Source organism: Scyliorhinus torazame, chromosome 9, assembly GCF_047496885.1.
Source record: "Scyliorhinus torazame isolate Kashiwa2021f chromosome 9, sScyTor2.1, whole genome shotgun sequence".
NCBI lineage: Eukaryota > Metazoa > Chordata > Chondrichthyes > Carcharhiniformes > Scyliorhinidae > Scyliorhinus > Scyliorhinus torazame.
This window is the reverse complement of record NC_092715.1, coordinates 188,055,381-188,299,967: the sequence shown is the minus strand read 5'-3', so window position 1 is coordinate 188,299,967 and position 244,587 is coordinate 188,055,381. Positions and strand designations below refer to the sequence as shown.

Sequence of the window (244,587 nt, the reverse complement as noted above, 5' to 3'; positions counted from 1 at the left end):
GGTTGCCGACCAGCCACCCTCTGGTAGGTGTATGCGGACGTGGTCTCCAGACGCCAGGGCAGGAAGATCAGTCGCCCGAGCGTCATGTGCCACCTTCTGCTGAGCACACTGTTGTTGCATCCTTCGCAATACTGGAGCATGGTCGAGGTCAGGAACATGAATGGCCGGCACAGTGGTCCTGAGGGTGCGACCCATCAACAGCTGGGCTGGCGAGAGGCCCGTGGACAGTGGGGCCGAGCAAGAGGCCAGCAGGGCTAAACAGAAGTCAGATCCAGCATCAGCAGCCTTGCAGAGGAGCCGCTTCACAATGTGGACGCCCTTTTCAGCCTTGCCATTCGACTGAGGATGCAAGGGACTGGACGTCACGTGTGTGAAGTTGTATGAAGTGGCAAAGGAAGACCATTCTTGACTCGCAAAGCAAGGCCCGTTGTCAGACATGACGGTGAAGGAATTCCATGGCGAGCAAAGGTTTCTTTACATGCCCGGATGACAGCTGATGACGTTGTGTCATGCAGGCGTATGACCTCCGGATAACTTGAGAAGTAGTCAATAAGAATAATGTAGTCCCTGCCGAGCGCATGAAAGAGGTCCACGCCCACCTTCGCCCAGGGGGACGTGACCAACTCATGGGGTTGAAGTGTCTCAGGGGGTTGCGCCGGCTGAAACCTCTGGCAGGTGGGGCAGCTGAGCACCATGTTGGCGATGTCGTCGCTGATGCCCGGCCAGTACACAGCCTCTCGGGTCCTCCGCCTGCACTTTTCAACTTCAAGATGGTCTTCATGCAGTTGTTTGAGGACAAGCCGATGCATGCTGTGTGGGATCACGATCCGGTCCAACTTCAAGAGGACACCATCAATGACGGCCAAGTCGTCCCGGACGTTGTAAAATTGTGGGCACTACCCCTTGAGCTACCCTTCCGCCATGTGGCGCATCACACGTTGTAGAAGGGGGTCAGCCGCAGTCTCACGGCGAATGTTGGCCAGACGTGCATCAGTGGCCGTCAGATTGGCCGATGTGAAGGCTACTTGTGCGTCGACCTAACAAATGAACCCTTCTGAGTCGGGCGGTGTGTTGACCGCCCTGGACAGAGCATCAGCGATGATGAGGTCCTTCCCCGGTGTGTAGACAAGTTGGAAGTCGTACCTCCGGAGCTTGAGCAGAATGCGCTGGAGGCGAGGGGTCATGTCGTTGAGGTCCTTCTGAATGATGCCGACTAGGGGGCGATGGTCGGTCTCCACAGTGAACTGCGGAAGACCATATACATAGTCGTGAAACTTGTCGATGCCAGTCAACAGGCCTAGACACTCCTTCTCAATCTGCACATAACGCAGATCTGTGGGGGTCATGGCCCGCGACGCATAGGCACCCGGAGCCCATGATGCGGTGTCGTCCCGTTGCAGGAGTACCGCCCCAATGCCAGACTGGCTGGCGTCAGTTGAGATCTTTGTTTCCCGTGTGGTATCGAAAAATGCCAGTACCGGGGCGGTGGTGAGCTTGACATTGAGCTCCTCCCATTCACTCTGGTGTGCGGGCAGCCACTGGAACTCCGTTGTCTTTTTGACCAGGTGGCGAAGAGCAGTTGTGTGCGAAGCAAGGTTAGGAATGAACTTCCCCAGGAAGTTGACCATCCCGAGAAAGCGCAGCACTGCCTTCTTGTCTGACGGCTGCTGCATGGCTGCGATGGCTGCCACTTTGTCGGCATCCTGCCGCACACCCGACCGGGAGATGTGGTCCCCAAAAAACTTTAGCTCAGTCTGGCCAAAAGAGCATTTGGCTCGGTTAAGGCGCAGGCCCTGATCGCGTATCCGTGCAAAGACATGCTGGAGACGACTGATGTGCTCCTGTGGTGTGGTGGACCAGATGATAACATCGTCTATGTGGACGCGTACCCCTTCGATGCCCTCCATCATCTGTTCCATGATGCTATGGAACACGTCGCAGGCCGAAATGATGCCGAATGGCATCCTATTGTAGCAGTATCTGCCAAATGGAGTGTTGAAAGTGCACAGCTTCCTGCTGGACTGATCCAATTGAATCTGTCAAAAGCCCTTTGAGGCATCAAGCTTGGTGAATATTTTTGCCCGATCCATTTCGCTCGTGATTTCTTCTCGTTTGGGTATGGGGTAGTGTTCCCTCAGATTCAAATCTTTTGGGTCGATACAGATCCGGAGCTCGCCGGAGGGCTTCTTGACGCACACCATGGGGCTGACCCATAGCGTTGGCTCCGTGACCCGGGAAAGCAGGTCCTGCAGCTGCTGCTTGAGGCGGTCCTTGAGTGGTGCTGGGACCCTACGAGGTGTGTGAATGACCGGGGTGGCGTCCGGTTTGAGCCGTATTTTGTACGTGTAGGGCAGTGTGCCCATGCCCTCAAAAACCTCCTGGTTGTGCGCGAGGAGTGAGTGGAGCTGCGCCCTAAAGTCTGCATCCGGTAAATCGGACGTGCCTTCTGGAGACAGAGTGTGTACCCACTGAACGAGGTGGAGGATCTTGCACGCCTGTGCGCCTAACAGAGTCCTTCGAGGATCCTATGATTTCAAATGATAATGTGGCTTTTTGTGAGTTGTGTGTAACTTCGAGCTGGCAGGACCCCGTGGCCAGGATGACGTTTCCATTTTAGTCAACCAGCTGACAGTGGGATGGCAGAATCGGTGGTTTAGCCTTCAGGGTCTGGAAGGCTGCCCATGCGAGGAGATTGACGGAGGCACCAGTGTCCAGGCAAAATGTGATTTGGGATCGGTTGACCGTTAGGGTGGCACACCACTCATCGCACAGATCAATGCTGGGCACTGGCAGCGGCTGGTGGTTCCGACTTGGGGACATCCGGTTCTTGTGGATTACCGCAACGCGGAAGGGCTCCCTGTCTTCGGTATCGCTGGTCTGCATACTATCTGGATATGACTCAGTGTAGGGGGGCTGAATCGCCCGCACGTCCCTGCGAGGCTGGCGGAATTGTTGGGAGTTGGCAGGTTGAGCTGCTCGACAGCAGGCAGCATAGTGGCCCATCCTGCCACAGCGGAGGCATTGCCGCGCGTTGGCCAGACATTGCCGCTTTAAGTGGGCAGAGCCACAGTTGCCACACGTCCTGACATCATGGCGTTCGTTGCGCCACCGCGCATGCGCGGTGTGGTCCTGCGTAGAGCGTGCCTGCGCATCACGTCTCTCTGCGTCAACATCCCCTCTTTTGGCACGTACAAGCGTGGGAGGCCTCGGAAAGCGAGCAAAATGGCCGGCCTCGTCCGGGCCGCGGGCTGGGAGGAACTCGATCGACTGGACCCGCACCGCCTCATAGGACCCGAGCCGTGCCGTGTGCTGTTTTGGCCGCCTGGATTTGGGAGTACCGGCTGGTTGTGTTCTCATGGAGGACGCAGGTCTCGATGGCAGTCGCTAGGGTGAGGCGCTTTATTTTAAGGAGCTGCTGGCGTAGGGTTTCCTAGATGACCCCAAAAACTATCATGGAGTCGGAGGTGGCCTCATAGCCGCAGGACTGCACGAGGATACGGAGGTGTGTCAAGTACGATTGGAAAGGCTCATCTTTACCCTACAGTTGCAGCTGGAATAGGTACCTCTCGAAGCTCTCATTGACTTCCACGCTGAAGTGTTCCTCGAACTTCAGAAGCACCGTCTTATATTTTGTTTTGTCCTCGCCTTCCGCAAATGCCAGGGAGATATAGATGTGGATGGCGTGTTGCTCCACCGTGGAGAGGAGGGCGATCTTCCTGGTGTCCGATGCATTCTCCCTGTCTGTGGCTTCTAGGAAGAGCTGGAAGCTCTGTTTAAACAGCTTCCAGTTTACACCGAGATTACCAGCGATTCGAAGCGGCTGCGGCAGGCTGATGTTTTCCATGGAGCAGGATGGCGGATTTCTGAAAGGGTGCAGGTAGGTCTCACAGTCGCTGGTTAGCGTCCACCCCTGGTATCATGTCGTGTTGGGTGTTCTGATGCACAAATGATCCAACACGGCTGTAGATGGTACAACTCAGTTTTATTGTCTAAACTGTAACAACTAACTACTGGCTTGGATACGAGCTTCACCAGCTAACCTGTGGACCCAGCCCTATCACTATCTTAGTGAGGCACTCAGCACATGGTCTATGTCTGAGTGGTGTGCTGTGAGCTCTGTGCTATCTCCTGGTAGAATGAGCGGGAACTGTGGTGTTCCCTGTTTTATAGTGCGTGTGCTCACACTGGTGATTGGCTGCGATGTTATGTGTGCGCTGGTTGGTCCAACTGTCTGTCCATCAGTGTGTGATAGCACCATGATATGCTGATGTGGATATCATGACATTCTTTGCATGAAATTTTTCAAATTAGGTACAGGTGTTATAATTTGCCAAGTTAATATATAACTAAGATAGTCAAGACCTACACTGCATTATATCTATCACAAAAAAGGAAAAAAAGTTGGTTCATTGACTATTTCATCCAAAGAACGTCATTGTTTGAATGGCAACCCCCTTGAATAAAACTTATCAATATCTTTGTTTATTCTAGAGATTAGTATATATTTTTCGGGAACAATGAGATGCTGACAATGGGAGAGAAAAAACAACTTCAGCGGGGATGCAAAATTGATGTAAACGGAAAGGAAAAAAATCTAGGAAAGGGGAATGGGTGGGAAGAGGGCTTGTAACACGCTACCGATATGGTAACACTTGTTTTGCCATCCCTGTTGAAGTTGAATGTTACCTCCAGTAAGGTCATACATTCAGATAAATTGTAGACTCGCAAGAATACAGCATGAAATCAAGTCCAAATTGGACATTAAAATAAGATTTACAAAATTACAGCATTCACTGTGCAAGCTGAGTCTGTCCACCATTCTTAGGATCATAGAATGATACTGCACAGAAGTTCATTTTAGCCCATCAAGGCTGTCAGCTCTTTTAAAGAGGTATCTAATTAGAATAATTCCCTGAGCCCATATTTATTCAATGTATTTTTGAAATTTGCGATTGAATCTGCTTCCACCAACTTTTCAAGTAAATTCCAGATAGAGACTTGCTCCATTAAAAAAAACTCTCATTTTGTTTTTGCCCAATTCTGAAATCTGTGTCCTCTGGCTGTTGATCCTTCAGTAAATGTAAATTTTTACATTTCTTCTACCAAAACTTTTCATGAATTTGAAACTTAAAAAAAAATCAAATCTGCATTTAACCTTCCCCACTCCTAGATTTCCCCCCATCTTTTCACAGAAGTCAAAATACTGGTATAATTCTAGTAAATTCCTCCTGCATACTCGCCGGCTTTGGCATTCTTCTTTAAAATGTGATGCCCAGAATTGGGCACATCTACATCTGGGGCCGAACCAGGGGTTTATAAAGATTTAGCATAACTGCTTTGTTTTTGTACTCGTATATTTCTATTCATAAAGTTAAGAATCCCAAATGTCTTCACAGCTTGCCTTGACACCTTCAATGATTTGTATGCATACATCACAGGGTCTCTTTGTTCCTGTACCACTTTAAAATTGTACTATTTAGTTCATGTTGTTTCTCCTCATGTTGCCTACAAAGTGAATCATTTCACACTTGTGTTACTCATTTTTCAGGTATCTTCATTTCACCAATGTCCTACAAAAATCTGTTAATTCTATTTACTGCATTTCTGAATTTCGTGCCCCTTGCATACCATGTACATTAAAATCTATAAATCGATATATACCAAATCAATCAAAAAAAGTTGAATTCTTCCGCTCCTCGGAAAAATAACCATTCACCACTTTGCTATACTTTGTCTATTAGCCACCCAGCCACCACCTCTTTAATCCCATGGGCTTTATTCTCTGGGAATGGGTCCATCTCATAAAATGTAATTAACCTAGTTCTGACCACATATAATTTGAGATTATAACCTCTGGTGCACTCTATTTAACTGAAAAACTGTCCAAATATACACACACATACATACAAATATTGTATTCTTAAGTCACCACTTCTCTAAAATATAGAGATCCATCTCATTGCGTCAGTTCATCAGGTTCTTTTAATAGAATATTACTCCTTTGTGTCTCCTCTGCATCCTTTCCAAAGCCTCAATATTTCTCTCCATGGGGGGCCAAAACGACATTATTCCTACTGGGGCCCGACCCAGATCTATTTCAAATGACAAAATATATTGTCTTAATTCTTCGATAAATGCATCCAGAACTGTGTTTGCTCTAGCTAAGTCTTCACAGTGTTGATAATGAATCTTGAAAGATCAATGCACTAGAACTGCCGAGATTTTCTCCACTGGCTTTAGTACGTTTCCCTGAAAGGTATTTGGCTGTTCAGCATTTGTCCATCCCATTTGTAAATGCTGGACTTTTCTAGGTTTAAAATTATTTGCCTGTCACAAGCCCAAACTCCAGCACTAGGCCTGATTGTGTGGTCTATTAATTTTATGTCAAATGTAACTTGGCATCATTTTCAAACTTGGTCATTTTCCAAGACATACATTCCATAACACAAAGCACTACAGTATTTGAGCACTATCCCTTATGTAAATGCAGGGAAAGTAATTTTAAACATCTCTCATGAATGTTATATCTCAAATTCATTTTGCAACATAAGAAAATGATGATAGGATGAGATGAAGCAGAGTGGGAGGAGGCTCCTGGCAAACAAACACACCAGCAGACAGTTGGGCCGAATGGCCTGTTTCAGCTTTGTAACTATCTCAAAGTTGAGATTTTTTTTTACCATAGGCATAGAAACTCTCTAAAGTATATAAATTAAATGACCAGTTTGGGGTGTTAATTTAATTGTAGGACAATTATAATTTAGAGCTGAACCTGGAATACTCAACAAACTTTACTCAGGGGCTACATCATCAGTTTTGTTGCTCATGATGAATCTACTTAATCTTCATCAGTGACAAAACAAAACTTATGATCTGAGAAAGTTCATATAAAATAAATTTGACAAAACAAAGCAAGGTTCTTGATTAAGTCTATTTCTGGTATTCAGCTCACATCACAATTAGATAAAAAAGGCAAATTATCTTTTTGATTTAAAGTGTGAGTGCTCTTTCGGAGGGTCAGTGCAGACTCGATAGGCTGAATAGCCTCCTGCACTGTAGGGATTCCATGGATTCAATGAACAGCAGAACGCTGTTTCAGTCCTACAACACTGCTGTGTAAACAGACTTAAGTTTAAATGACTTAAGATTTTGCAATTGGTTTCTAATGATTTATTGAAGTTTTCAAGACAGTATCTTAAATTATGGTTAGAATTTGTTTTTATACAGGCAAACTGGAAGCCAGTCTTACAATGCTAGTTGAATTTGTTTCAGTTAAATTAACTGCAAAGACAAAATGGCCAATTGATATTGGGTCTAAAGTATAGCAAAATATAAATATGCTTGCTGAACCACCAATACTGTTGAATGGTAGCTGTAGTGTTTGGCAAAAGCTGTCGACGTGAACAATGTAAACAAAGTTGCAATATCTTCACTGGTTTATTGGATCATTTACATCCTTCCTTGTTAAATGTTGAATTCCCTGACCTGGAGTTTTTTAAATCTCTACTGGCTTCAGCTAGAAATATGTATTTAAGCATGCGTATGTTTGTACAAAGTACTATCCCATTATATTTGATAATGTATGAATATTCATACTGAATTAGTAATATTCATATCTAGAGACCTGTGTCAGAACGTCCTCTCAATTAAGCTTCTTCAGTATCACTAATAAGGACATTCTAAAGCAGTTCCATTCGAAGCAATAGAGATACCAATGCTCGATGAACCCGAGTGCAATACAACATAAGAAAAAGGTGCAAATCATTCGACACTCTTCTGCTCAGCCATTCAAGACAATCATGGCTGATCTTCTACCTCAACTTCATTTTTTTGCCCAATCCCCCATATGCCTCAATTTGCTGAGATATCCGTAATCTATCTCAATCAAACGACTGAGTATCCACAAGGGTCTGAGATGGACGGTTCCAAAGATTCATAAACCCACTGGTTGAAGAAACCTTTCCACTTCAGTGCTAAATAGTCGACCCTTTATTCTGAACATGTCCCCAAGTTCTAGATTCCCCAGCCAGGGAAACAAATTCCCAGTCTCTACCCTGTCGAGCCCCTTCAGAATCCTCCATATTTCAATGAAATTACCTCTCATTCTTTTAAACTCTGAGGGTATAGCCCAATTTACTCTACATCACATCATAGGACAATTGTCTTATCCCAAGAACCATAGTGAATCTTGTGTACTGCCTTCAAGACATATCTTTCGTTGGATATTGGAACTAAAGATATGCACAGCATTCCAGGTATGGTCTCACCACAGCTCTGAACATTGTAGCAAGACTTATTTATTCAGGCATTGTTAATTTGCCTTCCTAATTGCTTGCTGCACCTACCTGCTAATTGGATTGGATTTGTTTATTGTCACGTGTACAGAGGTACAGTGAAAAGTATTTTTCTGCGAGCAGCTCAACAGATCATTAAGTACATGAGAAGAAAAGGGAATAAAAGAAAATACATAATAGGGCAACACAACATATACAATGTAACTACATAAGCACTGGCATCGGATGAAGCATACAGGGTGTAGTGTTAATGAGGTCAGTCCATAAGAGGGTCATTTAGGAGTCTGGTGACAGTGGGGAAGAAGCTGCTTTTGAGTCTGTTTGTGCGTGTTTTCAGACTTCTGTATCTCCTGCCCGATGGAAGAAGTTGGAAGAGTGAGTAAGTCGGGTGGGAGAGATCTTTGATTATGCTGCCCACTTTCCCCAGGCAGCGGGAGGTGTAGATGGAATCAACGGATGGGAGGCATTTCGTGTGATGGACTGGGCGGTGTTCACGACTCTCTGAAGTTTCTTGCGGTCCTGGGCCGAGCAGTTGCCATACCAGGCTGTGATGCAGCCCGATAGGATGCTTTGAATTGCGTTTCTCTTATGAGTATGCCCCTCTCTGAACATCAACATCTAATATCATAGAATCCCTAGTGCATAAGGGCGCTCTGAAAGAGCACCCTACCTAGGCCCACTCCCCCACCTTTTTTCCTGTAACCCTATAACCGCACCTAACATTTTTTGGACACTAAAAGGACAAGTTAGAATGGACAATCAATCTAACCTGCACATCTTTGGACTGTGGGAGGAAACCGAAGCACCAAGAGGAAACCCAAGCAGACACTGGGTGAATGTCCAAATTCGACACAAGACATATACCCAAGGTTGGAATTGAACCCAGGTCCCCAGCACTGTGAGGCAGCAGTGCTAAACACTGTGCCACCATGCCGCCCTATTTAAAAATATGTTTTTCTGTTCTTATCTTTCTATCCAACGTGGAGTAACCTGATTCCAGGAAATCATATCATGTCAAGATTGTTACATATAAAAAGTATTCTTTCTTTTCTTTCCCGTCCTTGACTTCACTAACTCTTTAAATAAACTGTGCGTGAAATTGAAGTGAATTAGCATAATACATTATTCCCCCTAGTTTGAAACATGTTTAATATTTTGACACATTCGTACTTCTGTAGAACCTCGAACATCCTGATTTCAGGAATAAAAATGTAATTGCACTGCACAGGTCATTAACATCAGTGCCCCATTATATGACCTCAACTAAATTGGTCTTCACAGAAAAAAATAGTCGAATATAGTATTACACATGTAAGACCAAAATTTGCAACTTTCCATTATTTGGCAAATTCCATTATCTAGACAACAGAAAAGAGTGCAGAATAGAGACTGCAAGAAGAATGTTCCCTCCACAATGAAAGATTTAATGACAGGTGGTGGCCATACCATAGTGTGACAAACATATGAATATGTTACATACAGAAGGAACTGAATGGGACAAGCATGTGGTAACATGCTGGAGAATCCCAGAAACCAGGCAATAATCCTTCCCCAAATGTCTGAAATTAAAAGAGCAATTTAATTCGGGAATTATTCAGTGGCCAATAAAAGGAATAGTTCTGAGAGAATGTTTCCATGTACAGTTTTACATTATAAAATCACAATTCAACTGTTCGAATTTACTGGAAACATCTCAAGTACAGCAGGCAAAATATTCAACACAATCACATTTTTGCAAATCATTTATTCTTAATATTTTATTTATATGTTGTACTTTCTTCTGTGACAGTTCCATCACGAGAATCAAACACTCCAGCATTTCTTTACCTACTATACATCTCATTTGTCAGAGTTTATGGAACAATGTAATCAAAATTGATATCACTTAACGGTAACCCATGAAAATTTATAATTGGCAATCACAGCACCTTCAGAACAAATCTACAGCAGTCACCAACTTTAGCTGGATCTGATACAGAAGAATACTTTCGGATCTGTGAATCAACTCCCAACGATTGAGCCAACTGCAAGGCATTAAGATCATTACTGATAATTGTCCCGAGAGCCACCAAAAGTCTGAAAATAGCTTCATAATCTTGGAGAGCTTCTATGGCTACGCTAATAATGGAAAGACAATTTGCTTTACCTTCAATATCATTTCCTGCATGCAGGTTTACTGCATAGTTTAATATCAAAGTGGACAGTGCTATGTGAACATTCTTGTTGCTAGTTGATCTCATTTCAATTGCTTGGGAAAGTACTGTCTCTCTCAAGGACATCATGAGCTTTGAACCATACGATGGGCTAGAAAAACAGTTGCAGACTGTTCGGAGAACAAGCATTTGATTTGCTGGTTTTCCCTGCAGATTGATTTTGTTTAAGAGGTAGTTGCTGAACTGTGTGCTGTAGTTTTCACTGCAGAAATGTTCATTTACTGCTGGGTGTCTCATAGCTAGACGAAGAATATCCAGCACAGGAAACACAATGTCTAGATTAGAGGGAAAAAAATTAAACAAGTTTATTATTGTATTTTAACATATAGCACTGGCAACTACCCAATAATAAAATATTAAAAGCACCAAGCTAACAGAGAATGTGAACGGTGTAATATTTCATAAAGCTAAAATTTTGAATAGTGATCACAAGACTGTTGGAAGACTTGACTTTTTAAAAAAAAGAGTTATGCTCATCAAAATCACATCAAATATACAGCCTAGCAAGTTACTTTTTTCTGCTGATTCACCCACTCCCATAAAAATACATAAAACGATAAACTCAATTTAATCTTCTCAAAATCTTGCCACAACAAATCACTTTTTAAAATTTCAATAACTAGTCTAGAAATAACAAGTGCTATGTAGTAATTTAGAATTATATTTTTATCAGACATAGATCATAGAATTTAGTGCAGAAGGAGGCCATTCAGCCCATCGAGTCTGCACCGGCCCCTGGAAAGAGCACACTACCCAAGCCCACACCCACACCTCCAACCTATCCCCACAACCCCACCTACCTTTTTCTGGACATTAGGGGCAATTTATCATGGCCAATCCACCTATCCTGCACATCTTTGGATTGTGGGAGGAAACCGGAGCTCCCGGAGGAAACCCACGCAGACACAGGGAGAACGTGCAGACTCCGCACAGACAGTGAGCCAAGCCGGGAATCGAACCTGGGACCTTAGAACCGTGAAGCAACTATGCTAACCGCAGTGCTACCGTGTCGCCCATATAGATAACAGTTTCTCCGATAATGAATAGAATCTCTCCTTGATTTTGTCAATGGGTCAAATTATGCTGGCTATGGCAGCCCAGGTGGCTAGTCATAATCAATGCTAGTGAAGAGAAACCTCCATCCATCCCAAGTTCAAACATGCGGACAGGAAAAGCTTGCCCAGAGCGCTCAAAGTTCTTAAAATTCAGTTTGCCATACAATGTAATCATGATGGCAGGGAAATGGAATTTAGTTCCATGAAATAGGGGGTCTCGCTTGCCAGCTGGAGAGCCGGCAAGAGCCCTGCATCATTTACTTTGGGGAAGACCCACTGCACTTAGTGCCAGTCAGGTACGAAAGTCGCCAGTGATGGGCCTTCCTGGAATCAAAAAACCCGGGGCAGAAATGCTTCCTTTGCACCGCCCCCATCCCATACCCAGAAATGCCCATCAGAGGCCTGATTTTTTTTGTATGGGTGTGGGTGGGTGTGTGTGTTTGGGGGGGGGGGGGGGGGGGGGGGGGGGGAAGAGGAGGAGGAGGTGGAAAGGGAAGATTCTCAGCTGCCACCCACCATAACTCACATAACTGGTTGGCCGTCAAGTGTCAGTCACTTTAAATCTACCTTGATCTAAAAGCAGGCGGGGGAGGAGTCAACTCAGGCCAATTTAAAAGAGCAACTTGTAACTCACACCCAGTGAGTTCTCCCACTGAGCCAGAGAAGACACAGCCAGAGTGAGACAGCAAAGAGTGAGTTAGGGAATTTGGATCTAGGTGTCAATTCGAAGCTGGGTGGGGAGGAGGTGCTTTTTATCCCTGGTAAATGATTGGTAAGTAGTTTTTCTGTTTTCTTTTCATTCATATATTTATTTATTTTTTCTTCGTTTTGGGGGGGGGGGGGGGGGGGGGGGGGGGGGAGAATTGTAGTTGTTGAAGTTAACCGAAGGTTTAAGACATGGCAGGAGATCTCAGACCCGTGTCATGCTCCTCGTTTGCGATGTGGGAGCTCAGGGACACGTCCACTGTCCCTGGCTCCTTCACGTGCAAGAGGGGTGTCCAGTTGCAGCTCCTGTTAGACTGCTTGAAGGCTCTGGAGCTGCGGATGGACTCACTTTGGAGCATCAGCGATGCGGAGGACGTCGTGGATAGCACGTTTAGAGAGTTGGTCACGCCGCAGGTGAGAGGTACTGAGGGAGATAGAAAATGGGTGACCAAAAGACAGAGCACGAGTAGGAAGGCAGTGCAAGTGTCCCCTGCGGTCACCTCCCTGCAAAACAGATACACCGCTTTGGATACTGTTGAGGGAGATGGCTCACCAGGGGAAGGCAGTAGCAGCCAGGTTCATGGCACCATGGCTGGCTCTGCTGCGCAGCTGGGCAGGAAGAAGAATGGCAGGGCTATAGTGATCGGGGACTCAATCGTAAGGGGAATAGCCAGGCAGTTCTGCAGACGCAATCGAGACTCCAGGATGGTATGTTGCCTCCCTGGTGCAAGAGTCAAGGATGTCTCGGAGCGGCTGCAGGACATTCTGGGGAGAGGAGGGGGGGGGGGGTGAACAGCCAGCTGTTGTGGTGCACATAGGCACCAGCGATATAGTAAAAAACGGGACGAGGTCCTACAAGCTGAATTCAGGGAGTTAGGAGTTAATCTAAAAAGTAGGACCTCAAAAAGTAGTAATCTCAGGATTGCTACCAGTGCCACGAGCTAGTCAGAGTAGGATATGTCAGGATAGATAGGATGAATGTATGGTTCGAGAGATGGTGCAAGAGGGAGGGATTCAAATTCCTGGGGCATTGGAACCGGTTCTGGGGGAGGTGGGACCAGTACAAACTGGACGGTCTGCACCTGGGCAGGACTGGAACTGATGTCCTGGAGGAGGGAGGGGGTTTGCGAGAGCTGTTGGGGAGAGTTTAAACTAACGTGGCGGGGGATGGGAACCGATGCAGGAAGTTGGAAGGTAGCAAAACAGGAACAGACACAAAAGGCAGTAAGGGGGAAAGTGTAAGGCAGAGAAGCCATAGTCAAAAATCAAAAAGGCGACAGTACAAGGTACAGTGATTGAGGGGAGCTCAGTGAATAGGACCAGGAATACTAAAAGGAATAAAACGGGAAGTAAAAACATTAATGGTAAGCGACGCGGCAGGTTGTTACTTGAAGATATGGGTTCAACGACAAGGAAAATTAGGAGAAAGGTTAAGAGGACAAATAACTTAGGAGAGGTTACTGATCGAGGTGTTAAGATTCAAAACAGAGGTAAAAAAGCAAACATAAGTGTACTTTACTTGAATGCTCGTAGTATTCGGAATAAGGAAAATGAGTTGATGGCGCAAATCACCGTGAATGACTATGACTTAGTGGCCATTACTGAAACATGGTTAAAGGATGGTCACGACTGGGAGTTAAATATCAGAGGGTATCAAACTATTCGGAAGGACAGTGGATGGTAAGGGAGGTGGTGTAGCTCTGTTATTTAAGGATGACATCCGGGGAATAGTAAGGGATGACATCGGTTCTATGGAGGATAAGGTTGAATCCATTTGGGTGGAAATCAGGAATAGTAAGGCGAAAAAGTCACTGATAGGAGTAGTCTATAGGCCACCAAATATGGTGGGACAGGCAATAAACAAAGAAATAACCGATGCATGTAGAAATGGTACAGCAGTTATCATGTGGGATTTTAATCTACATGTCGATTGGCTTAACCAGGTCAGTCAAGGCAGCCTTGAGGAGGAGTTTATAGAATGTATCCGCGATAGTTTCCTAGAACAGTATGTAATGGAACCTACGAGGGAACAAGCGGTCCTAGATCTGGTCCTGTGTAATGAGACAGGATTGATTCAGGATCTCATAGTTAGGGATCCTCTTGGAAGGAGCGATCACAATATGGTGGTGGTGGAATTTAAAATACAGATGGAGTGTGAGAAGGTAAAATCAAACACTAGTGTTTTGTGCTTAAACAAATACAATGGGATGAGAGAAGAACTAGCTAAGGTAGACTGGGACCAAAGACTTTATGGTGAAACAGTTGAGGAACAGTGGAGAACCTTCCAAGCGATTTTTCACAGTGCTCAGCAAAGGTTTAGACCAACAAAAAGGAAGGACGGTAGAAAGAGGGAAAATCGACTGTGGATATCAAAGGAAATAAGGGAGAGTATCAAATTGAAGGAAAAAGCATACAAAGTAGCAAAGATTAGTGGCAGACTAGAAGGACTGGGAAATCTTTAGGGGGCAACAGAAAGCTAAAGTGGCTAATGTAAATATTGGTCCTTTAGAGGATGAGAAGGGAGATTTAATAATGGGAGATGAGGAAATGGCTGAGGAATAAACACGTTTTTTGGGTCGGTCTTCACAGTGGAAGACACAAATAACATGCCAGTGACTGATGGAAATGAGGCTATGACAGGTGAGGACCTTCAGAGGATTGTTATCACGAAGGAGGTAGTGATGGGCAAGCTAATGGGGCTAAAGGTAGACAAGTCTTCTGGCCCTGATGGAATGCATCCCAGAATGCTAAAAGAGATGGCTAGGGAAATTGCAAATGCACTAGTGATAATTTACCAAAATTCACTAGACTCTGGGGTGGTCCCGGCGGATTGGAAATTAGCAAACGTGACACCACTGTTTAAAAAAGGAGGTAGGCAGAAAGCGGGTAATTGTAGGCCAGTGAGCTCAACTTCGGTAGGAGGGAAGATGCTGGAATCTATCATCAAGGAAGAAATAGCTAGGCATCTGGATGGAAATTGTCCCATTGGGCAGACGCATGGGTTCATAAAGGGCAGGTCGTGCCTAACTAATTTAGTGGAATTATTTGAGGACATTACCAGTGCGGTAGATAATGGGGAGCCAATGGATGTGGTATATCTGGATTTCCAGAAAGCCTTTGACAAGGTGCCACACAAAAGGTTGCTGCATAAGATAAAGATGCATGGCATTAAGGGGAGTAGTAGTAGCATGGATAGAGGATTAGTTAATTAATAGAAAGCAAAGAGTGGGGATTAATGGATATTTCTCTGGTTGGCAATCAGTAGCTAGTGGTGTCCCTCAGGGATCAGTGTTGGGCCCACAATTGACATAGATGATTTGGAGTTGGGGACCAAGGGCAATGTGTCCAAGTTTGCAGACGACACTAAGATGACTGGTAAAGCAAAAAGTGCAGAGGATACTGGAAGTCTGCAGAGGGATTTGGATAGGCTAAGTGAATGGGCTAGGGTCTGACAGATGGAATATAATGTTGACAAATGTGAGGTTATCCTGTACCATTTTGGTAGGAATGACAGCAAAAGGGATTATTATTTAAATGATAAAATATTAAAACATGCTGCTGTGCAGAGAGACCTGGGTGTGCTAGTGCATGAGTCGCAAAAAGTTGGTTTACAGGTGCAACAGGTGATTAAGAAGGCAAATGGAATTTTGTCCTTCATTGCTAGAGGGATGGAATTTAAGACTAGGGAGGTTATGCTGCAATTGTATACAGAGTTAGTGAGGCCACACCTGGAGTATTATGTTCAGTTTTGGTCTCCTTACTTGAGAAAGGACGTACTGGCACTGGAGGGTGTGCAGAGGAGATTCACTAGGTTGATCCCAGAGCTGAAGGGGTTGGATTACGAGGAGAGGTTGAGTAGACTGGGACTGTACTGGTTGGAATTTAGAAGGATGAGGGGGGGGATCTTATAGAAACATATAAAATTATGAAGGGAATAGATAGAATAGATGCGGGCAAGTTGTTTCCACTGGCGGGTGAAAGCAGAACTAGGGGGCATAGCCTCAAAATAAGGGGAAATAGATTTAGGACTGAGTTTAGGAGGAACTTCTTCACCCAAGGGTTGTGAATCTATGGAATTCCTTGCCCAGTGAAGCAGTAGAGGCTCCTTCATTAAATATTTTTAAGATAAGGATAAGATAGTTTTTTGAAGAATAAAGGGATTAAGGATTATGGTGTTCGGGCCGGAAAGTGGAGCCAAGTCCACAAAAGATCAGCCATGATCTCAGTGAATGGTGGAGCAGGCTCGAGGGGCCAGATGGCCTACTCTTGCTCCTAGTTCTTATGTTATTTTCCAAATGCTAGGTTCCCCGATCAGGCACTGAGAATTTGTCAAATGAGGGACATGCCTTTCCCCCTTGACGGGCTTGCTTTTTGGGTTTCCAGGCTGAAGTCACACCCACTGCTGCTTCAATACCAGCAGGGGCTAGATTAGGCCCTCAATTGGGCACCGATTGTCCACTAAGAGTCTCAAATGACACCAAGCAGGAAGGCCATCCACAAACCTTTCTACCCTGGAATTGATACGGGCAGAGGCCAGAAGATGGCAGGGTCCCAGTGTCCCCACCCACCCATGCCTCCAAACCTGGGTATATTACATCAAATGGCAAGGGCAACACTTGACGAACATTGCTCCTTTTACACTGAAAATTTTATGGGCTTACTCAGGTGTACCAAAAGAGGGTTACTCTATCTGGGGCCAAAAACCATTGACCAATAAAACCAAAAATACCAACTACACAGAGGTCACAGAATATTCAACCTGGTTCCTTGTATCGGTCATCAAAGGTGATGTTTTCTAGTATTGAAAGCAATGGGAAGGCAAGCTTGATTCCCACTTTTCCAAACATTTTTTGTCCAGTGCTTTCAACCACAGAACAAACCAACATAATGATCTCTTGTATCTTCTGGAAAATACCAGTTCACTAAGTTCATTAGTGAATACAGACACCATGGAAGAGTTACCCACAGGAAAAAAATTGTCATGATGTAAAAATGGGTTCCATACTAAATCTCATGACAGTACTTAAGCCTCTGCCAAAAATGTTCTCCTCACCCGAAGTGCCAGGATTTAATCCGCGTAGACTGCTTAAAACGGGCAGTGGTTTCTGCTGGAGATAAACGGCAGAATCTTCCGGTCCCACCAATGGCACACACCCGCTGCGGATTTCCCGGCACACACCCACTGTGAATTTCAGTGAAATTCCATTGACAGCGGTGGGCCAGGAGATCCCACTGCCGGCGAATGGCAAGTTGCCTCTCGCTGCCGAGAAACATGCCACAGGGAGGCCAGAGAATCGCATCCACCCTTTTTGTGGTATTATCTTATGCTGCATTTTGTGTGGTGTTAATTGGCTTTGCAGGGTTGTCTATATTTTATGTGCCAATATGTTGGTTGTTGCTAGTTAGGTAATCATTCTGCACAAAGAGGCAAATGTGGGTATTCTTTTGGCTGTTCTAAATATGCTGTACAATTGAGGTGAAGAGGAAAAGTTTGTGCCAGGTCAATGTAATTTCCATTTTAGAAGACCTGTAAATGTGGAAAGAAATATTTTGGGCAAATGGCGATCAAGAAATCCTTTACTCACTAAACACTTGCTTTGCAACATATTTTATTCCTCTTCGCTAATTATCTTACTCTGCCAGTCTTAAAACTCCTCCCTGGTCCCTCCCCCAAGCAACTTTTTACAGGTGAATTCAACAGCAAAGGTGAAAATTATTCATCCACAGCGGCAGAACAAGTGAGTCTGATCCTCTCCTCACCCAGTGAACACAGGCACTTATACAAGCAACTAGGAAAAGAAATCCAAGCTGCTTTCACTGAAATGTCACAGAATACACGAGCTGAGCTATTAGGGCAGCAAAGACTTTGCATTTTTAACAAATTCCACAGAAATTGTTTACCATTATTATCAAGACAAAGTGGAGAAAGGGCAGCACAGTGGCGCAGTGGGTTAACCCTGCAGACTCACGGCGCCAAGGTCCCAGGTTCGATCCCGGCTCTGGGTCACTCCGTGTGGAGTTTGCACATTCTCCCTGTGTTTGCGTGGGTTTTGCCCTCACAACCCAAAGATGTGCAGGCTAGGTGGATTGGCCATGCTAAATTGCCCCTTAATTGGAAAAAATGAATTGAGTACACTAAATTTATTTTAAAAAAAAGACAAAATGGAGACAATTTCCTGCAGCACTGCATTTCAATACCATGTTAAATGCATCTTCAGGAAGAAAACTCTCTCCCCTGCATTCTACCAATTAAATTCTGCATCAGCTGGTTAATACAAACTGACTAGCAAACCTAACAATGCCACCATGCTACTTTAAAGAAAAAATAATTTACTTCTTTCAATCATAGTACATGTGCTACTCTTGGCAGGAAAAATCAAAGTCCTTCATGGTAACATCAACTGGTACACATTTCTGCTGCAATGTACTATTTTAAATCCCAAGAGCAAAATATCCTTGATCATTAAAATCCTTTCTTTTAGTTGTTCAGTCTGAAGATCACCTCGAGTCAATTGTAAAAATTAATAGTCAATTTGTGTCGTCATTTACCCACCTTCAGGCCACTGAGCAGCTTTCCATAAAATTTCTAACTGCTGTGGTGTTGGGGTTTCTGGTGCAGAAGGAGTAGAAACAACAGAAAGAAACTTCTCAAGCACTTGCAGGTCATCTTCAGCTAGTTTCTGTTCAGCAGATGTCCTCTCATTCAGTTCCTTTAGTTTCCCTGTAACACAATTGTTTATTTCATTATGGTCAAATTTTCAAAAATACCTTTAGGAATTTGTCCTATTGCATAGCAATATGAGCATGAGAAACAGAATGAGTAAAAATTAGTGATGAAAATAAAACTTTTAAAAAGGAACCAACAACAGTTGGTTCTTAGAAAGGGCCAATTAATAACTCTTACCTATTATCTGGATTATATTTGCCTGATCAAATGTGACAGGGTCTTTTTTTGGAAAGTAGGGGTTACTGGGTATAGTAACTGCATGTCCATCAGCAGAAACATAGGCATTTCCTCCTGTGAACAATAAGGCACTTTATAATGCAAAAGTAGTTTTCATATTTTAAGAAAATTATTATTTTATTCAATCATGGGATACTATAGAGACATCAAGAGGAGGTGGGGACAATGTCACTTGACTAATAATTCAGATACCCAGGCTAATGCTCCGGGGACACAGATTCAAATCCCAGTTAGTGGAATTTAAAAATTCAATTAATAAATTATTGAAGACAAAGCTAATCTTAGGAATAGTGACCATTAAAACTAGATTAAAAACACAAGAAATAGAACGAGTAGACCACATGGTCCATTGATCCTGCTCTACCATTGAATAGGGCCATGGTTCATCTAGGGCTGCAATTCCATTTTACCTCCCACTCCCCATATCCTTTAATCCCTGAAGAGGCCAAACATGTCTCTATTCCAACCTTAAGCGTATTCAACGTTGGATCATCCACAACCCTCTACGCTAGAGAATTCCAAAGATTCACAGGAGTAAAATAATTGATTGTTGTAAAAGGTCATCTGCTTCACTTAGGCACAGCAGCGAGGGAAATCTACCAACCTTACCTGGTCTGGCCTACATGTGACACCAGAACCACAGCAATGTGGTTGACTCTTAACTACTCTCAGAATTGTTATAGCGCAGAAGGAGATCATTCAGCCCATTGCATCTGCACCGGCTCTCCAAATGAGTAACTCACCTAGTACCACTCCTCACGTTCTCCCCCTAACTCTGAATTTGTTGGAGTCGGCCATTTGGCCCTTCCAGCCTACACCACCTTTCAATAAGATCATGGCTGATCTGATTGCACCCTCCTGCCTACCCGAGAACCTTTCAACCCCTTGTTTCTCAAGAATCTACATAACTCTGTCTTAAAATATTCAAAAGACTCTGCTTCCACTGCCTTTTGAGAAAGAGAGTACCAAAGACGCACTAACCTCTGAGCAAATATATTTCTACTCATAGAATCTACAGTGCAGAAGGGGAGGCCATTTGCCTCTTGTAAACCTTCTCTGAACGCATTTAAATCCTTCCTGAAATAGGGAGACCGATACTGTACACAGTACCCTAGATGTGGTCTCACAAGTATCCTCTACAACTGAAGCATAACCTCCCTATTTTGAATTCAATTCCTCTCGCAATAAACAATACTCTATTAGCTAAGCCTTTCGCGATTCATGCACTAGGACACCCAGATCCCTCTGAATCTCAGAGCTCTGCAATCTCTCACAATTTCAATAATAAACTTTTTATTCTTCCAGCCAAAATGGACAATTTTATATTTACCCACATCATACTCATTTGCCAGATCTTTTCCCATTCACTTAACCTCACTATGTCCCTTTGTAGCCTCATGCCCTCTTCACAATTTCTATCCTACCTATCTTTGTGTCATCAGCAAATTTAGCAACAATACCTTCAGTCTTCTCAAGGGCAATTAGCGATGGTCAACAGATACTGGCCTTTCTATTGACACCACGTCCCACAAAATGATTTAAAAAATAACATTGGTCTTAGAATAACCCATATGCCAGGTAAGTCCAAGCCTTTTGGTTTTTCCAAGTGATCATTAATGATCAGATATTAATAACCTAATTAATTTCCATGGCTAATGCTAACAGATCTTAAGATTTCTAATTTATGGTCTATCCAGCAATGGAAGTCAAGGATAGTCTTTACCAAACTTCCAGCTTTCCAAAATTCAAAGATACATCAAGGTTTAGGGTATAAAAGTGCAATTAGTCAAAGAGTTCAGACGAAAACTGCAATAAAAATTAATCCCTTTCTCTGTAGACTTTGGGATGTACAACTACTCCAAACGCAGCACTATTTCTTGATAAAGGAAGTGAATTCATCCACGATACAGCATTCAGTGAATTGTGGAGAAAATATGGACTTAAAATTGTATAATTTCTCCCGGTGTAATTCTTAAACTCTACCTGTAAAAGGATCACCTCCTGCAGAAGGAGCCAGATTAGATGGTACAGTGCCAGGTACATAGCGACCAGATCCTGCAATAATAATGGACAGAAGGTAATATCAACACCAGAATACATAGTTTGTAGAATCTTAAAAGCACATTACATATTCAGTTGCAATATATCAACAAAGGCACCGCCAATTTTAAAGTTAATTTTTCACATGGAAAAATCTTTCTAACATTTACGGAGGAATATTGTACATTTATATTTCAATAAGCCTCACCAGCAATGCAAGAATTTTCCAAATGTATCCAGTTTTCTGATCTACAGGGGAGACAATGGCACAGTGGTATTGTCAATGGACTAATCCAGAGACCCTGAACAAGATCTAAGGACCCGGGCTCAAATCCCACTCCAGCAGAAATCAACAAAAATCTGGTATTAAAAGTCTAATGATGACCATGACACTGTAGATTGTCATTAAAAAAATCTGGTTCACTTCCTTTAGGGAAGGAAATCTGCTGTCCTTGCCTGGTCTGGCCTACATGGACTCCAGATCCATAGCAATGTGATTGACTCTCAAATGCCATCTAAAATAGAGCGCAGTTAGGGATGGGTAATAAATGCTGGTCCAACCGGACGAACCCATGTCGCATAAAATTATTTTTTTTAAAGATCAGAATTGGTGTACTATGAAATGCAGTTGAGACTGGGTCAGCTCTTGATGGATTCAAATTATTCACTATAATATGGATGTGTGGGGGAGTGCAAAGTCCATAAAATATTGAAGATATTAATAATCTTTATTAGTGTCACAAGTAGGCTTACATTAACACTGCAATGAAGTTACTGTGAAAATCCCCTAGTCACCACACTCTGGCACCTGTTCGGGTACACGGAGGGAGAATTCAGAATGTCCAAATTACCTAATGGGACTTGTGGGAGGAAACCAGGGCACCCAGAGGAAATCCACACAGACACAGGGAGAATGTGCAGACTCCACACAGTGACCCAAGCCTGGAATCGAACCCAGGCTCCTGGCGCTATGAAGCAACAGTGCTAACCACTGTGTTACCATTCTTATAACCAACAGGAAGCCACAGATAGAGAACCACCTCCAGCACAAAGCCATTAATGCTGCTAGCATTAAAAATGACTGGCTCCTTTAGAGCTCAGGGATGGTTTAAAGAAAGATGAATGAGAGTGGGGCGAAGATCATTAAAACTGGAGTTGAACAAGATCCCTTCTTGTATTATCCAAGAAGACAGGAATAGGGGTAGATCATTTGCCACCTAAAACCTATTCCACTATTCACTTAGACCATGAGCTATTTGTACCCCAACTCCATTTTTTGTACATTTCACTACCCACATCAAACAAGTCATCAATCTTCGTCTTGAAAATATCAATTGTTCCAGTCTTTGGTGTTACAAAGGAGTCACTTGTGGAAGTAGTTTATCGGACCCCTAACAGTAACTGCGTTGAAGGCAGAGTATACAGGAAGAAATAATGGGGGCTTGTAAGAAATATACTGCAATAATCATGGGTGACTTTAATCTACATTAGGATTGGATGAATCAGGAATGGCAGAGCTAGCCTTGGAAGATTACTTCATTTAGAGCAGCACTTTCGAGAACCAACCAGAGAGCAGGCTATTCAACAATGAGACAGGATTAACTAATGACCATTTAGTAAAAGAGCCTTTAGCAGTCACCATAACATGATTCATCTTCAAGTAAATAAAGGCAATTACAACGGTACAAAAACAGAGCTGCCTAAAGTAAACTGCGAACATCGGTTAATGGATAGGACAGCAGAGATGTGTTGGCAGGCATTTAAGGAGATATTTCATAATTCTCAGCAAAGATATATTCCAGTGAGAAAGAAGGACTCGATGAGAAGGAATCACCATCCATGGCGAAGGAAGTTAAAGATAGTATTAAACTGAAAAAAAAAAATGTAATTCTGTGAAGTTAGTGGTAAGTCAAACGTTTGGGCATAATTTACAAACCAGCAAAGAATGACTAAAAATAATGTGGGAGAAATTAGAGTATGAGAGAAAGAGAGCTGGAAATATTAATACAGATAGTTTCTAAAAAAGGAAAAGGAAACAAATGTAAGTATTGGTCCTCTAGTGTGTCTGGGGAATGAATAATGGGAAATAAGGAAATGGCAGCAGCGTGAACTGATACCGTGTATCTGTCTTCACTGTAAAAGACATATAACACAAATAATGTCAAAGAAATACTTGTATACAAAGAGGTGATAGAAAGGGTGGAAATCAAATAACTGTAATCACCAGGGAAAGGGTGTTGAGAAACCTATTAGAACTAAAGGACCGGCCGGCCTGCATCCGAGGGTCTTAAAAGAAGTGGCTTTTGAGATTGTAGCTGCAATTTCCCCATATTCCTTAAATTCTGGTAAAGTCCCAGCAGATTTGAAAACAGTAAATGCAACACCTCGGTTCAAGAAAGGATGATCACAAAAATGTACAGTTCAGTTAGCTTAACATCCGTCACAGTAAGAAATGGTAGCATTTTCCCAAAGAAGATTATTGCAAGACACTGAAAACATCTTAATGCAATCAGGTAAAGTCAACATGGTTTGTGAACGGGAAATAGTGTTCAATTTACTTATTAGATTCCTTTAAGTAACAAGCAACATGGATAAAGTGCAACCTGTAGATGTGATGTACTTGGATTTCCAAAATGTATTCAACAAGATGCTACATTAAAAGGTGACTACAAAATATAAGTGCTGGGGGTAACATATTAGCATGGAGGGGTTAGCGAACATGTAACAGATAGTGGAGATAGATAGGTAGTTTTCAGCATTGGCTGTAACTAGCAGAGCGCCATAAGGGTCAGTGCTGGGGCTCAACTGATGAAAGGAACAAGTATATGGTTCCTAAATTTGTTGATGACACAAAGATAGGTAGGAAAATAAACGGTCGAAATAATATTGTAAGTCGACAAAGGGATTTGGATAGGCTAAATGAGCAGGCAAAAATCTAGCTGATGGAGTGTAATGTGGAAAAATTGTCCTCCTTGGCAGGAAGAATAGAAAAGCAGCATATTAGTCAAGTGGACAGACAGGAGGTATAGAGTGATCTGGGTGTCCTGGCCGATGATTCACAAAGTTAGTATTCAGATACAGCAAGTGATTGGAATGTAAATGTAATGTTGCTGTTTATCCCAAGGGGAATGGAATATAAAAATAGGGAAGTTTTGCTACAGCTAGAGTTTTGGTGAGGCACATCTGGAGTAGTGTGTACAGTTTTGGTCTCCTTACTGAAGAAAGTATATAATTGCATTGGAAGCAGTTCAGAGAGGGTACATTAGGCGGATTTCTGGATTGAAAGATTAGTTCTGTATCTATCGGAGTTTAGAAAAATGAAGTTATGTTATTGAAACATACAAGATCCTGTGGGGACTTGACGTGGTGGTTGATGTGAGGATGTTTCCCCTTCTGAGAGTGACTAAAATTGGGGATACAGTTTAAAAATAAGGGGTCTCCTATTTAAGACAGATGAGGAGAACTGTTTTCTTTCAGATGGTGGCTAGTCTGTGGAATTCCATTCATCAGAAAGCAGCGAAGGCAGGGTCATTGAATATCTTTAAGGTCGAGTTAGATGGATTCTTGACTGACAAGAAACGAAGGTTAAAGGGGATAAGACAGGGAAGTAGATTTAAGTCACTCATGATCTTATCAAATGGCCTGCTCCTGATTCATATGTTCCAGATTTTCACAACCCTTTCTGGAAAAATGTAATTCTTATTTCACTCCAAAATTGCCTAGCCGTAATTTTAAAATCATGCCATTTTGTTCTGGATTTGCATACCGAAGAAAAGTATTTCTCAGCATCAGCACTACTGAACTAGAACATAGAACAGAAAACATAGAACAGTTAAGCACAGGCCCTTCAGCCCACGATGTTGTGACGACCATTTATCCTAATCTAAGATCAACCTGACCTACACCCCTTCCATGTGCCTGTCTAAGAGTCGTTTAAATGTCCCGAAATACTCGGACTCCACCACCTCTGCTGGCAGTGCATTCCACGCACCCACTGATCTCTGACATCTCCCCTTTATCTTCCTCCAATCACCTTTAAATTATATCCCCTCGTGACAGCCATTTCATGGAATTTACATAGAATTTACAGTACAGAAGTAGGCCATTCGGCCCATCGAGTCTGCACCGGCTCTCAGAAAGAGCATCCTACCCAAGGTCAACACCTCCACCCTATCCCCATAACCCAGTAACCCCACCCAACACTAAGAGCAATTTTGGACACGAAGGGCAATTTATCATGGCCAATCCACCTAACCTGGCCCTGGGGAAAAGTCTCTGGCTTTCCACTCTATCCATGCCTCTCATCACCTTGTGCCCTCTATCAAGTCACCTCTCTTCCTTCTTCGCTCTAGTGAGAAAAGCCCTAGCTCCCTCAACCTTTCTTCATAAGATATGTCCTCTAGTCAAGGCAGCATCCTTGTAAATCTCCTCTGTACCCTCTCCAAAGCATCCACATCCTTCCTATAATGAGGCGATCAGATCTGGACACAATATTCCAAGTGTGGTCTAACTGGGGTTTTAGAAAGCTGCAGCAAAACCTCGCAGCTCTTGAACTCAATCCCCCGTTAATGAAAGCCAACACACCATACGCCTTCTTAACAACCCTATCAACCTGGGTGGCAACTTTGAGGGACCTATGTACGTGGACCCCAAGATCCCGCTGTTCCTCAACACTTCCAAGAATCCTGCCTTTAACCCTGTATTCAGCATTAAAATTCGACCTTCCAAAATGAATTAGTTCACATTTATCAAGGTTGAACTCCATCTGCCACTCCTCAGCCCAGCTCTGCACCCTGTGAATGTCCTGTTGTAACCTGCAACAACCCTTAACGCCACCTGCAACTCCCCCAACCTTCGTGTCATCGGCAAACTTACTAACCCACCCTTCCACTTCCTCATCCAAGTCATTTATAAAAACCACAAAGAGCAGAGGTCCCATAACTGATCCCTGCGGGACACCACTGGTCACCGACCTCCAGGCGGGATACTTTCCATCCACTCCTACTCACCTTTATACTATCTGACTCTAGCCTCTGAAAACTGGCCTAATCCAATTAACTAATTAACAAGCTCCAGCTGCAGATTCTTTAAACATTTTAAATACTTTGATTAGACAAACCCTCAATCTATAATTAGGAACCAAGTTTGTGCAACCTGTCCTAATTTAACCCTTTAGGTTCTGGCATTCTTCTGTTCATTCTGCAGTACAACCCTTCCAAGTCCTATAGATATATTCTGAAGGTTCAGTGCAGAAAACTGATTGTATGATTTCAGATGGGGTCACTCCAAGGCTTTATTCAACTGAAGAATAATTCCCACACTTTTGTATTCCAGTCTCCGGAGGTAAAAGCCAATATTTGATTTGCCTTCGATTATATTTTGTATAAATCACTTTGCTCCACCACTGATCCTGGGTACCTCGCCATTAGGGAAATATGTTAATACAGTTTTGATCTTTGCGAAAGACAGAAGAGTAGCAAATTAGGTGAAATAAGCCGTTTGTGTCAGGATCGAATAATATGTTTAACAATGGTAATTGTGCATTTAGCAATTATGGCCATATCTGGAGAAAATAATTATAAAATGTTAAAAGTACAGGCACTATACCTGATATGTGTAGCATTCACAAACAGAGTTAAATAAGTTTGATCTAGTGGTCACCACTGAGACATGGGAAGGAATCTTACTGTCTTTTCTCTGGCAAAGCAGTGAACTGAACCTCTGAGTAGCCAGCCTTTCAGTCACTCTTTCCAGGAGCCAACTACCAGGATTGTACTCCAGTTACGGAGAGCATGCAGAAGCATGAACAAAGGATTATATAAAAAGACACCAGCAGAACGGTTTGGTGGGGTTTGCTCAGTTAGAGGCACGAAAGAGGACAATGGATGGGAGATGGGGAAGTGCTGTATCTTGCTTCATGCACATGGCCCTGGAGGTGATGTTGGAAACAGTCAGGGGACAGAGACAGATACTTGTTCCAGATAATAAGTCCTTCCAGTGAGCCAGAGAAGACACAGCCAGAGTGAGACACAACCAAGAGTGAGTTTGGGAATTTGAATCTAGATGGGAATTCGAAGCTGGGCAGGGGGGGGGGGGGGGGGGGGGGGGGGGGGGGGAAGGTCAAGGACATGTCCACTGTCCCTGGCTCCTTCACTTCCAAGAAGTGTGTCCAGTTGCAGCTCCTGTGAGACCGCTTGACGGCTCTGGAGATGCGGATGGACTCACTTTGGAGCATCCGCGATGCTGAGGACGTCATGGATAGCACGTTTAGCAAGTTGGTCACACCGCAGGTGAAAGGTACTGAGGGAGATAGAAAATGGATGACCAAAAGACAGAGCACGAGTAGGGAGGCAGTGCAAGTGTTCCCTGCGGTCATCTCCCTGCAAAACAAATATACCGCCTGGATACTGTTGAGGGAGATCGCTCACCAGGGGAACGCAGCAGCAGCCAGGTTCATGGCACCGTGGCTGGCTCTGTTGCGCAGCTGGGCAGGAAGAAGAATGGCAGGGCTATGGTGATAGGGAATTCAATCGTAAGGGGAATAGACAGGCAGTTCTGCGGGCGCAATCGAGACTCCAGGATGGTATGTTGCCTCCCTGGTGCAAGGGTCAAGGATGTCTCGGAGCGGCTGCAGGACATTCTGGAGGGGGAGGGGGAGGTGGGGTACAGCCAGCTGTCGTGGTGCACATAGGCACCAACGATATAGGTTAAAAAATGGGACAAAGTCCTACAAGCTGAATTCAGGGCGTTAGGAGTTAAACTAAAAAGTAGGACCTCAAAAAGGTAGTAATCTCAGGATTGCTGCCAGTGCCACGGATGTCAGAATAGGATGTCAGGATAGATAGGATGAATGAGTGGCTCGAGAGATGGTGCAAGAGGGAGGGATTCAAATTCATGGGGCATTGGAATGGGTTCTGGGGGAGGTGGGACCAGAACAAACCGGACGGTCTGCACCTGGGCAGGACTGGAACCAATGTCTTGGGGGGGGGGATGTTTGCTACAGCTGTTGGGGAGGGTTTAAACTAATGTGGCAGGGGGATGGGAACCGATGCAGGAAGTTGGAAGGTAGTAAAACTGGGACAGAAACAAAAGGCAGTAAGGGGGAAAGTGTAAGGCAGAGAAGCCATAGTCAAAAATCAAAAAGGGCGACAGTACAAGGCACAGTGACTGAGGAGAGTTCAGTGAATAGGCCCAGTAATACTGAAAGGAATAAAACGTGAAGTAAAAACATTAATGATAAGCGACGCGGCAGGTTGTTACATGAAGTTATGGGTTCAACGACAAAGAAAATTAGGAGAAAGGTTAAGAGGACAAATAACTTAGGAGAGGTTACTGATCGAGGTGTTAAGATTCAAAACAGAGGTAAAAAAGCCAACATAAGTGTACTTTACCTGAACGTAGTATTCGGAATAAGGTAAATGAGTTGATGGCGCAAATCATCGTGAATGACTATGATTTAGTGGCCATTACTGAAACATGGTTAAAGGATGGTCGCGATTGGGAGTTAAATGTCCGAGGGTATCAAACTATTCGGAAGGACAGAGTGGATGGTAAGGGAGGTGGTGTAGCTCTGTTATTTAAGGATGACATCCAGGCAATAGTAAGGGATGACATCGGTGCTATGGAGGATAAGGTTGAATCCATTTGGGTGGAAATGAGGAATAGTAAGGTGAAAATGTCACTGATAGGAGTAGTCTATAGGCCACCAAATATGGTGGGACAGGCAATAAACAAAGAAATAACGGATGCATGTAGAAATGGTACAGCAGTTATCATGGGGGATTTTAATCTACATGTCGATTGGTTTAACCAGGTCGGTCAAGGCAGCCTTGAGGAGTTTATAGAATGTATCCGCGATAGTTTCCTGGAACAGTATGCAATGGAACCTACGAGGGAACAAGCGGTCCTAGATCTGGTCCTGTGTAATGAGACAGGATTGATTCATGATCTCATAGTTAGGGATCCTCTCGGAAGGAGCAATCACAATATGGTGGAATTTAAAATACAGGTGGAGGGGGAGAAGGTAAAATCAAACACTAGTGTTTTGTGCTTAAACAAAGGAGATTACAATGGGATGAGAGAAGAACTAGCTGAGGTAGACGGAGCAAAGACTTGAGCAAAGTTGAGGAACAGTGGAGAACTTTCCAAGCGATTTTTCACAGTGCTCAGCAAAGGTTTATACCAACAAAAAGGAAGGACGGTAGAAAGAGGGAAAATCGACCGTGGATATCTAAGGAAATAAGGGAGAGTATGAAATTGAAGGAAAAAGCATACAAAGTGGCAAAGATTAGTGGGAGACTAGAGGACTGGGAAATCTTTAGGGGGCCACAGAAAGCTATAAAAAAAGCTATAAAGAAGAGAAAGATAGATTATGAGAGTAAACTTGCTCAGAATATAAAAACAGATAGTAAAAGTTTCTACAAATATATAAAACAACAAAGAGTGGCTACGGTAAATATTGGCCCTTTAGAGGAAGAGAATGGAGATTTAATAATGGGAGATGAGGCAATGGCTGAGGAACTGAACAGGTTTTTGGGTCGGTCTTCACAGTGGAAGACACAAATAACATGCCAGTGACTGATGGAAATGAGGCTATGACAGGTGAGGACCTTCAGAGGATTGTTATCACGAAGGAGGTAGTGATGGGAAAGCTAATGGGGCTAAAGGTAGACAAGTCTCCTGGCCCTGATGGAATGCATCTCAGAGTGCTAAAAGAAATTACCAGGGAAATTGCAAATGCACTAGTGATAATTTACCAAAATTCACGAGACTCTGGGGTGGTCCCGGCGGATTGGAAATTAGCAAACGTGACACCACTGTCTAAAAAAAGAAGGTAGGCAGAAAGCGGGTAATTATAGGCCAGTGAGCTTAACTTCGGTAATAGGGAAGATGCTGGAATCTGTTATCAAAAGGAAAAAATAGCAAGGCATCTGGATGGAAATTGTCCCATTGGGCAGATGCAGCATGGGTTCATACAGGGCAGGTCGTGCCTACCTAATTTAGTGTAATTTTTTGAGGACATTACCAGTGCGGTAGATAACGGGAGCCAATGGATGTGGTATATCTGAATTTCCAGAAAGCCTTTGACAAGGTGCCACACAAAAGGTTGCTGCATAAGATAAAGATGCATGGCATTAATTAATAGAAAGCAAAGAGCGGGGATTAATGGGTGTTTCTCTGGTTGGCAATCAGTAGGTAGTGGTGTCCCTCAGGGATCAGAGTTGGGCCCACAACTGTTCACAATTTACATAGATGGTTTGGAGTTGGGGACCAAGGGCAATGTGTCCAAGTTTGCAGACGACACTAAGATGAGTGGTAAAGCAAAAAGTGCAGAGGATACTGTAAGTCTCCAGAGGGATTTGGATAGGCTAAGTGACTGGGCTAGGGTCTGGCAGGTAGAATACAATGTTGACAAATGTGAGGTTATCCTGTACCATTTTGGTAGGAATAACAGCAAAAGGGATTATTATTTAAATGATAAAATATTAAAACATGCTGCTGTGCAGAGAGACCTGGGTGTGCTAGTGCATGAGTCTCAAAAAGTTGGTTTACAGGCGCAACTGGTGATTAAGCAGGCGAATGTAATTTTGTCGTTCATTGCTAGAGGGATGGAGTTTAAGACTAGGGAGGTTATGCTGCAATTGTATAAGGTGTTAGTGAGGCCACACCTGGAGTATTGTGTTTAGTTTTGGTCTCCTTGCTTGAGAAAGGACGTACTGGCACTGGAGTGTGTGCAGAGAAGATTCACTAGGTTGATCCCAGAGCTGAAGGGGTTGGATTACGAGGAGAGGTTGAGTAGACTGGGACTGTACTCGTTGGAATTTAGAAGGATGAGGGGGGGATCTTATAGAAACATATAAAATTATGAAGGGAATAGACAGGATAGATGCGGGCAGGCTGTTTCCACTGGCGGGTGATAGCAGAACTAGGGAGCATAGCCTCAAAATAAGGGGAAGTAGATTTAGGACTGAGTTTAGGAGGAACTTCTTCACCCAAAGGGTTGTGAATCTATGGAATTCCTTGCCCAGTGAAGCAGCAGAGGCTCCTTCATTAAATGTTAAGATAAAGATAGATAGTTTTTTGAAGAATAAAGGGATTACGGGTTATTGTGTTCGGGCCGGAAAGTGGAGTCGAGTCCACAAAAGATCAGCCATGATCTCATTGAATGGCGGAGCAGGCTCAAGGGGCCAGATGGCCTACTCCTGCTCCTAGTTCTTACAATAGCAAGAGAGAGCCAGTTAGATGCACCAAAGAGGCTTGACTGGAGGTTGCAGAGCAGGTGAGCAACAGGCATATGGTGCAGAGGATACCACAGGAATAGAAAAAGATTCAACGATAGCGAGGTCCAGCAAGGGAGTGTCATGTAACTCTCAGCTGGCAGCCATCTCTCTCTCACCTCCTTATTAGTTTGCAGCAGAGATCATCTGAAGCATACGATTTACAGCCACACAAAATAAAGTCTTCCCAGATTCTTTTTTTTAAACTCTCCACATCCACTGATAACAATGCCATTCACCTTCAACATGCTAACCTAGTGCTCTCCATTCCAGAGCAACACCCTCAAAATGCTGTACCTTATCCCGGAGCAACGTCTAGACTTGTTAACATCCTGACTCTGCCTTTTCTCACTGCAGAAGACCATCTACAACTTGCAGGAAAAGCAGGATGGAGTTGGATCCTTGGCCATTCCACATTCATCATGGAGATTTGCGTGCTTTTCTTTTTATTTCATGGGATACAAGTGTCGGGGTAGGGCCATCATTTATTGCTCATCCTTAATTGCACTCAAGGTGGTGGTGCGCCACCTTTATGAAGAGAGTTCTGGATTTTGAACCAGTGACAGTGAAGGAATAATGATACAGTTTCAAGTCAGGATTCTATGTGGCGTGGAGAGGAACCTGCAGATGGTGGTGATCTGATGTTTCCTCATTGTTCTCGGTTGTAGGGGGTGATGGATTTAGATGACAAAGGTATCGATAGCCTGGAAACCAGCAGCGTGACAGCAGTGCAGGCTGTTGCTCATGGAGAAACAGAGGTAACAGAGAGAACCGGTAAAAGCACTATATAGTCACACTGCCATCTAGCATGGAACTATCGCTTATATGGAACCGGGCATCAATGTATTAAATCTGATGGTCTACAAAATGTTTAGTATTGTCACCTTGGTGCAGCATCCAAATCTTTTTCAAGTCCTGCAGGAAGTACGACAAGAGATGAGGGAAGAGTTTTCAGGGAAAGAGTATTACTTTGAGGAAACACTGTCACATGACCCAAGCATACTCTCCAACAGTGCGGTTATACTCAGCTAATGATGGCATCAGGTGAACAGCACTTCACTTCACATATCATCAGTAGCAGGTCCTGGCACAGAAACACCATGGTTAGTCCCCATTGAGGCCCAAGGACACCTCCAGGTATGCCCAAGCTGGAGAGAGATACTGACCCTCAGGAGTCGTACACAAAGGTAAGTACTTGTGGAGCAACAAATTGAAATCTGTGGGCATCTTTCAGAATTTCTAGTTTGTAATCACCCTGGCACCAAAGATAGAAGAGTCCCTCTCTACCACAATTACAGTGATGTCTCAAGCACTTGAGACTGAAGTAGCCACCTTTACTGGGAGTCATACGCAGCAGGCCAAAAAGTGGGTGCAGGTCCACAACAATGTCTTCCATATGATGGCAACAAACTTGAGAAACATTGATTAAAACTGTTGCCTGGATGGCCAAGCACTACATTCAAATGTAGCCAAGTGCTTTCCCTCTCTTGATTAACAGGGAAGTGGAGGTAGGCTGCAAGGGGGAAGAATTAGATAGGGATGATGGCATTGGCTGCTCACCTCTAGGCATCTGCATGTCAGAGGCTGTACCCCTGTCTCCTCTAACAAAGTGACAAACACTGCACCCTATCCCCAAACTGAGATGTGCTTGGACAGGTGCAGGTGGGGAAGCCTTTGGCAGGGTCCTCATTGGCTCCACAACACAAAACATCTGCATCTCACACTGTAGAGAGCAGGCTGCCTCCAGCTCTGCTGCAAACAAAGGGGTAGCACCACGTAGTAGTGAAAACGAGGGCACGGAAACAGTTTTAGGCACAGAAAAAGAATCATTCTTTCAACGTTATGTCACATGGGGAATATTTATTTTAATGAGATAAACGTTTGTCCCCTGTTAAGTACCATGAGGCTGTTTCTGAATCATTCCAGTGACCAGAGGGCAATAAAAGGGGAGTGACATGAGACCTGTCGCCACTTAAAATGGCTAACTCCCGATTAGAATGGCCAAACCCCGATTTAAAATGGCGAACGGAAGAGACTGATGGGAAAATCAGCCAACAGGACTCAAACAGACAGCTGCAGGCAAAACTGTGTATTCGCCTCTGGGGAGGCCAGACAGAACCGATACCTGCAGCCATCAACATGACAACACACCAGCCATCTGCATATTAATCAGCAATCCCCGGGAACAATTGATACAAATTGGACACACAAAGCCAACCCAGACCTTTCGGCGCCAGCAGGAGCTGACACAAAGAGAGGTGGATGACCACCCCTTGATCAAGGAATCGCTCCAGCATTGGAGAATATCGAACCAAGTGATTGGGACCAAGTCCAATCACTTGGAACCAGGTACAGGGTCCGCCCCGAAAGGCGGGAAGCCCCTGGGGACTATAAGAATAGAGTCCAAGGTCAAATCGCTCTCTTCCCCTTCTTCTCCTCTCCGCACCCTTCGAGACCCTTCTGCTGACCCTCTGCAACAGCCACGAGAAACGCAAGTCTTACTCCAACGCTCGCTACGAGATAGGCACTCCTGACTATCGACCTATACCAGCTTTGAATCCCGCAGGCTCAGAACCCATACGAAAGGCCATTCGTTTCCCTGACCTGGTGGGCCATTTCCAAAGTTAAGTATTGGCCTGTTAGTTGTAGGAAGTAGCTTAGAAGTAGAATTAATGTACAAGTATTGATTGCTGTATATAATAAATGTGCGTTGATTTAACTCTTACTAAGCGGTGTGTTGGATTATTGATCATTACTCGGGCTTGAACCACGTGGCGGTATCAGAAAGGTACCTGACGACTCAAGAGCAAAGGTGACAGAACAAGAGCAATTAAACTAAGGCTATAACGAGCAACAGACCATAAGAATTTACCCTGGCCACTTGTTCACATTTCCTTCGGAGGGCATTACGTCCCTTGAAGGCCTCCTGCACCCCCATGGCTGCTTAACTGCTCCTCCTATCAACCTCCTGGATTAAGGTCTCCAACACTGCATCGAAGTACATGGGAGCACTCTTTCTTTCTTTCCCATTTGGGAGGTGCTTCCCATTGCAACTGATTCCTGCAGAGTCAGCAGTAGTTTTTTTTGCAATTAGTGCAGGTCACATTAAGAGTGAGAGGCAGCTAAAATACACGCTGACCATTCATGCTGCTGAACCCCTGTTGAGCATTCAGCCAATAAGCAGCATATGTTGTGCTCAACTGAACAAAATCAAATAAGGACGTAGCACAAGGTTTGCATGCTGCCTGCCTCAAGTGGACTGGGCAAGGGCTGATCATAATTGTGACTCCTGCACTCAAAAAAACAGGAGCAACCCAATTTATTGCTCAAGAGATTATTGTACAAGATTAGAGCTCAGAATGGAGGTAGATTATTAGTGTAGATTGAGGATTTGTTAACGATCAGAAAAGTACAGTGCAACTAGTGAAGTGCTGCAAAGAAATGTCCTTGAGCCTCAGCGATCTACAATCTAGATGATGGGGCCAAGTGTAATTCAAGTTTGCTGATGATTTAAAGCAGTGAGAAAGCTTTGAGACCATGAAAAGGATACGAAAGGATACAAACTGATTAAGTGATTGGGTAAGGTGGCAGATGGAGCATGATGAGCTTGCGAGAAAATATTCAAGTAATGTCACAAAAACCTGCTTTATATTGAAAAACGTTTTTGAATCTAGCATTGAATCCAACACAATTGAGATGGAATCTACTGGTTTGCAAAAACCTACCTGTTTGTAAAACTTATCAAAGGGGATGAGCTCAGGGGAATATGAATGAACCACATCTCCTAACCCATTGGCAGTGTCCAGACACTCATCTAGGTAGACGCAAGCCATTAGGCATAACCACTTGGACAATGGGACCATTGTAACACTGAGGGAGAGATTCCCAGATATGAACAATTAGAATACACTGGCCATGACCATATTTGAATACCTAGGCAGTTGGAAAGGGAAGGTCATGTAATAATCCAATCTCTTGTGTTTGAAACACCCCCTTTCTTTGCAGAACAGGACAAGAAGCAGGAACAGGAGAGACATTGAAGGAACAAGAACCTGAGTGGATTCCTTCCCCTCTTCCCCCTGCCCTCTCTCACATGCAACTTTCAAGTTTTTGAACCGTGTCTACCACAGAGAGGGATTTTTGAAAGAAGTCAACCTAGCACAACAGTTTCCAGCAGAACAGGCAAACAATTTGGCTGCATCTTTAAACTGTTTCAATGCCGGAAACTGGCAAATTCAGTCTGAAGCTTGCAAAGTTACCAAATTCCACAAACTGTAAGTTTAATGAATTCTAACATATTTAATCTATCCTTCACGACGCTGCAACCTACTTGTATGTGTGCAAACGTAGAGTGTATTTGTATGCAAAAGTCACAAGCACATTCTTTCATTTTACTTAGACTGCGTTAATTACAATCACAACTATCCTCCTCCTTTGTGGAGCTCAAGAAAATCTGTTTGAGTATGTCTTTTATGATCACAGCATGTAAACAGTTAACCACTCGGCAAGTATGTAATCTGCAAAAAATCTTTTGCAGTCAAACAATATGGAAAAAGGGGAGCCACTGGACTCCTCAACAGATTGTAACAGTGGGAAGAATGGAAGGCAGAATGAAAAAAAAAAAGACTTTTTTTAAAGAAAAGGTGAGGGACTTGAAAATGCAAATATTAAGAATTTGGCTCTATTTATACTTGAATTAGAGAAAGTTAACGTGCAAGTACAGCAAGCAACTACAGAGGCAAATGATGTGTGAGCATTCATTGTAAGTGGGTTGGCGTACAAGAGCAAGGGTACCTTACTACAATTTTATAGGAATTTGGTGAAACCCCATGTGAGATATTGTTTACAGTTTTGGTCCCTTTATGCTTGGAAGGATATACTTGCCTTCAGAAAGGTGTAACGAAGGCTTACTACATTAATTCTTGGTACGAGAGATTGCTTATATTCTCTATAATTTAGAAGAAAGAGAGGTGATTACATTAAAATGTTTAAATTCTTAAGACTGCTTGACAGGTTAGATGCTGAAAGGTTATTTCTAGCTGAATAATCTAGAACTCAATCAAATTTTCACAGAAAAAGGTCAGTCATTTAGCACTGAGATAAGAAGAAATTTCATCAAAGGTTTGTTAATGTTCGGAATTCTTTGTGGATTCTCAGTTGATGATTATATTCAAGACAGAAATCATTTTTTTTGGGGGGGCACTAAGGGAATCAAGGGAGAAGAGGATAGATCAGGAAAGTAGTTAACTTAGAAACTTAGTCATGATGTTATTGAGGGGCTGCATGACTCACTATTGCTCCTGTTTCTTGCACTTCCCCACAATGAACTCTTGTGGAGCAAGGCAATTCCTTCCAACTCAACCATTAACTCAAGCCGAACTCCTCCTTACAGGTGGAACCAGCGCAGCAACTTTCTCCACTAGTTACAAAATCAAAACCCGCCTTTAGCCAAAAAACAAAGCAACACTTTGCTGAAATAAATACAAAGTTTTGCATGCCCAAGAGCAGCAAGTTCACTCAATTAAATTAAATAAAGCAAAAAAAAACTGGTGCTTTCTGGAGAAGAGCTGTGATACAGCATAATAATGGAAAATTATGTGGGTTATATAACTCAAAATAGACTGCTCTTCAAGGACTATCCTTTCTTATCTGAGCCTATGGTGTGCACGGGGCATTCATTGTAAGTGGGTTGGCGTACAAGAGCATGGGTACGTTACTACAGTTTTATAGGAATTATATGGAGGACGAAATGAAGCAAAAGTCACATTAAAGCTTAAAAAAAAAAAGCACTGATTTTTAGGAATGAGTCATGCCATCTATTATTTAAACAGGTTATAAAAATGTTTGTCAAAACACTTACTTTTTCATAAATTTGCTATTTGATTTAGTTAAAAAAGGTTCTTCCCTAAAGAGAAACATTACCTGTAAATGGATCTACTCCACTCGTGCCCCCAGTGCCTAAGCCAGTCCCTGGTATATAGCGACCTGAACCTGCAAAGTGTTAAGTATATTACAAAAATTGTAAAATTTGACTCATTTGATTTTAAAAGAGAGAACGCTTCCCCCCGTTTTACCCAGCATCTGTGGAGCAGACATTTTCGTTCAAATTTCATTATATAAAAACGACTAGTTTCTCCCCCCCCCTCTCCAGTCATAGAATCTTGGCAGACTCTGTTTTCTTCTGGCTTGGCTACTGGCTCTTATTTCAGATTTCCAACATGCATAGAATTTTGCTTTTGCTGTAGTCGAAATCTGGTCGAACATCCTGTTACCAACAAAATTGAAGAAAATAAAATGCATCTTCACAGAATTATATTATGAGGGTTGTACAAGTACTTTACCCGCTACAAAATAATAAACTGACATGTCCAACATTTAACCTCATCTGTGCTACATGGAGAGACCAGAAGCACTGGGGTTGTTCTTTCTAAAGTGGAGGGAGATTTAATAGATTTCAAAATCATTAAGGGCATTGGATAGTTTCTCCTCAGTTACTCTGTTTACAGTAGAAGTAATAGCGATAACCAGAAAATAAAGATTTAAAGTAACTATCAAAAGAACTAGAGATAATTTTTTTTAATTTTCTTTTTTAATGCAGCAAGTTGTCATAACCGGAATGCACTGCCAGAAAAGATGGTACAAATAGATTAGTGATAACTTACAAAAGGGAATGGAGGATATAAAACAACATTCAAATTAAATTAGACATATAAATGAGAGAAATGGCAGGGACGGGGGGGAAGAGAAGGGATATAGGATTATGGTATATAATTGTGAATAGGTCCATTTGCTCACATGTAGGATAAATAGACTGCTTGGGCTGAATTACCCATTTCTACATTGTAAATTACATACGTTTCAATGTATTATGGCAGCATATATTTGGTTTCAATCAGAAAATAACTTTCAAAATACCATTGTACAAGAATATTAGTTCAACTCTATTACAAACTGGTTCTATAAATAATAACCTTCTTTGTCACAAGTATGAAGTTACTGTGAAAAGCCCCTAGTCATCACATTGCGCCGCTTGTTCGGGTAAGCTGGTACGGGAATTGAACCCGCGCTGCTGGCCTTGTTCTGCATCATAAACTAGCTGTCTAGCCCACTGAGCTAAACCAGCCCTATTACTCACTTTGTAAGCAGCAGAGTAGAATATTTCAGAATATATGATTTCGCTGCATATTAAAAAAGATACATACATTTAAAGTACATTAATCTCACTGACCTGTAAAAGGGTCTGAAACCCCTGTGCCTGTTGATCCAAGTGTATGTCCTTTTGTGTTCTCAATAATAAAATTTGCAACCTGATCTAGAAACATTGGGTTCAGGTCATTCTTTTGTAAGAAATTGTGGGCAACAAGCCATGGATCATCAGTGATATTGTAAGGCAGTTTCATAGAAGGTCCACCCTCATTAATATCAATTGTAAACACATAATCAAACTCCTAAAAATTAGAAAAAGAAAACATTATTTTTGTCGGTTTAAACTTTAGTTAGCATCACACTATCAATACAACTGCACATTCACTGACCATGTGACAGAGTGATAAAGTCAGAACAGACTGGCCAGTTTGGGAGCAAATAAACAAGATGACCAATATGTTACAATAATTCTGTTTAGTAATAATGCTGAGTGGAATTGTAATACAGTTGCAGTCTTCCATCGTGTAACCACTGTGGTGGTCAACTTTGCGTTAAGCCCGGCTTCCATATAGTGTTAACACTGCAGCGAAACTGGAGTGACCTCGCCGGGGGCAAGCATCTGTAAAATTTATGGACACCGGGGGTTGCTTAAATATCGGGGTCCCCATCCCGACCTTCCCAGCAGAGTACAAAGGAATGCAAAGCACTATGTTTGGCACTGGCTGGATTGCAGGATTAAAAGGAAAGATTACATATTTAAACATCAGTCTGCCTTTGGACTCCGCTCCAGATTTTGTCAGGTTTACTCCCTTCGCCTTTAATTCTCCTGATGTTTCCAAAAGACAGTGCATTGGTGGTGGAGTGGACATTAAGGTGGTGCATGGGGTACCAATCAAATGGGCTGCTTTGTCTTGGATGGTGTCAAGCCTCTTGAGCTGCACTTATCCAGCCATATTTTGACATCCTTTACTAAACAAGTGAAACTACACAAATTTTCATTTGTTAAACACTCACAGAAGCGGCACCGTAGCACAGTGATTAGCACTGCTGCCTCTCAGTGCTAGGGTCCGGGTCGATTCCAGACGTGGGTGACTGTGTGGAGTTTCCACATTCTCCCAGTGTCTGTGCGGGTTTCCTCCAGGTGCTCAGGTTTCCTCCCACAATCAAAAGATGTGCAGGCTTGGTGGATTGGCCAAGATCAATGCGCAGGGTTATGTGGATAGGGCAGGTGAAATGGGCCTAGGAAGACTGCTCTTTTGGAGGGTCGGTACAGACTTATAGGCTGAATGGCCTCCTTCTGCACTATAGAAATGTTATGAATTTATTTTATAGCCAATAAACATTATTAGAGAAGATCATTTTTGGATAAATAAAATTAAATTTTAAAAATTGTAATAATGGTCCAATTTTCTATTTTGTGAAAATAAAGGTAAAAATACAGATAGTGGCAGTGAAGATTGCATTTCTTTCTCATTCTGAAACATACTTTGCCTTCATAAAGAACTTTTCCTGAGGTTTTCTGGGTTCCTCCTGACGAACCCACCACATCACCAATCTTTAGCCATCGCCCATCAACACTCCACTGATAAGCGTGAACAGAATCTCCAACTCTGATCAGCCGTGTTTGACCTTCCCTTGTGCCTGAAAAAAAAAAAAATCAGAAAAAAAATAGAAGCTTACAGTTCAAATATCGAACACTGCAACTGAAACTTGGATCCTGTACTTGAATACAACTTTGGGCTTAACATAATAACATTAGACTTATCAGAAAAACACAAAGAAAACTTTTAAACAGTTTTGAGAAAAGTTAGTGTGTTCAATCTTTGGCTTTAAGAATAGGCCAGCCAACCCTATCAGAGAAGAGATTTTACTCCCACACACATCGAATTCCAATAAAGGTTGCTTCTTCAGGGGGCAGCACGGTGGCACAGTGGTTAGCATTGGTGCCTCATGGCACCGAGGTCCCAGGTTCGATCCCGGCTCTGGGTCACTGTTCGTGTGGAGTTTGCACATTTCTCCACGTTTTTGCGTGGGTTTCACTCCCACAACCCAAAGATGTGCAGGGTGGGTGAATTGGCCATGCTAAATTGCTCATTAATTGGAAAAAATGAATTGGATGGTCTAAATTTGTATTAAAAAAAATATTTAAAAAAAAATAACTTCAGGCACAGGTTTGTTGTGGTGGAATTAAATTTGTAGATTTGAATAGATTAAGTTAATCAGTAACACCGACAAAAATATTTAACTTTGGTTTATCAACTGTTGTTTATTTCACTATAAGACAAATAACACATAATAGAAAACTATGTTTAAATAAAAATTCCTTCTGTGACATTTCTGCAGTTTCAATCATGATGAGAAAGCCAAGTAAATGCAATCAAAATCAACAAAATTACTGATGTAAAGACCCTCTAAAGTTTTCATTACAATTTTATGACAACTTATAAACATAATTCAATTATCTGACTCCCACACTATGAAGCCCAGCTTCAGGGAGGTGAGGCTGAGTCTTCAGCGAGCATCAAAGGTATTCTGCTCCTGTAAGAAAACAAATTATACAATAGAACACCTAACAGGCTGACATGAACTCTCCCTAACTCCAGTTTGTGTTTCCCTTGTTTCTTCCCTCCCTCCCCCATCTGTGTATTCCTTGTGGTCTCTCCCTCCACTAATGTTTCTCCTGTCTCTCCAGTTCCTCACTTGCATTGCCCTCCCCTCACCCACCCATTCCATTGGCATTTCTCCCTCTCTCCCGTGCTCATTTCTGTTTATTTTCTCTCTCTCTCACTTCTCAGTTTGTGTCCTTTTTTCTCTCTCTCTCTCACCAAGTTTATGTTTCTCTGTCTCCCTCTCTTCCTCCACCAGTTTATTTCTCTCTCAGGACGACGTGGGAGTTGTTATTTTCATTGACCCAATGCCATCACTGTCACAACAGGCAATGAAGTGGTGCACTCCAGATGGCGGGAAGACCTGCTGGGTTCAGTTTGGATGCAAGCCACGACAATCAGGGTGCGGCACATTTCTGAACCATGAAAATAAGTACCGTTTCTCCCAATGCTTCAACTGCAGTACTCGGGAGATCAGTTATGAAATCTGGTAGGTGATGAGAACGCAATAGAATATGGACTTACAATCTGCCTTCACTATGACTTTAAAAGCTAGGCAGTGTACAGACAGATTGGGTCACAAGAGCAGTAGAAATTGCCTGGGTGAAGATCACAAAAATTCAAAGTACCATTAGTCACTGCTGGAACTGCACCCTCTCCAACAATGATTTGTCACTGGACCCAAATGGGGAAGTAGTGGGAGGGGTTTTGATAAGGCCAAATTAGGAGCACCCGATGCAGGGGGGGAGGGGGCGCACAGACCTTGTGGAAGGAGGGGGGGGGGGGTCAAACTTGGCTCCCCCTTCCAGAAGAAAAATCAGGGCTGCGCGGGAAAAGTTACCTAAGTGGCCATTAATTGGTCACTTCAAAGTCCTACATCAGCCCAAGGGCCAATAAGTTGGCTGATGCCTCCATTACTGCAAGATTATGGCAGGGTGGTAGGCAGATTGCCAGGAATTATGCCCATGGTATTACACCCAATTTCTACCTACAGCCAACCCAATTCCAGTTCTGCCCTGTAATTCTATTTCTATATGCACAAAAAAATCATTTTAACTACACCTTAATTCCAAAGTTGGATTTGTATTTCTTGCTGGAACCAATGTTTCTGTTAATTCCCAATGATATCACAATTTGGACCTAGCTGGCTGGTTAGCTGGACTGATCTCCAGCACAATTTGGGAGTTATGGATCAAAGCATTCCTCCTTGGACCTGATATCATCACATTTCAGGGACATCACATTTCAGGGACATGGAAATATCTTACCGCAAAAATTGGCTCAAAATTCTTAATTGGTTTAGATTGTTGAAAATGCAAACTAAAGAAAATTGACTTTTTCTTTGCCCATTTTTTTTGTTGTTTTTGTTCTTGCCTAAACATCATCGAGAAGGTATTAGTGACCTTTATAGAATTTACAGTGCAGAAGATGGTCATTTGGCCCATCGAGTCTGCACCGACCCTTGGAAAGAGCACCCTACTTAAGCCCATGCCTCCACCCCATCCCCCGTAACCCAGCAACCCCACCCAACCTTTTTGGACACCAAGGGCAATTTATCATGACCAATCCACATCTTTGGACTGTGGGAGGAAACCCACACAGACATGGGGAGAATGTGCAGACTCCGCAAAGACAGTGACCCAAGCCAGGAATCGAACCTGGGACCCTGGAGCCGTGAAGCAACTGTGCTAGCCACTGTGCTACCGTGTAACCCAACCTTCAATTGCTGCAGTCTATTGCTAGGTACAGCAACAGTGATTTATCCTGTAGGCGGTTAGATAAAATGGAATGGCTTCCTGGACCATTTCAGAGGACAGTTAAGAGTCAACCTCATTCCTATGTATCCAAGTCACATTTAACCCAGGTGGGGAAAGGATGGGAGATTTCCTGCTGAGTGCACGATGAAAAGCTTCAACAGTATATCTGTTTTTTCAGCAATACGAAGTTCTATACCATCAAACAACTACAAGATAAAAATGATGCATTTCTCAGACACTAATTGGAAATTTGATATCGAACTGGATATTGATCAAACTCCAGAAAAAGGACAGTGCGAGGAAAACTTTTTACATGCATTTCTAACACCATGCAACTACTTTTAGGGTCAAGTTTTCAAAAATCATATAATGTTTATGTATTTTTAAGACTCAGTTATCTCCAACTGTGTATATGAATGAAGAAAGCAGACTGAATAAATCTTGAGGGATTAATTTGTTAGAGTGAGGATTTTTTATTAAAGGGATAACCTTTATGAAACATCGTTGCTGTTGCAATGCAGGAAATACGACAGCCAATTTGCACACAGAAAACATCAAAGAACAATGTGATAATGACCATATAATCTGATTTTATGATGTTGATTGAGGGAAAAATATTGGCCAGGGTGCTGGGAATAACTTCCCTGCTCTTTTTTGACAAACTGTCATGGACTCTCTTACATCCATCTGAATAGGTAGATAGGGCCTGGGCCTGAATTTGACGTCTTGTCTGAAAGATGCACCTCTGACAATGCAAAACCCCCTCAGTATTGCATTGGAATGTTAGCCTGGATTTTTGTGCACGGGTCCTGGAGTGAGACTTGGACCCAAAACCTTGAGATTCAGAGGCGAACGTGTTCCCAAGTGTCACAGCTGACACATTTACAAAGATATTTACGAGTAAGAAGATACTTGAACAAGTTACAGTTTTTGACTCACTGATGTGCAGTATCTCTAGAATCTTCAGGTGTGATATGGTGGATGCTTTCTCTGAACTGCTTCAAATGCATTTACATCCTTCCTTCAGATATGGCTTCACTCGTGTCCCGTACAACTGAAGCATAACCTCACTACTTTTAAATTTAACTTCCCTCATATAATCATAGAATAACATCCTATTAGCTTTTTTTAAAATTTAGAGTACACAATAATTTTTTTTTCCAAGGGGCAATTTAGCGTGGCCAATCCACCTAGCCTGCACATCTTTGATCCATGGGGATGAGACTCACACATGGGGAGAATGTGCAAACTCCACACGGACAGTGGCTCGGGGCCGGGATCAAACCCGGGTCCTCAGCGTTGTGAGGCAGCAGTACTAACCACTGTGCCACCCCATTAGCTTTCCCAATTACTTGCTGAAACTGCCTTTTGTGATTCATGGCCCCTCTAATTCTCAGAGCTCTGCAATCTCTCACCATTTAGATAATATGCTTAATTTTTATTCTTCCTGTCAAAATGGACAATTTCACATTTGCCCACATTATACCCTATTTTCTAGATTTTTGTCCACTAACCCAACCTATGTTTCAGTTGAAGCCTCCTTATATTATCTTCACAACTTATCTTCCTATCCATTTATGTCATCAGCAAATTTAGCAACCATACCTTCAGTTCCTTCATCCAAGTCATTTATCTAAACGGTAAAAGGTTGAGGCCCCAGCACTGATTCTTGTGGCATACAACTCATTACATCCTGCCAATCAGAAAAACTAATTTATGACTACTCGGTTTCCTGTTAGCTAGTCAATCATTTATCCATGCCAATATGTTATCCACTACACCATAAGCTCCTCCCCACAATAACCTTTCATGTGGCACCATATCAAGTGCCTTCTGGAAATACATGAACAGTGCACCCATCCAATCCCCTTTATCCACAGCACATGTGACGCCTTCAAAGAATTCCAATAAATTGGGTAAACACAATTCCCTTTCACCAAAACCCAGTGCATGCGTGTGCACGTATATGCATCAAAACAGAAAATACTGGAATACGCAAATCAGTCATGGTATATAAAGGATATATTACCATATTGTCAGGTGTATAACCTATCATCAATCAGTATGGGATAAACACTTTCACCTTAAACTATTCCAAATAAAAACAAATTACTTGCATTTGACATAAAACAAAACATAATCTTTGCATTTTGGAAAGAAGAATTTGGGGGTGCTGCTGTACTTATACTTCAGCTCAGTGTAAAACCATTCTTAGTTGTATTAAAGAGGAATTACACCACATACCAGGTTCATCGAGGTGTTCTCTTCCTGGAAGTTCATTAATATTTATATCCCCTAAATCTCCCGTTTTAGGGTCAATAGTTGCACTGGACAATTCATTCTCATAAGTTTGGATCTCTTCTGCAGTGGCCGTCCGCTCTTCAGCCTCTGTGAACACTCTTATTATGCCATCACTGCAACAGAAAAAATGTAAAAGCATAACAAAGCAGCATAAGTAATCTGAAAACAAAACTTGCATTTATACAGTGCCTTAAATGTAGTAAAGTGTCTCAAGATCACTCAAAATAGTGATACAAACAACGATACAAAATTTGACACCAACCTGGAGGTTTTCGGTCACAGAGATAGGCTTTAAAGGAAGGCGTTACCAAAGGACAGAGAACACTAGAGGGATTCAGGGAGGGAATTCCAGAGCTTAATAACACAGCAATGTAATTCAGGAATGTGCAGGAGGCCTCAATTTGAGTAATGTAGATTTGAGGGTTGTAGGGCTGTAAGTAAGGAGGGTCAAAGCCAGAACGGTTTGAACAAAAAGATGAACATTTCAAAAATCTTGAGGGATTAATTTGTTAGAGTAAGGATTGCTGGAGACATTTCTGGACTGGAAGCCAATGTACATCAGCAAAACAGGAGTGATGGGTGAGTGGGATTGAGTGATTCAGGATACAGATTTGAAATAATCTAAATAATAATAATAATAGCTTATGTCACAAGTAGGCTTCAATGAAGTTACTGTGAAAGTAAATTGAGCATAACTGGATGGTGAATAAATTTTCCCAAGTTTTGCAATTACATTTATGAAAGTTAGTGCACACAAATCTAATTGTCTAGTATTAGCTGTTTGCCTGAAATTTCATTTTAAATTGTTATTTTTGTGGTTAGTGAAATATAATTTTTCACAAAGCTCAAATTTTAAAAAAAAAATCAGTTTCGTAAACAAGCTGAGTCGAGTCCAGTTTCTGAAACAGGTGCTTCGATGACAAAGTCGGTCTTAGAAATTGGCCTTCATGCAAACTTTGCACCTAAAGACAGTTCCTTCCAAAACTCTTACAAATAATCAGAAAGCCAGAACCGTGTTCTGAAAATATTTTAAACTACATATTTAATTATTTTATCTATTGCTTTTTAAGTATCTGTAGTCATCAGTACTTTGTTGGGTTTTATTGCTTCTGGAGAATTATCTTGTCAATAAATCTAAGTTCCAGTCTGAATAATGGGGGCTGCCGTACCAGCATTTATTATTACTTTCCAAAAATGACAAGAGGGAGTGGTAGTCATCCGCATGGTTGCTAGTGCATGACATCACAGCAGAAATGTGATTGTGCTCCAATGCATTGCATGCATAAGATTCATATTTGTGGAATTTGGAGATGTGGGCTGCTTATGGGAATGGCCTTTTATTTCCATAAACTGAAGTAGAAATTATAGGAGAAATCCTGACAAGTTACAACAGAACACAGGCAGCATAGAAATGTGAGATGCAAGCAGACCAAAAATGACTAAACATTGGGAGGAAAGAAAATACAGAATGGAATACAAGAGAGTTGGGGAAAAACAGGTGTGCGGGATCAGAAAAAGGTTTTAACTTGCACATTCTTGTTTCAGTCTAATCAATGATCTGGAAATTTTTTTTTGCTACTTTGGACAGCTTTGTTTTATGCAAAGAAATGTATCAGACTATATCATGGGGCTGAGTGGTTTCATGGACAGATTTTAAAATGCACCTGCCTCTGCTATGATTTTTGCAAGCATAAAACCAACACTTAGCAGTCATATTCAAGGAATAAATACAGTATATAACAGTCTATATTGTAGAAGGGTAGGGAAGAAATAAAACGTCTTGTAATTATTGTCCAATTCAGTACAAACACAACTGCAATATAAAAAGGGTTTAAAGAGTTTAGGTTCAAATATCTACATCAGAGGTAAAGTCGCCATAGTCCCAGATGGCCATAGGCTGCTTTCCCCTTTGTGGGGGACAGCTGACTGGTGGTGATTTAACCTGAGGATCACCACACCTCAGGTGAGGGGCAAGGTTGAGAAGGCAGGCCTTCACGAATAACCTCAACCAGTACGGGAATTGAACCCACGCTGCTGACCTTGCTCTGCATCACAAACCAGCTGTCTGGCCAAGTGAGCCAAATTGACCCTCAGTAGAACATTCAACTGGAAAGAATGTTCAATTTAGCTCAGTTAATCTGCAAGCACCTGAATATTCCAATATATTCAACAGGAGATAGAAATCTGACATTGTCAACTCTATTTTTGCTGTCTGAGGCAATTAAGTCTTAAAAGTATTTTTCACAATGGAAACCAACAGCAATAAAGACTGGGGAGAGGGACTAGGGCTAGAGAAAAGCAGCAAGAAAGAAGAGAAGATATATTCTACGCCCTATAGGGCCATTCCATTGAACAGAGCTTTGAAGGACCAAATTTTAAGGTGGTAGCGGGAGCTTTACTGTATCCAACCCTGTGCTGTCCCTGTCCTGGGAGTGTTTGATGGGGACAGAGTAGCGGGTGCTTTACTCTGCATGTAACCCTGTGTTGGTTAACAGTGAGGTTGGGTATTTTGGGTTACAGGAAGATATAGAAGGGATGGTCAAATGGTCAGAAAAGTGGCTGATGGAATTTAACCCTGAAAAGTGAGAGGATTTTGGAAGGAGTAATGTGACATGGAAATATTCAATAAGTGGCACGACACTGGGAAGTTCCAAGGAACAACGGGACCTTGGCGTGTTTGTCCATAGATCTCTGAAGGCAGAAGAGCAGGTTAATAGGGTGGTGAAAAGGGCATACGGGACACTTGCCATTATTAATCGAGGCATAAATTACAAAAGCAGGGAGGTCATGTTGGAGTTGTATCGAACTTTGATGAGGCCACAGCTGGAGTACTATGTGCAATTCTGGTCGCCACATTATAGAAAGGATGTGATTGCACTGGAGGGGGTGTAGAGGCGATTCACCTCTAGAGGATGTTGCCCGGGATTGAAGTTATGAAGAGAGGTTGGATAGGCTTGGGTTGTTTTCGTGGAGCAGAGAAGACTGAGGGGTGACCAGTTCGAGGTGTACAAGATTATGAGGAGCATGGACAGAGGATAGGGAACAGCTGTTCCCCTTAGTTGAAGGGTCAGTTACAAGGGGACGCAAGTTCAAGGTGAGAGGCAGGAGGTGAAATGAAAAAATGAAAATCGCTTGTCACAAGTAGGCTTCAAATGAAGTTACTGTGAAAGGCCCCTAGTCGCCACATTCTGGCGCTTGTTCGGGGAGGCACGTCAGGTGTTTTTCGTGCATTGGTGCAGACTCAATGGGCTGAAGGGCCTCTTCTGTGCTGTAAAATTCTGTGATTCTGTAATGAGATTTTATAGTTGTACAGCAAATTTACCTTGAACCCACAACAACATCGCCATTATCCAGTACACAGCAGGACCAGATAGACTGAGCTGGCAGCCTGATGGTTTGAGTACATTCTCCATCCTTCCAAATTCTTAAGGATCGATCTTCCCCTGCAGTAACAAAATCTGAAAGGAAAAAAAAACAATTTAAAATCACAATTGGAGAAAAGTATACATAAAAAATTAAAATTAAAAGACGTTTTCACTGCCCAATCATCTAAAAGAATCTATTTTAAGCAGAAAATGCTCTACGTCCTAAAATGAAAATGACAGACCAAGATAATACTTACCTTGGGTTTGGTAAATTCCACGTCAGCTAGTCTGCTGTGGAGTTAATTTCCAGTTGCACTAAAATAACAAGGCATTCCAACTTTTCATATTTATTTAACTTTTTGCTTTGTTTCAATAACTTTGCCAGACTGACTACCTTTGTTAAAGAAAAAGAAAATTACTTCCTCAATATTCTTTGACCATTTAAAAATCTCCAAACTAAATTTTACTCGGGAAACAGTAGATGGTCTTGCATTTAGTGTACACAATTACACAATTCCCGTGTCACTTTTGCATCCTTAAATCATAGACAACGTTACTCTGACCTAGGCAAATTTATTCTACCTAATTTGGTTAGGTCCTTCTTTCCCTATGGCACACTCCATAGAGCCATAGAATCTATACAGTGCAGAATGAAGCCATTCAACTCATCATGTCAGCACTGACCATCTAAAAGAGCACCCCATCCAGACCCACTCCCTTGCCCCATCCCCGAAACCTCACCTAACCTGCACATCTTTGGGGCAATTCTAGCATGGCCGATCCACCTAACCTGCGGGAGGAAACTAGAGCACCAGAGGAAACCCACGCAGACATGGGGAGAACGTGCAAATTCCAAACAGATGGTTATCCAAGGCTGGAATTGAACCCGGGTCCTTGGTGCTGTAATGCAGCAGTGCTAACCATTATGCCACCCCACTCAACCCACAAGATTGATTTCTTGTCTTTAATTCTAGTTTTTCAGAGTTAGAGCAGATCATGGACAGATAAGTTAAAATAACTAGGAACACTGGAAAGCAGAAACCTTTTAAATAACAAGTCTTACAATTACAAGTGGGATTCCTTAGGTTCTGGCATAATCCCAGTGAATTGGAAGGTAGTAAATGTGACACTACTGTTAAGAAAGGAGGGAGAAATAAAATAACAGGCTACCTAGCCTGAAAGGAGTTCTCAAGAAAACATTGAAATCCATTATTAAGGGAAATGGCAACAGGCAATGTTCCCTCTAATTTCCCTTTGCAGTTCAGGGCCCATTTATTGCACTGCATAGCGTCTTTACGATTACCATACGGCCACACATCTTGAAAGGATCTCTTCTTGTGAAGACTATTTGCCCCATGTGATAAATTATCTGGTGTCCTTGTGCATGACAGGCAGAAAGGTCAACAAACAGTAATAGCAATTAGGAAGGCAAATGTGGTTTGTTGGCTTTATTGCAAGGGAATTGAGACAAAAATAAAGACGTTTTGCTGCAAAGGTTCACGGCTTTGGAGGGACCACACTTATATAGTACTGTGTACAGTTATGGTCTCCATACCCAAGGAAGAATAAACTTGCCTTAATAGAGGGGGTGCAACAAAGGTTCACTAGATTTATTCCTGGGATAAAAGGGCTTTCTCTGAGAAGAGATGGAGTAGAATGGACCATTATCTTATTAAATAGTGGAGTAGGCTCAGAAGACAATATGGCCTATGCCTGCACCTATTTCTGATGTTCCTATTACGGTCTAACTCTAGAACTGGGCTCCCTTATTGATGCAAAGCAATCTTATAAGCGCTACCTGCTTTAGCAACTTTACTGTCAGAATAATAAAAATAGTCGTATTAGTGTCACAAATAGGCTTGCACGAACACTGCAATGAAGTCAATGTGGGTCATTTTAACTTTTATCATTGGATAAAAGGTGTGTGATGGCACTACTTTTTGAACATCAACAGCACTGCATAGATAGGGAAGATAGTGGTAATTTCAATGGATTAGTAATCCTGAGGCCCAGGCTCAGGGGAAATGGTTTCAAATCAACCACAGAACAATACACCGCCTACATTGCAGGAGGTTGCCATTTGGCTCATCAAGTCTGCACCAACCTTCTGAAAGAGCACCCTATCTAGGCCCACTTCCCGCCCTACCCCATAACTCCATCTAATTTGCACACAAAGGGGCAACGTAACATGGCCAATCCACCTAACCTGCACTTATTTGGACTGTGGGAGGAAACCGGAGCACCCGGAGGAAATCCATGCAGACATGGGGAGAAAGTGCAAACGCCACAGAGTCACCCAAGGCCGGAATTGAATCCGGGTCCTGGAGCTGTGAGGCAACAGTGTTAACCATTGTGCCAGAGTGCCACCATGGCTGGTGGTGGAATTTAAATTCAGTTAATTAAAAATCTGAAATTCAAAAGCTAATCTCAGCAATCATAGATTATCATAGAATTTACAGTGCAGAAGGAGGCCATTCGGCCCATCGAGTCTGCACCGGCTCTTGGAAAGAGCACCCCACCCAAGGTCAACACCGCCACCCCATCCCCATAACCCAGTAACCCCACCCAACACTAAGGGCAACTTGGACACTAAGGGCAATTTATCATGGCCAATCCACCGAACCTGCACATCTTTGGACTGTGAGAGGAAACCGGAGCACCCGGAGGAAACCCACGCACACACGGGGAGGATGTGCAGACTCCGCACAGACAGTGACCCAAGCCGGAATCGAACCTGGGGCCCTGGAGCTGTGAAACAATTGTGCTATCCACAAGGCTACCGTGCTGCCCGTCAGTGACCATCAAACTATCACTGATTGCACTAAAAATCAATCTGGTTCACTAATGTCTTTTAGGGAAGGAAAACTGTTGTCCTGACTCAATCTGGCCTACATGCAAGTCCAGACCCACAGAAACGTGGTTTACTCTTAATTGCACTCTGAAATGGTCTTGTAAACTATTCAGTTCAGCAGCCTTGCCAGTGATGCCTACATCCAATGAAAGAATTAAAAAAATATTCTTGCAGTATATCAAGTTAAGTTTTATGAATAGTATGCCTTTCTTCTTTTTTTAAAAAAAAACATAGGTCATATCACAATACTTCAATCATAACTGGGTATTAGCTTAAAATTGATGAGGTTTAAATTCCTCCTTTTCAGCACCCAAAATATGCAGCATAGGGGCAGCGGCATAGTACTATCTGCTTTGGCCCATTGTCATACTTAGTGGTCAGTGGTCTACAGCCACAGGATATTGACGTACAATTTTGCCATTATAAAATGTTGACATAGGTTTTACAGAATATGAACAGCAAGGTAAAAAGTTTGACACAGGAAGCAAGGTTTATAATCTTCCAGGAAGTGCATGCCGTACACAAGACTTTGCTGCAGATAGATTTAGTAAGAGACAATTCCTGTCAAATTAATTCAGAGATAAGTTACATCTGGAGGTTATATCTGGGGAACATGTATGTCATACACTGAAGTTTATGGTCAATTCTCTTTCACTAAAACAAATGTCCTTTCAAGTTCTTTTCCTTAACTCTCCCACACATTTCCAAGCGAATCCACTCCTAAAAACGGTGTCAACCTGAACCTAAATTCGAGTTCATCTGATGACTGCTCACTCCTCTTAGTATCCACCATCTGCAATATACCTACCCAAAAGGCCACATCTTCAATGTTGCCATTTATATAGAAATTGTCTGGATCAGGAGAATATAGAGATATTGTATCACCAATGTAATAGTCAGCTTCTGGTTTAAAATTGATGTGTGTGTCAAAAATCTGAAGCAGCTAGTACTTTGAATTAAATTACTTCAAGTTAATAGAGCTTGACCATTATGTAGTCAGTGTATGGATATGTATATATTATTTAGTCCTGGATTGTGAGGAGGAGTTTACCCACACAGCCAATATTCAAACAGGCTATTTAATTTAAAATAAACATTCCTGGCTTTATAACATTAGGTTCTACTACCTAAAAGTCTTTGCTTAGATGTTTTCTGTGGTGACATAGGCACTGCTTTATATTTAACATCCAAAAGTAATGTTACTAGCATCATTGACTGGATTCAAGATAGATTCAATACACATGTGAGAAAAACATTGTTTGTCGGAAAGTTGTGTTTGAACTTTTAGGTCCTGAGAATAAACGCACAAGAGCATAAACTCAACGATCAGACTTGGCATTTAACAACTAAAAATGTATGTGAACAGTTGCAGCCTAGCCAGTTAAATTTAAGTGCATCAAATGCACTGTAAATGAGGGCAGCTGTGGAGTTAACTTTTAAAACAAAAACTTACCTTCTCCATTTGGGAAGACTGATAAGCAATAGATATAATTTGTATGTCCATAATAAATGTGCAAACACTGCCCAGAGATTTGCCATCGGCGAATAGTGGCATCGTTACTGCAAGACAGGAACTCTAATTCATTCAAAATGGCCAGTCCTCTAACACAGTCGTTATGACCTAAAAAAGGCCAAAGTTAATATAAAAAACATAACTGAGAAATACTTTCCATCAATTCTCATAGAAAAGTCTTTCTATAAAATATGCTTTCTCCCTCTCCAAACAGGAACTCAAAATCAAAATGAAAAACAAACTATTTCAGAATGTTAATTAAGAGGGGTTTTGCATGTAAGTATGTTATGTTACATAAAATAAACAGTGCAAAAACAAGCAATTCGTCCCAACAAGCCCATGGTGGCACTGATGCTCCACTCAAGACTCCTCCCATCCATCCTCATCCATTTCATTCTTCCTCATAAGCTTATCTAAGTTTTTTCCTTAAATGCATCAATACTATTCAGCATCATTATCCGGGTAAAGAAATTTCCTTGGAATTCACTAAATGTTTTGGTGACTATCTTGAATTAATTGTCTCTAGTTTTACGGTTCTCCACAAATGAAAACCACGTAATTCTGTCTGCTTTATTAGAACTTTTCATAGTTTTAAAGACCTCCATTAGGTTACCCCTCATCGTTCTCTGGGGAAAAAGGTCCAGCCTGCCCTAATAACCAAGTTGTTCTGGTACCATTCCTGTAAATATTCATTTTGCTTTCTCTCCAGTGCCACTAAGTGTGGTCCAACCAATGTTTCATAAACGTTTAGCATAATTTCCTTTTTCTCCACTTTACAATTCTATCCCTCTAAAAATAAACTTATCGTTTTGCTTGCTTTTGATATCAGCTTATTGACTGGTTACAGATAATTAATAAATGTTCTGATCTACGAATACTGTGATGTATAATTAATCAGAGTCTACTTTTGACAGGTTGGATTCATTTTGGATCATCAACTGTACAGTGGACATTTGACTTAGATTTAACACTGAATCTTACACAAGTGGAAATATATTTGTCTGAAAGAAATCCATTGTCACCCAAGACACTGGTTAAAGTAAAGTTGCAAATCTACTTGGGCAGTTTTACAGAAACTATTTTCATGCATACTTAATTTCAACTATGTTGCCTGGCTTCAATTCTAAATCAGGTTAGTTGGGACTGCAGTGCATCACCACCGACATTAATTTAGCAGAATCCCTATGAATTCCTTGTTGTATGGCCCAAACATGCACAGTGCATTTATCCCATGTTCCTCCTTTTTTAAAAGATAAAAGGGTCCAACTCTCAAACACATCAAATTTAGTTAAGATCTTAGAGGTTTTCTTGTCATGATATATTAATACAGGTTGAAAATCCCTTTTCTGAAATGCTTGGAGCAGAGTGTCTCTCGGATTTCAGAATATACTGCGCATGTGCAGCACGTGTTGAGAACTGTGTATGTATGTGTGGTGCAAATTGGGAACTGCGCATCACCCGGGAGCCTTGTGGGATTTCCCACTTAGAACATCATGTCAGCGCTCAAAAATAAGTGCAGATTTTGGAATTTTTCAGTTTTCAGGTAAGGGATGCTCAACCTGTATTTCTAATTAAAAGTGTCATAATTTTTAGTAGAAATATGTTATTTTAAAGATAAGTGGTCTTTTTTATGATTTAAGAATTCAGAGACAATTATTAAAATTCACTGTTTCTAGAACTATGAATTGCATCTGTCCAAAATAAACAGGCATACCTGTAAAGGAACGTTCACATCGGCCGGCTTTCCACATCTTAATTGTTTTGTCAGCCGATCCAGTCAACATGAAACCTTGTTCAGGTAGTATTTTTACTGCCCATACTGCTGCAGTATGACCCTAAAAAGCAAAACACACTTTAAAATAATTCCACATCGAAATAATGCGCTTAACCATTTTTGTTAAAAGGCTAGAAAATAAGATATACCTGTAAAGTCATCAAACATTTTTCATTTAACCAGACTTTAGAGGTTGTATCCCAAGATCCACTAAGTAATGTCCCAAATTTTCCAGCTGACAGACTACAAACTAGAAGAGAAAGAAAATGCATGAAAAACTGTATACTGTGGATCCTAGATTATCTATTAAAAAAAGACGGGAGATAGGTTGGATTTTGGACTTGGTTTTGAATAAACTACAATACAGGTTTTAAATTGATTTTGCACAGGCTCTAGATCCAGTCTAAGTTGTTACCTAAACATTCAGTATTTGGTAGAATTCAATTCCATGCAATTCTAATACTCAGCCACAAGTCAGTCAGACTCGGTTAAGAAAGCAGGAGACATCAAAATCCCGATACTTCTCTTCAAGAAAACAGCATAATTTTAAGAAACGGAATAACCTTCATCTACACAAAGTTGAGAAATTGATTAGATAATCTTAAGAAAACAATCAGGATCTAAAGCTCAGTCAGATGAAGGTTAGAAGAACTTTTGATCACCTACCAAGTGTCAGATTGGCTCAGTAGTTACCACTCCCATCGAAGTCAGAAGATTGTGTATTCAAGTCCTACTCCAGGACTTGAGCACATAACCTAGGTTGGCACTTCAGTGAGGTTGTAAGACAGCACCACAATACATTTTCAGATTCAATGCGACATTGTGTTGCCCAAAAGATCCCACAGCATTCTTTTGATGAAAAGCAAGAAGTTCTCCCAGCATCAGTTAAAATGACAAAAAAATTAGTTAACTGATCATTCACCTTTATTGTTGCTTACGGAATATTGTTGAGAACAAATTAGCTGTCTTCCAAACGTACATACCCAGAGAACAAGTTTCAAAATTAATTACAAAACACTTTGGAATACACTGCAGATGAGAAAGCAAAGTCTCTCTCTCAATTTCCATTGACATTTCTCCACTATGATATATAATCAAAACTCAACAATATTAAGTGTCCAAGACTATCTAAAATTATATCGTTCAAAAAATACACATTCATAAAATTTAAGTGCATTTTGACATTACAAAGTGCAGTACAGATCAGTTTATTTCAATACAGTACACGCCGTGTCTACCATTGTAAATATAACCTGTAATGGCAATGCAAATGAAATTAGTATGATACACAATACAGTAACAAGCCATTGGTCTCATTAAATCTGTGACATAAATACCTTTATTTCCCCAAGCAACTATCCAACTTCCTTTCAAAAACATCCACTAGAAAATTCTGGTTTGACAGGTTTTTGGTAGAAAATCCCATATTCCAATTCCCTCTGTGTAAAGAATTTGTTTTTAAACTCACCCTCTGAAGTCCTTCTTTAAAAAAAGAGCCACTAATTGTGGACATGACCAGAACATGTGGACATGGTTAGCTGGTCCTCCTCTGCTCCTCTCATATTTATCTTCTACCTCTGTGCAGAATCTGCTCATTCTTTCCTGTGTTATATGGGCCCTATGTACTATCTTGAATTGTATTAAGCTCATCCTGGTACATGAAGACATTGTATTGACCCTGTGCATAATTTCACTCCATATTCCCTATTCCAATTCCATATACAACTCTTCCTCTCACTTATTTTATTTCTTTAATCAGTGTTTTCTTTGTTCCCATCAGCCATTTATAAATGTTAGAAATTTTCCCATCTCCCAAATCATTTGGCAAGAGCAATATATCAAGGAGGTTGTTATCTGGTAACCGAGGGAAAGAGGACAACTCCTTTTCTTACCAACTTTTGTAATTGAAGATATTTAAATTTCTCCTTCTTCTGCTTTTTATGTTTTTCCTCAATTCTTCAAAGTTCCCAAATCTACCCTCTAAGAATAAGTCTTACTTGTCTCAATCCCTCTTTCTGCCACTGTTTAAACGTTATATCCAATCTTGTTTTGGTGAATCGGTGGTTTCCATAAATAGAGGCTAGCATCTACTAAATACCTCCGTATTTAAAACGTTATCACAAATTGTAGAGGTAGAAATATTACCTGGACCTCCGAGGCTATTTTTGGAGTATCAGAAGGGAAAAGAGCCGACATGGTGGCCTTTGCCACGTTGATTGGCCAGAGGCCAATAGTATTTTATTATTGATCGATTGTTTGTATGTTGTTATGTATATCCTTTTCTGAAGAAAAATATTTTTTAAATGATCTGAACTGAAAGTGAGATGAAAGTGACTCCCTTGACATGAAGGGGGCACTGTGGCACAGGACCAAGGACCCAGTTTCAATTTCGGCCTTGGGTGACTTGTCTGTTTGGAATTAGCATTTTCTCCGTGTGGGTCTCGTCTGTACTCCGGTTTCCTCCCACAATCCAATGATGTGCAGGTTAGGTAGATTGGCCATTCGAAATTGCCCCTCGAGGGGCTGGTTCAGCACAGTGGGCTAAACAGCTGGCTTGTAATGCAGAACAATGCCAGCAGCGCGGGTTCAATTCCTGTACCAGCCTCCCCAAACAGATGCCGGAATGTGGCGACTAGGGGCTTTTCACAGTAACTTCATTGAAACTTACTTGTGACAATAAGTGATTATTATTATTATTAGCGTCCACAAGTTTAGCTGGGGTTACGGGGATAGGGCAGGGGCATGGGGCTCCAAGGATCGGTGCAGACTCGATGAGCCGAAGGCCTCCTTCTGCACTGCAGAGGTTCTATAATGTGACAAGAGCGTAACATCAAGGAGCCGTAGCAAAATTGAAGTCAATGGGAATTGGGGGAGAACACTCCACTTGTTGGAGTCATTCCTAATAGAAAGATTGTGCTGGTTGGAGGCCAATCATCTCAGATGAAATCTGGCCTCTCATTAACATTTTGCTACCAGTGTAAACAATCCGTTATTATCAACCTCATTACAATTTCTTATAATCTTGTTGACTCTATAAATTACTCCCTTAATTTCCTCAGCTCTAGGGAAAAAATATTCCAAATTTCCAGCATAACTGTCAAACCTCACCCTAATAAAGCCAACCTATCCCAGTAGTTACAATATTGACATTGCCAACAAAAGTGCAAAACTATCAAGGTTTATCCTGTCCACAAAAAGCAGGATAAAATCAATCAAATCAATTACCGTCCCTTCAGTTTACTCTTGATCGTCAGCAAAGTGATGGAAGCTGTCATCAACAATGCTATCAAGAGTTAGCACTGCTGCCTCACGGCACCAAGGGCCCGGGTTCGATCCCAGCCCCGGGTCACTGCCCATGAGTTTGCACATTCTTCCCGTGTCTGCCTGGGTCTCAGCCCACAACCCAAAGATGTGCAGGATATGTGGATTGGCCGTGCTAAAATTGTCTCTTAATTGGAAAAAAATTATAATTGGGTACTCTAAATCTTTTTTTTTTTTTTTTTTTTTTTTTTTTTTAAATGCTTTCAAGCAACTAGGGCAACTTGGCTCCTGGCCTCATTACAGTGCTTGTCGAAACATAGACAAAAGAGGTGAATGACTGCCCTGATAGCAAGGTAGCATTTTACCACATGGTATCGAGGAGCCTCATCAAAACTGAAGTCAATAGAAATCAGGAGGGGAATTCCCCACTGGTTGGAGTCATAACCTAGCACAAAGGTTATGGCTGTTATAGAGGCCAATCATCTAAAATCCAGGATATCACTGCAGGAGTTCCTCAGGCAGTGTCCTCTGCCCAGCTATCTTCAGCTGCTTCATCAATGACCTTCCCTCCATCAAGGTCAAAAATAGGGATGTTCACTGATAATTGCACAATGTTCAGTACCATTCGTGACTCCTCAGATACTCAAGCAGTCCATGACAATAGGCAGCATGACCTGTACAATTTGAGGCTTGGGCTGATAAATGGCAAGTAACATGTGCACCACTCAAGTGCCAGACAATCATCATCTCCAAGAAGAAGGAATCTAACTTCTAACCATCCGCTTGGCATTGAATGGCATTACCATCGCTTGATATCTCACCATCAACATCCTTGAGGAGGTTACCACTGACCAGAAATTTCACTCTACTAGCCACATACTGTGTCTTCAAGGGCAGTTCAGAGGCTGGGAATCTGCAGCAAGTAATTCACCTCCCATCTTCTCACAGCCTGTCCATTATCTACAAGGCACTTGCATGAATGAGGTTGGCTTCAACAACACTCAAGAAGCTCAACACAATCCAGAACAAAACAGCTGACTTGATTGGCATCCTATCCACCCCATTAAACATTCATACCTACTACCACTGTCATAGAGTGCACCATGATACACTGCAGCAACACACCCAAGGATCCTTCTACGGCAACTTCCAAACCCAAGGGCTCTACCACCTCAGACCAGACGCAGGAAACGACACTACCTGCAAGGTCTCCTTCAAGCTACCGACACAGGGTAAAAATCCCTTCACTGTCGCTGGGTAAAAATCCTGGAACTCCCTTCTTAACAGTGTATCCACACACCAGATGGACTGCAGTGACTCAAGAAAGCAGCTCACCCCCAACACTTCCAAGGGAAATTAAAGAGGAGCAATAAATGATGGCCTTGCCTGCAACGCTCATATCCTATGAAATAATTAATTCAATTACTTTTCTATTACTATCACATCCTTCCGATATTGGAGTGTCCCAAACTACACACAATACCCTAAATGTAACTTTACAACTGTCTTGTAAAATTTAACATTGCTTTTGGTTTCCTTGTCTTTGTATATAAAACCAACTTTATTTAAAATTCCTGAAATCTAAATTGTCTACATTTCATCTTCAGTCCGCAGGGAAACTCCACTTAACTTTGCAATTAATTTTATGTGGTTCCATTAAACATAATTTCTTACAAGCTCAAATTTAGTGCAATTGTTAAAATGTTTCCTGTATGGGAGAACTGTTAAAGCAGATTTCATTGAATCTGATCAGCACAATTGATCAGAAACATAAGCAGCAACACCATAGCTTGGAAGCAGTAATAAGTCATGCAAACCAGGAAGGTCTCTGACAACTGGGCAGGGTAAAACCAGCACACTTTACTTCAGTACCCAAGATTAGAACATGGGGATGAAGGCGAGGAACATAAAATAATTTGCTTGAAAGTTGTGTCTCAATGTGGGGCAAAGTTGGGACTTCCGGGTGCGGCGATGACCAGCTGAGTCGCACGTTTCGGCAGCTCCCGGTGAAACGGACTTTTGGGCTCTTGATAGGAGCCCCAACGGCAATTTTGACGGCTAAAAACACTGTGCGGTAAACCAGAAGGGAATCCCCCCTGGATACGGATGAAAAAAGGAGAAAGTGGCCGGATTGCAGTGGATCCTTTAGAACAGCGGCAAGGAAGGCAAGCAAAAACCAAGATGGCGTCGGAAGGTGGCAGTTTAACATGGGGCCCTGAACAAGAGTTCTTGAAATGCTGTGTGGAAGAGCTCAAAAAGGAGATGAAGAAAGAGCTGTTGGCCCCAATACTACAGGCGATCGAAGGGCTAAAGGAGGAACAAAAGACCCAGGAGCGGGAGCTTCGGGTCGTGAAGTCAAAGGCAGCCGAGAATGAGGACGACATACAGGGCCTGGTGGTGAAGACGGAGACGCATGAGGCACATCAGAAACGATGTGTGGAAAGGTTGGAGGCACTGGAGAACAACGCAAGGAGGAACAACCTGAGGATTCTTGGTCTTCCTGAAGGTGCGGAGGGAGCGGACGTCGGGGCATATGTGAGCACGATGCTGCACTCGTTAATGGGAGCGGAGGCCCCGGCGGGTCCGTTGGAGGTGGAGGGAGCATACCGAGTGATGGCACGAGGACAAGAGCAGGAGAAATTCCCAGAGCCATAGTGGTGAGATTCCTCCGTTTTAAGGATAGAGAAATGGTCCTTAGATGGGCAAAGAAAACTCGGAGCAGTAAATGGGAGAACGCGGTGATCCACGTTTATCAAGACTGGAGTGCGGAGGTGGCGAGAAGGAGGGCGAGCTTTAATCGGGCCAAGGCGGTGCTTCATAAAAAGAAGATAAAATTTGGAATGCTGCAACCGGCAAGACTGTGGGTCACATATCGAGGGAGGCACCACTACTTTGAGACAGCGGATAAAGCGTGGACTTTTATTGTGGAAGAAAAACTGGAATGAGCGGGTTATTAAAAAGAACGTTTGAACAAAGTGGTGGGGCGAATGTGGGGGGTGAAGAGGGGGGTTAAAAAGGGGGGAAAGAGGAGTTTTATGTACTAATCCTGCGATGTGGTAACTTTTCTCTCTTCCACAGGTGGTGATGGGAGGAGGAGGGGAGGTGGAGGAGATGGGGCGTTGGCCATTGGGGGCGGGGCCAAGGGAGAAGCGCGGGCTTGGTTCCCGCGCTATGATAATCATGGCGGGAATAGAGAAGCAGGAAGGAGGGGGCGTCGCACGGTGCGAGCCGAGGTCACGGGGGGGAAGCCGAGGTCGGCCAGAGTTTGCTGACTTCTGGGAGCAACATGGGGGGAGTAATTACGCTAGCGGGGGATCTAGCAGGGTGGGTGGGAGGGGGGAATTACTGGGTTGCTGCTGCTGGGGAGAAGGGGGAGCTGGTATGGGAGGGGATGGGCGGGGGGGCACCGCCTGGGGGAGATACAGCTGCGTGGGAACCGGATGAGGAGCTGGAAAAAGGGGATGGCTAAAGGGGATGGCTAATCGACGGGGGGGGGGTAGGAAGCCCCCCAACCCGGCTGATCACGTGGAACGTGAGAGGGCTGAACAGGCCGATAAAGAGGGCACGGGTACTCGCACACCTTAAGAAACTTAAGGCAGATGTGGTTATGTTATAGGAAACGCACCTGAAACTGATCGACCAGGTTAGGCTACGCAAAGGATGGGTGGGGCAGGTGTTCCATTCGGGGCTAGATGCGAAAAACAGGGGGGTGGCTATATTAGTGGGGAAGCGGGTAATGTTCGAGGCAAAGACTATAGTGGCGGATAACGGGGGCAGATACGTGATGGTGAGTGGCAAACTACAGGGGGAGACGGTGGTTTTGGTAAACGTATATGCCCCAAACTGGGATGATGCCAATTTTATGAGGCGGATGCTAGGACGCATTCCGGACCTAGAGATGGGAAAGCTGATAATGGGGGGAGATTTTAATACGGTGTTGGAACCAGGGCTGGATAGGTCGAAGTCCAGGACTGGAAGGAGGCCGGCAGCAGCCAAGGTACTTAAAGATTTTATGGAGCAGATGGGAGGTGTAGACCCGTGGAGATTTAGCAGACCTAGGAGTAAGGAGTTCTCGTTTTTCTCCTATGTCCATAAAGTCTACTCGCGAATAGACTTTTTTGTGCTGGGAAGGGTGTTGATCCCGAAGGTGAGGGGAACGGAGTATACGGCTATAGCCATTTCGGATCACGCTCCAAACTGGGTAGACTTGGAGATAGGGGAGGAAACAGGAGGGTGCCCACCCTGGAGAATGGACATGGGACTAATGGCAGATGAGGGGGTGTGTCTAAGGGTGAGGGGGTGCATTGAAAAGTACTTGGAACTCAATGATAATGGGGAGGTCCAGGTGGGAGTGGTCTGGGAGGCGTTGAAGGCGGTGGTTAGAGGGGAGCTGATATCAATAAGGGCACATAAAGGGAAGCAGGAGAGTAAGGAACGGGAGCGGTTGCTGCAAGAACTTTTGAGGGTGGACAGACAATATGCGGAAGCACCGGAGGAGGGACTGTACAGGGAAAGGCAAAGGCGACATGTAGAATTTGACTTGCTGACTACGGGCACTGCAGAGGCACAATGGAGGAAGGCACAGGGTGTACTGTACGAATATGGGGAGAAGGCGAGCAGGTTGCTGGCACACCAATTGAGGAAAAGGGGAGCAGCGAGGGAAATAGGGGGAGTGAGGGATGAGGAAGGAGAGATGGAGCAGGGAGCGGAGAGAGTGAATGGAGTGTTCAAGACATTTTATAAAAAATTATATGAAGCTCAACCCCCGGATGGGAGGGAGAGAATGATGGGCTTCTTGGATCGGCTAGAATTTCCCAAGGTGGAAGAGCAGGAAAGGGTGGGACTGGGAGCACAGATCGAGGTAGAAGAAGTGGTGAAAGGAATTAGGAGCATGCAGGCGGGAAAGGCCCCGGGACCGGATGGATTCCCAGTCGAATTCTATAGAAAATATGCGGACTTGCTCGCCCCGGTATTGACGAGGACCTTTAATGAGGCAAAGGAAAGGGGACAACTGCCCCCGACTATGTCTGAAGCAACGATATCGCTTCTCTTAAAGAAGGAAAAGGACCCGCTACAATTCGGGTCCTATAGACCTATTTCCCTCCTAAATGTAGATGCCAAGATCCTGGCCAAGGTAATGGCAATGAGAATGGAGGAATGTGTCCCGGGCGTGGTCCACGAGGACCAAACTGGGTTTGTGAAGGGGAGACAGCTAAACACGAATATACGGAGGCTGTTAGGGGTAATGATGATGGCCCCACCAGAGGGGGAAACGGAGATAGTAGTGGCGATGGATGCCGAGAAAGCATTTGATAGAGTGGAGTGGGATTATTTGTGGGAGGTGTTGAGGAGATTTGGTTTTGGAGGGGTATGTTAGATGGGTGCAGCTGTTGTATAGGGCCCCGATGGCGAGCCTGGTCACGAATGGACGGGTGTCTGCATATTTTCGGCTCCATAGAGGGACAAGGCAGGGATGCCCTCTGTCCCCATTATTGTTTGCACTGGCGATTGAGCCCCTGGCGATAGCGTTGAGGGGTTCCAAGAAGTGGAGGGGAGTACTTAGAGGAGGAGAAGAGCACCAGGTATCTTTGTATGCGGACGATTTGCTACTATACGTGGCAGACCCGGCGGAGGGGATGCCAGAAATAATGCGGATACTTGGGGAGTTTGGGGATTTTTCAGGGTATAAATTGAACATGGGGAAAAGTGAGTTGTTTGTGGTGCATCCAGGGGAGCAGAGTAGAGAAATAGAGGACCTACCGTTGAGGAAGGTAACAAGGGACTTTCGTTACCTGGGGATCCAGATAGCCAAGAATTGGGGCACATTGCAGAGGTTAAATTTAACGCGGTTGGTGGAACAAATGGAGGAGGATTTCAAGAGATGGGATATGGTATCCCTGTTACTGGCAGGGAGGGTGCAGGCGGTTAAGATGGTGGTCCTCCCGAGATTCCTCTTTGTGTTTCAGTGCCTCCCGGTGGTGATCACGAAAGCTTTTTTTAAAAGGATTGAAAAGAGCATCATGGGTTTTGTGTGGGCCGGGAAGACCCCGAGAGTGAGGAAGGGATTCTTACAGCGTAGCAGGAATAGGGGGGGGCTGGCACTACCGAGCCTAAGTGAGTACTATTGAGCCGCTAATATTTCAATGGTGAGTAAGTGGATGGGAGAGGAGGAGGGAGCGGTGTGGAAGAGATCAGAGAGGGCATCCTGTAGGGGGACTAGCCTACAGGCTATGGTGACAGCCCCATTACCGTTCTCACCGAGGAACTACACCACAAGCCCGGTGGTGGTGGCTGCACTGAAGATTTGGGGACAGTGGAGACGGCATAGGGGAAAGACTGGAGCCTTGGGGGGGTCCCCGATAAGAAACAACCATAGGTTTGCCCCGGGGGGGAATGGATGGGGGATATGGAATGTGGCAAAGAGCAGGAATAATGCAACTGAAAGATCTGTTTGTGGATGGGAAGTTCGCGAGTCTGGGAGCGCTGACCGAGAAATATGGGTTACCCCAAGGGAATGCATTCAGGTATATGCAACTGAGGGCTTTTGCGAGGCAACAGGTGAGGGAATTCCCGCAGCTCCTGACACAAGAGGTGCAGGACAGAGTGATCTCGAAGACATGGGTGGGGGATGGTAAGGTGTCAGATATATATAGGGAAATGAGGGACGAAGGGGAGACTATGGTAGATGAACTAAAAGGGAAATGGGGAGAAGAGCTGGGGGAGGAGATCGAGGAGGAGCTGTGGGCAGATGCCCTAAGCAGGGTAAACTCGTCGTCCTCGTGTGCCAGGCTAAGCCTGATTCAGTTTAAGGTATTACACAGGGCGCATATGACTGGAGCACGGCTCAGTAAATTTTTTGGGGTGGAGGATAGGTGTGCGAGGTGCTCGAGAAGCCCAGCGAATCATACCCATATGTTTTAGTCATGCCCGGCACTACAGGGGTTTTGGATGGGGGTGACAAAGGTGCTTTCAAAAGTAGTGGGGGTCCGGGTCGAACCAAGCTGGGGGTTGGCTATATTTGGGGTTGCACAAGAGCCGGGAGTGCAGGAGGCAAGAGAGGCCGATGTTTTGGCCTTTGCGTCCCTAGTAGCCCGGCGCAGGATATTGTTAATGTGGAAAGATGCCAAGCCCCCGGGGGTGGAGACCTGGATAAATGACATGGCAGGGTTTATAAAGCTAGAGCGGATTAAGTTCGTTCTAAGGGGGTCGGCTCAAGGGTTCACCAGGCGGTGGCAACCGTTCGTCGAATACCTCGCAGAAAGATAGATGGAATGGAAAAAAGAAGGCAGCAGCAGCAGCCCAGGATCGGGGGCGGGGGCGGGGGCGGGGGGGGGGGGGGGGGGGGGAGGAGGAGGAACCAGAAGGACTCTCAGGGTTGTTAATATATACTGTATAATATGTATAGGTCGTTGCGACAGTTAATTATATATTGGACTGTTAAATTATATTTTTGGAGAGTGTTACTTGTGATAAGGCAGTTGCCAATTAGGGTTAGTTTTCATTTTTGTTATTTATTATTTATTCATTTTTTGTTTATAAAATAGGTCATTGTTATTTGTGTTGTTATAATATTGTGTAAAGGATGCACAATGTACTGTGTTGGTTGACCAAAAATTTTCAATAAAATATTTATTTTTAAAAAAATGTGGGGCAAAAGTAAGATCAGGCTATACAGTGGTAATACCCATAATTGAACTGCCAAAGTTCTTGTAATGAATTACAACTGGGTCAAGGTACTAGAAATGCATCAGGCCCAGGAAAATATAATTAGAACCTTCTGAAATAAAGGGAATGAAACAGATGAAGAAAATCTATATGAATCAGTAATAATCACCATTTCTGGGATTTGTTTTCACTAGTTAAGAACCAACTAATCTCCAGAGCAAGTATATTTTCAATTTGTAGGTTGTAACGTCTCTAGTTTGTGCTGCTGTAGAATTTTATCACAAAGCAATTTGAAAAAACTTCAGACATCATAATCATATTCCATTTATGTACAAACTTTTTTTTATCATTACAGCACCTCTAACTTGTATCATGAAACTATGACAGGTCAATTCCTTTCCTGTAAATATCTAAATTTTCTGCTGTGCGTTTTATAGGGTCATTACAAATTAGCATTAGTCAAATTAGGAAACAGGTAAAATAATGAACTCTCACCTGTATTTTTATGTCCCTTTAGAATGTACAATGGTGCTGGGCTATCCAAAGTGAAAACACAAATGTTATGGTCATTGCCTCCGGTAACAATCAGTCCACGAGGGTATGTGTCATTGGGTGCTATGATGCACACACAAGACACAAAATTTGAATGTCCATTCATACAGTGCCTCTCTGTAAAACCCCTGTTTGGACTGAAATAGAAGCAATCCAGTTAAGTTTTTTCACCAGAATGAGATAATGCCTCAAAACTGTAAAACATTACAAGTAGCATTTCATCAAATAAGGCCTTGTAAACAATGTAAGTTAAGGTATTGTGACCTACAATCTGCTAATCTGGACAACTTTGTTTGAATAAGGAAAACATACACATCAAGAGTCACAATATGATTAATACTGCAAGTAGGAAACAGGAAACCAGATTCCATTGTTTAGAAAACACAATGATTAACTAGGATTACACATAACTTGTAATGTCAGAAATTATTTCAGACACTGAACACCTGACTGATTTTCCCTTCCCTAATCTGAAGGCTATCTGTAGCGCCTCATCTATTACCTAGCTAACATCTAATCTGGAATTTAAAGATCATAAGAAACAGGGGGAATAGGCCATTCGATTTTCTGGTCTGCAAGGTTGCTTTGCTGCTATGACAGATTCGCCAATCATGTATCTGCTTGAAATTTGATGTACTACCTCGTATCCCTCATATTGTCTCCATTATTATGTAATGAGCTTTGACAAAGTGCTGAATTGTGTCCCATTTTTATTTTTTAATTACAATGTGGTTGCAAATTGGCCTCTATCATGCCTTTATTTCGTATTAATCATTAAAGCATTAACTTCAATCCTGTTATTTCTGTTATGGTGGGGATTTATGCATGTTATTTCTATTTTTAAAACAAATTTCATCCAACTTGTTACTTTGCCCAAGCATATCTTCCTAACAGCATTATGGGTGTACCTATACCACATGGACTGTACCATTTCAAAAAGGCAGCTCACCATCACCTGTTCAAGGGCAATTAGGGGATGGGCAATAAAAAAAAGTGCTGGTCCAACCTGTGAGTGAATATTAAAAACGTTCCTCCACTATTTATTTTTAAGTTCTCTGCACACTCATTTATACAACTTCCCCAATTTTCTGCATTCTACAAAATGGTCCTTTAGTTCACCGTAGTCAAAAACAACTGAAGATTGTCATTTTATCTGCTCAAAGTTGTTTTCACAACCTACCTGTCTAGGACAGCATGAGTGAACTAATTATGATATGTTTGAGGTATTTAAGACAATGTGCTCTATTTTGAACTGACTAATGATAGGTGGTGTTCAGGACATTAATAATTAGCACATGTCTAAGTTTGTACAAAGGGGTAATTGTAAACACTTTAGGGAATCCAGGGAAAGTCCATCTAAATGACTGCATCAACAACTTATATTTAGAGTAATGAAACATCCCAAGGCACTTCACATGAGCATTATAAAACAAAACATGATACAGTGGCACATAAAGAGATATTGGGTCAGATAATAAAAAGCTTGGTCAAAGAGATAGGTTTTAGGGAGTGTCTTAAAAGGAGGAAAGCAAAGTAGAGAGGCGATAAAGGCAGGGTATTCCAGAGCTTGGGGCCAAGACAACCTGAAGACACAACCACCAATGTTGAAGAAATTAAAATCAGGGATACTTGGAGGCCAATGATCACTAGTATCTCAAAGAGTTGTGGCACTTGAGAAGATCATATTATAGCACGAGGCGAGGTCACAGAGGGATTGAAAACAAGGATGAGAATGGTAAAATTAAAGCTTTGTTGACCAAGAGTCAATATAGGTCAGCAAGCACTGGGGTTAAAGGGGAATAGGACTTGCTGAGAGTTAAAACACAGGCAATGGAGTTTTGGATGATCTTAAGTTTATGAAGTGGAAATGTGGGAGCTCATCCAGGATGTATTGGAATAGTCGAATCTAAGTTTAACGAAGGCATGAATGAGGTATTCAGCAGTAGTTGAAATTGGGCAATATTACTGAGGGAGAAATAGGTAGTCTAAATGAGTGCATGAATATGGGGTTAAAAGCTCATCTTGGGATGAAATATGACATCAAGATTGCAAAGAGACAAGCTTAATCTCAGACGGTGACAAGAGAGGGATGGAATCGGTAGTTAAGGATCGGAGTCTGAATCAGGGACTGAAAACAGTTGCTTAAGTTTTCCCAATACTTAAAACAAGAGCTGTAAGGTCAGATAAGACAATACAATTTCTCTTCCAATGGTCAATAACAGTTAAAGTGATTCAGTACACACTGTGCTCTAGTATTTTATTTTGGACAAGTACCAAAAATCTAAACCCTTCTCACCAACTCTATGCATTTTGGACTTGTGGAGGCAAGTTTGCTTTAGTACAGGAAAAGACACAGGAAGAGGATGTGCAATAGCAATATGTGTAACAAAACTTTAAAAATCATTTTCCTATAACAATACAACTCTCACCTCCCTCAGCTGTAAAAACAGACTCGGCTTCTCTACAAATCAGATATATGGCAGATATCCGAGATGATGCAAACACTAATTGGAATAAACATTACCCAACATCCTCCACTTCAAATCCTTAATGGACCTAAAAACATTTGAACACAAGGCCAAATGGCATTTACGCATAGCCGATAAGAGAACTTTCTACCTAGATTGGCAAATAACAAGAGGAAAGTAATTTGAATAATTGCAGAACTAGAATGACCACAAAGATCTCTGCACGCTGGGCTGTCACACAAGAGGCCATTTTCAGAGGCATTTGACAGACCGATGAAAGTACAGGCCAGTCAGAAATACATTTGGACAGAGCCATAGTCCGCTAAAATCCCTGCAAAAAAAAAAAAATCTAATGAGTCAACAAGAGATACTGAGGGACCTAATATGCTCCGTTGCACTCTATCTGATATACCAACATAATATATATCCAACACAATCCATTTAACTTGTCTCATGTCAGATTTAAAAAAAAAATTAAATGCTGAAATTGAATAAATACAGTAAATGCTGTTTGGATGAAAATGAATGTCAGTCTGAAAATATAATTTTTTTTCTCTTCCCTATTTTAACATACAAATTAAGATCAAGAGCAGGCCATTTTGCCCCTCAAGCTTGCTCCACTCAATGGTCATGGCTGATCTGATTGGCCTGAACTCCACATTCCACCAACCCTTGATGATTTTCTCGTTAGTCAAGGACCTATCTACCGTAAAAATGTCCAGCCGCTCTCTGCCAAAGAGTTCCAAAAATTCAGTCCTCAGCAAGAAAATTTCTCATCTCCATCTTAAATGGGACACCTCTTATTTCTAAACTGTGTCGCCTAGTTCTACTCTTTCGCACAAGGGCAAACATCCTTTCAGTATCCACCCAGTCAAGTCCCCTCAGGATTTTACATGATACAATGATATCACCTCTCAGTCTTCTAAACTCCCAATGGACACAGATCCAGCCTTCCACACTTAATCCCGTCATCCCAGGAATCAGTCGAGTGAAACTTCTCTGAACTGCATCTAATGCACATATATCCTTTATTAGAACGAGACCCAAACTGTACAGCACTTCAGATGTGGTCTCTCCAAGGCCCTGAACAATGATAGCAAAACACCCCTACTTTTACAGTCAATTCACCTTGCAATAAATATCAACATTCCATTTGCCTTTCTAACCACTTGCTGCGCCTGATACTATTTTTTTTGTGATTCATGTACAGCACTTCATGTTTTTATTTCCTGTGTCCAGGATATGTAGGTAGGATTTAACTGGAGCAATAATGAAAGAAACAAGCCAAATGCAGCACCTTTCTTTGAAAACTCAACAAGGCTGAAGATTTCACAAAATTCACAGGACTACTGTGCATAAATATGCAATGCTGTTAAACAATGCAAGGCTACAAGCAAAGAATTTTGATATTGTATTGCTTAACATCATTGCATATTAAGAACCTACAATTCAATAATCATGTCATTTTTTTAAAGCACCAAACCCGAATTGCACTTGGCAAGGAAAACAAGAGCTATCAATGTGTGCTTATCTTGGGAGCAGTGGATCACAGGAGAGCAATTAGCAACAGGAGCAGTGGATCACAGAAAAGCAACTAGCAACCCCCCCTCCCCAAAAGGTGCTTGATCCAGTTACCACTCAACCAGCATCCAACTTATCACAAATTGGGGATCAAACCAGACTTCTGATTTGTATAGCTTATTCTTGTACCAACAGTATAAATATTCAATTTACCCAAATGAATTGTTGAATATGAGTGAGGATGTTCTGATCTGATTCTGCATGCACTTCCCAAGAACATTTTCTGTTATGTTTTCGCTCAGATCAAAACTGAAACGAAGGCTCCTAAAAGGTAACTGTCAGCTTAATCCTCCAGCCCCAGCAACATTATCCAAAACAAATTACATCAGTTTTCACTTGTATGCTTACAACATCCAACTCTACTTCACCACAACCCCTTTTGACCCTTCAACTTAACCCAACCTTTTGAAACCTTGGGTGTCATATTTGAACCCAAGGTGAGCTACTGACCACATATCCGTGCCATCATTAGGATTGCCTATTTCAACCTCTGGAGAATTGAGACACATAGCTCCTATCTCAGCTCACTGGCTGGTCAAATCCTCATATGTGCTTTTGTTACCTGGTCAAATCCTCATATGTGCTTTTGTTACCTCTGATCTTGACTATCCCAAAGTGGAGATCATTCAAATTGCTGCTGCCCATATGCTAACTAATCAAGTCTCACTCACCCTCACCTCTTGTGCTCACCGACTTCCATTGGCTCCAGGTTCAGCATCTCAATTTCAAAATTCTTGGCTGTAACTAGTCGGCTACCACAGGTATATATGCTTGAGACTCAGCTCTTTACAATTGATGCCAATGAGTTAGAATTTGACATATTTTACTCATAATACAGACAAAGTGGAAAAGATATTGTACATGGATATGGACCAATTAAGTGGGCAGGCCAGAATATCAAATATGGACTATAGTGAAAAGTGTGAAGTGACCCACTTTGGCAGGAAAGATAAGAAAGCAGGTTTTACTTTTTAATGAAAAACTGGGTAATGCTGGTTTTCAGAGGGTCTTGAATGTCCTTGCATTTTAGGTTAAAATGTAGACAAAGCATTCAATCAGGAAAGCAAATGGCACTTTTTATTACAAAGTGATTGGAGTAGAAAAGTAAAGAGGTCTTACTGCAGTTGTATCATGTCTTCGTAAGACCACACCTGTGTAGAGGTTTAGTCTCAATACCCAAGGAAGGATATGCTTTCCTTCAAGGGAGTGCAACAAAGCGATTTCTGGAATGATAATATTGTCCATTGAGGAGACTAAGTCAATATTCCCGAGAGAAGGGAATCACTCACCCCTTGCGCCTGCTCCACCATTCAATAAGAGAATGGCTGATCGGTTTGTAACCTCAGATCCACAGTCCCATCTACCCCTCCCCCACGTTAATCAAGAGTCTGTCTAGCTCTGCCTTAAAAATATTCAGACTCTCCTTCCACCAACCTTTGAGGAAGAGTTCCAGAGACTCATGGCTTTCAAAACAATTCATCTCTGCCTTAAATGAGTGACCCTTTAAAGTGACCCGTAGTTTTGGATTCTCTTAAAAGAGGGAACATCCTCTCCACATCCTCCCCATCAATACCCCTCAGGATCAAAGGTTTTGATCAAGTTGCCTCTTACTCTTCTAAACTCTAATGAACATCTTCAACCTTTCCTCGTGCGACAACCAGCCTATTCCTGGAATTAGTCTAACATTTCATTGAGACATATAAAATTCTTAAATGGCTTCATAGGATAAATGCTGGTTGGCTACTTGCCCTGGCTGAAGAATCGAGAACTCGGTGACAGTTTCAAAAATTGGCCCTGACCATTTAGGACTGAAATGAGGAACAAGGAGAAATTTCTTTAAACGTTGGTGAATCTTTGGAATTTTCTAGCCCAGAGAGCGGTGGGAATTCAGCTGATGTATATATTAAAAACAGAGATCAATATATTTTGGGATTATGAAGAAAATCATGGGATTATATAGTTAGTGCAGGAAAGTGGAGTTGAGATAAATCAATGATGACCTTACTGAATGGTAGGGCAGTTTCAGAAGACCAGATGGCCTACACCTGCCCCCATTTTTTTTATTTTCTTATATTCAAACTGGACTTCAAATCCTCCACAGCCTTGTCCTTAGCTATCTCTGTGACCTCTTCCAGCCCCCGATATTCGGTCTCTCTTTAGAGGCACATCTTAAAACCTATCTCGATGACCAAGCTTCTGCTCATCTGCCCTAACATCGCCTTATGTGGCTTAGTGTCCAATTTTGTTTGAACACCCTCGTGTGCATCAAGGGCCTTGGAACGATTAAAGTGCGATTGAAATTCGGGTTGTTAAATCATAGCGAATAAAGAGAAGGGCTCGAATTTTAAGAGTTTCGTTACTGAAAATCGAAATAAAAGAATCTGCATGCAATGCAGATGATCATCGGAAGTTGCTAATTTCTATAGAAAAGCGTAGAACATAAGTCGAGTGTTTAAAAATGTGTAGCTTCAGAAGTGAGGGTATTAACCAACTCCCCCACCCTTGAAGCTGTCAAGTCATCAGAGGCGCCTCTCCCTCTTCTCTCCGTGGCGGGGCCTACTGCCAAGCTTTATTTATTATTTACCTGTTGGGCACCCACACTCGAGCAGAACGGTCCCTGGACACGGACACGAAGGCTCCCACGGGGAATAAGGTGGTGGCCAGCCCCCTGACGTCCATTTGGTGCCCGGCTAAGGAGCAGCTGAGCCTGAATCCGGATGACGCCATGTCGGCCTGGCCGTCTCTGCCGGTAACATGGCGGCATCCTGGGAGCAGCAAACCCAACACCTTTCCCCTTTCTGTAAATTTATTAAAAAACACGCACCTCCGGTCAAAACTCCCAATGATTGGTACACTTTTAAAATACGCATTTGAAAAATATACGTTAACAATTATCAACGTGCCCCGGACGGGTCAGAGGTGGGTAGCCATGGTAACCGTCATCAAAGGCTGACGATTATAATTGGCCGGGCCGGACAAAGGCGCTCATTTATTTCCGGTTAGAAAAGAAATTAACGTGAGTTTTTTTAAAAATCAGATTAAGGAGAAGTTGATTGTTTTTTAGTGGTGTCGGCGGCTGAAGGGATCGTTTGGATCGACAATAAAGTGACGGGAGTCGCCGGCGGGTTGGGAGGAGGAGGCGAGGAGGGAACCACAACGACATCTAGAGGCTCGGATGACCGAGTTGGAGCCAACGTCCCGGCTCCGGCACTGAGACAGGAGCAAGAGGCAAGGTAGCCTGTCCAGTTCAATGTCTTGTTAACTCGCCCTTCACATCACTCAATGCCTTTTCTTTAGCTGGTGAGATCAGGTGTAATTGCCTGTTCCTGCTAGCCTGGATCTTGGATGTCTCCCTTGTGAACGGCCATGAATTGGATTCAGTTTGAATTGTTTCTTGGAGCAAGCAAGGAGATGGATGAGGGGCTTTGCTTGTTCCCTTCATTCCCTCCACTCTGCGAATTGACTTCTTAACTGGGGGGAGAGAATATATTTATAAAAATGGCGGGGGGGGGGGGGGGGGGAGAGAATATATTTATAAAAATGGGGGGGGGAGAGAATATATTTATAAAAATGGCGGGGGGGGGGAGAATATATTTATAAAAATGGCGGGGGGGGGGAGAATATATTTATAAAAATGCGGGGGGGGGAGAATATATTTATAAAAATGCGGGGGGGGGGAGAATATATTTATAAAAATGGGGGGGAAGAGAATATATTTATAAAAATGCGGGGGGGGGAATATATTTATTAAAATGCAGGGGGGGAGAATATATTTATAAAAATGCAGGGGGGGAGAATATATTTATAAAAATGCGGGGGGGGGGAGAATATATTTATAAAAATGCGGGGGGGGAGAGAATATATTTATAAAAATGCAGGGGGGGAGAATATATTTATAAAAATGCGGGGGGGGAGAGAATATATTTATAAAAATGCAGGGGGGGAGAATATATTTATAAAAATGCAGGGGGGGAGAATATATTTATAAAAATGCGGGGGGGGAGAGAATATATTTATAAAAATGCAGGGGGGGAGAATATATTTATAAAAATGCAGGGGGGGAGAATATATTTATAAAAATGCGGGGGGGAGAATATATTTATAAAAATGCACAAGAGATCCACCATCACTCACCTGCTCCTTCATTATTCCTGCATTGATCAGAGATTATTTTATGATATTCAATTACAATTCAATATTTCCCTTCTGCCCTAAGGCTTGCAAGATTACATTATTGGTGTTAATTTTCATAACCGCTCTCGCAGGGAAGATGTATTTTATTTGCATGTACGTTTTACAAATCTCCCAAGATAACTATGTTCCTGTTTTAATTTTCAATTTTGTTGTTGAGGTGGCAATAAGGTGGTAATAATGTGACCCCCCCCCCCCCCCACCTCCCCCAGACTGTACACTCAGAAGTCCTTTTTTAAATAAAAATGGAAGAGACATGATATCTTTGTGGTGTGTTGAAGTTGTGTTTCATTTTCTTCATGTTTAGACTCTTACCAGACGTGACTCACTCACTCACTAAATCACCAAGGAAACGTGACGCTTCCCCAGAGCGGCATTGAGTGCAACAAGCAGTTTGTGATCACCAAGTCACAACTTTATTTTTACACCGAGACAGTTCATTTGACATTGGGTTTTTTCTTCTCCCCTCCAGACCAGTGAATCTGTAAAATGCCTCAAAAAGTTCTCAAGTGTGTTATTCAACTTGAAATCCACGCGGTAAGATGCATTTTCTCAACTTCTGTACTCTTAATGCAATACTTAATTAAAATATGACAGATGCACCGTAAATATATATTCCAGTGGTGAGCTCTACATTGCATTCGACCTTTAAATATTAACATGCACTGAAACAAGCCCGTATTTATGAACTGCCTGTAATTGTGGACTTGATCTGTCGAAGTGACTTGTGTTGCTAAGGTTCCTGACAACGAAAACAGTGAATACCCGAAAGAAAACGCCCTTTATAAAAAGGGAGGGTGTCTTTTCCTCCGTAATCTTAACTTTCTCTCGACATTGGTGAAACTGCTTTTTTTAATGTTAATGTATGATTTATAATTCTAACTTTCACTTCTGTGTATATTTGCCTTGTACTTCTACTTTACAACAATATTCAAGCCTCACGTTTGCATTTTTCTTGAAGCACCTTATTCCAGAAGTCCTTGAAGTTGAGTACTGTACACAGTGTCTGTGCTGCCAATGATGTAGCACCATACGTGGCAACCCCTTTTATTGCAAGCTTGTGAAATTTGCATCTTTTCATCAAGTTCTTGGAAGATACTACTTTTACAAAAAAGTGGGATGCAATACATATAAAAAATGACCAGCTCCAATGTATTCTAGGATGAGCAAACGTTCGCGGTACACGAAGGTTGATTGTAACAGGCAAAATGCACAGAGGTAGTTCTAGTTCAATATCAACTCAATTTTATTGATTTATAACTTAAACAAAGGTTAAGAGTCCCTCGTTACATGTACACTGTAAACAATACAATAATTCTGAGTCAAACAAGATCCAAATCAAAAGGCAGACTTGTACAATAAAGCTTATATATAGTAATTTTAATACAAATGTAAGTTCTAACTATGACTATATCTAATATTTGTATATCCTTCGTCTTAATTATATCAGTGCAGATGTAGAAAATGCCTTACTTATTGTTCACCTGTATGTCAAGTTTATTGTCACTTCTCCCAATATCATCTTACATAAATTGATTTTATTCCTGTTAATTGTGCACAATTCCTGGTTTCTTTTTTTGTGAAGGAATCATGACCCTTCAATTCCAAGCAGCTGCCTTGTACACATATCCTCTATATATATATATTTATATATATATATTTTAAATCTCTAGAAAGATAGAATTGGCATTCATATTCACCCAACCAAATCGGAGTAGGTTAAATTGGAAAGTAAAAGTAGCACATTTAACCCATCCCATAATCATTCCAGAATAGTGCAGTTAACTTCAACAAAACAACAAGTCAATGATCAATTATTCAAACAGTTTTATCAAACAATTAACACTATCTTATTTACAGCCAATGCTATTTAGCATGATATTTGTACTCTATGGGTAGAGATTTTAATTCTGCCAGAAATATAGAAAGCGACAGCTGTATTTTGAAAAGATGAGGAAACAGCTTTCATGAAGCTGGGCTAATCCAGCATGTTGCTGGTTGAACAGTGAAATCTAAATGTTTCATACTCCAGCAATCCTGAATTGGATTTCATTTGGGCGATTTAACACATGGGCCTCCATTGATTTAAATGTTGTATATTCGTGATATATCAACACTGTGTCCAATTCTGTTCACCGCACTACCAGAAGGACGTGGAGCTTTGGAGAGAGTACAGAGAAGGTTTACCAAGATGTTGCCTGGTATTAGCTATGAGGAGAGATTGAATGAACTGGGATTGTTCTCCCTAGAGAGACGGAGGCTGAGGGGCAATCTGATAGAAGTTTATAAAATGATGAGGGGTAGATCGGGTGAACAGTTGGAGGCTTTTTCCCAGAGCAGAAATGACAATTACAAGAGGGCACAGGTTCAAGGTGAGGGGGGAAAGATTCAGTGGAGACTAGCAGGGGAAGTTTTTTGCACAGAGCATGGTGGTGGCCTGGAATGCACTGCCAAGTGAGGTGGTTGAGGCAGGTACATTAGCGACCTTTAAGACTTATCTGGATAGGCACATGTACAGACGGGGTATAGAAGGATACAGGCGATTAGTCTAGGTAGGATACATGATCGGTGCAAGCTTGGAGGGCTGAAGGGCCTGTTCCTGTGCTGTATTGTTCTTTGATATGATTCTCTTCTGTGGAAACATTTGACAGACCTTTTGCTTTGTCCATAGGATGACACGATTGTGTTTTAATAGGTTGTGGAGGTCAAGGAGATGGCTGTGTAGAGGTTGCTGAAGGGTCTGATTAATTAAATATCCCCTAATATTTTTGAGTTAGTGGTTGATATGTTTAACTGTGCAGCTGCACACACATGGTAATTTAAAGGGGCCGGCTTTTGGTGGCCTATATGGGAACCTTTGGGTTGCCGCAGGTTCTGACTCTATTGCTCAGATCCAAGGATTTTTAATCCTGCTCTGGGTTTTGCACACAATGGGCATTTATTTGCTTTGCAAATTTTATAAAATATAATTGCTTCTTTTTGTAGGTTACCCTTGCCTACATTGCACATTTCATGTAAAAATTGCAGATAGTATTAGTTGGAACTAGAAATATATGTTGCTAATCAGTCTCTCATTGCACTGCTCAGGTGAAATCAAAAATCTGCATCTTTTATTTATCTTGTAATTATCTTCCTGCTTGTTTCCACTCCCATTTCTTTCATTCTGTCTCTCTGTCTTCCATGTTTTCTCCTTTTTCTTAATTTTTTTTTAACCTCGTCTCAATGTATGCCCCTCATGGATATTTTTAATTATTTTCAAGTCTCTCCACAAACATAAATACAAATTTTCATATCTTTTTGCAATCACTGATACTATTTTGCAGTTTCTGTCCTTTTCTGGTTAATGTCATAGAATTTATAGTGCTAAAAGAAGTCATTCAGCCCATTAAGTCTGCATTGGTCCTTGGAAAGAACACCCTACTTAAGCCCACACCTCCACCCAATCCCTGTAACCCAGTAACCCCGCCCAATCTTTTTTGACACTAAGGGCAATTTGGCCAATCCACCAAACCTGCACATCTTTGGACTGTGGGAGAAATCTGGAGCATCCGGAGGAAACCCATGCAGTCACGGGGAGACCATGCAGACTCCGCAAAGACAGTGACCCAAGCCGGGAATTGAACTTGGGACCTTGGAGCTATGAAGGAACAGGGCTAACCACTGTGCTACTGTGCCGCCCGATCATGTTGGAAGTGTCTAACTATCATTCCTTTTGAAATATATATAACATTAAACCTGGCAATATATGTTTTTAAGCCATTTATTTGGCCAATATTGAAATTTATAAATGGTCAAATAATCAGACAGAGCTCAATGATACAAGCTACAGCTTTTGATAGCCTTAACGTCAATTTTCTGGAAATCATTACATCACTTACTTTGGATGTCAACACTGCAGGGATCATTAATGTGCAGCGTTCGATTAGTCTAAGACTGGAGACTGAGCTTGAATCATGACTCGACTTGCTGAGCTTGGGCAATGTGAGGCATAACAGGCATGAGAGAAACTCTTGCTCAAGTAAGGGTTGGTGACGTTTACCATGTTTGTAATGGGACAGATTTAGATCATTAGGCCAAGGGAGAAAGGGCTAATTGTAAAACCACTGGAAGGAGAAAGCGGGAGAGCATAGATCCAACATTGGAGGGTGGAAAATGATTGGGGTCATAAGCGTTCAATTGTGTTTAATTTTCTATTAATGGATATTTGTTCTTCATGTTATGTATTGGCGTGTATTTAGTTGGAAGTGAGCTCAGGAATAGAGTATTAGTAAGTTTGTTCCTGCTGGCCTGACAAAAATACATCTTGCTCTTGCATTGAAACGCCTCCAATTGGATGCTCTGTTAGGGTTGTCAGCGCGGTTGGACACTTTCTGCAAAGTTGATCACGTGACATTTGTTCACAAATAATTAATCACCTGACAGCTGCTCATGTGCCACCTGATTATGTGACCTCTGGTCAAACAGTATGTAATGACCTCCAATTGGCATTATTGGTTGGCCAATTGGAGTATGAGCTCCCTCACTGATAGCTCATTGAGGGGGCCCAATATAAGCACCTGTGTAGGCTTTGTGAGGCAGTCTTGAGTTGACTGGAATGCTAGCAGCACTGTTGGAGCTGCTCTTGTATATAGTTATTGCGAATAAATACTGGAGTAGTGACGGTACCCCTGCTTCCTGTGGATTATTACACAGTACTTGTCCAGAGTTTCAACATGTGAGTTCCCTGTGATTCAATGTCTTAGCTCACATTTTTATGCTAGCAATTGTTTCACAGCAAACTCTAAGAACTGTGAGGTTGCCAGACAGCATGAACGAAAAGCACACTGGTTTGGACCACAAGCTGCACTTTTGTCCTGGTTGTTAGCAACAGTACATAGCTGAGAGTTTTGTCTTCCATTCCAGCTGGAATCTGATGTATATTGTAAATATAATTGCTTTACAATCAACCAAGTTTCTTTTTACTAACTCGATTCTGACTCATTTGTGGCCTACAACACTGGCGAAAAGGGTACAACTGGATTATGGTCAATGCTGCTACACACCGGCTGAACCACTTCCTTTACTCTGCTGGACCAAGGTTGGAAATGTTTTTTCGTTAAGAATATGGCTTTATTTGGAAGATTGGACATGTTCAGCGCAAGATTAGTGGATTGGACACAGTACGCAGAATGCATGCGTTACTTTTTCCGGGTAAATACAATCACAGATGCTGATCAACAGACAGGAATTGCTGACTACCTGTGGAGTTCATGCCTATGGAGTGATAAAGAATCTTACATATCCTGCAGCCCAGGATACTATAATGGTACCCTAGTGGTGCAATACTTCTACCCTAAACTGTCTGAAATAGTGCAGAGATGCTGTTTAATACGGCAGAGAGGACCCCTAGAGTGTCCGTAACCGAGTTTTTGACAAGGCTACTAAAAATAGCAAAATTTTGTGAATACGGAACTTGCCTTTTTGAAATGCTGTTTGGGCTGCAGTGTAGATAACATGGCTCTCAAAGGAAATAGCTAGCCGGATCGTCACTAAACCTTCGGCAGGCCGTTCAAATTTTGCTTTTCAATGAAAGCCCTGAGAGAGGAGTGCAGGAGATCCAGGGGATTTAGGATGCACGCCGTTCCTATCAAGACAGGTGCCAACTAAGAGCTCACTTTCCGCCTGGATTAATCAGAGGAGGAGTGTATGCAGCTGAATTGTGTTATGGCACCCCGAGTGGCCTCCATCAAGATAACTGTGCAGGTTAATGGACATCCATTAGACACCGGAGCTCTGGTTTCCATTGTTGGAAAGCAGACTTACGACAGGATAAAATCGGGTGTGCAGCAGTTGGATCAGCGGGACGCTGAGGCAAGATTAGCGAAGTATACCGGCGACCCGTTAGCCATTGCAGGAACTGCTATGACCCTGGTGGTTTACGGACTATTGTCGGTGCGTCTCCCGTTGATCAGAGTCAATGGACATGACCCCAGGTTGCGAGGTCACGATTGGCTAAAGCACCTACATCTGGACTGGCAGCAGATTTTCAAAATAGGATCCGGGGGCCTGTAGTGAGTACTAGGAAAATACCCTGTGGTTTTCCAACCCAGACGGTGGGAAATAAAAAGGGTCATGGCAAATATCAGGTCGATTCGGTCGCACAACCAAGGTATTGATTCAGAAAGCAAAGTACTGGACACACCCCTGTCAGCATCAACAGAGTCGAGGTGGAGAGGGTTAGCAGTTTCAAATTCTTAGGGGTACACATCTCAAAATCTGTCCTGGTCCACCCACGTCGACGCTACCACCAAGAAAGCACAAGAGCACCTATTCTTCCTTAGGAAACTAAGGAAATTCGGCATGTCCGCTGATACACTATCAATTACGACGAGACGAGTAGAGAGTAATCGAGGCTTTATTACACAGATGTGGAGCATCCCGCAGCTGCTGCTGAAATGGCTGCAGCTCGGAGAGCCCACACATTTATACTCCGCCTACTGGGCAGATCCAGCAGGCAGGGATCTACCCCCGTACCTGTAGTACAGGGGCCTTACCATAATACCCTTGTATGCAGTATATACAATACAACAGTGGTAACTACCACATTCACCCCCTGTTAAAAGAGTCCAGCGGGGGTGGCGGAAAACTATTTACATTCGGGTTGTTTAAAAGTTTAGAAGGCGTTTATAAATGTAGACGATCGGGCGCCTTGATCCGTCATTGCGAGCGCCGCAGTTCTGGTGGTGATTCAGGCGTTGGTTCGATCGTCGGTGACTCTGGGAGCCTGTCGGCCTCCTCTTCATCCCCGGGTGGGACCAAGGAAAGGACGGATCGTCCTGGAGCGGGGGCTGTGGTGGGGTGCACTGGGGGAAGGGAGGGTGGTGCCGGGGCAGAGGGGGGGGGGGTGTAAGGGACTAAGCTGGTGCCAGGTCCCTGAGGGAGACGGTGTCTTGGCGGCCGTCGGGGTACGCCACATAGGTGTACTGCGGGTTCGCGTGTAGTGAACGGATCCTGGAGCTGCCAGCCATGTTGGGAGCGAAACCCTGGAGGTGGAAGGCAAAGAGACATTCATGGGGAGTTTCGTTAGTCGCAGTGCACAGGAATGACTGAATGGAGTGCAGGGCATCGGGGGGACCTCCTGTCAGCGGGAGGCCGGGAGATTTCTGGACCGTAGGGACAGCTGGACGGCCTTCCAGACAGGCCCGTTTCCCCGGGGGTTGTAGCTGGTCGTCCTGCTCGAGGCAAATGCCCCTGTTGAGCAGGTACTGGCGCAGCTCATCGCTCATAAATGAGGATCCCCGGTCGCTATGGACATAGGCGGGGAAACCGAACAGAGCGAAGATGGTGTTGAGGGCTTTGTTGACGGTGGCAGACATCATATCGGGGCATGGGATGGCGAAGGGGAATCTGGAATATTCGTCGACCACATTAAGAAAGTACGTGTTGCGGTTGGTGGAGGGGAGGGGCCCTTTGAAGTCCACGCTGAGGCGTTCAAAGGGACGGGAGGCCTTCACCACCGCATGGTCTGGCCGGTAGAAGTGCGGTTTACACTCCGCGCAGACCTGGCAGTCTCTGGTGATAGCCTTGACTTCCTCGATGGAGTAGGGCAGATTGCGGGTCATTATGAAATGATAAAAGCCGGTGAACCCTGGGTGACAGAGATCGTCGTGCAGGGTCCGGAGTCGGTCCACTTGTGCGCTGGCACCTGTACCTCGGGATAGGGCATCGGGGGGCTCGTTGAGCTTACTGGGGCGATACAAAACCTCATAATTGCAGGTGGAGAGCTCGATCCTCCACCTCAAGATCTTATCATTTTTGATCTTACCCCACTGTGTGTTGTTAAACATGAAGGCAACCGATCGTTGGTCTGTGGGGAGAGTGAATCTCCTGCCGGCCAGGGAATGCCTCCAATGCTGCACAGCTTCAACGGTAGCTTGGGCCTCCTTTTCGATAGAGGTGCTGAATTTCAGAGGCATGGAGGGTGCGGGAAAAGAATGCCACGGGCCTGCCTGCCTGGTTGAGGGTGGCGGCCAGAGCAACATCTGATGCATCGCTCTCGACTTGGAAGGGGAGCGTCTCGTCGACCGCGTGCCTTGCCGATGTCGACCTTGATACGGTTGAAGGCCTGGTGAGCCTCGGCCGTCAGTGGGAAACCAGTGGAGTGGATGCGTGGGCGGGCCTTGTCCGCATAGTTAGGGACCCACTGGGCGTAGTACGAGAGGAACCCCAGGCATCGTTTGAGGGCCTTGGGGCAGTAGGGAAGGGGGAGTTCCATGAGGGGGAGCATGCGATCGGGGTCGGGCCCTAGAACTCCGTTCTGACCCATATAGCCGAGGATGGCAAATTGGTTCGTGCTGAACACGCACTTCTCCTTGTGGTAGGTTAGGTTGAGGAGTTTGGCGGTGTGGAGGAATTTGGAAAGGTTAGCGTTGTGGTTCTGCTGGTCGTGGCCACAGATGGTGACGTTATCCAGGCACGGGAAAGTGGCCCGCAGTCCGTACCAGTCAACCATTTGGTCCATCTCCCGTTGGAAGACCGAGACCCCGTTAGTGACGCCGAAGGGAACCCGAATGAGGTGGTAAAGGCGACCGTCTGCTTCAAACGCGGTGTACTGGCAGTCCGCCTTGCGAATGGGGAGCTGGTGGTAGGCAGATTTCAGGTCCACTGTCGAGAAGACCCGGTACTGTGCAATCTGATTGACCATATCAGATATGCATGGGAGGTGGTAAGCGTTGAGCTGCATGTAACGATTGATGGTCTGACTGTAGTCAACGACCATCCTGTTTTTCTCCCCAGTTTTCACCACTACCACTTGGGCTCTCCAGGGGCTGTTGCTGACCTCAATAATATCTTCCCGCAGCAGCCGCTGGATCTCCGACCTGGTGAAGGTCCTGTCCTGGGCACTGTACCGTCTGCTCCTGGTGGCGACGGGTTTGCAATCCGAGGTGAGGTTCGCAAACAGGGAAGGTGGGTCGACCTTAAGGGTCATGAGACCACAGACAGTAAGGGGTGGTAGGGGCCCGCCAAATTTCAGGGTTAGGCTCTGGAGGTTGCACTGGACGTCCAGCTCGAGTAGCAAGGCAGCACAGAGGTTGGGGAGGACGTAGGGCCGGAAGCCGCTGAACCCTACACCCTGGATGGTGAGGGTGGCGATGCAATACCCCCGGATCGACATGGAGTGGGATCCGGAGGCCAGGGAGATTCTCTGGTTGATGGGTTGTACGGTGAGGGAGCAGCGCCTTACCGTATCGGGGTGGATGAAGCTCTCGGTGCTCCGGGAGTCCAGAACGCAGGATATCTTGTGCTCGTCGACCTTCACTGTCGTCGACGCGGTCGCGAGGTTGTGCGGTCGGGACTGGTCGATCATGATGGAGGTCAGACGTGGCTTGTCGACGGCAGTTGATGGTGATGAGTGGGCCGATGAGGTGCCCGATGAGCAGGGGTCCTGAGGCGGGGAAGATGGCGGCGCCCACGGGCTGCACGTGTCCTGAGGCAGGCAAGATGGCGGCACCCACTGGCCGCAAGTGTTGTGAGGGGAGCATGATGGCCGCACGGGCTGCACATGGGTCTGAGGCGAGGAAGATGGCGGCGCCCACGGGTCGCAAGTGGGGGGTGCAGGGACAATAGCGGCGATCGAGCGGGCCTGGCACACAGCAACAAAATGTCCTTTTCTTCCTGCAGGCTTTGCAGAGCGCGCTCCGTGCCGGGCAGCGTTGCCGGGGGTGTTTTGACTGACCACAGAAGTAGCACCTGGGTCTCCCGGGGTTGGTCGGCTGCCGCGCGGCGCAGGTCTGGGGTAGGCTGGGGGAGGTCGCTGATGGGGTCCACGATGGGGTGTTCTCTGGCGGGGTCCACAATGCACAGGATGGGTGGGCCGTGCGGTCGGGGGCATACGCCTGTATATTGTGTGAGGCGACTGTGAGCGGGAGCGCTAGTTTCCTGGTCGCAGCGAGGTCGAGGGTAGCCCCTTCTAAGAGGCGCTGGCGGATGTAGGCCGAACCTATGCCCATAACGAACGCGTCTCTAAGTAGCAGGTCAGAATGTTCAGCGGCCGAAATGGCCTGGCAATCACAGTCTCTCACCAGGACGAGCAGGGCACGCCAGAAAGCTTCCACAGACTCACCGGGGAGTTGATGCCGCGTGGACAGGTGGTGCCTGGCGTAGATTTTGTTAGTCTTCTTGAGTGTAGTTCTCCTTTAGTAGCGCCATGGCCTTAGCATAGGGCGGCGCGTCCCGGATGAGGGGATAAATATCGGAGCTCAGCCATGTGTAGAGAATCTGGGGCTTCTGTGCCTCTGAGGGTGGTTCGGTCGCAAATCCAATGTATGCTTCAAAGCAAGCTAGCCAATGTGCGAAGGCCGACATGGCGTTGTCTGCTTGAGGATGCAGCTGCAGGCGATCTGACTTGATGCAGAGATCGAGTGTTGTAAAATCTCTGCATAATAAATTGATGCACTATCAATTACGACGAGACAAGAGTAGAGAGTAATCGAGTCTTTATTACGCAGAGATGTGGAGCCTCCCGCAGCTGCTGCCGCAATGGCTGCAGCTTGGAGGGCCCACACATTTATACTCCGCCTACTGGGCGGAGCCAGCAGGCAGGGATCTACCCCCCCGTACCTGTAGTACAGGGGCCTTACCGTAATACCCTCGCATGCAGTGTATACAATACAACAGTGGTGACTACCACATCCACATTAACTCTTACCAACTTTTACAGATGCACCATAGAAAGCATCCTATCTGGCTGCATCACAGCCTGGTATGGCAACTGCTCAGCCCAGGACTGCAAGAAACTTCAGAGAGTCGTGAACACCGCCCAGTCCATCACACAAACCTGCCTCCCATCTATTGACTCCATCTACACCTCCCGATGCCTGGGGAAAGTGGGCAGCATAAGCAAAGACCCCTCCCACCCGGCTTACTCACTCTTCCAACGTCTTCCATCGAGCAGGAGATACAGAAGTCTGAGAACACACACAAACAGATTCAAAAACAGCTTCTTCCCCACTGTCACCAGACTCCTAAACGACCCTCTTATGGACTGACCTCATTAACACTACACCCCTTATGCTTCACCCAATGCCGGTGTTATGTAGTTACATTGTGTACCTTGTTTTGCCTTATTATGTATTTTCTTTTATTTCCTTTTCTTTTCATGTACTTAATGATCTGTTGAGCTGCTCACAAAAAAATACTTTTCACTGTACCTTCGTACACGTGACAATAAACAAATCCAATTTCAGAGCTTGCCTGGTCCCTTACACCTTGTTCGCGAAAGTTGAAGCCAAATTTAGCCGGCTCGAAGCACTTGGGATCATCAGCCCGGTGCGTTTTGCCGATTGGATGGCTCCAGTGGTCCTGGTGCTCAAACCTGGTAAAATGGTCAGATTGTGTGGGGACTATAAGTTAACGGTCACCAGGGCCTCCTGGTTAGATTGTTACCCAAATCCTCGCATCAAGGACCTATAAACAAAATTGGCCGATTTACCAAACCTGGCATGAGGCATGTGTATTTGCAGTTAGAATTGGACCTTGCCTCACAAAACATGCCGCAATAAGCACCCAGAGAGGCCTGTACAAGTACACCAGACTGCCCTTTGGAGTGTCTGCGGTAGTCACCACTGTTGTATTATATTGTATATACTGCACTGCATATAAGGGTATTACGGTAAGGCCCCTGTACTACACGTACGGGGGTAGACCCCTGCCTGCTGGCTCCGTGTGTGCTCTCTGAACTGCAGCCATTTTGACAGCAGCTGTAGGAGGCCACATCTCTGTAATAAAGCCTCGATTACTCTCTACTCTCATCTCGTCGTAATTGATAGTGAATCAATTTATTACAGCTGCAGCTGCATCCTCAAGCAAACAATGCCAAAAAGGACTTTGCACATTGGCTAGCTTGCTTTGAAGCATACATCAGATCTGCGACAGACCCAATCCCAGAAGCACAGAAGCTCCAGATTCTGTACACGCGGCTGAGCTCCGATGTCTTTCCCCTCATCCAGGACACGTCAACCTATGCATAGGCCATGGCGCTACTAAAGGAGAACTACGCTCAGCAGACCAACAAGATCTACGCCAGGCACCTCCTGTCCACGCGGCACCTACTTCCCGGTGAGTCTGTGGAAGATTTCTGGCGTGCTCTGCTCGCCCTGGTGAGAGACTGTGATGGCCAGGCCGTTTTGGCCACTGAACATTCTAACATGCTAATGAGAGACGCGTTCATTACGGACATAGGGACGGCCTACATCCGCCAGTGCCTCTTAGAAGGGGCTACGCTTGACCTTGTGGCGACCAAGAAACTAGCGCTCTTGCTCACAGTCGCCTCACGCAACGTATAGGCGTATATCCCCGACCACACGGCTCACCCTTCCTGGGCATCGTGGACCCCACCAGCGGCCACCCCATTGTGGATCCCATCAGCGACCGCCCCACGCCTGCACCGCGCGGCAGCCAACCAACCCCGGGGGACCCAAGTGCTACTTCTGCGGACAGACAAAACACCCCCGGCAGTGCTGCCCGGCGTGGAGCGACTCTGCAAGGCTTGCGGCAAGAAAGGACATTTTGCTGCAGTGTTGCAGGCCCACTCGATCGCCACTATTGTCCCTGCACCCCCCCCCACGTGCAGCCAGTGGGCGCCGCCATCTTTCTCGCCTCAGACCACGTGCGGCCCGTGGGAGCCGCCATCTTGCTCCCCTCACAACACGTGCGGCCTGTGGGCAACGCCATCTTGCTTGCCTCACAACCAATGGGCGGAGCCACCTTGCCTGCCCCAGGACACGTGCGGCCCGTGGGCGCCGCCATCTTTCCCGCCTCAGGACCCCTGCCCGTCGGGCACTTCATCGGGCCGCTCATCGCCTGCAACCGCCGACGACCAGCCGCGTCTCGCCTCCGTCACGATCACCCAGTCCCGACCGCACAACCTCGCGACAGCGTCGACAAAGGTGAAGGTCGACGGGCATGAGATATCCTGCCTTCTGGACTCCGGGAGCACTGAGAGCTTCATCCACCCCGATATGGTAAGGCGCTGCTCCCTCGCGGTACACCCAATTAACCAAAGAATCTCACTGGCCTCTGGATCCCACTCTGTGTCGATCCGGGGGTACTGCATCGCCACCCTCACCATCCAGGGCGTAGAATTCAGCGGATTCCGGCTCTACGTTCTCCCCAATCACTGCACTGCCTTGCTACTCGGCCTGGATTTCCAGTGCAACCTCCAGAGCCTAACCATGTAATTTGGTGGGCCCCTACCACCCCTTACTGTATGCGGCCTCACGACTCTTAAGGTCGACCCGCCTTCTCTGTTTGCAAACCTCACCTCGGATTGCAAATCCGTCGCCACCAGGAGCAGACGGTGCAGCGCCCAGGACATGACCTTCATCAGGTATCATCGAGGCCAGCAACAGCCCCTGGAGAGCCCAAGTGATAGTGGTGAAAACGGGGGAGAAAAACAGGATGGTAGTTGACTACAGTCAGACCATCAGTCGGTACACGCAGCTCGACGCGTACCCCCTCCCACGCATATCTGATATGGTCAATCAGATTGCACAGTACCGGGTCTTCTCGACAGTGGACCTGAAATCTGCCTACCACCAGCTCCCCATTCGCAAGGCTTTGAAGTGGACAGCTGCCTTTACCATTTCCTTCGGGTTCCCTTCGGCGTTACTAACAGGGTCTCGGTCTTCCAACGGGGATGGATCGAATGGTTGACGGGTGTGACTGTGGGCCACTTTCCTGTACCTGGATAATGTCACCATCTGCGGCCACGACCAGCAGGACCACGACGCTAACCTTTCCAAATTTCTCCACACCGCCAAACTCCTCAACCTAACCTACAACAAGGAGAAGTGTGTGTTCAGCATAAACCGATTAGCCATCCTCGGCTATGTGGTTCAGAACAGAGTTCTAGGGCCCGACTCCAATCGCATGTGCCCCCTCATGGATCTCCCTCTTCCCCACTGTCACAAGGCCCTCAAACGATGCCTGGGGTTCTTTTCGTACTATGCCCAGAGCTAGCAGACAAGGCCCGCTCACTCATTCACTCCACTGCTTTCCCACTGACGGGCGAGGCTCACCAGGCCTTCAACCGTATCAAGGTCGACATCACCAAGGCCGCGATGCACGCGGTCGACGAGACTCTCCCCTTCCAAGTCGAGAGCGATGCATCAGACGTCGCTCTGGCCGCCACCCTCAACCAGGCAGGCAGGTCCGTGGCATTCTTTTCCCGCACCCTCCATGCCTCCGCAATTCAGCATCTCTATCGAAAAGGAGGCCCAAGCTATCGTTGAAGCTGTGCAGCATTGGAGGCATTACCTGGCCGGCAGGAGATTCACTCTCCTTACAGACCAACGGTCGGTTGCCTTCATGTTTAACAACACACAGCGAGGTAAGATCAAAAATGATAAGATCTTGAGGTGGAGGATCGAGCTCTCCACCTTTAATTACGAGGTTTTGTACCGCCCCGGTAAGCTCAACGAGCCCCCTGATGCCCTGTCCCGAGGTACATGTGCCAGCGCACAAGTGGACCGACTCCAGACCCCGCACGATGATCTCTGTCACCCAGGGGTGACCCGCTTTCATCACTTCACTAAGGCCCGCAATCTGCCGCACTCCATCGAGGAAGTCAGGGCTATCACCAGAGACCGCCAGGTCTGCGCGGAGTGTAAACCGCACTTCTACCGGCCAGACCGTGTGCGCCTGGTGAAGGCCTCCCGCCCCTTTGAACGACTCAGCGTGGACTACAAAGGGCCCCTCCCCTCCACCGACCGCAACACGTATTTTCTCAATGTGGTCGACGAATATTCCAGATTCCCCTTCGCCATCCCATGCCCCGATATGATGTCTGCCACCGTCACCCTCAACACCATCTTCGCTCTGTTCGGTTTCCCCGCCTGCGTCCACAGCGAGCGGGGGATCATTTATGAGCAATGAGCTGCGCCAGTACCTGCTCAACAGGGGCATTGCCTCGAGCAGGACGACCAGCTACAACCTCCGGGGAAACGGGAAGGTGTAGCGGGAGAATGGGACGGTCTGGAAGGCCGTCCAGCTGGCCCTACGGTCCAGAAATCTCCCGGCCTCCCGCTGGCAGGAGCTCCTCCCCGACGCACTTCACTCCATTCGGTCGCTCCTGTGCACGGCAACTAACGAAACCCCCGATGAACGTCTCTTTGCCTTCCCCAGGAAGTCCACCTCCGTGGTTTCGCTCCCAACGTGGCTGGCAGCGCCAGGACCCATTCTCCTCCGCAAGCACGTACGGCTCCACAAGGCAGACCCGTTGGTTGAGAGGGTACAGCTACTCCACGCAAACCTGCAGTACGCCTACGTAGCGTACCCCGACGGCCGCCAAGACACAGTCTCCCTCAGGGACCTGGCACCAGCTTAGTCCCATACACACACCCCCCACTGCCCCGGCACCACCCTCCCTTCCCCCAGCGCACCCCACACAGCTCCCGCTCCAGGACAATCCGTCCTCCCCTTGGTCCCACCCGGGATGAAGAAGATGTCGACAGGCTCCCGGAGTCTCCAACAACCGAGCCGACACCCTACTCTCTACCACACTGCGGCACTCTCAATGACTAATCAAGGCACCCGACCATCTAAATTTGTAACCTTCTCTGAAATTTTAATGACAACCTGTATGTAAATAATTTTCCACCACCCCCGCTGGACTCATTTTTAACAGGGGGTGAATGTGGTAGTCACCACTGTTGTATTATATTGTATATACTGCACTGCATACGAGGGTATTACAGTAAGGCCCCTGTGCTACTGGTATGGGGGTAGATCCGTGCCTGCTGGCTCCGCCCAGTAGGCAGAGTATAAATGTGTGCGTTCTCCGAACGGCAGCTATTTCGGCAGCAGCCGTAGGAGGCCACACATCTCTGTGTAATGAAGCCTCGATTACTCTCTACTCTCGCCTCGTCATAATTGATAGCGCATCAGTGTCATCGACCTGTGCCACATTCCAGAGGGTGATGGAAAACATACCACAAGGGTTTCCGCGAGTGGAGGTATATCTGGATGACGTGTTGGTGACAGAAGAAATCGAACAGGAACATTTAAGTAATTCTGGTGAGGTGCTCCGTTGTTTCTCGGATACAGGCATTCGCTTGCGGAGAGAAAAGTGTGTTTCCCATGCAAGGGAAGTGGTGCACCTGGGCTACCAAGTGGACTGTGACTGGTTACACCGCAGAGAAGGTACGTGCTATTCAGCAGGCTCCTACCCCTGAAAACACCATGGAGCTATGGTCTTTTGTGGGGATTGGTGAACTATTACGGTAAGTCCATCTCTGGCTTTGCGATAATGTTAGCATCCCCCCTACATCTCCTCTTAAAAAAGGACCAGGAATGGTCATTGAGAAAGCAACAGGAAGCAGTGTTCACTAAAGTGAAAAAAACAATTGACTTCCTCGGGCTTGTTAACACATTATGATCCTGCCAAACTGCTAATTGTCACATGGCATGCGTGACCGTATGGCATTGGCACCTATTTATCATATCACATGGAAGATGGCAGAGAGAGGTTGATTGCTTTCGCTTCCCCGACCCTGGCCGTGGCCAAGTGCGATTATGCCCAAATTGAAAAAGAAAGTTTGGCAGTTGTCTTCGCCGTGAAGGAATTCCATCAATATGCGTACGGTCGAGATTTCACGATCATCACAGACCACAAGTCATTACTTGGTCTTTTTAAAGAAGACGAGGCAATTCCGTCCATTACCTCCCCCAGGATCCAGCATTGGGCCCTCCTGCTGGCCGCCTACGAGTACTCACTTTTTAAAAAAAAATTTAGAGTACCCAATTCATTTTTTCCAATTAAGGGGCAATTTAGCGTGTTCAAACCACCTACCCTGCACATCTTTGGGTTGTGGGGGCGAAACCCACGCAAACACGGGGAGACTGTGCAAACTCCACGCGGACAGTGACCCAGAGCTGGGATCGAACCTGGGACCTCGGCGCCGTGAGACTGCAGTGCTACCACTGCACCACCATGCTGCCCTCTACGAGTACTCACTTGAGCATTGTCGCGGCACCCAGATCGCAAATGCGGATGTAATAATCCTTTGCCAATATGCCCTCCTTCTCCTCCCAGGAGTGACGAGGCAATGGCCTCACTCAACTTTATGGATTTGTTGCCTATTACAGCATCCCAAATCCGTGAGTAGACAGACTGACCCAGTCCTTTCGAAGGTTCGGCACGTAGTCCTATATGAGGGTCAGCATAGGCGAGTTCTAGGCATTCTCGACGAAGATGTCTGAATTTAGTGTGGAAGATGGCATCCTGTTGTGGGGTATGCCCGTCGTCATCTCAGGCATGAGCCAGGATGTAATCCTGAGGGATCTACACAACGGGCACCCATCGGTGTCAAAAAATGAAAATGCTAGCACGTAGCTATGTTTGGTGACTGGGACTGAATGCTGAGATCGAGAGAGTAGCCCAGCAGTGCAGCAGATGTCAGGAACACGAGAAATTCCAGCCAGCCGTGCCCCTTTACCCATGGGAATGGTCGGGGTGACTGTGTGTGCAGTTACACGGTGACTTTGCCAGCCTGTTTCAAGGCTCGATGTTCTTCCTCTTGATAGATGCCCACTCTTGTGGTTGGATGTCCATAAGATGTTGGCAACCACCTCAATAGCGACCATTGAAAAGTTGTGTTTGTCTTTCAGTACACATGGTATCCCAGAGGTAGTGGTTACCGATCATGGAAAGCCTTTCACAAGTGAAGAATTCTCCGGGTTCCTGAAGGCTAACTGGGTGCGGCACATCCGTACAGCCCCGTATCACCCGGCTTCAGGCTGGCAGAAAGGGAGGTATAAATATTCAAACTAGGACTAAAAAAGCAGACTTCAGGGTTGATGGACATGAAACTGGCCAGATTCTTCTTCTGTTGTAGGACTACTCAACATGCCACGATCGGGATGGTGCCGGCTGAATTGCTAACAGGCTGGAGGCTTCAAACCCATCTTAGTAAGGTTTTCCCTGATATAGACGGGAAAGTACGCCACAGCCAGGAGCTGTTCGATGAAAACTGCCTCGACTCTTTATACCAGACGACGCAGTCTATGTTCGAAACTTTGCAGATGACGCCCAGTGGATCTCCGAGACAATCGTCCGCAAGGCAGGGCAGGGCAGGTACCTTATTAAGTTCAGGCACAAGGTTGCATCATGAGAAAGCACCTCCATTACATACGGTCCAAACAACCAGTTCTTTACACACAGCTCCTCAGGAAAGGAAAGTTACATTCAAACCAAATCCGATGCCCAAAGACCCCAAGAGGGTCAAGACGCTGAAATGTGAGAGATCATAGATACGGATTCTGACATGGAAACCCAGATGTCGGAGGTCTCTGACAGGGAACAAGCAGTGCAACAGTGCATTCACCACGACGTTCCGATCGGAAGCGGCGTTCGCCTTCCAGATATACGCCGCCAAATCCTGCATGTTGAGTGCAAGAAGCACAGCCAAGTGTAAATAAGGTCCGTCAAGCTCCTACTCTGCAGTTGTTAGAAGAGTCTTTGGATTTGGGGGGGGGGGGGTGGATGTTATAACACACACAAGACCTTTGGGGTTGGAGCAATCAGTCTCCCCGTGAATCTTGCCGAATACGAGTGCCCCTGCTAAGGGGACAAGGAACCCTAGATTATTCATGATTAAGATCTGTATAAATTCGGCCATGTATAAAAGGTGGCATGGTAGTACAGTGGTTATCACTGTTGTTTCACAGCGCCAGGGTCCCAGGTTCAATTCCCGGCTTGGGCCACTGTCTGTGCAGAGTCTGCACGCTCTCCCCCTGTCTGTGTGGGTTTCCTCCGGGTCCGGTTTCCTCCCACAATTCCCGAAAGACGTGCTTTTAAGTGAATTGGACATTCTGAATTCTCCCTCTCTGTACCCCAACAGGTGCCGGAATGTGGCGACTAGGGGCTTTTCATTGCAACTTCATGGCAGTGTTAATTTAAGCCTACTTGTGACAATAAAGATTATTATTATCATGGCACCGACCGAGCAGACCTGGCAGGGTCCTGATGTACATTGTAAATATAATTACTTTGCAATAAACCAAGATTCTCTTTACTAACTCAGTTCGGACTCATTTGTATCCTACAAAACTATTGTTTCTCATGCTCCACCTGCTCAAATATCTGCACAACATTAAATATACCTACATCAGAAGAGTCGGCTGCAAAAAGCAACAAAACCTGATAGCATGAAGAACAAATCTGATCCGAGTATACCTGCAACATCACATTGCCTGTGGGTTCTCAATTGGTGACAAACCTTAGCAGCCTTCAGTCAGCATAATGGGGCAGCAGTCAAATGATTGCCACTGAGATCATACACCAGTCAGAAGTCATTATAACAATTTACATAATATCTAATAACAAAAATCCAAAAAGGTGCATAAACCTTAGGCCATCCTTAGTGACGACACAAAATTGGTAGCATCATAATTAATTCATACAGTCTCAAGCTTTTAATAATTAGATGCAAATAGATTTCAAATTGATTTTCAGTGCTCTTTCTTGCTTTACAAAGGGACATGAAAAAGAATTTTAAAAATTGATGTTTACTTTTAGATATTACTTGAGCTGTTACTGTACTTTAATTTCTTTATTAAGGTAACATGTCCGGGTGTGATTTTATCAAGGAGAGACGATGTCTACATAAATATTCGTGTGCTCGGTCAGTACTGGAAGACAAAGTGTGTTATGCCAGTATTCCCACTTCTTATTCATGAAAGAATTCAATTTGAAAAGGTGAGTGTAAAGTAACAATTATTTCTGCTGTCACAAAGTTCTCGGTTCAAGTCGCACTGCAGTATTTGAGCACAAACATCCAGGCTGAAACTTTAATGCAGTACTGAAGAAGTACTGCACTGTGGGAGGGAACTTCATTTGGATGAAATATTAAACCATGACCCCATTTACCCTCTTAAGTGAACATAAATGATCCCATGGCGCTGTTGCATGAAAATATTCACAAGTAGACCTTAACGTGAGCAAAAGAAGCAATTTATTGTTGCAGAGCACTGGGAGAAAGGTCCTCGACCCCTCAGTCTTGCCGGTACACTTTCTCCCTGAGCTGTGGTTTAAACTGGGTTATATACACTTTTAAAAGCAGAATTAGTTTGTATTCTCATTTACATACTGCCAATCAATTCTCTTTGTATCGCAGTTCATTCCATATATAGTTATCAACTCTTTACACAGTAGTTTACATTCGTCCAATCGATCTGTTGCGCGCATGATTACATAAGGTCATGAGTTGCCAGTCATAAGGTCATGAGTTGCCAGTCCTGGATGCTGTAACTGGAGGTCCCCCTTCCTCTCGCAGCTGTTTTGACAGCTTCGAATAACAGCTTCTGCAGTCCGTGGAGCACTGGTCATCACTGACCCATTGTCTTTGGGGGATACATTTCTCATGAGTCACTCTTAGTCCAAAGTTCACTGTCTCAGCAGAAATCACCATTCGTGGCAACTTAAAAGCAAGCATTAATTTACCTAGCCAAGTATCCCGCCAAAGCAGAAAATAAGCAGGCATTAATTCATATCCCTGCATGTTACCAAAGCAGTAGGTTTACACCAACAGCGCTATTACAAAAAGAGCAGGAGTTATCCTGTCCACTTGTTCTGGCCAATATGTATCCCTCAATCAAACATCATAGAGGTAAATTATCTGGTTATTATCACACTGCTTTTTCTGGGAGTTTGCTGCTGCATTTCCTACACTACAACAGTGACAATACTTCAAAAAGTACTTCATTGGCTGTAAAGTGCTTTAAGACGTCCCATGATCATGAAAGGCATTTGAATTGACCATTTTTTGGTGTACATATTTCAAATAAAAATTTTTTGAAAAGCACACAAGAAGTTGAAACCAAGCACAGTATCCAGTTTATGCAGGGTTAGATTGCAACAAGATGCTTGTACCAAGGCAGGGAAGGAGGTAGATATGGGAGGTAGAAATGGTAGTGGGGAGAAGCAGAGGAGACTTGGAAGGGGAAAGGATAGGGAGGTGAAGATAGGAGGTAAAGGGAGGGACAGTAGAGGAGAAGCAGAGCGAGAGAGGAAATGAAAGATGGAGCAGACAGGAGGAGAAGATGGGAGAGGGATAGTAGATGGGAAGATGGAAAGGGAAGAAACTGAGGCAGAAATGTGGCAAAAAAAGGAGAGGTAGGAGCAAGAGGGACAAAACCAGGAGAAAGGGGGAAGGAAGAAGTTGGAGGCATCAGGAAATGCAGAAACAACAGCAGCTGTTTCTGCAAATCATTATGCCAAATGGGAGACTACAGTTAAAAGAAGGATAATTCTTTTAACAGAGAAATATAATTAGCGGTTTCAATAATCAGTGGTCAAGACGAGCTTTGGAGGTTCACTGGAGGAGGGAATTTAGACTGGGGGGCATAGTGAGTGGGAGTCTCTCTGTCTCACTTCCATTTCCACTTCACCCATATCTACATCCTTCTATTAAACAGGCTCACAACACAGCCATCGAGAAACACCTCACCAAACATGCCCAAAATCACACCTAGAAAAAATTCCATTGAATTGTGCCCAGTGACAGTAAAATGCAAGAAACTTTGAACACAGGCGTTTGGATCACAATGCCTAATTAACTCATGCTTGTGGATTCCAGTGCAAACAGCACACAAATTTCATGGTGCCTGTTGGTGTGCGCAATTGCCTGGCTCAGAACGTAAAATGGCATAAGTTCAGGCTAGCCTGCATCTCTTAAAGCAGAGGTGCAATTTGACATGAGCAGGTACTGCCAGTGGCTTGTGAAGAGTATTTGACCTGCAAGAAGAGGCACTCTGACACAACAGGGGAGTCAACCGGCCTCCTCCATTTTCCAACTCGAGACTGGAGGCTTTGGCACAGAAGCTGGACAGGAGGAGAGAGGCTCGCTAACCACAAGGGGCTATTGGACTCTCTAAACAGATAAAACAAAGGCATTTGGAGCAGATAGCCATTGCAGTTGATGCTGACCCTGCTTTCTTTAATTTATTTATGGGATGTGGGCATCGCTGGCTAGGCCAACATTTATTGCCCATCCCTACTTGCCCTTGAGAAAACTATCTAGAAGATGCACGGCAGGAACACAGCAAAGTTTCCTAGGCAGCATCTTCCAAACCCACAATCCCTACCATCTAGAAGGACAAGGACCGCAGACACATGAGAGCAGCACCAAGTCACTCACCATCCTGACTCCGTTCACAGTAGTTGAGTTTAAAATCCTGGAACTTCCCTAATGGTGGTGAGCTGCCTTCTTGAATGGCTGCAGTCTATGTGGTGTAGGTATTCCCATTGGGAAGTTCCAGGATTTTGAGGCCAAATGGCCTCCTTCTGTGCTGTAACTTTTCTATTGTTTCTAAAGATTGTGCGGTGGTCTCCTCTTCCCATACTGTCATGGACAGATGTATCTGCAGCAGGCAGGTTGGTGAGGATAAGGTCAAGTGTGTTTTTCCCTCTTGTTGATTCCCTCACCACCTGCTGCAGTCTCATCTAGCAGCTATGTGCTTTAGGATCCGGCCAGCTTGGTCTTTGATGGTACTACCAAGCCAGTCTTGATGATGGACATTGAAGTCCCCCACCCAGAGTATAATCTGCACCCTTGCCATCCTCTGTGCATCCTGCAGGTAGTGTTCAACATGGAGGAGTACTGATTCATAAGTTGATGGTGGACAGTACTAATCAGCAAGAAATTTCCTCACCCATGTTTAACCTGAAGCCATGAGAGTTCATGGGGTCCAGAGTCGATGTTGAGGACCCCCAGGGCAACTCCCTCTCGACTGTATACCACTGTGCTGCCACCTCTGCTGGGTCTGTCTTATAGGTGTGACAGGACATACCCAGAAATGGTGATAGTGGTGTCTGGGATGTTGTCTGTAAGGTATGATTCTGTGAGTATGACTATGGCAGGCTGTTGCTTGACAAGTCTGTGAGACAGCACTTCCAATTTGAAGAGCTTCTTTCTGATATCATCTGTAAATGTTGTTTTATCAGTATTAGCATGTTTTTGCATGAGTGTATTTGCCTCTATAATAGATTCACAATGATGGCAGAGGTGTCCCACCACCAGGCCCAAAACCAGGAGGTAGCCCTCTTTTGACTGGCAGCAGATTCCAGGGAGGTATATCCCCAGCAGTGGCTAAATTAAATGGCTGCCACCAGGGTCGCAATTAAGGATGATGGCCCACCTCCCAAGGGCTGCCACCCCAATCAGATGGCCAGCGGCTTAGTAATGGTAGATAAAGTCCAGTGATTTCCATTCCCCTCCTCTTTGTCCTCATCTGTGAATGCAAGATAGACATATAAGGGAGTACTTTCTCTTTCTGTACATCCCGTACACATGGGGCGTGATTCTCCGCGAACCGGCGGGGCGGGCAACTCCGGCGCGAAGGAGTGGCGTGAACCACTCCGGCGTCGGGCCGCCCTGAAGGTGCAGAATCCTCCGCACCTTCAGGTGCTAGGCCAGCGCCGGAGTGGTTTGCGCCGGGCCAGCCGGCGCGGAAGGGGCTTGGCGCCACGCCAACCGGTAGCGAAGGGCCTCCGCCGGTGTGAGTTGGCGCATGCGCGGGAGTGCCAGCATGTGCTGGTGTCATCCCAGTGCATGCGTAAGGGGGATCATCTCCACGTCGGCAATCGCGGACTGTTACAGCGGCCGACGCTGAGGAATAGAGTGCCCCCACGGCACAGGCCCGCCCGTGGATCGGTGGGCCCCGATCGCGGGCCAGGCCAGGGCCAGATCCCCCCCGCGACCCCTGAGGACCCCGGAGGCCGCCTGCGCAGCCCGATCCCGCCGGTAAGTACCTGTTGTAATTTATGCCTAAAGCGGGCGGCCACTCGGCCCATCGCGGGCCAGAGAATCGCCGGCGGGGTCGCTGCCAGCAGGCCCTGACCGGCGCAATTTCCGCCCCCCACCAAATCCCCGCCGCCGGAGAATTCGGCAGCTGGCGGGGGTGGGATTCACGCCGCCCCCCAGCGATTCTCCAACCCGGCAGGGGGGTCGGAGAATCCCGCCCCTGATTTCTAAAATAAATTCCTTTGCTTATTTGTTTTTCATAAGTACAGTGACCAAGACTGGTCAGAATTCCACATGAATCAAGAAATTATGATGTATTTATAGTGCAGGGTCTCGGATCATTTGCCAGAACCTGAATTTGCTGGCTTTCCAGCCTATTTACATAGCTATATAGTTTGTTCACATTGCTGTATACTTCTTCCGATGCCCAAGTCTTTGTGCAGCATGTCTATGTCAACTGCTTTAAAATTGCAAAACTCTTCAGAAGAAACTGTATTTGCAGGTGCTAATTTGGGCTTCAGCATAAACTGGTTTCAGACAAATCATACTTGTATCTCAAATACTTCACAGCTTACAGAAAGTTTAAAAAGTCTCTCTCACATTATCAACCACATCCAGTGTTAATTGCTTCTGTCTGCCATGCACCGTCAAATATCAGAATTCCTCTCCCCAGAGTTTTATCGATATCACTCATCAACTCCTACACCGAAAGAAGAATGAACAACTTGTATTCTAAAACATCAATACAATCAATGAATAGTTTCAGAGCATTGCTGAGAAAAGGAAAGTGAAACCATTTTGTTGGCAACGCCCATGTCTCTGAAGTATACCCCTCGTATTTTGGAGTACTCTTCCTGACCTATACTCTAAAAGTAACTTGTTATAGATTTCCTGCCTTTCAGCAATTTTCCATAGCCAGCAGTAGAGAAAGCCGTCTGGTGGCAACGTGCCTTAATGGGTTACACCCCTCCACGTCAACAAACCCAAAAATCCCTCCATTATCTGCAGAAATTCTGACGGAAACATTTGTCTTGGGAATGATGTTTTCTACATCAACATCAATGTTTCTACAAGGTGTAGCCATCTGGGTTGGCCACGTCCCGATTACAAAATTGACACTTGCAAAGAATGCAGGGAAAATTGGACAATACTAAGAAACGAGCAGGTGCAAGGTCTGTGTTGATTAGAGCCTTAAGCTCTCAGACAGGACAGACGCTGCTAAGCAATCTACATACTAATGAGCCATCTCCGGGGACAAAAGGGAAACATTCAGATACACAATGTTAAGGCAGACACCCCGGTGCCAGAAGAGACTAAAACAAAGCAGACCAACAGTCGCCTAGGACACGCCCAGCAATCAGGGAACCACCCCTCTATTGGAGGAAGATCGATACGACCAATTGGGAAAGCCCCAATTAATTGAGGCCAAGTTCAAGGCCCGCCCAAAAGCGCACAAAGCCCTTTTTAGTATAAAAGGTATTCCCCAAGGAAGAATCTTTCTCCTTTGGCTTTGGCTCTCAGCAAAGAGAGAGACCAGCCTCGCAGCTACATCAGACCAAGTAAGTTCCAAGTCAATGCATGCTACGAGATAGATGCTCCTAGTTGCTACCCTGCAAACAGCTCAACCCAGCAGCCTCAGAACCGAGCAATGGCCATTGTTCCTCTGACTGAGTGGGCACCCGAAGCTAAGTATAGGCTTTAGTAATAGTGGTAGTTTAGTTTGTCGAGTTTATGTATGAGTAGATTTGACTGTGTGTAAATAAATGAGCATTGCTTTTGAACTTACTAACTGGTGTATCGAGTCATTGATCAGTATTCGGTTCTGAACCTTGTGGCGGTGTCGAAAGATACCTGGCGACTCTTGAGCAAACTTAATTAAACAGAGCTAAATTAAGAAACAGCCAAAGTTAGCAACATAGGGTATCTTGTTTCATTGAGAATTTGAGCCAAACAATTGGCTGCAACAGTGTCCATTTGAGCACCTTTCAGTTTTTGGTAAACACATGTACTTTGCATAATTAACACTTGCGTTGAATATATGTAAAGTCTCCCTATGCGGAGATCAAAGTTTGGAATATATTTCTGGCTATCAGTATAGAAATCCAACTGTAAATGCCAGACTGCATTCTCAAAATCAGAATATCTCAAAACTAAGAGGCAACACTTTGTTGTTGAGGCATCGGTTGCTGAAAATATAGATTGCTTTAATGCGATCTAAATGCTCCTGTACAGAATATGGCACCTGAACATATTTGCTCCGTGCTTTTGCCTTTGTTTTCCCACAAGCAAGCCTCTCACCATGAATGAGTCGCTGTCACCGCCTTTTATCAACTTTTGTGCTGCACTCAATACTCTGAAGACTGTTGGTGCCTCACGGCATTTACAGAATTCAGCAGCATTCTGCTATCATTTTAAGGAAGGACTGGGGGATTTAAAAACAGAGCTCAATGATGATGTACCTGCACTTTTGGAGTGTTTATATTGTGCTTCTCTGATAAGATGTGCTGTTTCACATCTCCCTTTCCTCAATGGCTGACATCGATATTACATCGACGTAAAGTGCAGAAGACATGACGCTCTCATTTCCTGCATTTTGCTGCAAAATCGTTATCTTTTGACCTTTCAAGCAGCCTTTCCGTATTTTGAATTGGTGAAAAGTGTGTGTGTTAGGATGTAGATGTGGACTCTGGGAACTTATTTCCCAGGCACTCGCCAACCTGGAAATGATTTTGAATGACAGGTATTGGTATTAGCCAGTGAGACTGGTAGATCATGCTGAGGGCAGCATCAGTAGGATGCAGGACTTTTCTGGTCAGACATTTTTGCATGAGCACACTCGCTGACCAGGAAAAGATCAGGAGGGGGAATGAGCCAAATTTAGCCAAGGAAGCTGCCCAGCTGTTAACAGGTTGATTCTTCTATTTTTCATTTCAGATTCATCACTACATTGGCAGTGAATGTCTGGAAATGACCAGACCTTTCCTTGGCTGGGCTGTGTGGCATTGCATACAGTGTGAATTAGCAAGCTTTTGAAATACCAGATCAAAGGCCATCTGACACCAGAACGGACGCTACTGCAGTGAAATCTGGGTGTCTGGCGAAAACTGGATATCTTGCCACTCTTAACTGTCTATGAGGATGGTGGAAGTGGTGATGATCAATGATTTCTAAAAAATTGGATAGGCACTTGAGGGAAATAAAATTACAGAGCTACAGGGATCGAACAGGGGAATGGGATTAACTGGATTTATCTATGGAGCTGGCATGAACACGATGGGCCAAATTCCTCATTAGTCGTAATGACTCGAGGACTGTTCAGGTTATCTTGATGGTCTACTTTATTTGGTTCTAGATCTGTCAGAGCCAAGCCCCCCTCCTTGGTTAAGGCCAAGTTTAGTCCTTCCTGAATGGCAATATTATAATGGGCACAACAATCTGGCAGTACTTTGGACATCCAATCTGGAGAACAATGAAGATCCTTTCTTGACCTGTCCCGGTAACAATAACATACTATCAACATTCCCTTGAACGTCTCTATTACCAGCCTTATTGTAACACTCTTGTGCTAAGGTTCGTGCCCCGTTGATAGGGGTGCTTTGTCACCCACAAATCATCTGTGGAGCTCCTCATCCTTTGCTCTAAAGAATTCATGCCAAGGAAATGGATGAAGTTGAAGCCATGACGGCAACTAGCTGCACTTAAGCATATTGAGATGGCTAAAGTGGGTGTTTCATGGGCACTATCAACATTCCGTGGATGCTAACAATTGTGCTCAATAAGTTGGGGAACCCCAGAAGCCATTGAATCTATCAATTTGCTAGCTTGCAGTGATACCAAAACTAATGAGTTGAGCTGTTCTGCTGTAAAGGGCATCTATGATCTGTTATGGACACCTGGTTAGCATGCAACAATGGCTAAGATACTGCAACAAACTGCGCAGAAAAATACTGCGCAGAAAAATCGATTTGTTCTTGGAGTGAGAATACAAGAAATAGGGCTTTGACTATTTTATAAACAAAACTTTATTAAAACAAAAGAAAAGAAAACAATATTTAAACTTTTACTTCAGTTCTAACACTAAAAGATTGCCTGCAGTTTCTTAACCTTAACACGAGTTAGTTCCCATTAAACATCACTCTAAATAACACACAACTCTCTTTCCACTTACATAGACAGGCAAAGATGATTCTTGTACTTACGAAGCAATTCTCAGCTGTAAGTAAAGTTCCTTTAGAACCCTTTCCTGAAGTCTAAAATTTGGAACAGCTTCCTTCATTACCTCTCTAGGTGACTTTACTTCCTTCTTTGTGGAGCAGATTTCATGACCTGTCTCATGGCTGCTCACATTCTTCTCTGTGTACCAAATTGGGCAGGAGCACAGTTGTTAGCACTGTTGCTTCACAGCTCCAGGGACCCAAGTTCGAATCCCGGCTTGGGTGACTGCCTGTGCAGCGTCTGCATGTTCTCTGCATGGGTTTCCTCCGGGTGCACCGGTTTCCTCCCACAAGTCCTGAAAGACTTGCTTGTTGGATGAATTGGACATTCTGAATTCTCCCTCTGTGTACTCGAACAGGCGAATGTGGCGACTGGGGGCCTACTTGTGACATTAATGAAGATTATTAATTGATTCTCTCTCTCTCTAAGCTCTGTCCAGCCCTTCAAACAAAGGTCCTCCTCTGGAATGTCTAGACTGGAACAGACTGTACTTGGGCTGCTTGATTGCCCACTCCTGTTTATACAAAAGACTAGGGCTATGCCATTCATTTGCACCTAACCTTCCATTGACAACCATTAGGTCATCAGACTCTGTTAATAGGATAATGGCTGGTCATGCAGGAATGTCCCAAAGGACAATGGATCTCATCTTACACATTCCCGAACGAGTTTAAGTCTGAATGGGACCATGCGACTCAGACAGGTGTGGGTGTATCCCTTTTGAGTTTGGGCTAACAGTATTTTCCTTCAGTCTGTTTCACCCTTAAATTGCATGCTATGTTTTGGACCCCCTTTTCTGGACAAAATTTCATAATATCTTTCTATCATGACAGGTCTAACATGCATGTTTGTGCTATTTCCTAGCTGATGTTGCAAATAATCTCTGAGGCTACTCTTGAGTAGCCACTCATAGGCACTGACAGGACACTGGTTATCTATAAGCACACCTACAGCCCTTCATACAGACCGCACACAATACGTATTAATACATCGATGTATCATAAGCTACTTAAGCAGAGTTCCTCCAAAAGATCCTGAAAAGACATGCTGTCAGTGTTTGGGTCATTATTACCTGGTGAGCCTTAACTCCACCCTGCTTGCTCCCCATCGCATAATTGTATAGAACGACAGAATCATGTATTAGCTTTTGTGGAACACAATAATTGGAGCAAAATTGCAAAAGCATCTCTAAACTGAAGAAATCAATATATAAGGGGTTGGATTCCCCGATCCTGCGGCTATGTCCACGGCTTTACCTGCGGATACGGTCGGAGAATGACCAGTTACGTTGCTGCGCATGCACAAGGCAGCGGCCTGTGGCGGCTGCACCGTGCAACATGGCGCCGGTCGCACGTGGACCCGGCCTGCTAAAAACTGCCCTCTGAAACCAGCCTCCCCACCCCGCAGACCATGTAGGACACCGCCACTCCAAGGTGGTGAGTTTTGCAGGGGTGAAGGAGCTTTTTAAAAGTACACAATTAATGAAAAGATTTCCATCTGAATGACCTTTCTTAAAAAAAATGCTATTTCTATACTGCTAATTTGTTCTTTCCTATTCAGTCCCTCCCACAGTAAATTAAAAGGACAATATAAATAGGGTGGAATTCCTACAGAAATGCATTCTGCCCTAAATTCCTGTTCTTCAAAGAACTTTCCTGCATTCCCCAAACCAGGAATTTCAGGCCCCAAATTCAGAATATCTTTCTGGGCAAGCAATGTGCAAACAGAAGACATTTCTGTATTTTTCTTCAAAGTTGATTTGAATCAATGTCCATGCAGTTCCTTCCTGCTGCCACTAGATAGCACCAATGTGCTTTATAAACTCAGATGTATATAACAGATAGTGACATTTATGTTCAAAGAAAGACATTAAAATTGTGTTTAATTTTGTCAAGTATTAGGATGTAATTGGATGTAATTGGGTGAAGAGAGCCAGAGAGAATACAATTCTTATGTAATCATCTTTCAGTGAGTTATCCCTTCAAGACTGTGCGGAGTCTGCACGTTCTCCCCGTGTCTGCGTGGGTTTCCTCCGGGTGCTCTGATTTCCTCCCATAAGTCCCGAAGAACGTGCTTGTTAGGTGAATTGGACATTCTGAATTCTCCCTCTGTGTACCCAAACAGGCGCCGGAGTGTGGCGACTCGGGACTTTTCACAGTAACTTCATTGCAGTGTTAATGTAAGCCGACTTGTGACAATAATAAAGATTATTATTATTATCAAATGAACTACCTTAAAAATAATGCAGGAAAAGAAAATCAGTATAAACAGATACCAAATTTATGTCCAGTCCAAAGAAAGGTTTGATGTGTGATGTTATTGCGCTGATGTACAATTCTCTGTTCCCCACTGCTAAGATTGGGAATCTCGATCAGGTGGAGATTCCCACATTGGTCCAAAAACGGAATCAAAGCCAGGCGACAGACTGGTCTCTGGTCCCATCTCACTGGCCATAGCGGGCTTCCCGCCCGCCCGGCAGGAAAATTCAAATAGCTCATATGCATTCATTTGAATGCGATTCACGGGTTGGAAGCCCAAATCTACCCCCCCCCCCCCCCCCGTTATGCTACGAGCCCCCCTAAGGGAACACCATTTGGAGAGATTTTGTGCAAGTGTTGACAAGTGCAGTCCTGGCGTGAGGGCGGATCTCCTGTGGGAAATCAAGAAGATTAGTCCATTGCTCATGTGCCCGTCGCCGCTGCCAGGCTGCAGAGGGTGGGTCGCCCAAGCATCCTGGGCGGGGGCGGGCTGTGGTTAATAGGTTGTTGACTCCATGACCCCCCCCCCCCCCCCCGGCTGGCAGTCCCATATCTGGACTTCCCCTCCCAACCCTGGGAAACCTGAAGGTCACCTTTGGCAGGTGATCTTTGGCAACCCTCTGTTCAAAATTAGTATCCTTGTCTGACCTGTTCAAACTCTGAAGCGGCCTTTTCACTCTGAACTGCTGATGAGCAGATCAGACAGTTAATTGAAAATTCAAGCGAGGAAGACTTCCCTTTCCTCACTCCCTGGGCTCTCTGCATTTAAAATCACTTCGTTTTGAGTATCTGAGCCTTCCTAGAAAGCCCACAAAAGCTTTGAAATCCCTGAGGTCCTTTGAAGTGCTTAGCATTCATTCATTTTTACAGTGCAGTACCTTTAACTGGCCTTTGATTGACAGCTCATTAGTTTAAACACAGCAGGCAGGAGATTTGTTTATTCATCTTTCCCTTCCCGCTTGAATGCAGCTGAAGTACTCTCCATTTATCCCAACTGCAATGTTTATAAACAGCCTTGTTCTGAGACAGCTGCTGGAGACTTGGCAATGCTAAGTGCTTTTTGCAGATAGAAAAGAGGAAGTGAAAGCACTTACTGTTTCCAGGGATGTAACCTCTCCCTAGCACCAGAGTCTGCTTGTGCTCACTTGTGAGATGTGAATCACCTGGTAAACAACCAACCACTAATTAGCTAATTGAATCCATCAAAGAATGAACATTTGTGCAGGTGTATACTGCCAGTACATTCTGTGATGGTGCACACTCAGAAGGAATGAGATTCTCATGAATGCTCTGATGCTTCTTGCATGCATGAAGACCCTGGAAGAGAACATAAACAGATGCGATATAGCTGTGACAAAATCACAATCTTGACAATCACCGTATTCAATCTTCTCATTATTTAGTTATCGCTGAATCGTCAGCATGTGCTTCAGAGATATTTGTAATTCTGTTAGCTGGTATTTGAACTCTCTGCCTCTCCATTTCAAACCGAGAGCAACACAGATCTGCCATTTATCTCCAGGGTGTTTATTTATCTTCTCTGCATAAGTGAGCTGGGCTGTTTGTGAGGGTGCACTCCCAGTCCTCTACTTTTGTCTTGTGGTTTGCCTTCTACAAGGGACAATTAAACAGACCTGTGAGTGAATAAAGTTCAGGTATTGAATGAGAGGGGATCTTATTGAAACTTACAGGATACTGCGAGGCATGGATAGAGTGGACGTGGAGAGGATGTTTCCACTTGTAGGAAAAACTAGAACCAGAGCACACCATCTCAGACTAAAGGGACAATCCTTTAAAACAGATGAGGAGGAATTTCTTCAGCCAGAGGGTGGTGAATCTGTGGAACTCTTTGCCGCAGAAGGCTGTGGAGGCCAATTCACTGAGTGTCTTTTAAGTTCTTGATTAATAAGGGGATCAGAAGTTATGGGGAGAAGGCAGGAGAATCGGGATGAGAAAATGGGTGCTATTCACCCCCCCCCCCCCCCCCTCCACGTCGGGTGGGAGAATCGCCGGGGTGCCGTGCGAATTGTGCCCTGACCCCCACACGCGATTCTCTCACCCCCGGAAACCAGCGGCGTGCGATTCGCACCGGGCCACTCGGAGAACCAGCGAGCGGCGATTCTCTGGCCGGATAGGCCGAGCGGCCGCTACGATACGACAGGCTCCCGCCGGTGCCGTCCACCCCTGGTCGCTGCCGGCGGGAACTCTGCGAGAACGCTGGGGGGGGTGGCCTGTGGGGGAGGGAGGGGGGCTCCTTCACCGGGGTGGCCTCCGATGAGGTACGGCCTGCGATCGGGGCCCACCGTTCGGCGGGCCAGCCTCTTCCCCCCCCCCCCCCAGGCCTACCTCCTTCCGCGCGCGGCCCCAGAACACCGGCCCCATGTTGGTGAGGGGCCGGCACGCGTAAGACGTTTCCCGCACATGCGCAGGATGGTGCGGCCCAACTGCGCATGCGCGGGTTGGCGCGGCGCCCATTTGGCACTGTGTAAGGACGCTGGAGCGGCGTGAACTGCTCCAGCGCCGTGCTGGCCCCCTATGCGGGCCAGAATAGGTCGTGCCCGGGCCCTGTTCGTGCCGTCGTGAAACCCGACGGCGTTCACGACGGCCTCCGTATCGGAGAATCGCCCCCATGATCAGCAATGATTGAATGGCGGAGCAGACTCGATGGGCCAAGTGGCCTAATTCTGCTCCTGTGTCTTATGGTCTTTTAGGTATTCATCCTATAGATGCAGTGCATTTGGCGAGGGTGCATCACATTGGATAAGAATTTAACTGCATGGAGAGGTTAAGTAGAGAGGTGGTAAAGGGCTTGAAAAGTCAAAGCTTGGTGATACTGGAAGTTGAGTGGGTTTAATGCATAATTGATGGAGAATGCTTAGCTAGTTACAGTGGGAGATGGAAATGGGGTGCATAATGCACAGGATGTAGCTGAATCAACAAATGTACTCACTTTTCCTGACTTAGTTAGATCATTAAACTGTTTTCTACTTTGCATCCAACACCAGGTTCCTGCTATTCACCTTCTCGGGTAACTCCAATCACACCATCTTGGTGGGAGCCATAGGTTTCCTCCCATTACAGGAGAAAAATATACCCCTTCTGCTCCTGTTATTGTTATTTCATGTCCACCATTGCTCCTGAACATTTCTATCAACGTCCAATCAATTACATTGTTAAGTTTGTTAATCTCTATTACATATTAAGGAAAACAGGTGATTGTATCCAAACTTATATAAATAGGGGATTTCTGGGAACTGGGTGGATGTAAGGAATGTTGACACTGAACAAAGTCAATAAATTCTCTCAACAAGGAAAGGCTCTGTGTCTTTGTTTTGACTTCATCAATCGGCGTGGATCCTGTCAACAACTTCCAATTCCAATTGGGCACTCTCTCTTTAAGTCTGAGGTCACGTTATTTGGTTTGATCATATTCACTGCGCAGGCTCGGACACGTCAAACTCGAAATTTAAACTTAATTGGTATATTTGGGTTGTGATCAAAGACTCCGAATCACTTGTTGACTTACGGGTTCAATCCATGGAATCCAACCAACAACCCATTTGGTTCAGAAGCTATCTTCAGAATAGTATCTGGGCCATGTTTGAAGGCAGTGGCACTACAAGCTTGAAAATGAAATGAAAATCGCTTATTGTCACAAGTAGGCTTCAAATGAAGTTACTGTGAAAAGTCCCTAGTCGCCACATTCCGGCACCTGTTCGGGGAGGCTGGTACGGGAATTGAACCATGCTCCTGGTCTGCTTTAAAAGCCAGCGATTTAGCCCAGTGTGCTAAACTTCATGCTCACAATACGTACAATGTGTATGCTGGAAAGAGAAATATAAGACACAGCTATTTCAAGAATCAACTGAGACTGCTGGAAATGAGCTATTTCTGATCATGAGGATTGCTGAAGTTTGAGTAGCAGTTACTGCAGCTGGAAACAAAATGTAGGCTGGTTTTGCATTCAGCCTGCAAGTGCTTTTTATGTTTCTGACTGCCTCTGGGAGTGTGACATCACCAGGAAAATGTTAAGTCAAATTCAACAGGGTTGGGATAAAATTACCTTCTTCTGAGGTTTGTTTGGTCCTACACAGGTTTATGTTATCATGTGCTTTTGCTTAGAATTATTATTTTTCCCTATGCCTACAGATTTCCACTGTACTTGGTTCTTGTTTTGTTTCCACCACATTGCTTGATATCAGATCTTTGTGTAAACTCTTTGTCATTATTCCATATGCCTCTGTTTTCTTTTACAGGTTTTTGGAAAAGAGATTATTGACCCTGCAGATGTTGCTGCATTCTTGGAATGTATGTACAAAAATCACTAATTGTTTAATAATAGCATACTAGTGGTAACAAAATATAAATATATGGAAAATCTATGATTACTTTTTTTTTTAATTTAGAGTACCCAATTCATTTTTTCCAATTAAGGGGCAATTTAGTGTGGCCAATTGATCTACCCTGCACATCTTTTGGTTGTGGGGCAAAACCCACGCAAACACGGGGAGAATGTGCAAACTCTCCATGGACAGTGACCCAGAGCCGGGATCAAACCTGGGACCTCGGTGCCATGAGGCAGGAATGCTAACCACTGTGCCACCGTGCTGCCGCTCTATGATTACTTTTGATCTTAATTAATACCTGAAAGCATATTATAGACAATGTTTTGGGGTTCGAGATATATCAAAATTAATTGCTAATATATTGAACACATTAAAGTGAACCATTTTCTTTCAGAAGAAAATAAAACAATTATTTAATCTAACTGCAAAATAAGACTGTGTAGGTTTAAATTAGTCAGAGCTCAGTTTGATTTAATCACAAGCACTCTGGTCTTTAAGCCATGAGATTTACAGCTCACTCCAAGACCTTACTTAAACCTAGCTAACAGAAGGGGAATTAGTGATGGCCAATAAACGCTGACCTTGCCAGCAATGCCTCCCCAAAATATACATTTTCCAACCTCTGGCCTATCCAGATTACCAGTCTGATGATGTTTTCTTTGTACTCTTCTAGTATGCTGCCTTCCTTTGAGCACTTCACCTTGTCCCACCCCACATATCCTTTAAAGTTGTCAGTCTGCCATCCGCCAGCCTCCTTATCTGTCACCATGTCCTTTACCTCCACCACAGCAACACTACCACCAACCGTTCCTCCCTCACTCCTTAGGTATGACTCTTCATTTTATCACAGATAATATGGACGGCACAATAGCACAGTGGTTAGCACTGTTGCTTCACAGCGCTTGGGACCCAGGTTCGATTCCCGTCTTGGGTCACTGTCTGTGCGGAGTCTGCATGTCCTCCCCGTGTCTGCGTGGGTTTCTTCCAGGTGCTCCGGTTTCCACCCACAAGTCCCAAAAAACATGCTTGTTAGGTGAATTGGACATTCTGAATTCTCCCTTGGTGTACCCAAACAGGCACCGTCGTGTGGCGACTGGGGGATTTTCACAGTAACTACAGACCTCATGGAGAAACTGCAGACTCTGAAACTGTTCCGGATTTCTGGTAATAGTGATGTTAATTGTAAAACTTTCAAGCACCACTTTGAGCTTTACCTATCTGCCTCAGACCTCAAAGTGGCCAACGATAAGTGAAAAACTGCACTGTTACTAACAATGGCTGGACCACAGGCTATATAATTCCTTCCTTTTCTCCACTAACGATGATTAAAAAAAAGTTTAATGTGGTAATTGAATAATTTGATCAGCATTCTGAGCTTCAAGTCAATGAAATGCTGCGTAAAAAAACATAACGTGACAAGAATCTATTAATAGGTGCTGTGCGAGAGAACTCATTAAATTTAACTCTTCCGACATATCGAGCCTTAAATGTGACCCGAAAGGTCACAACGCCAGTGAAGCTGTGACGCAGCTAAATAATCGGCGCGATCCGGAAGGCCAGTTTGCGCAAGCGCTCTTGGAAAAAAAAGCGTGCTTTGGAAGACGGACATTTCGCACATGCACAGTTGAAGAATCAACGCGTTCCGGAAGTCAACCATTTTTCACATGATGTCATGAGCATCATAACGTGTACGCATTGTGGCCACACCCACCCAAGAAAAAAATGTCCAGCAGTCGGGGGGAAAAAGTGTGCGAAGTGCAGCAGGTTAAACCATTTTGCCTCACAATGCAGAACATTGAGGACATCCCAACGAAGACCTGAAAAAGGCATATACAGCAGAAAGCAGGATAATTCAGTGAGTAAATCTAGCACTGTAGAAGATTAATTAGATTTGGAAGATGTATTCAGGTTAGATGATTCTTGCGTTAAAAACTCGACTGAAAAAATAAAAATAATTCCACTAAAGATAGATGGAACCAATAAATTGATGGAATTGCATACCAGTGCGACATCGGATAGTCGTAATCTGACAGATGGTGATGCTGATATCATTGAAGACAGATGGCCAGTTCCAATGATGCTGAGTGCCACATTAATCAACTGCAAGCTTGTCACGGGAACGGGTGCCATTCTCCTCAGCTTCTCCGATTTGAACCGCCTGAGAGTTCAACCAACAGTTTTTGATCGACCGAAATGGCTGATCGCTTACAGTGGGAATGCGATTGAAACACGACGGGTATGTGACCTAGAAGCATAGGTGCACAATCAAAGTCACATCGTGCAATTCGTCATTGTGGACACAAAGCAAGAGTCCATATTGGCGAAAGCGTGCAAACCCCTGAACCTCGTTGAGCGACTGTACGTTCCAGACAGCGTGAAGACAGAGGATCATTGTAATTGGCCTCGAGATATGATGCCAATGAGGACAGTGGAGAAACAGATAATGAGCCAGATGAGGAAGACTATGAAGGTCTATCTACTTTATTTGCAACTAGTGACAAAATGATCACAAGTAGCTTACAAGCTGTACAGGACAACGGCGAGACTGACCGTGGACTGTCAGAGGCTGACAATGAGAGTGCAACAGTGAACAAATCAATTGAGAACACCAACAAGAAAATGAAGACCTCTTGGAGAAGTTGACTCCAGATGAGAAGCACAAAGAGCTCAAAGATACATTCAGACAGAACATACATACAGAACATAAAATGCAGAAGGAGGCCATTCGGCCCATCGAGTCTGCACCGACCCACTTAAGTCCTCACTACCACCCTAATCCCGTAACCCAATAACCCCTCCTAACCTTTTTGGTCACTAAGGACAATTTATCATGGCCAATCCACCTAACCTGCACGTCTTTGGACTGTGGGAGGAAACCGGAGCACTCGGAGGAAACCCACGCAGACATGGGGAGAACGTGCAGACTCCGCACAGGCAGTGACCCAGCGGGGAATCGAACTTGGGACCCTGGCGCTGTGAAGCCACAGTGCTAGCCACTTGTGCTGCCCAAATACGTGAGATAATCTAAAGGAAACTGATTTCAAAAAGTTCTAGGGTCCATCAGATAAGCCAAAGGGAAGTGATATTAGAAACCTCAAAGATGAATCCAATAAGCCAAAGGGAACTGATCTTTTTTTTAAATTTAGAGTACCCAATTAATTTTTTCCAATTTAAGGGGCAATTTAGCGTGGCCAATCCACCTAGCCTGCACATCTTTGGGTTGTGGGGGCGAAACCCACACAAACTCGGGGAGAATGGGCAAACTCCACATGGACAGTGAACCAGAGCCGGGATCGAACCTGGGACCTCAGCGCCGTGAGGCAACAGGGCTAATCCACTGCGCCACCGTGCTGTCCAAAGGGAACTGATCTTGTGCACACAAAGAGTAACTACAGAACAACAGAACTTACACAAAGGTATGACTTAGAAACCAAAGAACAGCAGAAACCTTAGCAACCAAGAAAGGGCAGCACGGTAGCATTGTGGATAGCACAATTGCTTCACAGTTCCAGGGTCCCAGGTTCGATCCCAGCTTGGGTCACTGTCTGTGCGGAGTCTGCACATCCTCCCCGTGTGTGCGTGGGTTTCCTCCGGGTGCTCCGGTTTCCTCCCACAGTCCAAAGATGTGCAGGTTAGGTGGGTTGGCCATGCTAAATTGCCCTTAGTGTCCAAAATTGCCCTTAGTGTTGGGTGGGGTTACTGGGTTATGGGGATAGGGTGGAGGTGTTGACCTTGGTTAGGGTGCTCTTTCCAAGAGCTAGTGCAGACTCGATGGGTCGAATGGCCTCCTTCTGCACTGTAAATTCTATGAACAGCTAGCATTGTAATTCAATGGTGGCAAAGTGTTGGGACTTGCAGTCACACTTGACAAACCATGCAGTATGGAAAGCAATCCAAATAGCAACCAAGCAAGGGACTGCAGGACATGGTTTGGGAAAAAGCATCATTCCAACAAACTAGAACAGATGGTCATTGCTAAAAAAACAGAAAGCAAACCATTTTTTCCGACAAAGGTGACAAGATATCAACACCACAAGCACAAGAAGAAGACAACGACAGATGTGCAACGCACAACTAGATTGAGAAAATCATCCAGAATCAGAAAGAAACCTGAAAGATTTAATTTGTAAAACTTCAACAATTTTGACTCACTTGTTAACTTTTTGGTATACATATCAATGTACTGTGTAATATCATTGCTTATATTCTACTGTTTGTTACTGCACAAACACCTTCAAAGAAAGGGGGTTGGAATGATATGTAATGTGTAGGGTGTATAAAGGGTTACCAAGATGATGTCCATGTATGTCAACACTTGATGGCACCATAGAGTAGTCATCTAAATATACTGTGTCCTCTAGGGTTCTGGGAAAAGTGTTAGAGAAGGTGTTGACATAGGGTGTTAATTGTATTGGAGAGATATAGATTTCTGTAGCATAGATTTAATACTGTTCTTTTCTTAGCCATTACTTAGTAAGGTGTGCAAATCATTTAAAGTAGTGTAAATAAACTAGCTTTGTTTGAAACACATAGCTTGATGTTCTTTGTCAGCACTATGACCGTTAGCCATCTTGCGGGACTCCACAAGGAACATCACAGTTGGAAGCGTACCAACTGGCAATTAAGTCCATTAACAATCCAGTTCATCAGAATATTACGTTGCCCACGTGATTTAGTGCTTGTCACACGGGCAAACGTCCAATCTGCTTTTTCACATTTCTCCTCCAAGGGCAGGAAAAGAGGGGACCAGAACATTGGCTGTATGAGTTGTTACGAGTTCAGATATCACATCTTTTCCAGTGGTTTCTGCTGAAGATTTTGCTTTGTTAGATTTGTTTTGAGGAATGTATGAGTTGTTACGAGTTCAGGTGAGAGTTTGCTGCTGCTTTATTACTGAGATATCACATCTTTTCCTGTAATTTCTACCAAACATCATGTAGCCAATGTGATGCTTGGCATGCTGATGAGACTGTGGATAACTACACCATGGTGGTATTATGTTTCTGGATCACTGTGGACTCTTGCTTAGAACGCATCATGTGAGATGAGACAAGCCTACATTGTTTGCACTCTTTGCCAATCTCACATCAGTCTACTGGACCACTTCCCGTCCTCCGACATCCCTGCCTCTACGCAACCCTAGGACTTTGCTCCATGCTGGCATCCATCTCAAATTTGCTCACTTATCAACAGATTGGTTCCCCAGCACCCATCCATCTACGCTGCAGAGCATTATGGCTGCTCTTCTCCTGCTAGCAGAAAAATGTGCATTCAGTAGTCCACCTTAAACACCATACCAGCCTCGCACCTCCTCCCACCACCGGAGGACCAGGTTGAAGAGCCAGTTTGATTTGCACATCCCAGGGTTCTATGCCCCCTGAGGCTAGTTGCCATATCTCTCAGCCATGGCTGGATCAGCTATATGTGCCCTTTATCACTTGCATAATCTTGCACCCCTGAGCGCCATAAAGGACGGCCGCTCTTCAGGACATCTCCCCACAATACCATGCCAACTAGGTCCTCACCCTTGCTCAGTGCAGAAGATCATTTAAACCGTTTGCATTACTGGATCCAGGAGCGATGCACAATGTCATGCCCACTGACCTGGGCTGCCAACTCTGACCAGTCCTTCTTTTTCTGATGCAGTGGCCTCCTCTTGCCATCCATCAGCATCAGACGCCCCGCCTGGCACTCTTTGCCTCCACTGGAATGTTCAGAAACTCGTCTAACAACCGAAGGGCTGAGTGTCCATCAGCATTGCCCTCCTACGATGCCTGCCTAGAGGGTGCTGAGGCTACAACCCTTGCAAATTTCATGTCTCTCCAATACAGGTGCATGAGGCTTCTCACCATCTCCTGGAACCTTCAGGGAGCTACCTCTGTATTTAAATGCCCCGGGGACCCGGCACCCACCATGCTCCTGCCTCTGCCACCAGCATGTCACCAGTGTCCAGTCATGTTTCCCACTGGCTGACCAAATCGCAACCAGAAGTGGAAATCGCAGCCACTTCTAAGTCCACCAATCACACATGCTCATCAAACGTAAAATGTAAGGCCTTGTTATATTAACAGTAATACTTTAACAATTAGGTGAATCATGAAGTTGTGATTTGGGCTACAAAGATGGCACCTAATTGATGAAGCAGCAATGTCGAATGTACTTTTCATCATGGAGGTGGAGATAGGAGAATGGCTCCCCTGAGAATCCTGGGTGGATATGACCTCTTTCTGAAAGCCCTTCTCCCCTTTTCAAAGCAACTTCCCCACCCCTGTTTATTCTTCCAGTCATTCTACAGGCAAAGAGGGATAATAACTTTTATTTTTAATATATATTTATTCACAGAATGTGGGCGTTATTGGCTATGCCTGCATTTATTGCCAATCCTAATTTCCCTTGAGAGGATGGTGGTAAGTAGCCTTCTTGAAATGCTGCTGTCCATCTGGTGTTCGTACATGCTTGCACTGTAGCCATCTGGGATGGCCACTTACAACCAGGAACCGAGAAACTCACAAAGCCTAGCGGGTAAAATGGACAAAGCAAGATTCAGGCAGGCTCAGAGCCTGAAATGTATATTTGCAAGTGAGGAATCCAGACGATATCGAAACTTCGACCAATTAGCATTTTGATGGACCGATTAGCATTTGATGGCCCATCTCCACCAAGACAAAGGACTGGTACTTGAGCGACAGGTACAGTTCCAGACATTTCGGCGCCACTCCCTGTACTAGGGAAGCATAAACAACAGGGTCAGTGACCATTTGGGACACGCCCAGCCATCCAGACACCCGCCCATTTATTGGTTAGAAATCGAACATAGTGATCGGGGATCACCCAATTAGTGGGGTCTGTCGTGTTGGGTGTTCCGATACACAAACGAACCAACACGGTTGTAGATGGTACAACTCTGTTTTATTATTCTGTACAATAATAACCATTAATTTCTGGCTGTGGTTTGTACTTCACCAGCTAACCTGTGGACCCAGCCCTAGCACTATCGTAGTGAGGCACTCAGCACATTGTGTATGTCTGAGTGGCACGCTGTGAGCTCTGTGCTCTGAGCTATCTCCTGGTAGAATGAGTGGGAACTGTGGTGTTCCCTGTTTTATAGTGCATGTGCTCTCACTGGTGATTGGCTGCAATGTTGTGTGTGTGTTGGTTGGTCCAACTACCTGTCCATCAGTGTGTGTGTGTGATTGCACCATGATATGTTAATGTGGATATCATGTCAGGGTCCAAACTGAAGGACCGCCCAAAGAGCACGAAAACCCCCAAGCATAAGAGAGTCCGCCATATGTTCGTCCTCTCTTGGACCTGGCGCCCCGGCTACAACCATCTCCAATTGCAGCACCACCAGAAGCAAGTCCAAGTTCAACGCTCGCTACCAGATGGATGAGCCTAGCTGAGCAGTAGTTACTTCTCCAGACTCGATAGATCCCGAATCGAATAGCGGCCACTGTTACCCTGACCTAAGCGGGGTGCCTGAAGTTAAGTACAGGTTGTCTTAGTCGATAGGTGTAGTTAACTAGTAGTGTTTATGTTGCATGACTAATTGTGTGTAAATAAAGTACCCTTGACCTTGATCTAACTAACTGGTGTTTGGCTCTTTGATCGGCTGAACCTTGTGGTGGTATCATTTGATACCTGGCGACTCTGAGCATTAGAATATAGATATCAAAAGAAAGGACGGCAAACTCACTGATTGCCGTAGTTACAGCAGAGCCACAGAAAAAGCAACAGTACCCCATGTCTGGGGACAATGGTATGAGCAGTACTTGAAGTCAGAGCCAAGGCCTTCACTATGTGCCACCCCACTTCCTGAAGACTTCAGTAGCTTCAGGTTGCAGTACAAACCATCAAAAACTTCTGCTAATTCAACAACAGTAGAAATTAATCAGCAACTAACCTGAAAGCAATTGATGATCCCTTTAAATAGTACTTGGGAGAACATTTTCGGTTGCTGAATGCATGTTCAGCTGTACAAGGTTAAGAGATGGACCGTGTGGAGTTGCACATTCTCCCCGTGTTTGCATGGGTTTCGCCGCCACAACCCAAAGATGTGCAGGGTAGGTAGATTGGCCACGCCAAATTGCCCCTTAATTGGAAAAAATGAATTGGGTACTCTAAATTTATTTTAAAAAGAGGTTAAGAGATGGTATTTGTTAGAATGTTCATGTCAAAAATGCTACTGCTGGCATAAAATTAGTGTTACATGCTGACTGATGTCTTAAGCAGCCAACTCTGCATGGTTCCAGCACATGCTCCCAATGGTGGCACACAGCCTTTTCCAAAATGGCATAAGACCATAAGAATTCGGAAACTTGAACCTGTCCTGGGATTCAATAGGATCACGGGTGATACATTCCTCACGTCCACTTTACTGTTCTTTCCCCGTAACCCTTGTATCTCTCATGATTAAGAACCTATCTATCTCGGCCCCAATTAGACACAATAATTCTGCCCCCACAGCTCTCCACAGGTTGTGTTCGCTGCTTGCACCTGCTGGTGGCTGCAGATGCCTGGAGGCTGCTGTTGCTGTTTCCTTCCTTCTCTGTAGCCGTAACAAAGGACAATTTTTTTCTGTGATACCCGCATCCTGGAACACCAGGCTCAGGGGGATGTGCGAATCCAGACAGCAATCTGGTTTGAAGCAAAAAGGCGCTGCGGGACCTGGTGCACAACAAAATGGGCTATCTGCTAACGCCGTTGAAGAAATGCCTTCGCAAATAGCTGATGCTTTTGTTGCTGGTCTGGTGAGTGCTGCATGTAACTGGCATGTTAACGCGGGTTAAACACGCTGGAAGTCAAGGATGTTCAACTGCACCTTGAGCGCCAGCGTAATATGTAGGTGCCAAGATTTGGATCCGATGAGATTAGGACCGGCACGGCTGCGGCTCCTGGACGGAGAATGGCACTGATGCATGGAACAAGTCGCACATTGATGGACAGATCATTTCTCCGACAAAGCTCTGGATGTAATAACACATTCTCAGGCTTATCCTCCGTTTCTATTGAGAAACCCATGAGGGGTGGTACTGTGTGGTTTTATTTGTGAAAATGAGCTGATATAGCTTTGTATTGCTACCAATTTGGAAAGGTCATATTTCCTTGTTTAATGGTTAGTGTGATAGGTGGAATGTTACCTAGCTGATTTTCAAATATTTGTTACTGTTGACTGTTTAATAAATAAAATATTCTCTGTGGCAAGGAGTTTCAAAGACTCAACTCTCTGAGAGAAGAAATTCCACCCCATCCCAGTGTTAAATTGGCATCCCTTTATTCTGAGACTATGCCCTCTGGCCCTAGACTCTCCGATGAGTGGAAACATCCTCTCAGCATTTACCCTGTCAAACCCTTTAAGAATCCTATATGTTTCAATGAGATCACCTCTCAACACAGTAGCACAGTGGTTAGCACTGTTGCTTCACAACGCCAGGGACCCGGGTTCAATTGCCGGCTTTAGTCACTGTCTGTGCGGAGTCTGCACGTTCTCCTCGTGTCGGCGTGGGTTTCTTCCGGGTGCTCCGATTTCCTCCCACAAGTCCCAAAAGACGTGCTGTTAGATGAATTGGACATTCTGAATTCTCCCTCAGTGTACCTGAACAGGCGCTGTAGTGTGGCGACTAGGGGATTTTCACAGTAACTTCATTGCAGTTTTAATGTAAGCCTACTTATGATACTAATAAAGATTTTTATTATTACTAAATTCCAATGAGTAGAGTCCCAACATGTTCAAATTATGCTCATAAAATAATCCCTCCATCTGGGGATCATCCCAATGAACATTCTCTGAACCACCTCCAATGAAATAATCTTCCCTTTAATAAGGGGACCAAAACTGTTCACAGTACTCCATATGTGGTCTCACCAGTACCTGTACAGTTGCAGCAAGACTTCCCCATTCTTATACTCCAACCCTTTGAACGAAGGCCCAACATTCCATTAGCCTTCCTGATTACCTGCTGCACCTGTGTGCTAGCTTTCTGTACCACCAAGTACCTCCAGGTCCCTTTTTGTGTTGCAGATTTCTGCAGTTTTTCTCCATTTAAATAATAATAATCTTTATTGTCACAAGTAGGCTTACATTAACACTGCAATGAAGTTACTGTGAAAAGCCCGTAGTCATCACGTTCCGCCGCCTGTTCGGAGGGAGGGAGGGAGAATTCAGTATGTTCAAATTATCTAACTGCACGTCTTTCGGGACTTGTGGTAGGAAACCGGAGGAAACCCACACAGACACAGGGAGAACGTGCAGACCCCGCACAGTCAGTGACCCAACCCGGGAATCGAACCTGGGACCCTGGTGCTGTGAAGCAACCGTGCTAACCACTGTGCTACTGTTCTTTTGTTCTCACTTCCAAAGTGTACAACTTCACATCTTCCTACATTCTACTCCATTTGCCAACTTTTTACCCACTTACTTAGCCTATCAATATCTCTTTGCAAACTGTATCTCTCACACAACTTGTCTTTCCACCTATTTTTGTGTCGTCTGCGAATTTGGCTACAGTACATTTGCTTCATTCCTCCGTCATTCATAAACATTGGTATCAGTTGCGGTCCCAGCATGGATCCCTGGAACCTCACTGGTCACAGGTTGCCAATCTGAAAAAGAACCACTTATAATCACTCACTGTTTCCTGCCCATTAGCCAATTCTCTATCCATACCCAATATACTACTTCCAACACCATGGGCGCTTCTTACCTTATGACTTAACCTTTTGTGAGGTATCTTATCGAACGTGGGCATCTGGCATGGTCCACAACAGAAGTGGGTGCATGACGTGCAGTGGTATTTTATATGCAAAATGATACCTATAGCACTGAATATATGGTCCTGTGCAACTGAATTTTGCAGCCGTTAATTTTATACCTACTTTTAAACTGTTTTGAAATAGAGAAGATATTTCAATATTATTTTGAGGAATAGAGAGGGCAATGACAACAATGAAAACATGTTTTGTTTGGGTTAGGAAGGATATCTCCATCATTTTGATCAAGATAATTTCATTAATTTGTGATGAAGTTATAAGTCTTGATAGAGAATAATAGAGATCAATGCCAGTCATGTGCTATATAAACCCTCGATACTTACAACATAAATTGGGCAATTCCCTTTGTTGGTATTGCATTTTTGAAGAAAAAATACAATGATCCTACTGTTTTGAACTAAGAATGTTTGTTTATTTATTTGGATACTAAAACTTTGCTGATGGAGTTTTATTATTTTCTTTCAGGTGACGGTACGAAGTTTGAACTGATGCAATATTGTCCTTCAGGTATGGTCATCATTCTTTATAAATACTACAGCCTTTTTTGTTTTTTTACAAAGCAATTGCGATTTATACAAATTTCAATTTCCCTACTTATTTACTCACAGAAATGGGACAAATCACTTCATTAACATCTGTATCAGTTACTCATTCTAGTATAAACTGTGTATGATGTCAGTCCATAGTTGTACCTTGTAATTTTTTTAATTATTCTGTTTTGCACACGTGGAATAAACAATTTTTACAGCACAGGCACATGCAAAGATCACAAAAATAAGCACTCCTGTGTGACCATTCCAGATCACTTTGCTTGAGTGCTTCCTGGCGTCACCTCTGAACTTCAGTGAGAGAGACGGGAGCTAACGTTTCTTTAAAAAAAACATATAATTCCTACGGTACAGAAGGAGGCCATTTGACCCATTAAGTATGCACCAACCCTCCGAAAGAGCACCTACCTAAGCCCACTCCCTCATCCTATCTTCGTAACCCCACCTAACCTGCACAACTTTGGATAATGAGGTGTGACTTTAGCATGGCCAATCCACCTAAGCTACACATTTTGGACTTTGGGAGGAAACCGGAGTACCCTGATGAAACCCACCCGGACATGGGGAGAAAGTGCAAACACCACACAGTCGCTCAAGGCCGGAATTGAACCCGGGTCCCTGGCATTGTGAGGCAGCAGTGCTAACCACTGAACCACCATGCCGCCTTTGACAAAGCTTTGACAAAGAGTCATCCAGACTCAAAATGTTAGCTCCCTTCTCTCTCCACAGATCCTGTCAGACCTGCTGAGATTGTTCAGTATTTTCTGTTTTTGTTTCGGATTCCAGCATCCGCAGTAATTTGTTTTTACCACTGAACTTGCCTTTTGCTAGGTTGGATCTAAGTCCTCTTATGCTATGGTTGCAGTTGCAATTTAAATAATGATCTACATTAATACTTCTATTCTAATTATTATCATTTATTTGTCTCTTTTCTGCGTTGAAGAGTATTAGAATGAGTATTACAAATTTGAGTCCTGCCTTAGATTTTCTTTTGAATATAGCTGTGTTGGTAATTCCTGTAAGCACAATATATGTCTTACATTTGGGTATTTGTCTATATTGTCCAATATCTAACTATACAATAGCATAATCCATGGGGTTTAAAAATAGAACAACTTGAACAATTCAAAACAATGAATACACTGTATTTCCACAAATCATAGACTCATAGAATGATACTGCAAAAAGGAGACTATTCAGACCATCATGCATGCAGTAGAGCTGCCCAATTAATCCCATTTCCACGCTCTTTCCCCATAATCCTGTAGTTTTTCCCTTGAAATACTTACCCAATTACCTATTTTGCCATTGAATCTTCTACCACCCTTTCATACAAATAGACAAAAATATGAAACAGGAACAGAAGTAAACCATTCGGCCCTTTGTGCCAGCTCTGTCATTCAATAAGATCATGGCTGATCTGTTGTGTTTCAAATCCAACATTCCCATCCATCCGTAATAACCTTTTAATCCCATGCCTAACAAGAATCCATCTACCTCTTTCTTAAAAATATTCAATGACCCCCACCTCCACCGCCTTCTGAGTCAGAGACTTGTGCACAACCGCCTGCGAGTAGGGTTTTCTCATTTCTGTCCTAACCCCTAATTTTAAAATAGTACCCCCTAGATCTGGACTCAACCACAAGAGAAAACCTCCTTTCCACATGTCGAGGCCATTCAGAATCTTATATTTTTCAATCAAGTCATCTCTTACTCTCGTAAACTCCAACAGAAACAAGCCCAGCCTTTCCAACCTATCCTTATAATACAGCCCTTTCATTCCAGGTAGCAATCTAGTAAACCTCCTCTGAACCACCTCCAATGCATTTACTGTCACTGGGTCAAAATCCTGGAACTCCCTTCCTAACATGCCTGTAGGTGTTCCTACACCTCAGCGACTGCAGCGGTTCAAGAAGACAGCTCATCACCACCTTCTCAAGGGCAACTAGGGATGGGCAATAAATGCTGGCCTAGCCAGTGATGTCCACATCCCGTAAATGATTTTTAAAAAAAATCCTTCCTTAAATAAGGAGACCAAAGCAGCACGCAGTATGTAAGATGTGGTCTCACCAAAGCCTGTATATCTGAAAGCTAACATCCTTTTATATTCAATTCCTTTTGTAATAAAGGATCACATTCCATTAGCCTTCTTGATTATGAGCTGAACCTGTATATTAATGTTTTGTGACTCAGGTACGCGAGAACTTCGATCCCTCTGCGACTCGGAATTCTACAGCCATTCTTCGTTTATGTAATACTCTGGTTTTTTTCACGTGAATAACTTAACATTTTCCCACATCATATTCCATCTGCCAGATTTTTGCCCACTCGCTCATCCTATGTATTTCCGTCTTCAATCTCCTTATGTCCTCTTTACAACATACATTCCTATCTTTGCATCATCTGCAAATTTAGCTGCCATGCCTTTGCTTCCTTCGTATAAGTCCATTGATATAAATTGTAAAAAGTCGAGGCTCCAGCACAGACCCCTGGAGGACGCCTCTCATTACATTCTGCCAATCAGAAAAAGAGCCAGTTTTGCATTCCCTCTGTTTTTACCAGCCAGTCAGCCAATCCACTGCCTATGTTAATATGTTACGCCTTACACCATAAACTTTTATTTTCCGCATTCACCTTTGATGTGGCACCTTATCAGATGCCTTCTGGAAACCCAAGTACAGTGTGTGTACAGACTTCCCTTTATCCACAGTGCATGTTACTCCTTCAAAGAACTCAAATTAATTGATTAAGCATGATTTCCCTTTCACAAAACCATGCTTTTTCTTCCCAATTACTCTGAGTTTTTCTAAGTGCCCAACTATAACCTCATTAATGATTGATACTAACACCTTCCCCATAACTGAATCAAGCTAACTGGTGTATAGGTTTCTATTTTCTGCCTCCCTTCCTTCCCTTGGGCTATATTTGTTACTTTCAGTCTGATGGAACCTTTCCAGAATCTAGCGAACTTTGCAAAACTGACGCCAATGCATCTGCTACCTCATTAGCCACCTCTTTTAAGACCCGAGGGTGAAGTCCATCACGACCCGGAGACTTGTCAGCCCACAGATCCATCAGTTTGCTCAATACTGCTTCCCTAATGATTGTAATTTCACCAAGTCCAGCTATCCCTTCCACCTCCTGATTTACAGCTATTGCACAAATGTTTCTTTGTGTCCTCTGTAGTGAAGACCAAAGCAAAATATTTGTTCATTTCATATGTCATTTCCTTATTAACTATTATTAACTCCCCATTCTCATTTTCTAGTGGACCAATACTCACGTTACTTACTCTTATCCTTTTTAAATATCTGTAGAAACTCCTGCTATCCATTTTATATTTCTAGCTAGCTTCTTCTGATACCTTAATTCCTTTCTCCTGATTAACCTTTTTCGTCATTCGTTGCCATTCTGTATGTTCTGACCAGTCATCTGACCTGCCACTTACATTTGTGAAGTTTGTATGCTTTTTCCATAGGTTTGTTGCTTTCCTTCACTTCTTTAGTTTTTTCTATTTTTATAAATTTAGAGGGCCCAATAATTTTTTTTCCAATGAAGGGGCAATTTAGTTTGGCCAATTCACCTAACTTGCACATTTTTGGGTTGTGGGGGTGAAACCCACGCAAACACAGGGAGAATGTGGTGCAAACTCCACACAGACAGTGACCCAGGGCTGGGATCGAACCCAGGTCCTCAGCGTCGTAGGCAGCATGCTAACCACCGTGCCGCCCTTTTTCACTTCTTTATTTAACCATGGTCCTCCCCTTAGAATTTTTCTTCATTGTGGGAATATACTTATACTGAGTATTTTGAAATATCCCCTTAAATATCTGCACTGCGTCTCTATTGACCTCTCCTCTCGCCTGGTATCCTAGCTTAGCTTTCATGCCCACATAGTTTCCCTTATTTAAGTTTAAAATGCTAATCTTAGACCCACTCTTCTCCCTTTCAAGCTGAATGTAAAATTCAATCATATTGTGGCCACTGCTACCTAGGGATGCCTTCAATCAGATCATTAATCAATCCTGTCACATTACACGATACCAAGTCTAATATAACCTGCTCTCTGGTTCATTGCAAAACCTGCTGCACTAAGAAACTCTCAAAAGCATTCCTTGAACTCCTCACCCAGGCTCCTACTGCCAATCTGTATATATGGCGATTAAAATTGCCCATGATTATTGGTCTCCATTTATCACTCGCACCCAATATTTTGTGTTATATACTTTGTCCTATATCATGGTTATTGTTGGGGGGGCCCCGTATACCACTCCCACCAGTGACTTCTTTCCCCTACAATTCCTCATCTTTGGGGCACGGTAGCACAGTAGTTAGCACTGCTGCCTTACAGCTCCAGGGACCGGGTTCAATTCCAGCCTTGGGTGACTGTCTGTGTGGAGTTTGTATATTCTCTCCGTGTCTGCATGGGTTTCCTCCGGGTGCACCGTTTTTCTCCCAAATCCAAAGATGTACAGATTAGGTGTTTTGGCCATGCTAAATTATCCCTTCATGTCCAAAAGGTTAAGTGTGGTTACTGGGTTACGGGATAGGCTGGGGGCGTGTGCCTAAATAGAGTGCCCTTTCAGAGGGTCAGTGCAGACTTGATGGGCCGAATGGCCTCCTTCTGCACTGTAGGAACTCTGTGATCTTCACCCAAGCCGATTTTACATCCGGGTCTTCTGACCCAAGGTCGTCTCTAACTATTGAACCAATACCATACTGGATTAACAGTGCTATCCCACCACATTCATCTTGCTTCCTATTCTTCTTGAATGTCATATACTCCTCAATATTCAGGCCCCAATCCTTATCTTCCTGCAGCCATGCCTCTGTAATGGCTGTCAGATTATATTTATTTACTTCAAAATGTGGTATTGATTTGTTAGGAATGCTGCCTGCATTTAGATACAGAGCCTTTAGTTTTGTCTTTTTGTTATCTTTGTAACACCTATTCTTGACTGTTGCTGTTATTCTTAGTTCTTTTTTCTCTCTGTCCCTTCCGGCCATTCTCTGACCCTCATTTCCCATATTACTGTTTTGCTCTCCTGCCTTGAATCCACCCCTTGATTTGCTACATCTACCCTTGCTTGACCCCTCATCACCCTTGTTTATTTTAAAGCCCTTCCCTAGATATGCAAGGAATCCCTAGATATACTTCCCTAGATAGGCAGTTCACTAAAACACTGGTCCCAGAACGATTCAGGTATAGACCGTCTGTGGTAGTCACCGCTAACTGTATTAGATGTATATTAGATGTAGTACGGTAAGACTCCTGTACTAGAGATACATGGGTAAATCCCAGCCCGCTGGCTCCGCCCAGTAGGCGGCGTATAAATGTGTGTGCTCGCCGGTGCTGCAGCCATTCTGGTGGCAGCTACAGGAGGCCACACATCTTTGCTCAATAAAGTCTCAATTATTCACTACTCTCGTCTTTGTAGTAATTGATAGTGCATCAATTTATTGAGCAAAGATTTTAAAACGATGGAACTTCGCATCAAGCCTGATCGCCTACAGCTGAGCCCTCAAGCAGCCAGCTTACGTCCGCTTTTGACCACTGGCTAGCCTGCTTCGAAAGCTACCTCCGAAAACATCTGCTGAAGAACCCTCGGACGCACAGATGCTCCGGGTCCTTTATTCACGGGTGAGCCCTGACATTTTTCCTCTCATCCGGGATGCGTCCACTTACGCTGAAGCAATGGAGCTCCATTACGTTCGGCCGGTCAACAAACTATACGGCAGGCACCTCCTGTCCACGAGACGGCAACACCCCGATGAGTCCCTAGACGATTTCTGGCATGCCCTGCACATCCTGGCGAGGAACTGTGACTGCCAGGCAGTTTCGGCAGTCCTCCAGCATACAGAACTTTTAATCAGAGACGCTTTTGTTACGGCATGGGGTCGGCGTACATCCGCCAGCGCCTATTGGAGGGGGGTATGCTTGATCTTGCGGGAACCAGGCAGCTCGCGAACTCGTTAACAGTGGCCTCCCGTAACGTCCATTCGTATGCCCCCGACTGCACGGCACCCTCATGGGCATCATGGGCCCCACCAACTACCGACCCCAGCCCACCGCAAGCCTGCGCCGCGCGGCAGCCAGCCAACCCCGGGGGGCCCAAATGCTACTTCTACGGGCAGAACAAACACACCCGGCAGCGCTGCCCGGCGCGGAGTGCAACCTGCAACGGCTGCGGAAAGAAGGGACATTTTGCTGCTGTGTGCCAGGCCCGGTCGGTCGCCGCTGTTTCTAGGCCCAGCGTTCCTATACCCCCCACGTGCGGCCCGTGGGTGCCGCCATTATCTTCTCTGCAGGCCACGTGCGGCCCGTGGATGCCGCCATCTTTAATGCCGCCTGCCATGTGCGCCCCGTGGGCGCCGCCATCTTCGCCGCCATTTTGGACGGCGCCTCAGGACCCCTGTTCGTCGGGTAGCTCGTCTGGCCGCTCATCGCCTGCCACTACCACTGACCGCCTGGGGCCTCCCAGCATCAGCCGCAGCTCGCCTCGATCACCCTCGACCAGTCCCGGCCTCGCAACGACAACGGTGAAAATAGATGAGCACAAGACTTCCTGCCTTTTTGACTCCGGGAGAATGGAAAGCTTCATCCACCCCACTACGGTAAGGCGCTGCTCTCTCGTGGGAAACCCCGTTAGCCAGAAAATCTCCCTGACTTCCGGATCCCATTCCGTGGAAATCCGGGGATACTGCATCGCAAACCTCACCGTCCAAGGCGTAGAGTTTAGCCACTTCCGGCTCTACGTCCTCCCCCACCTCTGCGCTGCCCTGTTACTCGGCCTGGACTTCCAGTGCCACCTCCAAAGCTTAATTTTAAAATTCGGCGGACCCCTACCCCCCCCCTCACCGTGTGCGGTCTCACGACCCTTAAGGTCGATCCACCTTCTTTGTTTGCAAACCTCACCCCGGATTGCAAACCCGTCGCCACCAGGAGCAAACGGTACAGCGCCCAGGACAGGACCCTCATCAGGTCGGAGGTCCAGCAGCTTCTGCGGGAGGGGATCATCGAGGCCAGCAACAGCCCCTGGAGAGCCCAAGTGGTAGTAGTAAAGACTGGGGAGAAACACAGGATGGCCATTGACTACAGTCAAACCATCAATCGGTACACGCAGCTCGACGCATATCCCCTCCCATGCATATCTGATATGGTCAATCAGATTGCACAGTACCGGGTCTTTTCCACAGTGGACATGAAGTCCGCCTATCACCAGCTCCGCATCCGCAAGGAGGACCGGCAATACACTGCATTTGAAGCAGATGGCCGGCTCTATCACTTCCTTACGGTTCCCTTCGGCGCCACTAACAGGGTCTCGGTCTTCCAACGTGAGATGGACCAAATGGTTGACCGGTACGGACTGCGGGCCACCTTCCCGTACCTAGACAACGTCACCATCTGCAGCCATGATCAGCAGGACCACGACGCTAACCTTCTCAAATTTCTCCACACCGCCAAACTCCTTAATTTCACGTGCAATAATGGGAAGTGCGTGTTCCGCACCAAGCGCTTCGCCATCCTTGGCTATGTTGTGGAAAATGGAGTTCTAGGGCCCAACCCCGACCGCATGCGCCCCCTCATGGAACTCCCCCTCCCCCACTGCCCCAAGGCCCTGAAACGATGCACGGGGTTCTTCTCCTATTATGCCCAGTGAGTCCCTAATTATGCGGACAAGGCCCGCCCACTCATTCAGTCCACAATCTTTCCCCTGACGGCTGAGGCCCACCAGGCCTTTAACCGCATCAAGGCAGACATCACCAAGGCCACGATGCACGCGGTCGACGAGTCCCTCCCCTTTCAGGTCGAAAGCGATGCATCAGACGTAGCTCTGGCCGCCACCCTCAACCAGGCAGGCAGGCCCGTGGCATTCTTTTCCCGCACCCTCCATGCCTCCGAAATTCGGCACTCCTCTGTCGAAAAGGAGGCCCTGCCCATTGTGGAAGCTGTGCGGCATTGGAGGCATTACCTGGCCGGCAGGAGATTCACTCTCTTCACTGACCAACGGTCGGTTGCCTTCATGTTCAATAATACACAGCGGGGCAAGGTCAAAAACGATAAGATCTTGAGGTGGAGTATCGAGCTCTCCACCTATAATTACGAGATTTTGTATCGACCCGGGATGCTCAACGAGCCCCCCGATGCCCTATCCCGAGGTACATGTGCCAGCGCACAAGTGGACTGACTCCGGGCTCTACACGATGGCCTCTGTCACCCGGGGGTCACCCAGTTCTTCCACTTCATCACGGCCCGCAACCTGCCCTACTCCATTTGAGGGGGTCAGGACTGTCACCAGAGACTGCCAGGTATGCGCGGAGTGCAAACCGCACTTCTACCGACCAGATCAAGCGCACCTAGTGAAGGCCTGCCGCCACTTTGAGCACCTCAGCATGGACTTCAAAGGGCCCCTCCCCTCCACCGACCGAAACACGTACTTTCTGAACGTAGTCGACGAGTACTCCTGGTTTCCCTTCGCCATTCCATGCCCCGATATGACTTCTGCCACGGTCATTAAAGCACTCCACAGCGTCTTCTCCCTGTTCAGTTTCCCCGCTTACGTACACAGCGATCGGGGATCCTCCTTTATGAGCAATGAGCTGCATCAGTTCCTGCTCAGCAAGGGCATTGCCTCGAGCAGGACGAGCAGCTACAACCCCCGGGGAAACGTGCAGGTGGAGAGGGCGAACAGGACGGTCTGGAAGACCATCCTGCTGGCTCTACGGTCTAAGAATCTCCCAGTCTCCCGCTGGCAGGATGTCCTCCTCGACGTACTCCACTCCATCCGGTCACTCCCCTGCACTGCAACTAACGAAACCCCCCATGAACATCACTTTGCCTTCCCCAGAAAGTCCACCTCCGAGGTCTCGCTCCCAACATGGTTGGCAGTTCCTGGACCCGTCCTCGTTCGCAAACACGTGCGGACCCATAAGTCGGACCTGTTGGTTGAAAGAGTCCAACTACTGCACGCGAACCCGCAGTCCGCCTACGTGGCGCACCCTGACGGGCGCCAGGAGACAGTCTCCCTCCAGCATCTGGCACCCGCTGGATCCCCACCCACGGCCCCACCCGAGAGCCCCCCCTCCGGTTGCCCCTGCACCACTCCCTCTCCCCCCTGCGCACCTCACCGCAGCCCCCGCCCCAGGAGGATCCGTCCTCCCACTGGTTCCACTCGGGGGTGATGAAGACGAGGACAACATGCTCCCGGAGTCACCGGTGACATAGTCGGCGCCCGCATCACCACCAGGAACGAGGCGATCACAGCAGCGGATCAAGGCCCCCAACAGACTGAACTTGTAAAATTTTTCCACCACCCCCGCCGGACTCTTTTTTTAACAGGGGGTGAATGTGGTAGTCACCACTAACTGTATTAGATATAGTACGGTAAGACTCCTGTACTAGAGGTACATGGGTAAATCCCTGCCTGCTGGTCCGCCCAGTAGGCGGCGTATAAATGTGTCTGCATTCTGGTAGCAGCTACAGGAGGCCACGCATCTTTGCTCAATAAAGCCTTGATTATTCACTACTCTCGTCTTTGTAGTAATTGATAGTGCATCACTGTCCCAATGGTAAAGCCCCCACTTTCCCCAGTACTGATGCCAGTGGCTCTCCTACCAGAAACCACCTCCCGACCGCCTCCCCACTCACCCTGTTTTCAATCTCCCAACTGTCTCTCCACTCGCCCTGTTTTCAATCACCCGACTGCCACTCCACTCACCACGTTTTCAATCTCCCAACTGCCTCTCCACTCGTCCTGTTTCAATCTCCCAACTTCCTCTCCACTCGCCCTGTTTTCAATCTCCCAACTTCCTCTCCACTCGCACTCTTTTCAATCTCCCAACTGTCTCTCCATTCGCCCTGTTTTCAATCTCCCAACTTCCTCTTCACTCGCCCTGTTTTCAATCTCCCAACTGCCACTCCACTCGTCCTGTTTTCAATCTCCCGACTGCCTCTCCATTCGCCCTGTTTTCAATCTCCCGACTGTCTCTCCACTCGTCCTGTTTTCAATCTCCCGACTGTCTCTCCACTCGCCCTGTTTTCAATCTCCCAACTGCATCTCCACTCTCCCTGTTTTCAATCTCCCAACTTCCTCTCCACTCACCGTTTTCAATCTCCCAACTGCCACTCCACTCACCCTGTTTTCAATTTCCCGTCTGCCTCTCCACTCGCCCTGTTTTCAATCTCTCGACTGCCACTCCACTCGTCCTGTTTTCAATCTCCCGACTGCCACTCCACGTGTCCTGTTTTCAAACTCCCAACTGTCTCTCCACTCGCCCTGTTTTCAATCTCCCGACCGTCTCTCCACTCGCCCTGTTTTCAATTTCTCGACTGCCTCTCAACTCACCCTGTTTTCAATCTCCCAACTTCCTCTCCACTCGCACTCTTTTCAATCTCCAAACTGTCTCTCCACTCGCCCTGTTTTCAATCTCCCAACTTCCTCTTCACTCCCCCTGTTTTCAATCTCCCAACTGCCACTCCACTCCTCCTGTTTTCAATCTCCCGACTGCCTCTCCATTCGCCCTGTTTTCAATCTCCCGACTGTCTCTCCACTCGCCCTGTTTTCAATCTCCCAACTGCCTCTCCACTCTCCCTGTTTTCAACCTCCCAACTTCCTCTCCACTCACCGTTTTCAATCTCCCAACTGCCACTCCACTCACCCTGTTTTCAATTTCCCGACTGCCTCTCCACTCGCCCTGTTTTCAATCTCTCGACTGTCTCTCCACTCGCCCTGTTTTCAATCTCCCGACCGTCTCTCCACTCGCCCTGTTTTCAATTTCCCGACTGCCTCTCAACTCACCCTGTTTTCAATCTCCCAACTTCCTCTCCACTCGCACTCTTTTCAATCTCCAAACTGTCTCTCCACTCGCCCTGTTTTCAATCTCCCAACTTCCTCTTCACTCCCCCTGTTTTCAATCTCCCAACTGCCACTCCACTCGTCCTGTTTTCAATCTCCCAACTGTCTCTCCATTCGCCCTGTTTTCAATCTCCCAACTGCCACTCCACTCGTCCTGTTTTCAATCTCCCAACTGCCACTCCACTCGTCCTGTTTTCAATCTCCCAACCGCCTCACCACTCGCCCTGTTTTCAATCTCCCAATTGCCACTCCACTCGTCCTGTTTTCAATCTCCCAACTGCCTCTCCACTTGTCCTGTTTTCAATCTCCCAACTGCCTCTCCACTCGCCCTGTTTTCAATCACCCGTCTGTCTCTCCACTCGCCCTGTTTTCAGTCTCCCAACTTCCTCTCCACTCACCCTGTTTTCAATCTCCCAACTGCCACTCCACTCACCCTGTTTTCAATTTCCCGACTGCCTCTCCACTCGCCCTGTTTTCAATCTCTCGACTGCCACTCCACTCGTCCTGTTTTCAATCTCCCGACTGCCACTCCACGCGTCCTGTTTTCAAACTCCCAACTGTCTCTCCACTCGCCCTGTTTTCAATCTCCCGACTGTCTCTCCACTCGCCCTGTTTTCAATTTCCCGACTGCCTCTCAACTCACCCTGTTTTCAATCTCCCAACTTCCTCTCCACTCGCACTCTTTTCAATCTCCCAACTGTCTCTCCACTCGCCCTGTTTTCAATCTCCCAACTTCCTCTTCACTCCCCCTGTTTTCAATCTCCAAACTGCCACTCCACTCGTCCTGTTTTCAATCTCCCAACTGTCTCTCCATTCGCCCTGTTTTCAATCTCCCAACTGCCACTCCACTCGTCCTGTTTTCAATCTCCCAACTGCCACTCCACTCGTCCTGTTTTCAATCTCCCAACCGCCTCACCACTCGCCCTGTTTTCAATCTCCCAACTGCCACTCCACTCGTCCTGTTTTCAATCTCCCAACTGCCTCTCCACTTGTCCTGTTTTCAATCTCCCAACTGCCTCTCCACTCGCCCTGTTTTCAATCACCCGTCTGTCTCTCCACTCGTCCTGTTTTCAATCTCCCAACTTCCTCTCCACTCGCACTCTTTTCAATCTCCCAACTGTCTCTCCACTCGCCCTGTTTTCAAACTCCCAACTTCCTCTTCACTCCCCCTGTTTTCAATCTCCCAACTGCCACTCCACTCGTCCTGTTTTCAATCTCCCAACTGCCACTCCACTCGCCCTGTTTTCAATCTCCCAACTTCCTCTCCACTCGCCCTGTTTTCAATCTCCCAACTGCCTCTCCACTCGCCCTGTTTTCAATCTCCCGACTGTCTCTCCACTCGCCCTGTTTTCAATCTCCCGACTGCCTCTCCACTCGCCCTGTTTTCAATCTCCCAACTGTCTCTCCAATCGCCCTGTTTTCAATCTCCCGACTGCCACTCCACTCGCCCTGTTTTCAATCTCCCAACTGCCACTCCACTCGCCCTGTTTTCAATCTCCCAACTGCCACTCCACTCGCCCTGTTTTCAATCTCCCAACTGTCTCTCCAATCGCCCTGTTTTCAATCTCCCGACTGCCACTCCACTCGTCCTGTTTTCAATCTCCCGACTGCCACTCCACTCGCCCTGTTTTCAATCTCCAAACCGCCTCTCCACTTGCCCTGTTTTCAATCTCCCGACTGCCACTCCACTCGCCCTGTTTTCAATCTCCAAACCGCCTCTCCACTCGCCCTGTTTTCAATCTCCCGACTGCCACTCCACTCGCCCTGTTTTCAATCTCCCAACTGTCTCTGCACTCGCCCTGTTTTCAATCTCCCAACTTCCTCTTCACTCACCCTGTTTTCAATTTCCCGACTGCCTCTCCACTCGCCCTGTTTTCAATTTCCCAACTGCCACTCCACTCGTCCTGTTTTCAATCTCCCAACTGCCACTCCACTCGTCCTGTTTTCAATCTCCCAACTGTCTCTCCACTCGCCCTGTTTTCAATCTCCCAACTGTCTCTCCACTCGCCCTGTTTTCAATCTCCCAACTTCCTCTCCACTCGCACTCTTTTCAATTTCCCGACTGCCTCTCCACTCGTCCTGTTTTCAATTTCCCGACTGCCTCTCCACTCGCCCTGTTTTCAATTTCCCGACTGCCACTCCACTCGTCCTGTTTTCAATCTCTCAACTGCCACTCCACTCGTCCTGTTTTCAATCTCCCGACTGCCACTCCACTCGTCCTGTTTTCAATCTCCCAACTGTCTCTCCACTCGCCCTGCTTTCAATCTCTCGACTGTCTCTCCACTCGCCCTGTTTTCAATCTCCCGACTGCCACTCCACTCGCCCTGTTTTCAATCTCCCAACTGCCACTCCATTCGTCCTGTTTTCAATCTCCCGACTGCCACTCCACTCGTCCTGTTTTCAATCTCCCGACTGCCTCTCCACTCGCCCTGTTTTCAATCTCCCGACTGCCTCTCCACTCGCCCTGTTTTCAATCTCCCGACTGCCACTCCACTCGTCCTGTTTTCAATCTCCCGACTGCCTCTCCACTCGCCCTGTTTTCAATCTCCCGACTGCCTCTCCACTCGGCCTGTTTTCAATCTCCCTCCTGCCACTCCACTCGTCCTGTTTTCAATCTCCCAACTGCGACTCCACTCGTCCTGTTTTCAATCTCCCGACTGCCACTCCACTCGTCCTGTTTTCAATCTCCCGACTGCCACTCCACCCACCCTATTTTCAATCTCCCAACCGCCTCTCCACGCACCCTGTTTTCAATCTCCCAACTGTCTCTCCACTCGCCCTGTTTTCAATTTCCCGACTGCCTCTCCACTCGCCCTGTTTTCAATCTCCCGACTGTCTCTCCACTCGCCCTGTTTTCAATCTCCCGACTGTCTCTCCACTCGTCATGTTTCAATCTACCGACTGCTTCTCCACTCGGCCTGTTAAAATCTCCCAAGTTCCTCTCCACTCGCCCGGTTTTCAATCTCCCGACTGCCTCTCCACTCGCCCTGTTTTCAATCTCCCGACTGCCTCTCCACTCGCCCGGTTTTCAATCTCCTGACTGCCTCTCCACTCGCCCTGTTTTCAGTCTCCCGACTGCCTCTCCACACATGCTGTTTTCAATCTCCCGACTGCCTCTCCACTCGCCCTGTTTTCTATCTCCCGACTCCCTCTCCACACATGCTGTTTTCAATTTTCCCAGTGCTTCTCCACTTATGCCATTTTCAATCTTCCGACTGCCTCTCCATTCGCATTGTTTTCATTCTCCGAACTGCCTATCCAATTACCATGTTTGCAGATTGTTGTACCCTCAATAACGACGCTTAAAGAGTAAAACGGTAAAGAAGGCTTTAATAAGCTTAGAACTAGCCTGGTGCCGAGACGGGTGCCAACTGGGTGCCGCCCACAAGGCGGCCCCTTATATACAGCTCCCAGGTGGGCAGAACCAGAGGCGGAATCCCCCAGGGTTCCAAGCCTGGTCTTAAAAGGGACATCATCTTCCATGATGACAAGGGTACAGTACTACAGTAACCGTTCATCACATTCACCCCCTGTTTTTTTTAAATAAGTCCAGCGGGGGTGAAGTGCCATGATAAGTCCATTCGTCTCGGTGGCCTGATCGTCCTTATCGACCTCCTCAGCTCGGGCGGGGATGCAGCAGACACTGACGTCTTAGTTTAGGTACGTCCGGGAGCACGGTTGTCGGTGCGTTGGTTCGGGTTGGGGTAGGGGATCGGGGCAGAGGGGGAATAGGTGGGGCTGGGGGTAGCGGTGCCGGCGCCGGCAGGGTGTGTGGGGGGGGGGCATCAGGGGGCGCGCGGTAGGTGCCCACCAACTGGGAGTGGTGCCGGAAAGGGGTGTGTTGTGGGTGCCGGGTCCTGCAGTGGCGCTGCGAGGGAAGGGGCGTCTGTAGTGGGGGAACCAGCGGGTGCCAGATCCCGGAGGGAAACCGTATCTTCCCTGCAGTCGGGGTACTCGACGTAGCGTAACTGGGGTTTGCGTGTAGTAATCGGACCTTCTCGACCAGGTCCGTTTTATGGCTCCTCGTGTGTGTCCGGAGAAGAACAGGTCCCGGAGCCGTCAGCCGAGGTGGAAGCGAGACCCTGGAGGTAGACTTCCTGGGGAAGACAAACAATCGGTTGTGAGGGGTCTCATTCGTGGTCGTGCAGAGGAGCGACCTAATGGAGTGTAGGGCGTCGGGCAGGACCTCCTGCCAGCGGGTATTTGGGAGACTTCTCGACCGTAGGGCCAGAAGGACAGCCTTCCACACTGTTGCGTTCTCCCTCTCCACCTGCCCGTTATAACTGGTCGTTCTACTCGAGGCGATGCCTTTGCTGAGCAGATACTGACGCAGTTCATCGCTCATGAACGATGTACCCCGGTCGCTGTGGATATAAGTGGGGAAACCGAACAGGGTGAAGATGCTGTGCAGTGCCTTTATCACGGTGGCAGAGGTCATGTCGGGGCAGGGAATGGCGAATGGGAAGCGGGAGAACTCATCGATAACGGTGAGGAAATAGGCATTGCGGTTGGTGAATAGGAGGGGCCCCTTGAAGTCTACGCTTAGTCGCTCAAAGGGCCCCGAGGCCTTCACGAGCTGAGCCTTGTCTGGCCGATAGAAGTGAGGTTTGCACTCCGCACAGATCTGGCAGGCCCTGGTCATGGCCTTGACCTCCTTGGTTAAGTAAGGTAGGTTGCGGGACTTGATAAAGTGGGCGAGCCGGGTAACCCCCGGGTGGCAGAGGTCATTGTGGATGGCTTGCAGGCGGTCCTCCCGGGCGTGGAGTAGGCACAGCTTGCATGGCCCCAGGATGGGGGTCTCTGAGGAGTCCAGATAGGCCCCGAAACATCGGAGCCAGTATTTAAAATTTATTTTCCCTCCAGTGTCCATGCTTCCAGGTTGAGCGTCTCTGGTTTCAGGCCTGCGCCCATCCTGATGTAGTTTAGCTTATTAAATTGTTGTACCCTTAATAACGACGCTTAGAGAGTAAAACGGTAAAGAAGGCTTTAATAAGCTAAGAACTAACCTGGTGCCGAGACGGGTGCTAACTGGTGCCGCCCACAAGGCGGCCCCTTATATACGGCTCCCAGGTGGGCGGAGCTGGAGGCGGAGTCCTCCAGGGTTCCAAGCCCGGTCTTAAAGGGGACATCACCTTACATGATGACAAGGGTACAGTACTACAGTAACCGTTCATCACACAGATTCAGACTATTTTCAGACAGTCCTTTCCTGATCACAAGACCTCTCTATGTAATTTCCTTTCTTTATGTAATCACTAATTCTTTTGCCAATCAACTGAAATCTATTTCATCTGGTCATGAATTATTCTGCCACTGGAAACAATTTCTTCTTGTATATTCTCTCTCGAGAGTCTTCCTGATTTTAAACGTATCGATCACATTTTCTCTCAATCTTATCTCTGCTAAAGAGAACAATCCCAGCCTGCCCAACCTCTCCATGTAACTGAGGTCACTCATTACTGAAACCATTGTAACCCTTCTTCACCCTCTTCAAGTCCTTAGCATCCTCCCTAAATTGTGGTGCCCAGAATTGGACATCATACCCCAGCTTCCAAAGTATATCATTTTACACTTCCCTGCATTAGATTTTACATACCATGTGTGTCCATTTCACCAGTCCAGCTGCATCCTCCTGAAGTCTGTTACTATTTGCCTCATCATTTTACATTCTTCTGTGTTTTGTGTCATCTGCAATCTTTGAAATTATGCCTTACATACCTAATTCCATGTCACTAATATGTATCAAAAGGAGCATTGGGCCTAGTAACGATCCCTGGTGAAAACTGTTGTTTACCTTCTTGCAGCCTGAAAAACAACTATTCATGTACTACACTCTCTTTTCTGTCCCTTAGCCAATTGTGTATCTATGCAATGTGAACATATAAACTTACAAATTAGGAGCAGGAGTAAGCTATTCAGCTCCTTGACTCTGCTCTACCATTCATAAGATCATAGCCAATCTGATTGTGGTATCAATCAACTGTCCTTCCCACCCTCATTCCCTTATCAATCACAAGTCTACCTAATTTAGCCTTAAAAATATTCAACGATACTGTCTCCATCAGTTTCCGGGCAAGAGAGTTCCAGACTGACTTTACGAACAGGTGTCAGACTGTGACGACTAGGGGATTTTTCACAGTAACTTCATTGCAGTGTTAATATAAGCCTACTTGTGACAATAATAAAGATTATCATTAAGAAGAAAAATCCTCCATCTTGACCTTATGATGAAGGGAGTGTTTTTGATGTAGGGGTTGATGGTGGCAGGGATGAAGGTGCTGTTTGAAGTGCTTCATGCAGTGATGTTATAGGGCTGCAGTGATTGGTTCCTGACAATTATTTCATAGAATCATAGAATTTACAGTGCAGAAGGAGGCCATTCAGCACATCGAGTCTGCACCGGCCCTACTTAAGCCCCACGCCTCCACCCTGTCCCCTTTATCCCTGTAACCCAGTAACACTACCTAATTTCCAACTACCTCTGTTAATATGACTCCAATTACTAGAGGATCTCTCCTTTCAACATCATTGACTGAATTGTGTTGGGGCTCATGGGTGGCATGCCCATTCCAGTGCTGTCTAGGGCAGCTGTTCCAATTTATCGAGCAGAAGTCTGCATTTTCATTCATTTCTGAACTTAGGCTTTCATGAAGTCAGAAGCCATGTGGTTCTGGCATCACCAAAATAGACCAGGTAATTTGGCACTATTGATTATTCGTTCTCTCAAAGTTTTGATAAAACCTGAACCATGACTTCAATAAAAACAGTAACTTGCATTTATATAGCATTCTCATGTAGTAAAACACCCCAAGGCACTTTGCCGGAACGATAATCAAACATAATTTGAACCCGAGTCACATAAGATGTTAGAACAAAAAGCTTGGTCAAATAAATAGGTTATGGATCATCTTAAAAGAGGAGATAGAGGTTTAGGTGCAAAGAGGTTTAGGGAGGGAATTCCAAAGCTTAGGGCCCGAGTAGCTAAAGCCATAGCTGGTGACAATGGAGCAAATACAATTAGGACTGTGCAAGAGGCCGGAATTGAAGTAATGCAGAGATCTTAGAGTATTGTGGGGTTGGAGAAGTTTGCAGAGATGGGGAGAGATGAAGCCATGGAGGGACTTAAAATAAGGATGAGAACTTTGAAATTGAAGCATTCTGAATTTGAAGACAATGTACATCAGCGATGGATGTCTCGGACTTGGTACAAGTCAGAACACAGGCAGCAGAGTTTTGTTGAGTTCAAGTTTATGGAAGGTGACAGATGGGTGGCCTGTCAGGAGAGTATTTGAAGTATAAAGTTTAGATATAACTAAGGCATGGTGTGGTTATCAGGAACAGATTATCGGAGGGAGGGGTGGAGATAGGTAATGTTACAGAGGTGGAAGTAGACTGCCTTGGTAATAAAGCGGATATGTAGTTGCAAGAATGATTGAGGATGGTCTGGTTCAGCCACTGAGAGTGGCCAGTGAAAGGGTTGGAGTTGGCAGCTCAGAAAAGGAGTTTCCAGCAACAACTGAAGATGTTGGTTTCAATTTCCCAGTATTAGATCACACCTTTCAAAGTCTAGCCCAATTACATTTTTAAACATCTTTCTTCCCATCATTTTCTTTCATTAAATTTGACTACATTTGGCTTTAAAAGCACAACATTTTTTTCCCTGCATGATAAAAGAATGTTTGTTATTCTTCGTTGCCATCTGGTTCATTTGACGAATCTTAGAGAATCTTCCTCACTTCCCTTCTTAAGTCTGATGTGGAGATGCCGGCGTTGCACTGGGGTGAGCACAGTAAGACGTCTTACAACACCAGGTTAAAGTCTAATAGGATTATTTCGAATCACTAGCCTTCGGAGCACTGCTCCCTCCTCACTCTTCTTAAGTCTAATAGTGCTCATGAGGCTTCAGGGGGTTGCTGCAGGAGAAATTGGTCCATTTGCACCCAATTTTTCTGTTAAACATTTACAACGGTGGACTAACTTCAGACTATGATTTCTCAATCTCGATTTATTTCAGAAGTAAGTTGGCTGCCAAATTGGAACCTGAGATTTGTGGATGCACTTTTAGGTCAAATATAGGTCTGCTGTCTAAAATGTATATAAAAGGTGTTAACAACAGCTTACAGCCATAATACTTGACGTTGCTGCCCTTATTAGGTCATTGAATGTCATTGCACACTCAATAGTGATCATGGGAGTTAGAGAGCAGTCGATCTGTGTGTTCTACTTCCTTTCACATGGACCTGGCAGCTGTTTTAGATATGCTGAATAAACAGAATTATGTATTTGAGATTTATGCAGGTATTGAAGCAATGCAGACCCAAATTGTTGAACAGCTGAAGACAAATAGCATCCAACATTTAAAAAAAATAAATTTACAGCACCCAATTTTTTTTCCAATTAAGGGGCAATTAAGCGTGGCCAATTCACCTACTCTGCACATCTTTATGGGTTGTGGGGGTGAGACCCACACAAACACTGGGTGAATGTGCAAACTCCACAGGGACAGTTACCCGGGGCCAGGATCGAAACCCGGGTCCTCGGCGCCGTGAGGCAGCAGTACTAACCAGTGCGCCATCATACTGCCCTAGCATCCAACATAAATTAAAACATTCATTTTCTTTCATCATTATTCTACTGGTGCATGTTGTGCTCATATAGGCCACAATTTTCTTCACTTCAAATATTTTTGTTCATTGGCATCTGTACCCCAATAGAAAAAGAACAGTTCGGACCAGTATTCTTATTTCCCAGTTTTCCCTGGTGTTTCATTTTGAGATATACAAAGCCAGTTCGGGCCAGGAAATGTAGTTCCCCATTTTTACCGCGTTTTCCGCCTTGTCCCTGCTCGTGTCAGCAATCCGTCATTGAGCACAAGAGGCCAGGTCTGCATTTGCCCTCAAATTAGGAACAGTGGGTGGCACAGGCTTGGGACGGTCAGTCCGAGTAGCCAAAGGAAACGGCAGCCAGCAACAACACTGAGCATGTTCTTTTTTTTCCCTTAAATTTTAGAGTACCCAATTCATTTTATCCAATTAAGGGGAAATTTAACGTCTTCAATCCACCTCCCCTGCACATCTATGGATTGTGGGGGCGAAACCCACACAAACACGGGGAGAATGTGCAAACTCCACACGGACGGTGACCCAGAGCCGGGATCGAACCTGGAACCTCGGCGCCGTGAGACTGCAGTGCTACCACTGCGCCACCGTGCTGCCCACTACACTGAGAATGTTGTGTGCTGCTCAATTAAGTAGAGGAGAGGACAGCACAAGATCAAAAGACACAGATGCTGGAACTAGTAGCCACATCCTGCTGCCCAGCATGATCCATTCAGGAAAAATGCTTCGAACTGAAAGTATTTCTCAGTGGACCAGCTGCAAAATACAATAATTATAGCACCTTTAAAGTAACTTCAGCATTTGCCTAACATAGTGCACTGAGCACCCATACTGTTCTCACCCACTGTCAGGAGAGAAGCTCAGATACTGTCGAGGGCTGTGAGATGTTTGGAAAATATCGTTGAAGTGGCAAAATAGGGTGAATTGACCTTTCAGGTGCCTTTATTGGCAACCCCCATTCCCATCAGGGTCAGGTGGTTAGCCGTTATCCATTTCCAACAAAAGATGAAGGAGGTGCGAGCCAGCATCACACATTTTAGAATTTCACCAGCCGCCGCCAAACTTTTTTCACTGGACTGGGAAATTGCTGATCAAATTGAAGTGCACCAAAACTTTTTACTTCGTGTTGCAGTTTCTTTTCTAGATTTTTTTTTTTTTTTTTTACAAGGTTTACAAGGATAAATTGGCTAACTGGTACTCATAACTGGTGGGAGTGCACACCAGAAAATGTCAGGTGGAAAGTCAATGGGTAGGATTGTCCAGCCCTGCCCATCGGCGGGATCGATGGCCAAGGACATGCCGGATCCGCCGCCAGAAAACCCACCGCAGTACGGCCAGAAAATCCCAGCCCATGATTTTTCAACCATCGATGTCAGTGAGTGGAAACATGATTCCAATTTGTGCTGGCTGTGGGAAAAGCCTCACCGCGTATTTAAACATTAGTCTGCAGGAGAGGTGGCTACAATCATGTACATTTTACTTTATCAGTTGTTTGGTTCTAGTTACTTTTCTGCAATGTTTTTGTCAGATGTTCACTTATTTGTTGTTTGTATATTCATGGGAGGGAATTAATTGCATCTGATTCTCATAATTGGTGAACATGATAGTTTCAATTGGCTGGCTTTAACCGCTTATCGCCATATTAAGCAGCACGGTGGCACAGTGGTTAGCACTGCTTCCTCAGTGCCAGAGACTCTGTGGAGTTTGCACTTCCTCCGGGTGCTCTGGTTTCCTCCCACAGTCCAAAGATGTGCATGTTCGGTGGATTGGCTATGATCAGTGCGCGGGGTTACGGGGATAGAGCGGGGGAGTGAGCCCAGGTAGAGTGCTCTTTTGGAGGGTCGGTGCAAACTCAATGTGTCAAATAGACTCCTCTGTACTGTAGGGATTCTTTGAACTTCAATGAACTAAGCCTGTATTAGAATATGTGACCCAAAATTTATACCATTTAAGTGCGCCTTAATACCCAGTCGCATAGTGTGAACCGGCACAAGATCTCTCTACTACCTGAAAGGAAAAGGGCAGCAGATTCATGGAAATACCATTACCTGCAGGTTCCACCATCACTGCCCTCACACCCTTCTATCCCCGAGTCATTCACCATCCTGACTTGGAACTATATCACTGTTCTTCCACTGTCACTGGGTCAAAGCCTGAGAGCTCCCATATCCCTGCAGCCCTGTGGGTGTACCTACTCCACGTGGACCGCAATGCTTCAAGAAGGTGGCTCACCACCACCTTCAGAATGGCAATTAGGATGGACAATTAATGCTCACCTTGCCACAGGTGTTGAATATCATGAATGGCAAATAAAATAAAATTGCCAATTTTAGGTTATTGACCTGGAGTTTTCATTTACAAATTTAGAGGGAGGAATTTGTTAATGTGGTGCAGCTTTCTAGCGCTACTACATAGATCAGGGCAGAGAGCACCACGGGCTGCTAGCTTGCATTGGTTTATTCAATATTATCAAAGATAAATGCCTCACAGTCCACAAAGCTAGCATCCCGCACGCTGCATGCTCGCAGGAAATCAATGTAATCTTTGTAACACCACTGGAGTTTTCCCCACCTTACATTTTCCAAATTAGATGTAAACAGTTGACAAGCATGTGACAACAAACAGCATTGAGAGGGACTACATAAGACAACATTCAGAAGCGATCACTATTCCAAATTACAATACCCTACCACTATCGTTAACTTCTGAATATGCAGTTGCATTGTATTTTTTTTAGCTTTTATGTCACTATAGCTGATACTTAACTTATATCATTAAAAGTAAATTCCTATGATTCAATTCTTTTCTGGTGGATTTAATTGGTAAATCATATTTTGTGATGCGTTTGAATGTTTGATTGCAGAGGACCCTGAGAGTAAATTCTGTGATTTATTTATTGTCAAATGACTGATGGTATTTTCATCTTTTGGTTTAGTGGATGAAAACTTAGCAAGCTATGAAGACAATACCAGAAATTTTTTGTTTCCTGAGCCAAAGTTGACTCCTTCATACCCTGGAGTGGATAGAGAAGTGCTGATGAAAAGATGTTCACCGGTTTTTGTAAGATATAATTTTAATTTGGTAGGACTCAGAAGTTAGTGTTTAGCTTGTGATTGTTTTTATTATACCTTGTGCTTTATAAAGCGAAGACATTTCATGCATATGAATTTGCATTTGTATGGCTGTGAACCAGTCTTGAACGTGGACTTTCAGCCACCACTGTGGATGAATGTAACAACACCCGAATTACAAAAACTAAGAAACAATGACAAGACTAAAACCAGGAAACTGTAGTAGTACCAAAACCAGTCTGACATGAGTGTTAAAAGTTTCAAGAGATGCATGGGATCCTTTGAAATCTCTCTACACCAGATCCATTAGGCACATGCATCCTAAATTAATTAGGCAACTTGCAGTGTGTTAGCAGCACCCCAGATTTACAACCACTCTTTGGGGTGGGTGCTTAAATATGAAGCTGTATTAAAATTAAAACAATTTGAGATACTTCTGCTTTATATGTCCTGGTATCCGTAACAGAGAGGGAAGACATTTATTTCATATGCCTGTATTAGACATATAAAATATAGGGAACCTTAATGGGACCAAAATATTGAAACTGGTTGAAAGGCGAACTTCCAGTTCGGTTTGTGTGTCTGTGATGAATGTTGCAATTGTTATATATTATTTGATATATTTGTTGCAGTAATGTCATTAAAAACCCGGTTTAAAAAACATACAGGCAGCGTATCTAATAGAGCTGTAATTAAGGAGTCGTAAAAGACGAGATAATGATTGATGTTAATCACTTACTTGTTTACAGAGAGATAGCTAATGGTGCATTGTTTTGCTTGCCGGGATTCCCTGGAGAGTAGATAATTTATGAGGGATTGTATTTAGTCGTAGCTAAGTAGATGATGGAACATCTTAGATACAGATGATGTAATTAATGGGAGGAGCCAGGTCTGTCTCTAGTTGGCAGTTTTGCTAAATGCTATTAGGTTGAGCAGAAGAGTCAGACAAGACAGAAGGATTTTCAGGTTGTTCCTGAAAAGGGTCTCTCTCTCCAAAAGTCTGCACAGGTAAGCAAGTAACCTGTTTTGTTAACTTTATTTATTTATAAGTGACATTTGAACTGTATTGAGTTGTTTAATTGGAATTAATTGCAGATCTAGACAGCAAATAAAAGTTTTTCCTTTTATTTAAGAACTGTTTAACTGCTATTTATAGAGCTACTTCTTTAATGTTAATGTGGTTCAAGTTTATTTTAACATAAAAAATACCTATTGGTCAGAGTAATCACTCCTGGGGTGAAATACCCTTTCCTCACAATGTTACAGGTTGAATAATTGTTCAAGATTGTCGTCCAGTATCTTAAACAAATATTGGGGGCTTGTCCGGGATTAAAAAATATAATACCCAGTTTGGTTTAGGATTATTGAATTTAAGGACAATAAGTGTAAAGGGCTGATATTTTCTTTCCTTGTCAGTTTAAATAGGAAGTTATTGATAAAATGGCTCTTTCAGTGGCTAAGAGTTACCTGGGTGTTGAAGAGGTCACTTTGGGTGGTTTACAAAGGGTGGTTCAAAAAAAGCTTTTTGATTTGGCAGACAAGCTGCAGTAGACTTTACTTGAAGGGGTGAGGAAGGTGGAGATGATTCAAGCGATAACTCGGCATTTAAATTTGTCAGAGACACAGTCTGGATCGCTGGAATTAGCTGAAATTCAATTACAAATAATACAGTTGCAACATGGTGAAGAAATGAGACAGCTGGAATTTGAATTAAAAGGAAATGATAGATAGAGAGTGGCAATGGCAGAAGCAATGGAAAGAGAAAGAGAAGCAATGACATAAGAAAGGGGAAAGAGAGTGTGGCACTGGCAGAAGCAAAAGAAAAAGAGAGAATTTGAAAGTGGAACTGCAAACAGATTATCAACTTCAAGGTTGCAGTTAAGTGCAGAAATTGAGGAAAGTCTAGCAGAGGGAGTAACCCTTCTTGCTCATGAGCGTAGTGGGGATATGTTTAAATATATTGAAGTGACACAAAAGCATGTGGGTATTGTTGGTTCAAACAAAGTTGTTAGGTAGAGCTAGTGAAGGGTTCGCATCATTATCACAGCAGGTATCCAGGGATTATGATGAGGTGAGAAAAGCCATCTTAAGTGCATATGAGCTAGTGTCAGAATCTGACAGATAGGAAGTTTAAAAATCTAAGGAAAAAATCTGGTCAGACGTAAATAGAATTTGAAAGTATTAAACACAATAATTTTGATAGGTGGAGAAGAGCATTAAAAATAGACCTAATGTATGAACAAGAACAAAGAAATGTACAACACAGGAACAGGCCCTTCGGCCCTCCAAGCCCGTGCCGACCATGCTGCCCGACTAAACTACAATCTTCTACACTTCCTGGGTCCGTATCCTTCTATTCCCATCCTATTCATGTATTTGTCAAGATGCCCCTTAAATGTCACTACCGTCCCTGCTTCCACCACCTCCTCCGGTAGCGAGATCCAGGCACCCACTACCCTCTGCGTAAAAAAACTTGCCTCGTACATCTACTCTAAACCTTGCCCCTCTCACCTTAAACCTATGCCCCCTAGTAATTGACCCCTCTACCCTGGGGAAAAGTCTCTGACTATCCACTCTGTCTATGCCCCTCATAATTTTGTATACCTCTATCAGGTCTCCCCTCAACCTCCTTCGTTCCGAAGTTCTTAAGGAAATAGTTATTTTGGAAGAATTTAACGATTCTCGTCCTGCATTGAGTGAGAACCCATGTGGAAGAGCAAAGAGTTTAAACTGCTAGACAGGCAGAAGAAATGGCAAATGATTTTGAATTAGTTCACAAAGTAAAGTTTGGTTTCCAACACCAATTTCAATCTGTGAAGGATAGAAACTGGGGAAAATGAGAAATCCACAGATGGTCAAGGCGAAGGACGTCTAGTTGGTGGATATATTAAGGAGTTTGCCTCAGATTAAAATGGAAAATTATGAGGGTGGAATAAAGATAAGAAAATTTAAATGTTTTCAGTGTAATAAAATTGAACGCACAAAGTCGCAATGTTGGCGGCTTAAGAAAAAGACATGGCTGCCGCTGAAGAGGTGCAATAGATTGCACAGCCAATTCAGAGGTTGGTTGATAAGTAAGTGGCAGTTTTTTAAAAAGGTTTTATTTGTAACGCTAATGTTTACTCATGTGCACAAGGTGGAATAGGTAAGGAGGTTAAGATCTTACGGGATACAGGAGAAAGTCAATCTTTAATGGGGAGAGATAAGGAGGTATGTAGTTTGTAGTGATATGCATCACTGTAAATACACAAGGGGTTAATGTACATACTCTACACCTAGCTAGACACTAGAGGGAGCACCAGAGACATCATGACACACAGACATTCAACCAATAGGCCAGTAAGATAGGACACGACCAATGGGCAGTCAAGTCACACCCAGAGGTGACACTACCACAGGGGGCCATTACACCAACCCATATAAAAGAACACAGCACACATGCTCAGTCTCTTTCCAGTGGAGACACTTAGTGAGTACAGACAGGGTTGATTGAACACATCACACCCACCACGTGGACTGTAGCAGACTGGTTAGTTAGTCTGTGTAGCTATAGCAGGATTAACAGGAGAGTTGAATCCAAGTAGGAGAATTGTTAATAGTTTAATAGATGTGTTAAAGCTATCTCCAAGTCTGAACCTTCCTTTGTCAGAGTGTACATCAAGGAAGCAGCTTATGCTACTTCAAGAGCATAACAAAACATGGTACCAAGAAGTGACTGTTTAAATCCATATAGTTTCAACTCAGCAAACCGTGACAACCAGCAGCAGCACCCAGGCAAGATGTTTGAGATCCCGGTTCCACAGCGGCTCAGGTGCCACGGCAATCTCAGTGCAAACTGGCGTGCATTCAGGCAAAGTTTTGAGATCTTCCTGGTAGCAGCCGACCCACAAGACGTGGCCGATGCTGAAAAGACAGAGCTTCTGCTCACAATTGCAGGTGAAAATGCAGAATAAATCTTCAAAACCTTCAAGTACTCCAGAGCGCAAGAAAAGAGAGACTTCCAGACAGTCCTGGACAGGTTTGAACAATACTGCGAGGAAAACACAAAGAAACCAACAGAAAACGGTAAAAGAGGCACGAATAAGAGGAGGGCAGCACGGTCGCATTGTGGATAGCACAAATGCTTCACAGCTGCAGGGTCCCAGGTTCGATTCCGGCTTGGGTCACTGTCTGTGCGGAGTCTGCACATCCTCCTCGTGTGTGCGTGGGTTTCCTCCGGGTGCTCCGGTTTCCTCCCACAGTCCAAAGATGTGCGGGTTAGGTGGATTGGCCATGTTAAATTGCCCATAGTGTCCAAAATTGCCCTTAGTGTTGGGTGGGGTTACTGGGTTATGGGGATAGGGTGGAGGTGTGGACCTTGGGCAGGTTGCTCTTTCCAAGAGCCGGTGCAGACTCGATGGGCCGAATGGCCTCCTTCTGCACTGTAAATTCTATGAATACTAACCACGAGACTGAGGGAGGCGAGCAGCGAACGACAATTTTGATTGGCGGCCATCTTGGAAAAGGTGCCGCACATGCGCCGTTGCGCGAAGAGCGCACAAGACTGGAAGGTCCGTTTATGCATGCGCGAGAAGCCGCTGGTGCATATATAGCGGACATTTTTGAGGAGCTGCTGGGGGATGGGGCATTCTCCCGACCCTTGGAGGTGGACAGGGCTCACAGAGCGCTCGCGAGGATGCCGCAAATGGGAGACCCCCGATGGCAATGGTGGTGAGATTCCACAGGTATTTGGATGAGGAGCGTATTTTACAGCGAGCCAAGCAGACATGGAGCTGTAAATGGGAGAACAGTATCCTGCGGATCTATCAGGACCTGAGTGCGGAGCTGGCCAGGAGAAGAGCGGGGTTTAACCAGATCAGGTCGACCCTTTTTAAGAAAAAGGTGAAGTTTGGACTGCTGTATCCGGCCCGTCTCTGGGTCACGTACGAGGAGCAACATTTTTATTTTGAGTCACCTGAGGAAGCACTGGACTTCGCGAAAAGGAAAGGGCTGGTGGCAGACTGAGAACTTTTGAACTTTGCTGCAACGTTCATGTTTTTAAAAAGTTTCTCGTTTTTTCGTTTTGTGGACGCTATTTGTAATGCCTGCTGTATTGATTGGGGCCAGTTGCAGAGCTGAGTGAGTTAAAGTTTACATTTGCACTGTTGGGGGATGAAGGTGCCTTTGTTCAGATGCTGGATCTCTTGGTTGATCTTTTCTTTGTTTAGCGTTTTTTTTCTGTCGGGCAATTGTGTTGGGATTGTTTGTCATTTGAATATGTGTGTATGAGCGGGGGTGGGGGGAAGGTGGGGAGGGAACAATAGGTGGGAGATTGTCTGGCGCGAGGGGTGGGGGCCACCAAGCTAGCTGGGCCGGCTAGCTCACGGAAGCGTAATGGAGAGGAAGCAGATGTTAGGCTGATCAAAGGGGTCGATTTACATTGTGCTGTTACAAGGGGGGATGGGGGGGAAAATGTTCTGCTGGCGAGGGATGGACAGAGAGGAGGTCGGGGGCGGACACTGCCTGGGGGCAGGCCGGTGGAGGCGCGGGGCGCGGGCTGGAGCCTGTCCCAAGAAAGGTGATGGCTGATCGGCAAAGGGGGGGAGGCGATGAGCCCCCCCAAATTGGCTGATCACCTGGAATGTACGAGGGCTAAATGGACTGGTCAAGAGGGCACGCGTGTTCGCGCATTTGAGAGGACTGAAGGCGGATGTGGTAATGCTGCAGGAGACGCACCTTAGGGTACCTGACCAGATTAGATTAAAGAAAGGTTGGGTCAGACAGGTTTTTCACTTGGGACTGGACTCAAAGACTAGAGGGGCCGCGATCCTGATCAATAAGCGGGCGGTGTTTGAGGCGGGAAGAATAGTTCTGGATGTGGGAGGCCGGTACATTATGGTTAGTGGGAAATTGGAGGGAATGCAAGTGGTATTAGTAAATGTGTATGCACCAAATTGGGACAATGTGGAGTTTATAAAGAAGATGCTGGGGGAAGATACGGGACCTGGATTTGCATAAGTTGGTCATGGGAGGGGACTTCAACACAGTTATTGAGCCTGGTTTAGACCGGTCAAGCTCAAAAACGGGCAGGGTGCCAGCAATGGCAAAGGAACTGAAAGGGTTCATGGAGCAGATGGGGGGAGTGGATCCATGGAGATTTGGGCAGCCGAGGGTGAAGGAGTTCTCCTACTCACACATGCATAAAGTGTATTCCCGGATTGATTTCTTTATTCTGAGCAGGGCCTTACTGACTGGGGTGGTGGATACGGGGTACTTGGCGATCACAATCTCAGACCATGCCCCGCGCTGGGTTGACCTACAGGTTAGTAAAGACAGTAACCAGCACCCGCACTGGAGGTTAGACTTGGGTCTTTTAGCTGACGAAGAGGTGTGCGGGCGGCTGAGGAAATATATTCAGAACTACCTGCAAGTCAACGACACGGGAGAAATTTCGGCAGTGGTGGTCTGGGGAGCACTGAAGGCGGTGGTTAGAGGGGAGCTGATCTCGATACGGGCTCACAGGGAGAAGGTAGACAGGGCAGAGATGGATCAACTGGTATTGGAGATACCACAGGTCGACAGGAGATGTGCGGAGACCCCAGAGGCAGGGCTTTTAAGGGAACGGCGGAGGCTACACCGGAGTTCGGCTTGTTAACCACCGGGAGGGCGGTGGTGCAGCTGAGAAAGACGAGGGGGGCGATTTATGAGCATGGAGAGAAGGCCAGCAGAATACTTGCACAGCAGCTTAGAAAGAGGGAGGCAGCCAGGGAGATAGGGAAAGTAAAGGATGGAGATGGGAACCTGGTTAGAGACTCAGCAGGGGTGAATAAGGCGTTTAAGAAGTTTCATAGTAGACTGTATGGGTCGGAACCCCCAACGGGGCCGGAGGGGATGAGGCACTTCCTGGGGGGGCTGAATTTCCCGAAGGTGGACCTGGAGCTGGTAGAAGGGCTGGGGGCCTCGATCGATGGAAGAGATAGCGGAGGGTCTGAAGGCGACTGGGGAGCTGCCGTTTAGGGTGTGATGCACGATCAATGACCACTAAAGCGAGGTTGTAGTCGAACTGAAGGCTTTAATAAGCTAGATGTTTCCCCCAGCTGCTCAGGAACAGAATGAAGGCTGCTGGGGTGGCACGGGCTCGTATACCCCGCCTTGCAGGGCGGAGCTTCCATATAGCTTGACCAATAGGAAACATACAATATCTACCAATGGTGTTCCAGCATTACCAGGTACCGTAATACCTCTACACAGACTACCACATTCACCCCCTGTTAAAAAGGAGTCCGGCGGGGGTGGTGACCTGATATTACAACATGGTAAAGCGGTAGAAATGATAGTTATGGAGGTACCGTAATACCTCCGTACAGCGTTTTGTAACTATTTACAATTCTATTTACTATTTACAATTCATGATTCATAATTAGCTTCTGAAGCAATCAGTCGATCGGGGGCCCTGGTCGTCCTCTGTGACCGTCGAAGCTTCGGTGGTGACTCCGGTCAAGGCTCGGGCGTCTGTAACTCCATGGCCTCGATCTCTGTGGCAGCTTCGACACCCCTAGACGGCGCTGGTGGGGAAAACGGTTGACCTGGGAAGGGAGCGTCTGCGGGGTGGTGCGTCGGTTGGTGGGGGGGCCTAGACGGGGCCGGCGGAAGGACCGATCCTCCTGTAAGGTGCACTGGTGGGAGGGAGGGTGGCACTGGTGGCTGGGATGTGCGTGGGGCTCCGGTGGGCGCCAGGTCTCGTAGGGAGACCGTATCTTGTCGGCCGTCGGGATACGCCACGTAGGCGTACTGGGGGTTACCGTGGAGAAGATGGACCCTCTCGACCAACAGGTCCGACTTGTGCGCCCGCACGTGTTTTCGGAGCAGAATGGGTCCGGGAGCTGCCAGCCAGGTCGGGAGCGAGGTCCCAGAGGAAGACTTCCTGGGGAAGACAAGGAGACGTTCGTGAGGTGTTTGGTTGTTTGTGGTACAAAGCAGTGACCGGATGGAGTGGAGGGCATCCGGGAGGACTTCCTGCCAGCGGGAGACTGGTAGATTCCTGAACTGTAGGGCCAGTAGGACAGTCTTCCAGACCGTTCAGTTCTCCCTCTCTACCTGTCCGTTACCCCGGGGGTTGTAACTGGTCGTCCTGCTCGAGGCGATGCCCTTGCTGAGCAGGAATTGACGCAGTTTGTCGCTCATAAAGGAGGATCCCCTATCACAATGTATGCAAGAGGGGAACCCGAACAGTGCAAAGATGCTATGGAGGGCCTTGATGACGGTGGTTGCAGTCATGTCGGGGCAGGGGATGGCGAATGGGAACCGGGAGAATTCGTCATTCACGTTCAGGAAGTACGTGTTGCAGTCGGTGGAGGGGAGGGGGTCTTTGAAGTCCATGCTGAGGCTTTTAAAGGGATGGGAAGTCTTTATCAGGTGTGCTTTCTCTGGGCGGTAGAAGTGCGGTTTGCACTCTGCACAGATTTGGCAGTCCCTGGTGGCTGTCCTGACCTCCTCGATGGAGTAGGGCAGGTTGCGGGTCTTGATAAAATGGAAAAAGCGAGTGAACCCCGGGTGGCAGAGGTCCTCGTGGAGGGCTCGGAGGCGGTCCACTTGTGTGTTGACACATGTGCCGCGGGACAGGGCATCAGGAGGCTCGTTTAGCTTCCCGGGACGATACAAGATCTCATAGTTGTAGGTGGAGAGTTCGATCCTCCACCGCAAGATCTTATCATTTTTTATCTTGCCCCGCTGTGCATTATCGAACATGAAAGCAAACGACCATTGGTCAGTGAGGAGAGTAAATCTCCTGCCGGCCAGGTAATGCCTCCAATGTCGCACAGCTTCTACTATGGCTTGGGCCTCCTTTTCGACTGAGGAGTGGCGGATTTCGGAAGCATGGAAGGTACATGAGAAGAAGGCCCCGGGTCTGCCCGCTTGGTTGATGGTGGCCGCCAGGGCTACATCAGACGTGTCGCTCTCGACCTGGAGGGGAGGGACTCGTCGATGGCGTGCATCGTGGCCTTTGCAATGTCTGCTTTGATGCGGCTGAAGGCCTGGCGGGCCTCTATCGACAGGGGAAAAGCTGTGGATTGGACCAGGGGACGGGCCTTGTCTGCATAGTTGGGGATTCACTGGGCATAGTAAGAGAAAAACCCTAGGTAGCGCTTTAGGGCCTTGGAGCAGTGAGGGAGGGGAAACTCCATAAGGGGGCGCATGCGTTCAGGGTCGGGGCCTATAACTCCATTTCGCACTACGTAGCCGAGGATGGCTAGGCGGTCGGTGCTAAACACGCATTTATCCTTGTTATATGTAAGGTTAAGGATCTTTGCGGTCTGGAGGCATTTTCGGAGGTTGGTGTCGTGGTCCTGCTGGTCGTGGCCGCAAATGGTGACATTATCGAGATACGGGAATGTTGCCCGTAAACCGTACCGGTCCACCATTCGGTCCATCTCGCGCTGGATGACCGAGACCCTGTTGGTGACACCGAAGGGAACCTTTAAGAAGTGATAGAGCCGCCCACCTGCCTCGAAGGCAGTGTATATGCGATCACTAGTGCGGATGGGGAGCTGGTGGTAGGCAGACTTAAGATCCACCGTGGAGAAGACCTTGTAATGCGCGATCCTGTTTACCAGGTCGGATATGCGGAGGAGAGGGTACACGTCCAGCTGCGTAAACCTGTTGATGGTCTGACTGTAGTCGATGACCATCCTATGCTTCTCTCCGGTTTTTACCACCACTATCTGAGCACTCCATTGACTGTTGCTAGCTTCAATGACTCCTTCCCTCAGTAGCCTTTGGACCTCTGACCGAATAAAGATCCGATCCTGGGCACTATACCGTCTGCTCCTGGTGGCGACGGGTTTGCAATCCAGGGTGAGGTTCGCAAACTGGGAAGGCGGATCGACCTTGAGGGTCGCGAGGCCGCAGACAGTGAGGGGGGTAATAGGGCCGCCGAATTTGAAAGTTAGACTTTGGAGATTACACTGGCAGTCTAAACCCAGGAGTGTAGCCGCGCAGAGGCGGAGAAGGACATAGAGCCGGTCATTTTTAATCTCCCTTCCCTGGACTGTGAGGTTTGCTACACCAAACCCCTTTATTTCTACTGAGTGGGAACCGGAGGCCAGGGAGATTTTTTGATTAACGGGGAGGACGAGGAGAGAACAGCGCCTTACCGTGTCGGGGTGTATGAAGCTCTCCGTGCTCCCAGAGTCGATTAAGCAGGGCGTCTTGTGCCCGTTGATTAGTACTGTTGTTGTAGCAGTTGAGAGTGTTCGAGGCCGGGACTGATCCAGGGTCACCGAGGCTAATCTCAGCAGTTGAGTGTTCTCTTCAGGCGGTGTGCGGTCAGCCGAGCTGGGGTCCTGGGAGTCCATCCAAGATGGCGGCTCCCATTGGTCGCAGATGGCTGGGGGTCCACAAAATGGCAGCGCCCATCCATCGAACGTGGCGTCCACGGGACAAGATGGCGGCGCCCAGGGGCCGCAAGTAGCCCTGGAGTAGGAAGATGGCGGCACCCGCTGGCCGCACGGGGATCGTGGAGAGGTTTGTGGTGGCGGTCCCCATTCGCTGCCGGAGTCCGCGGCGACCGCACGGGCCTGGCATACCACCACGAAGTGGCCCTTTTTACCGCATCCCTTGCAGGTGGATGCGCGGGCCGGTCAGCGCTGCCGGGGGTGCTTAGCCTGCCCGCAAATGTAGTAATGGGGCCCCCCAGGGTTGCCAGGCCGCCTTGCAGCACAAGCTTGTGTGGGGATGGGGGAAGTCTCGGGGTCGGCTGCGGAGGGGTTCCACGCTGCCCAGGGGGCTGCCGCGCGGTCGGGAACATAAGCGCGGGCGTTTCTGGCGGCCACATCCAGGGAGCCTGCAAGGGCCCGTGCCTCCTTGAGACCTAGGGTGTTTTTTTCCAGCAGTCGCTGGCGGATTTGGGAGGACAGCATACCTGCCACGAAAGCGTCCCGGATCAAGAGTTCTGTGTGGTCGCTCGCCAAAACTTGCAAGCAGCTGCAGTTTCTCCCCTACACCAGGAGCGCACAGTAAAATTCTTCCAACGATTCACTAGGGATTTGTCGCCTCGTTGCTAGCAGAAGTCGGGCGTAGACCTGGTTTACCGGGCGAATATAATGTACTTTTCGCAGCTCTATTGCTGTATCTAAGTCTTCCGCGTCCTCGATGAGGGTGTAAATTTCCGGGCTCACCCTCGAGTGCAGGACTTGCATTTTCTGTTGTCTCGTGGGTGTGTTTTCGGCCGTTCCGAGATATCCTTTAAAACACGCCAGCCAGTGCTTGAAGATTGCCGCTGAGTTCGCCGCGTGGGGGTGGAGTTGCACACACTCCGGCTTGATTCGGAGCTCCATCCTTTTAAATCTAGCTTGTTAAATTGATGCACGATCAATGACCACCAAAGCGAGGTTGTAGTCCAACTGAAGGCTTTAATGAGCTAGATGTTTCCCCCAGCAGCTCAGGTACAGAATGAAGGCTGCTGGGGTGGCACGGGCTCTTATACCTCTCCTTGCAGGGCGGAGCTACCATACAGCATGACCAATAGGAAACATACAATATCTACCAATGGCGTTCCAGCATTACCAGGTACCGTAATACCTTTACACAGACTACCACAGGGTGGTAGGGGGAACTTTAGGTATCTAAGCATCCAAGTGGCGCGGGAATGGGAACGGCTGAACAAACTAAATCTGGCCCAATTAGTAGACCAAATGAAGGACCATTTTCGGAGGTGGGACGCGCTCCTGCTGTCACTAGCTGGGAGGGCACAGATGGTGAAGATGACGGTCCTCCCGAGATTGCTGTTTGTGTTCCAGTGTCTCCCCATCTTTATTCCGCGTTCCTTTTTTAAACGGGTCAACAAAGTGATCACTGGCTTTGTATGGGGAGGCAAGACCCCGCAAGAACAGAGGGGGATGCTTGAGCGGAGCCGGGGAGAGGGCGGGGTGGTGTTGCCAAACTTCAGTAACTATTGGGTGGTGAAAATAGCCATGATCAGGAAGTGGATGGTGGGGGAGGGTCGGCATGGGAGCGTATGGAGGCAGCTTCATGTAAGGGCACCAGCTTAGGGGCGTTGATAACGGTGCCTCTGCCATTCCCGGCGGCACAGTACTCCACCAGCCCCGTCGTGGTGGCGGCCCTGAGAGTCTGGGGGCAATGGAGGAGGCATGTGGGATCAGAGGGAGCATCGGTTTGGTCTCCAATTTGTAATAATCACTGGTTTGCCCCAGGAAGGATGGACGGGGGGGTTTCGGAGAGAGCAGAGAGGATGGGGGATATGTTTATAGAGTGGAGCTTTCCTAGCTTGAGGGAGCTGGAGGAGAAATTTGGATTGGCGAGGGGATACAAATTCAGGTACCTGGAGGTGCGGGACTTCCTACGCAGGCAGGTTTCAACCTTCCCGCTCCTACCACCAAGGAGGATACAGAGCAGGGTAGTTTCCAGAGGGTGGGTGGGAGAAGGGAGGGTCTCTGACATTTACAAGGAATTCATGTAAAGTCTTCCGCGTCTGCGAAGACGCAGACTGGGGAGGTGAAGCGCAAATGGGAAGAGGAGTTGGGAGGAAAGATAGAGGATGGTCTATGGGCTGACTCATTGAGTAGAGTCAACACGTCCACAACATGTGCCAGGCTCAGCCTGATACAATTCAAGGTCGTTCACCGGGCTCACATGACAGTGGCCCGGATGACCAGGTTCTTTGGGGTAGAAGATAGGTGTGCAAAGTGTGCGGGGGGCCAGCGAATCATGTCCACATGTTCTGGACATGTCCAAAGCTTATGGGATTTTGGCAGGGGTGTGCAGATGTCATGTCCACGGTGTTTAAAAACAAGGATGGTGCTGAGTCCAGAGGTGGCGATTTTCGGGGTGTCGGCAGATCCGGGAATTCAGGAGGAGAAAGAGGCAGACGTTCTGGCCTTTGCTTCCCTGGTAGCCCAGAGACGGATATAACTAGCTTGGAGGGACTCAAAGCCCCCAAAGTCAGAGACCTGGCTATCGGACATGGCTAGTTTCTCTGTTTGGAGAAAATCAAGTTCACCTGTTGAATCCCAGGTTTCTTTACCCGTCAGTCTGGCCTCAATAAAAGTCGAGATGGATTTGCAGGTATAACATTAGTTATTTTATTTAGCTTGCAAGCGTTCCTCAATTCTCAGGAGCACGAAGCACATTCTGCTCCATGGACTTCTGGAATCAAGTGAGGATATGGAACAAAGGAGTCTGTACTGATACATTCAAATGGCATCAAGTTTCACATACACGATGCCCATAGGTCATCCTATATCCCTCCTGACCTGTTGATCTATTCTGATTGGCTCACTTCCAATCCCTTCCTCTGGCCCCTATCAATCCAGCATCACTCTCGTAGACACACCTCTTCCTGCTTTTTCCATGTGGTCTAAAATCCTTTGTCTATGAACTAACCAGAATCAAAGTGGCTTATTTCTACATTACATTAACTAATATCTCTAAAGTAACTATTTTATATCACATTCGTCACACCTTGAGAGGGTCAATGTTAGGGTTCGCCCAGAAGTGGCAATCGTTCGTCGACTTCTTTGCGGAAAATGAATCGTCAGCAGAAGGGGGGTGGTTAGTTTAGCTTAGAGTAGGGGGTTAATAAAGGAGGGACCTGTAAGGGCGGAAGACGGCTTTGCACTATGTTTATAGATTCATGTATATTGTTCATTTTGTTGTCGCTGTAAAACCAAACAATACCTCAATAAAATGTTTATTTTAAAAAAAGAGAAATAATTTATTAATGAGAAAGTGGAGACCTTTACATATTCAGGCAGATGAAAAATGGGCAGATGTTCATCAAGTTGTATTAATGGTGGGTTACAGAAAGGAGGTTTTGCCGGTAGCGCATGAGGTTCCAGTAGGTGTTCATTTACGAGTAAGAAAAACTCCAGCAAAAATAGAAAAAATATTTTTATTGCCCTGGGCTGCATAATGATCTAATGGAATTTAGGCATACATGTCATACGTGTCAGGAAATAGTAAAACCTCGAGCAGTAATTAACTCAGCACCCTTAATACCTTAACTAGTGTCCTAACTGATTGCGTGGAACCCTTTCCTGAGACGAAAGTTGGGAATCTGCGCGGAACCCTTTCCAAAGACAAAAGTTGGGAATCAGTATTTGTTGACCATAATGGATGTCTCTACTAGATTCCTAGAGGCCATTGCATTAAGACATATTATAGCTAAGAGGGTTGTAAAAGAGTTAACTAAAGTTTTTTTTTTTCCCCAGAAACCACAAGAAATTCAATCAGATCAGGATCCAATTTTATGGTGAAGTTATCCAGGGAAAAGGCATGGTGGGGCGCAGGGGGTAGCACTGCTGCCTCACAACACTGAGGACCCGGACTTGATCCCGCCCCCGGATCACTGTCTGCGTGGAGTTTGCACATTCTACCCGTATCTGAGTGGTTTTCACCTCCACATCCTGAAGATGTGCAGGTTAGGTGGATTGGACACGCTAAATTGCCCCTTAATTGGAAAAAATAATTGAGTATTCTAAATTTATTTAAAAAATAGAAGTTATCCAGGGAAGTTATGGATAGCCTTGGAGTAAAAAAATTCAAATCAACTGCCTGTCATCCAGAATCACATCGAACTTTAGCAAGGTGACATCAGACAATGTTGAGAGCTGACGGTCAGGATTATCCAGAGGATTAGGATAAAGAAATTCCATTTGCAATCAAGGATGCCCCTAATGAATCAATTAAATTCAGTCTGTTCTAATTAATTTTTGGTCATGAGTTAAGAGGACCACTTAATTAAGGAGAAATTGGTGAGTCAGCATTCTGAGACTACATTGTTGGACTATGTGTCAAACTTTAGGGAGAGATTAAATAGGGCTAATGAGTTGACTTGAATGCATTTAAAATTGTCACATTGTGATGAAAAAAGAGGCCAATAAGAAATCAAACCTTGTAATTTTATTAGTGGGGAGAAAGTGATAGTATTATTACCAATGGTAGGTGAACCATTAAAAGTAAGATTCAGTGGGTGATATCAAATCAAAAGTAAATTGAGTGAGGTGAATTATTTGACAATAATAACAGAGTGTGTCATGTTAATATGCTCAAAAGGTATTTTGACAGGGAAAAAGAGAAGAAAGACGTGTTAGTAGCTATAACCCGGAGAAAAATGATAAATCCATACAATTCTGAATTTGACATTCCTCAAATTAGATTGAACAATGAGAAAGTAATAAGAAATTGGGATAAATTCCAAAGCTTTTAAAAAATAAATGTAGAGTACCCAATTCATTTTTTTTGGCAATTTAGCATGGCCAATCCACCTACCCTGCACATCTTTGGGATGAGGGGGCGAAGCCCACGCAAACACAGGGAGAATGTGAAACTCCACACGGACAGTGACCCAGATCGAACCTGGGACCTCGGCGCCGTGAGGCAGCAGTGCTAACCACTGCACCACTGTGCTGCCCTATAAATTACAGAGTTCCATTCTCTACGAAAATCATCTTGGTATGGTTCCTGCTCTGCCCAAGACCGCAGGAAACTACAAAAGATTGTGAATGTAGAGCAGTCCATCACGCAAACCAGCCTCCCATCCATTGACTCTGTCCACAATTCCCGCAGCCTCGGAAAAGCAACCAGCATAATTAAGGACCCCACGCACACCGGACATACTCTCTTCCACCTTCTTCAGTCAGGAAAAAGATACGAAAGTCACGTATCAACTGACTCAAGAACAGCCATCAGACTTTTGAATGGACCTACCTTGATCTTTTTTCTACACCCTATCTATGACTGTAACATTACATTCTATAGTCTCTCCTTCCTTCCCTATGTACGGTATGCTTTGTCTGCATAGCATGCAAGAAACAATATTTTTCACTGTACACTACTACATGTGACAATAAAGCAAATCAAATCAAAAGAGTGACCTGAAAGAGTTATTTCAGTCACTTAGAGCTATATGTATTTATATGGCTAATCCAGTTCAGTAGTAACCCCCAGGATGTTGACAGTGGAGGGGATTCAGCAATGGTAATTCCATTGAAGGTCAAGAGGCAATGATTAAATTCACTCGTTAAGAGATGGTCTTGCTTGGCACTTGGGGCTTATAGGCGGCCGGGGGACAGATCCGCTTGGTCAGATCTTCGGGTGCGTGGCCGATTGGAGGGGGTCTCTTTGCTCGGTGTGACTCCGCGGTCTGAGTCTGCCATGACACTTGGCGCGGCTGCTGGAGGGCGCCTTGCGCATGCGTGGACTCAAAACCGGAAATGCGGGGACCCACATCCACAGCTAAACCTGCATGAATTACTCTGAGTCCCTGCTAGCCCCCTGCAGGTCATTGAATCAGTTCCACTTTTTCCCAGGAATCTCCAGAGCAAAACGCCGGCGTTGTTGGGGGATATAGTCCCATTTTGGGAGAATCCAGCCCAGGATCTATCAACCCAGGTTTCGCTCTAACATCGCTATTAACATCAGCTGGGATCATAACACCACACTACCTATTTCAGCCTGGCCTTCCAAGTATTGATGCAATTAAACTGGCCATAATGTGCTAAATTTTGAACAGAAAATTGTGAGCACAATACGTACTTTTCTGCTGTACACACCTATGGTTGAGGCTTCCCACTTCAGCACAAGTATTTTTACAATATTAGGCTGTACAGCATACTTCCATTTTACATCGAGAAAAATAGTTTACATTTAACTGGTAATGCAACATTTTACTCTTTAATTCAGTTGATTTCACCTAAATTGGAATTTTCTACAACAACAACAATTACCGAGTGTTCTCCTAGATCTGCAAAGAAAATTTCCTCTAGTTTATGCCTGGTGAGTCTTTAATATATCTCTTCCAATTTTAGGAGATCCTATATTGCACAAACTGTGCTTAACATCGCACTTTTAAAACCATTCTTTAATTTAAAAATAAATCTAATCTGCAAAATATTGCTATATTTAATAACGTGTTCTTTATGATTTCTTTTAGTTATTGTGCCTTTGTTTTATAATGCAAAAATATGTTAAATTATTGTTGTCATGCAACATGATTACATTGAATTTGTTGTAACATTGTCTGATGTGTGTGTAAAAACCCTGCATATACAGGTAAGCAGAGTTTCTACCACACCTCTGATTAAAGTTATGGCATTGCAAAGGAAGAAGGTCGAGAGGTATTCAAGAAGAAAAGCAATATAAAAAGTAAATTTTATAAAGCCACAGCTTTGGTTTTTGTCAAATTTTAAAAATTTATTCCAGTCAGAAAGTGGAAGAAAGGAGAATCAAGTTAGAAGACCAAGGTCTGCAAAATCATTTAACCTGATCGGAAAATCATGCACTGATAAGAAAGGTGAAAAGGAACGCAAGAAGCCAGTAGCGACCAGATCCAGATCACTTTCTCCATACTGCAGGAAGTGTTTACTCGAGCTTTGTTTAGATGATTTGCAACATTCATCCCCACGCAAGTCAGATCCTATTGGTAGGACACCTTTTGTGAATCGCTCCGTAAGTATTTTTGAATTGATTTAAGTGGTCTAAATATGCTTAAAGAATTTAATTAAAAATGTATTTCTTCACACTACAACATGCCCGGATAGCTCAGTTGGCTGGACGGCTGATTTGTGATGTGGAGCAACGGCAACAGCGCGAGTTCAATTCCTGTACCGGCTGAGGTTATCCATGGAAGCCCCGACTTCTCAACCTTCACCCGCACCTGAGATGTGGTGCCCCTCAAGTTAACTCAGCACCAGTCAGCTCTCTGTCAGGAAAGAGCAGCATATGGTCCTCTGGGACTGTGATGACATTTTACTACAAGCTCACATTTACCTCATACTTTTGTAGCTTTATCTCAACAGAGAAACCATTGCGATGAATGTAGGAATTTCAGATATATTGTATTGTTGGTATTTGGTGCAGTAAAGGTTACACATCTGGGTTAGTAGTGTTTTTAAAGAATCCTGGGTTGAAATAGTTTGGGAGACAGAGATGCAATTAACACATCATAAAAGGATTGGGCTCATAGAATGTTATTTGGATTCAGGGGATTCCCTGTGGAGTTAACAGAAGCTTCCAGACAGAAGTTTAGAAATCTAAGGAAAGAACCAGGTCAGACAGGTATAGAATTTGAAAGAATGAAACAAAACAATGGATAGCAGTATTAGAAACAGACTAAACATATTAGGGAAGCGATTATCCTGCAGTAGTGAGAACGCATGTGGAAGGGCAAAGGGCTAAAACTGCTAGATTGGCAGCAGAAATGGCAGATGATTTTGAATTAGTTCACAAAGCAAAATCTATTCTTCAACATCAATTTCAATCTGTGAAGGATAGAAACTGGGGAAATGAGATATTCACAGGGTGTCAAGGCAAAGCAGGTCTAGTTGGTGATATTAAGCATAGTTTACCTCAGATTAAAAAGGAAACCTGTGCTAGTGGAAGAGGGATAAGAAAATATGTGTTTTCATTTTTAAAGTTGGACATATAAAGTCGCAGTGTTGGTAGCTCAAGAAAAGTACTGGGAAGTCAGACTTGTTAAAACAAGATAAGTCAGTGGGGTTAATTAAATTGAGAATAAAAACTATTGTTCCAGTGGAAGAGGTGCAAGACAGTGTACAGCCTGTTCAGAGGTTGGTGGATAAGCGGGCACGAGACCTTTTTCAAGATTTTATTTGTGGGGTAAGGCTTCTTAGTGTAGAACGTAGGGTCATGGGAGTGGAGTAGGTCAGGAGATTAAGATCTTAAAGGATTCAGCCAGAGGGTGGTGAATCTGTGGAAGTCTTTGCTGCAGAAGGCTGTGGAGGCCAAATCACTGAGTGTCTTTAAGACACAGATAAATAGGTTCTTGATTAATAAGGGGATTAGGGGTTATGAGGAGAAGGCAGGAGAATGGGGATGAGAAAATATCAGTCATGATTGAATGGCAGAGCAGACTCGATGGGCCGAGTGGCCTAAATCTGCTCCTATGTCTTATGAATACAGCAGCAAGTCAGTCTTTAGAATCATAGAATTTACAGTGCAGATGGAGGCCATTCAGCCCATCGAGTCTGCACTGGCCCTGGGAAAGAGCACCCTACTTAAGCCCACGCTTCCACCCTATCGCAGTAACCTGACCTATCCTTTTGGGAAACTAAGGGGCAATTTAGCATGGCCAATCCACCTAACCTGCACATGTTTGCATTGTGGGAGGAAACCTGAGCACCCAGATAACACTTGGAGAAAGTGAAAACTCCACACAGACAGTCATTCGAGGCCGGAATTGAACCTGGGACCCTGGCGCTGTGAGGCAGCAGTGCTCACCACTGTGCCACCATGCCACCCGTTAATGATTAGTGATAAGGAGATATGTAGTTATGGAAGGAGTATTGCCATAAAAGGTGCTAATATGTGGAATTAGTGGTCAGAGAAACAGTGTGCCACTATGTAAGGTAAGGCTAGAGAGACTGTTGAAAAGTAGTAAAGTGGTGATCGGACTAATAGAAAAATTACCTTTTTCGGAGATACAATTTATCTGGGTAATTATACAGCTGGATCACAGGTGGCAGTGAAGCCTACTGTGGTTAAAACGGCCATGGAAAGCCAAATAACCAAGGTGTTGCAGGAAGCATATCCTGCGGTGTTTCCTGATTGTGCAGTGACAAGATCACAAAGCCACAGGTTGAGACAGAAGGAAGAGAACTCTAGGAGTATGGGTGCTGATGTTCAGTTATCAGAAACCCTATTTGATCAGATGATTGATAAGGAACAAGAGCAGGTGGTGGATGAAACGGATATGTTTAGTTCAAAAAGAAGGTGGGTTGAAAGATTCAGAGATAAAGCAGTTGTATCAGAAAGCATATACAGAAATAGAATCTGAGTGCACCGGAGAGTTATTACATTAGAAATGATGGGCGGGATTCTCTGTTTCTCTGACTAAGTGTTGACACCGATGCAGAATTTGTAGACTTTAACAACAGCAAAACTGGTGCCAAACCTGGATCGATTCAGCAACTGTGGAGGGCTAGTGCCAGCACTATGTGGAACACAATTAATTCCAATCAAAAATTCACCGCGTCCATAACTGATTCTCGGGAGGCTGACAAGCTGCATCCGCACATAAACATTACAATCCCCACACACACATACATCTCAGCCCCAATAAGACGGCACTGGTTATGCTGGAGCGCGCCCATACAGCTGATGGGGAAGCTGGGACCAGAGGGCACCTAGTGGGATGGCCTGTGGGGACACTTATACGACCCATGACCCTACGTTCACAGTGGGCTGTTAGCGGCATATGCAGCTGCATGGCTGCCTTGCCGGCTGCAGCAATGGTGTTCCGTGCCCCTCCACCCCAACCCCACAACCCACCTCCTGTCCCCCGTCCCCCCCCCCCCCCCCCGGCCAATGGCACAACTGTCAGCACACGATGACGATGTTGAGCACTTTCCGTACCCGCTCTCTCACCCATGACACCTGTTTCATGGTTATTAAAAGCACAAGTGAATTGCGTCATCGGGATCTCGGCCCACCGGAGGCCGAACATCGTGGAGGCCCCAGAGAATACCGGGTCAGTTTTCACTGTACATGCGTTCTGGACCACATTGGCGCCGCTGTTGAGGTGACAAGAGAATTTTGATTTGGCGTTAAATCGACGCCTGCCGCAATTTTAACGTCGGAACCTATTCTCCACCCAATCGTGTTTCGTGATTTCGGAATCAGCCAACGGAGAATCCCACCAATGTATTACTGAGAAAATGGAGACCTTTATATAATCAGGCTGATGAGAAATGGACAGAAGTTTTATGTCAAAATTATTTCGGGAAGTTATGGATAGCTTAGGAGCAAAGCAATTTCAATCAACTGCATATTATCCAGAGTCACAAGGAGAGTTGGAAAGGTGGCATCAAACTTTAAAGTCCATGTTGAGGGCCTATGGCCAGGATTATCCAGAGGATTTGCTGAAGGAATCTGTACTAATTACATTAGGGCTGCACCTAATGAATCAACTAAGTTCAGTTCATTCAAATTGATTTTTGGGCATGAGGCAAGAGGACCATTTAAATTGACTACGGTGAAATTTTGTCAGCGTTATGAGACTAGTCTCAGTGTTGGACTATGTGTCAAACTTTAGGGAGAGATGAATTAGGGCTGGTGAGTTGGCTAGGAAACATTTAAAATTGTCACAACATGTGATGAAAAAAGAGGCGGATAAAAAATCTAAAATTCGTAGTTTTGTTAGTGGGGAGAAAATACTAGTGTTTTTACCAATGGTTGGACCATTAAAAGCAAGATTTAGTGGGCCTTATCAAATTAAAAGGAAATTGAGTGAGGAGAATCATTTGATAAGAATGCCAGATACAAGGCAAACTCCTGGTAATATGCTCAAAAGGTATTTTGACAGGGAAGGAGAGAAGGAACGAGGAATAGGCTACAAGTCTGACTTTGTAATTGCTTTGTCTTTTCTATAGTGTGCACACAATTGTGTTCTACCCGTTTTTTGTACCATGACAATCGGTGAGCTCCGATCACTGTAACTCAATTCAATGATATTATTCCTAAGCATGCTTTCAATCTCCTTTTCTGTGTTCGTAGTTATAACTCAGAGAGAAGTGATAAATTCAGACGATTCTGAATTTGACATTCTTCAAATTAGATTGGACAATGAGGAAGTAACACGAAATTGGGATAAATTATTGAGTTACATTCTGGAGGAAAATCAAAATGACCTAAAAGAGTTATTACAGTCACATAGAACTGTATGTGGGAATAAATTGTGAAGTACAAAAGTAATTGTACATGATGTAGATGTAGGAAATACTAATCCAATTAAACCACATCCATGTAGGCTCAATCCACTAAAGTTAGCAAGGGTATAAAAGGAGATTGAAAGCATGCTGAGGAATAATATCATCAAAGTGAGTTTTGCAGTGATTGGAACTCACCGATTGTCATGGTACCAAAACCGGATGGAACACAATAATTGTGTGTGCACTATAGAAAAGACAAGGCAAGGGCAACACAGTGGCGCAGTGGTTAGCACTGCTGCCTAGGGCGCTGGGGACCCAGGTTTGATCCCAGAACCGGGTCACTGTCTGTGTGGAGTTTTCACATTCTCCCCGTGTCTGAATGGGTCTCACCTCTACAACCAAAAGAATGTGCAGTGTGGGTGGATTGGCCACACTGAATTGCCCCTTAATTGAAAAAATAATTGGGTACTTTAAATTTATTTACAAAATAGAAAAGAAAAGACCGCAGATAAAAAGTCAGATTCGTATCCTATTCCTCGTTTGGATGACTCTGTTGATTTGACTTACTTAAAGGATATTGGCAAGTACCTTTATCAGACAGGATGAAGGAAGTTTCAGCTTTTGTGACGCCAAATGGTCTGTATCAGTTTAAAGTTATACCATTGTGAATGAAGTATGTGCCAGCAACATTCCAAAGATTAACCAACAAAGTTATATCTGGACTGAACATTTGTGCAGTGTACATTGATGATTTGGTGGTGTTCAATCAAAGGTGGAAGGAGCATTTGGAGCATTTAAAGGAATTATTCGATCGACTACAGGAGGCTGGATTATGGTAAATTTGGCCAGAAGTGAAGTCACATTCTTGGGCCATACAATTGGACATGGTGAGATGGCCCCACGGAATGTGAAAACGAAAGCTCGTGGAGAGTTTCCAATACCATCAACGAGGAGAGAAATTTTGAGATTTCTGGACATGAATGGTTTCTACCGGAAATTCATGCCAAATGTTGACAGTGTGCTTGCTCCATTGACTGAACTTCCGAAAAAGTGCAGGAAATTTCAGTTGCCGTCAGAATGTCAGGTGGCGTTCGATTATCTGAAAACTGTCTTAACCACCACACCAGCATTGGCGACACTTAATTATACCAAGTAATTTAAGGTGGAAATTGATGCGAGTGATGTGGGTTTTAGTGCTGTACGTTTGCAAGAAATCAACTAAAGAAACAAAAGGCCTGGTGGTTATTTTTCACAAAAACAAAATATTTATCAAAATAAAACAACCATCGAGAAGGAGACATTGAGTTTGGTATTGGCTTTACAACATTTTGACATTTATGTTGCTAACAATTCATGGGAGACAATTATATATACAGACCATAATCCATTAATGTTTGAGGAAAGGTTTAAGGATCAATATGCAAGACTGTTTAGATGGAGTTTATTGTTACAACCATTCAACTTAAAAATTATGCATGTAGCAAAAAGAGAAAACCTGATTGCCGATGCTTTATCACAACTTTGAGATGTGAGAAGATTGGAACGTTTGAAGGTGGAGAAGAAAGACTGAAATGGACTATGCTCATGTTTAAGTTTGCATGTTTAAATAAAATATGACATGTATCTTGTACAGCATTAGTTGTGTTTAATAACGAGAAATGTTTAAAGTTAAAAGGCTTTGGGAAAATGAAGCCAACTTTTTATATTGCTGGTTCATCTTTTTAAGGGGGGAGGTGTGATGAATGTGGGAATTTCAATTATATTTGGCTGGATTCTCTGTTCCTGAGACTAAGTGTTGACACCGGAGCAGGATTCGTGGACTTCCACGACAGCAAAACTGGCCCCGCACCTGGACCGATTCAGTGATTGTGAAGGGGTTGACACTGGCACTGCGTGGAACACAATCGATTCCAATTAATCCGGTGCCGGATTTGCGATTGACACTCGGGAGGCTGTCAGGCGGCAGCCACATGTAGACACTGCACTCCCCACACACACCATCCTAGCCAACAAGATGGCAGCAAGATGCCAAGTTGGAGACCCTCCTGGGCGCCGTGGAGGAGAGATGAACCACCCTGTACCGCAGCCCGGGAAGGAGGCTGCCGGCCACTTCCGTTTGCCATGCCTGGGCGCAGGTGGCAGAGGCGGTCAGCAACACTAGTAACACCACCCGACCGGCCTGCAGTGTAGGAAGAACCTGCACGACCTCTGGGTGGTCAGTATGAGTAGGAAGCACTATGCTCCTGGCACCAACCCCTGTCCCACACACCCAGAACCTCCCACACCCCTCCCCAACCAGGAGGGTGGCTAAACCCCCATCCTGCACCACATGCCAGCATCCATACCGGTCCCCATGCTCGAGTGCCTTGGCCACTGAAGCCACCACCTACCCTGGCCTCCTTCTGCACTGTAAATTCTATGATTCTCCCCACCCCCTGTGCTGAAAATGTCAGACTGTCTGACACTATCATCTTCTGCTCCCCCCTCCCCCCACCCTGGAGAAGGCTGCGGGGAATGGGAGAAAACTGGAGGGGGACCGCCGGATGTGCGACCCCTCACCATGGCAGAGAAGCGGGCCCTGGATGTGGTTGGTGGGCCAGAAGAAAGGTAATTCACCGGGGTGGAGGTCGGCGTAGGCAAGGAAGTGAGACCCCGCTGCGGCGCTATTGAGCGTGGCCCAGTCACATCAGGCCATGGCTGAGAATGTTGGCGGCATTGCCCAGACGCTGGCCAACGTTACACAGATACAGAGGGAGGTGGTCCAGTTCCAGAGGGAGATGGCGCAGTCACTGGTTGATGGGGCACAGACACAGAAGTTGGTGCCACAGTCGCAGTGTGATGTGGCACAGTCCCCACTCCCTGTGCTCCATGGCCGCAAGCATGCATACCTTGGTCGAGACGGCAATTGGCTACCAGGACTGGCAGTGCCAGGTGGCGGGGGTGCCTCCGGATAGCTCCGCTCGCAACCCTACCTCATGGAGTAGCCCTGAACCATTGGACACCCCAGGGAGGAGGAGGTGATGGGGCCCAGGCTGGTGACTCCTGCAGTGTAGGTACCGGAACACCGAAGCACCTCGGACTCCACCCCCCCTCCTTTCCATGGCGCATCTGGTGGACAGCGGGCAAAGCAGGGTGTCACTACACCACCTGGAACACGCAAGCAGCAGCTGGGCCCATCCAGGCCCGGTCACCCCAGAAGTGAGCCACCAAAATTGGACCCACATTTCAGGGCGGGAATCAGAGCAGGCCACCTCCACTCATGATGTATCATCTGGGTATCCACCTAGACATAGTGCTAGGCCCGTAAGGCCAGAAAGTTAGACACCAGTTAAGTTTGCACGGGTGCAGGGCATATTATAATGATAGGGGCTAGGGCACATTAATGTATATATTTGTTCACATGAAACACCCGTTCACACTGTTACAACCTGCCTCGGTGTCACAACCTGTCTGAAGGGTGTGAGGGCTAGTCTGGGCTGGCCGCAGGGGGGGAGGGAAATGGGGAATGGACAGATGTTGTAGGTGTGCTGGGTTCCCACCCACACTCCCCAACCGTCCCCACATCCACCACCCCAGGGTTTCAATGGCACCGTCTGATGGAATGGCCAGTTCGCATGTAGGGATCACCCAGATGGACGGTGGGAAGTGCTACCGTGGTAACTACAGGAGACAGATGTTGTCAAATGATGCGGAGCACCAGAGCTCATCACAGAGCGATGTCATCATCCTCCATCCTATGGGCCAGACCCGCTGTTAGTGCAAGCCCAGCCCCCACACCCTGTAATGCAGCAGGTATGTATCACAGAGGGATTTGCATGCGGGTGGCTGGCCGGGTTGGGAGGGGGAGGGGAATGTGTGGGAGTGGGGTGTGTGGCCAGGAGGTGCTGTGTCGGGATGGGATGCGGTGTCCGTGCTTCTGGCCAGTCCCCTCCCCCCAGTCAGTGAACCTGGAGGTGATCAGAGCATCCCTTGCGCCTCCCGTGCCGCCCATGCCCTGCCTTCCCCGCATCCTCCTTATCAGAGAAGGCCTGGTGTTCACTCACCTTCTCCAGCACTGCTGCGCGATATTGTGGAGGATGCAGCAGGCTGCCATGATGCTGGCAACCCTCTCAGCGCCACACTGGAGGGCACCACCAGAGAGGTCCAGGCACCTGAACCACATCTTCAGGATGCCAAAGCACCGCTCGATCACACCCCTGGCCGCTGCATGGACGTCATTGTAGCGGGTTCCACGTCAGTCTGTGGCCTCCGGACAGGCGTCATCAGCCACAACCATAGTGGGTAACCCCTGTCGTCAAGGAGCCAACCTCCCCAGTCTTGAAGAGGCTGGGAATCGGCAAGTGTGCCAGGATGAATGCGCCATGCACAAAGCCTGGGTATCGGGCACAGGCGTTCAATGTGCGCAGCTGATGGTCACATATCAGCTGCATGTTCATCGAGTGGAACCCCTTTTGATTTGTGTAGAGCAGTCTGTCATCTGCAGGTGCTCGTGGGGCGGCATGCATCACATCGATCACCCCTGGACCCGGGGCATCTCGGCGATGGTGGCGCACCCCACTGCCCGGACATCCTGTGGGCTCGATCTACATCGAAATGGATGTATTGTGTCAACTGGGCATATAGGACCTCTGTGACGGTGTGGATGCACCTGTGCACAAAGCTCTGTGATATTCAGGACAGGTCTCCACTCGGCTCCTGGCCCATTGCGTGAAGGTTCAGGACAACCGTCACCTTTTAAAAATAAATTTAAGAGTACCCAATTCATTTTTTCCAATTAAGGGGCATTTTAGCATGGCCAATCCATCTACCCAGCACATCTTTTGGGTTGTGGGGGCGAAACCCATGCAAACACGGGGAGAATGTGCAAACTCCACATGGACAGTGACCCAGAGCCAGGATCCAACCTGGGACCTCGGCGCCGTGAGGCAGCAGCACTAACCGCTGTGCCACCCTGCTGCCCCAGGACGACCGTCACCTTCACGGCCACTGGGAGCAGGTGTCTTCACCCATGATCTGGCAGATATGTCACACGGTTCTCCTGCTCAGCCGGAGTCTTCGACAGCATTCCCATCAGGGCCTCAAATAACAGAAGCTGCCAGTACACACAAGGCCACATGTGGCACCTCCTTTGCACCTCCTCCTCCTAGGCCTGTTGAGCGGTCAACTCTCCATCCTGAGCAGGTGCCTCCTGTTCACCTGCTACATGTTTCGCTGCTGCACGCTTCTCTGCTGCAGCCTCCTTGAGCAACTCCAGCTCGTACAGCCACAGGGCTTTCCCAGGATCGACTAGGAGGAAAGCTACCATTGTTTCTGATATACATTGTCTGCAGGGGGCGAAAGGCCGACATGTTACCATGGTGCATAACTCCATAACCAACCAGGTCCAATGGGCTACATGGTGCCCCCGGTTGGCACTGCCAGCTGTGCCCCGGCATGTCCACCCCCCCCCCCCACTTCTCTCCGCACCCCGGCCCCGTCGGTGCCCGGCATCGTGGGGGTCCCTGGCCTTGGCGCCACTCCCTGCTGACAGGTGTACCATCAGCTGACTCTGCCCTTGCCAGCACTACGCTCCGCGACCCCCGCCCAGCAACCCAGTAGAGGCTAACGTGGGCGTTGTCCTTGGGCAAGCTGCATGGCACCCCACCGGCCGTTGGTGGCCGGTTGGCGGTTGGGATATGGCAGAGTGGGGGCTGGGGTGTGGGGATGGGGGCACCCATATGGCCAGTGGCACTCTGCTAAACCAAGGCAAGTTGGGTGGTCAGTGGCATGTGCAGCAAAATGGCTGCCTTGCAGGCGACTGTAATGGTGGTCTGTACCTAGACATCGCCCCAGTCCCTTGGGTGGTCACTCCGACCCCATGGCCAGTTCTCCCGTCACCCCCACCGCAGCCCCCCTCCCACCCTCCCGGCCCTAGCAGGGCTCTCCGTCACCCCAGCCAGCCTGACCAGTGTCCAGCCTGGCAGCCCACCATTACACACCCCTGTGTCCTACCTCCTCTCTCTCCCTCATCAACTACGGCACCATTTTCACGATTTTTAAAAGCACAAGTGAACCTCGCCGTCGGGAACTCGACCCATTGGAGATGGAGAATCGCAGGTCGGGCCCGCTAATGATACGCCAACGATGTTTATCGTACGTGCATTCTGGAACATATTGACGCCGCTGTCGAGGCGATGGAGAATCGTGATTTGGCGTGAAACTAGAACCGGCCACCATTTCGGCATCGGAACTGATTCTCTGCCCAATCGCGTTTCCCGTCCATTGCATTCATAGGTATTTGATGCAGTAATGGTTAAAAGAATAGGTTAATAGTGTTTTCAAAGAATCCTGGGTTGAAAGATTTTGGCATCCGGGGTGTAATTAAAGCAATGCAAAAGGCTCGGGCTAATGGAATGTTGTTTGGATTAAGGGGATTCCCTGTGACGTTAATTAGATTTCAGCTTGGTAAGATGATGTAGTTACTGGAAGGAGCCACGGTATTATACATTTTGCAGAAAAAGAATGCTGGATTCTCCATTTCTGAGACTAATGTTGACGCCAACAGAGAATCCGTGGACTTTCACAGCAGAAAAATGGCGCCACACCTGCACCGATTCCACTATTAATGGGCTTGCTGCGGCAGCAAGTGGAATACAATCAATCCTAATGAGAAACTGCCGGATTTGACAGATCTGTGATTGACACTCAGGAGGCTGACAAGCCGCAGCCGCATATACACACTTCACTCCCCACACACTCCATCCCAGCCAATAAGATGGCTGTAGGAAATCAGCACCACGGTTCATGGGCGTGGAACTGGGGACCCGCCTGGACGCTGTGGTGGAGCAATGGATGACCCTGTACCCCAGCCTGGGAAGAAGGCTGCAGGCTCCGCTATCCATCGTGCCTGAGCGCAGGTGGCAGAGACAGTCAGCGGCGTGGGCAACGTCTCCCGTAGTGGCATGCAGAGCCGCAAAAAACGTCACTACTTCCTCAGGGAGGCCAGGGTGAGTAGGCAGCATTGTGTCCATGGCACTGACCCACCCCACACACACACACACACACACCTGTAACCCAACCCCTCCTCTTCCAGGGGGACGGCGGAATCCCCATCCTGCCTCACATGCCGGCACCCATACTAGCCAACGTGGCCGGGTGCCCTGGCCACTGAGGCCACCAGCTACCCACCCCATGGGGCGCATACGTCGGACCGTCTAACACTATCGTTGTATGTGTTTTCACCCCCCCCCCCCCCCCCCCCCCCCGCGCAAGAGAAGGCCGCACACAACCACCGGGAGTGGGAGAAGACTGGAGGGGAACCACCAGACCTGCAGCCCTTACCATGGCCGAACAGATGGCCCTGGACATGGCCGAGGAAAGGGAGGTTGCCGAGGTGGGGTGCGGCCACGGGCGAGGAAGTGAGACCCCGCTGAGTTGCGGTTCGCCATGTCACGTGTCGATCCCCCTCCTTCACCCTAAACCACCCTCACCCTCCATTACCAACTGCACCTCCCCCCTCCACACACACACATCTTCCGTGGTCTAATCATGCATGTTGCGTTGTGTCTTGCAGGACCTGCCAAAGGTGGGGTGGGTCCATCTGGCGGCTTCAGCCAGTGCCAGAGCTGCCGGTGCCCCCCCGGTCAGCCGAGCAGTGATGAGGAGAGCAGCTCGGACACCAGCCCTCCGCCCGAGACCCAGGACACCCCGGAGTTCGGGTCAGAGGTTGACAGTGAATTTCCGTCATAGCTATCTCCAACACCCTCCACCGTCCCAGAGATATCACCTCGCTTGGGCACTTTAGTGAAGAGGCTCCTGGGACACTCTTTAGTGTGCACCACAATGTTGACCCGGTACAGAAGATGGAGGTAAAATCACCCGAAGGGACGGACTGTTGGAGGGCCAACCCAGGAACTAGCTGCCGTCCAGACAGATCCTGGGCTTCTGGGACATCCAGTCCCACGTACAGTGGAGATGTAATCAGAGAGACAGAACTACATGAAGGGATGTCAGCGAGCATCTGGCACCTGAAAGCACAGATGGAGGGGTTAACCGTGTGCAGGAGGTGGTGCTGACCATGCGTGACACCCAGGCTAACACCGCATGGGTAGCACCCTTGGTGGAGGCATTGGGGCGACCGTTTCGGCTATAGATCAGCATGTCGAAGGTCTGGGGCATTCTGTGCAGGCTCTGGCTGAGGCCCAGGACAGGGCTGCTGCCTCACAGGCAGCCATGTGCCAGAGCCACATGGATAGTCCAGCGGCGCTCCTCAGCGTGGCCCAGTCACAGCAGGCCATGGCTGGGAATGTCGGCGGCATTGTCCTGGGCAGCTGCCACTGCCCCTCTGCGCCACGCTCTGCTGTTGCAACTTCCACCTCTTCTAGCGGCTCCCGCTCTTATGGCTGCAGGGCATCCCGCAGAGCTGTGGCGACCAGCAGGGCAGCCACCACTGCTGATCGAGCTCCAAAATTCATTGTCTGCAGGGGGTGAAAGACAAACATGTTAGCATATTGCATACACCTGTGCCCATCCAGGTTGGATGGGCTACATGGTGGACCTGGTTGGCACTGCAGGCTACGCCCCCGCATGCCCCTCACCCCTGCCCCATCAATGTCCGGCACTGTGCGGGCCTCCAGCCCTATCACCAGTCCCTGATGCCACCGGGACCATTGGCTGGCACTGCTCTTGCTGGGGGCCACCGTGGGTGTTGCACTGGGAGTCCGCCGGTGTCACTGTGCAGAACCAGGGGCCAAGGTGGGTGGTTAGTGGGTGCGCAGCAAGATGGCTGGCATAATGGCAGTTGGTGCATGTGCACCGTCCCAATCCCGTGAGGGGGGTCACCCTGGCCACTCGATCTGTTTCTCTCTTTTCCCCCCCCCCCCACTCCCACGGTTACTCCTCTCTGTGTCCTACCTCCTCTCTCTCTCTCTCTCTCTCTTTAACCTGGTGTTGTAAGACTTCGTACTGTGCTCACCCCAGTCCAACGCCGGCATCTCCACATCATCTCTCTCTCTCAGCAGCCACCACGCCTGGTTCACGATTTTTGAGAGCACACGTGGACCGCGCATCGGGAACCCGGCCCAATGGAGGCAGAGAATCGCTGGTAGGCCAGCTAATAAGACGCAAATGCCGTTTAAACTCCGCGCGGTGCGCGGCTCATTTACATCATTTTCGAGGTGACAGAGAATTGCGATTTTGCGTCAAACGGGTGCCTGCCGCGATTTTGGCGTTCGATGCTATTCTCCACCCAATCACGTTTCCCGAATTCGGTGTCAGCCGACGGAGAATCCCACCCTATATACTCCTGCCAGAGGTGCATTGCAACTGGTTTAAGATCACCCTGGGAGCACAAAACCGGCTAACAATTCCATATTGCTTGCCATGCAAATTTATGCCTGGCGTGGAATGCTAGGGATTCCGGAGGGAATCCCGAGATCAGACCAGCATTTTGAGCAAGTGACCCGATAGCGAGGTCCCGTGGCTGGCAACCCCTCCACCCTGGATAACCTAGGTGCCCGCCTCCCCACCATCAAGTATGGGGTGACCTAACCCTCGGACCCCTGTAATTAGGAGACCCCCCCCAGGGACCCCTATAATAGGGAGACCCCCTCCAGGACCCCTGTAATAGGGAGACCCCCCCTCTGGGATCCCTGTAATACATAGATACTGACAGTCATTGCTACCGAGAATGACATGAAGTCGGTGCTGTTCTTGCATCTACTTCAAGTGTTGCATGTATGGTTGTCCATGTGGATGACCACTGTCAGTGGAGGAACTCATGCATTCAAAACCCTGAACCATGATGGTGCGCTTGAGCTGAGTGAACTCCATTCTCAGCCCGTGGCCCTGCATTGCCTTAGGAAATTCTGACTTGTGGAGACATACCTGTTACTACTGACCTAAGGAGAACCTCCTTTCATGCGATTCCCAAGATCCTACACCCGTGCTCAACTTGAGCATTGCTGTGGCTATCCTCCATCGTCCAGGCTGCCTCTGCGTTTCTCACCTTGTTCTGCTCACTCTTGATATGCTCATCACCTAGTGCTGTTCTGTCCATTTGCACATGTGAACCCATCAATATGAGTGTTAACTCTGCTGATGAAGGGTGCACTTTTAAGTGGGATGTTGCTGGCTCTGACATTTCAATTTCTTACAAGTTCCCAGCTGTCATTGCAGGACTTGAGCACTACCCTTCCACACAAGAAACTAGGGGAGAAACAAGAAGGAATCATAAAAAACAGCCTTTAAAAACAGAAGCCTCTGTAGCGTTGAGGCTTCCCATTGCACCTGAGTATTTGGCATTGCTGTTAGAATTGCACTCCTTCAACTTCACCCCCAGATTTCCATATCTTGTCTCCTTCACCTCCAGCTATGCCAATTCTCCTTCTTTGACGAGCTTCTACAGGACCACCCTGATTTCCATGGCTCCATGGCACTGATGATGTGGCGATGGGACACTGCTCCTGTCAGCGTCCTTTCCCTGGCATTGTGAGCTTTTTTTCTCCTGTAAGGACAAAAAAAGAGAGATAAGGCATGACTGGCCTTTCCAACCAATGCCAGCAGCTCATGTATATAACAAGCTGCATGTATCAGTGCAGGCAGGTCCTCAATAGGCTTACTGATGGGTTAATAAAACAATATTCCCATCATCATGTGCCTTTAGCTGGCATGTCTGCTGCCGACTGAAGGCCTGTCATCAGGATTTGCTATTGCATTAACTTGCCAGAGCATAGAAGGTCCTCACACCTGCGACAAATGGAGTCAGCAACCTCCAACTACACCTTCAGCTGAGATCTTTGTTTGGTAGGGTGGACTTCTCCTTCTACCCTCTGGAAAGAGGACCTCCATCCTCCCTTCATAGCCTCCAGGAGGATTCAAGGTCAGCATTGGAAAATACCTCTTTGCCTGAATATTTGCACTTTCCCATTGGACGGTGACCACAGTAATGGATGTCACAATGTCTTTATATGAAATGAAATGAAATGAAAATGGAGCTCATACTTCGAGACCCACCCCCATCTGCACCTGCGGCCACTAATTGTTCCCTCTAGGCAGTTAGCAATCCACCTCTGCAAAAATCGCAGGCTGTGGCTATTTGCTTCCCAGGATGAGGTCCTGACCCAGCAACGATCCTAATGTCAATTTTGCCACTCGAGGCATAACTATGTGAAGAATAGATTTATAGCAGCAAAATCCTATTGAAATAATAATAATCGCTTATTGTCACAAGTAGGCTTCAATGAAGTTACTGTGAAAAGCCCCTAGTCGCCACATTCCAGCGCCTTGTTCTGCATTGTTCTGCATTACAAGTCAGCTGTTTAGCCCACTGTGCTATTATTTAGCACTATGAACTCCAGCCTTCATTCAGCAGCAGTACTTTCACCTCTAAATCGTAATGTTGTGGGTACACCATTTCATGACCTTAAAGTAATATTACCCTGGGTTTTCCAAAATCTAGACCAAATATCCAGACATCTGGACCACACTCAGTACAAGTGCACAAGATTACTGCTCATAGTAATAAATCATTTTGCATAGCTATTTAGAGCTAATCAACTTTGCAGTATCACATTTTCTTGGCTCCATGGAGAAGGAAGATAGTGGGAAAAGAATGGATCACATGTGAGGATGGTTCCCATGACACATTCCCACCACCGGTTCTGTTTTCCAGGGGCAGACTGGGATGTGGATCAGCTATCCTCCATGTGAAGGGCAAGCAATTTAAATGATGAGGCCCTAATTGAAGACATTTTACAGACTTGTTGGCAATTTGCTGGCAGTGGAGCAGCACATCGCCTCATGTGGAGGCAGCCAGCTCCATTGAGGCCAGTATCCCTGCACCAGGCTTGGGGACTATTGGAGCCTGAGGCTCCATGCCTCAGTGAAGTGGCTGCAGGAAGGAAAGGTCACCCCTCGGCCCCAAAAATGCTTCTGGAGGGGTTTGCTGTCCAGTTCAAGGGACTTTCCCCAATCTAAAATATTTAATTATTTTTGTGTCTCCCAGGGCACCTGCTGGCTCTCTGATTGGACTGGAAGGATTGGGAGCCTACCTGGGAAGCACAGAGGAGGCCATCTCTGGAGGAAAATAGCTCTGTCGGTCTGGTTTGGAGTAAATGGGGGCTTGCGACCCACTATCAGGGTGCTGAAGCCGACGGTATAATTCTGTCTAAAAAACCTTACTGCTCAGAAAGAGGCAATTCAGTGCCTCGTCCTGTCCCAGCTCTTTTACAGCACTATCCAATCAGTCACGTTGCCCTGCTCTTTTCCCGTAGCCTTGCAATTTTCTTTTCTTACAAGTACTTATCAATTTCATTTTGAAAGTTAATTTTGAATCTGCTTTCACTAACCTTTCAGGCGGTGCATTCCATATAATAACTTGCTCCGTCACCTCTGGCTCTTTTGCCAATCACTTTAAATCTGTGACTTTTAGTTACTGACCTTTCTGCCCTTCTTACATATTCTGCAAAACACTTCATAATTTTGTACATCTCTGCTAAAAATTGTCGTTCAACCTTCTCTACTCTAAGGAAAACACTGCTATTTTTTCTAGTATCTGCACATAACTGAAATCCTCATCCCTGCTTTGAGTTTCATAAATCTTCTCTGCATCTTATGCAAGGCCTTGACATCTTTCCTAAAGCGTGGAGTCCAGAATGTGTTACGAAAATAACACAAAAATATTTACCAAAGTCAATTTTTACTTCACATTGTGGTGATATGCATCATCGTATAGACACAAGGGGTTAATGTAAATATACTACAACTAAGTAAACAATAGAGGGAGCACCGGAGATTTCATGATATGCAAACATGCAGCTAATGAACACTTAGAATAGGACACAACCAATGAGCAGTCAAGACACCCAGACGTGGCATTACCACAAGGGGGCATTACACAACCCATATAAAAGGACAGGGCACACGAGAATTGTTAACTGTTCAATAAATGTGTTAAACCTATCTCCGAGTCGGGAGCTTCCTTTGTCAAAGCATACATCAAGGAAGCAGCTTATGCAACACGAAGAAGCCGAACACAACACACATATCACCTGGAAAAGAAATGGAAGCATTTTTATGGAGCTGTGAAAACTCAATTATGTATCCAAAATGGTGGATGGACTCCAGATCAGGAAGACCCGGTCCCATATCCAGAAAAAACAAGTTACACTGGGGGATGGGTCGGGGTTGCAAATGACTCCAACAAGTGGAAAACACAAACTCAGGAGGGCCATTTGAACTCAGCCTGAGTTCAAACACACCCCATTTTAACTGGAGGAAGGACCTTATCTGGCAGTATATGAGTTATGAATTTTTAGAGTAAATATAAATGCTTTTGAAGGGTGAATGTCAACCTGGACTCGACCACGATCTAGTCGCACCGAAAGCCAATGGACCTTTGGTTGGCCCGCTGCATCCCTGCAGTGGGTCCTGTCACAGCGGAGCCAGAAAATCCCGGCCAGCATCTGTCAAACTGTCAATTTATCTAATTAGCCAATCCTTTTTGAAAAAATGTTCTCAAACACTGCCTTTCTGTGACTGTGAGTTGAAGAAAACTGTAATTGATATTTCAATAGCTGTTTGTTGGCATAACCCGAAGTCTATCATTATACCATTATTAAAGCTTGTTTTCCATAACCTATCATTATCATAGTCTTGTCAACTGTAAGTTTACAGTTTAACAACTCAAAGAGGTTATTAAAGTATTGGCTGTCTTTGATGTGCAGTTGTGAGCACAAATGTTTTTTTTAACAGAGATTTAACTATTGAGGGGATTTAGAATTTTATTTTATCCCAGATTGGTTCCTGAGGTCTGCTCATGGTGGATGCTGAGTGTGTTAGCATGGAGGATGTAAGGGCAATGGAAGGTGGGTGTGGGGCATAAGTTGGATGCATTGACATTATGTTGGCATTGGGTTTTATAAGGGCCATGAGAATGGGCAGTGGTCATGAGTTGGCATAGGAGCTATAAAAGGACCATGGGGATGGTTGAGTGGTTGGGAGAAATGAGTTGGCATGCATAGGCATGGAGGTGGATGAGATTATGTGGGGACATGAGGGGTGAAGGTTAGAGGTCTTAATGTTTAAGAAAACAATTGAAATGAAGCTCCAGAGAACTAAGACAGGACTTTTAAACAGCCCGCCTTGGTACCTGGCAGACCCTGTGGCCATCTCTGACTGGCTTTGGGGTCTGATAGGCCCTATTCCATCCTGCATCCACCACCGCCCCCCCCGGATCCCCTCCCCAAAACAAAGATTCTGCCATTTGAGGCACTTTATCACAAGGTGGGAGGGGGAAGCCAGGAGATTTCTTGGTTCTGCGGAGTGAAAACAGCCCTATGGTGCATGGGAAAATTGTACTGGCGAGAGCAACCTATTTTCTGATAACATTTGGGTGCAGCTGTTGTTTTGAGAGACAATAGTATAAACCAAAATATAGTGATGCTGGAAGATGTACTTGGACTATACATGTGAGATTGGATCGACAGGACAGTGGTTTCAAAAATGTAACCCTTATTTTATTACCAGCTATTTCATCAGGCCACAATCTTGTTTCTTGTACATCACCCACACGATGGTTCAATGAGCAGTGTCGTTCCTTATTTTGAAGCATGAAATTGGAAATACTGATTCACCCGATTACCATCATAGATATTTTGTTTGAAAATGTTTGGATAAATTATATAAAAATGTTAGCATTGTAATTTTAAAGTATATTTTGGCTTTTTTAGTGCGACAGAAGTCAATCTGAGAAAAAGTATTCACCATCGCTATCATGCTCATCATTTGATAGAAATGCAAAGGCCAGGCCAAGAACTGCTCCTCTGTCGAACTATTGCACTGGTAAGATTTTACCTGTGCATATTGGGGGGGGGGGGGTGAATCTGCACTCCCACCCACTGAAATCAGAAATCCTGATTGGCAAAGAATCCCACGCCGGTCCAAAAATGAGATCGGCGCCGGACAACAAACTCATCCCGAGTCTCCGGTCCTGCCCCACTGGTCATAGCAGGCTTCTAGCGCCGCACCAGTGAGAACATGCAAATAGCTTAGATGCATTCATCGGAATGCAATCGATGCACCAGAAGCCTGAATATCATCCCCCCCGCCCCCCCTGGCAGGAGGAGGGTCCTCCTAGGTTATTGTGGCTGAGGAGGAGTGGTAAGGCATTGCTCTCTGGACCTTCTCAGGGATGGGGGATCTCGTGTCTGGACTGCCCCTTCACCCCCATGAGTGCATAGTGTGGGGGGAGGTGGAGTATGCCCTTCTTTGATGAGGGGTTGGGGGTGCCCCCCTTTTCAGTGGTGGGGGGGGGGGGTGATGAACCTCTATGTTGTGGGGAAGCAGGGGGCTTGTCTCTGGATGTTGGGATCAGGTAACCCGTTCAAAATGGTAGCCCGAGATCGGTAAGTGTAGGCTGGCCGGCATTCTCACTGCTATGCATAATTTAGCACAGTAAAGGTATGGGAATTCCACCTTGCCGATATTCCTAATGCCAGCAATTAAATAATGATGAAATGTTTAAAGGAAGTTCAGTTAAATGCCTAAGTATTTATGACTTTTATCTTTGTTTTTTTATGTTAATTTGTGAGATTTGGCATCGTTAACAGGCCAATGTCATTGCCCATTCCGAGTTACTCAAGAAGATGATGATGACCCTTCTCCTTGAGTTGCTGCAGTCCCTGTGGTGAGATTGCTCGCATAAAGCCCCTGGATTTTGACCCAGTGATGTTGAAAGCCCATTCTATATCTAACCATTCCAATGAACTGGACAAAACTGGAACATGATGAACTGGAGCATGCCAGAATGACTTTATGGAAAGACAGGGGTGATACCCAGTATCAGAGCTTGGTGAAGGAGTAATGCGAATGAAGCACTTTCAGCTTTTCCAAGGATATATTTTCTCATAGTCTGAATTAAATATTTAAGAATTTAGAGTTCAATAAAGCACATGTGATCAAAGTATGGTTTGCACTGTTCAGAATTATTTTGTTACAATTTTAAAAATAAAACTAAGTTAAGGGTTATTTAGCTTTTGTTGATGCCAGTTAACTGACAGTGGCAGATTCATTGTGAATCAAAATGGTTAGTGGCAGGAGTTATTTGCTATTAGATAGTGAATTTAACTGTTAAGTAGCTGTTCTTCTTGTCCTTCCATCATCTGTAGATGGTGGGAAATCCAAAAACCTGCTTTCCACTCCCACTATTTGTTCAGATTCAGGGTAAAAATGATATACCTTTATGATAAAGGGTGTCTACAAACAACCTTTGCAGCTCAAACATTGTTCCAGGTAGCAGTGAATCCTTCTCAAACTTTCACCAGTCTGAAGGATACTAATAGTTTTGCCCCATATTTTCATTCTAACTTAACAATTATATATTATGAGCATAAATCCAGGAATCCACAACTGGGGCACTGTTGACTCTCATTTCAATATTTGCTAATTCAATGCATGGTAAATTAGCAGTTGGATTGTTGAAAGGGCAAAATCACATTTAGAATTTCAGGTGTTTTGTTTTTGTTATGAAAGCTGGCATACTGACTTATTTACCAATATGCTTGTGGATCAAGTGGATTGCCCTAATTTGACGCCCCTGAAAATTGGGTGGAATTTCAAGGCCAAAGAATAATGTGTTAAAATTAAAACTGGAGAGGTAGTGATACCAGGTCAGGCCTCTTAATTGGGGCAGCATTTAAAAGTCAGCTTGTAAAGTCGGAACTTCCCGAATAAAATAAAATGGACAGTGGCAGAAAAAGATGGACAGCTAAGTGCGAATATTAAATACTAAAATATCAATTTTAACTGTGATCAAAATTATTTTATTGCCTTATTAATTTGCCCATCTTTCCAGTTGATGTAAAATGTGAAATAAATAGTTGTGTATATCGCACTAATGAAAGCCGTAAATGTTATAAGGCAATTGTGTAGGAATTAAACTGTCTGATTATATAAAGAAGCTGTAGGAAATATGTTGGACTCTTTATTGACTATAAAAATGTCAGAGGAGTGATAAAAATACTTCTGTTATCAATTTGAAAGCATACAAGTGAAAAAAAGCTTAATAGCTAGATTCGGGATCGAAAACCAGAACACAGCATTTTCTCAAGGTCGCAGAGGAGTGATTGATAAAGGGCTTTATATTAGCTTTCTTGTGCTTCTCATTTTTTTTTGTTTCCTTATTTAGATAGTTGCAGATCACAGTTTGAAGCAAACAAGGTGAGTAGAACTTAAATTTATGTTATAAATGTCAGTGCCTGTGCGCAAAAACATTTAGATACGTTTATTAAGACCCACCAATCAACAGCCTCTGCCACCCTTCCCTCCCTCTAGCCCACTCGACCAAACTTCCTCTGGCTATTCTTACCTGGTCCCATTCTTATCTAATAGTAACTAGAGAATCACTTGCAATTGTTTCTCTTCCTGTTCCCATTACCTCTGATGTTCCCCAAATAATTAATTCTTGGCACACTCCTTTTTCTCATCTGCATTCTGTCCCTCAGTGACACCATCCATAAGCACAGTGTCATTTTTACACCTTCACTAATGACATCCAGATCTATCACACACTACTTCTTTCGATTCTTCCACTGTTGCAAAATTATCAACTGCTTATCTGACATCCAATACTGGATGAGTAGAAATGTTCTCAAATTAAGTATTGGGAAGACTGAAGCCATTGTTTTCAGTCCCTGTTCTAAACTCCATTCCCTGGTTAGAGACTCCATCCCTCACCCAAACAACAGTCTGAAATTAAGTCAGTCTATTCGCACCCTTTTAAAAAAAAAAAAAAAAAAAAAAATCTAATTTTTTTTTTCCAATTAAGGGGCAATTTTAGCGTGACCAATTCATCTACATCTTTTGGGTTGTGCGGGTGAGACCCACGCAGACACAGGAGAATGTGCAAACTCCACACGGACAGCGACCCAGGGGCGGGATCGGACCTGGGACCTCGGTGCCTTGAGGCAGCAATGCTAACCACTGCGCCACTTTGCCGCCCCTCTATTCGCACCCTTGATCTCCCAGCCCCATTTTCCACCATCATTAAAACCGCCTATTTCCTGCTCCAACATTGTCCAATTTCACCCTTGTCTCAGCTCATCTGCTGCTGAAACACTCATCCAAGCCTTAGTTACCCCTGGACTTGACTATTGCTTTGCATTTCTGGCTTTTCGGTAGCATGGTGGTTAGCACTGCTGCCTCACAGCGCTAGGGACCCAGGTTCAAATCCGGCCTTGGGTGACTTTCTGTGATGAGTTTGCACGTTCTCCCTGTGTCTGGGTGGGTTTCCTTCGGATGCTCCGGTTTCCTCCCACAGTCCAAAGATGCGCAGGTTAGGTGAATTGGCCAAGCTAAATTGCCTAACACTGTCACAAGGATGTGCCGGTTGGTTGGGTGGTGTGAGAGGAATGGGGCAGGGGAGTGGGCCTAGGTTCGGGTGCTCTTTCAGAGGGTCAGTGCAGACTTGATGAACCAAATGGCCTCCTTCTGCACTGTAGGAATTCTATTCCACCCTCTGTAAACCTGAGGTCATTCAAAGATCTGGGGTGCAATTCTCCCATCTGGAGACTAAGTGCCGACGCCGGAGTGAAAACCGGAGTGTTTTACTCTGGCGTCGGAGGCCGTTCCCAGACCCCGATTCTCCCGCCCCCCGGGGGGGCTAGGAGCGGCGTCGCGTCATTTATGCGGCGCCACGTAAATGATGTAATCCGCGCATGCGCGGTTGCCGTCCTCCCCGCGGCCGCCCCGCAAGAAGATGTCGGATGGATCTTGCAGGGCAGCGGAGGAAAGGAAGTCCTCCTTCAGAGAGGCCAGCACGCCGATTGGTGGGCACCGATCGCAGGCCAGACCCCTTTTGAGTCCTACCCCGGTGAAAGAACCCCCCTCGCTCCCCCAGAGGCTGCCCCCCCAGCGTTCCCGCGCTGTTCCTGCCGGCAGCGACCAGGTGTAGATGGCGCCGGCGGAAAGTCGTCGTTTTGGGCAGGCCGCTCAGCCCATCCGGGCCGGAGAATAGCGGGTGTAGTGGAGAATTGCCATTTTGGGTGTCCCGAGCGATTCTCCGGTCTGCGCTGTGCAGAACTTGACTGGGCCGTTCTCGCCGCTTGGGTGAATCACGGGAGGACATCGGACCGGCGTCGCGGGGAAAAATGGCTGCCAGGCGATTCTCCCAACTGGCGCGGGAGCGGAGAATCGCGCCCAGGCTGCCTGTGTCTTAACTTGCACTAAGTCCTACTCACCTATCCACCCCTCTGCTTGCTGGTTTATATTTGCTCCTGGTCAAGCAACATCTTGATTTTAAAACTTTCGTCCTTTGTTTCTAATCCTATATCTCAGTAATCTCCTCCAGCCTCATACCCTTCGAGATATATGTGCTCACCTAATTCTGGTTTCTTGAGCAGCCACAGTTTTAATAACTCTACCATTATCAGATTGGTTGTTTGACATCCAGTATTGGATAAGAAGCAGATTTTTTACCCAATTTGTCAGTCCCAGCTTTTAAGTCAAAACCTAAATTTTGTCTATGTTGCACGACACAGCAACCCACATGGCTCCACGCAGGCTGTATATAGGTTAGCCCTTCCAAATAATTTGGAGTGCAGAAGAAAATTTAAAGGGGCAGCGCACTTTTCCAGACACATATCCACCGTCATTAAGATCACCTATTTCCACATCTGTAACATTACCTGCCTCCACCCCTTCCTCAACTCATCTGCTCAGAAGGCTTTTATCCATGCCTCAATTCTTGACTATCCCAATGCATCCCTGGCTGGTCTCCCACATTCTATCCTCAATAAACATGAAGTCATCTAAGACTACTATCCATGTGCTTACTCTCTCTGTTTGTTCATCATCCTTGTGCTTGGCGATCTGCATTGGCTTCCAGCTAAACATTGCCTTGATTTTATAATTCTAAATCCTTGTTTTCAAATCCGCCCATGGCTTCGCCCTTCCCGAACTCTGTAAACTCCTCCAGCCCTACAACCCTCCAAGCTAGCTGTGTTCCTTTAATTCTGGTCTCTTGAGCATTCCTGATATTAATTGTTCCACCATTGGCAGCTGTGTCTTCAGATGTCAAGGCCTAAAGGTCTAAAATTCCCTTCTTGAAACTCTCTTGCCTCACTACGTTTCTTTCTTCATTTAAAACGTCCCATAGAACCCATTACTTTGACCAAGCTTTTGATTATCATCCCTAATATAATCATGGGTAGAATTTTCTCTTTTTAGACTCTGTGTCAACTCAGGCGGCAAAAGGGATGTGTAGCCTGCTAGTGCACAGCCGGCTTTTCCAACCATATTTTCTGACCCATAATTAAAAGAATTCTGGAGGTGGATCCCACGGCATCACACTGGCTCATTTAGCAACCTCAGGCCATAATAGTTGAGGGCAATCTGAAGAAAATAAAAAAAGAATCCTATCCACAGGCATGTGACCTCCCCGACCCCCTCATCTCCCACATGGACATGGGAGCTCCCACCCACACAAACACGGGACCTGTCCCCCACGGACACGAGACCTCACTGCTCAACGAACATGGATGCCCTCCTCCTATCCCAGGGAATCTCTCCCCACACATCCACCCCACCAATAGATCCACCCTGCCCCAAACCTCTCCCATGGAAGTTCCACCTGGCACCGCCCCTGGAAGCATGGCCGCGGACAATCAGGAAGCTAATTTAACTTAATTAACCGTCAATTGACTGGAATTTTAGGTTTCCCACCTACCTTTATCATTGGCGGGCGGGCCAATTGGCAAGGAGACCTTTACATTTAGGCTGCATCCTCGACCCAGGGCAAGCTCAAAGGTCAGAGCTCAAATAAAATTAACAAATATGCCTGGGGAGTGAGGTCTGAGTATGATTGTGCTGCCTTGACACTCATGGCTTGGTCTTTTCATTGATATTTACTTTTCATGGGTCAGCAGCTCCCTGAGACAGCTATACAGCAGTGTCCCCTGCATCCTCCTTTTACTTAGCATCTGACCTCTTCCTGCCTTACCCTACAGTGCTACAGTTGTTCCTTGTCTTTTGAGATGCTCTGTACTTGCTTTGGTTTATAATGTGCCAGGGTTATTCTGGCCTGAATTATGCCCCTCTTGAAGGAGTGGATTGTTCTTTCTCTCTCTCCTCCACTGTGCTCCGTGTTGGAGTGGCCTATTCTGGTGAGTTGGGCTGGTGTGTCTTTCTGCTGATGTAGGTCGTGGGACAGAGGCGGGGTGGAGGAGGGGGGTGGTAAGTGTGTTCTGGGGTGCCAAGTGTTTGGTGTCCCCATTGTACTGTCTTTTGTATTTTGATAATGTTAATAAACTAAAATACAGCTATGAGATACCCAATAGTCCCCAGCCAATAGTAATCAGGCAGGTTATAACACATAATTAAGACAAAGATCAAAGTGATAGATTAAGTGGACAGAGAGCTCATTGTAGTGTCATGAGCATGTCGCTTCAAGAAATTTTTGGCTGCTCATATTATTGAAGTGATGTCAGAGTGTGGGTGGAGCTGGGCCGTCTGTCAGCTTTTTACTTTTGTTTTAGGCTGTTTGCTGCAGGGTGTGTTTTAGTTTCATTTTCAGAGCTGGATAGCTGCAGTCACAGCCAGAAGGTGTATGAATCTCTCTGTAATCTAAAAACTGTAAATCGATCCTGGTGATTTAAAACTAATAACAGTAGTGACTTTAACCTGATGTGCTTCTGGTAAAAGGTGTTTTAAATCTTCTGGATGTTAAAAGGAAAGCTTAAAGGATTACTTTGTGTTGTATTCTTTGGGGGTTGTATTTGAATTAATGGTTGCTAACATGTTCACTGTATGTTTTAAAAAGGTGAGTTCATAGAATAAATATTGTTTTGCTTTAAAAAATACTTTTCCATTTCTGCTGTACCACACCTGTAGAGTGGGCCATGTGCTCCCCATACCACAATCTATTATACGTTGTGGGTCAGGTGAACTCTATGGTACACTTTGGAGTCCTCTAAAACCTGGCCCATAACACCAGGGAATAAAAATGGAAACAGGGATAATAGAGTGGAAAAATACCACAGAGAGATGGAACAGAATATTTGAATTGGTGATCCAATGAAGATTGAAAGAAATATATTCCACTAAAAAATAATGAATTATCCAGTAAGTAAATAAAGAATTCAAGCTGAAGGAAAGGACGTGCTCAAAGTACATAATAAATAAAGGAAAGCGTGACAATGACGAATTCAAAGAAGTTAAGAAGGAACCAGTGAGTCGTCTGCCCTAGAACATAGAACATTACAGCGCAGTACAGACCCTTCGGCCCTCGATGTTGCGCCGACCTGTGAAACCACTCTAAAGCCCATCTACACTATTCCCTTATCGTCCATATGTCTATCCAATGACCATTTGAATGCCCTTAGTGTTGGCGAGTCCACTACTGTTGCAGGCAGGACATTCCACGCCCTTACTACTCTCTGAGTAAAGAACCTACCTCTGACATCTGTCTTATATCTATCTCCCCTCAATTTAAAGCTATGTCCCCTCGTGCTAGACATCACCATCCGAGGAAAAAGGCTCTCACTGTCCACCCTATCCAATCCTCTGATCATCGTGTATGCCTCAATTAAGTCACCTCTTGATGCGCTAAGCGTCAAGAACCACAAAGACATGTGAGACTTTAACTCAGGCTTTAATATACTACATGGGAGGCTTACCCGACACAGACGACCCCAGACAGAATGGGGCCTGTCCCAGAAGAGGTTCTTATACTGACTCCCGGGGGAGTGGCTAAGGCGGAGCTCTCCTTGGCCAGGTCGGGTTACCTACCAGTGACCGAACCTCTGCAGAGTTACAGTACAATACACAGTATTACAGGGCCACGTTACGCACAACTATTATATACTATGTACAATGGTAGGGAGGTACAGTGGTGTATCACCACACCTCTTAACCTTCTCTCTAACGAAAACAGCCTCAGGTCCCTCATCCTTTCCTCATAAGATCTTCCCTCCATACCAGGCAACATTCTGGTAAATCTCCTCTGCACCCTTTCCAATGCTTCCACATCCTTCCTATAATGCGGCGACCAGAATTGCACGCAATACTCCAAATGCGGCCGCACCAGAGTTTTGTACAGCTGCAACATGACCTCATGGCTCCGAAACTCAATCCCTCTACCAATAAAAGCTAACACACCGTACGCCTTCTTAACAACCCTCTCAACCTGAGTGGCAACTTTCAGAGATCTATGTACATGGACACCGAGATCTCTCTGCTCATCCACACTGCCAAGAATCTTACCATTAGCCCAATTAGATTAATGTTGGTGATCGAAAGGATAACCAAATCTTTAGTCAACGATATACAGAAAAACATCTCGAAACAGAAAATATATAAAGACGAGTCAACAACAACAGCCACTTACATTCATGCAGCACTTTTAATGTAATTAAATCTCCCAAGGTGTTTGTAGGGACCAGTGCTAAAGGGCGCCCTGCTGGGGTCTCCTCGGTGAGGCCGGTAAATCCCGGGCACTGGTTCAGTCTGGCATTGGCAGAGTTAAGTGAGCTTTTATGTGGGTGGGATCCAGACGCTACATCCCGTGAGATCTCATTAGTTCTCGCAAGGCGTATCAACCATCGCGAATCCCGGAAAAGGCCTCTCCCGGAAAATACCCGCCACGATCTGCTAGAATCAAGGCCGACGCGGCCGGCATTAATCATCAGGTCGGATGGCATCTGTGGAGTGAGAAACAGAAAAATAACCAAATTGGGGCATGTAATTATAATGACAAAGGCAGTAACAAATTATAAGGAGAGATGAATAACCTTAAAGATTGGGTATGTAAATGGTAAATGGATTTCAAGGCTTCTGCACAAAATAGTTGCTTCCACACATGGGTGCATTAATAGGTATTTCCCTTCAAATACATTTTAATTTGTAAAATGAGCAGAGGCCATGCAGAGTAGGTCAGGTTGCCAGAGAAGGGGGGGGGGGGGGGGGGAGGGGAGGCCCGCCTTGAGGAGGCCATTTGCCTTGGGTGTTCAGGGGAAAATTCTCCTGAAGCAACAATGTGCAAAATGTTGTGCTTCACTGAGAACATCCTCCGTGAAATCTTCCCGTAACAGCCTCCCCGAACAGGCGCCGGAATGTGGTGACTAGGGGCTTTTCACAGTAACTTCATTAGAAGCCTACTTGTGACAATAAGCGATTTTCATTTCATTCACCTGCTGCAGTCACAACTGCTACCTCGGCGCAGGACTGCATTGCCCCTGGCTCTGAAGGTGACCATTGCAAAAGTTTCACACATCTGATTCCTTGAGTCACATGAGCTGGTAAGATTTGCAACAGCTTGTTGTTTGCTGACCACTGTTATGTAAAGGAGGTCACGAGGTTCTGTATTCAAAAAGAACCACCTGCATTTCATTGTTTTTCTAGGCAAAACAGGTGAAGTGACCCTACAGCTTCACTAGGATTACAAGCTTCTTGTCATGTGAGAGTACCTTTAAGAAATGGGTGTTTATAAATGGGTGTGTATATAAATATCTGTAGTGAGAGTACCTTTAAGAAATGGGTGTTTACTACTGCAGTGATGTCAGAGAGTGGGTGGAGCTGGGCTGTCTGTCAGCTTTTTACTTTCGGTTTTGAGCAGGCTGCAGGGTGTGTTTTAGTTTCGTTTTCAGTGTTGGAGCTGAAGCCAGAGCAAGCAGGTGTACTGCTGTCCTCTCTGCCATCAAAAGACTATCTCTTGATCATTTGGTGAATTCAGAATTATACATGTTCTCAGTAGTGAAGTTAAGCTGATGTCTTTCTGTTTTGAAGGTTTTTTAAGTTTTATGGATGTTAAAAGGAAAGCTTAAATCGTTACTTAGTGTTGTATTCTTTGGGGTTGTATTTGTATTGATGGTTGCTAAGATGTTCACTGTATGTTTTAAAAAGGTTAACTTGAGTTCATAGAATAAACATTTATTTGCTTTAAAAAATACTTTTCTATTTCTGCTGTACCACATCTGTAGAATGGGCCGTGTGCTTCCCATACCACAATCTATTAAACGTTGTGGGTCAGGTGAACTCCATGATACACTTTGGGGTTCTCTAAACCCTGGCCCATAACACTTCTCCATAGTGCAGGTGCAATTGACTGCACCCATATCATGTCAACTGTCTTACACCCAAACTGAAAGGGATTCCACCCTCTCAACATTCAGCTCGTCACAGAGAATCACAGAATTGTTATGGTGTAGAAGGAGATCATTCAGGCCATCATGTCTGCACCAGCTTCCCGTATAAGCAACTAACCTAGTGCCATTCCCCATTTTCTTCCCATAGCCCTGCAAAATCTTTCTTTTTAGATGGTGTGTGAGCATAGGTGGAAAACCATACAGGTCACTGCCCAGTATCCTGGCTGCAGACATGCTGCCTTCATTCTGAAGCAATCCACTGCCTGAGTTGCACTTGAGCCACCATGGAACACAAAGTGACGACAAAGTCCATCAGTTGACAACATGGCTTATGACTCTGGTGTGAATCTATGTGGTATTATCAGATATTACAGTACCCAAGAGGCTGAAGTTCCATTGGTTAAACCTAGGAGTTTACCATTGGTTGTTTGGTATGTAGCTCCGCCCTGATAGGCGGGGTATAAGAGTCAGTGCCGTTCCAGCAGCCCTCATTCTGTACCTGAGCTGCTGGGGAACAGTTCTAGTCTATTAAAGCCTTCAGTTGTGCTACAACCTCGTTTTAGTAGTTATTGATCATGCATCAATTTAATAGACTAGACTTAAGTAGAAAGGATGGATCTCCGAATCAAGCTGGAGTGTCTGCAACTCAGTCCCCACGCGGCGAACTCAACGGCGATTTTCAAACACTGGGTGCCGTGTTTCAAAGGCTATCTTGAGACGGCTGGAGGCACACCCTTGGGGGAGCAGAAATTGCATCTCCTGCACTCAAGGTAAACCCTGGGATCTACACCCTCATCGAGGAGGCGGAAGACTTTGATGCAGCAATCGCACTTTTAAAAGGACATTATATCCGCCCAGTAAATGCACGTCACCTGCTTGCTATGAGACGACAAAGCCCCGGAGAATCGTTGGAGGAGTTCTACCGTGCGCTACTGGTGCTGGGCAGAAGCTGTGGCTGCCCGCAAGTTTCGGCGAGCGACCACACGGAACTCCTAATCCGGGATGCCTTCGTAGCAGGTGTGAGCTCCTCAGAGATCCGCCAGCGTCTTTTAGAGAAAGACACCCTGGGACTTAGGGAGGCACGGGCCCTGGCAGGGTCCATGGACGTTGCCTCCAGGAACATACAATCCTAGGTGCCCGACCGCACGGCGGCCCCCTGTGCAGCATGGAATCCCGCAGCGGCAGCCCCACAGACCTTCCCCGTGTCCCCACAGGCCTGCGCTGTAAGGCGGCCCGCCAACTCCGATGGGCCCCGCTGTTTCTTCTGCGGGTCGGAAAAGCACCCCCGCCAGCGCTGCCCGGCCCGCACATCAACCTGCTAAGGGTGCGGCAAAAAGGGCCATTTCGTGGGGGTCTGCCAGGCATGAGCGGTGGCCACGGTCTCCAGCGGCGAATCTGGACTGCCACAGCGAACTTCTCCCCGGGCCCCAGGCGACCAGCAGTCACCGCCACCCCCGTATCCTAGGGCCATCTTGTTCCCCGGACACCGCGCTGGACGGATGGGCGCCGCCATTTTGTCCGTCCCCGACCACCATGTGCGACCCATGGGAGACGCCATCTTTGGATGGGGCCCCAGGACCCCAGCCCAGCCGACTACACACTGCCCAGGACCGGACCTTCATTAGGTCGGAGGTCCAAAGGCTACTGAGGGAAGGGGTCATTGAAGCTAGCAACAGTCCCTGGCGAGCCCAAGTAGTGGTGGTAAAGACCAGGGAGAAACATAGGATGGTCATCGACTACAGTCTGACCATCAACAGGTTTACGCAGCTGGACGCGTACCCTCTCCCCCGCATATCCGACCTGGTAAACAGGATCACGCATTATAAGGTCTTCTCCACGGTGGATCTCAAGTCCGCCTACCACCAGCTACCCCTCCGCACTAGTGACCGCAAATACATTGCCTTCGAAGCAGATGGGCGGCTCTATCACTTTTTAAGGGTTCCCTTCGGTGTCACTAACGGGGTCTCGGTCTTCCAACGCGTGATGGACTGAATGGTTGACCGGTACGGCTTGCGCGCAACGTTTCCGTATCTCGATAACGTCACCATCTGCGGCCATGACCAGCAGGACCACATCACCAACCTCCGAAAATTTCTCCAGATCGCTAAAATCCTTAACGTACAATAAGGATAAATGCGTGTTTAGCATCATCGGCTACGTAGTGCGAAATGGAGTTATAGGCCCCGACCCTGAACGCATGCGCCCCCTCATGGAGTTCCCCCTCCCTCACTGCCCCAAGGCCCTGAAGCGCTGCCTCGGGTCTTTTTAGCTACTACGCCCAGTGGGTCCCTAACTACGCCCAGTGGGTCCCTAACTACGCAGACAAAGCCCATCCCCTGATCCAGTCCACAACCTTCCCCCTGTTGATGGAGGCCCGCCAGGCATTCAGCCGCATCAAAGCAGACATTGCAAAGGCCACGATGCACGCCATCGACGAGTCCCTCCCCTTCCAGGTCGAGAGCGATGCGTCCAACGTAGCTCTGGCGGCCACCCTCAACCAAGCGGGCAGACCAGTGGCCTTCTCCCGTACCCTCCATGCTTCCAAAATTTGCCACTCCTCAGTCGAAAAGGAGGCCCAAGCCATAGTAGAAGCTGTGCGACACACTGGAGGCATTACCTGGCCGGCAGGAGATTCACTCTCCTCACTGACCAATGGTCGGTGGCATTCATGTTCGATAATGCACAGCGGGGCAAGATAAAAAACAACAAGATCTTGTGGTGGAGGATAGAACTCTCCACCTACAACTACGAGATCTTGTACCGTCCCGGGAAACTAAACGAGCCTCCTGATGCCCTGTTCCGCGGCGCATGTGCCACCACACAAGTGGACCGCCTCCGAGCCCTCCACGAGGACCTCTGCCACCCCGGGGTCACTCTCTTCTTCCACTTTGTTAAGACCCGCAACCTGCCCTACTCCATTCAGGAGGTCAGGACAGCCACCAAGGACTGCCAAATCTGCGCGTAGTGCAAACCACACTTCTACCGGCCAGAGAGGGCGCAACTGATAAAGGCTTCCCGTCCCTTTGACCGCCTCAGTATGGACTTCAAAGGCCCCCTCCCCTCCACCGACCGCAACACGTACTTCCTGAACATGATTGATGAGTACTCCCGGTTCCCAATCGCCATCCCCTGCCCAGACATGACCGCAACCACCGTCATCAAGGCCCTCCATAGTATCTTTCCACTGTTCGGTTTCCCCACTTACATACACAGTATGTATGCTCCTTTATGAGCGACGAACTGCGTCAATTCCTGCTCAGCAAGGGCATCGCCTCAAGCAGGACGACCAGTTACAACCCCCGGGGAAACAGGCAGGTAGAGAGGGAGAACGGAACGGTCTGGAAGACCGTTCTACTGGCCCTACGGTCCAGGAACCTCCCAGTCTCCCGCTGGCAAGAAGTCCTCTAGGAAGCCCTCCACTCCATCCGGTCACTGCTCTGTACGACCACCAACCAGATACCTCACGCACGTCTCCTTGACTTCCCCAGGAAGTCCTCCTCCGGAACCTCGCTCCCGACCTGGCTGGCAACACCCGGGCCCATCCTGCTCCGAAAACACGTGCGGGCGCACAAGTCGGACCCATTGGTCGAGAGGGTCCACCTGCTGAACGCTAACCCCCAGTACGCCTATGTGGCGTTCCCTGGCGGCCGACAAGATACGGTCTCCCTACGGGACCTGGCGCCCGCCAGAGTCCCACGCGCACCCACCCCCCCCCCCCCCCCACCCCCCCCCCCCCTCCACAGCACCTCACAGGAGGGTCAGTCCTCCTGCCGCCCCTGACTGGTCCCTCCCACCCACCAACGCCCTCTACAGATGCCCCCCTCCCAGGTCAACCGCTTTCCCCACCAGCGCCGTCTAGGGGTGATGAAGCTGCCATGGAGGCCGAAGCCACGCTCCCGAAATCACAGACGCCTGGAATCACCACCGAGGCCCAGACGATCCCAGAGGGCGATCAGGGCACCCGACCGACTGATTGCTTCATCTTAACCGATCTGTAACTGTAAATAATAAACACTGACTGTATATATCTGCCATGACTGTAAATATCCTCCAAACACTGTAAGGAGGTATCACGGTACCTCCATTTCTGATCATACCATGTTGAATGCAGTTGTAGCCGCTGGCCACCACCCCCGCCGGACTCCTTTTTAACAGGGGGTGAATGGGGTATTATCAGGTATTGCAGTACCCGAGAGGCTGAAGTTCCATTGGGGGTTTACCATTGGCTGTATAGTATGTAGCTCTGCCCTGACAGGCGGGGTATAAGAGTCAGTGCCGTCCCAGCCATCCTCATTCTGTACCTGAGCTGCTGGGGAACAGTTCTCGTCTATTAAAGCATTCAGTTGTGCTACAACCTCGTTTTAGTAGTCATTGACCGTGCATCAATGTAACATACATAAACACTACATACAAACAATGAAAGTCATGATCCCACACAAATGTGACAGAGCAGACCATTAGAATGCTGAAATAATGATTCCTCCACCTGGACCACTCTGGACGAGCCCTGAAATATTTGGTAGAATATGTGACCAGATTTGTGGTCTGCTGTCCTCTGTACAGCCTCAACATCTTCAGAGAGAGCCTTGGCCTGCAATTGTTTAGTGAGCAGATGAGGAACAGAGCATAGGGAAAGGAAGAGGAGCATAAGGAGGAGGAAACCGAGGAAGAGAAATGGAGGAGATAACCTAGAAAGTATCTCTTTGGCCAAGATGTCCATGAAGAACTCGTCAGGTCTCAGAAGCTGCAATGACAATTACCCATTAACTAGTTCCATACCTTACCTTCTGCTGTCATTGACCATTGTACGGCCACAAGGCAAAAATGAAAGCAACTTCACAATGAACACTCCAAACCAAATTTATAAATTAAAACATGCCATATTGCACATAAAAGTCAACTAATCACCCCTGTACATTCCCTTAGTGCCTGTCTTCCTTGTCTCTGTCTGATCTAGTGTTCCTATGCAGTGCTGTGCAAGTCACTGTAGCATGACAGATAGAAGCCTGCTGACTTCTGGTGAAAGAGGTTTCACGTGATCTTGAAAGACGACCTTGAACAGCTCTAGTCTGATGACACAGACTTGTCGCAGGATAGCAGGCATTTTAAATAGGGTGCCAAAAACTGAACATTTAGTACAGAGTTGAAGGAGGTGCTGCTTCTTGCTTTTGATATTTGTAGTGGTTTGTGGTGGTTGCTTTCTCGCCTTTGTTTTCTCTGCCTTCCATACTCAATCACTATTTTCCTGCCTTCCATTTTCTGCTTGGCTTCTATTACCCCTGCCAAACTAGTTTAAATCTTTCTCAAAGCATTAGCAAACCACCCTAATACAATATTCGACCTGGCCCCTTTGAGATGCACCCTGTCCAACTTGTACAACTCCTATGTATCCTGGAAGCAGTCCCAATGCCCCAGATATCTAAACCCCTCCCTTCTGCACCATTTCTCCAGCCACGCTTCTTCTGCTCTATCAGCCTGTTATAGAGTATTTTAATAAGCAACTTCCTATTTGATTATGTGCATGGATGTCTTTAACAAAAGTACGCTTGCGCATGTGACATCATTGGGAGCATGGGGTAGACAGGTTTTCAGTTTTGCCATGAGGAGCTTGTGTACACTTTTGTTTAGCTGTTGCAGGTGTCTGAAGTCCACCTATTATTACCTAAATGTTTTATGAAGTAAAGAAGATTTAACTTTTAGAATGCATTTGACTATGTTTCTTGTGATCACGTTACCACATATTTCTGCTGACGAGGATTAGAAAGGACAAGAAAAGAATTTGAGGTGCAGCATGATGATCCAGAGTTTTGTACAGTGAGTAACTGGTTTGCAACATTAGCAGTGGCGATGACTATGTTCAAGGCTATTAGTGAGCTGGTGGAGGGGCATGAGGACTGGACTGAGTATGTGGAAAGGTTGGAACAGGTAGCAAATGGAATTGTAGATGAGGTTAAAAAGTGCTCCGTTGTCCTCAGTCAAAGACTTACAAGCTAATTAGGAATTTAGCGTCACCACGGAAACCGGGAGACATTTCTTTGCGGAATTAGTTGCACTCATTCAGAATTATCACCATCCTAAGCCCTCAGTGATTGTTCAAAGTTTTACGTTTCTTAGCCATTTTAGAAAGACAAGACAGTCTTTCGCTGATTTTGTTGCTGAACTGCATCAGCTCTCCAACAATGAGTTTAGAGCAGTATTAGAGAGTATGCTCCAAGACAGATTAGTCTGTGGCATTAATGAAGACGCATACAGCGTTGTTTGTTGGAGAAGTCTGAAGCCTCAGGGCATGGAAATAGCTGCCAACAATGCAAAGGATATTCAAAAGGCACACAGTGGGGCACAGGCGGGTACAGTGCATCAAGTAAGAAAAGAGTCAACAAACAAAAAGGCGAATGCGGTGGAATGTTTTAGGTATGGAGGCACATGGATGGTCATGAAACCAATTGTCGTAAAAACGCATCTGGTTCCCTAATGTCCTTGAAGGAAGGAAATCTGCCATCCTTACCTGGTCTGGCCTACAGGTGACTCCAGACCCACAGCAACATGGTTGACTCATAACTGCCCTATCAAGGGCAATTAAGGATAGGCAATAACTGCTGGCCCAGCCTGCGACGCTCACGTCCCATGAATGGATTAAAAAAAAGAGTTGGAGCAGTTGCAAAGGCTCGGTATCATTGAACCTATTTAGTTTTCACACTAATTGTACAGGCCCTTAAACGTGATGGTACTGTGTGTATCTGTAGGGATTACAAACTTACCATTAATCATGTTTCCAAGCTGGATACTTACCCACTGCCAAGGGTAGAGGATCCATTTTCAACTCTGGCAGGAGGTAAAATTATCTCGAAACTTGACATGAATCCAGCTTACCCAACAACTCCTCTTAGAGGAGGACTCAAAACAGTGTGTCACAATCAACACCCACAAGGGTTTGTTTAAATACAACTGTCTGGTTTTTGGAGTGTCTTCCAATCTGGCGATGTTTCAAAGGGCAATGGGCAATCTGTTCCAGGAGTTTCCCCATGTGACATATCCTGATCACAGGGAAAACTGAGGAGAGGAGTACATCAGCAACATGGATCAAGTCTTAAAAGAGATTTTCAGAGGTCGGTCTACGTCTGAAGCGTAACAAATACACCTTCCAGGCACACAGTGTGGAATATCTGGGTCAGAGAATTCTGGGTCTGTCCCCTGTGGAAGAAAGAATTTGAGTTGTGAAAGAAGCTCCAAATCCCCAGAATGTGTACGAGCTCAGATTCACAGGCAGTTTCTGCCAGGCTTTTCAACAGTTTTGGCACCACAGTATCTGTGGCTCCACAAAGAGTCCAAATGGAAGTGGGGGCCAGCAAAGAAAAAGCTTTCAAGGATGTGAAAATGCTGCGACAATCAACTAATCTGCTGGTTCACTTTGCTCAGGGCAGAAAGATCATTCTCTCATTTGACGCCTTGCCTTATGATATCAGGGAAGTACTCTCTCATCTGATGGAGGACAGGTCATCATGCACGCTGACATCAACCAAAAGGAAAATTTGCAGCTAGACAGGGGAGATGTAGCCATCGTTTTCACTGTGAAACCGTTTAATCGGTACTTCTATTGGCATTGTTTCGTCCAAATGTACATACCACAAGCCATTGATGAGCCTTTTTAGCGAGTCCAGATGCATTCATCCCATGGCCTCGGTGAGATTACAGCACTGGGCTCCCACATTTTCAGCCTGCCGGTACAATATCATGTACAAGGCAGGGAAGGACAATGCAAACACAGACACGCCGAGTCGTCATCCCTTACTGAACATGCCAACCAAGACAATATTTCCTCTGGAGACTATTGCCTGAGCGAATTTCAATGCTCCTGTGAATGACAAACGGGTTAAACAGTAGACAATCCGGGATCCTGTTTTGTCCCGGGTGAGAAGGTTCCGTATTCAGGGTTGGCCCCCTATTACAAATGATGAGGAACCCAAAGAGGGAGAGAATGCTTAAAAATCTCAGCAGGTTTGGCAGCATCTGTAGGGAGTGAAAATAACTAGCTTTTCGTGTCCAGATGATCCTTTCTTGTCTTTCTTTATATATATATTTATTTCCCCCCCCCCCCCCCATTTTATCCCCCTCTCCTTATCTTTGCTCCCCTTTGCTTCCCCCTCTCCCCTACATCTGTCACGATGTACCCTCTGATTTTAGTTTCTCTGCTGTTTGGCCTTTCACACCTTTTATTCTGCCATTAGTACTCTTTTCTCTTGGTTTCTGTGGCTATGACTCATCTTTCATTCCCTCACCCCACGGCATAGATATCTCCCATTTTCTATGTCTTTTAGCTTTGACAAAGGGTCAGATGCACTTGAAACGTTAGCTCTTTTCTCTCCCTACAGATGCTGCCAGACCTGCTGGGATTTTCCAGCATTTTCTCTTTTGGTTTCAGATTCCAGCAACTGCAGCAATTTGCTTTTATAGATGATGATGAACTGAGACCATGTGCGAAATGCAAAGATGAGCTGAGTATGCAGGATGGTTGCATTCTTTGGGGGTCTAGAGTGGTCACTCCACCCCCTGGTCATTCACAAATAGTAGATAAAGTCAGCGAGGTCCTTATGGGTGCCTCCCAAATGAAAGGTTTAGCAAAGTCGTAAGGTTGGTGAGCCGAAATGGATCAGTACTTGAAGAACAAAGTGAAATCCTGTTCTGAGCGTCAACTAACCCAAAAGATCGTGCCACCAGCACCACTCCTTCTGTGGGAGTGGCCTGGCCATCCCTGGTCTAGAATTCATGTGAACTTTGTAGGATTTATTATGGGTTATATTTTTCTTGTAATCTGGATGCGCATTCTAAATGGTTAGAAGTGCACATCATTAGCAACATTACAGCTTCCATTACAATAGAGAAGCTACGCCTAGTTTTTGTGCGACCCATTGCTTACCGGATTCTTTGGTTTCTAATAACGGGACAACGTTTGAGTGATTTGTTCCAAGACTTTATGCAAAATAAAAATACACCATTTACATACTCCTCCTTTTCACCCAGCGTCAAATGGTTTAGCAAAGCAAGCTTTTTAGACACTGAAAGAAGGACTGAAAAGAATAGCAGACGGTACTCTGAGAACTAAGCTCTCACGGTTTGGTAGGACAGTGGTTAGCACTGTTGCTTCACAGTGCCAGAGTCCCAAGTTCGATTCCCGGCTTGGGTCACTGTCTCTGTGGAGTCTGCACGTTCTCCTGTGCTTGGTTTCCTCCGGGTGCTCCGGTTTCCTCCCACAAGTCCTGAAAGACGTGCTGTTAGGTAATTTGGACATTCTAAATTCTCTCTCAGTTAGCCGAACAGGCACCGGAATGTGGCAACTGGGGGATTTTCATAGTAACTTCATTGCAGTGTTAATATAAGCCTACTTGTGGCAATAAAGGTTATTATTATATCAATCCAGATGACTATGTCTATGTCAGAAATTCCGGCAGTAACCAACGATGGCTGCCTGGAGTTATTCTGAACCAAAATGGTCCAATATCATTAGTGGTGAAGCTGATGAATGGAAGGATCATCCACAGATACCAAGATCATATTTGTCTATGCCACGACTCTGAGACAGCTAAGTTTCCGGATCACATGTTTGAAGGAAGTGCTGCTATGGAAGTGGTTCCTGTTGCTCAGGGGCATCCAGTGGACACTACTCTGGGAGATGCTGAAGGATTTCCCCTCACTAACAACCAACGTACTTCTGTGCCCTCAGGTCCAATTCTCTGAACCAAGTCACCAGTGTCTATTGAGTCATCAGTGGTTCTAAACAGATCACAAAATAGTTGCTAAGTTCCTGAAAGACTGAGTTATTAATTGCAACATGTGTGTTATAATGTTTGTTGTTGTCTCTCCTTAAAGGGAATTGAATTTTAGGGGGGGGAGTAAAGTGTTATAGAGTGTTTTAATAAGCATCTTCCTATTTTATTATGTGCATGCATATCTTTAACAAAAGTGCACATGTACATGTGACACTATCGAGAGCACAGGCTTGCACGGGTTTTCAGTTTAGCCACAAGTAGATTATGGAGAGTTGTCTTAGCCGTTGCTGCTGTCTGAAGCCAAACTATAAGAATTTTCAGTATCACAAGTAGGCTTACATTAACACTGCGATGAAATTACTGGGAAAATCCCCTAGTCGCCACACTCCGGTGCCTGTGCAGGTACACTGAGGGAGAATTCAGAATGTCCAATTCGCCTAACGAGCACATCTTTTGGGAGGAAACTGGAGCACCTGGAGGAAATCCACGCAGACGCTGGGAGAACGTGCAGACTCCGCATGGACAATGACCTAAGCCGGGAATTGAACCTGGGACCCTGGCGCTGTGAAGCAACAGTGCAAACCACTGTGCTACCGTCTACCTCCATGTTTTCTGAAGTAAAGAAGATTTTCCTTTCACTATATGTTTGACTACCTTTCTTGTGGTCAAGTTACCACATTGCCTATTTCTGTGCTCAGTGCAAGGCACTGAGAATAGTCCAGAGATTACTACTTTTGACACCCTACTTTTTGATTCCTCTTCTAAGTTCCTAAAACCTGTACAAACTCCACAGTCACCCAAGAGCAGAAACTAACCCAGGTCCCTGGCGCTGTGAGGCATCAGCGCTAACCACTGTGCCACCTTGTCATCCTTGGTGCCTATCCTTGCTGCTACCCAATGCTTGACTACTTTTCTAAACCTATCATTATCATGGGGGGGGGGGGGGGGGGGGGGCTGTTTAAAGTTTGATTGACAGATCAAAGAGATTTTTAAAGGATTAGTTGGCTTTGACATGGGATTGTGAATACAAATGTTAATTTTTCTTAATAATTGGAGTACTTGAGAGGATTTAAATATCTTGAAAAGGCTTCCTTTATCTACAGTGAAGTCCTGTGGGCCTCCTTCCCTGCTGTTGAAAAAAACAACTCTTTTCCTTTCCACCTTCTCCACACCTGCAATGATAGTCCAACCATGTTTATAACTTGCAAGTATTTTTTCTTTATACAACAATAATGATTGTACAAAATAGATTTAGAAAGCTAACTTCCCACCGCTTGTCATCATAAGCTTGTTCGGTGCCTAGATGACCCTGCAGTTGACTGAGTTTACAAACTCAATCTGAGCTATAAGGAGAACTGGATAGGCTTGGATTGTTTTCTTTTGAGCAAAGAAGGCTGAGTGGGGTATAATTGAGGTGTATAAGATTATGAGGGGTTTGGACAGGGTAAATAGGAAGCAGCTACTCCCCTTACTCCCTTAGCAGAACCTCTGTCTGTGTTCTACCTATGTCGTTGGTACCAATTATGACTACATTTCCTTTCTCTACCCCCAGTTGAACGGCTCCCTGTACCACTGTGTTGTGGTCAGTTTGCTCATCCTCCCTGCAGTCCCCATTCCCATCCACACAGGGAACAAGAATCTTGAAGAATCTTGGGAGGTCAATCCCAAGCAGGCATAGTTTTAGGATGAAGGGCAGGAGATTCCGAGGGGATTTGAGAAACAAAATTCACTCACGGATGGCTAGAATCTGGAATGCACTGCCTGGAAAGGCAGTGGAGGCTGGAAATCCCACAACCTTTAAACAGCACCTGTATGAGCACTTGAAACAGCATCACATTCAAGGGTATGGGACGAGTGTTGGTAAGTGGGATTAGCATGAGATATGGGGTAATTATTGTTGGTGCAGACTCAATGTACCAAAAGGTCTTTTCTGTGCTGTACAACCCTAAGACTCTATAATACAAGTATTCACCAATTTCATTGGCAGCTACCATGACACCTTCAGTCTTTGGTGCTTATCGATGCCTCCAATTTTTCACCCAACCAGTAACTACCTCCGACACACTCCACCAAACCTAAGCAAAACAGGTACAGTGAAAGCCATGGGACAATCAAGAATATCATAGAGTTTGCCATTGGTATGTTGATGCAAATAGTCAGTTGCCTTGATCGTTGTGGCGGCTGCCTACAATATGGCCGGTGAAAGTGGGCTGCTTCACTTTGGGAGCTGTGAACGGGAGAAATTCAGAGAGTAGCTTGGGAAGGTAAGTGATATAAAACTTACCACAGGGATTCTGAGGCCTTCACTTCAGGAGCTGTGTGCGGGGGAAATTCAGAGTGAAGTGTGGGAAGGTAAGTGATATAGAAACAACGCGGGAATTCTTCACTTCAGGAAATGTGGGCGGGAGAAACTCAAAGAGTGCAGCTTGGGAAGGTAAGCCATTCTCTGAAACTGACAGAGTTCTGACTGGGGGAGAAACTAACATCATTGGAGGGCTGTGATTCGATTGGCTAACAGGGAGGCTGTGCTAAATTTGAAAATCTATTTAAATTACTGGTTATAAATTGCTTTCAGACTGAGGTAATGAGAAATATTTTTAAAAATAAAAAAAATAATTAAAAACGAATTAAATAAAATAGATTTGGATGGCCAGGTGATGTGTTGTTCCTGCATGATGTGGGAGCTGGTGGACCCCATTGTGATTACCAGTGACCAAGTCTGTCGTATTGGTTGCTTGAGGAACTCCAGCTCAGAGTTGATGAGCAGGATTCTGAGCTTTGGACACTGCGACACATCAGAGAGGGGAAGAGGTACCTGGGCACTGTGTTCCAGGAGGCTGTCACGCCCCTTAGATTAAATACCTTGAATTCAGCCAGTGGTCAGGGATAGGAGGGTGTAGCTGTGGGTGAGGCAGGTAGAGGAATCCAGGAGGTAAGGTTGCAGGAGCCTCAGCCCTTGACCTTGTCCAACAGGTTTGAGATTCTTGTTCCTGTGTGGATGGGAACGGGGACTGCAGGGAGGATGAGCAAACTGACCACAACATCGTGGTACAGGGAGCCGTTCAACTGGGTAGAGAAAGGAAATGTAGTCATAATTGGTACCAACGACATAGGTAGAACACAGACAGAGGTTCTGCTAAGGGAGTATGAACAGCTAGGATCTAAATTAAAAAGCAGAACCAAAAGGTAATAATCTCTGCATTACTACCTGAACAATGAGCTAATTGGCATGGGGTCAATAAGATTAAGGATATAAATGCTTCGCTCAGAAATTGGTGTGGGAGGAATGGGTTTGAATTCAAGAGACATTGGCACCAGTACTGGGGAAGATGGGATCTATTCTGATCGGATGATCTTCATTTGAATTGTGCTGGGATCCGATTCCTGGCGAATCACATAACTAGAGCTGCAGAAAGGGCTTTAAACTAAATTGTTGTGGGGAGGGTTCAGTTGTATGGGAATTAGAAAATCAAAGTTAAAGGAGAAGTTGGAAGTGCAGGTTAATGACGAGGACTTTAAACTAGCTAAAGGAGCTGTGGGCTCAGAAGAAGTTAGTAAAGTTTACAGACTATGTAATAGAACACATAATATAGAAGTGGCAGGAATCTAACTTCCGGCAGAGCAAAAAAGCTGACAAATATGAGCAGGGAGGTGGTCAATGCAGGACTTGAGGGTGTTGTATCTAAATGCACGCAGTATACGGAGCAACGTAAATGAGCTTGTTGCGCACATTGAAATTGGCGGTACGATGTTGTGGGCATCACAGAGACATGGCTATAAGAAAATCAGGGCTGGGATCTAAATATCCAAGGATATGTGTACTATCGAAAAGACAAGCAGATGGACAAATGGGGTGGGGTTGCATTGCCAGTAAGGAATGAAGTTGAATCGATAGCAAGATGCGATATAGGAACAGAGGGCATAAGACATAGAAGCAGAATTAGGCCACTCGGCCCATCGAGTCTGCTCCGCCATTCAATCATGGCTGATATTTTTCTCATCCCTATTCTATCTTCTCCCCATAACTCCTGATCCCCTTATTAATCAAGAATCATGTGGGTAGAGTTGAAGAATCGCAAAGGTAAAAAGACCCTGATGGGAGTTAAGTACAGGCCCCCTAGCAGCAGTCAGTATGTAGGGCAGAAAATAAATCAGGAGATAGAAAAGGCATATAAGAAAAGCAATATTACAGTAATCGTGGGGGACTTCAATATTCAGGTGCACTGTGAAAATCAGGGGCGAAGTTCTCCGGAAACGGCGCGATGTCCGCCGACTGGCGCCCAAAACGGCGCAAATCAGACGGGCATCGCGCCGCCCCAAAGGTGCGGAATCTTTGGGGGCCGAGCCCCAACATTGAGGGGCTAGGCCGACGCCGGAGGAATTTCCACCCCGTCAGCTGGTGGAAACGGCCTTTGTTGCCCCGTCAGCTGGCGCAGAAATGACATCTCCGGGCGGCGCATGTGCGGGAGCGTCAGTGGCCGCTGACAGTTTCCCACGCATGCGCAGTGGAGGGAGTCTCTTCCACCTCCGCCATGGTGGAGACCGTGGCGGAGGCGGAAGGGAAAGAATGCCCCCACGGCACAGGCCCGCCCGCGGATCGATGGGCCCCGATCGCGGGCCAGGCCACCGTGGGGGCACCCCCCGGGGTCAGATCGCCCCGCGCCCCCCCCCAGGACCCTGGAGCCTGCCCACGCCGCCTTGTCCCGCCGGTAAGGTAGGTGATTTAATTTACGCCGGCGGGACAGGCAATTTATCGGCAGGACTTCGGCCCATTCGGGCCGGAGAATCGAGCAGGGGGGCCCGCCGCGCGGCGCGATTCCCGCCCCCGCCGAATATCCGGTGCCGGAGACTTCGGCAACAGGCGGGGGCGGGATTCACGCCAGCCCCCGGCGATTCTCTGACCCGGCGGGGGGTCGGAGAATGTCGCCCCAGGTTAGTAGCGGATCTCTAGAAAAGGAATTTGTGGAATGTCTAAGTGATGGTTTTTTGAAGCAGCTTGTGACAGAGCCTACGAGGAAACAGGCAATTCTGCATTTGGTGATGTGTAATGAGGCAGACTTTATTAACAAACTTGATTAGGGGGCAGTGAGCACAATATAATAGAATTTACCCTGCAGTTTGAGAGGAAGAAGCTGGAATCATATGTAATGGCATTACAATTAAATAAAGATAACTACAAAGACATGAAGGAGGAGCTGGCCAGAGTTGATTGGCAGGGAAGACAGCAGAACAGCAATGGCAGATGTTTTGGGGGGTTATTCGGGAGGCGCAACAAATTCATCCCAAGGAGGAGGAAACATGCGAAGGGGAGGACGAGGCATCCATGGTTGATGAGGGAATTCAAAGGCAGCATAAAAGCAAAATAAAAAGCATACAAAGTGGTGAGGATTAGTGGGAAGCCAGGAGATTGAGAAGCAGAGGACAACTAAAAAAGCAATAGGTGGGGAGAAGATGAAATATGAGTGCAAGTTAGCTAGTAATATAAAAGAAGATAGGAAGAGTTTTTCTCAACATATAAAAGGTAAGAGAGAGGCAAGAATAGACATTGGACCACTGGAAAATGAGGCTGCAGATGTATTAATAGGAAACAAAGAAATGACAGCGGAACTGAATCGTTACTTTGAATCAGTCTTCACGGAAGAAAACAGTGGGCTACCAGAACTCCAGGAGAATCAGGGGACAGAGGTGAGTCGTCTGGTGGTCATCACTAAGTAGAAGGTTCTGGGGAAATGGAAAGGTCTGAAGGTGGGTAAATCACTTGGACCGGATGGACTACACCCCAGGATTCTAAAGGAGATAGCTGAGGAGATTGTGGAGGTATTGGTGGTGATCTTTCAGGAATCATTGGAGGCAGGGAGGGTCCCAGAGGACTGGTAAATGGCTAATGTAGCATCCCTGTTTAAGAAGGGGGGGAGGCAGAAGACGGGAAATTATAGGGCGGTTAGCCTGATTTCGGTCATTGGTAAAACTTTAGAGTCCATTATTAAAGGTGAGATTACGGAGTACTTGGAAGCACATGATAAAATAGGACTGAGTCAGTAATGCTTCATCAAGGGGAGGTCATGTCTGACGGATCTGTTGGAGTTCTTTGAAGAGGTAACAAGGAAGTTGGACAAGTGATCTATTTGGATTTCCAGAAGGTCTTTGACAAGGTGCGCATAGGAGGCTGTTAAATAAGTTTTTTTTACTTTTTTTTATTTTTTATTCTCCTTTTTCACATTTTCTCCCACATTTACATCCATCAACAATAAACAATAATCAGCAAGATATGTCAGTCCCCATAATGACAATGATCCCATCTACCCACCAACCCCCAAACCTCAACCCGCATGTTTACATAAACAAATGACAAAAAGGAATCAGGGATTATCCGTAGTCACCCTTAATCTTACACAGCTCCCCCACCCCCCCAGCCCAGGTCTCCAGCTCCTCCCATCCACTGCCTCTTGTAAAACTCCTCCTCCCAACCTCGGTTCCTTCCCCCCAACTTTCCACCCCAGCTAGACCACTCGGACCCTGTTCTACCAGGCTCCGATGGCCGCAGCCCCTCCCCCCACCTCACGCCCGTTCACTGGCCGGCTTAAACCGGCCAGCGTGGAGGCCCCCGCCCGGGTCCCTTTCCTACTTGCCCGACCCTAGGAAAGCCCAAAGATCCCCTTTTAGCACACAAACCCCGCAAATCCACCTACACCCCAAAGAACCCTCATTTCGTGTGAAAGTCCCGTCCCTTCCCTTGTCCAAATATATACCACATTGGCTCCTTTAGTCTCTACACCCGCGCGCAGTGATACAAAAAAGAAGAAAGTACAGTCATGAGGTTACATCGGCACATGGCCATTCCTCAATTTGTCAGTTCTGCCACAGTCCTTCTGCTTTCGCAAACTCCTCCGCTGCTTCCGCCGTTCCAAAATAAAAGTCCCTGAGCTTGTAAGTCACCCTCAGCTTCGCTGGATATACAATGCCGCACCGCACCTTGCTAATGTACAGTGCCCTCTTCACCTGGTTGAAGGCAGCCCGCCTCCTTGCCAGCTCCACCGTAAAGTCCTGGTATACACGTACACCAGCTCCAGCCCACTGCACCACCCGCTTCTGCTTGGCCCAGCTCAGGACCTTCTCCTTCACACTGTACCTACGGAAGCACAGAGTCACTGCCCTTGGCGGCTCACTCGCCTTTGGTACAGGCCTCCACGACCGATGAGCCCAATCCAGTTCATAACGGGAGGTATCCTCCCCCTCCCCCAATAGTTTTGCCAGCATCGCGGCAAAATACTCAGTCGGCTTCGGTCCTTCAACTCCTTCGGGCAGCCCCACAATCCTCAAATTCTGTCGTCTGGATCTGTTTTCCAGGTCTTCCATTTTTCCTCGCAGATCCTTGTTAGTATCCATCACCTTCCGCACCTCTTGCCCCATCGAGGCAAGTTGATCACCGTGCTGCAATAACGTCTCCTCCACTTCCTTCAGCGCCTCCCCTTGCTCTCGCGCCTCCGCCACTGCGCTCGCCACCTCTGTCCTCACCGGGGAAACTGCCTCCTCCACCAGCACACTCAAAACCTCCCTCATCTCCTTCCTCACCGTCTCCATGCATTTCGCAATCTGCGCCAACTCCTTTTCAAATTCCGCAGCCATCACCTTAGTTATTTCTTCAGCCTTAAGCAGTGCGGCCTTCCCTGGTGCTCCACCTCCATTTTTCTCGGTGACCCCACGGTGACCTTTCCACTCCCCGATGGACCTTCAGCTGTTTTTTTTTCGGCTGTTTTTTTGCTCACCCTCGACATTTTTCTTTGGGTTTTTTTTCCTCCTGTGTCTTCACTGTGCCTCCTCCCTGCTTCTGCCGCCTCCGTGAACCCTGGGACCGGGCTTAAAGCCCCGAAAATGCCATTCCCGAGCGGGAGCCCTCCATTGTGCAGCCGCCTCCCGCCCGCCGTCACCGGAAGTCGGCTGTTAAATAAGTTAAGAGCCCATGGTGTTAAGACTAAGATATTGGCATGGATAGAGGATTGACTGACTGGCAGACGGAAGAGTGTGGTGATAAAGGGGTCTTTTTCAGGATGGCAGCTGGTGACTAGTGGTGTGCCTCAGAGGTCAGTGTTGGACCACAACTCTTTACAATATACATTAACGATTTGGAAGAAGGAACTGAAGGCACTGTTGCTAAGTTTGCAGATAATACTAAGATATGCAGAGGGACAGGTAGTATTGAGGAAGCAGGAGGGCTGCAGAAGACCTTGTTCAGGCTAGGAGAATGGGCAAAGAAGTGGCAGATAGAATACAATGTGGAAAAGTGTGAGGTTGTGCACTTTGGGTAAATGCTTAAGAAATCAGAAGCACAGAGGGGCTTAGGAGTCCTTGTTCCAAGATTCTCTTAAGGTTAACATGCAGGTTCAGTCGGCAGTTAATGTTAGACGTTTTAGTTGCTGTGATATGAAGAGTCTAAAGTTCTGTTCCTTTTTCACCAACACACATTTATTTCATTCCAACAGACTTTGCACAAAACTTTAACTATACATCACCTGACAGAGGCCACCTAAAGCCCCTTTACATATCAGTGTCAATTAATGGATACTTAACATAAATGAGACAGCTAATAGCAATGTCTCTTAATCCATTACTGAACATCCCTTCCTTGGAGAAAAAAAAATAATTAGGTGAAAACAAAATTTCAAGAAACTCAAAAACACACACAGGGGATGTCATTCTCCGACCCCCCACCGGGTCGGAGAATGGCCGTTGGCCGCCGTGAATCCTGCCCCCGCCCCCGCCGAAGTCTCCGCTCCCGGAGATTGGGCGGGGGCGGGAATCCGGCCGCGTCGGTTGGCGGGACCCCCCGCTGGATTCTCCGGCCCGGATGGGCCGAAGTCCCGCCCAGGAATTGCCTGTCCCGCCGACGTAAATCAAACCTGGTATTTACCGGCGGGACCAGGCGGCGTGGGCGGGCTCCGGGGTCCTGGGGGGGGGGGCGCGGGGCGATCTGACCCCGGGGGGTGCCCCCACGGTGGCCTGGCCCGCGATCGGGGCCCACCGATCCGCGGGCGGGCCTGTGCTGTGGGGGCACTCTTTCCCTTCCGCCTCCGCTACGGCCTCCACCATGGCGGAGGCGGAAGAGACTCTCCCCACTGCGCATGCGTGGGAAACTGACAGTGGCCGCTGACGCTCCCGCGCATGCGCTGGGAAACTGACAGCGGCCGCTGACGCTCCCATGCATGCGCCGCATTTCCGCGCCAGCTGGCGGGGAAACAAACGCCATTTCCGCCAGCTGGCGGGGCGGAAATCCCTCCGGCGTCGGCCTAGCCCCTCAATGTTGCCTTCCGCACCTTTGGGCCGGCGCGATGCCCGTCTGATTGGCGCCAGTCGGCGGACATCCCGCTGTTGGGGGAGAATTTCGCCCATGATTTCCCCCCCTTTTTTCAGTTTTTTTTTGTTTGGACGAGAAAAAAAAAAAGTCACAGAAACAAGCGCCCTTCATTAACAATATCCAAAAGTTTCTGTGAACTCGCCCCTCTTTTCGTAAAACAGTATGACAGTTGATAGCTACTGTCAACCCACTTAATTTTTGTTACTTCCCCTCTGTCCAACATCTGCTTCAAACTTGCGATGTCTATCCGTAACGTCTTTTCATTGACACTTTTTGTAGAGTGCACATTTTCCGACAGGGATTTATTGTCAATGTGACAGTCAATAGGTATATTACCCAAATCCCCTAATCCCAAACTTTCTGTCAATATCTGATTTATATAAAAGGCCATATCCACCGCCTCTACAAGGCTTAACGTCTCAGCAGCCAAAGTGCTTTTTACCACTCTCCTTATTTTCTTTGTTTCCCACACAAGCGGGCAACATTTACCATTGTTCCCCAAAAGGAAAATTATAAAACCTCCTGCGCTTGAAACCCCATCACATAAATTTGTGTAGGACGCATCACTATAAACTATGAGTTTCAAGTGCCTAAGGTCACCTAAAACCGGGAACTTCAAAACACAGTCCTATTTTAGCTTGGCCAATGCTTTATTTGCTCTTATTATGTCTTCCACTTTGGGATCATTCATTTTTGTACTCGACTCTAAGACATCAAAAATCATGTTCGGTCCAGTCTGTCTACCTAACCAGTTCAGTTGCCCAATTAAACTTCGCAGTTGCTCTTTTTCTATCTTTGAAACCATTGCGTCTTTTTGTGAAACTCGGCCATGACTAATTGCTATTGGGCTGATGCTTTCCAAATGAGATTGCTGACGTAAAGTTGCCCCTAACTTAGTCTGTCCAATTTCCAGTCCAATATATTTAAATGCACCGGAAGCCTGACTTCCAACCCTGAATTCTTTCCTCAAACCAGAGATTACAATAACTTAAAAATCACTAGTCCCACCCCACAAAAAATCATCGACATGCATCATAAAGATGCCAGAAAGATTTCCTTTATAGTGCCAGTAAAACATTGCAGGATCTGCTTTCAACTAGCAACAGCCTAACTTTAACAAAACTGACCTTACCGAAAAATACCAGACTCTAGATGCATCATTTAATCCATATACACATTTGTTCAACTTCAAGAGTACCCCTTCTGTGTTAGCTGCTTCTTTAGGAGGACGGAGGAAAATGTCTCTCTGGAGCTGATGCCCTTGCAAAGTAGGCAGCTTTTATATCTATAGATTTGCATTCCCATGCCTTTGTGACTAATAGAGCCAAGAAGATCTTTAAAATAACCTTTCCTGCTGTAGGTGAATCTACCCTGAAATCCTGATCTTCTAAGTTTTCTTCAAATCCCCTTGCCACTAGCCTGGCCTTTGCATTATAAGTTCCATCCGGAAGAACCTTTTCCATGCAAATCCATCTGTGGGATAGAGCTCTTTGTCCCCTATCCGGTACTTCCGTGTATACTGCAAATTCACTCCAACTATGCAATTCTTGCTATTTAGCATCTTTGATAACTTTTTCATCTAATTTATTTGAAGCCACCAAAATCTCACGTGCATGTGGGCTTCTACTCCTATTAGTATTCGTAGTCTCACTCATGTTCCGAGATCTTGATAAACTACGTCCCCTCTCCCGCCTGATATCTCGTTCTGTACTGCTACTGCTTGATCTTTCCCTTCTGCTGTGGGATGTCCTTTCAATAGTTCTCGATATTTTCCTGCGGACCTGTTCATTATCCGATGTACTATCTGAACTGGCACTGCGTTTCTGTGCACTCCATTTTTGAACTTCGTTTTCCCAATCCATTGTCTTGACTCCTTCCCCTGAATGCTGTACATTCAACCAACGTTTATACTTTCCAGTGGCCTGCCCTGCTCTACTAATAACAGTTGCATCCTTCCATTGACTAGACCCTTCAGGCAAGTATGTCACTTTTGTACCAAGTTTTGGCAGTTGCCCTTTCGGAAAAATGGCCTGTTCTAATTCATCAGAAGTGTTGTGTTCCTCTATAGAAACCCTGTCTATATCAGTTAACTGGTCCTCATAGTTCTGTAACACATGCGTACCAGATGACTCTGGTTCCTCGTCATGTCTGTCTGCTCTATCTAAATTTGAAAATTTGTAATCTGTACCCATTATCCTTGATGAATGTATCCTAACAGTTTGATTACCATGTTGCAAAATAATTGTTTTGCCATCTATGCCTATGATCTTCCCTGGGTCTTTCCATTCATTAGAATTGTCTCTCTTATAGTATACCTTGGGCGGGATTCTCCACTCCCACGCCGAAGTGGCCGCGCCGTCGTGAATGCTGTCGAGGTTCACAACGGCGCGGAACGGCCCCGGTCCCGAACGATTCAGGCCCTGGCAATGGGCCAGGATCTGGGCCGCGTCATCTACACGCGCCAGGCCTTGTCACCCGCGTAAAAGCGGCGCCGCATAGATGACGCGGCCAGCGCCGCATAACGGGCGTCATCCGCGCATGCGCGGGTTGGCCGGCGCCAACCCACGCATGCGTGGTTGTCCTCTCTAAATCCGCCCCGCAAGAAGATGGGGGACGGATCTTGCAGGGCCGCGAAAGGAAGGAGGTCCTCCTTCAGAGAGGACGGCCCGATGATCGGTGGGCACCGATCGCGGGCCACCCCACATTCCAGGTGAAGCCCGGTGCAGGATCCCCCCTCGCCCCCCCACAGTCCGCCCCCCCCCCCCCAGCATTCACGCACCGCCCACGACTGCAGCGCCCAGGTGTGGATGGCACCGGGGGGAACCCGCCGTTTTGGCCTGGCCGCTCGGCTCATCCGGGCCTCAGAATAGCAGGGGTGCCGGAGAATCGCCATTTTGGGTGTCTCCGGCCTGCGGCCCGCGAAACTCGACCGGGCCGTTCCCGCTGCTTGGGAGAATCGCGGGAGGGCGTCGGACCAGCGTCCCCGGAAATTTTGGCGGCCCAGGTGATTCTCCCGACCGGCGTGGGAGTGGAGAATCGCGCCCCATGTCTCCTTGCTGAAAAACGGCATCAGATGGCCGTACGTTATATCTTAAAGCTCTGCAAATTATTTCAGGGACATCTGCTTCCAAAAAAGCTTTTCTACTGCTATGTAATGCATTTAAATGTTCAGCAAAACCAGAGCTAATTGCAGCCCCCTTCCAAGCTGGAGGCTGGTCATCCAAAATGGATGGAATTTTAGGATTAATACCAAACACTAATTGATAAGGACTATAGCCCCCAACCATCTGCAATGAATTCTTTGCATGTACCACCCATGCTAAAGCTGAATTTAGCCTGCAATTTGGTCGATCTGCCAAAATTTTCCGAAGCATGTCATCGATGACAGCATGATTTCTTTCAGACACCATTAATAAATGGGCTTTCTGCAGCTGTATTCATAACTCTGATATTCACGTTTTCACACATATCCCTAAACCCATCATTAGCAAATTCTCCCCCATTGTAAGGAATTTTGCCGGTGGACCCATTCCTGTCCCTATCCATTTTTCCACGATTTGATCCAGAACCTGGGTCCCTGGCGTGGTGAGGCAGCAGTGCTAACCACTGTGCCATCGTCCCGCCCTTTCCTGTAGCAAATCCTGTAGCAATTCCTGTAGCAAAATACTAGTTTCCCTGCACTAATGATGAAGCCATACGCCAACGATGTTGTTGAATGCCTGGAGCATGCTCCAAATATTTAAATTAGATTGACCCTGGAAATTATGACAAGGAATGCTCACATTGGGTTGGCTGGGCAAAATTCTGTCCTTTACCTGTTTCAGGTTTCAGTGCAGTAGAAATTCCCAGTTCTAGTTTTCATTGCGTTTCTCACTTAATATTTAGACAATCAGAGACAGAAATGATGAGGGCTTATGCTGTATTTATAGATTTCACCTCTTTATACTAAAATGGAGAAAGGTTTAACTCTCCTTTCCACTTTTGGTAAATTAAAGTAGTTTTTCCATCTAAATGTAGAAAAGGAATTTTGAAACAATCTAATCTACACAAGTGGGAGGGGCCAACATGTTCTGACAGCATTCATGTTATTTTTAATTTTCAGATAAAATAATACTTTTACCTTTCTGAACCCTAGAGTCTGAGTGCCAGAGAACCTATTACATGGGATGAACTGTCTAGTGAAGCAGAGGAACTTATTAGTTATCCATTGAATTCCACGATTCGAAAAGAGCCAAGTGACACCTGCTCATCTTCTACTTGTTCAAGGAAAAAATCGGGATGTCAGGTCAACAGGTAATGAAAACACTGATAACTGCATAATTTTATTTGCAGATAAAAGACCGGGGGGCGGGATTCTCTGTTAGCTGACACCGAAATCGGGAAACTCGATTGGGCGGAGAATAGGTTGCGACGCCAAAATCGCGACGGGCACTAATTTGACACCAAATCGCAATTCTCCGTAACCTCGACAGCGGTGTCAATGCGTTCCAAAATGCACGTACAGTAAACACCGTTTGCATATCATTCGCGGGCCTGACCCGGTATTCTCCACTGCTTCCACGATTCCCCTCCTCCGATGGGCCGAGTTCCCGACGGAATGGTTCACCTTTGCTTTTAAAAATCGTGTAACCTGCGCCGTGGCTGATGAGGGAGAGAGAGGAGGCAGGACACAGAGAGGAGCAACTATGGGCTGCCGTGCTGTAACCTGGCCAGGCTAGCTGGGGTGGGAGTGGCCCTGCCAGGGCTGGGGGAGTGGGTGACAGGGGAACAGGCCCAGTGGCACGGGACTGGGGCGGTGTACAGTCACGGACCGCCATGACCGCGGCCTGCAAAGCGGACATCTTGCTACACATCATACTGACCAACCACCTTGCCTCCTGGTTCTGCAGCGTGACACCGGCCATATGGGAACCTCCCCCCACCTTCTGCCACTCCCTCCTCCCCCACCCGGTCGCCACCTGCCGGTGGCCCATCCAGGGCAATGCCCACAGTAGCCCCTACGGGCACGCGAGGTGGGGGCCTTGGAGCATATCGCTGGCAAGGACAGTGCCAGCCGATGGTAGCCCTAGCATCTGGGCCAGAGGCCCCCACTGTGCTTGGCATTGACAGGGCCCGGGATGGGGGGGTGGAGCCATACGGGACAGACTCCGCAGTGCCAACCAGGGTCACTATGTAGCCCGGTAGACCTGGTTGGGCACGGGGCTACGCCCCATGCTAACATGTGGGCCATTCACCCACACAGAAAATGGATACTGGAATTCAACCAGCAGTGGTGGCCTTCCTGCTAGTCCTGAGAGATGCACTGCAGCTGTACTAGCTGGAGCTGCTCGAGGAGGAGGAAGCTGCAACAGTGGAGTGTGCCACAGAGGAACAGGTGGCAGCCGCCCAGGATGGAGAGCCAGCCGCCCAACAGGCTGAGGAGGAGGTGCCAAGGAGGCGTTGCATGAGGCCTCGCGTGTACCGACAGCGCCTGCGATTCGAGGATCTGCCTGACAGTGCATGCCATCGAAGCCTCCGGCTGAGCAGAGACAGTGCAACATATCTGCCAGATGATGGCACACCTGGCACCGCGGGGATATGGGGAGGACACCCGCTCCCGGTCACGCCGATGGTCGCCCTAAACATTTGCGCGACGGGGTCCTTCCAGGCGCCGAATGGGGACCTGTCCGGGATCTCACAGACCTCGGTGCACAGGTGCATTCATGCCATCATGGAGGCCCTGTACGCCCAGGCAATACATCCATTTCAATACATCCATTTCAATGTGGCCCGAGCCCACCAGGATGCCCTGACAGCGGAGTTCACTGCCATCGATGGGATGCTCCGAGTCCAGGGGGCAATTGACGGATGCATGTCCCCCTATGAGCACCTGCAGATGACCAGGCGCTCTGCAGAAACTGAGAGGGGTTCCATTCAATGAACATGCAGCTGATATGTGACCACCAGCTGTGCATCATTCACCTCTGTGCCCGATAACTGCGCAATGCGCACAACACCTTCACCCTGGCACACTCAACGGTTCCTGACATGTTCGAGACACCTCCCTGGTTGGCTCTTGGGTGACAAAGGTTACCCACTGCAGCCGTGGCTGATGACCGATCCGGAGTCCACAGACCGATGCGGAGGCCTGCTACAATGACGCTCATACAGTGATCAGGAGCATGATCAAGGCGATGCTTCGGCCACCCACAAAGTCTGCCCTTACTCCGCCCCCAACCCCCCACCACATTCCGTCTCTCTGGCCAGCCCACCCCTCCCACCCATCTGCCAGAGCACCAAGGCAGGTTGTAACAGAGGTAACAGGTGTTTAATGTGAACAAATATTTACAGGCTTGTGCCGTAGCCCTTATAACTAAACTGTGCCCTGCACCCGTGTCAACTTAACTGGTGTCCAACTTTCTGGCCTTATGTGCCCTAACGCTACATCTAGGTGTTTCCCGAGACGATACAGCGGGAGTGGAGACGCCCTGCTGTGATTCCTGCTCTGCGAGGGGCCCGTTGGTGGGCGTCTTCTATGGTGACTGGGCCTGGATGGGCCGGGCTGCTGCTCGGGTGTCCCAGGTTGTATGGTGCTGCTCTGTTCAGCCCGTTGCCCACCAGATATGCCAGGGAGATGAGGGGACAGGGACAGGGGATGGGTGGGGTTAAGAGGTGCTACGGTGTTCTGGCACCTCCCCCACGGGAGTCACCAGCATGTGCCCCATCGCCTCCTCCTCCCTCAGGGTACCCGATCATGCCTGGTCTAATCCATGGGGCAGGGGTGCGAGCTGAGCTGTCCCCTGAGGCTCCCCCACCACCTGGCACAGCCAGTCCTGGGGGCCAGCTATGGTCTCGACCAGAGTCCCCATGCTCGTGGCCACGAAGCACAGGGAGTGGACCATATCCGTCTGGGACTGCGCCACATCACGCTGCGACTGTGCCACCTCCTTCTGGGTTTGTGTCAAATCAGCCAGTGACTGTGACATCTTCCACTGGGACTGGGCCACCTCCCTCTGTTCCCCCAGGTCTTGGACATGCTTATCCAAAGCCAAAACCATCATCCCCAATGCCTCCACAGCCACCCATGTGGTGTTGGCCTGGGTGGCACGCATTGTCGGCATCACCTCCTGCTACACAGGCTCCCGTAACAGCCTCCCCGAACAGGCGCCGGAATGTGGCGACTAGAGGCTTTTCACAGTAACTTCATTTGAAGCCTACTTATGACAATAAGCAATTTTTTTTTTACTGCACACGGTTGGACTCCTCCAACTGCATCTGCAGGTACTGGATGCTCACCGACATCCCCTCATGTAGTCCCTGGCTCTGCGACTGCATCTCCACAATCGATGGGAATGTCTGTTCCAGAAGCCCGAAACCCGTCAAAGTAGTCCCTGGGGTCATAGAACATAGAACATAGAAAATACAGCACAGAACAGGCCCTTCGGCCCACGATGTTGGGCCGAACCTTTGTCCTAGATTAATCATAGATTATCATTGAATTTACAGTGCAGAAGGAGGCCATTCGGCCCTTTGAGTCTGCACCGGCTCCTGGAAAGAGCACCCTACCCAAGATCAACACCTCCACCCAACACCAAGGGCAATTTGGACATTAAGGGCAATTTATCATTGGCCAATTCACCTAACCCGCACATCTTTGGACTGTGGGAGGAAACCGGAGCACCCAGAGGAAACCCACGCAGACACGGGGAGGACGTGCAGACTCCGCACAGACAATGACCCAAGCCGGAATCGAACCTGGGACCATGGAGCTGTGAAGCAATTGTGCTATCCACAATGCTACCGTGCTGCCCTTAAGAACAAATAAATCTACACTATATAATTTTACCGTCATCCATGTACCTATTCAATAGCTGCTTGAAGGTCCCTAATGTTTCCGACTCAACTACTTCCACAGGCAGTGCATTCCATGCCCCCACTACTCTCTGGGTAAAGAACCTACCTCTGATATCCCTCCTATATCTTCCACCTTTCACCTTAAATTTATGTCCTCTTGTAATGGTGTGTTCCACCCGGGGGAAAAGTCTCTGACTGTCTACTCTATCTATTCCCCTGATCATCTTATAAACCTCTATCAAGTCGCCCCTCATCCTTCTCCGCTCTAATGAGAAAAGGCCTAGCACCCTCAACCTTTCCTCGTAAGACCTACTCTCCATTCCAGGCAACATCCTGGTAAATCTTCTTTGCACCTTTTCCAGAGCTTCCACATCCTTCCTAAAATGAGGCGACCAGAACTGTACACAGTACTCCAAATGTGGCCTTACCAAAGTTTTGTACAGCTGCATCATCACCTCACGGCTCTTAAATTCAATCCCTCTGTTAATGAACGCGAGCACACCATAGGCCTTCTTCACAGCTCTATCCACTTGAGTGGCAACTTTCAAAGATGTATGAACATAGACCCCAAGATCTCTCTGCTCCTCCACATTGCCAAGAACTCTACCGTTAACCCTATATTCCGCATTCATATTTGTCCTTCCAAAATGGACAACCTCACACTTTTCAGGGTTAAACTCCATCTGCCACTTCTCAGCCCAGCTCTGCATCCTATCTATGTCTCTTTGCAGCCGACAACAGCCCTCCTTACTATCCACAACTCCACCAATCTTCGTATCGTCTGCAAATTTACTGACCCACCCTTCAACTCCCTCATCCAAGTCATTAATGAAAATCACAAACAGCAGAGGACCCAGAACTGATCCCTGCGGTACACCACTGGTAACTGGGATCCAGGCTGAATATTTGCCATCCACCACCACTCTCTGACTTCTATCGGTTAGCCAGTTCGTTATCCAACTGGCCAAATTTCCCACTATCCCATGCCTCCTTACTTTCTGCATAAGCCTACCATGGGGAACTTTATCAAATGCCTTACTAAAATCCATGTACACTACATCCACTGCTTTACCTTCATCCACATGCTTGGTCACCTCCTCAAAGAATTCAATAAGATTTGTAAAGCAAGACCTACCCCTCACAAATCCGTGCTGACTATCCCTAATCAAGCAGTGTCTTTCCAAATGCTCAGAAATCCTATCCTTCAGTACCCTTTCCATTACTTTGCCTACCACCGAAGTAAGACTAACTGGCCTGTAATTCCCAGGGTTATCCCTAGTTCCTTTTTTGAACAGGGGCACGACATTCGCCACTCTCCAATCCCCTGGTACCACCCCTGTTGACAGTGAGGACGAAAAGATCATTGCCAACGGCTCTGCAATTTCATCTCTTGCTTCCCATAGAATCCTTGGATATATCCCGTCAGGCCCGGGGGACTTGTCTATCCTCAAGTTTTTCAAAATGCCCAACACATCTTCCTTCCTGACAAGTATTTCCTCGAGCTTACCAATCTGTGTCACACTGTCCTCTCCAACAATATCGCCCCTCTCATTTGTAAATACAGAAGAAAAATACTCATTCAAGACCTCTCCTATCTCTTCAGACTCAATACACAATCTCCCGCTACTGTCCTTGATCGGACCTACCCTCGCTCTAGTCATTCTCATATTTCTCACATATGTGTAAAAGGCCTTGGGGTTTTCCTTGATCCTACCCGCCAAAGTTTGTTCATGCCCTCTCTTAGCTCTCCTAATCCCTTTCTTCAGTTCCCTCCTGGCTATCTTGTATCCCTCCAATGCCCTGTCTGAACCTTGTTTCCTCAGCCTTACATAAGTCACCCTTTTCCTCTTAACAAGACATTCAACCTCTCTTGTCAACCATGGTTCCCTCACTCGACCATCTCTTCCCTGCCTGACCGGGACATACATATCAAGGACACGTAGCACCTGTTCCTTGAACAAGTTCCACATTTCACTTGTGTCCTTCCCTGCCAGCCTATGTTCCCAACTTATGCACTTCAATTCTTGTCTGACAACATCTTATTTACCCTTCCCCCAATTGTAAACCTTGCCCTGTTGCACGTACCTATCCCTCTCCATTACTAAAGTGAAAGTCACAGAATTGTGGTCACTATCTCCAAAATGCTCCCCCACTAACAAATCTATCACTTGCCCTGGTTCATTACCCAGTACTAAATCCAATATTGCCCCTCCTCTGGTCGGACAATCTACATACTGTGTTAGAAAAGCTTCCTGGACACACTGCACAAACACCACCCCATCCAAACTATTTGATCTAAAGAGTTTCCACTCAATATTTGGGAAGTTAAAGTCACCCATGACTACTACCCTATGACTTCTGCACCTTTCCAAAATCTGTTTCCCAATCTGTTCCTCCACATCTCTGTTACTATTGGGGGGCCTATAGAAAACTCCTAACAAGGTGACTGCTCCTTTCCTATTTCTGACTTCAACCCATACTACCTCAATAGGGTGATACTCCTCGAACTGCCTTTCTGCAGCTGTTATACTATCTCTAATTAATAATGCCACCCCCCCCACCTCTTTTACCACCCTCCCTAATCTTATTGAAAGATCAGGTCAAGTAGGTCAACTTGCCTACTGACCGTCCACCCTCTTGGGTGTTCCTACCTCCACCTGCTGTACCGGATAAGCTCTGTGGTGCGCATTAGATAGTGTCTCAGAAGTCTCTTCACTAAAGTGCCCAATCGAGGTGAGTGTCTGTGGGATGGTGGAGGGTGTTGGAGACAGCTGTGACGGGAAATCTGTGTCACCCTCCAATTCAAGCTGCGGGGTCTCCTGGGCCTCGGGCGGAGGACTGATGTCCAAGCTGCTCTCATCGCTGCTTGGCTCAAGGGGGGTGCTCCGGCTGTGGCTGTGTCCACCAGATGGATCCGCCCATTTCCAGCAGCTACTGCAAGGCACAAGTCAAGACGCATGATTAGACTGGGGGGGTGGGGGAGGTTGGGGCGGGTGAGGTTGGTGTGGGTGTGCGGGTGGTGTTGGTGGGGGTTGACACCCATGTTACGGGGAACCGCAACTACACGGGGTCACACTTCCTCGCCCATGGGCGAACTCCACCTCGGCAATCTCCCTTTCCTCCGGGCTGCCGACCAGGTCCAGGGCCCTCTGCTCTACCACAGTGAGGGGCCGCAGGTCGGGCGGTCCCCCGCCCTGTGTTCTCCCACTCCTGGTGGTTGTGCGCAGCCTTCTCCTCGGGAGAGGGAGAGAATGGCAAACAACAGTGTTAGACAGTCTGACGCATGCAGCCCAGGGGGTGGGTAACTGGTGGCCTCCATGGCCGGGACACCCTGCCATGCGTCTGGTATGGGTGCCGCCATGTGGTGCAGGGTGGGAGTTTGCCCGTCCTCCAGGTGGGGAGGGGCAGGATCACGAGGGTGTGAGAGGGGGGTTAGTGCCAAGGACATAGTGTTGCCTACTCACGTTGGCTGCCCTGAGGAGGTTGTGCACATTTTTTGGCATTGCAGGCCGGTGTGGATGGCATTGCCCATGGCGCCGACCACCTCTGCCACGTGTGCCACAGGAATGGCGAATGCCGGCGGCTGGCAGCCTCCTTCCCAGGTAGGGGTACAGAGTCAACCTCCTCTCCTCCACCTCATCCAGGAAGGTCTCCAGCTCGGCGTCCGCGAATCTTGAGGCTGCTCTCCTCGCTGCCATCTTGTTGGCTGGGATGGTGTGTGTGGTGAGTGAAGTGTGTATATGCGCCTGCAGCTTGTCAGCAGTCTCAGTGTCAATCGCGAAACCGGCAAATCTGGCACCGTTTCTCATTAGAATCGACTGTGTTCCACGTGGCGCCACTGCTAGCCCCTTAACAGTAGCGGAATCAGTCCAGGTGTGGTGCCAGTTTTGGTGTCGTGGAACTGCACAAATTCTGCGTCAGCGTCAACACTTAGGGCGGGTTTCTCCAATTGGCGACACCAAAATCGGGTTCGCCGATTGGCCGGAGAATCTGTTTTTCTGCCAAAATTGGTGGCAGGGCCGTTTTTCGGATGCTCCGCCCCCTCAAAAACAGCATAATCACTGAGTACGCCATTGGGACGGCCTAAGGGCGTCACCTGAGGCCCTCCCCCGATGCTCCGTCCCCAATGGGCCGACTTCCCGACGGATTTGAAAATGAGGTCAATGCTTTTAAATTCATCGGGAACAATTATAGGTCAGGATAGGGAGCTAATGAAGGACAGTGAGAATAACAATTGTACCGGGGACTCAGCTATTTATAATCTATATGATTTGGACAAAGAGACTGAAAGGAATGCATCCAATTTTGGTGAGTATACAAACCTAGGTGGGAATGCAAGCTGTGAAGAGAAAACATAGAGGCCGTAAAGAGAGTTAGACAAGTTAAGTGAGTGAACATACAGGTGGCTGATGGAGTATAATGTGGGGGATTGTGAGGTTGATGTCCGATCAATTACGATTAAAGACGAGGTAGTAATAACTGAAGGCTTTAATAGACGAGAACTGTTCCCCTCCATCTTCGGTACAGAATGAGGGCTGCTGGGACAGCACCGGTTCTTATACGGAAACGTTGCGCATAAGCCGTACCGGTCAACCATTCGGTCCATCTCGCGTTGGAAGACCGAGACCCCGTTAGTGACACCAAAGGGAACCATTAAAAAAATGATAGAGCCGCCCATCTGCTTCGAAGGCAGTGTATTTGCGGTCACTAGTGCGGAGGGGTAGCTGATGGTAGGCGGACTTGAGATCCACCATGGAGAAGACCTTATATTGCGCGATCCTGTTTACCACGTCAGATACGCGCGGGAGAGGGTACACATCCAGCTGCGTAAACCTGTTGATGGCCTGACTGTGGTCAATGACCAAACTATGTTTCTCCCCGGTCTTTACCACCACTACTTGAGCTCTCCAGGGACTGTTGCTAGCTTCAATGACCCCTTCCCTCAGTAGCCTTTGGACCTCTGACCTGATGAAGGTCTTGTCCTGGGCACTGTACCGTCTGCTCCTGGTGGCGACGAGTTTGCAATCCGGGGTGAGGTTCGCAAACAGGGAAGGCGGGTCGACCTTAAGGGTCGCGAGGCCACAGACAGTAAGGGGCAGTATAGGGCCGCCAAATTTGAAGGTCAGGCTTTGCAAGTTACATTGGAAGCCCAACCCCAGGAGTGTAGCCGCGCAGAGGTGCGGCAGGACATAAAGGTGGAACTTGTTGAATTTCCTGCCTTGGACAGTGAGGTTTGCTAGACAGAACCCCTTTATCTCCACGGAGTGTGAACCGGAGGCCAGAGAGATTCTTTGGTTTACAGGGTGGGTAACAAGTGAACAACGCCTTACCGTGTTGGGGTGTATAAAGCTTTCCCTGATCCCAGAGTCAATCAGGCAGGACGTCTCGTGGCCGTTGATGAAGACCATCGTCGTTGCTGTTGCGAGTGTCCGAGGTTGACTATGGTCCAGAGTCACCGATGCCAGATGAAGTAGTTGCGGGTTTTGATCGGGCAGCGTGTAGTCGGCCGTGCTGAGAGCCTGGGGCCCCATCCAAGATGGCGTCTCCCGTGGGTCGCACATGGTGGTCGGGGATGGACAAAATGACGCGGGGATGGACAAAATGGCGGCGCCCATCCGTCCAGCGTGGTGTCCGAGGGGCAAGATGGCCACGCCCGTGGGTCGCACGTGGCCCTAGAATAGGGGGATGGCGGTGAGTTCTGGACGCCTGGGGCCCGAAGGGAAGGTTGCCGCGGCGGTCCGGAGTCGCTGGAGACAGCGGCCAGGTCTCGTGCCTGGCAGACCCCCACACAATGGCCCTCTTGCCGCACCCTTTGCAGGTGGAGGTGCGGGCCGGGCAGCGCTGGCGGGGGTGCTTCGCCTGCCCGCAGAAGAAACAGCGGGGCCCGACGGAGTTAGCAGGCCGCCTTACAGCGCAGGCCTGCGGTGACACGGGGAAGGTCTGTGGGGCTGCCACAGCGGGATGCCACGCAGCACAGGGGACCGCCGCGCAGTCGGGCACATAGGATTGCGCGTTTCTGGAGGCAACGTCCGTGGACCCTGCCAGAGCCCGTGCCTCTCTAAGTCCCAGGGTGTCTTTTTCTAAGAATCTTTGGCAGATCTCTGAGGAGCTCATACCTGCTACGAAGGCATCTCAGATTAGGAGTTCCGTATGCTCGATCCCCGAAACTTGCAGGCAGCCACAGTTTCTGCCCAGCACCAGTAGCGCACGGTAGAACTCCTCCAACGATTCCCCGGGGCTTTGCCGTCTAGTTGCAAGCAGGTGACGTGCATAGACCTGATTTACAGGGCGGATATAATGTCCTTTTAACAGTTCGATCGCAGCATCGAAGTCCTCCGCATCCTCGATGAGGGTGTAGATCCCAGGGCTTACCCTTGAGTGCAGGAGATTCAGTTTCTGTTCTCCTGAGGGTCTGCCTCCGGCCGTCTCAAGGTAGCCTTTAAAGCACGCCAGCCAGTGCTTAAATATCGCCGCCGAGTTCTCCACGTGGGGGCTGAGTTGTAAACATTCCGGCTTGATTCGGAGATCCATCCTTTCAGCTTAAGTGTAGTCTATTAAATTGATGCACGATCAATTACGATTAAAGACGAGGTAGTAACATAACTGAAGGCTTTAATCGACTAGAACTGTTCCCCAGCAGCTTCGGTACAGAATGAGGGCTGCTGGGACGGCACCGGTTCTTATACCCCGCCTGTCAGGGCGGAGCTACATACTAAACAGCCAATGGTAAACTCCTAGGTTTAACCAATGTTCTTCAGCCTCTCGGGTACTGCAATACCTGATAATACCACAGAGGTTAATAACTTTGGTAGTAAGAATAGAAAAGCAGAGTATTTTTAAAAGGCATGAAACTTCTAAATGTTTAAGTTCAGAGAGACTTGAGGGGCACAGAGGGTTGATATTTACATGGCAGTTTGGAAAAGATCAAAAGGCAGGCAGGAGAAAAATCTGAACAGAAGGCATCAGATCAGACGGCTTCACATCAGTTTTGCATTTTACCAATGGCAGCGGACATGTAGGATGGACATGGCAGGTGAGCAATAAAGGTATTTAGCAGCCTAATGGACTGCAATTTTATGGCGCAGTTTCAATTTTACTAATGGTGCATGCGAAGGTCGAGATCCCAGAGGAGTGGAGGACTATGGGGCAGGGCTTTCTCAGGAATCGTTAATGCTCAGTTTGGTGTTTTTGTCCTTTCAGTGCACAATTCTTGTGGTCTCCATGACATCATGTGCTGCCACTTATGATCCGCAAGGGATTCTACTCCCTCAACCTCCAGTTCAACTGTGAGCGCACAATGTGATCATGCGGGTGTGTGCCCATTTCCCGGGGAGCGTCCATGACAGTTACATATTGGGGCGCTCAGATATCCTAGATGCCTTTGAGGGAAAACAACATCTATAGGGATAGATCCTCGAGGATAAGGGGTACCCAATAAGGAGGTGGCTGATGACACCAGTGCATAGGCCACAAACTGAGGTGGAGATTCAATTCAATGAGACTCGTGCTTCAACGCGCGTGACTGGTCAAGAAGGTGATTGGACAGCCGAGGATGCGGTTCCAATGGCAGGAATACGAGCGGTCCGAGGAAAGAAGCTGTCATCCCTTCATAATTCTCAAAACTCTGCCTTTGCAGAGTTCTGGGACAAACAGACCCAGGGGCATATCATCGTCCAGGGACTCAGCAGTATTTTGGGCTTTGACATCCCTTCAATTGCTGGATCCCTGGGACATCCTTGCCTCCTCCTACTGTGGCTTACACCAGTGAGTGACCCAAATATCTACAGTGTTGGTCACTTAAAGGCCTCATTAGACCCATGGGTGTGTGGGCCGCCTAATGCCTCCACTGCCCCCTTTAAAACGGGTGACAGATCAGAATGGGTAGGCAGACGGCAGGCAGGTTATGCTGCATTTTACAAACCCTACCACTTTCAAACATGGCAATTGGGAAGTTTATAATCCAGCTAATGGTCTCCTTGAGCATAGTTCTGCAGTGAAAGCCTGGGAGGATGAAATGACCGAAATGTGTAATTCTGAAGTAACATAAGTAAACTTTGCAAATATAAATGTAATATATATATTTTCAAGCTATCTCCATGAATTTAATGATCACGAAATAGACAAATCACAATGAATTTTGCCAAAAATGGCTGTTAAAAAAGTATTTTGTTTGTTCAACAGGTATTATTTTGATCCAGTGAGCCACCCTGCTTGGGATAGAATACATGATAGAGTCCAAAAGCTACTTGCAAGTATTGATGCACAGGAAAAGGCCTCAGCGGTAAATATCTGTTGTTGGCAATGAATGTTTGAAAAAATTAATTTAACTGCATTTTCAAACATCCTAAAACAGAGAATATATCTTTAAACAAAAACAGAACGCTCTGGAAAAACTCAGCAGTCTGGCAGCATCTGTGGAGAGAAAAACAGTTAATTTTTCAATTTGAATGATTCCTCCATGGAATAGTCTTAATCTTTATATCAAAGAGGCCTGTAGGGGGCAGTTGAAGAAGGGGGACTGAAAGGGTGGGGCCTTAAAGGAGGGAGGCCTCGGCAACCCCATGGCGTGGTACCGGAGCCAGCGATGGGGGGGAGGGGGGTGCATCACCCTCATGCCTGCGTGGTGTGGGGGGTGACCTGAATATTTAGTGATGGGGGGGAAGTAGTTCCTCTGGAGTCAAAGGTTGGGGGTGTTGCCCATGTATGCAGAAGGCTGTAATATCCATGGAGGGGGACCTTCAACCTAACTTTGAGATCAGGGGCAGCACGGTGGCGCAATGGTTAGCATTGCTGCCTCACGACGCTGATGTTTCAGGTTCGATCCTGGCCCTGGATCACTGTCCGTGTGGAGTTTGCACGTTCTCCACGTGTTTGCATGGGTTTCCCCCCCACAACCCAAAGATGTGCAGTGTAGGTGGATTGGCCACCCTAAATTGCCCTGTTGCTATCTTTACTTGCTATAAATGTGGCAGTCAATGAGGTTGCCCTTCTTTTATCGAGATATTGATATGATATGTTTTCAGAGTCGCCAGGAATCAAATGATACCGCCACAAGCTTCAACCAGGTATCGATCAAAGAGCCAAACAACCAGTTAGTTACTTCAAGATCAGTGATACTTTATTTACACACTAGATTAAATTACACATGCAACATAAACATTACAATCTAAACTACATCTAACAACTATGACAACCTGTACTTAACTTCAGGCACCCGGCTTAGGTTAGAGGAACAGTGGCCTTTGTTCGAATCTGGATCTGCTGGGTCTGGAGAAGTAACTGTGGTTCAGCTAGGATCATCCGTCTGGTAGCGAGCGTTGAACTTGAACTTGTTTCTGGTTGTGGTGCTGCAGTTGGAGATGGACGTTGCCGGAGCGCCAGGTCCAAAAGAGATCGAACACATGGCAGTGTCTCTCTTTGTCCTTGGCGGTTTCGCGCTCTTTTGGGCGGTCCTTAGGCTTGGACCCAATTAATTGGGCAGTTGTCGATCACTGCCTTCGATCTGAGCCAATAAAGGGGCGGGTGTCTTAATGGCTGGGTGTGTCCTAAGCGGTCATTGACCTTGCTGGTTATGCTTCCTGAGTAAAGGGAGTGGCGCTGATGTGTCTGGGCTTGTATCGGTTACCTGAGTATTAGTCCTTTGTCTTATGGAGATGGGCCATTAAATGCTAATTGGTTGGACGTTTCGATGCTGTCTGGATTCTCTGCTCACGAATATACATGCAGGCTCTGTGCCTGCCTGAATCTTACATTGTCCATATTTCCCTTTAGGCTTTGCAAACGTCCATGTTTCTTGTTGTAAGTGGCCATCCCAGATGGCTACAGCCCCTTAATTGGAAAATAATTAATTGGGTACTCTAAATTTATTTTTAAAAACTTGGAGATCGGGGCTTCTTTTAAAGATGGTGCCCCTGGGGGCAATTTTAGGTCCCCTCTCCTGAAAAAATTCTATGTGGGAGAATTCAAAAAGAATCTCCCCAAGCTTAAAAAAATGACTACGTGTTGTGTGGATTGCGATGGGAATCACATCGGAACAACTGACAGGGTTCTCACCTTTTTTCCCACCCGAAATGACAGTGGCTGGAATTCTCTAGCCGTTGTGATTCACCCTTCCCACCAGCAGTGCAGTCCCGCCCATGGATTTCCCGGCAGCGTGTGGTGGCTTCAATGGTAAATCCCATTGACAAGCAGCAGGAGTGTCAAATCCCATTGCCAACGAACGGCAGTCGCCGAGAAACACATGGCTAGGAGATTGGAGAATCCAGCCCAGTCATTTAATGGAACAATTGCCCACTAAGTGAGCATAAATATCTCAGAAGGACAGGGGGTTGAAAGAGATTACAGAAATTAGGAGAGCCAAAACTATGGAGTGACTTGAAATTGATTTGGCTAACTTCACTTTTATTAGTTAAGGTACATAAAATCTTCTTATCAAATACAAATAGGACCATGCCGGAGAAAAATAAAAATACCTATACAAATTGTGAGCACTGATAACACAAGAATTATATCTGTAATAATGTTTTGATTGTTGCATAGTAATTGTAAGGGATCTAAAAAGCAGGATTTTTAATGCTAGAGTGCTGATTGTGAAATTATTCTGTTCCTTAGAGGCATTTTAGTTTCAACTGCTCGCCATGCTCATAAGACACATGAAAGAAAAGCAACATTTTCTAATCAGGACAGGTATGTTTCTTACAATGTTTCTAATTTAATGTGTCATTTAATTATGAAAGCAAAGGTAAATGCATTGATTGAAATTGACATGAACAATTTCCCAGCTCATGGCATTGGGGCATTATAATTCTGTGGCTGTAGCTGCCTGCACATAATGCCTAACTACAAATTTCAAACTGCAACATCTTAATTAAAGCAATAAACTAACTGCTGAATCACAGAGCTAAAATATTTACAGCTTAGAGCAAGAAAATGCCGTAATAAAGTATCGCACTGACAGGAATAAGAACATTACAGCTGATTAGGAAAATGCAGATAAATGCGGCAGAAAAAGATCAGGAAGCCCTGCTTGAGGGAACAGTTGAGAGCAGACCATTGTCCAGAAGGTGGCAACATTTGGCACAGAAAAAAAGATAAGAAACTCTAAAAGTGATTCTGTGAAATGAAGAGGACAACATAGATTTTTTATGTTCAACTGCAAGACCAGACCTCTCTACATTCTGTACTAACCCGATAAATGACCTACTCGCCAAACTTGGCAGCTCTGCCTTGGCGCAATTATCCCCACTTTATATTTGTTTCCTCTTGTGCCCTGCTATTCAATTGTGGAATATTGCACTTCCATTTGACCTGCAAAACTCATAATAACCTGGTGGATTTTTATTTATAAACTACTATGCATCTTGTCAGGTGCACTATGCCTTAATCCCCTCCTGTGGATAGAGGTACTCTCCAACACAACTCTTCCACATCTTCGATCAGGTGGGATAGTGAAATTGGTGAATAGGCTTTGTGACTAAATCATGTTGCCACTTCGCTCTAATTTGCTCAGTCCATCAACCGTGCAGCTCTTTTCGAGACACCCAATATGCTCAACCTTTTCTGATTCCTTTGTCTTTTCCTTATCAACATGTGGGCATGAATGGGTGACACGGTGACACAATGGTTAGCACTGCTGCCTCACAACACCAGGGACCCGGGTTTCATTCCAGCCTTGGATGACTGTATGGAGTTCTCCCAGGGTCTGCGTGGGTTTCCTCCGGGTGCTCCAGTTCCTCCCACAGTCTTAGGGATGCGCAGGTTACGTACATTGGCCAAGCTAAATTGCTCCTTAGTGTCCAGGGATCTGCAAGTTAACTTATGGGGATAGGGCAGGGAGGATGAGGGCATGTACCTGTACAAAATGCTCTTTCGGAGGGTTGGTGCAGACCCAATAGGCAAAATGGCCTCCTTCTGCACTGTAGGGATTCTGTGATTCTATGAAGACTCGACACCAGGGGCTCCAAGAACTATCAAATCATTTATGACCTTAAAGTCCATCAAATAGGATTCAACTGGCCAGATCATGCTTGGACATTTTTTTAACTGCCTTGGACCTGAGTGGGACAGTGCACCTCAAATCTTTGCAAATGGGGCCTTTGTGATGACAATAAATTATCTTGTGGACACCTCTGAACCTTGTGCCATATTTATGAATTATGAATGTGATACGAATCCTGTATAACGGTAGAAATTTTATGTTAAATTTGCTTATGCAAAACATTAGATCTCATACAGATGGGAAATATACAGTAAATGGCAGAACCCTTAAGGATATTGACACGTAGAGGGATCTGAATGTACAGGTCCACAGGTCACTGAAAGTGGCAACATATGTGGAGAAGGTAGTCAAGTATAAAAATTGGTAAGTCATGCTGCAAACTGTACAGAACCTTGCTTAGGCCATACTTGGAATATAGTGTTCAATTCTGGTCGGCAGGATTCTAAAATGATGTGGAGGCTTTGGAGAGGGTACAGACGAGGTTTACCAGGATGTTTCCTGGTATGCAGAGAATTAGCTATGAGGAGAGGTTGGATAAAGTCAATTTGTACTCACTGGAATAACGGAGGTTGAGGGGTGATCTGAAAGAAGTTTACAAAATGATGAGGGGCATGGACAGAATGGATAGTCAGAAACATTTTCCCAGGGTGGAAGAGTCAATTACTAGGGGACATAGATTTAAAGTGTGAGGGGCAAAGTTTAGAGGAAACGTGTGAGGGAAGGTTTTTACACAGAGGATAGTGGGTGCCTGGAACTCGCTGCTAAAGGAGGAGGAAGAAGCAGGTATGATAGTGATGTTTAAGGGGCGTCTTAACAAATACATGAATAGGATGGGATTAGAGGGGTACGGACCTCGGAAGTGTAGAAAGTTTTAAGTTAGACGGATAGCATGGTCAGCACAGGCTTGGAGGGCCGAAAGGCCTGTTCCTGTGCTGTACTTTTCTTTGTTCTTTGTTCTAATAAGTAAATAATTATAATTAAGAAAGAAACTTATAGCTACATGTTGTGTCATATATTTCTATGAATATTACTTTAATCATGGTCTTTTAAAGAAAACTCTTTGTTGCTTGGGTGTTCTTTAGATGTTTAGTTGATGATCTTTATATGCCCCTTTAACTATTATGAGTTCTTACGAGTCAAATTTTCAGACTGACTTTTTAATGCAAGTGAAATAGTTATATGCAAGTGATTTTTTTAACCTTCAAATATAAAGCATCATCATTTGATACTAAACTTACTACTTAATCCTTTTGACAGCTTGCTATGGAGAAAACTAACAAAATCTTCCTGGATTCTACTGGTGCTACAAAACTTAGACAAATAAAGCAAGAATAAATGTATCAACGATGTGTAATGTAATTCTCTTATCTGCTGCTATTTAACTTAATTATTGAGACAAAACTGGTGTGAGTAATATAAAGACCATTGCAGTGCACAAGTGCATTTGCATTTTTATCAAATGAATTCTTAAATGGATTGTTGGCTTACTGCAATTAATTACTTTTGATAAAAGCATAAACTGTATCAATGTGTAATATCAGGAAGTACAATTTAATGATGCACCAACACAGAAGAAAATTATTTCTGTGTCGTCAAAGGGCCCAAATACTGATTAATGTCATTTTGACGGAAGACAACAGAATATACTAGCAGTAGATTGTCGGCTCAGCACTGTTCAAGGGACAACTCAATACAAAGTCCTTTCCAACTAAATGATTTGCTGATTTAATGTGCCACATTTAATGCATAGCTATTCTTTCTAGGCAATTCTCCTTAGCACAAGGGCATGCATTCCATGCTTATTTATAGTCTGTCAGAAAAGGAATGGTATGGGTAACTCATTTAATTCGCATCAGTATCAATAGCTAAGAATATCTCTTCCCTGTACCTTAAGTAATTTACAGCATCCGCAGTTAGCTGAAAAGCTGACTGACCAATTTCTGTTAGCTCAGTCCTAGATTTTCTATGAATACTGTACTACTAGTCAGAACTTTGAATTTATAAATAATAATATTTTAGCTTTATATTACTGCTAAGGTTGATTTAGTTGGGCTGTGATGTCAAAGGATATTATCTCCCTCTTCACCCATTGAAGGAAATCAACATTTTTAGGGGTTCACAAGGTTTTATTCTCAAAATATTTCATTTAGAGTATTTTTTCAAACACTGAAAATCAAACATTTTCTATGCGCTACCAATACCAAATTTGCCATAGTTTGATATAATACAAACAATATTAGAAGCCAAGTGCAGTTACTATAATGCTGTGTTTGGTATTGAGCTGTTATTGCGTAAAATATAAGAGCAGTCTTATGGTAGGTTGCAGAAAAAAGGGCTGGATTCTCCGTAGCCCGACACCTAAATCATGATCGATGGTCGGGCGGAGAATGGATTCCAACGCCAGAATCGGGGCCGGTGCCGGTTTGACGCCGGTCTGCCACGCTCCGCCCCCTTCAAACCGGCGGCATCGTGACGCACACCGCGTGCCGTTTCAATGCCGTTGCCACGTAATCGGCTGGCCCACCCGTGATGCTCCACCCGCAATGGGCCGAGTTCCCGACGGCGCGGGCCATGTGTGGTCCCAGCAGTCAGGAACTCCGCATGCCGGCTGTGGACAGTGTCCAGTGCCACCACACTCATCTGGGATCCGTGCCACTGGCCGGGGGGGGCTTCTGCTAGGGCTGGTGGGGGCTCGCCAGTGGGTGGGCTGTGGGGTCGGGGTTGGCCGGCGCCATGTTTTACGGGATGACCGGTGCAGGTCATCAGCCCTGCGCATGCGTGGCCCGGGACCCAGCTATTCTCCGCCCGTTTTTGGCCCATGCTAGCCGGTGCTAGCCCCTCACCGGTACCGGAATCGCTGAGGGGTCCACTCCGATTTTTCTGTCGCGAACCTCCCACAGATTCTCCGTTCACGCCAGCAATTAGCCTCAGACACGGAGAATCCATCCCAAGGTGATTGGGATGGATGTTGAGGACCTGGAGCCGACAATGCGCTTCTTAGCTCCAGTAGTGATGCAATGCTGCAAGTACTGACGCACCCCATTATCTAGGATATTAGCCTGAGTATGGCTACTCTCCTTCAGTGGAGCTGAGGTCTTGTACACAAAATATTGGGGAAAAAACCTTGAAGCCTCAGCTATCATGCAAAGCTAAATTTTAAAGAGTACATATCACTGTAATGTTCTTAGAATTCACTGTTTGGGCTGGCTTTGTTCTTGGTTTATTTAACTTTATTGGAAATGCAAGCAAGAGAAGCCCCATGAGTAGAGGTGTTCTTAAAATGAACAAATCTTCATTGTCTTTTTATTTTTCAATATTCTAGTGCAAAAGGGCAGTTGACCTTTACTCCCAGGCAGGAGGATCAACAGAAAGGCCCACCTGAAGTTAACAGCTGTGTCTCATTATCCACTGTTATAACCAGACAGGAGTCCCTTTGGCCTCACCTGGATACAATTTACGCAGATGAGGGGGCAGGGCTAAATCCCTTTTCCAAAGACTGCTGGAATATAAATGCCCCGGCCTGGGCCTGGTGCGGGAGACCCTTCAGGGAGTAGGAGGAGTGTAGAGTTAGGAGAATAAAATAAAACCTTTCTACAGTTATCGCTTCCGAGTGGTCGTTTGCCTGAGACTTTACACTGGCGACAAGGATGGTTTTGGCCGGGCCTGCCCCGCCTCCATATGGATTTCGCGAGGCCTTTCCAGGGAGAAAAGAACCCCTAAAACTCTGCTTTAAATGTCCTCTGCCCTATGATGTGGCAGGTGGGTGGAAAAATATTTTTATTTACTTTCCAAGGTAAATTTGTTTTTAAGGGACTTCAAGTTGCAGTATTTTTGGTTTTAGGTTGTACAAACTGAAAGAAGTTTGCCAAAGATCAGCAGGCTGTGGACTGACTATATGTTCAAAACTTGGCAACCTGCGAAAGGCTGAAAAAAACAGCCTCAACTTCCTGTCGGTCAGCAGGCAACCTGGTGCTAAACTTGGCTACCTGCAGACAAATACCAACATAGAACTGCGCTTCCCTTAATTTTTATATTTGTAGCTTCCCGTAACAATGTGTTAACATATAACAAACCTACAATTCCTTTTCTTTCCCATTGAACAGCTTGGGAAGGTGCCCAATGTCATAAAGGTCAATGGTGTGAAGAGGTTTGATGTATAAAGCTCTTTAAAAGGTTGAGCACAACAAAGTTTCTATGGTAAGTTTCAGCTGAAGTGTATAACCAGCTGAAGTATTGGCAATCATGATATGCAACAAACAAGTTGTAAATTTGTTTGAGAGCTTGACCTGCCAAGCAATCGGGTTGAAAGGCAATATTTTGTTAATCTTGAACCATCAAGCACCAGCATGATACTGTTGATTAATGCAATATTGCCAGGTTTCCCATGGTATACAGTTTTTTTGAAGAGGTAGCAGAGGGGGATGATGGCGGTAATGCTGTTGATATGGGGCAGATTCCCCAATGCCGGTATCGGAATTCCCGATTTGGCAGAGAATGGCAGGTCATCCACTAAATAGGATCAGCGCCAGGCACCAAACCCATTGTGATGTTCTGAACCTCCACCAGCGGCTTCAGCGCGACACTTGCCTTACATATTTAATGGGCTTGAAGCCCAATTCACCACCCCTACCCCCATTATGCACCGACTCCTACAAAAAGTGTTTCAAGCAGCAGCTGTTACAAGTGGCAGTGGCTTCCTTGAAAGCCAAGTATACTTGAAAGGGCTTCAAAACCCTTGACAGCCTTTGAAATGCAAAACTCCCATTCAATTTCACACAGCAAGACATTTCACGAGCCAGTGATTGACAGTGTTATTAGTCCAGAGACAGCTGTGTGGTGGATTGTTCATCTATCTATTTATGCTTGCTTGAATGCACCTCAAGTACCCTGTCACAAATAGGCTTACATTAACACTGCAATGAAGTCACCATGAAAACCCCTAGTCGCTACACTCCGGCGCCTGTTTTGGTACACTGAGGGAGAATTCAGAATGTCCAATTTATCTAACAAGCACGTCTTTCGGGACTTGTGGGAGGAAACCGGAGCACCCGGAGGAAACCCATGCAGACTCCACATACACAGTGACCCAAGCCGAGAATCGAACCTGGAACCCTGGCGCTGTGAAGCAACGGTGCTAGCTACTGTGCTACTGTGCCATCCATGATGCCAGCCACAGTGTTTATAAACACTCTTGCTATGATTGACAGCTCATAACCACATCAAAAGCAGTGTTTTTTGCTGTGAATAAGAGGACGTAAAACAACTTAGCTCATTTTGATCTGGCTAGAAGCTATCAATCATAGCAGGAATTTATAAACATTGTGGTTAGCATTACAGCAAGGTACTTGAGATGCATTCAGGCATGAAGGGAAAGATAGATGAATAATCCACCAGGCACCTGCCTCTGGACTAATAAAACTATCAATCACTGGCTGGTGAAAAGTATTGCTGTGTGAAATTGATTGGGAGTTTTTCATTTCAAAGGCTGTCTCAAGGGTTTTGAAACCATTTCAAGTGTACTTGGCTTTTGCGTAGTCTCAAATACTTGTAACAGCTGCTACTTTAAATACTTTTGTCTGAGGCAGCAGATGCTATGGAAATGTAAATAATAATGCAGTAATTTTTCACTCTGCTGCCTGGACTGCTCTTCAGCTTCAAGGCAGAGGGTCTCTGATGGCAGTGACTGATGGGAATGGCTGGTGGGGAGGGGATCGGATCACCCTCTTGCATGTGTGCTGTGGGAGGGGACCCATTATTTCCTTGGTTAGTGGGGAAGGATGCCCCTACCTGTCAGCAGGTGTGCAGGGCCCCATTCAATATGGGCAGCACGGTAGCACAAGTGGATAGCACTGTGGTTTCACAGCGCCAGGGTCCCAGGTTTGATTCCCCGCTGGGTCACTGTCTGTGTGGAGTCTGCACGTTCTCCCCGTGTCTGCGTGGGTTTCCTTCGGGTGCTCCGGTTTCCTCCCACAGTCCAAAGACATGCAGCTTAGATGGATTGGCCATAACTAATTGCCCTTAGTGACCAAAAAGGTTAGGAGGGGTTATTGGGTTATGGGGATAGGGTGGAAGTGAGGGCTTAAGTGGGTTGGTACAGACTCGATGGGCCTCCTTCTGCACTGTATGTTCTATGGCGGCCCAGTACTGGGTTTCTGACATAAACCACCTGCAAAGAACAGGCCTGGTTAGAATTCGATGTTCGATTTACATCCACACAATTTTCTGCTCTATTAAAATTAATGGTGGATTTTTCATCTGTCTATTTATGCTTGCTTGAATGCGCCTCAAGTACCCTGTCACAAATAGGCTTACATTAACACTGCAATGAAGTCACCATGAAAACCCCTAGTCGCCACACTCCGGCGCCTGTTTGAGTACACTGAGGAAGAATTCAGAATGTCCAGTTTATCTAACCGAGCAGATAGTGTAGATTGGGCACGTACTGTGAACTTGCCTGATTCTCACCTGCGTGGGTTAGCTTAAACATCCATGCTATAAACATTGGAAAAGCCTAAAATATATATATATTTAAATATATTATATATTTACATGTAAATGTGCATTTTTAAATATGCTGTCCCTGCAGTGAACTAATTATATCTTTAAATGGCACCTTCCTATCATTTTTCCCAATAGCTGTGCAGCAATCCATAATCCAGCCTGCTCGACAATGCACAACAAGTGCTAGGTGCCATTTGCACAGGCTTTTTTAAAAAAAAAATGCTGGCTTTACATAACATTGCAAAGTCAGCTGTTTGCTCTGCAGATCCATCAGAAAGTATCGTGGTGCTGCGCAATGAGAAGCTCATTGTTAGCCCCAGAAAGCCATGTCATTACAGACCTGAAAGCTACTGAAATCTTTGTAATACAGAATTGTCTTGTAGATTTATATGGTAAAATGTTGTACACAACCAAACATTTGTATTAAAGAAAAAAGGCACATGAGCAGAAATTTTTAAAAAAACATTTGGGTCACAAATTTTGAAACTTTCCAGAATATTTTAATCCTTCGAGGCCAAGTTTCTCCATAAAATACTTTGCCCTATTTATTTATGTATTTGGAAGCAAAATACTGCGGATGCTGGAAATCTGAAATAAAAATCGAATTGAAGTTTATTAATCACTTTCTATCATTATTGCCACTATTATGTTGGGAGTAATGTTTTGTTTCCATAATGAGAAAAAATTCCAAAGTGACATAGGCAAATATTAATTGAAAAAGGTAAACATTCGTCAATATTTATGTCTCTTTTCTTAAGTTTGTCTTCTTTTTCCATTGGCTTCTTTTATCTTTGGTATGAAATAGCAAAGGGCAGGGCACAAGATAAGTTATCAGTGGCTGAGGTAAAAGGGCAAAAGTAACTCAGCTTGACAGCAAGTCCTCTTACAGACAGTAATATCCAAAATGACAAATGCTTATGTCTCCCAAAAACACCATGGATGGCTGAGCATTCAGTTTTGTAACACTTTAGTAACACTTCAGCAGAGTTCCCAGAACTTTTTAAGACCATTGTCACTAAATTTTCTTGTTTCTGTTATATTTGGCTATGAACTTGTTTATAAATGTAACATTAGAATTAAAGTTTGGATGGCAAATGTGTTTTAAAAAAAATGTCTGTTTGTATTTGCAGTAACCAGTACAGGTTGTTAGCACTAATTTAATATGGTTAAAAAGTTAAACTACTTGTGGAGATTCAATATTTTTTGCTTTATCTATCTTTTAATTACTTGCCTTACTTTCTCCAATGATGGTATTCTGTGGTGTTTTTCATTTTATTATGTAAGAATTATAGTTGTCTCTCAAATGTTACTATCTTGCAGAAGTAGCATGTGTGTTTAAATGGCAGCGATCAAAAAAGTATTTAACAAACATTGGCTTTGTAATCACGATTAATATAACCAGTTTAGAATCACATAACGTTAAAAATGTTCACCTACAAGACAAACCAGGTGAATCTCCAAGGCATTAAGCTTTAAACTGTAACATTATTTGTTTGTTTTATTAATTATCTGTCTTTTTTTGTTTTGATTTACTCATATTTAAAATCAAATCATAATATTTATCAGTCATTATGGATTTGTATAAGGATGCAATTATTTGTACATATTTCTAAAATAAATGTTAGCGTGCAAAATACCACTGATGCAAAGCTTTTGGTGAATATTCTTTCTTCAGAGGTTTTCATCTTTCCTTTATTAGTTTTTAAGTTATTGCATTGATTTAATAGATATACTGCTGCCCGGACACCCCCCTCCCCTCCCCCACTTGAACCAAAGAGAATAATTGCAAGGGATCAATCGCATTCCTGGGAGATGGATTTTCGCGAGTCATAGACCTGCAAAAAGGGTGGAAACAAACCCGATTGAGAAGTCCTGCCCCCATTTCCAGCAGATCCAATTTCGCTGGTAGTGAAAGGTGGCATTCTTAAATCACACAGGAGGGAAACTCAAACTCAGCAGGACCATTTGATCTCAGTTGTGGGTTCAAACAGACTCCAGTTTTGCAGTAGCAAGGACTTTATCCTGCAGTGTGACAGCCACAAATTTATGCAGAAGATATAAATGCCCATAAAGGGCTGGTAAGGTATGCAGATCTGTCAAGCTGTGAAGTTATTTAAATCCCCATTCATTAAAAAAAATTTTAAAAACAGCTTGCCATGCCAGTGAGTTGAAAAAAATCTGTTCTGGCAGTTAACGTGCAAAATACCACTGATGCAAAGCTTTTGGTGAATATTCTTTCTTCAGAGGTTGTTTGTTAACATTACTTCAAGGGCTATAATTATATCATATGGCTGCTTTCCACAAACTATACTTCCTCCAGTAGGGGATCCTAAATTCACAGTTTGATTGACCATTCAACGTGGTTATTAAGGCATTTGCTGTGTTTGATGAATATAAGTTTATTGTTTCAATAAGAAATTAAGGGCACGATTTACCGGCCATGTCCCACCAGAATTGGGATGGGACGTGGCCGGTAAATCCCACAAGAGACCTCTTCCGTGTTTCCCAATGGTCGTTGAGTCTCACAAGATCTCGTGAGATATCGCGATCTGGATCCTGTCCACAATGGGCAGGTCCTAGATTGCAGAGTTAAGTGAGCTTAATGCTCACTTAACTCTGCTGACGCCAGATCTAACCAGCTTCCAGGATCTACCAGCCTCACCGAGGAGACCCCAGCTGGGAGCCATTTAGCACTGGTTCTCAGGCAGAACAGCACTTGATTGGGGCCTCCCAAGCAATCAGACACCCAGGGTGGTTGCTATCTGGGCAAGGTGGCAACCTGGCATTGCTGATGACCTGGGCACCTTGGAACTAACATCCTGGCAGTGCCACCTGGGCACATTGGCAGTGAAACCTGGATCTCAGCCTGACACTGCAAGGGTTCCCAGATGGCACTAGGGGAGCCAGGAGGCTGGTAGTGACAAGGTGGCATTTTGCCCGTACCAGGGATTGGGCCCGGGGGTACCCTGTCTGTATGAGGTGGGGTGTGGGAGGCTCAAGGACCATCCAACAGGAGAGGTGGAGCACTGGGGAGGGGATCCGGGGGTCGCTTCCTGCACTGACGAGCAGAGCTCCTCAGTGCAGGAAATGTGACTGAGTGCTGCCTCGGCAAAGCATTCCCCGCTGAGGCCCCCAAAACAAACAGGGACGCAACTCTAATCCCGCTCAGAACTGATTCTTTTTTTCCCGTTAGATGGCACCCTAAATATTTGAGGATCTTTTACATTTTTGAATAAGTTTCCATGAATGGGAGTCTTTTTTTCTATTTGTTGAAGGCTGCAATAGATAGTTAGACCTTTATTTATTTCATCTGCTTCATCCCATTTAAACCTGAGGTCTACCTATGATGGATACTGGGTGAGTTGGCATTGAGGATGTAAGGAAAATGAATAGTTGGTAGGAGGCATGGGTTGGCATTAAGTTGACATAAAGGCTATAAGAGGCAATGGGGATGTGGAGTGGCATGGATTGGTATTAAGTTCACAGGGGGCTATAAGGGGCCCTGGGAGTCTGTGAGGGACATGCGTTGGCATGGATGGATCATGGGGGTGAGTGAAGTGCATGAGTTGATATGGAGGAGATAAAGAGTCATGGAGTGGGTAGGGCACCTGAATTGACAAGGAAATGGCATGAGGAATGTATGCCAGGTATTGGTGTGAGGGCCTAATATTTAACAAAAAATAACTGACAAAGTCCGTGAGATAGATTTTGAGCAATCATGGAAACTCCGCAGACCTTTACAAATGGCAGATGGGACTCAGATCTGAAAGTCCTTTCCACCATTTCTGCAAGATCCTATTTTTGCTGGTAGGTGGTGGGGCATGACACACACAAGAGGAAAATCCAGACTTAGCAGGGCCTTTTTGAACTCCATGCTAAATTAAAATAGACCCCATTTTTGCTGGAGCAAGGCCTCTATCTTCCAGTCTGGGAGCCACAAATTTATGGAGGAAACTTAAATGCTCATGTCGAATGAATAAGGCATGTAGAACTGTCGGTCTCTGAAGTCATTGAACTTCCCAGCCATTTAAAAATTAGAACAGTCTGCTTGTGTCAGTGGAGGTTCATAAACTCAAGCTGTGAAGTTATATAAATCCCCAGACCTTTACAAAATTGAAAAAAAGACAGCCAGCCTGTGACAATGAGAGTTGAAAAAATATGTTCTCGCAGTTATAATAGCTGTTTGGTTGACTTTACTCCAAGGGATATCATTATTAATTGTTTACACAACTTAACATTATATCAGTCTGTTCCAGAACTGTTCTGTAACCTTTATCGCATTGTGTATTCGATTCAAGCTGCAACCTCTACTTTCATTTTTCTCTCTGTCTGGACTTTGTGCAATCTCACTCACTTAGCAAGTATAAACATAATTCGCATTAAATTTCAATGTTACTAAAAAAAGCTAAGGAATATTTGAGATATGAATTTGTAGTGAATGCCAGTTTCAATCAGCATGTTAATTTTCATGACAAAGTTGTTTTGAGTTCAATATTTTCTACAATTCAGACAAATTTCCCAAAATACATTTGGTGCAACTTAACTCGTGCACCCAGAGTGTATCTGGGCACGCCAGGTATATAGCAGAAGAGGCTACACAGGGGACGGAATTCTCCCCCCCCCCCCCAGGCCGGGTGGGAGAATCGCGGGGGCGGCGCGCGTTTCCCGACACCCGCACGCGATTCTCCCACCCTCCTCAAACCGGTGCGGCGAGAATCATGGGTGGTCGCTCGGAGAACCGCCGCTCGCCGTTTGCAACGGGCGAGCGGCGATTCTCCGGCCCGAATGGGCCGAGCGGCCTGCCCAACACGACGGGTTCCCGCCGTCGCCGTCCACAGCTGGTTGCTGCTGGCGGGAACAGCGCGGGAACGCTGGGGGGGGCGGCCTGTGGAGTGGGGAGGGGGGTTCCTGCACCGGGGTGGGCCTCAAATGGGGTCTGGCCCACGATTGGTGCCCACCGATCGGCGGGCCGGCCTCTCTGAAGGAGGACCTCCTTTCCTCCGCCACCCCGCAAAATCCATCCGACATCTTCTTGCGGTTGGCCTCGGGGAGGACGGCAACCGCGCATGCGCGGGTGACGTCATTTACGCAGCGCCGGCCACGTCATTTACGCGGCGCCACTTTTACGCGGTGCCAAAGCCAGGCGCACGTAAATGACGCGACGCCGCTCCTGGCCCCCGGGGGGCGGGAGAATAGGGGGCTGGGAGCGGGCTCTGACGCCGGAGTGAAACACTCCGGTTTTCACTCCAGCGTCGGCACTTAGACTCCCGATGGGAGAATTGCGCCCAGGAAGTTTGTGAACTTGAGGTCTGTGTAAAGAACAAAGTGCACTCAGTAAAATTCTCAATGGTAGACACTGAACTTGAATTGTTTTTTAAAAAATATTTTTATTCTCCTTTTTCACATTTTCTCAAAAACATTTACACCCAAAGTGCATAACAAATAACGCCCATGAATTGTAGAACCCTTCCATCCTTCCCCTCAGTTCAAATTTGACCTTTTCAAGCGTCAACAATTCCAGCAGGTCCCCCCGCCACGCCAGCTCACAGGGTGGAGAGGTTGATTTCCATCTTGACTGGATCCGCCTTCGGGCGATCAATGAGGCAAAGGCTACAACACCTGGCTCCGCACCCGTTTCCAACCCCGGCTGATCCGACACCCCGAATATGGCCTCCCGAGGGCCCAGGTCCAGTTTCACGTGCACCACTTTAGAGATTACCCTAGAAACCTCCTTCCAGTAATCCTCCAGCTTTGGACTGGACCAAAACATATGAACCTAGTTTGCAAGGCCCCCCCACAACGTTCGCACAGATCTTCTACCCCCTCAAAGAGCCGGCTCATCCTCACCTTTGTTAGGTGTGCTCTATATACCACCTTCAGCTGTATCAGCCCCAACCTCGCACACGAGGTGGAGGCATTCACCCTCCGGAGCACCTCACACAAGAACGCCTCCTCCATACCCTCTCCCAACTCTTCCTTCCACTTTGCCTTGTTACCTTCTAGCGGCGCCTTGTCCTCCTCCAAAATAGCCCCATAACCGCCGACACTACCCCCTTCTCCAGTCCCCCTGTCGTCAGCACCTCCTCCAGCAATGTGGAAGCCGGCTCTACTGGGAAACTCTGTATCTCCTTTCTGGCAAAGTCTCTAACCTGCATGTATCTAAATATTTCCCCCTGCTCCAGCCCATACTTCGTTCCCAGCTCCTTTAATCCTGCAAACCGACCCGCAAGAAACAAATCTTTGTGTCCTAATTCCTTTCTCCTCCCATCTCCGAAAATTTCCATCCCACTTCCCTGGCTCAAATCTATGGTTCCCCCGAATTGGCATTTATCTTGACCCTGCCCCCAACCCGAAGTGCTGGCGAAACTATCTCCAAATTCTCAACGAAGCTATTACTACCAGACTCCCTGAGTATCTCCCCAGGGCCGTTGGGAGCGGCGCTGTTGCTAACGCCTTCAATCCCGACCCCCTACACAAACTCTCCTCCATTCTGACCCATTGGGAGTCATCCCCTCTGACCCAGCTCCGCACCTTCTCCACATTCGCCGCCCAGTAATAATACATCAAGTTCGGAAGCCCAAACCCCCTGCCTGCCTTACCCACTGTAGTAGCACATTTCTAATTCTGGCCACCTTCCCTCCCATATGAACGGGTAATCATCCCTTCAATCTCTCTAAAAAATGTCTTTGGCAGGAAAATCGGCAGGTATTGGAAAATAAACAGGAATCGCGGCAGCACATTCATTTTAACCGCCTGTACCCGTCCTGCCAGTGACAGAGGGAGACCATCCCACCTTACCAGATCAGCTTTCACCCTCTCCACCGAACTAGAAATGTACCTACGGAGCCCCCCCACCCCCCCAATCCTGAGCAACCTGCACCCCCAGCTATCTAAAGTGAGTCCCTGCCTTACGGAATAGCAGCACCCCCCGCCCCCCCCCCCCACCCCTGCCCCCACCCCTGGCCGAGACACCACAAGATACTCACTCTTGTCTAGATTTAGTTTGTACCCTGAGAAAGACCCAAACAGCCGAAGCAGCTCCAGTATTCCCCCTATTGACACACTCGGTTCTGACATGTATAACAACAAGTCATCGGCATATAAGGACACCCTATGCTCTATCCCCCCCCCCCCCCCCCCGCACTATCCCGTTCCATACCCACGAATGTCTTAACGCGATGGCCAATGGCTCAATCGCGAGTGCAAACAGCAGGGGAGACATAGGACATCCCTGCCTAGTCCCACGGTGGAGAGGAAAATATTCTGAGCTGATGTTATTTGTGCGGACACTGGTCGTTGGCTCCTTATATAGTAGCTTTACCCAGTCCACAAATCTGGGTCCAATCCCAAACCGCTCCAGAACTGCCTTCAAGTACCCCCATTCTACCAGGTCAAATGCTTTCTCGGCGTCCAATGCCACAACCACCTCCGTTTTCTTCCCCTCCACCGGTGCCATACCACGTTCAATACCCTCCCAATATTCAAAAAGAGCTGCCTCCCTCTCACAAACCCCATCTGATCTTTACCTATCACCTTCGGGAGGCACTCACGAATTTGCATCCACGTATAAAAGTGATATGGGCCAAACGACCCACACTCTGTCGGATCCTTATCTTTCTTAAGTAACAGGGAAATTGATGCCTGCCCCAAAGTTTGTGGTAACATCCCTGTATTGTTATGTTACTTGAGTAACATAAGTCGCTACTTGCTGTAGACGATGTTGAAGAATACTCCAGACTTCGATGTAAGTTGAAAGTATTTATTGAGCAATTAACAAAGCTCCTAAATGAGTTTGACACTCTGCTGATCTAACTCTAGTAACACAGTAAACTTGACTAGCTATATAAACTGACTCTAAACCACATGTGGTGGCCTGGATGTAAACTTGCTACACTCGTCCTGTTCTCTCAGTCTCTGTCAGGGAGTGAGGCCAAGAGCCTGTATGTGTTGTGACTTATAGTGGTCATGTAATGCCCTCTCGTGGTGATGCCACAGCTGGGTGTTCTGGTTACTCACTAGTTACATGTCTGGTTCTGATTACCCATTGGTTACATGTCTACATACCCTTCCCTATCGCCTCCTCAAACATCTCCACCATCAGTGGTACCAACGTATTTTTGAATTTTTTATAATATTCCATCGGAAACCTATCCGGCCCTGCCACCTTCCCTGACTGCATCCTCCCAATCACATCTTTTATCTTCTGCTCCACTATCGCTCCCTCTAATGCAGCCCTGTCCCCCTCCCCTAACCTCGGGTATTCCAGCCCATCTAGAAATTCCTGCATCTCCCGGCCTCCCGCAGGTGGCTCTGACTTGTACAACCTCTCATAGAATTCCTTAAAGACCTTGTTAATCTGATCTGGAGTTATCACCAACTTCCCTGCCCTGTTCCGCACCTGGACAATTTCCCTTCCCGTAGCCTCCCTCCGGAGCTGACCCGCCATGCTCGTAAACTGCTCCCCTTGCTCGCCTCAATTGGCATACCGCTTTCTTGGTAGATAATCGGTCAAAGCTCGTCTGGAGTTCCTTCCTCTTTTCCAACTTCGCTGGGTCACTATCTTCAGCATACCTCCTGTCTACCTCCAGCATCTCATCTATCATCCTCTGACGCTGTCCTCTTTGTCTAAGCCTAGCCTTGAACGAGATCACCTCACCCCATCTTGGCTCTTGCACCAAGTTCCAGTCCCCCCCCCCCCCCCCCCCCCCACCTATCAGTTTGTGAGTGTCCAAGTCAGGGATGGCCCCAAACACCTTCTTTGCGAATCCCACATCATCCCAACTGGGACCATATACACCTACCAGCACCACTAGTCTCCCCTCCAGCGCCCCTGTCACAATCACATATCGAGCTCCCTGATCTGCAACCACCTTCTCCATCTGGAACCGTACCCTTTTGCTGACCATTACCGCTACCCCTCGAGCCCTTCCATCAAATCCAGAGTGAAACACTTGACTAACCCAGCCCTTTTTAAGTCTCACTTGATCCTTCACCCTCAGGTAAGCCTCCTGCAGCATTGCTACATCGGCCTTCAAACTTTTAAGATGGGCAAGCACCCTTGACCCCTAGACTGAGCCTCCCAACCCTCTCATATTCCACGTGACTATCCTAACTGGGGGTCTCTCACCCCCCCTTCTTATCCACCATCATCATACAATCCTGCCCCATGAGTCTGACCCGTCCCTTTCCATTATTAACATCGAACCCCCCCCCCCCAGAATCCCCCCCTGCACTTCCCCTCACAAAAATCTCACCCAGTATCGGTCCTCTCCCCACTACATGCTCGCCTCATAGGCCCATCGAAACCTGCTAACCAGG

General features: G+C 46.2%; 2 protein-coding genes across 6 annotated transcripts; one reads left to right on the top strand and one right to left on the bottom strand.

Moving 5' to 3' along the window:
• Positions 1-10,023: 10,023 nt before the first annotated feature.
• plaa (phospholipase A2-activating protein) lies at positions 10,024-73,311 on the bottom strand. Its single transcript, XM_072516905.1, has 14 exons — positions 72,973-73,311; positions 66,283-66,476; positions 55,011-55,111; positions 54,802-54,922; positions 53,028-53,195; positions 48,681-48,816; positions 45,302-45,471; positions 40,181-40,335; positions 38,777-38,996; positions 37,471-37,539; positions 21,215-21,286; positions 19,172-19,285; positions 18,821-18,988; positions 10,024-10,782 (listed from the first exon to the last, which is right to left on the bottom strand). Exons 1-14 carry the CDS (start codon positions 73,113-73,115, stop codon positions 10,214-10,216), a joined length of 2,400 nt encoding a protein of 799 aa, XP_072373006.1. The 5' UTR covers positions 73,116-73,311; the 3' UTR covers positions 10,024-10,213.
• Positions 73,312-73,313: 2 nt separating this feature from the next.
• Positions 73,314-230,112, top strand: spata6l (spermatogenesis associated 6-like). Of its 5 annotated transcripts, none has more exons than XM_072516906.1 (15): positions 73,314-73,621; positions 75,052-75,116; positions 94,177-94,314; positions 109,089-109,140; positions 120,414-120,455; positions 142,906-143,030; positions 159,722-159,814; positions 160,241-160,486; positions 179,415-179,526; positions 181,871-181,902; positions 213,073-213,230; positions 224,952-225,051; positions 225,794-225,835; positions 227,382-227,456; positions 230,026-230,112. In XM_072516906.1, exons 2-14 carry the CDS (start codon positions 75,069-75,071, stop codon positions 227,415-227,417), a joined length of 1,224 nt encoding a protein of 407 aa, XP_072373007.1. In that variant the 5' UTR covers positions 73,314-73,621; positions 75,052-75,068; the 3' UTR covers positions 227,418-227,456; positions 230,026-230,112. The 5 variants fall into 5 exon arrangements, with proteins under 5 accessions (XP_072373007.1, XP_072373008.1, XP_072373011.1 ...); XM_072516907.1 differs by having other exon boundaries at positions 74,887-75,116; XM_072516910.1 differs by lacking the exon at positions 94,177-94,314.
• Positions 230,113-244,587: the final 14,475 nt, after the last annotated feature.

Coding starts and splice junctions, on each gene's coding strand:
- plaa (XM_072516905.1), bottom strand. CDS start 73,115: ATGGCGTCATCCGGATTCAGGCTCAGCTGCTCCTTAGCCGGGCACCAA. Junction 48,817..53,027: donor AGTCTTCCCAAATGGAGAAG/GTAAGTTTTTGT, acceptor TTTTCCTTTCAG/ATTTTGTTACTGCAGGGGAA. Junction 10,783..18,820: donor AGCTGCTCAGTGGCCTGAAG/GTGGGTAAATGA, acceptor CCTCTAATCTAG/ACATTGTGTTTCCTGTGCTG.
- spata6l (XM_072516906.1), top strand. CDS start 75,069: ATGCCTCAAAAAGTTCTCAAGTGTGTTATTCAACTTGAAATCCACGCG. Junction 159,815..160,240: donor TTTCCTCTAGTTTATGCCTG/GTGAGTCTTTAA, acceptor AATTTATTCCAG/TCAGAAAGTGGAAGAAAGGA. Junction 213,231..224,951: donor TCGGGATGTCAGGTCAACAG/GTAATGAAAACA, acceptor TTTGTTCAACAG/GTATTATTTTGATCCAGTGA.